Genomic DNA, 247,981 nt, shown 5'->3' with positions numbered 1-247,981 from the left:
ATTGCTATTTTTTATTATTATTATTAATTTGAATGTTCGAATCATGTTGTGCATATTTTAATTAATTTTATAAATTTTAAAATTAATAACTATATAAATCTCCAGTAACCCTGAAAAAATTCAAACTCATGATTATTGAAGAGCAAATTCAAAATTTAACTAATTAAGCTACTTTTTAGAGTTATTCTCCTTACACAATCTTGAACGTGTTTGATGATATCTACTGTTAAAATGCTTTTATATTATAATATAATTAAAATCCAAAAAAATTCATTTTGTGGCTTTTTATTTTTGGCTTCGAGTTTTTTTTTTAACTGTGAAGAATAATAATTTTTAAAAATATTTTTGAATTAAAAATATATTAAAATATTATTTTTTATATTTTTAATTTCAACACATCAAAACTATCAAATTCATCTTAAAAATAATTATTTTAATTTTTTTATAATAAAAAATAATTTAAAAAGTATTTTGATGATCAAGCTTGAATTCTCAACTACATATTTTTAGGTTTTTGTTTGGTATGGTTTCTACAAAACCATTTTAGTTATATTCATTTTTATTTATAACTTATAGAAATAAGTTTTAACTTATATCAAGATTTTGTTACAAAATTGAGGTAAAATTTTGATTAAATCAGAAGTTAAAATTCTTAACTTTTACAAATAAATTTTAATTTAATCTACGCTTCTCATTTAAAATAATATATTTTTTTATTTTTTAAAATTTATTATTAACATCAATACATTCAAAAATAATAAAATATAAAAAAAATTAAAAATATTTTCTTAAAAAAATATAGATAAACCACAATCCAAAAACTATACAAGAAGATAGTATCCGCCAATACAGTAGCTACTACCTTCTTCAAATTTCACAATATTTGAAGAAACTTAAGAGAGAGATAAACCCTCCCCATGGTAGAGGATGAGAAGATGGTACCCGCCAATGCTGACTGACGGCAAAGCCAATGTGAACGATTATTATTTTACTAAAGAGTCAACTAAGAACAAGTCGTAAGTAGTTGACAGGTAATAACTGGCAATCTGGCATGACACATGCCAACGAATAAGATAGAGAGAGTAAAGTATCATTGTTAAGGTGGGAACGTTCATTAAATTCTTGTCTGTTCTTACTATGCCTTGTACAATGCGCTACTAAGGCAAGCCAGTGGACCAAAAGTCATCCCTCTCCCCTTAACGCAAGACTAAACTAAAGTCTTCACTGTCTCTTCCAAAATCTCATAGAATTCTCTCTCTTTCTCTCTTTCTGTACTGCTCTTTCAAGCTTGAATTGCTCTGCTCGTTGCTAGATGATGCAGTTTGGTTTTCTTTGCTTCTAAGTTACAGCAGGTTTGTGCGTTTTTTTTACTTTTTTTTCTTGTTTTTGTTTTTGTGTAGTGAGTTCTTAAGTGGGTTTCATCAATTTAGCTTAAAAGTTTAACACCCTTTGCTGTTCATGAATGATTTTGTTCTTTTAAAGTCAAATTGGGTATCTGTTCTTGTCATATACGGGCAGTCTCATCTAAATGCATCAATGTGTAAAACTAGCTAATAAATTTGTGAATTGTCATGCTCTGCTTTGTCATGAGCTTTCTAATCAAAATGCTAACAGTAATAATCATAGTTATAAGACGAAAGCCAGGGTTTACCGGGCCTGAGGCACGGGTTGGCGGATCATCCAAGCTATGATTTTCCTTAAAACCTCTTGAAGCAACGTTGTTTCATGCGTTTTTTTTTAAGCCTTCTTTTTTTACAAATAAAAAAAAAACGGTTCCAAGTACAACCTGCCTAGGCTAAGCTCTGGGCCAGGTTGATCCGCCAGGTTGGGTTTATAACTATTACAGTAATGCTATGTTGAACTAGGTCTTTAAGTTTTTTGCTTACAACGTAAGAACTATAGAGTCTGCTAGAAGTCCTTTTGGTTAATGATGTTTTTACACAACATAGAATCAGCTATCTGTGTAAAATGCTTGGTGAAGTTAGGATTTAAGAAGTAATCAGCTGCAGATTATCAATAGGATGGTCACTTGGTTTATTCAAGATTGAGTGACATAACGAAAGTATAAAATTAGTCAATAAGGTTGACGCTTATCATGAGTTGTGGAGCAAAAATAATCATTGGATGGCTTGAGTGCTGAAAACTTCCCTAACGTTGCTTGTAAAGGTCTTAACCATTCCAGGGAAGTTGCGGTATAGAGATTAATCTCTCAAATGCGCAGGAAAATTTAAGTATCCCGAAGATAAATTGCTTGATGGTGGTGATTGTTAAGTGAGACATCAAGTGCTAGTAGCTAGAACCGTTGCAATTTTTGATACATTTGCATTAAGAAATAAATTCAGTTGGAAGTTTTTGATAGATCAAGTGGTAGTAGCTAGAACCACTGCAATATGGTAAGTACTCCATTGGTTAAATGTAACCTTTTGAGCTTTACTTCAGTAAGCTGAACGACTTCACCAAAGGTTAAAACCATGGGAACTAAACTAAACTAGAATTTTTATGCTCGAACATGTTTGGCCCGAATGAGCTTTTTTTATTTATTAAGAATGATTTATTGATCTCATGAATTCATCAAATCATTACGAGCATAGGAGCAACTGGTGTTTCGCCTGCATTTCTTATTTTTCTTCTCCCGCCTATGGGTTCCTGCTCTTGTGAATAAAAATATTCAATGTGTTTCTTCATGTATGTAATTGGACATGCATCTATGTGTATTGAATATTGTCTTCATTTTCTGTTCCTTTTGTAGGCCCTATTAATAAGAAATGGCTGACCATGAAAAAGATGATGTAGCAATGCTGTCAGACACTCATCCAAAGTTAGTGGATGAAGAGGTGGATTCTCGATTTTCGCCATTTCTTTCCAGGACTCAAAGTGCATCAATTTCTATTCCTGTGAATTCCATGGAGTCATATGGTTTTGAAACCAATCTTGTTGGCTATACTGGTCCACTGCGTAGTGAAAGAAAAGCTCCACTGGTACAAATGAGCGGTCCTTTATATATCAACCGTAACACTGAAAACCTATTCCTGGCAAATCATGGTGTAACAGCTCACAAAAAGGTGGAACCCAAGCCAGAAAGATATCTATCTTTTAAAGGAATGGATCCGAATGACTGGGATGACATGTATACTACTACAAATGCCCACTTAATGAGGTCTGGGCAACTAGGGATGTGCAATGATCCTTACTGCACAACATGCCCATCGTTAATCCATTCCAAAGATTCCAGGGTATGCTTTTGTTCTAATAGAAAAAATTGGAGTTGCTGTTATGATATCCTGGATTTTTACTGCTACTTCTTGTTGCCCTTCATTATTCAAACAGGAGGAACCGGTTTCTATATGGATTATGATTAAGACTCCAGCCATAAATGGCTATTTTGTTGCATATATTTTTACTTGGTCACTTTTGTTGAGTAATTCTATCATAAAACTAGGATTTTCTCCATCACTAGTTTGGTTTCATGATGACTTCTATTGTTATCAACATAGCGAGTGTGGGTCATGTTGTAGTTTGTGGCTTATAGGCAGATGCTGGAGCGGAATGACGACATCTGCCTCTCTAGGATTTATTTAATGTTTTGTTGCTAGAGACAATTAGTTGGTTGGTGGTTGCGAGGGCAATGCCCTTGTGGTAAGGTACAAGGGTAAAAATTATTAATACTCCTTGAACGATTAGGATTCCTTAGGTAGCTAGGTTTCCTTGGACGGTTTAGGATCTACTATAAATATATACCATGTAACCCTATTTTGACATAGTAAAAAATAAAAATTCCTCACTCCTGTGGATGTAGAGACATTGCCAAACCACGTTAAATCTTGTCTTCTTTCTGGTTTCTCTCCTATTGCAATGTTTATCAATAGTTGCTGCAGTTTTTTCACAACAGGCCATCATTTCATTGCCATCTCTTTGAAAGTGATGCCTAGTTGCTTAGTGGGATTAGAAATAAAAATCTTGCAAAAGGCTTCTCATTTCCTTGACATGCTATCCCAAAGTGGTTGCACTTGGTGAAAAGATGAAATCTTGTGAATTCATGATGTGATAAATCTCACAAGTTAAAATAAAAGTTGTAATGGTGATTGGTCCATACTATCGAGGCCGTTCTTTTTGGCGGTGACAAAGTGGTGGAATGGGATTATGATAATAATTTTTGATGCTTTCATGAAGGAAAAAGCGGTGGTAATAGAGGTTGTGCAGATCCAGTGTGGGTAATGTTCATATTCTTTATGGTTGAAAGGTGTTATATGTCATCAGAGATATTGTGTCCCAGTTTCCTCTTATTTTTAGCAATATTTTCTTTTAATTGAGCTAATTGAAAAGGAAAAATGTTATATCGAGGACTGTGATTTAAGTATATATAGTTAGGTATTGGTTGTGGAGTACTAAACTTGTATTTATCTGAGGGGGATTTGGTTTATGAGCTCCAGTTGCGTATGCTCTGTGGGTACGGAACTTTATAATACCTAATAATGATGGTTCACTATAGACTTATTTTGTTGGCTGGGAAGTTGTTGAATTTCATATTCTCTTTTTGTATTGAATTGGAAATTATCTATGTGCTTATCTGAAATTCATCTGATTGCATTCTTCTTTGGATGTAGCCTTAACTGTTTGGGAACCATTAAGTTCTTGTGGTCTTTTGGAATGTTCATTTGCATGAATTTGTTTGCAAAATTTACCCTGGTAATCAGTTAAATTCTTCCACGGCATAAATGTGTGGCAGCAGAAGCTCAAGGTCTGATCTTTGACATTCTGTTGGTTGGTTTTAATGACTATGGCATGATGGAGGGGAAAACCATGGTTCAAGGAGGAGGAATTTGGTGGAGGAAGAAGAAACACTAGTTCACCTTTTGGCTTTTCAAAGTTCAAGATTTATTATATTTTTATCATAGCTTTTAAGAGAATAGTTTCGTTTTGTTTTGGAGATTTTGACAGCTTATATGCATATGGTGAAGATGATGAGTTGATGCATTCACAAAATTTGACCTTAGCTGGTGATGATTAGCTTTGATGTCTATGTTTCCGGGTTTGTTTAGTTTTTTGGTAAGTTCCTATGCCATGATTAACTTAGGAAGCTAGGCAAACCTATTTTTTCTCCAAGTAGATTTGTAAGAACTTTATGGAAGGGGTTGCCTAGTTTCAAACCAGATCAAGAAGCAGTGTTTTACTTGTGGGAATGCGTCGGAGAGAAAAGTTGTGTGTGCTCTTTCAATAATCTTTCTCGGTTACATGGGCTTAAAATAAAATAAAATCTTCAGCATCTACCTGCAAAAAAATTACATTCCAACTGCAGGCAAATTGTGTATCTTCTCTAATTCTACGAGTAGGAAACAATATTCAGTATCCTGTGATTGGCTTATAAACAGTGTTGAACCATTACTAGATCATAGCTTTACTTTATAATGTTGTCCCATGTCTTGATTATTATATATTATATTAATTTTATGGACCTGCCTCAATGTGTTCACCAGCTTTCTGCTTTTGTGCTTCTTGCAGTTTCGTAGTGTTCTCTATGGAGATGCTAAAGGTTGGGCAAGGAGATTCAATGATGTTATAAACTTGTATATTCCTAGAGTTATGAATCCTCATACTCAAGTGGTTCAGAAGTGGAACAAATTTTTTGTCATTTCGTGCTTGGTGGCAATTTTCGTCGATCCCTTGTTTTTCTTCCTCCTATGGGTGCAACAGGTATGTTTAGCTTGCTTATAGTTCCAGAATTTATAGCTAGAGTGGTGTTAAATAGTACTGTTCACAGATTATGCAGTTACATATAGCTCTGAAACCATGATTTTAGCAACTTTTAAGCAGTTTTGTTAAGTTTTAGGGCTTTCAATTTTCTGTGTTCTAATCATGGATATTCTATTGCTGAGAGGGTCCATGATGAGGTCTTTGTCTGATCGTGATTTTACTTGGATTGTATAGAACTTACAGATTCCACAGACAACTATTTGAAAAGAACTTCCATAATAATTGCTCAAAAGCTGCTGTTATTGCTAAGATACTTCATCTGTTTTTGACTTCAATGCTTTATTATTTAGGCATTTCATATGATATTCTCCTCAGTTCACACTTTAGCTTGTATTTTTTTGGAATTACATTATTTTCATTTTTGGTTGCAGGAAAACAATTGCATAGTTATTGACTGGCCATTGGCTAAAACAATTGTGGTTTTTAGGAGTTTGACTGATCTCATCTACTTACTGAACATACTTCTTCAGGTACACTAGCTCCTTACATTAATCTGATTATCTTTCTTTCTTTCTAGCTGCTGTTAGACCTGTCATTAGCTCCTTACATTAATCTGATTATCTTTCTTTCTTTTTAGCTGCTGTTAGACCTGTCATCTCCATTAGTACTGATGTCAATCTTTTTATTTAGAACTTAGAGATCACTTATCGTAGGCTTTGTAGTAACTTCAACCATAAATTCAAAAGTAACACACCACTTGACACAGTTAAAGCTAAAAAGATCATGTGAAATTTTAGCCAAAAACTTTCTTTCTAGGATCATAGAACTTTTTATGACACTTGAGATTAAAATTTAAAGGTGAAGAAGCCCTTGATGGCATATAAAATGACCCCAGTGATGAAAATAGCTCCTATAAACAATGATGAGCTTGTCTCTGTGCTCCTTTAATTATTGAAGTATGATTGTCAAATTCCGTTGCTTCTGTCTTGAAGCTCTTTTAAAGTCCAGCTTTGACTGATATATGAAAACTATTCTTAGCAAGTATTGATTCATTAATACTCTTATTTATTTTCTGCAGTTTAGGTTAGCTTATGTTGCTCCTGAATCTAGAGTGGTTGGTGCTGGAGAGTTAGTTGACCATCCAAAGAAAATTGCTAAGCACTACCTTCGAGGATGTTTCTTTATTGACTTATTTGCAGTATTACCACTCCCGCAGGTTAGTGATTCATTCTGTCTAGCATGGTAACTATTGACCTTATAAATTTTACTTAGGATTCAACAAAACATTCAACACAACATGTCGTATCTATATTCTTATGTTTAAATAACAAGCATCTAAACGTCAAGTTCTGAACCTGGCTGAGGACGTGGAAATTAATTGCTTGTCATTACATGAATTTGGATTCTGGCGGGCACAGGGACAGCACTGGGTCTTAGGGTCATTAAGCACGTCACCGAGTATGATTGCCTAATATGGGGAGGATAAATAATGTCATCAATTTGAAATGAAGCACGTCACTGAGTATGATTGCCTAATATTGGGAGGATAAATAATGTCGTCAATTTGAAATGAAGACTTGGTAAGAACCTGAAAATGGTGGAGTGATAACGAATGTGAAGTGTCAAATGCTGCAGCATCTAATGAGCAATGCTATGATAGTCACTTCATGATTGACTCCATGAACACTCTCCTAATCTCACTGTTGGCCATATACATGTAGGTGCCATCTTTCTTTCCTACAATGAGATTTGGAGAGTATCTGGATAACCACTTTCGAAGCTGACTATCCATGATGTTGTTATAAATCACATCACAATAAATTGCAAAACTAAGCGAGTTGTGTGAGTAGAACTAGACATACATTAGTGCGACTATTTTTAGGAAAATATTAAATGGCAATTAACAAGAAAAATAAACAAGAATTCATGTGTGGAGGGCTTCATGGTTAACTAGAGTGACAGACTCGAGTTAGAAGCTGGAGGTTGATGGAAGTGTTAACTATTCAGTATTCTGAATTTGTTGTCACATATGCTGAAAATGAAATAATGTGATTGCTTGTATGGTTTCCATGGAATTTACATTGTAATCTTCCAGATTCAGTAAATTATGTCTAATAAATTAGCACTGGAATCTAATACCATATTCTTGGTAATCACGTGCAGATCATTATATTAGTAGTCCTACCAAAGGGATTGGGAATCTCTGGAGCAAATAATGCCAAAAATCTTCTACGGGCAGCTGTTCTTGTCCAGTACATTCCAAGGCTGTGGAGGTTTACTCCTCTTCTCATTGGTCAGTCTCCAAGTGGCTTCATATTTGAGACAGCATTGGCAAACTTCTTTATAAATCTTTTCACCTATATACTGTCTGGTCACATCGTTGGGTCATGTTGGTATCTCTTTGGGTTGCAGGTGAGTGTGTTGAGCTTTATTTCTCAAACATTTTCTTATCCTTTTGAATATCCAGAAGCTATTATGAAGTCTGTTACTATTCTGGATCTCTAGTATCCAGAGATGCATATACATTTTTTCCAGAGTTCTCACCCTCGATGTCCTCATAATATTCAATCTCTAGTTCTTAGCCTCTGAAGCAATGATAGATTGAAAGGAATATTTTGGTTTACTAGCATAACATTTCCTTTTCTTGTCAAATTATCATTGCATGGATCATTTTCTTTTTCGGCATATTGCTTTCTTTCTCCTTTTGGCTGAGCGAAATCCGAAACTAGTTCTGTATTCTGATGCGATAGTGATAGTACTCAAATGACTCTACCACTCTTTTAACAGAGGGTTAATCAATGTCTCCGTGATGCCTGCCATTATACTAGTTTTCGAGACGAGTGCATGGAATTTATAGATTGTGGAAGCGGGAATGCTAATGAAGAATACGGGTCTCATCTAAACTGGGCTAACTGGACACAGAATCCTAATGCAAGTAATTGTTTTCAAACGGGTGGTCCGCCAAATGGTTTTGATTATGGAATCTATACCAAAGCAGTCAACCTCACCGGAAAAAATATCATCATCAGATACATATATTCATTGTTTTGGGGATTCCAGGTATGTGAGTAATGTTATCTTACATCATTTTTTTCTTTTTCCTAAGCTATTATGATGTAATTGGAAATTCTCTCCATAGCAAGTAATAAGCTTGCCACTTAAATACTTCCTCTAATCATAATTTTCCATCTCTTGTGTAATTAACTAAAACTTTAAACCACGATAGACTTCTTATCCCTTCAAAGAAAAAACCAAAGGCTTAGTTTAGTCTTTTCACATGGTTCATTAATCATTACAGATTTGACTGATGGTATAAGTGACCTTTCCTCTTTTTTAGTAACAGTAAAATGACCTTTTCAGCCTCCAAATAAAAAAAATTAATACTATTGACAAAGGGTATTGAACTCTTTATTTTTTTAAATATAGTAAAAAAATATCTTTACCCTTTAATCCAGGGGATTTTTAGTCTTTGCACATATTGTTTTTGTTAATTCCAGAACCATGGAGTACAATTTGATATATTTTAAGATGATTAAATAATTTTAAATTCAAAAAAGCTGCTGGCGCGTATTGTTCACACGCTAGTGTGTGGGAGGTGCTCGAGCCCTTAGGGCGGCACGTGCGTTGCCTCCTGGTGGTAAAAAATGCTTGCCCTTCTGTCGTGTCGTTGGATACGCCACCACGTTCTCTTTCTTTTAGTGCGTTTCGTGTTAGCAGTGGTTGGTCGGTTGGTCGTCGATGAGGTTTCCCCTCCTTCTTTTCTCACTCATCCCCTGAAAATTATATGTTGATCCTCCTTGTTATTGATATTTCAATTCTAGTCCTTATTCTTTTGATTTTTTTCTTCACTCTTCTGTAAAATTTTTATTTGTTTTCAATTTAGTCTTTAAATTTTAATTTGTCATATATTATTTTTTTCAACCTGATCTTTATTCTTTTGATTTCTATTTTTTTTTCTTGTTCCTTTTGTAAAACTCTTATTGGTTTTTAATTTTATCATTTAATCAAAGTTTATAGTATATTATTTTTCCAGTTTGGTTCTTATTTTTTTTTTGTTAAAGTTATTTTTCTTTTTAATTTAACCCTCTAATCGAAAATTTATAGTTGCCTTCAAATTTATTTTTTATTTTTACCCTAATTCCTTTAATTACTATTTTATTTATTTATTTTAGATCCTTTTGTGTAATCGATTTTTTTTCTTGATTTCATCCTTTATTGTTTGATTTGTTGGGGATTGAGCTTTGTGGTTTTTTCGTGTATAGTGCTTCTGGTCTAGTGACCCGGGTTACGTGTTTGAAAAGTTAACGTGGGTCAATATCTTTTTTTTATCTTATTTTATTTTTAGATTTCATCGTTCAATATTGTTTTTTTTTTTAAATTAAAAATAACGTGTATTCAATTTATTTTTATTGAAAAAAAAAATATTAGACCTGCGACGGAGTGCGGGTTAGCTTGTGGAAACTATGGGTGTAATCAATCACTTTTGATGCACTTCTCTAACCTAAGCTAAGAACGCCTCCTTTTTCATTTGGTGATGTTGCTTGAGTTTACAAAACTAGGTTTATATTAATCCTTGTTATCTTGAAACCTTTGATTTCTTGGGCTACTTCTCAATAACTCTTTCATTTCATGTAACACACCTATTTGATCTTATAATTGTGTCAATATTGGTGCAAGTTAAACTGTTTTTCTGCTGACTTAATATTATATTTTTTATTTTGTGAAGCAAATCAGTACTCTTGCTGGAAACCAAGTACCGAGCTATTTTGTTTGGGAAGTCCTCTTTACCATGGCAATCATTGGACTTGGTCTCTTGCTCTTTGCTTTTCTCATAGGAAACATCCAGAACTTTCTCCAATCTCTTGGTCGGAGGTATAATTTATTAAATTTATCCTCTTAAATGTCACCCAAAGGACTTCAGATGTCCATAATGACTTGATTTTTTTTTTTTTTTTTGAAAACGTTATTATTGTGCATCCATTTCAATAGTGTTCTTATTTGAAAGCATGGATGGCCTAGACTAGAGTGTGCATGTTAAATGACCGAGGAAGAAATTTGCAGGCTGTGCTTGACGAAGTAGTGACTATCCTGCGTTCAGATTTAAAGATATTTTTCATCACTATCTCTCCCAAATTTTATATACTCTTTATATAGTGAGGGTTTCTTTCAAAATAACCAGAGGTAGGATTATTAACCAGCACCAAAATAACTTCACTGCTGAACACCAACTCTCAATAGAGAAGTTTTGTAATGCAGAAATTGTATTCATTTTCCAAAATGATCATTCATTTACAGCATTGTTCTTATTTGTATCGATTCTTTAACTAACTAACTGATTTCCAACTAACTCTGTTACAACTTTATTTTGACGCGTTAAAAGCTTGCCTATACTATCTAACTATAGCAGCTTTTCCTGTCAATTTCTTTCTTCTGGTATTCTTCTTTATTTCTTCCTGCCTTGTCATCTGCTACTGCTGTTAAATTGTTGTTGTTCTAACAAGTTCATCATTACTGGAATACACTGTTTTGATTTAAATCTCCAAAGACAAAAGTGATGGGTGAGAAATGAGATAGATGTCTATAATATTTACATCTTGAGAAGAAAATTTAAAAAAACCTCCATGCCAATTTTGATGTGGCGGCTTATGATGCAATTCATATTCGCCAATTAGTTTTCTATTCCTAGTTTGGTATTTGCAAGTAGATTAGAATGCCATCTGCTTGACTAATCATTATTTATTAACTGTTCACTGTTCTCCCTTCTAGGAGGTCAGAAATGTCATTAAGACGACGTGACGTTGAGCAGTGGATGAGACATCGGCGGTTGCCACAAGAACTAAGAAGGTCTGCTGTATATTCTTTTAACTTCTCATCTCTCTCTCTTTCTACCCTTTTTGTTTTTGGGTAAACTCCTCTCTCCCTATCACACACGCACACAGCGCGCGCACTTCAACTGTATATTTCTTGACATGATGGATATTGTGATGAAATGTAATGAAATTCCATACACTTTCGAGGCTTTATGATTGGAGTGTGCAATGAGTGAAACAGTTGCATACTTAAATAAAGAAATCCTTGTTATCTCCATCAAACCTCGCTCAGTGAAATGTAATTCGTGATATTTTTCCTCCTGGACCATTTTGCTGTGTCAAAGCAAATATTCTTTCATTTATGTCATGCTTATTGCTATACCCTTTTATTGCTTCCTTGCATTTCCATCTATAATATTCCTATTATTTTTCTTGTGCACTTGTAAGAATTTACTTCTTTGCATGGTCGCATTCTTTGGCATATGTTATATGGATCTCATAACTTATAAAATTGTTGTCATGTAGGAGAGTGTTAGAAGCTGAACGGTATCATTGGGCTGCTACTAGAGGTGTAAATGAGGGAATGCTTATGGAGAATTTGCCGGAAGACCTTCAGAGGGATATAAGAAGGCATCTCTTCGAACTTGTCAGGAAAGTAAGATATAAAACATCCCAAGGCAATAAAATTGATTTGCTATGTACTTCATACTCATTGATTCCTTCTGATCCTTAGTGCTGATAACTTGTTGAGTTGATTTGGCTGAGGGTTGCAATCAAACTCAACAGTTTGTCTCCAGAAAGGAGCAAGACAAGTTTTTTTTTGTGTCTAAATAGACTTTCTGATTTCATAATCATAAACTTTGGACTAACCTGCCATGCATTTATCTGCAAAATTGTGTAGGTTTGGATTTTTAACCTGATGGATGACCATGTCTTAGATGCTGTCCGTGAGAAATTAAAACAAAAAATATACATCAAGGGAAGTGAGATTTTTTATGTTGGTGGACTGGTTGAGAAGATGGTTTTTATTGTGCGAGGAAAATTGGAAAGCATCGGTCATGATGGCACTGTAGTAGCCTTATGCGAAGGGAATGTTTGTGGTGAGGAACTTCTCACATGGTTTCTTGAGCATAGCTCAGTGTCCAAAGGTATATGATGATTCTTAAGAGTAAATTGAATTCTATTTCAGTTCTTTATAGACCATTTTAAGTTATTCGGAAGCCAAACTTCCAGTAGTCGGCGTCTGTAAACACCATTAGAGCATGAGCATGGAATTTTGGTTCTTACCGCAGATGGAAGGAGAATCAAAACTCCTGGACAGCGTTTGATTAGTAGCAGGACAGTAAGGTGCCTAACAAATGTAGAAGCATTTTCACTCAGTGCCGCAGACCTTCAAGAAGTCACCAGCGTTTTTGCAAGAAACTTGCGCCATCCACTCGTCCAAGGAGCCATAAGGTTATTTCGATGCCTTTACATATATTTTTTGCATGCATGTTTAATAAGTTTAGCAGTTCGACTTTGTTACAAGGAAAGCACTGCATGCATGTTGATTATAACATCTTTGAGGCTTGTGCATGCTCTTGAAAGATAATATCTTCTTCTTCCTTCTTTGTTTTGGGAGAATGTAGATGAGCTTATCTTAGAGATGCTTTATGACAAAAATGCATTTATTGGAGAAAATTTCATGTTAGTATGCATTGGTGTACAAACTTAGAAACAAGAATGAGAAAAGGGATGTTGATTTAGAGTTTGACTAGCCATTTAACCCGCGTTTTGTTGCGGGTTATAATTTTTTTTCTCAAAAAATACTGGGTATGTAAGTTGCTTCAATGTGTTTTTTTACATAAAAAAATTTAAAGTGTAAATTGAAAAGCCCATACAAGTAAGATCAAAATATTTCATAATATAAAATGAGATATGCATCTGATTGTGATTACTAAATTTATTTATTTAAATAAATAAAAGATAAATTCACACCCTAAAAAACCTATGACTTAAAAGATAAACACATATGAAACTGACTGAATAAACAAACACTATAAAAAATATTACGCAACGCCGAACACTTCAACAATATAATTTAAAAATGATCATTTTTTATTTAAAAAAATAAACTTAATTTGTATAAAAATAATTATAGATGAATTAGAATAATGCCTTGAAAAATAAAATAAAAACAAAACTAATAAAAGCTTCTAGTAAAAAAAGGCATGAAAAAATTGTAACCTAAATCATAAGATCGGGATAAACTCATAGAAAAAACTTGAAGATAATCACAAAACTAATATTAAAAAATAAACTAATGCAGAATAATAAGATTGTACGAAGCTTAATTTCTAACAAATTAAATGTTGAAAGATAAAATCAAGAAAAGAAATTAATTACATAAAAGGATTAAAAAAACAAGGGTGAGAAAAAAACATTAATTAGAGGGATTGAAGAGTTTAATTGAGATGAAAACTAGCTTTAATAAAAAAATCAAAAGATGGAGGGATGAAATTGAAAAAAAAAAATATGGACTAATGTGATATAAAAATCAAGTGTCAAGGGATGAAATTGAAAAAACAAATTAACTCAATAAATGATTTAAGACCAAATATATTGCAATCAAAAGAATGAGGATCTAATTTAACTTAACAAACAAATAGCTAGATTTTTTTTTTTTTTGCGATGGCCAACACAGTTTTCTAGGAGGAGAGAGAAATAAACTTGCGATCGTAGCTCCTCCGTGTGACGGCTGCGAACACACGCCTCACCATCATGATAGGGATGATGAGACATATTGAACGCTGCCCTGAAAGGTAGTGTTCGGTGCAATTTTGCGCATGCAGTGCTCACTTGCTAGCATGTGCCAGCTACTTCTGAATTTAAATAATAATTTGTGTATATTAAAATAGCCAATTACTCTTGATCTCACTTGAGAAGTACAACAAAACCATATTAAAAGGACGAAAACATCCTTGCAAACAAGCTTAGTTTTTTTGGAATCTAATAGTAATTTTGTCATTTTACTGTTTTAAAAATAAAAAAGACGGAAAAGCCCTTTTGGTCATGTTAATTTTCTCTCTTCTAAGGGTATGACCATAAATTAACTGTTTACTTAAAAAAAAAAAAAGACGAGCCCCTCACCAAAAGGCTTAGTTTCTTTTTTTGTTTTTAATGGCAAAATAATCATTACACTGTAACAAAAAAACATGTCCAAATCATTTTGTCCTCAATTAATTTTGCAATAACTAGTATATCATCTGGAAAGGACAATTGTACCCCCAAATGTAGGCCTACTTAGTTTTTTCGGCAAGGATAAAAACATATTTACACTATTATAATTCACAGTATTTTATGTCTAGAACATAATAAAAGTCTGATGTCTTATCTTTTAGTATTTTCTGTAATTTGGCTGCTGATTTAGGTTTTGTAAACACCTTCTTTATTAAGAGGGTGTGTGGGTTAAAAATATATGAACATGAATGAAATAAATAGGCCGCCTTTCCCTGTAAAGAAGACTCAATCAAACATCAAAGAATAATCACGAAATTAAAGCAGGGAAAGTGCTTATGGTACTGGCTTCAACTTTCAGTGAAGGTGTTATGGTTCTACAATCACAGCCTTGATCATGTATCTTCATGCTAGGATCACTGTCAGATTAACTTATCAGCCAAGGTTCTAAAGTTCCAGCAGCATTAGAGTCTAGATTCTAAAGTTACCTGTCATGACTTTTGTGTAATAATCAAAGATTTATTTCGAGTAAAAAATTGAATAAATATGATTTTGCTTCGAGTTAAGACTTCAGGGGGGGAAGATTTGTTTTTAAAACAATGGTTGCGAAAAGAACTCTTAAAACAGCAAGTGGTTTCTGCTGTTCATTCAGACTTTGTTTTGCGTTCTGTCTGACTGACAGGTATCAATCTCCATACTGGAGAGCCCGTGCTGCTACCCTCATTCAAGTTGCCTGGAGATATCGGCAGAAACGTCTGAAGCATAGCAAGAGCTCTCAATCAAACCATTCTTCAAACTCGAGGGTTTAGATATTCTTGTATCTTTTAATATATATATAGGTATGTATGTATGTATATGGTTAGCATATAATAGAATAAAATTAAATATTTTCGTGATGTACTTAAAGGTAAAACATTTCCATGAAAATTGAAGGCAACATATGAATTAGGAAACAATAGGAACAGAGTTATGAATGTATTAGAAACCATATTATTAAAATTTTTATTTTTCTTGTAGAAAGATGTCCTCGTATTCAACCTGCAGTCAACATGCTTAGGTTGCTGGGGGTTTTCTAGTTTATGATTTGATCATTCAACAAACTTGTGATTTAAAAAAATATAGACCGATCTATACCCGGGTAACTTGCCGTTATCAAACCTAGTCCACATTTCATAAAATCAAAAGCAAATATTTTTTATAAAAAGAATAATAAAAATAAAGGCTTGTTGAGAATCTGACTCAATTACATATATGATTAGACAAATCTCAAACCAAACAAGGCAGCGGTTTTGATTTGGGTCCTCTATCTTTCATGAAGACAACTTGGTAAGAAAACTTTCACAAAAGAAAAACTTGGTTAAGAAATCTGGGCACGAGTTATCATTGACAATAATCAACATGGAAATTGCGAGAATGTTGATGAATCAAAGACAAGAACTGATGGAGACTCTGGTGTGGGTGTTTAGATGGGAAAGAAAAGGAGAATCTAAGTAGTTGTTTCACTTTAGCTTAGACAGAGTAGCAAAGCAATTGTTTTTGGCTTTAGTCAAGACATCAAATCTAAAATAAATACCTCATAGTCTACTTGTCTATATGGGAGCAATTCTATCAGTTCAATAATAATAAAAAGTAAAATTTGGAGAGGCAATAGCAACACCCTTTGTCCATAACTAATAATATTCATCACATTGCAATCATTTGTAGCGCAATCCTTTGTCCCAAGACGCAAATCAATCACAACAATCATTCTTGTAGCAACACCTATCATTGCTATGTATTCCAAGTACAGTAAGGATAACTAGAAGTCATAAAATGCTGGCTCAATTATTCAGACTGTCAGGGTGGTTTACGTTGGTTTACGTGATTGTATCAAAACTCATGAGCACATCCAAAAATTATCACCAAAGGAAGGAGAGAGACGCATTTACAAAAACCAGATCTAGTCATCTTATCTGTGCGTGCTGCTTGGTGGTGGGTTCCGTCTCCTGGTTACTTTGACTTGCATCTGCATCATTCACATTTGCTTTTCTTTCTGCATCTGCATCATTCACATTTGCTTTTCTTTCTGCTTCATATTTCTCAAGCAAAGCCCGTGTTTGCATAGCCTTCATCATATCCTTCATTGAATTCTCCTCTCCTTCAAGTTGTGTCTTCATTATAATCTCAGCTTGCTTATTGATCGGCTTAAAGTAATCATCAAATGTGGCCTCCTGCACATCAGTAGGACGTTATTCCAACCTTGGATAGAATCAGACTTAGAAACGCCACCTGGCAGGGTGATGAGGGGACAAAAACATAAGTTTTAACTTTAGGTTCAAACAAGTGAAAATGATCATTGAAAAGCAACAGTGAAAATGATTATTGAAAAGCGACATGATGTAAAAAGCATCAGGAATATGACCTGGCAAAAATAAATAGGTAAAAAGAGCTAGCTTTCATTTTGAGATAAAAGTCCATAGATACACCTCTCAAAATGTTAAAAGTAGAATTGAGGCGTTGTAAAAATAAGGACTCTTGAAGGTTGCATTTGGTTAGTGTCTCAGGACGTAAATGATATACACAAAAGAGATAAAAATATGTTTGATTGAAGGAACAAAGACAGAAATATAAAATAAATCTGTCATTGAGAAAATATTCGAGTGAATTTATATACTTTCAAAACAGGAAATACAGGAGACATGTCCTCTTTGTCTTCACAATTTCTGTCTCTTTTATCCCGACAGTATCCGAACACTATCTAAGAGATGAACGATGAAGTACTTTTGTGTACAAGCAATGTAAGAATCAAAAGAATGTGAACTAGGAAAAAGAATGGGAGTAGGAGAAGTACATATTAATGGTATGAAACATATGCAACAGGGAGGGATTCTTTTTACCCTTAATTTATCCCTCTAACTCAACATTGCTACATTTCACTAAAAATCTCTTCCTTGAAAATCACACCCATCAACATTCCTTGACTACTTCCCTTTTGGAAACCTCACCCCACTCATATCTTGTCTTTCATTGGACAATGTTTCACACATATCACACTATGAATTCCCATCCTTAACTACCACATGCATTCCAGCTTACTAGGATCACCCACTTCATCCCACACCTATTCCTAGTCCCTCTTGCTATCTGCTCGGGCATTGATTGTATCCACACACAATCTCCCTTCACCAAAATTAAGAACCCAGGAGTCCAAAACATCAAGTTTTATATGAAAAGACTTATCCATTGTTCAGGCGTGTTAGCACATTACTCCAATCTGTTCATGTTTTCTCACAGGTATACTTCCCAAAATGAGATCATCACTTACCTAAAAGCATGTAGGTCAATAATAAATTGTGAGTAAAGATAGTCATAAATAAGCATAAACTTACTACAGAACTACACATAAATATCATACGTTGTCTGGTAGCAGATCAAACCTAGAAATTTCTCAACAAGCCTTAATGCTTAAACTTTTTCTCTATAAGGAAACTCAAGATACATAAAATACAGGCAACTAGTTTGTGGGATTGTTCATGATATTGACAATGAGATCAACATTGTAATACAGAATTCACAAAAATAATCTAAAGAGAACCAACAGTTCAGTAAAATAAGATAAATGCATCTAAAATCTCATTACTTACAATTTCATCTATCTTCTTGTTCAAATTTTGCATTTCCTCAACCATACGACGAACCTCTGATAATATGAACTGCTCAGGGATCTTTCTCAAGGCTTCCTTTCTTTCTTGTGCCTGTACAGAGAGAGATCTCATTAAGATGGAATATAATGTGGAAGCAAATGATCGGGGTTTCAGAACAATAGGTGAGGACAATATACATATACTCGGAAAGATAAAATGTGAGATGGCAAGAATAGAAAAGAGCAAACAGAAAAATAATAAAAAAGAAGTTTATGATATATGAAATTTGAGTCAAGATGTAAACAAACCAATAAAACTTTGCTTAAACAGGATTATCAGATTATAAAATACTGCTGTGAAGGAAGATCTTAATTGTCTACTCACAACATCAGGAGTTCAGATTTGCATTTAGTTGCCTTGGTTGAAATCATAAACTTTATTGGCCATTGGGAAATTTAAATTACTATTCCTTCACTCATATATAGATTGAAGCACACTAAAAGTTGGCATGGTTGAATTCTCCTGTTTGTTGTGCTTTTGTAACATTTAACTCCTCCAATGCTCTTTTACTCGTAGATCAGGTCTAGTTCAAAAGCATGCCTATAGGAGCAATAGAAGTATTTCAATAATTCAATGTAAGGGGATGCTTATACAATTGAAAAGACCTTACCGTCAAAAGAATATAAAATCCTTTTCTATTAGCTTGTGACTCAGTTCCTCAATCTATTGCAGGTTCTATTAATCATAAACAAACATAATGTACATAATGCAAAGAAATAAGCAGCAGAGATTTAGAGGAAAATAAAGAACGACCTGAACTCTGTTGGGGGTCTTCAGTTTTAAATTGTTATTCTAAGCTATCATAATAGCTCACTTAGTCCATTCAGTTTCACCACCATCATCAATTTCTACCAAAGCTATCTAAAAGTAGAAGCTTTTTATTCATCTTGTTGGTACCAATGATAAGAAGTAAAATAAAGGCCAAAAACAACATCAAGGAGAAAGATCAATACCAGAAAAGTATTACAAATACACCTTTGCCATGGTTTAGAAGTCCTCAAAATGAAAAGGTTTATCGAGCAAAGAACCGGAGGAACTTAAAAGTGCAAAGGAGATATAGTCTATCAGCGTAATCAAACTTAACCAAGCCTAGTCTCAACTAAACAAGTAATGAGATACAACATGCTGAAGGTCCTGCTTGTCAACATCACACACACAAACACACACTCCTGCACTTGTTTTACCATCATCAAACAATTATTTCACATGAATTGGAGCATAACCATTGATTCGTAAGACATTCTCTTGTAGGTCCAGCATACAGCTCTACAACTAGCACCATCATAGTGTTGCAAAATACCAAAAACACTTCATATTACATGAAGATAGACACTCATCTAACAATCAAATACATCTCCGTAAAACTATTCCACCAATTGAAGCCTACACTTCCAACGATTTTAGGCTACACCTGGAAATATGTGAATCATCCAAGCAAGGATTTTGCATCTTTTACAACCCTAAAACAGATTGCACACCATCATCTTTACCAAAATGCTTGAAAAAATTCACCGTTGTTTAAAATGCAAGAACAATTATTATTATATGCTACTCATGGGGATTGCAGTAGGTGGAATTCACTACAGTTAAGCAAAAATAAAACGTTTAGGACAGAAATAAATCTAAAAACATAATAGAAACCTAGTACCTGACGGAGACGCTGCTCAAGTTGTAATCGATGATTTCGGATTTTCCGTTCTTCGTAACCCGAAAGAACCCTGATATAGAAAAGGGCTCTTCTTCCAAAATCCAACAACTTCTTCATCTTCTTTATATATAATTCAGCTACAAACTCTCCACTTGCATCAACAAATCTGCAACAATCACACCTTGTTCATCAATTAATACAAAGCCAGTCACTTCCAGATTCTGATTCACTTCTCAAACCCATCAATTTCGATCTGGGTAATGGAAGAAGGATTCAAAGCACTTGCTTTTTTCCATGAATGATCACGGCCCATGGGTATTGACTATTAACAGCTGGGTCCAAGTTTATCAAGCTCAGGGACCAATGGGCCTGGATTATACTTAGCCTTGTAAGTATCCAGTTATTATGATTTTTTTTTTCCTGGATCTGGGTTAATGGACCAGTCTGATGACTTCAAAAAATAATCAAATCTTTTTTTTTTTAATTTAAAATCAACCGAACTAAATCAGTTTAAACTAATTATTTTTAATTCAGTTAATTATATAAAAAACCGGATCAAACCGACCGTGCCTTGTAGTGACATGCCTTTCCCTCCTCGCATATTAAACTCATTTACACTAGTCAGCTCAAATGCACAGGTGCCCTGGGAGAGGATTTTCTAGAGGAATCCGATGAATCTATTAAGTATTAAGCAAAGCCCAGCAGAATTAGTCTTTATTTGTTTTTGTATTTTAAAAATATATTTTTAAAAAAATTAGAGTTTTTTTTTTAATTTTTTAGATTTTTTTAATATGTTGATATTAAAAATAATTTTTAAAAAATAAAAAATATTTTTTGAAAAGATTATTTATTTATACTTCAAATTAATTTTTTTAATATTTTTAGATTATTTAAATGTATTAATATTAAAAATAATTTTTTAAAAATAAAAAAAATATATATTATTTTATTGTATTTTAAAAAAAACAATTATCACATTCTCAATTCCCAATAATCCCCATTAGTCAACGATAAAAGGGCTAGCTTACGTTACCGAACCTTTCAAATTAACTACAGACGCAACATCAAGTAATTTTCTCAGAAAGCAAAAAAACAAGTCTCATCCCTTATTACTAAATCCTTGATTAAAAAAAAAAACCCAGAGAAAATAGTAAGCATGTGATTTCTACTCAGTTTATATTGTATAATTTGTTAAAAAAATATTTCAATTCAATAATTTAAATTATTAGGTGAGATCCCAGGATATGATTTATATTATTTTCTAACATATTCTCTCAAGTGAAAGCCCTTTGGTCTTGAAACTTGCATATGTTCACTTTACCTTGTGTTTAATTTTTATCAAATAAATACAGATGGTGATATTCGAACTCGTGACTGTTTGGTCAACAAGGCTCTGATACCATATCAAAGAACCATCTCAACCTAATAACTTAAATTATTAGATAAAATCTTAAAATATAATTTATATTATTCTTTAATATAATTAACTTTCGAGCGTAAAAAAAACCCTTCCACCCAAGGCCCGTAAAAAGTACTAATTCAAGGAGTTTTGTTTTTTTTTTTTTTGACCTTCCAGAACATAAAATATTCAACCTTTGTACAGTTGAATTAGGTGCTCATAAATTACTCTTTGCATAAGCAGCAGACACATCGAAATTAGAGAAAATTCTGTATCACCAACTTGAAGAATAAACAAAACTCATTGATCAACCCATCATCAATCGCTGCTGGGTTTGATTTCTGAAGAGACAAAGAGACTGAGAGATTCAAAGAGGCAGCAAAGAGCTTGGAGGGCAGGGCAGATTGAGAGAGAGGAAGATATAGAGAGATTCAGAGAGTGTGAGCGATAGTAATTCTTTTAATTTCATCTTTCTACCAGGACTCAATCAACAAAAATTAGAAAATTAAAAAAAAATATTTTAGTTATGTGGGTAATTGGTGCAACCAGCTCTGCTTTATTACATGATCATTACTAAAGATGTTCTAAACTTCAGTCACTACATCTCAGTCCCTACATTAAACTAGGATTAATTTGTTCTCACGTATAAAAATACTAATTAATATTATATTATGTGTACATGACTCAAGAAATTACTAGTCTTGCTTGAACAAAGCGATGCAGGCTCCATAAGCTTGGCCCACAGTACAGCCCTTCCTTTATGGAAAAGATATAAAGAATCTGGAAATGGATAGGCACAATACTGCCATTGCAGATGTTTTAAAGCTATCAAATCTTGTTAGCTCGTGCATGTAAATGCATGGGCATGGAGTAGTTATAACTACGTGAAGCTGTGAAGAAACACCACCAAAACCAAAGCTCATCATCATCTTCTGAATCACGTGAGCAGATTGTTATGAACAGTTAAATCTTCTACCTTGTCGATCGATGCCGGTATTAATTCAATGGCTACTTCAGGCCGTTCTGCTGGTGAGGAAATTGAGACAAACTTTAGTTTCAGACGCGGTTTTTCGTGCTTGTCCACCCAGCCGTGTATTTAGTTAAGGCCATATGTATAAGATTTGGCAAGGCAATCAAATTTAATATAGCTGAAAGATGGTGAGGAATTAATTATCAAATTAAAAACACCATATGAATGGTCCATTTAATTTGTTAGGGTATTTAAGTGATACAGTTAGAAAGCATTATGCCCAGTAGCTAGTTAGGTTAGCTCTATCGACTTTGCCACGGCTAGGTTACTCCATCCGTCGTCACAGTACTGAGAATAAGTCAACATGTTGGGTTTTTCAATAAGGGCCGAATTTATATAGTTCAATATACATGAACATGGTTTTATATTTAGGGTTTCGAAGATCATTTTAATAACCCTCCAAAGAGTTAGCTTAATTTGCAGTATAGTCTATCCATTAAACCGAAAACCTTCTTTAAATGATGAAGATATACAGTGTATATATATATATATACTGTTCTTCAACAAATTAAAATGAAAGCTATGATCTTCAATATGTATATAATGAAGAAAAAATTGTCGGATTTGTTTGATATTTCACCATTACATCTCAAGTAATAAAAATGATATATATGAACCTTCAATGACGTTAGAATTGAATAAGCAATGGAGCTATAGATACAAGCCAACAACCGCTTCCCCATTGCTTAAAGGCTACATTGTGTTAATTTATTAGCTATTATGACTAAGTTGCGATGAGTTATTGAAATGGTTTATCATCTTTAATGTCAATGCAAAAAAAATCTGTATTTTATGGTTGCTACTATTGAATGTTATATTGCCACGCAACATCGAGTAAAAAGTTTGAGTCTCTTTGTCTAAATTAAAAAAATTCAACACGTACGTTTTAATAATATCATATATTTAATGAGAGTTTGTTTTTTTTTTTTCAAAATACTTTTTAAACTGCTTTTTATCTGAAAAGATATTAACATGATGTTTTTTAATATGTTTTTGGATGAATTTGATGTGAAGATATCAAAAATAAAAAAATATATCATTTTAATGTATTTTTAATTGAAAAGCACACAACACCACAATACTATATATATACTTAATCATACTTATATCGCAAGAAGCTTTAATGGTGTAGAGATAAATTCAAGAATGTTGCAAGAAAAATTGAGAGAAAAGGCTACACAGTTATGTAGTGTTATATATATGATCAACGCAAAATGATTAAAAGATGGAAATATTTCACTTTCAATTTGAAACAATTCAATAATACATCCAACATTATGTTATTGATATCTTTGAAATAACCAAATATATAGTTTCAAGAAAGCAGTGAAACTAATTTATTTGTGAAAATCAGAGGTTAATTGTTGGCCTTTTTATTAGGGTTTAATTACTATATATATATATATATATAGCTTACTAGCTAGAAGTTTTTGAACAATGTTTTAGCTAGCAATATCGCGTGATTAACCAACCATTACATTTGTTAATTACAATCAAATATCCTTTCTTAATTTGTTTAACTATCCTTCATACTATAATAATTAACAGTATCCATGGATAAATCCTCAGCATATTTTTATCAACATTTATAATTAAGTTCTAGATCTATATTTAATGAGACTTTTTTTTTATAAAAGTTGTAATCAGTCCTTGTATTGCTCATTAATCATGGAAGATATATATGATCCAGTTGTGGTTATGATAAAACTTTTCAAGTGCATGATCAGGGCATGCATGTGCAACAATTTGAATGCCGAATTGGTGGGGTTTTTCATGATTACAGTGGGTTTTTTCTTTGCTCAATTTAGGGAATTAATTAAGAATACAAATTAATGAGGCTGAATTGCTTATATAATTAAAGCTTTAGAATTATCTTATAGGGATGATTTTTTTTCTTTGAATTTGAATTTGATTATGTTTCTATGATAAGCAATCTATTAGACTCTGGAAATTTTATGAATTTTTTATTTTGACATCTCGTTTCTTCTCACAATTAATTAAACTCTTAATTATCTTTGTCATGTTTTGCGTGAGATTAATTAATTATATGACTGATAATTTTGCAAAAAAGATGTGAAAAGAACATGTGATCACTTGGACTTGATTGTTTTATGTCAAGATAATTTAAGTTTTGGATATTCTAGAGAAATATTTCTCTTAAACAATTATGGTGATTTGGTATCGATTGTCATTATATTCTACATACTTTTTATCATATTCAGCTCTAGTTAATATTGGATTAGTTCTTTGCATTAAATACTTGGGTTTTTGTAAAGTGATTGAGTATTATTTTATGCATATCTTTGCTTGAATCTGTGTCTTCTTTCATTAATTTGATCAAAATATCACGACAAGCATGCATATATTAATTTAAATTTGTGGCTAAGAGATTAAGTCAATACCTGACTAGCTAGATGTCACATTTTTCTCGAGAAGATGTTATAAATTATTAAAGAATTATTTCAATCCAATAACTTAAATTATTAAGTGAGATCTCAAGATATGATTTATATTATTTTCTAACACACCCCCTCAAGTGAAAGTCTTTTGGGTTTGAAACTTGCATAGGCTCACATTGCCTTGTGCTTAATTTTTTATCAAATAAATGAGGATGGTGAGATTCGAGTTCATGACCGTTTGGTCATCAAGACTCTGATACCATGTTAAAGAACCATCTCAACTCAATAGCTTAACCTATTAGATGAGGTTCCTAGAAACTAAAATTAATTAGTTCTTATGGTTATTTCTTAAAAATCATTGAGTTTGATGACGAGATAACCTTATCTTATTTTCTTAACAATGATAATTATATTCCATTTGCAGAATAATTGTGCTTAATTGGATATTAATTACTCTATTATTATTGTTATTGTTATTATTAAAGGAGCAAATTAAACATAAATTTTAATAGTTTTCACCCAAAAGTTTTAAATTGTTAAAGGGAAGCTAGAAATTTTATTTTTTCCCCTCAAATAAGAAACCAACATGTACTCAAGCCATTTATAATAATGCATTAATAGCATGTCATAATTTCATGAGCTAATGTAAAGTCTTTAGATCATATTTAATACTTGTTTAGATAGATGATAGATTAACATATTTTGAAAAAATATTTTTGTGTCTAAGTTCTTGTTTAAAAGGTACAATTACATGGTGATAACTCATTGATAGGTGAGAAGAATTCAAGTTCATACCCAACATCCCTAAGCTTGGCATAATATTAGACCCAAAAGACATGAGTCTAGCTCGTTTTCATGCCTAAAGCTCTTGAGTGTGACTACGAGTCGAGCCCAAGTGGACATAAATCTAGTGAGTTGCTAGATCTAATGTTCTTGAGTTCAGTTACATGCTGAGTCTAAGCAAGTATAAACATGACTTGATCTTTTGACTCCTATACAAACACACTCTCATTAATTAATTTAAGGTTATATAAACAGCCTTAGATCTCAAAGTGTGTCATTTTCTCCCTCGTAGGAACATTTTCTTCTTCCACTTCTTTTACATCAACCCTAAAGATTGCTCTTTAAATAAATTTTATACGATCTTATAAGATTTCTCTCTCCTACCTAAACTAATTTGAGCATTAGATGATCTTTAAACTAATGTGTTGTTAATCAAAGTTGTTAAAATCATGAGTTAACTTATAAAATCGTATGATTTTACGAGTCAACATATATTTGTCATGCAAGATCATATGAAAACTAAAAAAAAATGATAAAATCATGTAAAATTGATAAAATCAAGTAAAATTATGATTTTATGGTCAATTTTATGATTTTATAGTAATTTCAAATTTTTATTTTTCTCATTGCATACCCTTATATTTACTCGCTAACACACAAGCCCCACAAGCGATTATATTCATGAATTCTTTCTTCAATCAATAATGCAAGGATGAAAGAAACATAGTCGTGCTTAAACCCTTCCTAACAAATAAAAAATTGTCTATTATATGGAATACGTCTTTGAAGATTCTCATTCTATAGGGATATCGTTATGAAAAAGTGACAGACTATACTCTGAAGTTTGATTCACCATATGCTTATGCCTAAATACCGTAGTTTTTTTTCAATAAATTTACAACATTATAATTTCTTTATAAAAAATCTCATAACTTATCTAAGATATGACATGACAAGGAACTAGACTTCAAGATTTTTTTAAAAAAAATTCTTACTTTGAATTGTTTGATTCATTCATTTCAGCTCATATATATAAAGCCTATAATTTCTTATTGATCCACTTATTCAGATTCATGATATGTAACAAACAATATCTAAAACTTATAAAAGTATAACAATATCTAAAAGTGATGTATTATTCATCAAGGCAAAAGACATCAAATAATCTAAAATTATCAATACATATAGTCATGCATTTGGAGGGAGTATTGGAGCTGGTGTTGGCCAATAAAAAAGCATAGTTGTGAAGATAGTTGTTTTTAATGTCTTTTTTACAATTCATTTTTACAATCCGAATTTATATTATATATTTCGTATCGTGTCAAAATAGCGTTTTTGAAAACCTTGTTGTTAATATATATATATATATATATATGATGGAGCGTCTCTCTTATTTATTGGTGAATTTAGATTATTTAATATTTTTATGTGGAGTATATAAATTCAGATCTTATACTTGCATCTATAATTAAAATGATTTGTTAGCTATTTATTATCTTCAATGGTCGTGATTCTTTTATGTTTAAATCGCTTTTAGTTAGATAGATGAGATTAATATTCATCAATAATTTAATTTGATTCTTTTAACAATAAAATATAGAAAAATTAAACTTGATGATCATAACAAAAGAATAATATATTAAACTAAAAATTTAATGACGCTAGCTTGTGGTTATTTTCTTCAACGTTGAAGAAGATCATTCGCATGAATTCAATGCTCATCTTCTCTTCGAGAGATGAATGCATGGCTACAACATATATATATGAAATCATTGTAAATTATTAGAGCATTATTGCTTTACTCTTAGCAGTGCAACAACACAGATACGGTGGTTGCAACCACCGCCACCGCCACAATTTCCCTTTGCGACCAACATCATTCACTGCCTGGTAACAGCTTCGACAGTCTCTTTTTTTTCCCTTCGCAACTTAGATTTTGTGCACTGCTTATCCATGCAATTAATAAATGGTGTGTTCTTTCTCTCAGAAAGTGTGTGCTTGGTGGGATTAGAGAGGGCATTTATGGCTCTAAAAAAAAACTAATTAATAAATAAAATTAGAGATTTATGATTAGGGGGTCCACCGGTCTCATTTTCCTTTGGTGCCGTAAAGAAAATTATAATAAATGGAATTGCGACGTCGAAAGCATTAAAAAAGGGACCAAAAGTTAGGCATATGTCAATGCTATTTTTTTTTCTTTTATTTATTTAATTTCTTTCATTGGAGTTCCTATAATTTCTCCCTTTATATTCAACTTGTCATGCCACTATATCCTATATTATAATTATAATTACAACAATAACTAAAAAAAAACGGATATTTTACTCTAGCCCAACACCATGGTAACTCCTCTCACAACACACATTATACTGTTTTTTTTAAATAATGTACTTTTTTTATAATTGAACTTTTAAACTTTACGATTGTATCCTTCAAAGTTAGAATATTATAGTTTTTTTTATTTGCATTTCTTTTGATTTACATGACATCACATGTGTGGAGTTGTGGGATATTAGATAATGAATTTAGATTTGATTTTGGAAAATTATAATTTAACTAGGGTTGAAAATTGAAATTAAAAAACAGGGCACAAATTTGAAAAAAAAACAAAAAATGCCCCATTTAGATTTTAGCACTGAAAACATGAGTTTAATCCTTAAATTTTTATTTTTTTATCATTTGGTCCCTGCTTCTTGAAAATTCATATTTCAATATCAAACATCATTTTCGTCATATTTCAATCTTTGTGTTACGAAAGAAGAGAAAAGGTTCTTTGAAACTTTTTAGAAGAAAGAAAATTCTCAAATAGCTATATTTTATTCATTAAAATATTGATCTTTATGTTAATAGATTCATCTTCTGTAAATGAGTTCAATGAAAGTGATATTTTCCTATAACCATGTTAATAAAAGTAAAACGGGGTCTATTATTTTTTTTATTCATTTAATTTTCAATTTTAGAAGCAATTAAAGAATGTTTTGAGGTTGATGTTTTTATTCGTTTAATTTTAAATTTTAAAATTAATTAAAGGGTGTTTTGAGGTTGATGATAAATTTATTGAGATTTTTATAGGGTTTTTGAGGTTTAAATACCTGGACTCTAAACTATTCAATGGGCGACTCACTTGCCACAACAGACGACATGTCTCCTTATTAAAAAAAAACATAGCAGAGGATGGTTCGTCCGCTCCTCAAAAAAGAGAAAAAAAAAACTAGTAGGTGCACGGGCCTATACTTTTTAATGATAGGCCGGACGTTTAGGCTTGGCCTACTAGGCTCATAAATTTCTAACCCCTTTTCTTTTTCTTTATATTATCTTTTTAATTTAAATACTGATTAATATCCCTTTTCTTATCTTTTAAAATATTTGGTTTTACCTTATTTTTAATTAACAATTGATCTTTTTACATATTTTTTAGTTTCATAATGCTTCAAAGAAATTAGTATAATTTGTTTTTAATTTTTTCCTTTTATATTTTATATAAATTAGTTGTATTTTTATGGCATGTTTATAAAAATAAAAATCATTTATTATTAGCAAGGAAAATGGCCTTTAAGATAAAAATAAACAAAATAAAAATGATAGTTGGTGTAAACTATTTATGTGTATATCTTTATCTTGATTTTACCTGAAAGAATAACTTTTTATTTAACATTTAGTTAGCATTAAAGAAAATATTTTTTGATTTATTAGTTTATATGTTTCTTAATTTATTTTATAAAAGGTAAATAATATATTTTTTGTTTCTAAATTAAAAAATATATTATGATACATAAAAACATCATCCATAATGCAATCATTCTCTTTTAAAACATTAGAATAAATGAAAGTGCCACGTTTGAATCATGAAAAAAAAGGGACCAAAAGTACTTAGGCATCCCATTGCTAATTTTTTTTCTTTTATTTATTTATTTATTTATTTACATTGGAGTTTCTCCAATTCCCCCCTTTTGAATTCAACATGTCATGCAAGAATATCCACTAATGGGATATACAATAATTTACTATCAAATCTATGCTCTAAAGAGAAATTATGCTAATTTACTATCAAATATCGAATCAAATCCACCAAAAGAAAATATTACAATTGTAACAAGATCCTATGCTCTAAAGAGGACATTATCTAAGGAAGAATGGATGCTAAATATAAATGTTATAATATATTTAGTACTTGCACGAGGAATTTTTCAAGTACAGAAGCAACATCTCCTGATAAAAAAATTAAAAATATGAATAATAATAATAATAATAATAATAAATTACTCGTAAGCAAAAAATAAGAAATAATATATCGTTCCCTTGATTCCTCTCACGTATATGAATTATATGGTGGCCAAAATGTTTGATTGCTAAAGTACTTTTTAAAATAGATTTTTGTTTGAAAATATTTAGAATAATTTTTTTATATTTAATATTAACACATTAAAATTATTAAAAATATACTTAAAAAAACATCAATTTAATATTTTTTAAAATAAAAAATACACTTTTACAACGTCTAAAAGTAAAAACAGAAGTTCTATTAAGTACCTTATAGTATCTGTTAGGAATAATGTTTCAACATGTATTTTTAAAAAATTAAAATTTTTTATTTTAGATTAATTATTTTATGGTGTTTTTAAATTATTTTAATATATTTTTAAATAAAAAATACATTTAAAAACAACATAAAAAAAAATAAACGTTAACACCGCGAAAACACCCTAACACATGCACACACAATTATATAGAAAATCTCCTGGGCTTTTGTCTGGTTTCCATGTCAACATGCTTTGAAAAATAAGACATGAAAAGAAAGTAGAAAGCTGACATCAATCAAAAGAAAGAAAGCCAAAAAGAGATTTTAGGGCTGTGGTACACGTAATAGACTATGAAAGCGATTATTTTTTAAAATATTTTTTATTTTAAAAAATATTAAAATAATATTTTTTTATTTTTAATATTAATGTATTAAAATAATATAAAAATATTAATTTTTTTAAAAAATACTTTCAAAATGACAAAAACAAACATTTTTTTTTTTAGTTTAATGTGGGTGTCCGGGTCAGCTTGAGCGCATCTCGACTAATCTCACGGGCCCTGAAGTTAACGACCATGTAAACTTCCAGTGGTCATCATATGAGCAACCACAGGCTCGATCCTGAGACCACAGAGGAAGCAAACATCTTGGTCCCAAGCTCTTATCACTTGACCACTACCCATATGTTTTTAAAAAAAAATAATAATTTTAATACTTTCAAAACGACAAAAACAAACATTTCCTTAAATGAGAAAAGAAGTGGTTTATAATGTGGGGTCGTACTGCCACAATTTTGTGATTTTGTGGTGATATAGCTGTGAATCGTGGACAGAACTCACTCACTCCAGAAAGGTAACAAGTTTGACTTTTATCGCATTGTTCTGTAGTGTGGGCATGCGCAAAATAGGTAAAGAACTAGAACAACTAAGGAATATATTAAACTAGCTAGAAGAACCCTTTAATAACCGGTTTATTTTTCCATTTTAAAAGTATTTTTAATTTATTATATTTTTTTTTACTTTAAATTATTTTTTACAATTTTTCATATCATTTCAATATATTAATATCAAAAATAAATTAAAAAAATATCATTTTAATGAATTTTCAAACTAATAATTAAAACACTCTTAATTCCCCACTTCATACCTGACAAATTTTATGATGACTTAACTATAATTAATTATACTATATATATATATATATAAAAGAGAATAATTTTTAAAAATCGATTTTTAATGGAAGAGAAATTTTTTATGTTTTTTTCTATTTTTTGTATTAATCTCTTTACTATGATTTAAATATTCAGTAAGTGATTTGATTGAGTACAATAGAATTTTCAGATTAATTAGGTAAAAATGTAAATTGGTGATTTTTTTTTTAATTTTCTAATTAGCTTTGGTTGATATAGAGAGATGAATATAACATTAACATGCTAAGGTAGACCCATTTTGTTTTTTTTTATTTATTTTTAAAGAAAGTATAATTTCTGAATTTATGAGCATAAAAAATAGAGATTTACAAATTATTTAGAAGGGAAATTTGAACAACAATGGATGAAATTAAAATAATTATGGGGTTAAATCACTCAAATTTGTCTTTAATACACAAGAATTCCAATCACTTAATTACAAAAAAACAAGACATGCCTTAATGATATCTAGAGACTAAATAATGTCACAATAATACCACCAGTTTTCTTTCTGTCTGTTCTTGCAAACCCTTTGTAAGGGAAAAAAAAAACCCTAAAATATAATATCCCAATAAAAGAAAGTAAACAAAGAGATTATATTTGTCAAGAAACGTTATAATGAGACAGGAAAGAAAGCAAAATCACTCGCCGGAAATTGATTATCAAATTCAAACTCCGGCTGACTTGCAGCCATGACATTTTTTTCCCTTTTCGTGACTCCTCCAAATACTTGTTTCTTGACTTCCTCCTCTCTTTCTTTCCTTTCAATAAAAGAAAAGGAAAAAGAAAAACCCTCCTGTTTTTGTACATCTGGCCATGACTGAGCAATGCATGTAAGAGTGTGGAAGAGAGAGAGTGTCTTAAATACTAGAGAGAGAAAGAAAGAGCCCCAGACTGACTCCCTTCTCTCCTTCCATAGACTTTCCCTCGAATTTGGTGACTCAGAATTTGAAAGCCCACAAGGCTTTAAAACCCCACTCACCATCAGTTACACACATTTCCACAAGTGTACTAAGCGATATACTACTTGCCACTTACTATACACTCCTACACCCTAGTAAGGTAACAGTACCATACTAGTTCTCGACTAGTGTTTTAGTGGGGTGTTATTGGTTTTTTAGAGAGAGAGGGGGGGGGGGGGGGAGGGGGGGAGTTGGGGAGGCTAAATTTGAGCCCAAGATTTAATCTTTTTGTGTTTTTTGAAAAATCTCTCTCTCTCCTTAACTCACTCTCAAATCATGGCAAATTCTTTGACATTCCAGCTGTTTCTCTCCTTGTGATATGATGTGTTAGTGGCCTTTTCAGGCCTTCAAAAACCAAACGCTTAAACCCCTCTCAACTTCTCCTCAAGCCCAAGAAAATAAAAAATCATGAAGTCCTTTTTTTCTTTGTACTCTACAGGAATGTTATGGTAGCCATGGTTAGGCATGGTATATAGCATGGGCCATTATTCTTGAAAGATTCTTTCTTTGCGGTATAGAGGACTGCCTGATAGTTTCTTCATCTTCTACTTTCTGTTGTTGTTTATAAAGAAAGACCTTTTCTTTTGGGAAAAGAATGGAGTATGGCAGTGCTGGAGGAGGAAGTGGTGGTGGTGGTGGCGGGGACCATGATTCCTCTGACCCTCAAAGGAGGAAGAAGCGTTATCACCGCCACACTGCTCACCAGATTCAGAAGTTGGAATCGTAAGCACTCTTTGACATTGCAATCTCTTTGTTTTTGTCAATCATGCATTTCTCTGAGAATTAGTGCTGTTGCTTCTCGGGGACATGTGACGTGTGTGTAATGTTGCTTGTAAGTATCGGTCTTTTTGGGTTGTTGATACTTTTCTTTTTTTGCTGCTGCTGCTGCTGTTTGTACTGTGTGGGAATGAAGAATGTTTAAGGAGTTTCCACACCCAGATGAGAAACAAAGGTTACAGTTAAGTAGAGAGTTGGGTTTGGCACCAAGACAGATCAAGTTTTGGTTCCAAAACAGGAGGACCCAGATGAAGGTGAATTAAAGATTATCATTTTGTTTGTCTCTTTGTTTTGTTTTAAATTGAATTTTGTTGAGACAATTAAAAGGTTGTTTTGTTGTTGTTGGAAAATGATCCAGGCTCAACATGAAAGAGCAGATAACAGCTCTCTTAGAGCTGAGAATGATAAGATCCGGTGTGAGAATATAGCCATTAGAGAGGCGCTAAAGAATGTTATTTGCCCATCTTGTGGGGCGCCTCCTGTTACGGAGGATTCCTATTTTGATGAACAGAAATTAAGAATCGAGAATGCTCAATTGAAAGAAGAGGTTTGCTTCTGTGTTTTGAGTTCCCTCTATCTTTGCATTTTTTTTTTAATTGTTCCATGCATAATTTGTGGAATATTTTGCTAAATTTTGGTTGATGTGTGTTATATGGTTGTTGCAGCTTGATAGAGTTTCTAGCATTGCTGCTAAATACATAGGGAGACCAATTTCCCAACTCCCTCCGGTGCAACCTGTTCACATTTCTTCATTGGATTTATCAATGGGGAATTTTGGTGGCCAAGGTCTTGGTGGTCCTGCACTTGATCTTGATCTTGATCTTGATCTTATCCCGACTAATTCAAATTTGGCTTTTCAACCGCCTGGCATTTCGGACATGGACAAGTCTCTCATGACTGATGTTGCTGCAAACGCAATGGAGGAACTGTTGAGGCTTTTGCAAGCTAATGAATCTTTATGGATGAAATCGTCCACTGATGGGAGAGATGTTCTTAATCTCGATAGCTACCAAAGGATCTTTCCAAGGGCTATGAGTCACTTAAAGAATCCCAATGTTCGAATTGAATCATCCCGAGATTCAGGTGTTGTTATCATGAATGGTGTAGCCTTGGTTGACATGTTTATGGATTCAGTAAGTCTTTTTCTTAGTCTCTAACGATAAATATTTTTGGACCCCCAAAATATCCTACTTATTAAGGGTGTCACTGAGTGTCGTCACTGATTGGAGCTTGCAGAACAAGTGGGTCGAATCATTTCCCACCATCGTGTCTGTGGCAAAGACCATTGAAGTCATTTCATCTGGAATGTTGGGTAATCACAGCGGTTCCTTGCAACTGGTAAAGAAAAGGAGCTTTAAAATTCTTTCCTTTTTTGTTTCAGCTTTTGCTTGAAGAATGATTTATCATATGAAACATGCTTCTTGCAGATGTATGAAGAGTTGCAGGTGCTTTCACCCCTGGTTCCAACTCGGGAATTCTGTATCCTCCGGTATTGTCAGCAAATTGAGCAAGGCTTGTGGGCAATTGTTAGTGTTTCATATGATATTCCACAGTTTGCTTCCCAATTTCAATGTCACAGGCTTCCCTCTGGATGCTTGATTCAGGATATGCCTAATGGATACTCAAAGGTTGTCTAGTTGCTCCTGAGAATTTCATTATGTGATTACTTTGGTGTTTCAATTTCAAAATAGTGAAAGTCGTAGAATTATTTTTCGCACATAGTTACTCACCTGAAGTGCGAAACAGGTTATTTGGGTGGAACATGTAGAGATAGAAGACAAAGCCCCAACCCACCAGCTTTATAGGGATCTCATTCACAGCGGTTTGGCCTTTGGAGCAGAACGGTGGCTTGCTACACTGCAAAGGATGTGTGAAAGGGTGGCATGTCAAATGGTGTCAGGAAGTTCAACTCGAGATCTTGGAGGAGGTAAGTCTAGTGCCATAATCACATCCTTCTATTTCTTAATCACGAGTTTAACTGGATATTTCATTTTCCAGTAATTCCATCACCAGAAGGTAAGAGAAGTATGATGAAACTTGGCCAGCGAATGGTCAGCAGTTTCTGTTCTAGCATAAGCACATCTAACAGCCACCGATGGAGCACACTATCCGGGTTGCATGACGTTGGAGTTCGAATTACACTCCATAAGAACACGGATCCTGGCCAACCTAATGGTGTAGTTCTAAGTGCGGCGACTACATTTTCGCTTCCAGTATCTCCTCAAAATGTCTTCAATTTCTTCAAGGATGAAAAGACTCGACCACAGGTAACATCGATTTTGAAATTGAAAGTGGAATGATTCATGGCATGTTCAATTCATCGATTTTGAAATTAAAATGTTTCTGATATTTTGCCTTTGGTTTTGATACTTCTTTAGTGGGATGTTCTCTCTAGTGGCAATGCAGTCCAAGAAGTTGCCCATATTGCAAATGGGTCCCATCCTGGGAACTGCATATCTGTTCTTCGAGTAAGGCTACCTCAGTTTGCCTCTCTCTCTATCTTTTATAGCGAATCGTTTCACTTTATATAGTAAAATGCATGCTTAATGACTTTAATCACTCTATAATATTCTGGAATAGGCCTACAACACTAGCCAGAACAATATGTTAATACTTCAAGAGAGCTGCATGGACTCATCAGGTTCACTTGTAGTCTATTGCCCTGTCGATCTACCAGCCATCAACATAGCAATGAGTGGGGAGGACCCTTCCTATATACCTCTTCTGCCATCAGGATTCACCATTTCACCTGATGGTTATCCTGACCAAGGAGATGGTGCATCCACAAGCTCTAATACACAAGGACGCATGGCTAGGTCGAGTGGTTCACTAATCACAGTAGCTTTTCAAATATTAGTTAGCAGCTTGCCATCTGCTAGACTGAACCTGGAGTCAGTGAATACCGTTAATAGCCTTATTGGAACCACCATCCAGCAAATTAAGGCTGCCTTGAGTTGTCCTGGTTCCTGATGACCTGATTCTGCTACTGCAAACACAACTGTTTCCCTTTCTCTCTACCAACTTTAAATATGGAGATCGGAAAAAATTGAAAGTCTTGTGTTTGCTGGTGGTATTCAATGTGGGAGAGAAGTATTGGGGTTAGTTGGGACCTTGAATGCCCTCTCATCAAGAACCAAGATGCTCATTTACTGCTGCTGCTGCCGGTGCCTGTTTTTGCTGCCATAATTCATTACTCTCTACACCACCCAAATTTTATTTATTTTTTTACAAGCCCTTTTTTTGGATTTTGCAAAAATTTACGCTGGAAGAGTAGTCATTTAAGAGGGAGTCAAGAACGCACCATCCGTGTCTTTCTTGCTTAGAAGGGGTAGTAATGAAACTGCCATCCTTTCCTTGCAATCTTTCTGTCATTACCACCCCAACTCAGCTAGAAAAAAAAAATTTGTGGTTCGGGTATTGACTTCCGTTCATGTACTTGCAATCTATCTATCCATATTAATGCTCTCTCTCTCTCTCTCTCGGCTATAATAAAACTCTCTTAAATGGTGTATGTACGTGGTTGTGCATGCTAGGGTGTGTTTATGTGTGTGAATGAAGAGAGCCATGAGGGCCGTGGTGCAGCCATTGAGATAGTTCTGATAGCTATTGTGCTTGATATCAATGTTGGGCTTCATCTTCTAGTTTAAATAATATTAAAAATATTTTTTTAAAAAATACATTTTTAATATTAGTATATCAGACCATAGAAAAATATAAAAAAAAAAACTAATTTTAAATAAAAAATTATAATTTTAAAACGAAAAGAAAAAAAATTAAAAAGAATGATGTTTATCTGCATTTGCCTTGCATTTTCTGGTGGAGAGGATTTCCATTTGATTGACATGAGCACAAAACCCCCCATGGGTCATTTCTTCTTTTCCTCTTTGGTGCTTCCCTTTTGGGATTTTTCCTGTTGTATTTGAACTTTATATACGCTTACAAATGTGGGAATGCTTACAAATTCTTAGATTTGGGTGTCTTCCTTCAAGAGCTTAATTAAATGTATGATAAAATAAAACAAAAAACAATAGAAGGTTTCTTTTTTCTAAATAATACTAATTAAATAGATGTTGGGAATGTTGAATATGGTAAAAAAGAATCTTATGCCACCATTGTTTTAATCTCTGTGAACCCTTAACTCAAATGTGAAACAACATGTTGTCAAATGATTAAATAAAAAAAGATTTAGGGGGTGAAATGAAAAGATGACGATATATTATATTGACCCAGGTTAAAATGTGAAATTTATAGTCCGGGTAATGAACACGATCATAATGAGTTAACCTTATTCGCCAATATGTCTTTTTTTTTTTCCTTCTCTTATTTTCTTCTTGGATGGACCTTGATTAGGTCTTAAGTTACCTTGAATTGGATTGAATCCAGACTAAATTAAAGAGTTATTAGTGAATTTGAGACATTGTTTTTTAAAAAATATGTTACATTGTATCTACCCCAGTCAACTTGAGTTAACCAACAAAACTAACAATCTGGATCATGGGCATGATCCCAATTAGTTAACCCGTTGAGGCAACATGTCTCTTTTTTCTTCTCATCCCTTACTCTTTTCTTGAATAGGCCTTAATGGGCTACAATTAGCCCCAGATTGAATGAAATTCAAGATTAAATTAAAAAAGTTACAAAAACATTAGGTATCAAATAAAATATTGCTTAAATTTATGACTAGAGTAAAGTGATACAAAAAAATTTGGGCAAAAAAAATATATATAAAAAAAAATACTTGGCGTATGTGTTTCACGCGCCAACGTGCTCATGCAACCTTTTTTATGACCTGATAATGGGTCTTCTTTGTTGATGCTAGAATCATCTTGTTAGCAGTTTTTTTTTTTTTAGAAAAGGGATATGTTGGCGTTGGATTACCAACGTGGCTTCAACAATCTTTTCTTTCTTTTTTTTTTTTTTCCTTCAAGATTCATGCAACAACTAGGGGGAAAAATGTTGTGGTTGACCACAATGTATAATCATCTTTATTATTTATGATATAAATGCATCTTGTAAAAAACCAAAAACAAATTCTTAAAATAAAAGTTTCATTTTGGAAATTTATTTCAACTTTTTAAAATACCTCTTTTTTTTTTCTTTTTTTTGTAAGTTTTAACAGCAGGCACCACTATAACCAGAATCGCAGTCACATTCAAGCCTACTCTCTCCAAATTGATCCATTGTCATCACTACACATAATTTTTCTATAAACAAATGAAAGGCACCACACTACAGTACCTTGGAAGTCAATGCTAATGAAATGAGTGGTGAGGATTAGCTAGGATTGATTGATTGCCGCTGACACAAAAGAAGGCAGTGTTTCAGAGTTGGTCCCCGGAATTCAGTGTACGATAGATGGGTAACTGGAAAAGATATCCTCCAAAGGCTCAGACTTTCCAGATCTTGCACCCCCGACATTTTACCTTTCTGCCGGTCTCCCTTGAATCCAGCGTTACTGCGTCACCTCTCTTCTCTTTCCAACGCCTTAAATCAATATTTTTGTAGCGTTTTTTTTTATTATTATTTTGATATTAAAAATTAAAAAAGATGTTTTGATATTTTTTTAAAAAAATACTTTTTATAACAATTCTTGTAAAAGTACCCAGCTAATTAAAAGAAAAAATACGTTGAAATTATCCCAGTATTTGATATTTATAGTTGTTAAATTCATCAAATTTTATGGATTGACTTAAAAAATCTTAACATCGAGCTTAGCTCTCACCTATTAAAATCTAGTTGGCTTAAGTAAGTTGACAATAAAAATAAAACGATATCATTTTAATAAAAATGATTTATCAAGGTTGAACCAGAGATCCATAGTTTAACCCAATAATCTAATAACTAAAATTTTTTCTAAATAGATCATCAAATCAGATGTAACAATTATGTTTAAAAGTTTTTCATTCCAATTCAAGTTTAGATAAGAATAAAGGTGTTAAGGTCATTTATTGTCTTTTATAGGCATGTGAAATCTTTTTATTTAAAAGGAAAAAATAAAAAATAAAATTATTACTGGATGAATTTGTGAAAAAACCTTTGGGTGTTTTATGGCTGATTCCTGGGTTGATGGTGATGGAGTGATGAGCTTGATTGGGTGGCTCAATGTTTGCTTGAAAAAACAAGCTCTATGAAGAATAGAGAATTCTTTGATGCTTAAATTAATAAATAGAAGAGGATATGATAATGTAAAAGAAAAGAAAAATAAAATGAAAATCTTGGAGTGTGTATCATGGTTGTTGTGTCATGAGTGTTATTGATGAAAATATTGACGATAAAAAATATTATTAATGTAAAAAATAGTCTCCATGTTACATTGAAAAAGTTATTTGTAAAAAAAAAATTATATATATGAAAAGTTTGTATGTGTGGCTCTTGAAAACCTAAAATTATTCGTAGAAGAATGTGTCGAGACAGGATTAGACAAACCATAATGGAAGCTGATACCGGGCTAAAATCCCAACCATTTTGGGTTGGCCCAAACGGCTGAATTCATTTTTTTTTTTAATTTGTGTATTATCATTTCTGTTATTATTAAACGAATTCATGCCTCGAACACATGGAATGAGTAGTTTTTGTCTTTTGTATGTGTTCTTTCCTTCATTGCACCGTGAGTGGGATAGGCCCTTAAGCTCCAAGCCTATTGGACTGGAGGCCTTTTAATATATGAATAAGAAGTGCTGAGAATTGTGACACTGAAACAGATATATGTATGAGCCGACAGATTTTTTTTTTGAAGTGATAAATAACTCACACTAAAACAAATATCTGTGTTGAAAATGGACATTCAAATTTTAAAAATAATAATTTGAATGAGTCAAATAAGTTAATTGGCAAAAATTGGTATAATTTTTAATATTATCATTAGATAGGGTTGATTAAGACTTGCTGGGATCATTTTTATGCTTAAATTAGACCTTGTTGTCATGAATTTTATTTTTTTATATAAATTATTTTCCTTTTCTTGTTTAGTTTAGAATCTTAACGCTAGTTGCATTCTATAATAGCTATATAAACTTTAATTAAGATTTTCTTTTTTAATAAGGATTAGAATTTAGGTCCAGACTAATATAAACACCATCAGATTTAACAGTTTTATTAATGAAAGTTTCTGTCAGTTTTTACACTAACATTTCATCTGTGATTATTTTACTGATGAAATTACAGACAAAAAACATCGTTGAAAAAACGATCGTTAGTATTTACACTAACATTTCACCTGTAAAACATCCGTCGAAAAAACGGTTGTTGATAAATTCTAATATGTCGATAAGTTTATCGTTAATAAATTTATCGATAACTTTACAAATATTTGGGTCACAATTCTAAACAGGCACAAAGTACCCTATAATCACGAAGAAAGACGGAAAGATAGAGGTGTATAATGCTTCAATGAAAATCTAAAATCTTAGAAATAAGCCCTCAGTTCAATGGTGACATACAAGGTTGTTAAAATCGCGAGTTAACTCGTAAAATCATACGATTTTACGTGTCAATATATGTTTAACGTGTAAAATCGCTTTAAAAACTCGAAAATTGATAAAATCGATAAAATTGGATAAAATCGCATAAAAACACGAGTTTAGAACCGTTTTTATGATTTTAAAAAAATTCATATATTTCAGGCTCTAGCCCTCCAGTCTATATCAGCATGACCTTGGTTGTACCTTAAAGACTATGCTTATAGCATGAAGTGGCCAAGTAAAGTTGTAAAGACTATACTTATAGCATGAAGTGGCCAAGTAAAGTTGTAAAGACTATACTTATAGCATGATGTGGCCAAGTAAAGTTGTCAGAATCAATCTCATATTAATAGGTATTTGGCATAGTTTTCGTTTGTGTTTCTACATTTTCTATATTTTTTTTAAAGTGTTTTTAACATTAAAAAATATTTTTTATACATTTTTTATATATTAATATAAAAAATATATAAAAAATTATTTTATTATATTTTTAAATAAAAAATTATTTTAAAATGCATCATTCATTATAATTTTACACAGAATAATTCGTATTATTCTTATACTATAACAATTAATTAATCAAGTTCTTCCATCAATCAAGTTAAATGATGTTTACGTGCTCAATTATACATATAAATAATAGTTTTTTATTTTTTAAAATTTATTTTTGATATCAGCATATTAAAATGATATAAAATTATATTAAAAAAATAATTTGAAGAAAAAAAATAAAATAATCTAGAATTTTTTAAAAAATATTTTTAAAATACAAAAATAAATATGTTGAATCATATAAACCAGAAAATCTGCGGTCGTGATAGTAAAAAACCTATCGATATTAAGAATTAAGAATGGTTAGGCAATAGGTAGGGTAAACAAAAAAAAAAAAACAAACGGAAAGAGTAAAACAGAAAAAAAAAAAAAGAAAGAAAATGGTTTCGCAAGAGATAGGAGGATAAACGACAAGTTGACATGGTTTTAAATTGAAGGTAGACTACATTTTAGCCAAAGACTATGGCTTTACCATGCATTATCAAAATTAAGTTTGGTGTGGACTTGAGTGTCTTTGGGCTTTACTCAAAGACAATGAGCACTTTGCTATTATCTATTGGTTAGATAACTTATATTCAGGATAATGATAATCCTCTTGATGATAATGATATTGATCAATGTCTGAGGAATAATGAGGAAGATAAATGTAATGAAGCTAGTTTTAGTTTACATGACACACGAGCAAATTATTTATTTTAAGTTTGTCAATTGTTAGTTAATGAAAAGTTACTTAAATTATGTATGAATTTTTATTTGAACCATGTATTTTAAGATGGTTGAATTATGTATGGATTTTTATTTAAACCATGTATTTTAAGGTGCTTGAACTATGTATGAAAAAAAACTTTTTTACGATTTTACGATCTGTTTTTACGATCCAAGTTTATTTTATATTTTCCGTGCCGTGTTAAAAATATGTTTTTGACAACCTTGGTGAAATAGTATTTTAAGTACCCAACATTTTAGTGATAAAAGACCAACAAATTTCATATCTATAGTGTTGAATGAAATGAAAACTTTAGTCCATAGTTGAAAAGGATATTGAAGCACACGGAGGTTATACTTTAAATAGAAAAGAAAAGTGATTTTTCATCCTAATTGGCTATTGAGATCATATGAATTGGATTTCATGTTGATCCAAAATCTAACCATATATCAAGTTGCTTACATCCCTTGTAAATCTTTTTAATGAAATCCACATCTTATAAATGATGCAGGAGAGCTTCTGGTAGCATATAAATTTCTAAAATTGTCAGAGAAATAATTTCTAAAATCTTAAATATCTAACTAATTGTTTTAAAATACTTATAGTTTCTATCAATGAAGTGTTGGTTTAGTGGTTAAGGCACTGTTATATCTCTGTAAGGGTGAGAACACAAGTTCAATTCCTAGAAAGTGTACTTATTGGAAGGGGCAGTCACGAACCCCGAACGGTATACCCAGGTAAGAACCAAAAATCAAAAACTCATAGTTAGTGGGAATTGTTTTCATGCAATGGGCATCAACTCTAAATAGATAGGTTAATTTATAGTATAAATTTTCTGTTTGGTTTATGTTAGCATGTAACTAAATTGTCCCAATCCATTTACATAATCTCAATTCCATGAAAGTAAGTACCTACCTTTAATTTTATTTTGTATTTAATTAATTAAACTTTGCATATCCAATTTTATTTGTTATTTTAATTATTGTTACTTTATTAATCTTATTTTGAGGTTTTCTTTCTCCTTAGAATTTCTAGTGACTTTCTCTCTCTGCTTTTAAGATCGGGAGACTAAAGTGTAAAATATATAGAGTTTGAGACCGAAATAAAAAATAAAAGGGATCGAATGTAAAGGAAAGTTAAAATTGAGAAATCCGAGTGTAGATTTACGCTCATCTTTAATAGCAAACATAGAAAAAAGGTTGATAATTATTGTTTACTTTTTTTTTAGTTTTGTCTTTTGCAATCATTTAAAATATCACGAAACAATTCTTGACACCTTAGACACGCACAAATATGATGCTAGTGTCTTTTAAAATTTTGATTTTTTGATTTAAATTTTTTATTATCTTAATATCAAAAATAATGTTTTTAAAAAATAAATATTTTTTTAATATATTTTTAAATGGAGATGGCAGACCAAAATGAAGAAAAAATAAACTTGAGGGACAAAAAGAAAATTCACCAAGGGTATAGTACTTATGAATCGTTATTTGTGAGAGAAATAACATTAGCTCAACGGTAAAATGTCGTTTTTTAGAAGAAATCAGATGTCTAATTTTTTTAAAAGATTTTATCCTTAACTGAGTCATTTCCTTAATTTTTTTTTTAATTTTTTTTAATTTTCTAATTTGTGGAGGGCCATTTTCTTTTCTATATAAAGGCTAGTTGAGTGTACTATAGAAATTTGATGAACTCATTCAAGGGGAGAAGGCTAACATATTTAAGATTTTTTTTGGAAGGTGGACTATTCTTTGAACCATTTTTTTAAAATAAGGTGCAGACATATATATATATATATATATATATATATATATATATATATATATATATATATATATGACCTAGATCCACACACCTAAACTTTTTTTTTTAATGCTCTGATACCTGGTCTGTTTTATTTAAAAAAAAATCTTTGGCATTGGATCTTTTATAAATTGTTTTATAGATATATTTTTTTAATTTTATCTTTTAATAGGACTATAAAGTTGATATTTATTTTTATCATAGAATTAAAATAAAAAAAAATGTTATTGAACTCATTGGAATCCACAACCCAAGTTATAAGTTTGACGAGTTAATCCGAGTTGATCAAAATCGATTTAATTAATATGTCATTGTCTCAATGTTAAGAAAAAAAGATGTCATCTTCAATTTATTATTAAAAAAGTTAAACTATTTTTTAAAGGTCGTTCAGGTTAACTTTAAACCCACACATTTGATCTTGTTTTTTATATTATTATTTTTTATCTATTTGATCATATCAAAATAATTTTTATATGATTTAATTGAAAAATCAAACTTGATAAAAAATCAAGTCAAGAATTTTAAAGTTTAAGTCGATGGATAATATTTAATAACAATATTAAAAACTTCCTCACAACTTAGATTTTTTTTTTGTTTTTACATTTAAAATCTCTTTAGTCTAACTCGCAGTATAGTCCGTGAAGTAAACTAGTTATTACACTAATTTTACTATCATCACACCTATATCAAGATAAAAATCTAAAATCTTTTTAAATATAAGTTATGATTTCGTATGGAGTGTAAATGTGATAATAATTGTAAACTCAAACTCAAATTCAAACTCTCAATCTCACGAAGGTGTGTTTTATACTTTTATAAATTAATTCACTTATCAAACATCAACATATTGTTAATTAATCATGCAATTAATGGAACTCAATAATGGCTGTTTTTCTTAGAGTGCAAAGATCAAGAATTAAAAAACAGCTTAAACTATGTGTCTGATCAAGCTGTTGGACACCGATAATTTTATATTTATATATATAAACTAGATGGTTAGAATTAGTGAAGATTAGTAGAATTAAATGAAAAGGGCACCTTCATTATCAAATAATTAATGAAATTCCTTTCGAGAGATTTCATAAAGTGTTGAGATATTGACTAGCTATTGCCTATTTCTGTCTCAATCTCATACATGTTCATTATACCTGGAAATAAATCAGACAACCTACTCCCAATGACACGAAATTAAGGTGAATGAATTTAGATTAGACACCATTACTTGGTTCCTTGAATTCTCCTTGTTTTAAAAGTCAACTAAACAGACAGAGAATTAGAAAAACGCGTTTAGTTGACTTTGATCTCTTGCACACCACCTTCCTACCCACGTCAGTCAAGCACACAATATTCTGTGTCAGATATCTTTCAAAAGTCTTCTTAATCGCCTTCATCAGGCAATCAAGCAGGTAACACCTCTTCATCCCTCTCCTAACATCCTTGCAGAATCAAAGAAGAGGCGCAGAGATGGGGAAGCTGAATCATGATCCATACATCAACCACTTTAGCCATCCTCATCCCTTGGAGCTGTCCAACGCTCAATCTCTTTACATGAACTCATGCTCTGCCTGTAATCTCCAACCATCTGGATGGATGTATTCTTGTAAGCCATGTAACTTCACTCTCCACATCTCATGCACCCAGATGCCAACTTTAATAACCCACCCTTGCCACCCTATCCACCCTTTAACCCTCTTCTCTACTCCGGTTTACCCTGGTGGTTCGTTCAACTGTGATGGCTGTGGCCTCCAAGGAAATGGATTTAACTACCATTGCACCACCTGTGATTTTGATGTGCACATGATGTGTGCTACAAATCCACTATCACTCGCTCACCAATCCCATCCTCACCAGCTCAACCTTGCCTTTTATCCCCCTTACCAGACCAAAGGTTTCTGTTGCGACATTTGTCACAAGATAGGGTCTAACCATTGGCTTTATCGATGCAGTGCTTGTGAGTTTGATGCGCATATGAAGTGTGCAATGAGTGTTAATAATACACCTTTGCCTCATGTTCAGCACAGCAACTCTTTTCCAGTAGCCAACAATGTCAATATTCAATACCAGCAGCAGCCTGGACTTGGAGGAGCTAATTATGGTTACAGGCACAGCCAAAGCATGGGAGCTATGCCTATGCTGCAGCAGCAGCAGCAGCAGCAGCAGCAGCAGCGGCAGCTGCAGCAGGTTAGCTATCAACAGCCAAGTGGGGGGCCTAATGGGGCAGCAAACGGCACCATAATGGATACAATGGTTCAAGGGTTTGTAGATGCGGCTGCACAACAGATTGGTCAAACGTTTGCGCAAAGCATCATGAATCCTGATGGCAGCAACAATAGTGATCCTAATGGTGGTGGTGATAATTCTTCCAATCCTTCTATAATCAGTATCGGGTCTTCCATTTTGAGTGGTGTGTTTGGCGGTGACTCTGATAATTCACAGAATCAAGAGGTTTGATGGATTTTGAAGATCATGAAAGGTTAACTGTAGTCCTATCAAAGGGAAAAAAAAAAGAAAAAAAATATCATATATGGATCCAAGTTATTGGTGTCATAGGATTTGGTGATTTGCTTTTGTTGCTGATTGTCATTTGATCCAGTGTTGTTATTCTCCTCTTAAAAGTAAGGGGAAAGATGTGAGTCTTGTTCTTATTACCTGTGAAGAAATAAATAATAAAAAATATACAGCCCTGGTAATGTATTAATATATAAACGCATCTTCTTTTTGCAGTTTTGTATGGTTTAATTTATAAATTTGATAATAAATATATAGCCCTGGAAGTACATTTGATGGGCTTATGTTCTGGGCCCAGCTAGGTCCTAGGAAATACCAACCACTTCGAACATGAAAATATAAATGGGCCGAAACATCTTCGAACCCCGAGACCCATTGTCAAAGAAGTGGCAAGTTGCCGGAAATTATCCCCTCTGCTAAAAGAACTGCAAAGTTTATGGCATTTCATTATCATATATGTTTAAATATAGTGAAGCATCTCTTTTTTTTTTAGTTTTTTTTTTCCTTTTAAATTTTACCTATCAAACTTTTTTTTTTCATTCTTTAATATTTTATTATTAATTTTAAAATAATTGTTATAATTTGTTTTGGTTTTCTTTACATGAAGTTACCGCAATTTCAAATACATATTTTGGTATTTGATTATTATTCATTTTTTACAAGAATCTATTTTTGTTTCAAATAAACTATGTTGGATAAAAAATCAAGTTGGGAGGTTTAAGGATTAACTTATTGAGTCCGGTTTAATAATAATATCAAATAGTTTTTTAAAAAAACATTGTCTTCCAATTTTTTTCTTTTTATTGAATCGTTTTTTTGCTCTTTTTTTATTAGTTTCATCATTCAAAATTTGATTGATTTTTTGTATTGGTCTTCATAATTTATTTCGGTTTGCATTTTATGGGGTTATCATAGTCTCAAATAACAGTATTTGGTTAGAATTCACTTTTACGAGTATCTATTTTGTTATCATATTATTAAGTAAAAATAATAATTAAAAAAACAAAGTTGTTTAACAGAGTCCATGATTCCAGTCACGGTTTTGATAGGTTAAGTCACGAAACTCGGGTCGATCTAATTTATCGTTGTTTAATTTTTTTTTTTTAAAAAGATATCATCTTAAAAAAAAACTTGGATTTTTTAAAAATTAAATCATGTTTTTTACCAACCATTCAAGTTATTTTTAAACCCGTTAAGTCGATATAATCATGTTATAATAATAATAAAAAAAATCAAAATTAACTTGTCGGGTGAAATTTAATAGTAATACAAAATAAATCATGAGAGCGTGGACATTTCTGTTCCAGATTCAAGAATTATTTTACCCAACCCGCACAGTAATGGTGGCCTGGTGATTACTCGATTAATCTGAGGCACAGAGAAAGAGGTCCAAAAAGTGCAAATAATAAAGCAAAAGTGCAGCTTAAAGGTACTTTTATTTTTTATTTAATTTTATTATTTTATTGCCAGGCATCATCCAATGACACCCCATCTGTGAGGAGGACTACTTGTGGCCATAAATTAATCACTTCACCGACAGGGATGTTAACCAAAATTGCTAATCATGAAATTAGGAGAATTTGCATGTGACGCCTGCACACCACACACGGGTTCCTCCTCATTAGTGGCTGCCAGCGAGGCATGATTAATTAAATTACCACACCTCGCCCTGGAGATTCAGGGCTTGATTCTGCTTTAAGCTCGACCACAAATCAAAATACCATTCTTAAAGAAAGATCCGCCACCGCTTTATATTTTAATGTCCCTTTTCCTTTCCTTTCGTGCCTGCTTTGAATTAGTATATCTGATCGTGATTTAAAATGATTTTTTATTTAGAAATATATTAAAATAAATTTTTTTTATTTTTTTAAATTATTTTTAACATCAACACATCAAAATGATTTGAAAATATATATAAAATATTATTTTAACAAAAACAAATTCAAAATTTATATGAACAACACACCTTCCACAGGAATATGTGTGTTTTCCTATTCGCTTGTCTATTTGCTTTTTAGAATTGTTTTGAAAAAAATAAAAAAATTTATTTATTTTTCTGTTTTAAATTATTTTTCTGATATATTAAAAAATAAAAATAAAATATTATTTTTAAATAAACAAATACTTTAAAAAACAATCATTATCACAATACGGCACGAATTTTTTCTTGACCAAGATTAGTGTATGCCACTGCTGTGAAAATATCATCATAATATCAGTATATCAAAATGATCTAAAAATATTTTTTTTTTCTTTTAAGCAAAAAAAATTAAAATTTTATAGAAACGTGATTTGCACCGCGTTCCCAAACCCACCTTCTATAAGGATATGCGCGTTTTCCTATTTGCGTTTAAGAATTGTTTTGAAAAAAATAAAATATTTTATTTATTTTTCTATTTTAAATTAATTTTTTGATATATTAAAAAATAAAAATAAAAATTATTTTTAAATAAAAAAACATTTAAAAAAAAAATCAGAATCATAACAACCGCACCGCAAGGATTGAGTCTTTCTTGACCAAGATTAGTGTATGCCACTGCTGTGAAAGCGAACTTTCCCCGACTGGAGATAAAACAAACGATTCATTCCATCGATCAAGAATCCGACAAGTGGCTGTAATAAGACTCAAACAGACAGACCAATAAATAAATAACACGATGGGAGTTAATCCTATCTCTTTTTTTTTAGTTTAACGTAGTTGTCCGGGTCTGCTTACGCGTACCTTAACTAATCTCACGGGTCCTGAAGTTAACGACCATGTAAGCCTCCAGTGACCATCATATGAGCAACCACAGGGCTCGAACCTGAAACCATAGAGAAAACAAACCTCTTAATCCTTAACTCTTAACTTTTATCACTAGACCACCACCTAGATAGTTAATCCTATATTTTATTTCATAAAGCATATACAGTGCTCAATTGTAGCAAACTGGTAGGTGGATGCGCGATATTTATTTATTATATTTTGTTTCTATAAATATAACTCATCAATTTAAAATTATAAAAAAATACATTTTTAAGATTTATGTTTATGGTGATTAAAATAAATATTTATAATAACTCTAATGATTTAAGTTTCGGGACGAAAATGTATTTCTCCTTTATAAATTCCTCTTCATCATTTATGAACTTCTTATTTTAATAAAAAATATTTTTTTATTAGTATGTGACATGGTTATTTGAATGAAAACATAAAGCAATTAAAATAAATATCTGTCAAACCTCAAATGATTTAAATTTAGTAAGATAAAAATAATTTTTTTTAGCCAAAACTTACCTTTTGATATTCCTTAATTTCTTTTTAATTTTCGAGAGATTTGTTTTATTAAAAGCAAGGTCATTCAAATAAAAATTTATCATGCTCTGTTAAGAAACTAAAAGGAAAAAAACAAAATATAATGTTTTGATTATTTGCTTGCAACTATATAAAAAAAACTAGTTTATGGAAATAATATACAAATTGATAATATATATATATATATATATATATATATATATATATATATTCTATTCTAGTTGAATATATATGCCAAAAAAAAATTAAAATATTTTTCCTTCGTATGAAAAAGACTTCATCTCACAAGACTGATCCCATCTCTTGCCTATGACTTGTTTTTGTAAGTGTTTCATTATTCAAGTTCAACTTTTTACACCTTTCAACTCATAATAGCTTTAGAAAGAACACAATTTTTTTTTAGAGGTTTTAGAAACCTCGTAAAAAATTAGAAAAGGAAATGATACTCGAGTACTGTAAACATGTTTTAAAAAAGAAAAGAAATCCATGTTCATTCAATATATGTTAGGGAAAAAAACGACACTAATTGAACCAAATCTTAAAAGAAAAGGTAAGAAAAATAATGCTTGTCAAAAAAAAATATTCACAACGATAAATATCAAGATAACTCAATGTTAAAGAATAAAATAAAAAAATAAAAATGATAAAAAAAAAATATTCGATTCAATCCAGGTTAGCATGTCAAACTCAAAACCCAGGTCATGAGGCTGGGCTAAACTCATAGAAAGTAAATTTAAAAAAATAATGAAAAAAAAATCCCAGAAAATAAAACACAAACTTAGGTAAGATTGTCAAAGCTCATAAGCCAAACCATACAAACAAGATAACTTAATAGAAGATAAAACAAGAAAAATAAGGAATCTTAATTTTAAAAAGAACCCAATTTTGATGGACAAAATCGAAAAAAAAAATAACTAAAAAATACTCGAGTTAACTAACCAAACTTTCCGTTCAGGTCATAAGATTAAAATAACCTAATTAAAAAAAATTTGAATAAAATCATGAAACCTAGGTTTCATAATAAACAACATTGAATGATGAAATTGAAAAAACAATAAGTACAATAAAAAAGATATAAACTCATGTTAACTTTTCACACATGTGATAGAAGATACTAAATCGGAAGCACCCCATCTAAAAAAATCATGAAGCCTAATTCCCAATAAATTAAATGTCGAAGGATGACAAAGCTTAATTTTAAAAATAACCCAATTTTGAAGGACAAAAGTGAAAAATAAAAAAAATAAGGACCAGATTTGAAAACACAGCAAATCTGAAAGAGATTAAACTTTGACAAAAAGACTAAGAACAAAAACAACAAATAAAAAAATAAAGATCAAAGTTGAAATATTAGTAAATGAGAGGACAACTCTGAAATTTTGAACGGGTAGTGTGAATTTTAAGAGAGGACAGAGAAGAGAAAAAAAAAAATTTGTTGGCGACACATCATTACCTAGACAATCACACGCGTCACCTCGCGTGGAAGAAGAAGTCCCGACGCTTCTAATGCTGTTGTGAAAGGCGATGTTTGGCCATCAGAGAGCTCTGCATGCACTGTCTAAAGTGCGCAATCATTCCTAAGCGTCCATTTTTTTTAATTATATTTTATATTTGTTAAACTACTAAAATGCCATTTAGTCACATCCATTTATATTTTTCTTTTAAAAGTAATGTATTTATTTTACTATATATTTAAAAAACTTATTGTTCCAAATTTGTTAGATTTAAGATTCTAAGTACGAACAAGTACAAGTTGTTGGCGCCATTTGCAACAAATAAAGAAAGAAGCAACTACAATTAATAATTATAAAATGAAATCTCAAAATGTTGGTTCAAGTAGTTAGCCATTTATGAACCATGAAAAAAGCTAAACAGTTAGCTTGGGCTTCTTTATGAATTTTTTTTAGTTTCTTAGAATTTTTCTTTATTAAAAAGAATTAAGAAAATGCATAAAAATGAATTTATTTTTGATTTTTTCATTTACTTTTTATATAGCACATTAAAATTATTAAAAAACACTATAAAATATTAATTTAATATTTTTTCAAATTAAAAATACTTTTAAAAAACATGTAAAAATAGAAGTAAACGCAACAATGCCCAAGAAGATAATCGCTGCTTAGGCAATTCATCCAAAACTTAAAAGCAAACTTTATTTAATGATGTATGTTATTTTATTATGGTACCAAACTTTTATTTGGAGAATTTTATTATCATAAATCATGATTTTTCTCCATTTTATAGCTCTTCAGAGGGCAGCCTGTTCCCTATTGATTTTCTCGAGAAAAAGTTGCAGAGGAACACACACATACTCATATGATCCCAGATTAAAGAGCAAACAATTAGGGCAAAAGTGCAACCTAAAGAAGCTCAGCTGTGGTGTCTCATCATCTCTTGAGTTAAGCTCAGATTTTAGCCAAAATCTCAGGCATCATCCTGTAGAATAAATGCAATGCTGGCTTTGAAGACAGGACAAAAAACCGACGCCCTTGACCACCTTGTCTGATCTTCAAGAATCAAAACCATGCATGGCTCACGAATAGTTGTGAAATATACAATCACAATTGAGTCGCTTCCCTGTCTCATGGATCATGGCAATGCCATGGAAGCTTTTCAGGATCTCCATGTGATCATCTGAAGCTATAAATTTAAAAACATGCAATATCCACAAGCAAACAGCTGGGGGATTTGAGAGAATGATTCTGCCTCAAGCATAGCCACAGAAGCAATACCTTCAAGAAAGATCCACGCCTCACATTCCTCAATTTGTGTTTCTTTTTCTTGACTTTTCCATAAACAAAGCTAGGCATGTGACTGCGCAGCTCCTCAAATAAAATATATAATATGATTTTTTTAATTTTATTCTTATTTCAACGGTTTGAACAACACTATCCATATTATATAGTGACAGTTTGGCGATGTCTGAGACTCTGAGGGTTTTTGTTTAAAAATAAATATCAAATAAATATTTTTTATGTGTTTGTAAATGATTTTGATGAATTGATATCATAATTAAAATAAAATACTTTTAAGTTACCAAACAAACAGGCACATAAAGTGAAAAAAAGACAATGGAATATTTTCTTTAATTCATATAAGGTGATAAATCCTATCTTGATTATTCAAATATATTTATATAGTTTATGTTATACCCAATGTCTATCCATTCTTTATCTCGATTAAGATAACAGGTAACAAGATCAAAGCATAATATTTTATGTATAAGATGACTTAGTGATATAAAATTTAAGGATCATTTATACAACCGTCACATGAGCTTTTCCACAGACATAAATGATCTCTCCATGTTAAATTCTCATGCGGGTCAGTTCAAATGTTTTATGACAAGCACCTACATTTTAGTTTTAGGTATCCTTTATACCTCAGTTTATGAGAACAATTGTTTCATTTCATAAAGAAAAGAACATAATATGTACTAGTTTTTACAACTCTAATAAATATCTAGTATTTAAGATAATATCGAACATGAACATTTTAGGAACAATGGTTTTTTGCAATAGAAATCTCATAATTATAACGACTTTATAATTTTCTTTGTAAAGAATTTTTGTCCCATGAATTTTATCTTTACTCTAGATTCATAAATAAAATATTATATGAATATTAAAGATAAATTAAACCTTTATTAATAATAAATATACATTTACATAAATATAATAATACAACATATAACCAACCGATTGATTACATGAAATAATAAACTAACTTTGACAACATACATAGAATTAGTTGTCACTTATTGTATTATGATACTATATGTAAAATAATTTTATTGACACAAAGGAAATAATAAAAAAGGAAAAAAAGATTTGTCAATGAGAAAAAAAACTAACAAGAAATCAAATTCATTCACAAACATAAGGAATGTCTCTAACATTTAATAATATAATACCACAACACATTTTAAAATACTGTAAAAGAAAACATGAAATCAATGTACAGCAGAACAATATTATTTAAAATTAAAAAAAATGATATTGATATAAACAATGTAAGGATTTATCACTTCTAATATACTCTTCAAAAATAAATATATCCTAAAACATTCTTATATAATTTCACAATTCTATAATAATATTGGTGAATCGAAGATCTGTTTTACTAATATTTTTTAATATCATGCTTCCCTTCCTTTTCCAAAAAACTAATAAATAACAAAAAGAAAATAAAATAAAGAAGTTTACACCTATAAAATAAATAAATAAATAAAGAAGCTGTCTATGTATGAGTAATTAAAGGCACCGACTCCTGAAAAGATGGTTCAAGAAAATAATATAACAATAATATGAAACTATATAAATTATGGGGTATATATAAAAATAAATAGGCTTAGCGTGTACGGTAAAAAAAAAAAAAGGAAGGAAGATGTATAGATTGAGAAAAAGTGCACAGGGGAAGTCTGGTAGGGTCCAGCTCAGCTAGTCTAATCTAATCTACCACTACTGTATCTATATCCTTTCTTATGGTGTCCATGTCTTCATAGTTATCACCGAGGTAATTAAAAGAAAATATCTATAATAAAAAGAAAAATTATTTAAAAATTACTCGATCAAGCAATTAAAAACTTATATAATTATTAATTTTAAAATTTATAAGATTAGTCAGAATATATACAAATCAGTTTGAATATCCACATTAATAAAAAAAAACTATATAGATAATCATGTTGTCTTGTTTTTTTAAAATATTTTTTTACTAAAAATATAATAAAATATTTTTTTTATTTTTAATATCAGCAAATTAAAATTATTAAAAAATATTAATAAAAAATCAATTTAATATTTTATCACAAATATATTTTTAAAATTTATTTAAATACAATTTAAAATGGACTTCTAAAGACCTAACAAGTCAATCTAGTTAACTAGATTTGACCAGATGAAGATGAATTGAGATTTTTTTTTTATTTCAATTTAAATCCCGTTTTATGTTAGGTCCTACAACGTTGATTTCTCATATAAATCGGGATGAACATTTATTACACGCACCCCTCCAGTAGCCGTCATCGTCTCCCATATGTCCGTGTTGGTATGTTTTTTGTTTTATTAACATATATTTTTCCTTGATTTTTTCTGACCACATAGTAATTGAGTGGGCCAATGCACGTGGAGCATGACGACCGTAACAGATCATTTTGAGTAGATTTTTTTTTTTAATTTAGAAAAAATGATTTTTTAAACAAAGATTTAGTGAGAATCAAACCATTGCACAATATAAACTAAAAATTAAGTTTTAATCAAACCAATTATTTATATAGTTTCATAAAAAGCTTAATCTAGCTTAGTCCTTCAACCCAGTGGTCGAATAATCTCTTAAAATTAGGGGTGAGTAAAAAAACTGAAAAACATGAAAAAAAATAATTGAAAAAACCGAACCGTGAAAAAAACCGATTAAAATTTTAAAAAACCAACCGGTTCGGTTTTATAAGTTTGAAACCAAAAAAACCGAATCGAACCGAGCCAAATCGAAAAAACTGAGCCAAAACTGAAAAAACCGAGCCAAACCGGAAAAAACCAAGCCAAACCGATTTTGAACCGGTTTTTGTCCTAAAAACGAACCAAAACTAGTCGGTTTGAACCGGTTTTGGTTTTTTTTATATTTTGGTTTGATTTTTTTTTATAAAAACCGAACCGAACTGAATAAAAAATGATCACCCTACTTAAAATCCACGACCTCTCTGAATTTTAGATTTTCAAAATTTATTGTAGGATTATGTTGTAATTAAATAAAAATTTGGGCAATCTTTTTTAACAGGGTTATAAACTACATAAAAACTTGTGTTTAAATAAAAAATAAGTTATATTAGTTAAATATATTAAACAGGAGGACATCTAAAATTAATTTTATTAAAAATCAATAAGCAATGGATTTGTTTTTTAATTGAACCCTTCACGTATTAATCTTGTTTAGTTTACTTCCTTATCCGATCCATCATTAAATTAAATATTTCATAGATACACCTTTCAAGTGCTATTTAACTTTAATTATTATTTTTTTGGATAAGTTTAATTAAATATATAAGTTTTACCCTCTTCCACAAAAAATAAATAAAAATATATCAATTAAATAGAAAAAAAAATCTTAAGTTATACATCACACAAACCACCAAAAAAAAAAATTAGAAAATAAAAAGAAAAATAATTGGATAAGAGGTGGGGCTTTCCTACCTACCAATAGATAAATAATAATAATAAAATATCTTCTAATTTCCCAATTACTTAACAGCCCCACATTCTTAAGACCTAAATCTTGCAGCTAGACACACAAAAAGGCAAAAAAATCTAACAAGGACGCGTGTCGTTAAATTTGAGCCACAAGAACTCCAAGGCCCCTTCTCGAATTTTCCAAGCAAATTACTTCGTTTTTTTTAATAATCTGACGTGTCACCACCACCTTTCCCCCTCTCCCCTTCCCTCCCCTCCCCTTCCCTTCCTTTTTATTTCTCTTTTCTTCCTTCCCCTGTTTTCACCATTCCCTTCCTCTCTCGTACTTTCAGCTACCCTGCTCTTCTGTTCATCAGATTCCTAGAAAACCGATTCCTTACCTTTTATGTTTTTATTTCCTGCTGTAGTCAAAGACAGAACAGAACTGAACTGAAACTGAAGTCAGTTTAAGTTAGCTGGGATTGGAATCGGATTTCTAGTTCCTGTTCTGGTAAGTTTGTTATTGATCTGGTGCTTTGTTTTACTGTTAAATTTCTTTTCATAGTACTGTAGCAGCAAAAATATCTGACGGTAAATATTTGGAATTAAAAATCTAGTGGGTGGATGGGTGGTTGGTTACAGTGTTTTTTGTTTTTTGATTAAGGTGATGATGATGTTAATTACTGTCATTAATGTTCAGGGGATTTTTCACTGACTCAAAAAAAAAAGAACCCATTTCAATGGCTGCTGCTTCTAAGGTACTCCCTCCCTCTCTCTCTCTCTCTCTCTCTCTTGTTTTCTTGAGTTTAAGATGTAAGGTTTTTATGCTTAATTATGGAGATTTTTTTTTTTGATGAGTTAGTTTTATGAAATGTTTGCATCTATTAATTGGGTTATTCAAGACTTGAAATGGGTTTCTTTATATGATGCTGTAAATGGCAAATGAATAATTAATGATATTCTCTTTCTCTGTTTTTTTTTTGGCTTCTTTGACTGTTGATTGCTGGATGACTCCATTAGAAGCTTTGTGTTAAGATCTGTTTGGAATTGGATTTAAGAGATGGTAATTTAAGATTTTTTTAATATTAAAAAAAGAGAAAAAAAGGAATGTGGTTTCGACGTTTTGGTAGAGCTGAGTTGGAGTTTCTGTGGAAATATCTTCATTTGGCATCATCCATTGCATGTTCTCTCCCCTTGTTTCAGTTTCTTTCCGATAGGAATTTATCAATAATTTCTTGCTAGTGTAAGGAGAAATATTGGGCTAATTCTTTTGGTATGGATACAGGAGCAAATGGAAGGCACGAATCTGAACTCCTTTGGTAAAGCTTGTGATTTCGGTACCAATAGCTGCGAACAATCTGAAACTGATATCCGGATGCAGGAGCTGTATTCATTTGGGAGTGATAATGTGCCCAAGGTTCCGTTCTTTCCTAATGCGGAGCAATTATGCTTCATCTTCCTATGTGATTATGCGACGAATGCCTTTGGCGTTTTCCTTTGTTCACAGTCTCGGAATTTTCCTCTATATTTTAATAGGTGAGGAAGCCTTACACTATTACAAAACAAAGGGAAAAATGGACAGATGAAGAGCACCAGAGATTCCTGGAAGCTCTAAAGCTGTATGGTCGTGGCTGGCGTAGAATACAAGGTAAGTGTAAGTTAAGGTCATATTATTGTGCTTCAAAGCTTTTCTGATATGTTGTGATACGATGAAATTGCTCTTATGTTCATGCAGAGCATGTAGGCACCAAAACTGCTGTTCAAATCCGAAGCCATGCTCAAAAATATTTCTCTAAGGTCTGGTTCTTGTGATCCAGTAACCGGATTTTCTGTGATTGTTAAAGTGTGTTGGAACCTTTGTGAATCCATGGAGTGCAAGCAATCTCCAGTGGGTTTATTTGATTGAATTGACTTTCACATTAATGTTTTTCTCCTCTTGATTTCAGGTGGTCCGGGAGCCTGGTGGTATCAACGAGAGCTCCCTCAAACCAATTGAGATACCTCCTCCTCGTCCAAAGAGGAAACCTGCACATCCTTACCCTCGTAAACCAGTCAATGTCCTTGAAGTTACAGGAGCCTCCAGTCAACTTGAAAGATCTCCATCCCCTAATTCATCAGTGTCAGAGAAAGAAAACCAATCTCCCACCTCCGTTTTATCTGCTTTGGCTTCAGATACATTTGGATCTGCACTTTCAGAGCCGTGTAATGCATGCTCTTCACCTACCTCATGTACCACTGAAATGCACTCTATTAGTTTATCACCTAGTGCAAAAGAAACTGAACATGGAACATCAAATTCATCTGGAGAGGAAAAAGGAAATTTGTCATTGGTCCAAATGTCTTTGTCACTCCTGGAGAATTTTTTGTCCGAGGTAACATGAATTATTCTGTCAGATTCAATTTATTTCTCTTTTGTTTATTATAATTAAACTCTTATCCTTGCTAGGTTTCTGAGTTTATTTATTTTATTATCGTACTTTAAGGTTAAGAAATTTGAGCTGGGTTCAAAGAACACAGTATGTGCTGAACATGATGCCGCCAAAAAAGCATCTTCCGCTAGTATAAAGCTTTTTGGAATGACAGTGAAGATAGTAGATTCACAGAAAGAATCTCCTCCAGGTGCCGAAATTGTTTTGCCAGTGATATCCAATGAGAATCATGACAATGTTGATGCTGACAAAGAGAAGCCTGCTCACACACTGCAGCGGAAACAATCAGACACAGAGTTATCACTTGGAATGGCAAATAGTAACCAGAATCTGTGGCCATCTCCAGCTTCAGTTTTTCATTGCACAGAAATGCAGGGAGACAATGCAAATTATTTTGCAACCAACTCTTCCATACCTTGGTGGACCCTTTGCCAAGGTGTGCCATTCTTGTACCTCACATCAAATGACCATACCTCAGCACAGAAACCTATACCTTGTGTGGAAGAAAGATTTGAAGAAAAAGAAATTCTTAATGAAAGATCTTGTACCAGTTCAAACGTGTTTTCAGTAGGTGATTTGGAGAATGGGGAGAGGAATTTGGATGTTGATTCTCAATGTGGACAACCTTCTGTTGAGGGAACATCCAGCCTCCAGAAGAGCACAAGGGGGTTCGTGCCATATAAAAGATGTTTAGGAGAGAGAGATGTGAAATCAACAGTGATTATATCAGAAGAGCGAGAGCGACAAAGAGCTCGAGTATATTCGTAGCATTCCCTTCATTAACCGGTTAAAGAGCTGACTTAGATTGGATGAGGGTGCTATAGCGTAATTAAGATGATCACTGACAGATTTTAGTAAACACACCTGGGATACCATTTGCTTCTCTTTCAGTTTATCCACGGAGCTCCCTTCAAGTCACCATATGTGCTGGCATATAAGAGATGCTTCTGGATGCAAATGATGCTCATTGATTGCAGCACATTTCTACAGTTTCATGTCGCAATTGTTTCAGAAGTGGAGCAATCGGGGGTGCTTCTGGAAGCTCTTCGAGGAGTTGATAAATCACACACAGGTTTCATCATTCTTATCCATATTTCAGAACTTGAATTGTCACACCAGACGATAAAAGAAGAGTTGCATTTATGTCCATTGCTATTGATAGTGCTAGTGGCTCGTCATTCACTGTTGCAGTTGTTTCAGACTTTAATTTATTTCTGCACTTCATTGTAATCTTGTATGTGCCGGTGTAACTGCCCTTGCTTGCAATCTTTGTAATCCAAAGTCGATTCATCAGTCCAAATCTATTGATAAAGCAAGTTTTTAACTCTTAACCTGACTCGAATAATTGAGAGGAAACATTGTTTGAGATTTTATGTAACTGCCTGTTTCCATCGACAAATTAATTGGATGGCTGATTGAAGTGAATGTGACTTGCAAGACGAGCATGGTTCGGTGCCTCGTACATTCATCAGTGGAGAGAAAGGTACTGCCAAGAGGAAGGTGCTACCATTTTCCAGTACTGCCAAGAGGAAGATACTGCCATATTGAAGTTGAGAAGTTTCAATCTCTGGTCTTTGTGAAAGTTTAGTTTTTTTTTTTCAATCCTGCGGGTACTTCTGCTCCTATGATTGCATCTTTAGCTGCTTCATTAATGGTGCTTCATTTTCACAGCATACATCCTAATGGAAGAGAGATCAAATCATATTCACTTCAAGCAGTCCTTTAAGTGAAACACAGTTCATATTACTTGTTATTCCACAGAGATGGGGCCAGGGTGCAGTGCCTTTCTTCATCTTTATTTTTTATCTCGAAGCACCACATTGCGTTACACCACCTGCTAGACTGCACATAAAACTCGGCCTTGAAAATGATAAAAGGCTTATATTGACTGCTTCAAAAACTACAAAAATGGCGGAACCAGTTGAAATGGGGGGAGCTCCAGCTGCGTTACATGGTGTGTCAATGGACATGGGTTCTGGATGTGGTGTTGGAAACAGGCTATTTGATGCTGGTTTATGCCCTCAGAAACCCAAGTATTTTGCCAATTTGCGTTGGGGTAGGTTGCAGAAGATATCCTGAACACCATTGGGACCTTTAACGCTTTCAGATTTCAATGTTCTTCTAGATTTACTAACCAAGTTGCCCATGCATCAAGTAAAACGGCTAGTTGGCAACCTTGGTTTGAACGTATCTGGGTTGAAGAGAGCTCAAGTTCTATATTTTCTCTTCTTGCTTCTGAAGTGTCAAGTTTGAGCTATTAAATATATAGTCTGCAGAAGCTTGGGTGATAAATAATAATAATAATAATCATAATAAGAGTTGAATTCAATCGCGAACGACAATTTTTTTTGAGATCCTAACAAAGGTAGATTCACAATTTTATACAATCCATTGAACATTTCAAGATAACAGATGTTTCTTTCTTCCTGTTATCCACAAATAAATTTTTTGATGAGTTGCTACAGCTCTATCTCAATTGTGTTATCCACAAATAAAAATTTTGATGAGTTGCTACAGCTCTATCTCAATTGTGTTATCCACAAATAAAAATTTTGATGAGTTGCTACAGCTCTATCTCAATTGTGTTTGATGATAACTCCATAATAGCATGTCGTGACTAGCTCTTCGCAACTATCTGTGGCCATAGTTGTGGCTTTGGCGAAGCTCTGATCTGGGTTTTGCAACTTCCACAAATATTACTCTGCCATCTAGAAACTGAAGGGAAGTGATTCAAAATCTTGCAGTGTTTCAAGCCATCTCACATTTGTTAAAGAAGAACAAATGAAAAATATGATAAAAATTACAAGGAAATCCTAACATTTTGGAATATAGGCCTTTGGAGGGGTAAATTAGGTCCAGACAACAAGCAGAGACCCTACAACTTTCTGGCTCATCAATATAGATTCTGGGGTTAACTACAAAAATACCGCTCACCTATTAGCTCATTCACAATGCTACCCTTTATCAATTCTGGGAATCAATCACTAAATATCATCAATGTTACCCTCTCAGCTAGTCTCTGTTGAAAATAATTAACAAAATCATCAAATTTTTCACATGCCATGCATTTACTTCATTGAGTCATGAGGTGGGAGGGAAAAAAACCTGACAAAATCCCAAAAATCACCCGCTTCATCAATGTTTTTTTTCTTGTTCTTATGTCATGATTGTGAAGGGAATCATTTAGACCAACTGCATCATCGAGGTTTCGACAAAGCTTGGAATCTTTACGTAAACTCATATAATTAACTCAGCCAAGATATTAGAGATCAGGTCGTTCATTTTCAAATCATTGTGAAAAAGCATGGATACTTTTATGTTAATATTCTGCAAGCACCACTAGTTTAACTGGCAACACCGTGTTGAAAAACCAAATGGCAAAACACTTTGCCTGTTAAATGTGAATTTACCATAAATATTTCTAAACTAATAATAACAAGCACTAGCTAAGGATGGCATAAGAATAACCTGCACAAAGACAGCAGTCTTAGCAAACAAAAACAGTATCAAGATCATGAAATTTATCAAGGAAAGGCATTTCCACAAACAGGAGAGTTGCATGTGAAAATATGCATGTCTAGAACAAAGCATTCATCAAGTTACAAGTAGTTTGGGAAAATGGTAGCTAATTGGAATCTATGTCTACTCTAATCACTTTTGGCGATGTATTAACAACGAATGTCCTGGTTACACTCATGTGTGCATGCGTATGTGTTGTCTTTATCAACACTCACCAACTCTTCTCTAGCTTATTCAATTCTTTCTGTACGTGTTCTGGTTACAGTCATCATAGTAAACTATTTCCACAACTTCTTTGTGGATCAGGACACCATAAATCTCATTTTGAAACCATTATACTCAAGGAAGTAATGTCGCTTAGTATTTGACACAAAGGATTACACAAAGGATTATCCGCTACGCAGAAAGAATAAAATAATGATTCAGATTGGATGATACAATTCCCTAAGAAAATGACACCTAGAACATACCTTGCCATGCATTCCCTCAATAGCTTTTTGAGCTTCCTCCTCAGTCTCGTAACGAAGGAAGGCAAAGCCTCTCGGTCTTTTAGCTACTTTATCCATTACCAAATTGACTGTTAAAGACAGAGAGAACAAGAATACTTTTAGAAGCCTATAATAAATGATGAACATACTGGAAACACTAAAAATGCCTAACCAGCTCTACGAACTAAAAGCAACATAATGTTCACTGGTCTCACCATCTACAAGTTGGCCAAAATTCTGGAAAGCATTTCGCAAACTCTCTTCAGTAGTACGAAAGGATAACCCTGTATTAAACGCACAAAATTACAGCATTGAAATAGGCAATGGAGTTGAAAACAAAAGGTCTGGATTCCTAGGTGAGCTGCATGCAATACTATTCAGTAAGACATGTTTCTTATAAGTTATAACGATGCTGAAAGTGAAATAATTTCTTTTTATGATTTCCTTGTGATGTTGCTGAGATGAACAGTTTCTTTTTATGACACTACAACCAATAAATAGCACAAGAAATTTATGTTAGAATTAATTTTGAAGTTTTCATTCAAAGTGTCTTTTAGTTCTTCTAGCTGTCTCTTAGATATATACATGTAACTATTAAAGTTTATTTTTTAAGTCCCTTGAATTATCCTAGACTAGTATAAATACGTGTTCACAGTATTGTAAGTCCAAGTCCAAGTTTATAAGGACTTCCTCTCTTAGGGGAGAAATGTAATATGAATGAGATTTGTTTTTCACCATGATTCCCATTTTTCCTTTTCTCCTTCAAATATTTCTAACAGGTTATAACTCCCAAGCAAAACCCCAAAGGGTATATCCTCCTTTCTCATCAAAATGAAGCCGTTTCAGACCCATTCACGATCCCAAAATGATCTCTCAAATTGCAGATAATGAACAAAACAAGAATATAACTATATGAGGACTTTTGAAATTGTCTTCAATCTTGGTTTTCATTTCCAATACTTTTGATCATTTTGAACCGGGACACATGTGATCATTGAGTACCAAAAAAAGCTTAGGGCCTACTCAATTTTCATAGGTTATTCATCAAGCGTTCAAGCACATACAAGACAAGGTTCGTCATGGATGCATGATATTAGGTTCCTCAACAGAACCAAACCAAAGTGAAATAAGTTTGAAAAACAAAAAAAATTATGAAATGAAAAGATTTTAAGAAAAATGTGAATGGCAATCAAACATTATACATAGTACAATTCACGTGGTAGGCATTAAGAAAATAGAACTCCAATTCACCAAAATAAGAGCAGCCCATATATGCAATCTCAGCAAGGATAGTATTTGTAATCATTACATGTGAAAGGAATAAACAAGAAAGAATCTACTAATTAGCATTAAAAGGGAAATAAAACATGAGAAAGAAAACTAACCACTGACATAAAGCTTGGTTTTTCTGAAGTTGAAACCAAAAGAGGAAGGAGAAGAAGCTGAAGAAGGGAGACAAGCCAAGACTGAGCAACAGCTGCAACTGTTTTCAAGTCTTTGTCTTTCAATATAGTTTAAGGTGAAGTAAGGGAAACGGCTTCTTCTAACCTTAGTTTTAGCACTATCCCATGAAAGAGATGGGTTCATTATCATGGTTTTCTCTTTAAAGGATGAAACTGGACTTGGATTTGGTGCGATTTTGAAGCTGAAGATTGTGCTTGCTGTTGCCATTTTCTTCTCCCAGCAATAGAGTGAGAGTTCTTTCTTTCAAGTCCAATCTTGTTAGATACTTAGATTTTGTTGGATGGGAATTCTCTAATCTAGACCTTACATTTTGGTTTTGCTCAATAAAGTAAAGGATATTTTGTTAATCGTTCAATCGAGTCCTTATATTATATATTGCTGCAATTAAATGTCAAAGATAAATGGGTTTTGTTTTTATTGGTCAGAAAGTGCTTTTTAAAATTTTTAAATTTAAATTTAAATTTAATTTTTTTATGTTGATAAATTATTTTGATATGTCGATATAAAAAAATATATTATTTTAATATATTTTTAAATAAAAAAACATTTTAAAAAACAACTACTATCATAATCTCAAACAGCATAAAAAAATATACAAAAAAATATTTCATTCCATTTGATTTGACTGAATTAAACTAAAATATTGAATTTAATTCAATTCCGAAAAATTTAAGCTTTGGAATGAAATAAATCTGATATGTTTTTAAGAATTTGCTTGGAATATTTATATATATTAGGATTGAAAATATTTAATGTTAATTTAAATAAACCTGGCAGTTTTTTTAAGAATTTTCCTGGAATTAGATATCTATATACATTAGGATTGAAAACATTTAATGTTAATCTATTTTATTTTATGTAAAAATAGAGAAAATAGCCTTTGAAGTTTTTTTTAGGAATTGTATCAAATTTATTTCCAAGAAAATCCATCCCAAATGACTATTTGATAGTGACTCGATTCGATGAAAATGAACAGAAATTACAGTGGAACAAATCAAATTAAAAATTCTTAGTAGTGATATTATTCAGTTTCTTGATAAGATGGAATGAGATTCGAAAAGGATTTTAAATATTTTTTCCTCCTGCTAACAAGGTATTATTTACTCCTGTTTGTTCAAAGTGCTGAAATGTGTTCTATGGCTCATTTACAGGAATTCGGTGGTGGCAGGCATCGAAACGTCAGCTCCTTCATGATAAGTTCTGCAGAATCTGAGCACTGGAAGGTTGGCAAAAGTGCTTCATTTTAGGCAATTATGTGTCTGCTAGATACTGGAGTTGTTTCAGGGCAGAGATAGTCATTGTGGTGGCTATCCAAATGCACAAGCTCACACTCGTTCTTGTTTCTCCTTCCCCTGTTTCCATTTTATGCCTTCCTCTTTGCTCATCTTTATTTATGATCATGAAGTGACCGAGTTTTGTATTGTTGACATATAGCAAAAGATAGTGTACAATTTGTCATTCAGGATGCCCAGAAGAGAGTCAAACTTCTGTTAGGATTATATGAATTAGACATAAAACAAAGAGGCGAGCTCAGGAGAGGCGAGGCCATGCAGAAGGGCGGCGCTAGCTCAGTTGGGTCATCCCTTTTGGAAGAGATTGACATCGTCTTTCTGCATCAAGGAATGATTTTATACTTTTGACACCATCCTAGAGCACTCAGTTCGCTCGTCACTTACAGCCTACTGGTGCGGTTTATTGCTGACAAGTTTGCTTTAGATCCTAGCAGCAAGTTTGCTGATCATTGAGAAATTGTCGTTGGAGGTGAAACTTGTTCAGTAAATGCTGCAAGTTTCTTAAAATACAGTAGATAAAGGAAGTCTTCCTTCTCAATTATTTGTTCTTTCTCAAGTCTTCTATTTATTTTCAAAAACGCAGTGTTGGGAATTGATTTTTGAAATTTGAACATAAGAAGTCGGGAACTATTAAATTTATCTCATAATAAAAGAATTCTAGGATTAGACAAGACCAAGCTCATAAAAAATGAAGGAATTAAATGTTGAAGAATTATATAGGGTAAAAACAATACCTCTTTCGAAAATTTGGCAAAGCAACAAAAAATTTTTTAAAAGAATGAGAATAAAATCTATTAGGAAAAAAATTTACTAAGGGTGAAAAAAATAACAATAAAAAAATAAGGATTAAATTTAACATAGTAGAAAATTGAATGATGGTGAAATCGAAAGAAAAACTTAATTCAATGAATTATTTCAAAAAAAATTATAACTAAAAGAACATGGACTAAATAAAAAAAATAAAAGTTTAGGGGCTGACTTGAAAAATTGGATGGCAAGCGCAAACACTGAGAAAAAGAGTGAAAGAAAGAAGAAAAAAAAATGACCATCAATGACAAACTGTACCTTCTATCGATGCACGCACCACATATACAAGGAGAAGATGTTGAGACAAAGTTAAAGCCACCCCGGAATGGTTTTTTTGGCTACTAGAATCAGTCGCATGCATTGTTTGAAGACGGCGGAGCGGCTAACGCGTGCGCACCACGTGTTAACCTTTTTTATATTCTTTTTTAATTATTAAAATACTCAAATGATTCCACCCCAACCAATTAATTATAAAAAAAACTAGCAACAAAATAACACAAATATCCTTTAATCAATTAAATTATTTGATACCAGGGATGTTTTACTGTGCAACAATATTGAGAATAACAAAAATGCCATCTATTTTCATGTTATTTTTTTTAAAGGGAAAAAAATATTATTTTACTGTGCATTTTTAATTTAAAATACAAAACTAACCTTGAGTAGAAGTTCAAAAAATAATTTCTTTTAAGAGTAATTTTGTTAATTCACATACAATCCAAACACAAAATACCTATCCTGCCCTTAATTAATTTTAGAACTCCAAAATTGTCCCAATGCAAAAACTATTTTACTTTTAAACATATGATAAAAAGCTTTTTTTTTAGGTTAAGAAGGAGAAAATACTATTCCCGTCTATAATAAATTACGTCTAAATGAAAAATATTTTCTTTTTTTCTTTGGGTTGTTTTTTTTTAATTAGTATTAGAATGGTATAAAAAGAGAAATGATACTTTAGTTGTTAATCTTGAGGTCTAAAACACACCTCTCTTTTAGGGAGTAAAAACAAAGAATTGCTTCTGTTGTGTCAAGTTTTTAGTTTTGGAAAAACAATATTGGAGGTTAATATTTGTTCAGTAATTAAATGCTATAATTTTTATTAATTGAAATGCATTGAAGTAATAATAAATCGAGTCTTCAATGAGGAAGAGGCAGGAAGTCAATAAACTCAATAAAAGAAGTCTAGTACTATTCTGATTAATTATTTGTGTTCTATTTCAGATGATAGTTTTTGAACCGCATCTGATGTATGTATGGATTGAGTAGGTTAACTAGTGTTATTAAAGTTAATAAAAAAATTTAAAAAACATGTTTTATAAAAGTTAAATCAATTCTTGACCAAGTTTTTTTTTTAGTTTAATGTGGGTGTCCGGGCCAGCTTGCGCGAATCTCGACTAATTCCACAGGCCCTGAAGTTAACGATCATGTAAGCCTCTAGTGACTATTATATGAGTAACCACAGGGCTCGAACCTGAGATCACAGAAGGAGCAAACCTCTTGATCCCAAGCTCTTACCACTGAGCCACCACCTAGATGATTAATTCTTGTCCAAGTTTAATAAACATGTAATGTGATATAATTATCATTTTAAAGAAATTAAATCAAGTTTTGATGGAGTTATATTAGTTTTTTTTATACCTAGCTTAAACTAGAAGCAGCTTATCTATTCGTTTGAAGACGGGTGTGATGTGATATAATTATCATAAAATCAAATTAAATTTTTTTTTTTGTAATTATAAGTGTTTGAATCAGTTTACGTGCACCTCGATTAATTCTTTAAGGCCCTAAAATTAACGATTATATAAGTCTCTAGTAGCTCTAAGGTTCATAAAACTTGAATTAATGATATTTAGAAATCACACTCAGCATTTAATAGCATTTAATCAGTTAAATTATACTTTTTATAATTAATAATTAGATTTTTTTTTGAGTGTGGATCGGTCTGAGGAATAGGAAGATTATGTCTTCTCTCCAATGATTTGAACATAAATTCTTGGGTTATCCGTTTGTATTCCATGGCTTCATGATCAACTGTGCTGTCTATAACTCTTATTTATTTATTTATTTATTTTTAAGACATTTTGATTCTCTAATTTCGTAGCAGTGAATTTCTTATGACTTTTCAAACATAAAATCCAATATCCTAAAATATATTCCAGAATTAACCGTCAAATAACACCATCGGTGATGAGGATATTAATGGCATTGATTGAGCAATGGTCATATCAATGGTAGGTTAGAATAAGAAATCTCAAAGATAAAAGACCCCATTGAAGACAAAATCGACAGCATAAGGATCCCTGAGGCCATTAATCAATTTATGATTAATTGAAATTAATTATTTTAATTAAAAAAATCACATAAATTGGACGTACGTAGGATTATAAAGAGATGGCAGATAATTATCCACAGGGTAATTCCCATGGTACTCTGTCCTATATGCCCTCGTAAACCAAAAAAGAAGAAGAAGAGTATTTGGTAAGTATCCTTGGATTTTAATAAGGATTGTGGTGGTAATTGTGATGGTTTAAAGTATTTTTTATTTAAAAATATATTAAAATATTTTTTATTTTTAATATTAATATAACAAAACGATTTAAAAATAAAAAAAATATTATTTTAAATAAAAAAATTCAAAATTTAAAAAAACACGGTTTACATACCACGGACCTTAAATTGATGAAGAGAAGAAAATATCCAGAGTCAATACCTTATAATTATGTCTAATGATTTTTTTACCAATATGCCTCCTCAAATAATAATAATAATAATAAGATTAATATTAATGCCCTTTAATGCCACAAGTAACACCAAATCACCTTCAACTAGAGGTCAACAACCACCAAAAAAAAAAAATTCTGAAGCCATTTGATAAATTGGCTCTAGCTAGATAGGGAGGCCAGGCACCATATCCAAAACCAAAACAAAATAACTAAGCCAATTAGGCATAACACTCTAATGTTTTTACCACCATTTTTGTACTCGATGCCTTATTGTAAGAAAAATATATCCAACTCTGTTCATATTATTCATCACCACCAATCACTTGATAATTATCCTTGCTTAGTCAGTGAATGTCACTTGAGAAATCTCTTCACCGCCAACCATAGCGTTGTTCGAAGAACAGTACCATGGGTCATCTGTGATGAACTGCATCCATGAATCATCTTTGTCTTCCTCTTCAATACAAGATGATGATGCAATTGGGACATCTGGTGACATTGTTTCATACTCGTTTAGCACACCTTGCGATGAGCTCTCCGTTAATGATAGGCTTGTTGTGCATTGTCCTTGCTCCTCAATCTCAGAACATATTCCATTTTTCTTGAACACTCGACACAATGCGTACGAATCCTGAAATGAAACAAGAAAGTAGCCTTGTGTACAGACGATAAGCCAGGGGAAATGATCATAGGAACTAAATTTTAAAGCTGGCTTATCAAAGGGAAACGACAAACTCGATTAATAGCGCTGCATAATAAGGGAACTCCGTATAATGGAAGCTCATATTAATTCTCTTATTTTTTTTTTCTTTTTTGATGATAAGCTTACCAAATTAAGTTTCTTCTATGTCCTATTTCAAATAAACCATTTACACCAAAAGTGATATATTCATATGAAAGTTCTCTCATATGATCTCTTAATTCAAGGATTCAAACTTTAATTTATGAGGTGAGATGGAGAGCAAATACGTATATATAATAGCCAACAATGTTATATTTAATCGTATAGACACATAAGATGTACATAATTGAATATTATCCATTGTCTACACGTATAAACTTTCAAATTAAGAGGAAATTAAAGGAAAGAGGACATTGCTGGATCGGATTGACAAGTGCTTACCCTAAATTAGTAGGAGATGGATACTTTGATGTCAATTGGCTGGTTTTTCTGTAATTGGAATAAAGCAAAAGGTGACCGACACACTCTTACAAGGTGAAAGTGATGTGGGACTGCTTTTTTGGGTTGGTAGAGTCTTATTTTATCATTTTATTAGTCATGGAATCTAGACTTGTAGATCAGGGAAGGAAAAAAGATAAAGAAGTGAACAACGACATATAGATATGCAAGAAGGGATTGAGTCATATGGAGGATAGAACTTTTGTCTCATTAGAGAAAAACAAAGTGGAACCCAAGCTTTGGCACTTAGGGATCTAACTCCATTTGAAGCAACGAATATGTCAGAGATTGTATGCCATAAAATATTCAGAATACAACAGGTGAGAGATTAGCACTTATAAACCCTAATTATTCTAACTTTTCATGCAAAATCATGCACTTTGTGTGTCACGTTTCTTACACCTTGTTATATTCTCTAGCTATAGTTTCCCACTAGGATACTATGGTCTTGTTGTTGTTTCACAGAGAAACTAATTTCTTTTTGTAATTCAGAGACTAATATTAAGCACAAGAACATGCAATTATGATCATCAAAGTGAAAAAAGAAGAAGAAGAGCAATTACGATGCTTTTATTTGCTTTCTGTACTTTGGTGTAAAAGAGGTGTGGGTGAAAAAAACCAAACGAAAGCAAAGGAAATGTTGCTTTTCCCGTTAGCCATGGCATTGAAATTTAGCAAGCTTTCCAAGTCAACTGGTGAATAAAAAAAATGTAAATATGCAATGAATATGACATAAGAATTACTGATCTTGAGAAAAAGAAAAAGAACATTGAGGAACAGAGAAAAAATACAGCAGCATATTGATTAAAACAAAGTGTAGTCTAGTATTTAACAGTCTCTCTTGCAAAAGAGGAAGGTGAAAATGGTGCCACGATAGCATCAATAGTTGTCCTACATTTTTCTCTTCTCTTTTTTTCTTGAGAAAAGAAAAGAAAAATCGAAAGCGAGGACCAGAAAGCGATTGTGGGTAAATAGAGAACTGTTTAGTCTAGTTGCATGCGTTCTCTCCAGTAAAAGAGGAAGGAAGAGGAGAGAAAATCGATCTTTCAATTCTGTCCTAGATTGCAACTAATAAATTCATCAAGTGTTTGGCATTGCGTCCATCTAAACTTTTAAAAAAAATTGATTTTTTCTATATATATATATGAAGCAATAACAAATTTACCATTAAAAATGGAAATGTTGCATATTTGTTTGTCGTCAGTATGATCAAGAAGGACACAATTTTGCACAATGCACGAACTACCTGGATTCCAGAGGTGTCTTCACACTCCTTGTCGTCGAGCCGATACTCATGCATTACCCAATCGGTCCGAATCCCTTGAGGAGCTCGCCCTCGGTAGTAAACTAATGTCTTCTTCATTCCGATGGCTCTATTCTGGCAGTTAACCCTCCTGTCTTTCCCGGTAGACTTCCAGTATCCAGCTCTAGTTGCTCTGTTAGTCCTGAACCCGTTGGGATATTTCCTGTCCCGGGGCCCGAAGAAATACCACTCCGGGTCTCTGCTTGGCAAGAAAGATTTTTCTACGAGACAAACAACAGCAGGAAGTTGTGTAATGAGAGCAGTAGTCCCATGGCTCTATTCTGGCAATGTTGCTGAAACGTAATGTGAACATATATAGGAAAAATTAAGTAGAGTGTTAGATATATATACCTGCTAAATCCCAAGGCTCGCATTTGTAGAGATCAATCTCAGGGATGATGTCTAAATCGATTTCTTGGCCATTAATTTTACGCTTAAGATAGTAATTGACAAGCTCTTCGTCGGTCGGATGGAATCGAAAGCCAGGAGGCAATCCGACCGGTGCCATTTCTTTCCCTTCCCGATGACCTCCTACTTTCTTCGCAAACACCTTTTGCATTATTATGATCACTACTGCCCTCATCATATATATATATATAAAAAGGATGCAAACCTCCTTGTCATTGGTTTATTTTTCACTTTCGCTTTACAGATTCTTGGACAAACGTTTCTTGCAAGCCTGGCGTTTCATTCTTGCGCCAAATATATATTGGATGCTTACGTTTCAAGCTCTGAACACACGCCAAAAAGAAAGGAACAGTGCTGTACGTGCTTCTTGCTCATGGATTCTTCTTCAATTAATCAATAAGCAAGCTCAATTCATGAGCGTTTGTAGACAAATGTTCTATATCAGACATGTCTTAGCTTCATTTTTTCATGGCTATAGTATCTTGGAGCCATTTATACTCTCTCTCTCTCTCTCTCTCTCTTTTTTTTAATTTGAGTGCATTTACTATATATATATATATATATATATATATATATATATATATATATATAAATTAATGTTACTTACTAATTAATGAATTAATTACTTGATTTTATATTTATGTTATTCATTAATTAGTTAGGGTCTTAAAGTATCTATCATTGCCTAAAATTAAAATGTAACAAATGAGTAATAAAAACATAAACTCGTTTAATTAATTAGTTTTATTGGTTTCCTTTAAAAGTTTTATTATTTTTATTTTTCTGATAGGAAATTAAAAATGTTGAAAACAAATGTTGGTTATTTAAGATATATGAGCCCTAACTAACATTTCAACTAATTTATAAAAATAAATTTATAAAAGTACTTGATTGAACAAAATTTATGAGTACAAGTACTTATATAGAAAGAAAACAAATATGTGCATGAGATGAAAATATATGAGTACAAAATTTATAAGTACAAGTATTTCATATGGCATTAATTATTTTTATTTTAAAAAATACATAAAATAATATCAATTGAGCCTACCTAATGAAAAGTTGACTATGAAGTCAACATTTCTACAAGTCAACATTTCTACAACAAAACTAATGATAAAATTTTACAAGTACAAGCATTCAAATAACAAAAATTAATTTTGGCACTTAAATAGAAAAAAAATCATAAAATATAAATCAACTTATTGATGGTGACTTAGTGGGTTAATTATGATAATACATTTGTATCATATTTATAAGTAAATTATAGTATATATTAAAAAAACTGGGGTTTTTTTCTCCATGTGTTTTGCTATTTAATTATATGAATAATAAAGTACTTCATATTTTTTTATTTATTTTTAATTTTTTTTATTGCAATTGAATCTTTTTATAACCTAATTTAATATAATTAGACTTGGAATTATGGAAAATACCAAATTAAAATATTAAAGACTAAATTGTAAAAAACAAGGAAAAATACATTTTGTTCTCACATTCTCTAAAAACATTATTTTGGTCCAAAAGTTCTTTTTATTTTTATGAACATGAAATACATACTAAAGTATAAAGCAATATAATATTTAAGTTTGTATATAATATAGAAATCATAATTTAATTATGAAATTCAATAAAATAGCAGAGCCATGAAAATCGATGGCCCAATAAAGATCCCAAGTTAATAAACACAACAAGAGTTAAAAGTATTTTATATGAAAATGGCCTTCCAGTCCACTGGATGAGAGGTAATTTCTTAAAAAAGGATGGGTAAAATAATAAACTACACATTCACTTCCTCTTGACCATTGGCTAAAATTGACGATCGTTGACCATTGGCGACATCAGCCACTCTCCAACGACAAACGCTCAGACATAAAGGCACCGTAGCTGTTTCTATCTGAAGCTCCTAATCTTTTGTCCACTGAAATTTGGGTTACATCAAACGGGCCTCTTGGGCTTATTCATAAAAAGTACATGGCCCGCTCTTGTGAGCCCAATATAGGCCCTAATCACTGCAAAGTAGCCCAATATGGAGTTGGATTCAAAAGATGTTGGCGCGGCAGCACTCCACTCTATTTGCTTTTAGCTGCACAGAATGAAATTGCTTTCTAAATAGTATTTTATGAAGAAAAAAATATTATTTTTATTTAAAATTAATTTATTTTTTATGTTTTCAGGTTATTTTTATGTATTGATATAACAAATAATTTTTTAAAAATAAAATAAAAATTATTAACAATATATTTTTAAATAAAAAAATATTTCAAAAAATAATCGTTATTCACATCTTAAAAATATTAGAGCGGAAGCACTCTACACTCTATCTCACTTTTACATCTTATCGAAGACTTTTGTTTTTGTTGTTGTATCTGGTTTTTAAATTATTTAAAAAATAATAATATTAAATTAATATTTTTATTAGTGTTTATTAATTATTTTAATTTATTAATATCACAAATAAAAATATATAATATTATTTTAATATGTTTTACATTAAAAACATTTAAAATATACAATTAATGGATTTGAACAGGGGGGATGTCGCCATAAATGACACCATAATACAATTTAGGATCCTTTTACGAACCAGCCAAAACCAAATATTTTTTTTACGAATGATTTTAAAAATGTACCTCCCACGTTAGTGTATTTAAAGTAATTTAATAAATTCTTTAAGGTGCCAGCTTAAAATTTAAATTTAAAAAATTGAAAATACAGTATTTTTTCTCAACTATCAATCCAAATTTTTAAGTTAGCAAACACATGATGTGAAGCAACTTCCAATAATAAAACACTTTTATAAAAAAATCTATTTACTGAAAAAACAAATTCATAAAAGGGAAATGAAATTGAACGTAGGATCATGTAACAAGAGTAGTAGTCTTGTTAATGCTAGTTTGGAATTGAGTTTGAATATATTTTTTATTAATTTTTTAATTTTAATTAATTTTTTTTAATATTTTTGAATCGTTTTGATATGATAATGTGAAAATAAATTTTAAAAATTAAAAAATATATATTATTTTGATATATTTTTAAGAAAAAAAACATTGAAAACACAATATTTAACATATTTTTAAACACCCCCTTTTACTCTCATAAATTATCATTTTTCCCTTACCTTTTTAGACATATGTGGTCAAATAATGTGATGTAAAGGTATTTAAAAATATGATATCGATTGTTTTTTAAAATATTTTTTATTTGAAAATATATCAAAATAATATTTTTTTATTTTTAAAAAATTATTTTTCACATCATCACATCAAAATGATTTGAAAATACTAAAAAATATTAATTAAAAAAATAAAAAAATTATTTTTTTAAAAAAAACTTTTAAAATATAAAAATAAATATATTGATCATGAAAAAAAAAGTAATGAAAAGATTTATTGCTATCCTTATATTATAAAAAGTTTTGGAACCAAAGCAAAGTTTCATTTTAATCCCTGTAACCTATAAACAAATATTTATTTACAAATCGGTCCTTGTTTGGAAGATTTTTTATCCTTATATTTTATAGAAATTACACTCTGGCCTTAATGATGAAGATCTTTTATAATCTTTGGGTTCAATACATAGTTCAATGCTTTGTCCCATTTGTCAACTTCTGCAATTTCGAGTACTGCAATATTCGTGCAGTTTTTGTTTTTAAAGTTTAGACATTTCACTGCAAAAAATTGGAATCCCATCAGCCATCATCACATCACTGTCACTCTCCCATTCCAATGCCTTGATGCAGTGTCCATTTGATTCTTGTAGCAGAGACCTCTCACACGCAAATTCTTATCGCCAAAAACCCAAAATTTTATTCTTTGTTTATTTATGCTGCGCGTTTGAATTTGTGGGACTGGTTGTGAATTTGGAACCTGCATTAAATTCCTCAATTGATTTTCAATAATTTCAGAAAATCTAATCATCGCAGTAGAATGGGATCTAGTCTATGTCATGTCTGGAAGGCTAGCAACCTACAGGGTCCAAGGAATTTGCTGATGGGGCCATTGGAGCTCAATCTTGATGTGACCACTGGATCTTAACGTTACACAATGGCTCGAGGGGGGGGATTCAATTTAAACATTCAAATACGACTGTCCAGTTGCCATCTTCACCACTGTTTTGAAATTTCAAACATACATGTTCCTTTCTAACTTTTGTCAGTTTCCTTTAAAGTTCGAATTTTTTGTCAGTCTTTCCGTGTGTAGCCTGTTAGCTAGAGATCATTACTGTAAAAAGGGGTCCATTGCTTGTTGAGATGGATGTTGCTTATATAAAGATCCAACCTTGGCCACCAAACAACTTTCAGCTTGCAATTCATTCACATTTGAACTAGAATGGGGGACTTCTCTTTACTTCAAAACACCCCAGTTGAGTTACCTACAGAGGGAGTTGATGAGAGAGTGAAAATGTTGCTCGAGTACTTCAAATCAGAAGAAGACATGGGATGTGGCGACAGCTTTGCAGAGAGAGCTGAATGGTACTATCAGAAACGCCCTCAACTTCTTGCTTTACTTCGAGACTTGTACAATGGGTACACAGCCTTGGCGGACAGATGCAGTAGAATGGAAAAGGGCAAGAAACTTAGCAATCATTTCTCATATCCGATGTTAATGGCTCTTGATGATGACCAAGATCAAGAAGGTAGTGGTGGATCTAGCAGCTGCCAGTTTCTTGATTGGGATGCTGAGAGTTCTATGTCTTACCAACAACCAACAACCCCCTTTCAAGATGGCAGTGATACCGTTCTTGGCATCGATGAGGTTGTAGTTGATCTTGTAATGAAGAATGTAGAGAACGATATATTAGCAGACCAGCTTAGTGAAATGGAGAAGCAGCAGCAAGGCCAAGAATCAATATGGAGAAAAGTAGAGCTATTAAAGAAACTTCTTGAGGTGTTAGAGTCAGAGAGGATAGTGTTACTGAATGAGAATGTGAGATTGGGGTACAAAATGCAAGCTGTGTTGGAAGAAAACAAAGGGTTGTCATCTGAAGCAGTGTTCTTAAAGAGGAAAGCTGGTGAGCTAGCTAGGTGTGTGTTAAAAATGAGGGAGGATCATAGGGTGTCTATGCTTACTAGAAAAATTGAGGATCTTCAAGGACAGATATATGGGTTGGAGATGAGAAACAAGGACTACTATCTGCAGTTGTTGAGGAAAGAGCTGCAAGGAGAAGAGAAAATCAGCAGCAGAAAAGATGATGGCGTCGCTTTTGTAGGCTGTTGCTTTCAAATAGAGAAGCTGAAATTGAAGAAAAAGGATGGAGCTTCTGTTAGTAAAGGTGGTGCAAAGAGACGGCCAAAATGGTGGGAAAAGGTCAAGAGCATGGACTTGTTTATGTGTGGCTTTCAGTGTTCCCCTTGACATTCCATGGCTACCTCCCCAGACTGTTACCGCTGCTGCATCAGATGGGAGTTCCAGGCAGATATTTTTAGTTTTTTCTTCTTCCTAGTTTGGCTCATATCAATTAAGTATGGGATAATACTATCTGATGTCTTAAATTCTGTTTAATCCTAATAGAGATAGTAATATTTTATCTAATTAGATATTCATATATGTTTTAGCTGATGCTCAAAAGTTGGATGGAAAAATGTTGATTCTGGCTTAAAAACTCAGTGGATTGTGTGAATTTGGCACACAGATTTTTCCAAGAAATTTGAGTATCAATGCCTAAATTGCTCGTGGGATATTGAAGATGCACTTCTTGATCATGCTTGCCGACTAAACAAGTAGAATTACCACAGGATTTTCATTTTGATGTTAAGAAGTTTTTGTTGTCTTTTGTATGCAAGGAGATAGCATAAAGAAGGAGCCGTCAACAGGTAAGCTCCCCCATGATTATGCCATTGTTGCACAGATGAAGAAACGGGCCCCCAAAAAACAGTAGAGAAGTGCTAACCGGGATTTTTTTTTAAATTTAATATGTTTTAAATTGTTTTGATATACTAATATTATAGATAATTTTTTAAAAATTAAAAAAAATTATTTACATGTATTTCAGTATAAAAAATTATTTGAAAAATAACCATTACTAAATAAAGACTATGAAAAATCAGTTTCAAGTAAGATATTTGAAAATCCAATGGATATTGTTCTGGCTTCCTTGTATTTCATTTTTTTTATTTGAAATGAAATTGTTATTGACCTGTTGTGATTATCTCAATATATATTTTTTAAAAAATAATATAAAAAATATTAATTTGAAGTAAAGATAAAAATAAAAAAATTTAAAATTTTTAAAAGCTAAACAAATATATTTTAATAAGAAAATTCAACATATAATATAAAGAAAAAAATTATCAATAACCTAATTTTTATAAAATATAAAAAAAGTCATGTTAATTTATTTTCTGTGGTATAAAAACAAATTCAATGAGAGAAAAGAAAAAAAATTTAAAGAGGAAAAAGAAAAAAATAAAAATATCTTAAAAAAAGAAAAAATAATTATCGGCAACTTTACTATGCACTATTAATAGCGTTATTATAAAAAACATTTTATTTAAATATAATAATGATGCAAATATATTCCATATTTTTAACTTAAATCAAGTATTTTTATATTTAAAATTTATATTATTATTAATCTGATACGAAATTATGGGATAATATGCTAGTAATAGGCTAGATGGATTGCAGGGTATAGAGGCCAATATAAAGCCCATCTATTAATTGGGCCATGCAAGTTCTGACCCAAAACGCATTTTTGGCGGGTCGAAACTCGAAACGCGACCTTAATGTACGCTTCGAAACAGTTAAAACTTAAACACAGAGGCAGTGAGAGGAGAGATGCTAAAGTGCACAGAAAAGAAAGAAGGTGTACAGAAAATATTCTCAAGATGTTGACACGTGCAAATTGATTGCATACGCACCGTCAGATCTACTGAAATGATTCTCTTTAAAAACGCTCATATACACAACGCATAAAAAGGGTCTCCCTTATCGCCGCCTGTTATTGAGAGCTGAAAAAACACTCTCCTACCTATCTCCCAAAACCCAATAAACAAACAAAGGTAAACTAAAACCCTAAAAAACCTAGATTCATTCATATTTTTTTACATTGGCTTTTAATTCCATTGCTGTTATCTTTTTTTTTTGGATTTTTTTCATGTCTTTGCATGTTCAAGTTTGCATCTTTTTATTCATTTCTAGTTAATGCCAGTGTATTTTTGTTTTAGTGGTTTTTGGTGATATGGATTCTGCTTGCTGAAGCCTGTAGAGCTTGATTTCATGGTTTTTGTGGTTTGAAGTGAAAAGAAACTGTTAATTTCTGTTTAGGGCTTTTGACTATGATGTTTAATGAAGTTGTTTTGTTAACCATAATGTGATTAATTTGGTTTGTTTTGAAGTTAAACTATCAAGATTTGAGTGAAGTACGAAAATTTAAGCCCATTTCGAAGTATTATTACTGAAGGTTTAATAATGGTTTTATCTGCTAAGTAAATTGATTAACTAGTTATAACTGGATTTGCTATTTTGTTTACTTGTTTTGGTGGACTGTGTTTCTTGAGTTTGTGGAACTAGCTTTATAATCTCTAGTTTGATAAGAACTTGTTAGCTGTTAATTCTTGCTCTCCTAGAGTTGCCTATAATTATTATAAAACCACCTGATTATACCAAAGCATAAAATCAAAATAGTTTAAATAACAATCAAAACCAAAATTTTAGATTCTTAAGCTTAATCATGTGGAAGCTGTTTTGGGAGGATTTAGTGGATATGATTTCTTCCATTTGGAAGCTCTAGTTTTTTTGTTATCAATTCTAATTCCTAAGCTCTTATGATATAAACACGAGCTTATTTTTTGTGGCCTTTAGTTCATTCATATTTTGTTCCTTCATCGTTTTTATTTTCTAGATTTTAGTCAAACCTGGTATATTAGTAATAATAGGTAAAAGAGGGTCTGAGTTTTACTGCTGTTTGGGACTTTTGGGGGGAGGGGAGATGTTAGGACCCATGATATTCAACAAAAGGTGCTGACAAATTGCCCTGAACATGGAATGTTAGGCTTTTGGTGCCAGGCTATTTTCTCCTTTGATGTCTTCTATATACCTATTATATGAACTAGTAATTCAATTTTCTCTATGGTTAAAAAAATGCAGTTTTTAAATTGTCACCTTTACATTATATTCTGTTATCATGAATGCTTAATGGAACATGTTGGCGATTAATAATCTTGTTGTGGTTTGGTTCTTTCTGTATACCTAGTGCTTTTTTTCGAATTCCTTGTAAATATTTTCATGTTAAGTTTTTAATTGGTCAATGCATTGTACAATTCTTTTCTTTGTAATCCTTTATCTCTTTTATACAGATGGATCGGGAGAAGCTTATGAAGATGGCCACTGCAGTTCGCACTGGTGGAAAGGGTAGCGTGAGAAGGTGGGAAGACTGTTCCATGGCAACTATTCTAGCTCTCACTGGAATTTATCAATTAGCTAAATTATATTGTGTTCGCATCAAGTAGCTGAGTAATGAAAGAAGTGTAAATTAATGGAAGGAATTGTTTTAAGTGAAAGTGCCATATCGGACATTCAGCTGAGCAGCATACTGAATGAGATTTGTGTGGTCTGGTTTTGCGCATGTTTTATCTGTGTTATGCTGATTACAACTTGAATGGTTTTCTGGCTTGTGTGAGAAATATCTGTTGCCTGGTTCTATAGAGTATTGCTTGCAGTTGGGTATTTTGCATTGAAAATCTAAACATATGTTTCTATGAAGCAATTGAAGTTACTGATAAAGAAAAGATTACATGGCTGCTGTGTTGTACACTTCTGTTGTGTGCTGCTAATGAGTTTCTTTTGAATTTGTACCTTTAACTGCAGGAAGAAGAAAGCTGTCCACAAGACTACTACTACAGATGATAAAAGGCTTCAGAGCACCTTGAAGAGAATTGGAGTGAATGCTATACCTGCAATCGAGGAAGTCAACATATTCAAGGATGACATAGTCATCCAGTTTCTAAATCCCAAAGGTAAAGCTGACTACCATATATGGACATGATATACTCACATCGTTCATATCCTTCTGGTCAATTAGTGGCTAATTATTATTTTGGTTTTAATTTTGCAGTGCAAGCGTCCATTGCTGCCAACACATGGGTTGTCAGTGGTTCCCCACAAACTAAGAGTATGGCTCTAAGACTTTCTATGTAAACCCAGAAATGAAAAGTAAATCATTTCTGTTAATTGGTTGAACACAAGGAACGTTCCACTCACCCAGTGGCCAGTGGTTAAATGTTCTTGGTCTTGCCATGTTGAATTTGGTTTTCTCAAAGGAAATTTACAGCTAATTGTTAGTTAACTCATTTAGTTTGCATGAGATTTGACATGCAAATTTGTTGTGATTTTTCCTTTTCAGAATTGCAAGATATTCTTCCACAAGTTCTTGGGCATTTAGGTATGCTGTTTTGAGTTTATTCTCCGAAATCATCTGTGAATTGTAACTGATACTCGGTAATAACTTCTACTTTCTTATGTTTCTCTGATCTGTAGGTCCTGATAACTTGGACAACCTGAAGAAATTGGCGGAACAGATCCAGAAGCAAGCACCTGGTGCAGGTGCTGCCGCAGCAGATGCGGCAGCACAGGACGATGATGATGACGTCCCGGATCTTGTGCCTGGAGAGACCTTTGAAGCTGCAGCAGAGGAGGATAAAGCTGCTGCTTCTTAGAGAGATTTAAAAGGATTTTGTGCTATTTTACATGCATCCTGTGATTTTGAAATGTCATCCATTTTTTTTTAATGACATCGTTCTTAATCTTATGTTCTCTGTGACTCATAATGGTTGTTATGTTGAGTTTTCGATCCAATATACTTTTTCTGAAATTCGTGATTGATATTTTCCTGGTTGAATGTCAGCACCGTAACCACGGCAATGCGCGAATCATTATATTATAAAAAAAATTATAATCTCCGAGGGGGTGTTATCCCGTGAAAAGCTCTTTGGAACTCTAGTTTAGCTGGTTTCGACTAAGAAATCACAGGTTTTGCTTGGTGGGCTTGGAATGCTATAGACTTGTCAATTTATTCGGTGAATTGCTGGGAGTTGATGTAGCCCATGTTGGATTAAATATTATTCTAGATTGGAGCAATGAACTTATTTAGCCAGTGTATAAAAACAAAAATTAATTTTACTGCTGGGAAAGCAAGACAATTTGTGTTGTTGTGGTCTCTGAACTCTCTCTCTTTTTTTTTTTTTTTTATTGTTTTTCAATTGCACCTTTTATATTATATTGACATGATTTTAAAGCTCATAATTTGTTTTATTTTTGGTGATATTGTATTTATGATATTAAAAAAGTATCCTAACATTAAATTGATGCTTGATGTTGCATTTTTTTTTTAATTTTTTTTAATTAAAAAATTAAAATAACAAGGATCAGATTTAACATAAAAAATAACAATATTTTTTTCTCTTACTTCTCATGGGCATGAAAAACTACAATTTAGAAGATTTTACTTTATATATATATATATATATTCTTTGTGTTTATAGAATTTGAGAGGAGAGAGAAAGTCAAGTAGAACTAGTGAGGAAAGAGAAAGTATTTGATTAGTCATATTTTGGTCACTAAAAATATCAATCTTGATATCAATATATTCATATCAGAGATAAAGGTTTATAGAAATATTTTTCTTTTAACATGTCGTAAAAAGTAGATCAGGATCTATAAAGTTGTTTATGATTCTGATAGATTTTTTATTTTATTTTTAGAGCGATTATGTGTGTTTTGAGATTTAAAATGAGTTTATTTAAGTTTATGTAATTTTTTTGGTATTTTCATGTGAAAATAAGTTTAAAGATGACTGGAAAATCAACAAGAAGATGATATGTTGTTTATATATATATAAACAATTAGGAGTGAATGATGTGTTGTTTATCTGTTAGAAAAAAAAGGTTCATGGACCTTCATCCTAGGCCCATGTATGCTTGGTATTTTTCTTAGATATCTCTTTATTTATTTTTTATTTCCTAACAAAAAATTTCTTTAAATCACTTTATTAAAATAATATGTAATTGATTATCTAAGTATGCCATTATATTTATGAATATTATAATGTTTTATAATGATATTATCTTTTGTTTTGTTTTTTTGAATAATTATGCATTAGTATAATATGTAGATTTTTTAAAAATAATTTTCTCATCAAATATTTATTGAATGAGAATAAAATATATAGCTCGTATCACTACTTCGACGCTACCATGTCTTCTTATGACCGAACGACTCTCATCAACTTTAAATAAGACATTCTAGCATTAGCTAGTGAGCCAAAATGGTTCAAGACTCCTTTTGCACAAAACATGTTTAGTATGATAAATGATTTTGAATGAAGATTCTTTTTTATTTATCATAGAATGATCTACCTTGAATTGCTGAAGAGGTACATGATGATATTTCAAAATTCAAAATGCTCAGGAATGTTGGTTTTTTTAGTGTTTGGATAGAGGGTAATATATTCATGTTAATATTTTCTTTTCCTGCATTCAAGAAGTTGATGAATTAGTGATAGAAAATACAACATTTATAAAATAGTTGTTTTTTATGGGATTTAAAAACTATCCAATGATAAAATCAATGATTTTTAATAAGAGATTACAATAAATAAGAAAATAAATTTTAAATTCTTAAGAACAAGAGTATTTGTTTTTAGTTATGTATGATAAATACTTTGTAAAAATAAAAGTATGAATAGAGAATATGAAAAATATAGATCCTTTACATGTGTGGTTCAGATGGTATATATAGCCTTTAAAATTTGTCATGTTACTTGAATGGAGAAGTTAGAATATCATCTCCTCCTGATAACATTAATTAGAGATAAATATCTCTTATATAATATTAATGAGAGATATATATTGCTTACACAATATTAATAAGGGGTTGATACCCCTTACACAATATTAATTGTTGATGAAAATATGACAGACTTCTACAAAACTTTTATACATCCAATGATGTAGGGAGATGATCATTCTTGTCTTTTAATATTTTATGTTAAAAGACGTAAGAATAGACAAATAAATTCTTGTGACTCAACAAAGGGTCTAAAAAGATTATCAACTCAAAAATATTTTTAGACTTGGATGGAAAGATTTCAAATCTAAGGGTGATAAGTCTAGCAACATGTTAAACTCATATGTATTTGGACTCAGCACGTAGCTGAATCCAAAGATAATGCGTCCGGCATCTTGTCAGACCCACTTGTACTTGGGTTTAACGCATAGTTGAATCCAAAGATGTTGGGTCTAACATCTTACCACACATATGTATTTGGGCTCAGTGCATAGCTGAACCTAAAGGTATTGGGTCTGACATCTTGTCAAACCCACTTATACTTGGGCTCAACATGTAGCTAAACCAAAAAATACTGGGTATGGCATTTTGCCACACCAACATGTATTTGATCCCAGTGTATAGTTGAATCTAAAAGTATTGGGTTTAACATCTTGTCAGACTCATGAGCACTTGGGCTCAATGCGTAGTTGAACCTAAAGGTATTAGGTCTAACATCTTGTTAGACCCACGAGCACTTGTGCTCAACACGTAGCTAAAATCAAGGGTGATGAGTTTGACAACTTGCCAAACCCAGATGTACTTGGGCTCAACACGTAGTTGAATCTAATGGTGTTGGGTCTGACATTGCTAAACCTATATATACTTAGGCTTAACGCGTAGCTGACTCCCAAGGGTATCGGGTCTGGTATCCTGCTAAACTTACATGTATTTGGATTCCAACACGTACACATCTTGCTAGACTCATATGCATTTGAGCTTAATACACAACTGAATCTAAGAGTGTTGACTTTGGTATTTGCTAGGTCTAAATCATCTAAGCTTGGCATTCTACCAAACCGAAATATATTGGACTATCAGCCTGCATTTAACCCTTTTAATTATGAATTTTTAAGCAAACATATCACATATTATAGAAAATACGTTCATCGATCAGTAGGTACCCTCTTTGCTGAAACAAGGTCTATATTTTTATCTAGACTTAGAACTCAGGTCTTTGCCCGCTGTGAAATTCTTAAATCACTATTAATTGGTGATGGGTTCAATAGCATAGCCTGCATTGCAAGTGAACATGAAAAGTGAATCACTCACAAGTGAAATAGAGCTTTCTTGTACATAAAGATTATGAAAGTAACCTTCAATTGTCGTTTGAAGTGCAGGGTTTGGCTGACGATACCCTCCAAAATCAAACACTAGGCTAATTCCATTACATATTTGGACTCACAGCTTGTAAAATATAGGATTGCCTCTGCTTTTGGTACTGTATATCTTTCAATTTGTCTCTGAGAAGAACTCAACCTTCTCCATGTACCAAACCTTTTGTCAGCAATGGAGTTGCCACTGCAATCGGAGAAATGAGGTTCAACTTTTATTCCATACTGCACCAGCTTCACATAGTTTCTTAGCCACTCTCACCATGGCGTGCTTTGATGCTCCACATGCACGAGGAAATTCTCCGCAAATTACAGAAACTAGATTATGGCTGCATGTTTAGCTCTGAGAAAGCACCAAACAAATTGACATCAACAACCCTTTTGAATTCATCACCGGTGGTAGCTAAGATTCTGGGATCCACGTCGCTTGAAACATCAGCGTTGTTGTATATAACATCAAGCTTTGCATTCATGGAGACAACCAAGTCTGCAACGTTTTGCACTTCGGAGTCGCGTGTCACAAGGAATGTAAGATGTTGAATTTTGGGAGGCAAGTTCTTCATATAGAGGCAGCGACCAAGTTCATCTTGGATATTGACAATGAGAACCTTGGCATGATGTTGTATAAACAGCCTTGCTATAATGCTATGGACTTGTACTACTCCACTACCTCCACCGGTTATCATCGCCGCCTTGCCAATTATGTAACAAAACTGAAGTTTATTTGACGAAGGAATCCAAGGCCTGTTTTGTTCTTACTGTCATGTCAATCTCACATATTATCTTATATCATAAATCATTGGAGCTAACACAGAATCCCTAACTTGTTGGTTGGAATTAGCATAACATAAACACATGATTAGGTGCTAAAGATTGGATCCAAAATGATTAATATGCTCTCACTTTGTTGGGCATGCCCATCTAAATATCGTGAAGCTCTCAGGTAAAACTTGAATTTGGATTCATCCTTGTACACAGAAGTTATATTTTTTTTTCTACTGGTGTATTTTGAAAAAAAATAATCTAGTTTTCACCACTTTTTATATTTTATATTTATAATCTATGCATGTATGATCTAACTAATATAACTCTTAGCCCTAGGGTGAGGGTTTAAATCTGAAACTTTCAAGTGAAAATCAAATAAAAAAGAGCAGGCTAGAAAGCAAAACAAGAAGTGGGAAGAAAGGAAAAAACAACAGAGGTAGAGATTCTAGACAGACTGAGTCCCCTAGCAGGCCCCATCATCCATAAAATACTCTCATTTCTTAACCTGAAGCAGGCAGTCCAGACATGTGTGTTGGCCTAAAGATGGGAACACTCGTGAGCTTCTCTTCCAGACCTTAACTTTTGTTTATCTACCTCATGGTATCCGGGAACATGGTACATTTGCTGAGAAAGAAAAGTTTGCTTTAGACTTGATCAAAATGTTTAACGGGGGCTATATAATGCAGAATTTGCCCGCCTAGCTGCTCCAACTGTTGAGGTATTCGTATCCATCTTCACAATGCTAACTTCTGCAACAATTTAGTATGCTTTGAACTTAATTGTTAATTTGTTGGTTTATTAATGAAATGATGCAAAACATGTTTTCCTTTTAAGTTTCCATGAAGGGCATCCTTTTAGCTAAAAAACATAATTTCATCCATTGCTGCTAAGTGCTAAGGGAATTAACAGGGTTAGATGAAATTCTGTATCATACTGTGAGATTTGAATATAGAGGGTTGTCATAAACTTAAGACAAAGATTTGAATATACAGGGAATTAACAGGATATCTATGTATGGAGCATTGAAATACAGCACTTAGTTTTGTATGTCAATATCCAAAGATTCAATTGTCAAAAGAAAACACAAAACATATAACGTGGTGATAATTTGGAAGAATCTAGAAAACTTAGTGATTAACATCATGAAAAACAGAGTCTCCACTACGAACAGTTTGTGGCTGTTTCTGTCAACACAGGTGTTTAAACTAGTTACTATTTTCTTGATAAATTGTCAAGTAAGTGCTAAAAATCAAGTTGTCTCGTGTCTTTTCTCTATCTTCTTGCAGGAGGAAAATTGATGCCTGAAAGCTTCATAATTCTCATGAGTTCTCATAAAGGTAATTGCTTTCATCCCAACCTTTTCTCTTGCTTGTCTCTTTTGTTTTAGCAAAGGAGTTTTATGTTGTGGATTTTGCCTTTGCTTCAGAATAAAGTCAGATGGCCAACTTCAAACAACAAATTATTCTAGTAATTTGAATTAATTTTTTAAAATATCAAAACAAATAAAAACACAAAGGAGCTGCCCTAACTAATATATATATAATTTTTTTTTAATTAATTTTTCTTATATATATAGAAAATTTTTATTCGCATTAGCAAAAATCTCTATTTTATTTTAAAATATCAAAACAAATAAAAAGTTTATTTTTTTTTATCACAAACTAATTAGTAAATAACATATTGATCATTTAGGTCTTGTATTATTAATATGGGATTGAGATTTGAGATTGATGAAGTGATTTTTAAGTTTTTATTTTTATTATTATGATTAATAATTTAATTTAACATGTTAATTTGATGACTTGTTAATCTAAAATTTAGTTTTAGTAGAGTTTCAAATTAAACTAGATAAAAATTAACTCGAAATTGATTAACCTAAAGAATCAATCTATAACTCAATCAATATAATTAAAATTTAATTTAAATTAACTTTAGCTAATCCACACAAATTATCGGATCATTAGTTAAGCACGAGTTTACTAAAAGTTTGATTATGACACCACAGTAGTTGGCCTTTTCGTTTACTCATTTTGGCATGGTGGCTGGGAAACTTAGAATTTAAGCTTCAAGCCTGCAAGAGGTGTAATGGGCCTGAAAACATTGGATTGACTACAAAACAGTCCAGCAGAAGGAAACTGCATAAGACGAGCATTTCTGACACTCAATGGCAATGCAGTTGAGCATGGAAAGCTCAAGAGTGGGTGAGTTAGACTTAGAAGAATGCAGCAATTCCAACAAGGCAAAGAGGAGAAAGAAGAAACCAATTTCGAATCAGGAAGAAGATAAAGAGAAGGATGCCAATGTCATTGGCAGGTCTAAGAAGAAGAAGAAGAAGAAAGAAGGGACAAAAACGTCACTTCATTCTGATACTACTAGTCCTTATTACAATAAGTTTGATGAGGCTTACGAAAGGAAAACAGCAGAAAACACATGGAAGCCACCACAATCTGAATTTGGGTTCTTGCATAATCATGCACATGACCCTTGGAGAGTTTTGGTCATTTGTATGCTCCTTAATCGCACTGCTGGTACTCGGGTACTCTATATGCTCTCCAAGTCTCAGTCTTTTCCTGTTCTTTCGGTGGTTTTATTTTCTTCTTGAAATTGATATTTGTGGGTATGCGTGAATGCTAACCTTTTAGCTGATTACTTTGTGAATTTTAGTTGTTAATGTACTGTTGATAATTGGGTCTGGTTGAGAAGACTTGTTTGGATGTTGTAAATTAAAAAGTACTGAACTTCAAATAAAAAAAATTTGAAACTTTATGGTGCTATTTATCTGTAAAAGATCTTGGAAATTATTTCCCTATACAAATAGGAATGAGGATGGATGATTCATGATTTGGTTCTTGATTTGGATGGATGATTCATGATTTCCCTATACAAAACTTTATGATTGCTTGATTTGGTTCTTGATGTGTTTTCTGAGTAGCAATCCTAATCTGTATCTCAATTTATCCCCTTCTCCTATCACTGTTTGGCAGAAAATTGGGTTGAATGTTGCTAACAAAAACCTTTTTCAAGTATTCTTCATCCGCTTAATTTCAACTTGATTTCAAGTCTCTTGTCAAACATGAAGGGACCACTGCATAAGCATTGATGCAGTCAGTTTACTTAAATAGAACATAACTAAATGCAGGCTGAAAGAGTTGTAGCAGACCTCTTTACTCTGTGTCCTGATGCTAAGGCTGCCACTGGGGTTGCCACAGAGGAGATTGAAAGAGCAATTAAAAGTCTAGGTTTACAAAAGAGGAGAGCAAAGATGGTACAGCGATTATCTGAAGACTATTTAGAGGAGGACTGGACCCATGTCACTCAGTTGCCTGGTGTTGGAAAGTAAGTGTTATTATTATTTTTTCATCATGGTAGATACTTTCTTCCTTTAAAACTGTATTAACTTCATCATCGGAAACTCTGATAAACTTTTCTCTAATTTCTTGTAGGTATGCTGCTGATGCATATGCAATATTCTGCACAGGAAAGTGGGAGCAGGTTAGACCAAATGATCACATGCTAAATCGTTACTGGGAATACCTTTGCAGTACCAAGAATGCTTTGTCATAAGCATCAATCTTTTGGAGGAGTTGTTGGTCGTTAGTGCATGAGCTAAATGCATGCAATTGAATACCAGATAAAATGTTGATCAGAGGGGCGCAAAATCTGTAGTGGATGGAACTATGACCTTGTTAGTTTCATAGGAGTCCACATTTTGACGTCGCATGAACTCAGGTCAAAAGCCCCCTGTATGTACACTGTTGTTTCCCTTGTTATCCTGATTATGGATTTTTTAATCTGTCTTTTCTTGAAACTCGATTTCTATTTTCTGGTAAGAAAATGAGGAAGGTTTTTGTGCTGATTTGTTTTCCAGTTAGTGGCACATCGGCCAGATTTTACAAAAAACTGCAGCATATAAAATAGCATGACGTCTATAATATTTCTCTTCAAGTTTTCTTCTTTCACGAATGCATCACTTTGTGTCTCAATTTCTTGTAGGCACTCTAGGCCATCCTAGACTCGTTTCCCTTCCTAGCAAGTGGCTTAAATGCGGAGCAGCGGAAGTACGTTTACATAAGCCATAAAACCACTGTCAAGTTGCTCGAGAATTAGAAACGGTTCATCATCTTGGGATCGAAATTGGGTTGGCGTTTCATGTTTTGGCATGCGATCACACGAAGCATTAATTACAGATATTGACCTCATTGTAACATGGACATGTCTATAAACCACTCAAATAAAAAATACATATATATGCAGACAATCTTGTCTTCAACACCTTTATTCTAGGTTTTTTCTTTTTGGCTTTTAGCACGGTTATTAAAAAAAAAATTGATAAAGTAGCACAATGAATAAAATATTTAGGGATATAGTCATAATTTCACGAGTCATAGAAGGAAACTGCTATACCTGAGTTGTAGATACTAATTTTATTTCATGAAATGAACTAGGAAAAAAAAATATTTAGAAATATAACATAGTTTTACAAGTTGCAGTTGCTTAGCAACTGTGATACATAAGTTTGAAATTTATATGCATAGCTTTTTTCTTTTCTTTTCTCTCTTGCTTTCCACCTCTCTCTTTCTCTCTCCCCACGGCCACCCACCCCTCCCCTCTCACTATTGCCAACAACCTTCCTCTCTCTCCCCTCATCGTGGATCATCCATTTTCCATCCAAAACATCCACCACTGGTCACCATCACCACCCACATTTTATATTTAGAGGTATATTAATCATTTCTTTTCTATCAATTTAATGTAATTCATGCTATTTAGAGGTATATTGTGTGTTAATTTGATTTCATAGAATGTTAGGCTTTTGAATTAGAGATTATATTAATTAGATATAATTTGAGTTGATAATTAGGTTATTTTGTAAAATAATCAATGATTTTGGGTTGTTGCTGATTGTGAATTAATAAAATTATTTTGTTAGAGTTTGTTTATTTAGGTTAAATTATGGATTATACTGAATTACATATAAAATAAGAAAATTGGCTATGAAATACATGAATTTGATTGATAATTTTGTTATGGTAGTGAAATTTGATGAATTTAGGTGTTCGCTGATTAATTTGATGTATTTAGGTTTTAACCGATTATATTATTGTTATGATTTTATTGATAAATTATATACTTTGATTAACTCCAAGATATTGATAAACTAGAATTGTGTTTTGTTATGTTGTGTTATATGATAAAATGTCTACTAATTTAGGAATATTATGCTTCCAGTATGGTATTATTGTCAATACTGACAATAGTATCACTTATAATGGAGGAAGTCATGAGTTCTTAACTGCTACATTAAACATGTACGAGATATCTAGAATGTTATGTGCTCGACTTGACTGGAATATGTTTGAAATAAAAGTTGAAATTACTTGGAGGATGTTACAAACCGGGGTCAGTCAAGCTTGTTATTTCGGTGTACCAATATGTAGTAATGAAATTGTGAATTCAATGTTTGGGTTTGCGATGATTAATGAGATTAATATGCTAGAGCTTTATTTGAATAATAGATCTAGATAAAGAAACTCTTTTAGTATGGAGTTGACCCAGGTTCCAAGTAACTCTAAGAGAATCACACAAGCATTATAAACAGCTGGTCCATCTAGGTTAGGTGTCAATGTAAGTAGAAAAATATCAATGTAGAAAATTGGTAATGTGGAACCTCGGTTAGGTATGACATATGCTTCATATTTCTATGGAGAATCTAAACCAAGTGATAACGAAGATGATCATCACATTGATAGAGTTGATGTTGAGGAGGAAGATGGGGATACTGAGTTAGTTGAGCATGTTAATCACTATATGGCTCCTCCTACTCCTGAAGTTAAGGTTGTGAGTGCAGATAACCAATACGGATGCAATGTCTGGGCTAATAGTCGTAGGCATTTAGGCTTATTAGTTGATGAATTAGAGTTTGAAAAAAAAAATCAAAGACAAATCTAAATGTATTACTATAGTAAAGATGTGGCATATAAAGAACTCATTACAATACAAGGTCCATCGTTAAACTAAAACTCATGTGTCAGTTGCTATGTGTTTAGGAACCAGTTTGTAGATGGTATTTGCGTGGAGGATATCACCAAAAGTCTAATTCATGAGAAATTTTAAAATTTAAAGGGCCACACATGTCGGAACCCTTTTATTTTGAACATCATCATCAAGTTGACTCAAATCTCATTACTGAAGTGATGTTGACAATTCTGAAGAGGGATTTAAGTATGAGTGTTGCAATGGTTCAAGGTACAGTGGAGAGGGATTATGAGCATTAAGTCTCCTATTGAAAGGCATGGATGACTAAACAGAAGATATTAGAGCGGTTATTTGGTATACATAAAGAGTCTTTTTAAAATCTACCTAGAATGTTGATGGCTATCAGAGATTTAAATTCATGAACAATTATCACTTGGGATGATAAAATGCTTGATGGCAAGAAGATAATATTTGGGAGAGCGTTTTGGGCATTTGGTGCTTCAATTGATGGGTTTCAATATTGTCATCCTCTAATTAATATTGATGGTACTCGCCTTTATGGTATGTACAAGAAAAAGTTGTTAGTTATAGTTGTTGATGATGTAAATAATGAAGTTTATTCGTTGTTTTCTGCTATTGTTGAAAAAGATACAAACAATAATTGGAGTTCATTTTTAGATTTGCTTCGTCAATATGTGATTGACGATCACACCGGATTATGTATTATATCAAATATACATGCATGAATTAAGAGTTTCATGGCACGAATATTTCCCGAGCTTGTCTTGTTAGATATCATCAATATTGTTCACGAAACTTTGTGAGTAACTTCAACATTAAGTTAAGAAATGTTGCCTTGAAAAGTATGTTGCATATGACATGTATTAATCCTTCTAAATAGCAATTTGACATTTTATATGAGGATTTAATGGAGATTGATAATGCAACCAGAGCATGCCTAGAAGTTAAACCTAAAGAAAAACAGGCAATGTCATATGATTTTGGTGGTTGTTGTTATGGAAACACGACTACAAATTTATCAGAGGTTTTTAATAATGTTTTAAAAACAATTCATGGTTTGCCTGTATCAGCTCCAGTGTAGATAATTTTTTTAAATGTAATAAATATTTTATAGAGCGTGGAGAAAAAGTTGATGATTTTTTTTAGTCGTGATGTATTGTGGCCTCCAAAGGTTATTGCTAATACATCATCTTATAGATCACACGTGATATCTCTATTTGATTTTGGAGGCGAGATATTTCAGCCTAAGACATCTCTAACCGTTGGTGTTACAAGAGAATTGCTGAAAACGATTAACATTAATAAAGCAAATTGTACTTGTGGCAAATAGAAATTGTGTCATCGATCATGTTCACACTTGATTGCATGTTGCACTTTATGAAATGTGAACTATGTGCAATTTATTAATGATTTATACTCTAACTTTTCATACAAAAATACATTTAGTCCTCGTTTTTAACTCTTACTTGATACGTTGTTATGGTTTGCATATATTGGTTCAGATGTATATGGATGTCCAACTAGATGGAAAAAAGGATAAAGGTCAAAGGAAATCCACTTGTCTACATAATGAAATGGATGATACAGAGAGGCACTCACTGAATAGATATGGCATATGCGATTAAAGGGATCATAAAAAAAAACTTGTGAAACTAGTTAATATTTGTTTTTTTTTTTTTTTTTGTATTTGTTTTAAATTATGTAAACTTCAATTATTGTTTTTAATTCAACTATATGGATGTTCAATTGTATTGCAAAGGCCAATAATTTGTTGATACAGGACCTCTAGGGAGGCATGATTCGGACTAGATTATGTTCTACTGCTTCTAGAAGTGTTAACAGACAGGACCACCTTGTTGTTGAGGCAGGTCCTGATGATAGGTCGGTTCTATATATGCAGGAAAAACATTGTTCCGATGATATTTGGAGCGGCAAGTTCAGATCATTAAATTAATAGCATTTTTAAATAACTATTTTAATTACACATTGTAAATTATTAAATTTTAATGATTATAATTGTTTAAATAACTAAATTGCTTGATTTTCAAGATGGTGATCCAATTGCATACACTGATAGAGTTGCATGAGTGTGTTCGTCCATTTGTTATCAACACTAGTTTTATTTAGATCAATCAGCTGCGTGGCATATAATCAACTATAAGTATAATATATAGTTCTATGTTGTTATATGTTATGAAAATTATGAATAGATATATAATTAATTTGATTTTAATCAAATGTTATTTTAATTGTTATTTATGTGAATTGTGTTTTATTACTGTAAAATTAGTTATTTGAATGGTGTGAATTGTGTTTATGAAGTGTAACTAATGAATCCCCATCATCAATTCGGGAAAATCCAAATACACTGCCTTGTTCCGTATCCACATTTAATTTTGAAATAAATATTTCGTGCCCTATCCTCGCATCATAGCTGATCTCTTGAAATTGATGTCGAATAGGTCCTACAATTCAGAAGGTTTTCGTTCTTTGAAACAATTCAGCTGTGCCACCATACCACATGCCCCTTGAGAAAGGAAGCAGCAATGGCCTGGTATCGTCATATAAAGAAATACAGCTAGAAATCCAGAAAAAACTCCAAGAAATTGGAATTTTATCAAGGAACAATAATTAAAAACAGATTGTTAAGTGCAAAAATATGTTCATCATCCATCTACGATATAAAGTAACGAGGTCCCAGCAACAAAAAAACACATGAACAAAACTAACACCAAGGACACATTGATGATCTAAAGTCACGAATCCTTGGAGGAGCTCTTAATTAGGTTCTCACTTCTTGGATTTCTTTGATCCCCTGTAAGCCAAAAAAAAAATCAAGATGTTGAACCACAACACGTGGGTTTTTAATGCATGTAAAATTCTGTCAAAAAGATGCTTACTGGGCTGGTTGAGGTGCGGTGGGGGCGGCCGGTGGTGCAACTACTGGTTTCTCTGCGCCAGGTCCCTGAACAGAATCAAAACAAAAATATTTCAGCATCCCTTGCAATAGCGGGAATCCAACTGGGATCTACATAAAACTTCTGATTTTGATTCTTTTATAAGATTCAATTGAGAATGAAAGAAAAAATCATCAAGATTTGAGCAGACTGAAATTCACCCATAACCATTGCACTTGCCACATAATATGAATTGAAAACTCACAAAATGATTCACTAAACACTTGCAAGATTATGTGACTCAAAGGATGGACTAAACAAAAAGAACCAAATCTTTGATATTCCCATGTTCCTAACATGGTTATAACAGGGAAATATAACCAAGGTTCAACTATCTTACCAAACAAATCAATAAAGAACAATAAAATTTCAAGCAACGAGTAACTATATCAATGCTGCTATACATCTTACCTGGGCCAAACGTTCCTCCCTCCTAGCAAATTTCCTTTCTCTGCTTGCCTTGTTCTTTGCCCTCTTAGCCTCAAACTGGTCAGACAAAGTCTTCTCTCTAGCCTTTTCAGCCTTTGACTTGTGAATGCTCTCCATAAGAACTCTCTTGTTCTTGAAGACATTACCCTTCACCTTCATGTACATGTCATGGTACATGTGCTTGTCAATCTTCTTTGACTCCCTGTACTTACGAAGCAGACGCCTGAGGACACGCATTCTCCTCATCCAGAGAACTTTAGTTGGCAACCTAGCCTCCCTTGTACCCTTGCGCTTACCTAGAGTAGTTTTAAAGAGCTTTGTAGTCAGCAACCTTTTTCCCACAAAACATATAGGAAATGAACCAGCCAAAGAGAAATGATAAGAATAAAAGAAATCGTAGCACCATTCCCAATGCAATTAATAGGTATGTCATCTAAAAATTTAGTTTCTCTCTTAAGAATTTTTTTTCACATATTTAATAAATCGAGTGCAAAACAAATATTAGTGAAAGTGCAAGATAGAGACACAAACAGAAGAATATAAGACATGAACAGTGGCCTACTTCTACAAAAAACACTTGGTTTTTTTTTTCCAAAAAATATTTCATAGAGCTCCAGTCTTCAACAACTCCCAAGCTCAAACATACAATTAAAATTGCAAATACTCCAAATAGTCAAATGGTTCAGATTAAATATACCATATCCAGAGTGCCTTCCCTTTCTCTTGGCTTCCTTCATGCGACGGGCTCGAGATCGAGAGTGAATCTTTGTTGGCTTCCGGATGATGAAACCATCCTTTACCAACTTCCTAATGTTTTGGCCTGCATTGTACAAAGTGAATGCATAAATCAAACAATACCCAAACAGCAACTGTTCCCCACCCCACACATGAATTTATTGCTATAAGCATCAATGATGGTGCATGGCAGTTTCCATCGTGTCAGAAATTGAGGCAACCAAAATACAAAGTTGGAACACCAAAACCAAATCAAGTACAAACGAAGATGAATTTTATAATTCTTACAAAAACTACTTCTTCATTAAAAAAATGACAAGTATTTTACAACCCCTCCACCCCTATTGGCAAAAAAAACTAATTCCTTTATTAATTTAAAAAAAAAAACAATAATGCATAGTATATTTTTTTTATTTTCCACGAATTGATAATAAAATCTTATTTTTCAGAAGTTTCTCAAAAAATAATTAAAACATTTATCATTACAAAATGAGAATAGGGGAGTGCTTAGATTCAGTTTTATCTCAAGACCCTTGAATTCAAACCTAAAATACATTATCTATTGATAATCATATATAAATAAAGTAAGAAAAGACACATTTACATCCGAAAAAAGAAACTTAAAATCCATAATTTCTCCAGTGAGATTAAATTGCAAATGGGCTCCAGAATCTAAAAAAGACGATTAACAAGTGATTATGACTATTATTACTATGATATCTTGGACTACTACAGAATTCCGGAATCACCATTCCTAAAAGTATGATAATAAGAGAGAAAGAGAGGGAGAAGGTATTTACGAGAGTTAGCCATGGAGATTTCGTTGACTTCATTTGGATCAAGCCAAACCTTGCCTTTCCCACACTTTAGAACGCTAGCGGAAAGCCGCTTTTGGAGCTTCAACGACACCATCTCCCTGTTTCTTGATCGCTCTCCCTCACACTTTGCAGCTGGGAGGATAGCGGAAGCGTTTTATGTGAAGCGGAAGCGGCTGTTTATAGCATGCTAGCCCTAGTTTCATTAACTTCCCTCGCTAGGGTTTTTCACTCTGTAGGCTTCTTTGGGTTTAAGACGATGGGCCTAAACTTATTCGATATAATTTTCTGTTTCAAATTTGAGGCCCATTCTCGGGTTAGGCATATATAGGAAAGCCTAGAAGGCCCAATTAAATTATTTTTTACTTTTTTTTCTAGTGAGAAAATTAAGATTTTTTTATTTCACGCTAAAGATATTTATATCATTTTGTTTCAAATGAGAATTATTTTTTTTCATTATGGCATATTAATGCATAAAATTAAAAATTTAAATAACAACAATAATATTTTTATTTAGATATATCTTTATTTTAGTTATACGAGGATATTTTATAAGAAATATGGTACTGTGATACATGAAAATATAAATTAAAATCCTTAATTTGTGACATGATCACACTTTCCACCATTGAAATTTGAATTACAAGCAGGAATTTTTGTAAGAGCACTATATCATACATACATATGGAAAAGCACTAGTATTTTTTATTTTATTTTTCCATATACTTTACAATAGGCTCTATGCTTGAGTAATTTGACTCCCAACTTTGTTTTTCTCATCTTCTTCTTGTTGCTTCAAAGTGTCATAAAGAGGAGCGTTTCTTGTCTCAGGTAGCCACCAACTTATAACTCCACTAAAAATGGAGAGGATCCCAAATACGAGGAAAGAAAGAGATGGACTTAAGCGACCGGCAGCAACCAGCAATGGTGCTATTGAAGCACCCAACATCAAGGCTTGTCTTGATTGCGACACAGCAAAGTTTCTCACATTGGTTGGGAATAGCTCAACGCAATAAACATACAAGACATCGAATGCTACTGAAGCAGCCATGAAACCAATTCCTTCAATAGCCAGTTGAGCCCAATTCCCAGTACTGGATTTGTCAGCGTTCTTTGCGCGTTTTCCATGAGCGAAAAGGATGCAAAGAAGGCAAGAAATCCCAGCTAGAAAAGCAGAGAGAGAGAAGAGAAGTCGCCGGCCAGTGAGGCCCAAGAGTATAGTACCGATGACAACTGCAGGAACCTCCATCAATGCGTTGAGTCCAACAGAGAAATAAAGGTTGAAATTCAGGTTCTCAATATTCAGTTGAACACCATAGTAAACAAAACCAACTCCGAAACCTGCTATCATTACTGTGATCATTCTTTTAGCAGCCCATTTTGTCCTCCACAGGCTTTCTTCTGTGCAATTTTTTGTCAACGCTTCATTTTCACCACCCTCTCCCGCTGCTGACGGATTGGCAAGACAGAGGTTTTCGGGCAGTGTCTTGCCATTAAGCCTTGCGAAATTTTTCAAAACATCAAGGGCTTCTTCGCTCCTTCCCCTAACAAGAAGCCAGCGCGGAGATTCTGAGACAAAAGGGAAGAACAAGACAGAGTAGGCTAGAGGGAGAAGTGATAAAATCTTGTATAAATTCCTCCAATTTGTTCTTGTATGATAGGCAATTAAAGGCAGGGAAAGAAATCCTGCAGTAAAGAAAAAGAAGCCAAATTGACTAACAGGACCCCGCCTTTTTCGTCCGACCACTTCTGTAGCTAGAACAATACAGCAGATTCCTATTCCAGATCGAGAAAAACCATTTGCGAATCGAAGCAAAGAATATACCCAGATGTTCGGTGAGAGGGATGTAAGGAAAGCAGTGACAGAGGTTAAGAGACATGAGAGTAGCACTGTTCTTTTTCGGCCCAGGGATGCGTCTGCTAGGTGGCCAAAAAATGCAGAACCTGCTTGCCAAATTAACAATTCACAAAGTTAATCACTGTAAATCAGGACGTAAAGTAATGTTCTTTAAGATAGTTGTTTAGTATCTTCTCGTATTCTTTTTTATCGTACATGTTTCGTCACATAATAAAAACGACAGCGACTTAACTATTTATTATTTTTCCTTCTCATCTAATCCAAAATGCTCCCCTGGAACACGAGAGGATCTGAACTAAGATAATGAAATTGATTATTCCTGAGATTCATAGAGATTAATGTCGGAGCATGTAGTTCATTACCTAAGAGGGAACCAAGAAAGAACAGTGACGCAGGTATAGCAGCAAGGAACCTGCGGTCACAAATGAGACCCCATTCAGCAATAATGGAACTTGTATGGCCACTGACCCATTCCCAAGTGTCTGGCATCAGTCCACAAACAGAAGAGGCATCACCATTGCTGCTACTAGACAAGCACAGAGACGACGATGAATTATTTATGCATCTCCAAGCAGATGGTTGGGCATCACTGAAGATGGTAACCAATGTGTTCTGTGAATCAAATATCCATGCTAGTGAAACCAAGAGCACATGTAAAAACTGTGACCACCCGAAGGACCCTACATACTCCTCCACCACCTCCTCCACTGTCAGCTCTAGGTTTGTTGCCGGTGGTGGTGCTACTCTTTCTGCTAACTGTATGTTTCCATGCACAAGGTTTTGTGCCTGGTCTTCCATATCTTTTCCCAATTGTTGGGTATAGAAGACAAGCCAATGTCTTGCTTCTGAACATATATTTTTGCCATTTTGCCTATCTATATATAGGCGTTAGCTTTGCCACGAGTTACACAAAAAAACAAATTAAATTCTCAAGATGCGAGGGATTTTGAGTGATGTAGCTAGAAAAAAACTTAGTACTTCTTTCACTATCTAGAACATACAGTAGCTAGAAGATCAAAGCAATACGTAAATTTCTAATGGTTTTCTAATACATTTTGAGATCGTCATGATGATTTTATCAGAACACCAAGCACATTAGCAAGAACCTCAAAAATTTAAATTTACAACTTCACAATTTATTATCCATGTTTGATTCATATGTTGTAGCGTATATTCATATTAATTATAGCACAATGAACACAACAGTCTTACTGATAATGTCCACTGGATGAACCAGAAACTTAACTAGATCAATGTCCAGATCATATCTAATAACATTGATTATTATACTATCAAAGCTATAAGTTTTAACACAAGTGATCACTTATTAGTGCTATATACTTATTAGTGATCACTGCACAAAATTGTAGGAACATATCTGATAATCTATCGTACTGGCAACTATAAAAGGTTGCTGGGACCAAATCACACAGACGTATCAAATCAATACAGTGTTCATAATGTTCGGTTGAAGCACTCAACAGCAATAAAACTCGTCAGCTTGAAATTCTAACTAATTGATAAATCAGATGGCTTAGTATATATCCCAGCTGATTAAGGGCTAAAATCAATATCAAATCAGAAAAAAAAAAAAAAAAAAGATAAATCAAATATATTCATAATGTTCAGAAGAATCGTTACTGTGAACAAGTCAACAGAGATGAGATTTAGCATGGATACCCATTCCTGGGCGCCTGCCTTGGAAAAGGATTGAGAAGACACAACCATACATATATAGATCCATAAGTAACCATCCCCAGTGTCAGCAGATACATTGCTAATCAAATGAATAAAAAACAGAAGGAGAGACAGTCCGTAATTGAAAGGCAAATCAAATGCTAGTGCTGCAATGCATGCATTCTTGTGAAGAAGAAATCCACTAAGAACAGCTGCGAGAATACGTGGTAGTGTGATCATGACCTAAGTGTTGGGAAGAGGCTTTTGGTGGCCACGCAATACACATATACAATAATAGCATATTCATCCTTCCTCTACATCAAGCTAATAACAAATTTTATTTTAAATGTAAAAAATATATAAAACGTGATTTTAATTACATTGAATTTGGTGACCGAGTCCAATAGCTTAGGGCTGCTTTTTTTTTATCTGTCTTCGTAACAAAATAATATAAAAATATCAAAAATATATTAATTTAAAATTAAAAATAAAAATAAAATCAATTTTTTTAAAGCATTTTTAAAATGTAAAAAAAACATATTTTAATAAAAAAAATTCAACTCAACCTAAAATGATAAAGAATTATCATCACCCAACTTTTGTATAATATAAAAAAAATCACATCAATTTATTTCTTCTTTACGGTATGAAAAAATTCAAAAAGAAAAAAAATTAAAGAGAAAAAAAATAAAATTAGAAATATCTTAAAAGGAAAAAAATTAAAAGTAAAAAAATTAGTTGTCAGTGTATTGGGCGCTGATCTGCTATGTGTTATTCATGGTGTTAGCATAGAAAATATTTTATTTGAAGATTGTAATGGTGCAAATACATTCTATATTTTTAACCAAACTCAGATATTTTTACATTTGAAAAACATATTGTTATTGACCCGCTACGAAGCGCTGGCTAATATGCTAGCTATTATATTATTACGTAATGGTTATTTTTAAAAACAAACTATATTGAGATAATATTTTTTGTTTTTTAAAATTGATTTTTTATATTATCACATTAAAATAATACAAAAATATCAAAAAAATATTAATTTGAATTAACAAAAAAAATAAAATTAAAATTAAAATTTTTTTAAAGCATTTTTTAAAGGAAAACACAAACATGTTTTAATAAAAAAAATTCAACCCGGCCCCAAATAAAAAAAAATTATCATCACTCAACTTTTATACAATATAAAAAAGTCTTATCAATTTATTTTTTCTTTACAGTATGAAAAAAAAATTAAATAAGAGTAAAAAAAATCTAAAAAAATAAAATTAAAAATATTTGTTGGTCCAACTAGACCCAATAACATTGAGTCTGGCTACAAAGCCTAACCCAATAGTGGTGGGTCTAAAATCTGGATACCAAACTAGATCCCGCAACACTTTTTTACTAATAAACAGAAAAAACAATTCTTTTTAAGTTCTATAATATCATCCATAATTTAAATACTTTATATTTATAAGATGATTCACGATACAACAAATTTATATCCACATTACCTATACAGTGTTTTTTCGACGTATTTTAAATTACAAGATAATTTGTCCTTTGAAGCTAATAGCTCTCTCCCTACTCTATGCTCTGTGACATCAGGCCACTAAAATCTCTCATCCCCAATAAGGCCAACTTTCCGGCTGAATTTACTCTAATTAATGCTTCCGTTGCCAACACAACATGATCATTTTATTATTATCACATGGTGCAACATACCTGCCAAGCAGAATAGACTGACACTCCATTTTGGGCCGGATAAATTGTAGTGCATATTATTTTTAAAAAAAAGTTTTTTTTAATATTTTTTTATTTTTTAAAATTTATTCTTGATATTAATGTATTAAAATAATTTAAAAATATTAAAAACTTAATTTGAAACAAAAAAAACTACAGAATTTTCAAAAATACAGCTAGATCACGCTTCTAAACACATCTTTTTATGTATAAATAAAAAATTGTTATATGATTATTAATTTTAAAAGTTATAGAATTAATCAAAGTATATACAATTGACTCAAACAATTCGCGTTAATAAATAAAAGAAAAATCTACAAAGTTTTGTTTCTTTGCTAGCTTCTTCCTTCGTGCGAGTTCTTCGATGAGAAGACATGTTCACCACTCATGGAGATGACATCTCGAAAATAATGCGATTAAGGGATGTGATCAAAACCTCTACACAGAGCGTGTTTAGGAGTATAATTATGGGTGTTTTTTAAAGTTTGTTTTATTTAAAAATATATTAAAATAATATTTTTTTTATTTTTTAAAAAATATTTTTTGATATTAGCGCATAATAATCTAAAAATACCAAAAAATTATTAATTTAAAGCAAAAAAATAAATCTTTTTTAATTTTTTTCAAAAACACTTTTAAAATACAAAAACAAATGTTAAGTAACTTAACTATCATCTTTCCAGATATCTCCTGCATCTTTTTATCAAAACCGTTTTGTTTACTCAATTTATCTTTAAATGGAATCTAATTTTATCTCTGAATATATATTAAATATTTAACCTATGGTTTTGATGAGATTTTTGTACTATCTTATTGAAACCAATTATATGATTTACTTGTGATGAATATATATATGACTTTATAAGAACTTAACATGTATTCAAATATAAAGTTATTGTTACTTGCAAAATTTCAATGAAGAAGAGATCTAGAGATTTCTATATCGAATGATGAGTTAGAAACTTAACTCGAAAAAAATTAGCTGGACAAATCGAAGAACTAAATATCAGATATATCAAGCCATTAACCCCAAAAATAATCCAAATTGATCATAAAATTGGTTTCTTAATTAAGATCAATAAAAAAATTTATAAGTGTCATCATTTGTTTTTAACCACCATTTTTTAACATATTTTTTATGCAATTTGGCTATTTTACGGCAGTTTTATAATTAATTTTCATTCTCTTTGCGATAATCTTTTTATAATAAAAAATAAAAGAAGAAACACAAGAAAAGAAAAATAAAAAGGAATTAGTGAGAGAAACGATAATACATAAAGTTTTTGCCCCTTCTTAAAGCCATTAAAGGATAATAATGGGGAGGGAGAGAGAGTAGAAGGTGGGAGAAGGTTTGAGAAGACAAGGAAAGGAAAAAAAAAAAAAAAAAAAGGGGAGTATAAATAGAGATAGTTTCACAGGGGAAGGAAAATAAATAAAATAAAAAAAAAAAAAAAAAAAAAAAAAAAGAGAAAGAAGAAGAAAAACATGAGAAAAAGGAGTGAAAAACATTTAAAGAAAGAGAGAGAAAGAAAAACTTGGACAGCCCGTCTCTTTCCCTCCTCTACGAATCACCAGTCCGACAATTAATGCAGACAACATTGTCACAATAGCTCATCGATAAAAACATCCATGGCAGCACTGTAACAACCACTAGCTTCACCATTTCCTCTCTCCACCATGAACCCGAACCAACCCACCAACAAACCTTCTCTCCCTCGTTAGCCAACCACGATGCGCCAACATAAGCGGCGGCACGTGCAGACTACATGCCAATAATATAATTTTTAATTCCAGCTGTTGTGGTCGACTCCGGTCATTTCTTGTGGTTGGTATCGAACCTAAATAAATTTTGAATAATTTTTACAAGTTATTGAATTTTTTATAATAAAATATTGATGATTGTTGATGATTTTATTTGATTGATAATTGTGATTATTTAAAGTGGTGGGGTCTACATTATTGTGTGATAATCCTTGATGTTGTTGAGGAATTTATTTTTTAAGGTGAAATAAGATTAGAATCAACACCCTACAATGAGATTGAGACTTGAGAGGATTAAGTTGTAACAGGTTTATTTGTGACTTAATGGTTTGATTTTAGTGTGCAAATTTGGTATGCAGATATTGTTTTTATGGTCTTTGATTTTTTATAATGAGGTGAAATAAGTAATTTTATCATGTGTTAATAATTTTATTATTTGTTGATCTTTTTTATGAAAGACGTAGCACCATCAGGCAATGTCATATGGTGCGGTTAAAAATAATAAAATTGCTTAATATGTGATATTATGGGGTTCAAAAAAATATTTTCAAAATATCTTATTTTTTTCTTAATATTTTGTTTTAAGAAAAAAAATAAAGTTTGTTTTCCTTTCTTTGTGAATCTAGATTTGTAGATTCAAGTTGCCCCAACAATCCTCTTTCAAGCTACTCTTCCAGCTATCTACTCAATTGTCTTAAAAAAAAACAGAGTTGCTTAATATATATATATATATAATTTAAGATATTGATTCAACAAATATAATTTTAATTCAAATTTAAAGATAAACTAACTTGAAATTAAATAATTCAAATTTCAAATACAAGTAAAAAAATGGGAGTTCAATTAATATGACCCAATCAATTCGATGAGTCCGAAGATAATCTAGAAGACTGGTAAAAATATAGTTTATTAATTCAAAAAAATTCAAGATGATATTTAAAAAAAATATTGAGACAACAACATATTGGATCAACTAAGGTAAATATGTGGTAGTGTGATCATGACCTAAGTGTAGGGAAGAGGCTTTTGGTGGCCACGCAATACACATAGATAATACTAGCATATTGGTTTGTGCTTCGCAGCAAGTCAATAAAATTTTTTTTTCAAATATAAAAAAAAATATGAAGCGTGATTTTAAGTGCATTGGGTCTGGCAGCAGAGCCAGACCCAATGCTACTAGGTCTAGCGGTCGAGCCAAACTCAATAGTCTTGGGTCTGGCTCCATAGATCTGTCATCATATCAAAATAATACAAAAAATATAAAATAAATATTAATTTAAAATAAATAAAAAATAAACAAATTTAAATTTTTTAAAAACATTTTTGAAACGCAAAAACAAACATGATTTAATAAGAAAATTCAACCCAACCTCAAATGAAAAGAAATTATCATCACTCAATTTTTGTACAATATAAAAAAAATCTCATCAATTTATTCCTCTTTACCGTATGAAAAAAAATAATAAAAAAAATTAAAAAAATTAAAAATATATGGTGGCCCAACCAGACCCAATAAGGTTAGGTCTAGCTACAAAGCTAGATCCAATAATATTGGATTTAGTTAAAAACCAGATCTAATAGTGTTGGGTCTGGCTACGAGCCATGTCTAATAATAATTGGTCTAGCGGCCAAGCCAGATATAGCAGCATTTTTTTTATTAATAAATAAAAAAAAACATTTTTCAAGTGCTACAGTACACTATGCACTCTATGTATAGTGTGACCCATAATTTAATAAATCTATATCCACTTTACCTGTACAGTGTTTTTTCCGTGTATTTTTAAAGTACATGATAATTTGTCCTTTGAAGCTAATTGCTCTCTCTCCCTACTCTATGATATGTGACATCCAGCCATTTAAATCTCTCATCCCAATAAGGCCAACTTTCTGGCTGAATTTACTCTAATTAATGCTTCCGTTGACAACACAACATGATTAATTTCAATCATTATTATTATTATTATTATTATTATTATTATTATTATTATAAGATAGTAATAAGATTTGTGAAACTGATAAATTTTAAAAAATAAATTTAAAATCTAAATAATTAAGCTACATCCTTTATAATCACATGATACAAGATACAAAATAGACTAACACTCCATTTTGTACTAGTAAAGTTTATTTTTTTAAGTGTTTTTTTAAATGTGTTAAAATAATATTTTTTTATTTTTTAAATTTTATTTTTGATATTAATATATTTAAATAATTTAAAAATATAAAAAATTAATTTTAAAAAAAATCTCAAGAATTTTCAGAAATATAACTACCACCCTTCTAAACACACCTTTTTATAAAGAAAGCAGCCTCTCTATTTTTCAAAGCTATTGTTCCCCCCCTTGTGTTTGCTGTCACAAGTCACAACTCACAACCTCGGCCATAACTCTACGAAGTTTTGTTTCTTTGCTAGCTTCTTGGGCAGTGTCATGTGTTGCGGTTAAAAAATAATAAAATTGCTTAATATGTGATATTATCGGCTTAAAAAAATATATTTTCAAGATATTTTTTTTATGATTTTGTTTTTTTAAAAAAAAAATTTGTTTTCCTTTCCTTGTGAATCTGGATTTTTAGATTCAAGGATGCTCTTAATAATATCCTTTCAAGCTACTCTTTCAATTATCTAGTAAATTATCTTTAAAAAACAGAGTTCTTTATTATATATATAATTCAACATATTGATTCAACAAACATAATTTTAATTTTAATTAAAAAATAAACTAACTTGAAATTATACAATTTAAAATTCAAACACAAGTAAAAAAATAGGAGTTCAACTAATATAACTCGATCGATTCGATGAGTTCAAAGATAATCTAGACAACTGGTATAAATATAGTTTGACTAAAAACAATTTAAGATATATTTTTTTAAAAAAATATTGAGACGACAACATATTGGATCAACCCAGATAAATCTGGGTTAACCTTCCAAATCCGTGACTTGGATCATGAGACTATAATAATCTCAAATAAAACAAATCAAAATAAATTATGAAACTTGATTCTCAATAAATCTATTGTTGAATGATGATATTGAAAAAAAATCAATATAAAAAAATGACACAAAAAATAACCTTTCGAAACAAAATTATGAATTTGAATAACATTATGAAAATGCTATCAACAGTCTCAAAAGGTATTTTTAAACTCTAATTACCCTAAAAACTTAATCTGATATATAACAATACGTCAGGAAACTCGTAAAATTTCAGTTTGATCCAATGATCAGATTGAGAGATATGATTGATACCATAAAACTAGATAATATTTTAAAAATATATATTATTTAGCCGAAACGAAACGACCAGCCAGATCAGAACCGGAACGTTCTAGCCAGAATTTACAGAATGGGCCGAAATTCTAAATGAAATAAAATATATTCTGGTTTGTTCTGTTTTTTAAACTGAAATAAGATATACCGATCATTCTAGATAAAACTGAATAGAATTTAACCTTGATATAGAGTGATTGGGCCTCAATTTCCACAATAAAATTTTTAAAGCTAATAAAATCAAGTTCTAGATTTATTAACATAATTATAAAAAGTTATTAATGTGTTATTCTATTCTTTCCTCACCCGATTCCCCCCTCTTTAATTATATTTTTTTAATTATATTTTGTAAGAAACTCAAGACTACTAAAATCAAGTAGTATTGAGCCACCTACAAGAAAATTAGAAGAGAAAAAAAAACAAGTTATATAATAAAAGGTTTCTGTCCTCTTGACAAGAAATCCAGATTCAAGGCTATCAAATCAATAGCTGATTTGGGCCTCCGACAAATCATTACCACTTAATGATTTTTCATTAGTGTGCTGATTAGGAAACATATATCTGCTCAATCTCCATCATTCCAACGTTAATAGACCCCTTGTTTTCCTTTTGTCTTCTGATCTACTCGAACATTACTTATTTTCAACTGTTTTTCCACCATTACTGCATCAAAGTGCATGGAACCTTCTGAAAAGTCTTCACTTTTACTTCATGTTGGTTTGTTTCCATAATTTCCATCCCTTACTTTTCTTGCTATTTCCTTCGAAACTCCAAGTAACATGTAATAGTTGGAGGATGGTTGAAGATGGCGATCAAATCCTATTAATGAAAGTAAATGTATGGGTTTCCCTAATAATATTAGGCCAAGCACAAAACCAGATATTGTTTGCAAGTTTCAACTAGAGTAACAATCCATGTAAAGATCCAGTTCAAGACTCGAGTTATGAGTTGATTTAGGAGTCGATTTATAATATGATTTTTTTAATAAAAAAAACCATTGAAATGTTGCATCTGGGATTTAAAAAAAAACCAATATATTTGGTAAAATAAAAAGACTAGTTCGAAGTAAAACTAGACTCGACTAAACTCTAGATTAATGTGTCATTGAGTTAACCTATTAGACTAATACGAGTTTTATAATACTACTACAAGTAAGATGAATGAAAATTAGGTGAAAAATATCATAATGACGAACCAAAATTACGAAGAAGAATGGTAAAAACAGAGTCCAAGCTTTTGATTTCAGCAATAAAGACATAATTCACCCCTCAAGAAAACAAGGTGATGGTGAGAGAGAAGACATGGGAATGTTATTTGATTTTATCAAATGAACATAATCAAATTGATTTTTTTTAGATGAAAGAATGCCGTGTGTATGCATGCATCCATGTACGTGTTTGCATGAATTTTGAGCATCAACATGAGAGACCTGCTGCAAGAGTAATGAACAATGCTTCAAGTAGACCCGGATATTAACATTAAGGAAATGCCAGCAGTTAATGCTATCTACAGAACTCATTCAAATCTTCTAATCAAGGCGAGCAAACTGGGAAGATGAAACGGTAGATCTAGATAGAGATCTTGTATCTTCTAAATTAAGTGCAGGTCCAGTGATTCGACTCTGTAGAGCCATCAGCCTTTGTTCCGGATCAAAGTGTAGCCCCAAATTGACTGGCTGCCCAAATCAAGGAGGCTGATTTCTCACCTTACATCTTCATGTATGGATGCCATGGGGACCCTTTTCCTCCCATTAGCATGCATGGCCAATGAGTAGTAGCAAGAACTCTCCACTTTTCAACCTAATCAGAGGTAAAAATATGCTTCGTTAACAGTCAAACCTGAATTACCTGATACAGTCCTATCCTGAATGAGAAAAAAAGAAGGAACTTGAGGCTAAATAATCTAAACAGTTGGAACTTTCAAAGTAAACAAGAGAAACAAGCTAAAGCATGAACTTGCATGAAATGCAAATGACAAAATATGTGATAATTGGTAGTCTTACATCATCACAAATATGATCAAGGAAAGTGAAACTGCTAGACAAACAAAATTCTTTGAACTTCCCATCTTAGCAGTGCATCATGTCTTTATTTGCGTTAAAAAAAATATCAAGAGCATGCAGAAGCAAATAGTAAATGTATCACAGCATCAGAGATACAACTACCAGCTATCGAACAATTGTATCAATGTGCTCAATTGACACCCCCTTCCCTTCCCTGTACTGAAAAATGGAGCACATTTCTACCAGCTATCGAACAACGTATGTTCCTTGCAATTCTTTTCCAGGGGCTCTACATGTTTTGCATACCAGGAATTCAGTGTTTAGGCCAATGCTAATGAAAGCTAGTCAAAGCAAGCCAATGCTACCCAAAGCTAACCAGAGCTATGAGGCCATATAATTATTAGGCCAACACATGCAGATACGAATTTTTATTATTCACTTTATTTTTCTTATCTTGTATATTTTTCTTTTATACACCTACTCACTTAAATATCGAGAATTTCTTATTATTTAGGTGATTTTTTAAAAAAACAAATCGCATAAACACTAGTAAAGTCCATCAACTAGTGATCAGCTCAATCACTCCATTCATCAATCCAGAACCCAGCCATGAAAAGCTAAAGTTCTGTTTAAAATTTTTCTATGACCTCGTCAACTTACCTGAAAGAAGGGGTGGTGATTTTTCCATACCTTTTGTAAACTCCTTAACAGAGCTAAAATCAATGGTTTGAAAATCATCCACCCTGCAGGGCAACCCGGTGAGTGGTTGATCTGAATCTTGATTTAGGTTAGGTTTTTTTGGATTGTTGTATAGTTGACTCAGTTAAATTTAAGTAACTTGGTAGGTCAATTAATGACCCGAGTAAACTCAAATATCCTGTTCGCATGATCTTATTGAAGAATTTTTGCAACGTGATTTTTCTATATTTGAAATTTGAGGATTGAGAATAGTTATTTTTTTTAATTTTGTTTTTATAATGTGGAATTGTGGATTTTTTTTTAAAATACCGCTTAGAAAATATTGTTTTGTTTTACGTAAAAACTGCAGAACCGCACAGTACTTGAATATATTAGTGGAACCATGGCTGTTGCATCTTGTCCAACAAACAGTCGAGGGCCGATGTCTCACTGCAGAACAAGTAAGGCGTAATATCATGTACAGAACTTTTTGAACTGAAACTGGAAACTTGTACAAGATTTCTGTCTGCTCTATGATTTGATATAAGAAAAACTACATTGGCTTTTGGGGGGATTATTAGGCTAGAATGATTTGCCATTTCATTAACCCTATCCCTCATCCTAATAGAAGTAGAATTGAGGATCTTCAAGTTGGAATTCCAAAATTAACTCCTGGAAACATCCATGTTGGTGGGTTTTAAAAGCTATTTGCAATTTCTAGATTTCCACTTTAACCAAGTCTTTGGTTTTACAACCTGTATACATCACTTGTTTCTTAGAGAGACATCAAGAGCAATCCTCGAACAAGAACAGTTTCGCACCTTCATTGATTTCACACAATTGCTATAGAAATGTGCAGAAATGTTAACCATGATCAGTTTTCTAGAATCTATCAGGAAGGTCAAAGGATGCAGGATGGACGTGGAAGCCTGATCACTCTGGATTTATGTCCTGCAAATGGTCGAAAAATAGGCTTCAGCAATCAAACACATGAAAACCAGAGGTAACACAGCCTGCGCAGCATATTATATTGGATTTTTATGTATTCCTTTGTTATTCTGGAAGTAATTAATCATAATAGAACTCGAATTCGGCTACTTATGTTCCTCCATGTTTTGTATGAAAGATTACCGGCAGGATGATTTTTTGATAATATCTTATAGCAGCCGGAAATCAGACCGAAAGGTTGAAGATACCGAAACCATACCTGCAATTTTGAGGAGCTCTCCAAGCGGGTGATGCTGATGCTTTTTCCTTAAGAGGCAATGACATGAAATTCTTCCAGTCTTCAAGCACAATTTTAAGATCATGAACTTTAGTCCCCAGACCATAGCAGCAATTTGCATGCATAGTACAAACTTCGTGAAAATCCTTGCTACGTTCACAAAAACCACCAAAGTAAGCTGTGTCTAGAAACCTCATTTCTAGTCTGATCTTCTCGAGGAAAGGATCGTTTTTTATCATATTCAATACATCTTGATCATGATTGCCAGGATAGGTTTCTCTAGACTGGAACCAAAACCTGTAGAATTGAATCGTCCGAAGATTGGATCTGACATAGGTAAACCCTCCATTTGGTCGATTATTTTTGTCTTCAGGATTGCCGTAGTAGTTATCACATGCTATCTGGAAATCTACTTTCGGATAGAACCGTGGAAATGGATTTCGAAGCCACACAATATCTGCATCCTGGAAAGGGGAATAAAGGAGTCAGATAGCAGGAAAATGGAGTTGATCTGAAGAACATAGGCAAGCCAAAAAGGTCTGTCTATACCGTGAAAACAAAGCTGTAGCCCATCTCAAGAACAGTGCCCAAAAACTCGATTCTTCTCCACATCATCTTTAGGTATTCTTCAGACATGAAGTATGCTTCACTTGAGAAATTAAGCCCTTCAGTTCTGAGAGCATAGCAATGTGGATGTATAGCCAAGCAACGAGCATGTGCCTTCTGGTCCATGGATATTATGATCAAATTATTTACAAGTTTTTGTGTGTTGTCTCCAACTTGAAAACTCTCCAAGAAGAGATCAAATATAGATCCAGGCTCTGCCCATGCTTGATTCAATGTTGTCAAGATCACAGTTTTATGCTTGGTGGATGCGTTCTTCAAAATTCCCTCCAATTCCAAATCAAATTTTCCCTGGAAATCCATGAATGCACCCATCTTAATTGCATCCACACAAATTTAAGTTCATAGAAGATGAGACAATGATAATAATAACCAAAAAAATAAAAAATAAATCGCCTCTGCTTCGGAAAAGTACTCGAGAGGGGTCATGAAGACACGATGATTAATTTCTCATCAAGTTGCCTAACATTTAACTTCTTCTTTTTGTTGATTGAATTTATGATGTCAATAATTTTTTGCCCAAGAATTTTTTATTGGATGTTCGACAAGTTCTTCCATCAAGTGCTAGATAACATGGTGCACAACTCAGCAAACCATGTCTCCTGTAAACTCATTCGTCGGAGAGAAAAAAAACTATTGACTACACTGTCAGCGATCAATAGTTTGATGTGTCGTCTATTCCCCTCCCTCTTATAATATTTTCAAAACATAAAGAACTCCATTTTCAAAATATATTAAAAGCAAAAACTTCAACATACTCTGACGTCCAAGATAAAAATAAAGTGAAAGGCAACTTAAATGCAAACTAGATCTAGGCATTATTAGCTGTACAATTGTCTAGCCCCCTTTCATTTATATTTTATATGTTTTTGGTTTACTTTCTTTTTTTATTTCAAGAGGGTGTTTGAAAGTATAGTGATAATTGTTTTTTAAAGTATATTTTGCTTATAAATGCATCAAAATAATATTTTTTTTAAAAAAAATTATTTTTTACATCAGCACATTAAAACAATTTAAAAATATTAAAAAATTAAACAAAAAAAATTCAAAATTTTAAAAAACACGATTTGAATTGTATTTCCAAACATAGTCTAAATATTAGTAAAATAGTGTCCAAACTATTGAAGCTGATAAGTACGGGGATAAATAATTATATCAGCTAATTAAGAATAAAAGTTCTCTTTTCTATAAAATAATTTTTTTAAAAGAAAATCTCTCTTTTATGCTTCTATTTCTCTATATATATATATATATATATATATTTTATGTTGTAAGTATAAATAAGTACCATAGAAAATTATTCACTCTATATTTCTTTATATAGAGCTCGCAACGAAGTACATGAATAAATTTAATTTAAATATGAGACCACTAGAGATGCAACTATTTTTATTAATTTAAAACAAAAGATATGATATACTCTTAATAATTATGAAAGTATTAAATTGGAAATGTCATGTGAATGAATTGCAACTTGATTAGCACTAATGACCTCGTTATAAACTATTGTTTATAACCCAAATTAAGAGTATCAAATTTGGATTTCGAAAGAAAATTCCCAAAGCCACGTCATTGATTGGTTGGCATGGGGCCCATAAAAGAGAATCCACCAATGAAATGGCAAGCTGATTCGGAATCACATTCGAGAAACTCAATGATGTGCTGCCGAATCAACGTAAGGCAGTAAAAAATTGGAGTCCACGTTACAAAAATTTTAAATTATTTTCTCATATAGTTTCTTGTCAATGAATGTCCCATAAAAAAAAAATTGCATGGACCCCAGAAAGTCACATCGTTATTACCACCTTGTAAACATCTTAATTACAATAATAATCTAGATAATTAGATCACTAATTACCAACTCTTTGAAGATCACTCTTGTATTGTAAATTATTGGTATTATTTTAAGAATAATGACCCTTTCTTCATGTTCAATCTTGGCCCCACAAACGACTGGGTCTCCTGCAATGGCTGAGAAAACAAGTCGGTGCTTCTTTCCTCGGACTTGTAAGAAAGGTTTGCGGAGTTATCGACTTCTAGGCAGGAAGCCAGCGAGAAGGATAAACTACGTTATAGTCCTTACACATTTCCTACTGTTCTATCTTAGCTCCTACACTTATTGTATTTTTCACTGTTAATTTTATGGTCTGGTTTCGAAATATATTTATTTATCACATCGAAGTTTGGAGGAGAAAATTGAAAAAAAAGGAAGGAAAAAAGGTTCCGTGCTTTCATTGGATTAGGTATTGAGCATTTAGGGGGGGCTAGATTGAGACTTTTTCAAAACTATTGGGTTAGTATTGAAGAATCTTAAAGAACTGGATCTGGAGTGAAAAGTTGATAAATATTTGGAGACTCAAATATAGTTTGCGAAAAAAATCCAGATAATTGAGTAATGTTTACTTAAACATAAAAAAAAAAAAGGATGATAACACTGTTTAATGTTAAAAATACTTCAGCTAGCCAGGAAAAAGAGAAGTTCACACATGCTCTTCCTCTGGATTATCTAGTTTAATGCCTTGATGTTTGTGATTTTGGTTCTTGGACAATTCTGTCTTGGTTTCATGACTGCTGTTGAATTCAAGACGAACTGCTAACATAGCTACATGAATTCTTGAAAGTTTTAAGCCAAAGGGTGACGAAGAAGAAGAAGAAGAAGAAGAGGAGAGGAGCACTTTCAAGAATATATTGAACCAACCAACTAAAAGAGTAAACAAGATCCCACAAAAATAATGGAGTAAATCCAAGCATTACAGGATTATAAAAGGAAAACTCACCTTAGAAGTTCGATTGTCTAACATGGAAAGTGAATCTGAATCAGAGGAGGAGCCAGGCAGGAACTCAAAATGGTAGGCAGACTTGTACAAAACGATGCAAGAAACAGCAAGAACTCCCAGAAACAAAACTGTGATTCTTACAATCGGCTTGTGGATGACCGCAGAGGAACTATGCAATGTTCCATTGACCATGCCGTCACCACCAGTACCAGTCATTTTGCCTGCTGCTGCTGTTGATGAACTGTTGCCCTGTAATTCCTTGTTTTCTCCAAACTAGAACTGGTCTCTCTTAATTATGTATACGTAGCTTCTCTGCAGGTCAACCTTGTTGCCCTCAATCTCTCTCTACTGCCTTATTTGATTATATATTTGGTTTAGTACTTAGTTAATTTCTTACCTGTTCTTGATCGATCCAGCCTATCTGTTGAATATTCTTTGTTGAGATTGAGGGGATGAAACAGTAGGGCAGTAACATAGTCGCTGGAGTACTCGTTTAATTGACGTGACTACCGATTTAATTATGGACCCTGCTAATAAAGATATAGAGACGAAAGGCAACTTGCCGAAGTATTTCATCACCCGCAACACTTCAAGGCTCTCCACTGCGCTCAATGTCGGCTTAGTTTTTTTAATATAATAAAAATATTCAACCATCATTAATACATTTTATAATAACAAAAATTAATCATCAATTCAAAATACAATATATATATATATATATATATAGATATAGAACGAGATTTATTTTAAATGTTAATATGGTGGTATATTAGATTATATTTATTTTTAAATATTAAAATGATTATATATTGAATTAATAATTAATGTATGAAAGCTAGCTAGTTAGAAATTACCCTAAACATAGAAGGAAAAATGAAGTTTGGCGCCTATTGTTCGGACTCGGGAAAATTAATACTTGGACCGTAACTTTATGATAATTTTTTTGAAAGGTCTAAAAATTAATTAAGAAAAATTATGTGACCTCAGTTTATCAATCACGATGTCTCGATGCAACCTTTTTTTCTTAATAAAAGGTATATTTTACTCTTTATACCCACAAATTAAACTTAGACTTTTCGCTAATAAAAAAAAATTACTTTACGTTCGAGAATCATTTGGAACGAGATTTTAAAAAAATTAAATTAAATTTGTCATTTTTTTATCTAGCCATCATAAATGGTTTTTCCAGTAAAAATAAAGTTTTTATTAGAAATATCATTGATTATAGGAAAAACTAAAAGTGATGATATTTTTATTATGCACTACCTTATAAAGTATTATTTATTTCAATAATATTTTTTTCTTTAAATTTTTCTTTTTTAAATCTATATTTCTTTCCCTAATTTATTGTCGTTTGCTTTATACGTGGTTAGCTCGGTTTCATAACCCATTTCACGGGTTTGATGAATTAACTCGAGTTTTTTTTTTTTTTTAATTGATATTTTTTTTCAATTTCATCCTTCAACATTAAGTTGATTGAAAATTAGATTAGTTTATTTTCTATGAGGTTATCATGGTCTCATAACCCGAGTTACAGGTTTGGCCGATTAACCCAATTAACTAGAGTTTTTTTTGTTTTTTTAATTGACATTTTTTTAATTCCATCCTTCAGCATTGAGTTGATTATGAATTAGAGTTCATGATTTATTTTAGTTTTATTTCTATGAGGTTTTCATAATTTTATAACTCGGGTCACATGTTTTTCGGGTTAACCCGGGTAAACTCAAGTCATTTCAATATGTCCTATTTTTAGATTGATTTTTTTTTCATTTCAACCTTCAACGATGGGTTAATTGAAAGTTGGGCTTTATAATTTATTTTAATTTTTTTTTTAAGGTTATCACAGTCTCATGATTTACTTTACAAATAACGTGGCATAGTGCAAGCCAATAATCTTGCATAAAATAATTGAGGAGGGGAATTCATTATTCCTCTCCTCAGAAAACATTGTTCATTTGAACAATGCTTTGTTTTTTGTTTCTTTTTAAAAGATTTAACTCTTTTTTTTTCTTCTGAATCTCATAATTCAACATTGAGTTTGGTTATCTTGATCTCATGGCTCAAGTCATGAATTTAGAGAGTTAACTTGGGTTTTTTATGTCTTTTCTTAGTTGATTTTTTTTTCAATTTCATCCTTCAACATTTGATTGAATTAGAATTAGATTTCATAATTTTTTCGTTTTGCTTTCTATAACATTATCTTGGTTTCATTACCTAGGTCATAGGTTTAGTGAATTAACCCGGGTTGACTTGGGTTATTTTTTTATTTTTTTATTTCATCCAACAACATTATGTTTGTTTATCCCGGGTCACGGGTTAAATCGGGTTCTTTTGTCCTTTTTTTAGTTGAAGTTTTTTTTTTTAATTTGATCCTTCAATATTTTATTGATTTGGAATTAGGCTTTATATATTTTGTTTTCTTTAATATTATCTCAGTCTTATTCATTGTTATTAAACCCGGCCCGGCCCGGCGGGTCGACCTGGGACCCGGTAAACCCGGTGGTTGGACCGGTCCGGGTTTAATAAAAGACCGGCTGGGGCAACAGCCCGGCCGAACCCGGGCGAACCCGGATGAGACTCGGTTTTTTTTTTTCAATTGTGGGATTTGAAACCCATTAGTATATATACTCTATGTTCTCAAGAAAAAAATCATATTTTTTCAATGTATAATAAAAAACCTTTTGGTTTAAATACTTCAACTTAAAAGGATAACATATTATCTTTTCAATATGGAATTTGAAGCCCTTTCGTATATATATTATATGTTCCCAAGGAAAAAATCATATTTTTAACGTGGGATAAAAAAACCTTTTGATTTAAATATTTCAACTTAAAAGAATAACATAGTATCTTTTCAATATGGGATTTGAAACCCTATGTTTTTTCAAAGTAAGATTTGAAACCCATTAGTATATATACTCTATGTTCCTAAGAAAAAAGTTATGTTTTTTCAATGTGGAATAAAAATACTTTTTTAGTTTAAATACTTCAACTTAAAAGGTTAACATAATATCTTTTTAATGTGGGATAAAAAAAAATTTAAAATATTCTTTTAAACTTCATTGTTTACAATATGTATAACATATATTTACATGGATTTTTTCATATGAAATATTAAAATTTTAATTTTTTTTAATTTTTCCGGGTTGACCCATGAAACCCAGGACCCGGCCCCTGGTCGGGTCAACCCCCGGGCCGAGTTTAATAACTATAGTCTTATTACTTGGATCACGAATTTGATAAATTAACTCAGGTTAATTCAAAAAAAAATTTATCTTTCCTCGAATAATATTAGAAGCTAAAAACATCTAGATGAAACTCTTCATGTATTGAAACCCATTTACACTAAATTTGATTTTTTAGGTGTTGAAACGTGGACAATCAATCTCTTTCATGTTTTCTATTGTTTCTGGTGACTTTCTCTCGGCTATAACAAATCCATAGACTTAAATGTAAAAGAAATAAAGTCTTGGATTAAAAGGTATAATTACCAAACTAAAGAGACTAAATTGAAGTTGAAAAAAATTCCAAGACTTACAGCTTGAGGTCTCTTGTAGAATGAATACAAGAAATTCAAAACTCGTGATCATCAAACAGTTGATTTTTGCTAGCTATCTTCTTCTTCTTAGCCGCCATGGCCTCCTGGCTGCTTGAAAAGTCGAGAAATTGAAAATATTGTAATAAACCAAAAGAAAAGAAGTAGGGTGAGTTTTATCACGCACGCATCCTTGAATTGTTTTTAATTTCCTAGTTTACTAGTTAATTTCAATTTAGTTTTTCTATATAGATTAGGTGGGTTTGATGATTACTATTTAAACATTTTTATATATTATTTTTAAGAGTTTTAAATAGATTAAATAGATTTTCTCTATAATTTAGAAATATCACCAAGAAACTTTGATCACATAATTTCTTTGCTGATTTCAACAAATAAAATAAATAAAAAATAGGACTTTGATTACATAATTTCTTGCAAGTTTCTTTTTGAACTCTTACGAGGGACATCTCAAATAAATTAAATGTGGGCTAATGTATTTTATTAATTTTGTTTATTGTTGGTTTTAATTATTAATGTGATATATATAAACTTAATTGACTTTAATGGGTTATTGCATCACGAAGCATGCACGATCATCATCGAACAAATATATATTATTCGTCATGAAGAGTGACTATATATTATATATATTACAATAACATGCGAACTCTTATTAATGATTTAGTGTTCTTTAATATGTTTTTAAAACATATAAATATACACACACACACCCTTACTACAAGTTCTTTGATCTAAGGTCAACTAATTTTTTAGTAATTTCTATTTTTAAATGAAAAGATGGACAGGTGTTAATTAGAATTCTATATTGATTTTTATTTCAGAAAGAAAAAATAAGGAAGAATTAATTAAAACTCCAAAAAAAGGTTAAAATACTATGCTGATTTTTTTTTCATTTACATTGGGAAAAATACTTTATTTTATTTTTAAAAGTAAGAATGATTAAGATTTTTTATTTATTTTTATTTTTGTTGTATTTTTTATTTTTAGAACTTTAATTTTCTATAAATATTAATTTTATTTATTTACCATTGTAAACTATTTTTATTTTTTTCTAATATTTTTATTTACATCATAAAACTTATTTTACTTAAAAAAAAATAAAAAATAAAGACTAAGAAGTTTTTTTGTTAATCTTTTATTTATTTATGCTATTTTCTTATTTTATTTGATTTTAAAAAACCAAAGATAAAACTTAGAAAATAAATAAATTTAATGTAAAAAGTAGAAAAGCTCAAACACATGAAATCACATAATTCATGAAAAAATACACACGTTTATCAGTACATCATTCACCTTATCTTTTATTGAATATTATTAGACCAACTTTTGATTTACAAGACTCAAATCATTAAGAAAAAATTTGCTAACGAGAATAGAAAAAAAATCCAAAACAATTCTAGTGGTGTTTAAATGAAAATTTTGCAAACACTTTTCATAATTTTTAATTTTTAATAAAAAATTATAACCAATATAAAAAATTAACTTTTTATAACTATCATCTAGCGGTGTTAAAAGAATCAATTACGATGTCATATATATTAAAATAAAAAAATTAAAATAATATTATTTTAATAAAAAAATCAATATATTAAAGATTATGTCATATAATAACTTAATTTTTAATTAAATCATGCTAATTGAATTATTATTTTTTAACATGTATCGATCCAAACATTAAATTTCAAGTCAATGTATTTGGTCGGGAAATACAGTACACATAAGACAACTTCAAATAAATTAACGAAAGAACAAAGTATTTTATTTTTATCAGTTACGATGCATGTAAAGTTTTTTAACATTGTGAGTAATTTACCCTCTTTAGTGGTACAACTTGCAATTACTTAACTCATGTGAGATAGCTATACAGTGTGCTCCCGATGAAATATACTATAAGAAGGGAAGCGATCATGTATAACAACCACCTCCGGCTACTTTGTCTGCTGCTTCCTGGTTGTGCAAGGTCCTTTTGCCCTACGCTTTCTTCGCCATTCCTGCAAACAAAAAGTCCCTCCTTGGTTAAATGTAGCCTAGTCTGATTCCAAGAATTAACCATAAACATTATTGCAGAGGTTAATGGATAGGATGAGAGAGTTCATTGTCTTCACCTTTGGCTTTGAGGCTGCTGGGGTTGTGTCCTTCTGTCAGCAGTCAAAAAGATCAAAATTTGAATTAGCTTGTAGCGAAGAAGATAATATGATTAATTGTGGTTAAATTAAGGTGGGGCTAAAAGACATGCCTTTGTGTTAGCTGAGTTTTAGGCATTAGGACTGGGGCCTCCTCTACTTTGGGTTTGGCTTCCTGGGTTGGAAGTGAATGCTGAGATTCAACTACAGCAGTTGGTGCTGTTTCCTGGGGTTTAGTTTTTGAAGTTGATGAAGTTTGCGTGGATGATGCAAATTCTGGGATTGGAACATTCTTTGCCTGTCACAAATAGGAGTAGATTATTCATTAGTCAGGTCTTATTTCCTTGGACTTGAGTTGCTTCATAATACTAACTGTCCACAATAACCCACCAAATTGTTGAATTGGAGATTGTAAAAGGCTTCGATATATCTTTGCTTCGCAAGCTTCTGTTCCTTGTTCGTCTGCCTCCAAAATCCATAAACAGATCCCATGTTCAACACTTTGTTTGCATAAATCTTCCATGTATAGCTGCAGGACAACATATATGATTAGTTACTGATGGAAAAGTTTATATCTGATGAATTTGGTAGGGTTGCGCATTCACCATTCATAGATGCGTTGAAGACCAGCTGCTGACATCTTGTTCCAATATTCAGCATCTGTCTTGCACTTCTCGAAGAAATCAGCTATCTTATTGCTAGACTCATCTCCGTTGTTGGGATCAATGTGGAATCCTGAGATCCCATCAACAAGAATTTCTGCTGGGCCACCTTGATTGGTGGCAAAGGTAGGCAATCCACAGTTCATTGCCTCAATGACTGTCAGGCCAAAAGCCTCATAAAGTGCAGGCTGAACAAAAGCTCCCTTTGTATCTGCAATGCAGCGGTAGAGCTCCCCATTTCGGTATCTGTCAGTTTGAGCTGCTATCCATCTGAACTGGCTCTTAAGTTGGTATTTCTCTATCAAGGCATGCATCTTCTTGATCTCCGCAATTTCTTCTCTATCATTTGATTTGGATGGATCAAAGAATCCTGCTACAACAACGAGATTCACCAAGTTTCTTAGCTTTGTATTCTTCCCGAACCACTCTGTCAGCCCCGTAATGTTTTTCACTGTATCCAGTCTTGCCATGGAGAAGATAATTGGTTTCTTCCTGTCAGCTAGATATCCACTGCTCCAGGCACGTTTAAATTAGTTTCAGCACATAAAAATGACTACAGGCCTTCTTTTGCTAATTATATTGTGCAAATGAAATGACAAAATCTTTAGAAGCTTGTCAAGATAAAAATAGGGAATTCATAGACCTACATATGCTCATGGTTATCCTCGTTGCTATAGAGCAGTTCTTCAATGGCAGGATGAAAAGAGGTTAGCCGCTTCTGTTTCTCGGTGTAGGGGAAGTAGACAGATTGGTCAGCCCCAGGGGAAGCAATGTTGAACTTTGGGTCAAAGACATTGATGCCTGACACAACACGGCAAAGTCCTGGCATGGTAAATGCCGTATGGCTTTCATACTGCCCTGGCCTAACGTTGCTAAAATTGATGCAAGTTCTTCAGTTGGCAATACAAATTATATTGATCAATAGGTCTGCATATAACTAATGATGGTAGGTAGAAGACAAACCTTCCTGCAATTTCTTGGTACGTGCTGGTTATGATAAAATCAGCACTATTCATCGCGATCATGTCTGCTGTGAATTGACAGGAAAAGTGGTACTTGGCATCCAATTCCTTCCATTTGACATCAGAATCTTCATACTTGGTTTTCTCCAAAGCATGAGCAATAGTCCCCTGGATTTACAGCAGGCCAAATTTCAGAATAGAATTAAATGGTAGATTAGTCTGAGTTCTTTATTTGAAATATGAGAGATTCAATAGATAGAGATCAGCTTAAACCAGAGTTATGCTGAGTTTCCGAGCCATTAGAGATGCCACCAAGTTCCCATCACTATAGTTCCCAATGATGAGATCAGGTTTACTGTCCATGTGTTCAAGGACCTTATCAGCAGCATCCTAGTGATTGGTGATGAGCCAGAGAAACATAAAAGATCATTACAATCAGTATGTGTTCAATAAAGAACTAACTGAAAATAGAAGTTAGAAAGCAATGGAGGCACATGCCTGAGAAAATCTCTCGAGGTAAGGGTATACATCGAAACGCGAAACCCACTGAGGGAGAACCCCTTTCTCTGTCTTGAAGGGGACCCTAACAATGTGGGAGTGCTGTGTACCGAAAATAGGTTCTACCTCCTGGTTGCACTTTGTCCCTCCAGCATTTGGTATAAGTCGGGTTACCTGTATGCATATAAATAATACAGAGAAGTAGCAAAGAATCATTCAGAATCCAACTCTTCAATTGAGTGCAAAAGATAAACCTGGGAAATATTCATATATCTGTCTCACCACAAGAATTCGAGGCTTCACACCAAGGCCTTGATGCTTTATCTTAAGTAGGAGTTCTTCCTCTAAGGCTCTTACTTGATCAAGAATGTAAACAACCTGTGTGCCACATATAAGCAGATCAATTTAGTGCACTGTTATAATCGATTATGATCGCGCCATAATTAGTAGTGTGTAGGATTGTCTTACACACCTGGCCACCAGTATCTGGCAATCCCAGAACATCTGACTGGCCAAAGTAGCCGTGTGGAGAGAAGATCACAATGTTGAACATGTTGGGAATCCTGCTAAAGAGCAATTGCAGTTTCATTGGGTATGGAGCTTGAAGTGATTCAGAAAGCAACCTCATTGTCTCTTTAACTCTTTCTGCAGTGTCTCCCCATCCCGTCTCAAAGCCCAACTCTCTCAGTCTGAATATTAATTCACAACAAGGAAATGAAGTTTTCATGGGATGATATCCTTTTATAGAGAGAGAAAAGTGTTCATAGAAATAAAGAAGTAGATAAATGACCTCTGCTGGAAATCCTGATATGGGGTGTCTTTCGGAAATGCAGAGACAACCACTTCAGCTACAATCAATGCTTCTTGAAGCTTGGCAACTGTATCTAGAGTTTGATTGATCATAAGATTCTGCATATTACAAAATGAGAAGCATTACAATTGGTTTCAAGCACTGGTTCTTCTAAGACTAGGACTGGCATATCATTGTCATCATCTTTTGCTGATGTTAGGACACCTACCTCTCCTTGATGGTTGAGCGCTAACAAGTAGTCGAGCAGAGGCTTTGCAGCTTCAGAGCTCCCACTGAGCTTCGATGACATGAACTTTGACATGTAGTTGACTCCATTCCCAATAGAAGAAGAAAGAGTTAGGCGAGGGGTAGAGAAATCCATAGCTCCAAAATCCAGTTCCAAAGCATTTTCGTTGTTCGCCCTGCACATTAATGTAGCAGTTACTAGAAGGAAAAGCCAGTTCCAAGATCATTCAAAAGATTTTCACTCGGACTTGTGCATACCATTTTTCATCAAAGACCATCTCCTTCAACTGCAAATATTCTGAAACGGAGATACCTTCTACGCTCAAATCTTCAGCATTCACCTTAACATATTCCCAGAAACCGGGATTCGGTCTTACAGCAAATGCAACAAAAGGTGGAATAACAGCTGCCTCCTGCAAGATGTCAAGATGAAAAAGAAACAGTAGTAAGTCCACAGGAAGCAGGCAGGTGAAGATAGAGAAATAGAATAGCAGAGAGATCAATCAATAACATATTATACCTGAGTGCAACTCAGGATGTAACCAAGTAAGCCTTCCAAGACCTTTTGCCTTTCATTCTTATCTTGTATTGATTCATCAACTTCATCCATTAAATGTTGGCGTTTCATCAGCCTTTTCCCAGGTGCAACAAACCTGTTTTATTTTTTCATTTTTTCCCCCCCGCCCCGGCGGGGAGAAATAAAAGGATACGTTAATTCCTCTAACGAGGAAGCATGCAATGAACTTCATCAGACAAAAATTGAAGCAATCATATACCTGGAAAAACATTTCTTCATGTGATACCGGCTCTGCCTCAAAGCTTCAGGCATGCTTTCTGTAATTGTTTCAGATCGCTGAAGAGCTGTTTGAGAAGCCATTTCAGCAGGACAACAAATGATAACAGAAAAGGGGTTTTTTTTCAAAAAACACAAAGCAACCTGTGTGTGTTTGTAAAAGGTGTGCGACAATGTACTTATATAGGGAGCTGGAAATGCTTAGAAAAAAAAGAAAGATAAAAAGGCTTTGGCTAGGGGAGGAGGAGGAGAAGAAATCTTAAAGAAAAGAAAGGAATGTGTGATTGACAGAGGAAGCAAGCTTAGATTGCCTTCTCTGCTTAATATCTTAAAAGTGGAGGGGAAGAATGATACAGTGAGTAAAATGCATGGATTGGAGAGGACTCGTATATTTTATGCTTTTCTTCTCCTTCCCAAAGGAAGGTTACAAGTTCTCACGTGACCTGTGTGTGATCTCCATGTTTCAGTATCTTGTTACTGTTTAAATTAATAATAATAGTTATTTTTCAAACTATTTTTTATTTAAAATTTTATTAATATAATATTATTTTTATTTTTAAAAAATTATTTTTTTCATTTCTCATGTTCTTTGCTACGACCGCAAGCTACTTCTTTCTTTGGATACTATTTTATTCCTTCGCATGGATGTTTGCCTATGAGAGAGCATCATTGGATAGTGTAGATTTGGATCATGCTTGATGTGATTTTTCTTAATTGATTTGAATTATTTTCTAGATCTTGATTTGGGCTAAATCGAAAGCTGATTATAAAACGGGATTAAATCTTGTTTCGATCGAAGGATAAAATTTCTATTTGAGTTTAATTTTAAAATTGTTTTTATATCACTCGTTACAATTATCATTCATTTACCAACAATAATTTTTAAATAACGACTTCGAATTACTTGAAGGATTGAGACTTCTCTGCTGCTTCTATACAATTTTCCAGTCCCGAGCTGCATAATGAAGAGTCCTCGTGCTATTTCTCGGCAACAATACTGGCTTAGCAGACGCCATGAACTGTTGTGACTGGGAAGGCCAGAAGTATCTGACAGCCCACATTCCCTATCACCAACTAGCTTTCTCAAAATCTTTAATCTTTCGTCTGTTAATGATTACCATTTGACTAAATTTGGAACCTTGGCTTGTTGGAACTAAATCCAAACTGCAATTTCCAGATCCATGCCGAGACAAATAGAGGTGGCAGGAAGATGACCAGATGTATGAAAAATGAAATCCCAGTTTCGAGAGGATTTAGAGTTTTAAGATTCAATGATATTCGATGCCATACACACAGCATGAGCAAAAAGCAGCTTTCTGATCACGGTAGGATCAGTGGCAATTTAAAAGCAAATATCAACTGGCCAGATGACACAAAAAGCAGAGCATAGCCAGCTTGATATTCTGCTTCAGAGCGGCCTCCCCCGCTTTCCGAACAGAACAGTTTCAACTAGTAAAATTTAAATGCCCATCCAAAAGTAGGGGATTTCCAACGATCCTAGCAGTAGAACATAACCCGCTTGACATTCTCCTTCAAGGCAGGTAAAGGCCTCACAGCAGCATTAGCACCAGGTCCACGTGTTGGACGAGGACCCCCACCAGCACCTCCACGACCACCAGCCATGCCACTTGCAATTGATTCACTGTCTGATGTCTCTGGCTCCATGTAGAAACGAGCTCGAAATGCAGCAAGATGAGCATAGTATGCAGGTGGCACTGCAACATCATAAAGCAAGCAAGAGTGGAAGTTATTAGTCTAGTACAATCCATGATTGTATTGACGTGAATCATGGGGGCGCTGTGTGTGTGTGTGTGGGGAGGGGGGGGGGGGTCCTTACCAATGGAAACAGATCTCGTGCATCGTGCATATCTGGAAGGGAAAAAAAAGAGTTGCAAGACCAAAATTAGAGCTAAAATAAAAATAAAAATAAAAATAGAATGACAAGTAAGGAAAGGAAACAAATCAATAAACTATCAAGACACATCATACTGTAAAATTAAAGAAGACATAAACTTACGTGTAGCAAAGATTGTTTGTCAGGGACTGCAGCCCATCAGCAGTAAACTTGTTCTCATCCCAAAGTACATGGTAATGAGCTGGACGGCTTGTGCCCTGTTGTTGGTGGCCATTGGTGAGAAATCAAAAGCATCAAGTGCTCTACAGCAATCAGATTTACACAAGGAAATGTGAATCTTGCGCAGAAATGCGAGTCTTACCTGAATCCCAGCGTGACTACACAAATAGAAGTCGAATTCAGTAGGATGGCAGATCTTCGAGTCCACAACAGTACCTACCATATGAAGTGTTTGGCGAAACATGTCACGCAAATCTAAAGCAAATTGGAACACAATTCTATCACCAAGCCAGATTTATTACCAGGCAATATATTCCCACTCCTGTCAACAGCATTGCGGTCACGGTGATCATTTGCAAACAGCCTTGTGTGATGACGCTTCTGAACCACAACAAATGTCACAGGAGGCTGGTAATTGGGCTCTAAAGAAGCACATGCCTGAGGTTGACAAGCAGAGAAATGGGAAATTAAGAGGGCTTACAAAATCCAACAAGATAATGACCAAATAGAAAAGAAAAAACCTAGAGAGCTTCGAGGAAAAGCAGCTTTACCTTACGAATAGCATCAAGCTCGTACAACAAAACTTGATAAAACTGTCCTTCACTGACACCATCTCTGGAAAATAATTACACCATTAGACATGGCAGCAATACACAAAAAAAAAACAGGGAGAACAGGATAATACCTGTAGAATATAATTCGCTGTGGCTTCTGCCCGGTTGCCCTACGGAAGGATATGAGAAGCTCCCTGCATTATAGAAAAATACATTCAAACCATCTAACCACAAACTATTCTTGGAACAGAGACAGATTAGTTGTTGACTCAATGGTCAACTAACAATAATCCCAACTTTAATGCACCAAAGACAAGCATGAAGAGAAAGAGAGGAAGTACAAGAGAGGTAAATCATACTTGATCATGCCACCAGACACTGTCCCTCGTACAGGATCCTGCCATGTTTTATATAAATCTTGGATAAGCTCTTGTCGGTGGGCTTGAGCACAAACCAGGCCAGCATATTTGGTAACCTCTGGCCAATCTTGCGAAGCCACAACCTGCACTCCAATTGTATTAATCAACCAAAAAACCTAAGCAGGTGAAAAAAAAAAGATGAAGGCATTCAGAAGCTGAAGATAGAAGATTTGCATACGGCTGCAATAGATGGGCTTGAGTCCTCCCCAGGATGAGGATGAGTAACATCAGCACCAAAAATAATAGTAGGTCGGTCGCTGACTAGAGGGATACGTCTAGATATTGCATCCACAAGTACTGTATTCCTTCCTCCAACCTTCACATTTATCTTCAAAGCCACATTAGCAAGATATTGCTTGCTCATTTTGAACACATGCTTTGTCAAACAGCACTGGGAAACAAGCCCAAGATCTGTCTCACAAATACGCTTCAAATCACCTGCAACAAAAGGAAAAACAAATTGTGAACTGCAAAATGAATTATATAAAGTATCTAAGAAAACAAACTTTTAAAAACATACAATGGTAAGGGAAGATTTATAACAGCTAAACATAATTAAAAACACGCCCATATAGATCTTTTAAACTGCACATACAATTTTCTTAGACTCTTAGCGTATTTTCTGAAAATAAAAAATTATGCACAAATATATTCAGACGCATATTAAAGCAGAGATTTCTTGTCAGAATTTTCCCTATAAATTTGGCAGTCATCAACAGAGATTTTAATTCGAAAACAAAACTGTTAGCATGAAATAAAAAAAAAATTAATAAAACTCGCCAATACCCTCTGATTTGTTAAAACAAAAACAAGACTATACAAGCATCATCAACCTGACTGAAATCCAGTCTCTTACCATAAAGAGAACCATTGTTGTCAGGGAGAATCACAATAAGCAAGTCAAGTTCCTTGCTATGGGGCCGGAGCTTGGTCATTGCTTCATGGTATCGATTTTTCAAAACCCTTTCTACATGCTCAGGACGACCACTGACAGGAGCCAGCAATGGCTCAAGAGCAAAGTCCTGTGTAAAAACACACAATCCAATGTTTAGAGATGAACAAAATTGAAGTCCAAAAAGAAATTGGAAGCAGATGCCCGAAGGAAATGTCCAAGTCAAATACCATGCCAGAAATTTGACACATTTGTGCAAGTTCATAGCAAAATCCTCGAGCCACACTGTCTTGCACATTTCGTGAAAAATTGACGCAGATCCAATTATTCACTCTTCCCCCATTGACCATTTTCTGCCACATGATGACAATTAACAAATTTAGTCTTCTAACTTGAAAGGAAATATTTCACACAATGAAGGTTAGATATACAAGCCCAAACCAGAGTACCAATAACCAGCCAATAATGAAAGAGAGTGTGCTTGTGCGCACAAGAAAGTTGCATTGATGCTTGTGATCTTGTGAGCAAAGATCCAAGTGAGCCAAACATCCACAACATGTAGAACTTCAAATAGTGTATCTAACATTACTCATTATAGACATATCTCTACTAAAGCCAACCACCATCCTCGCTGACTAGAGATGGTCCCAGGGCATAATGGGCATATCTCTAGCCTCCCTCCCATCTTTCCTCTTTTCCTACCACTCACTAACCACAATTCAGACAGACTACTTTCTAGATCTCACTGAGTTACAAACACATAAACTGGCAACTTCACATTTAAACAAACAGCAGGAGAAAGAAAAAAAGCAGAGACAAACTACAGATAGACCACAGTTTGATGTGAAATGCATATGGCTATTATATCAAGCAATACCTTATTCATCATATTCCACTGCCCAACTTGAGGAAGACAATCCTTCTCTCTGCCTGTGTCATGATACTTAAGCTGCAAAGACAAAAGGAAGCAACCAATGGACACTTACAACATGATGTAAAGTTTAAATAGGTGACAAAACACATAGAAAACAAAGACTATTTACCCATGGGGGAGGCAGAATGCGAGCTTCAACTGAAGCAAGCTTATCACTGATTTTGATACCAAACTCCTTTGCATATGGATCATTGTGGTATGCATTGTGATAAACCGTCTGCTCAAGCAATCAAGCATGTTAGGAGAATAATATTTCACAATTTGCTACTAAACTTTTAGGCATAAATAACTAACTAAAGGAAGCTCCTAACTCATAGCTAGAGCACCTCAAGTCAAAAGAAATTATGCCAACATTAGCACAATTGGCAATCCATATCCTAAAATATAAATATATTAACACTTGTTATTGACAATTAAAAAACAAAAAGGAACCGGTAATTTTAAAAAATAGTTGAGCATGAAAAAATAATTTTTTAAAAAAAAGCAATGCATAAAAGTTCAAGAAAGCAAGAGAACCATTTAAACAGAAGGACTAATATATACAGCCAATAGACTCTTTAAGTATCCAGCAAGGTTGTGCTCAGAGTACAAACATACTCACTACATTATACCAGCATAATAATCTTACCTGCATAATATCTTTCTCCCTTTCCTGAGGACGCTGGCAGGTCACCTTCAACAATGCAGTTATCTGTCTCTCGTTCAATCTTTTGGAGTACCTCTGACCCTCAACAATCTTGCAGACCTGTTTTCAAGGGATAATTCATAAGCAGGTACACCCATAAACTGACTACACAATGGAAATGAAGAAATATGTATTACCTCCATAGGCAAATAATTAGGTCTCTGTTGATTTCCTACTTGTAGACAAGGCCATTGAGGGTGTTGAATTACAAAACCATAGGTTTCGTAGAAGTACTCCACGACAGATTTCAGGGTTCCTCTTTCATCAACCGGGAAACTAGAACAGACAAAATTATGTCACCCACTAAGACCAATTTAGCGCGTCCAGATTCTAACAACATATACTTATCATAGAGTATGAAACTCACGTCAGCTCCCGTGTTGCCTGTGATGTTAAGCCAGAAATACGGTACTTTCTGCGCATATTTCCACGGTGTGTAACTTCAACTTTGACGCCTCTTAGTGCCTTTTTAATCTTTAAATAGAGAAGAAAGTGTTCATGTCTTGTAATAGATAAATCAATTTGAGAAAATTGAAGAGTGCAAAAACCAAGACGACATGTGTTATAGAAATTGTAGCAATTGACTAGTAACTGTTTTATAAAATGGCATATACCTCACAACTAGATCAGATGAGCCAGAGTTGTAATAAAAAAAATAAGACCAAAAGAACAAATAAATTCTAACCTTTACACGATCAGAATCAGACAACGGTCTAGAGGAAACGTCACGATTTAATAACTGAGTCACAAAATCAATGACTGGCAGTGGCTCAATGAAGGCCGTGGATGACATATCTGCAGCACAGAAAAGCCATTAAATTGCAAAGAAAATTCACTACATATTTGTCGAATTACAATACAGAAAAATAATCACACGTGCAAGAGATGGACTTTAACAAGACCCTATGTGAAAACAAATTTAATCAATAGAACATACCAATGTTCAGCGATAGTCCCATCTGAGTAGGACGAATACTTTGATAGAAACCACGCCAACTCTCCAAGCCCTCACCAAGTGATTGTCTCCTTCCTAGGTCAGGGGAATAAAATGATCGACCCACAGGACAATACCTACAGTTTATCAGCAACCACACTTTAGCATGCAGAAGTGACAGTGCACAAGTGAATACATTGGCTACAGGCTACCTAGCAGTAGGCAATTCACGCAGAACTATATCAAGAACTTGAAGGGCTTCCTGAGGCGCATCAGCTTGCTGTCCCCGCAAAAAAAGTCCCAAGTGGTGCAGGTCAGCACGAGCAGCCAATTTGATTGTAACTTTGAATTCTCTCTCTCTCCTGCAAGATGAAAGATATTTAACAGCATGGAACAAAGAAACAAAGCAAAGGCAATCACCCCATTATGATGCCACGAGAGAATATTAAGTTGGATAACAGAAAAAGTGCATACAATTTGGCATTTTGAAGTGCTGTTTCTCCCCAGACAAGAACCAGAATGCAAATCCCAGAGATTGAACCAAAAAAGCCCCCCAAGAATGAAAAACAGTACATGAAAAGAAACCATAAAAAAGCAGAAAATAAAGGAACCTTGGCCCGCCTGATCCATCATCATCGTCAATGAGGGTGATCTTGAAATCTTTCGCCTGAAAAGGAAGTGCTCCGGCAGTATATAGACTCTTCCGTCCATCATAAGCAGGAAGACGCTTTCCAAGATGAGATTCCCGGTACAGTTTAACCAGTTGTTCCATTACAGCTCGATTAACACCCCTTGATGTGACCTCTGGTGTTATGGTGACCTATTCCCATCAACAAAACCAATTAACCACATGCAACAATAATTGATGGAACACAAATTATCAACGGAAGATGGATGTAGAAACAGTCACTCACATCATATTGGTGCAAATCCTTATCTGGTAGCTCAGCAAAGAAGTGATTGGCCTTTACAATACACCTAATGCCAGTGCTACCTTTTCCTGGTCGAAGAGGGAACCTCACTGATTTACTTGAGGCTGGCAGCGGCTGAATCGCCTGGCTAGAAGAACCTTCTTGCTCAACAGATAGTTGCTGCAGCTGCTGCGATACAGTTGCTAGCGATGGCTCTGGTGGTCGCATCGAAGAACTTGCCTCAGATGGCGTGGGCTGAGTGGTCACCACAGCTGGATAAGGAGCTGGGGTAGCTTGGTGCAGCTCGGGTGCTGGTGGTCTAAATCCACCTGAAGATGGCCCTCCGCGGCCACCTCCAGGACGACCACCACCATATCCTCGACCTCCTTGCTGAGGTTGCCCTCTTCCCCGGCCCTGGTACTCAGGGGCTCCACCATATTGCTGTTGTTGCATCCCTCCCCGGCCTCGTCCACCATACCCACCTCCACGACCTCCTTGCTGAGACTGGGGACCCCAACCCCTTCCACCTTGGTATCCTCCTCCACCTCCTCCCTGTTGAGGTGGACCACTCCTCTCAGCTGGGGGCTGGGCACCCCGACCAGTATCAGTTTCCTGCGACTCAGAACTCTCACCCCCACTTTGAGGAATTTCGGTTCTTCTCTTCCTCACCATGATGATACCTACAAAAGCAAAACACTTCTAACATGAGTCAATCCCGTTAAATGATAGCAAATCTCAAGCCAAACAGCAGAAAACATAATAAGCAACACCTACAAATTGGACCAAAAACAAAAAGCAATTATGAAAAAGCAAGAACATTAAAGCATAGCTGTATAATTAAACTAGCAGGAGCGAACACTTAAAAATTAATTCCGCTCCGTAATAAAAGCTTCCCCGGACTAACAAGTAAATCGAACGTTAGCAGCAAGTTTCAAAACAAAACTCATTCTCAAGAAAAACAAAAACAACAGTCTTAACAGCCCCAAGCTTTCAACCATATACACGATAGAAATGATAAAACTACCCTAAGATTTCAAAAAGTAAAAACAAAAAACAAAATCAAAATAGACATTCAGTTCATAATCAAGCATTAAACACAAAAAAATAAACAAAAGAAAATTCCAGAGTTCGCTTTCGTAAACAACAAAAAAATGCCAAATAAAATTTAGGTGATAAGAACGCAACACTGATCATACAACGAGAACAGAAAACCTAGTTCGAAAAATCTACACTAAAGTCGCTCAATACTCCATAAAACCACTTAAAATCCTAAAAATAAACCACTACATAGCCACAGCGAAAAGATCTCGCCATCCAAAACCAGAACACTGCATTTCACAGCTCAAGGAGGCAAACAGTGACTGAAACCAAACAGATCTGTTTGAAACAAGTACGAAATCACTGAAAGCGGTCAAACACGGTAGATCCAGAGTCAACAGGTAGTGAGAGGAAGAGGAGAACCAGTAGCATCACCTGATAGCAGTTATCGGAAATCAACTTTTCGGTCACCGGAGAGTGAAAAACGACAAAAAGAAGGGTGACCGTACAGCACTATGAGCGCACTTCGTGTAGAGAGAGTGAGAGAGAAAAGATAAAATAAAAAAAGAAAGAAGAAAAAAAGAAAAAAGAAAGAGCTCCTTGTAAAATACCAAAATCTACAAAAATGGTCGTTATAAAGGAGAGGTTAGGTGTTTGAAAATGACAACTCTGTCCCTACTCTACTTTATAGAGAAGGGAGCAGTGCCAGACTGCTATGGCTTTTTGTTGCTTTAACATTTGACACGTAGATCCTGAGCTGGATGGTTTGAGATTTTTTACTTGTTGGGATTGTGTGACGTGGCAATTATTTTCTTTTTTATTTGTTTGGAGTTATGAGACTTCGTTGTTCCGGATCTTTATTTGTCGCATATCAAAAGGAATATATGAATTGATTTATTTTAATTTTTTGATATCGAGTTATATTTTTAGGATATAAGGTGTTACTACAGGGGAAAAAAAGGAAAATTAAAGCAAATATTGGGTGGTGTGATATTTTACATGGTAGAAGACGAATTATTGTTTTTATCTATTGTATGTATTTAGTAAAAAGTTCTCAAATAAATCATATATATTTATATATGTGTTTGTGTAGATAATGGGACAGTCGGAATAATTATATAAAAAGAAATAAAATAAAGAAGGCATCAACAATATTATCAATGTGAATCTTTACAAGAGGGGAGAAGGAAAAGATATTCCGGGCAATTCGGAGCTAAGGTTCAACATGTTTTTATAAAAATTTAAATTATTTTTTTAGTTTTTTTATAATTTTGATGTGCTAATATTAAAAATAAATTTTAAAAATTAAAAAAATATAAAAATTTATTTTGATACACTTTCGAGTAAAATTAACTGTTACAATATTTTCTAACATATTCTTATTAAGTTTAAGTGATTGTCTTGCATTATTTTTTCACTTGTGTGTTTACTTTTTAAAATTTTAAATTTATGATTTTTTATTATTATTTTCAATGATTTTAATGTACTAATATTAAAAAATCTAAAAAAAATTATTTTAATATATTTTTAAATTAAAAATATTTTACATCATAATAAAGAATTGTTTGGTGTGTGATAATGATTGTTTTAAAAAAACATTACTCGAAAATAATCAAAATAATTTTTTAATATATATATATATACAGGCACCTATGAAATATCGATTTCACACCAATGTATGATAAAAAAAATACAAATTGTTTCACATTATGACAGGTGAAAAAAAATCGATTGTTTCATCAGAAATCTCAAGACAGTAATTTTCTTAGTTTATAAAATAAATAGAAATGCATAATGTTGAAGTACACATGTCACAAACCCAATCAACGACTTTCTAACTTGGAAAAAATTACAGTTAACATACGCACCTATGAAATATCGAAACTGAATAACTGATTTAAGTAGATTTAGGGAGGCCATTCAAAAAAAACCAATTGCATGTGGTAACATACAGTGTTAAATTGATAATAATAAATTTGGTTATAAATTAAAAAAAATAAGGAGATTAGTTTTTCATTTCAGAGTAAACTGTGTAATAATTATTTTGCTATTTTCAACAAAAATTATTGACCTGGTTATAGAAGATAATATAATCTTTTATCAATGTTAATTAATCATTACTAAATTAATAGGAAGTAACTTAGAAGCTGTTTAGAAACGTGGTGCAAACCGTGTTTTCTAAAAATTTAATTTTTTTGCTAAAATTTAATTTTTTTGTATGTTTTGGATCAAAACGTTGATCTCAAAAATAATTTTTAAAAAATAAAAAAATATTATTTTGATACATTTCAGCACGAAAAGCATTTTGAAAAGCAATCGCAACCACATTTCCAAGCAGGCTTATATCTTTTTATATTTTTTATACATAATAAAATTATCATCTTATCCTTGAACTCAAAACTTGCTTCACTTATTACTAAATTACCCTTAAAAGGGGAAAACATTGAATTAGCATCCAAGAGATTTTTTTCTATTTTCATCTTGATCTTTTAGCTATGAATTGATTAAAAGGAATTTAATCTCTTAATAAATATAATATATTGTTTAAAAACAAAAAGTGACTAGTGCAGGCACCGCAAACATCAAGCAAATAAGAGACATTTGTGTTTTTCAGGCGGCATGTGAAGCATTTCCCGGCAACCAGAAGCTGCATTTCACAACAACATTGAAAGTTACTTGACGTCCTCTTCCTGGTAGTTAGGCATGTGTGCACAGCAGCGTAATGATGGACTTTTTTTTCTTCTCTCCCTCTATTCTCTTTCCTTGACTTGGGTTCCATGCATGCCCCTCTAAAGAAAATTTTGTGTCTTAGCAGTTTGTATTTGTATAAATCTTGGTTTTTATTTTTTTTACTATTACTGGTTTTGCTTTTAGTATTTTTTGAAGTTTATTTTGTTTTTCAATTCTATCTATCAAAATTTGATTTTGTTTAATTTTTGTATGAAATTTTGTTATGATTCCTTTTATTGCTATTTTTTTTTATCATTTTCTTGATTTATTTTATATTTTAACCTCACTCCTCGCTATTTTATTTCATTTAATTTTTATATTAGATTTGATGTTTATTTTTTATATTGTATTTTTTGTTTTGTTTTTAATACTTTTATTGATTGATTTTTTTTTTCAATCTCATCCAACGATATTTAGATGAATGGAGATTTTACTTTATGATTTTTTTGTGTTTACATTATATGAAGTAATCTTAATCTCATGATCTGAGTCTCGAGTTTCGAAAATTAGCATAATTTGACTTTAATTTTTTTAAGTCTATTTTTTTCTTTAATTTTATAATTTAACACTAGCTTATTGGGGCTTTGAGATTCGTGATTTTTTCCAATTTTCTTTATATGGGATTTTTTCAATTTAATGTTCTGAGTCTCGAGTTAGTCAAGTTAGTCGGGGCTGACTAAAGCTTTGTTATGGCTTTTTTTTACCTGATTTTTTTTATCTGTCTTGCATTTCATCATTTAACTTACCTAGGAGTTGACCTCTATTATTTTTTTTATTTTTTTATAAGGGGTTATTATAATCTTACGATTGAGTCTTGAATTTGACACACTAACTCGAATTAGTTTTTTATCCTCTTTTAATATTGATTTTTTTCCGGTTAGTCCTCCAATGTTTGATTCGTTATCGAATAAGGTTGCTGATAACTGAACTTTAGATTTTATGTCATTTTTCTTTATAGAGACTATCTCATTCTCATTTAATTTTTATTTTGTTATCAAATAAGATTATTGAAATATTTTAAAAATATTTTAAGTATTTTTTTTTATAATAGTGACAAGTGATTTTTTTTATTAATTATTGTTGTTTTTTTTATTTTTATTTATAAACATATTATTAAATTAACTGAATTTATTAAATCTAACGAATTAATTATTAGAGTCCAGATTTTGTTACAATCTAGTAGGAGTAAAAAAAAAAAAAAAAAGGGTTAGTGGGTTAAAGTGCGGTGGAATGGATAAAGTTAAGAAAATAAAAATGGGGAGAGCAACGAGGTTCATACAATCCGCATGATTGGCCACGACTCGTCTTTCACAAACACGCAACCCACTAACTTACTCTCCATTTTCCCTACTCGCTCCATCCACTTGACACCTGTTTTGTCCTCTCGTGACCAAGGCTGCACGTTCATAAATACCGAAATACCCTTGATTACTGTCATTTAATTGCTGTCGCCCATAATCAGCTGTCCAATCAAGAAAATAATAACAGCTAATTATAATAATCAAGGCGCGGCTTGGAATCTGTTATAAACGGTATTTCATAAAAAGAAAAATTATTTTTTAATTATTTTTTAATTTTTTTAATACGTTAATATTAAAAATAATTTTTTAAAAATAAAAATAATTATTTTAATTGATTTTTAAACAAAAACTACTTTAAAAAATAAATAAAATCATACCACAACACCCCTTTCAAGTATAACATAAAATTAGAAAGTTAATTTAATTTAATTTAATTTAATTTGGGTTTAAAAGTAGACGTTGCTTTCCAGAAGATTCTTTGTATATTTTGAAAGTATTGTCAACTGCTTCGTTAACAATCTTTTGGCTACTTCGAGAACAAGTAGGGAGAAAGTGGGTAATGGGCCTAATGGGTCAAAGGACTTAGGAGCTGTCGCCGTGACCACTTTTGTTATAGTCTGACCAGCTGTAGTTGTCACTAACCTTGGTTTCCGTGTTTTATAGCGGTGCTGGATTATTTTTTATAAAAAAATATTTTTAGATATTAAAATATGGTTAAAAATTTACATAAAAAATCTGTTTTGACAAATATATAATGATTTAAATTAAAGCTAGTCAATATAAGATATGATGTTAAATCCATAGCGCCATATTATATGATTAGAATAATTTAATAAAAAAATATAAAACTTTTTTTAAAAAAATATATTAAAATTTTAAATTTATAACTTACATATTAGACCTGAAATATTTAATTTATAAAAACTATGAATTTTAATTTTTAATAAATTAAATATTAATTAATGAAATTAAAAAAAACTTCAATCATACAAAAAGATTTTTAAAAAATAATAATTCAAAACATAAAAATCAAAATAACTATTACTACTATTATTAATAAATAATATAATCATTGTTATTATAACTATTATTATTACTACTATTATGATCATTATTATTATCACCACCACCACAACTATTATTATTTTTTTATTATCATCACCATTTTTCTTCTTCCTCATATTATTCTTCTTATTATTATTATTCTCACCACTACCACCATCAATAATAATATTGTTATTACTAATACCATTATTACAAATATCATAACTATAATTTATTATTATTATTATTACCACTATCAATACAATTATTATTATCACCACCATCATTATCATTATAATACATTACTACTACTACTACTACTACAACCTTTATCATCATCGTTGTTATTATTATTATCATTGAAAAAATAAAAAATCATAAACTTGATTTCAAGGATAAAATTAAAAACTATAACAACTTTGACAAAAGAGCCAAGAAAAACAATATGAAATCAAAAGAAAATAGTCCAAATTGAAATCATTATTATTATCATTTAAAAAATAAAAAATTATTAATTTAGTTTGAAGGGTAAATTGAAAGTAATACAAAATTTGACAAAAGAACAAAGGAAAAAAAATAAATTAAAAGAAGAATTACCAAATTGAAACATATTACATATACAAATTAGAAATCAAGGGTTAAATTGAAAACAAAAAAACCTTTCACAAAAGGAAAAATGACCAAAATACTAAAATCAAAACTAAAAAGAATGAATTTGAAATGCCAAAAATAATGAGGACCATAGTGCTTTTCTAGGGGTAAGAGAGAAACAAATGGAAAAAAAAGAAAAAGAAATAATCATTGACAATAAATCAACCATATTTTGATTACTTGCGCCACTGATTATGGAAGATGAGACATCGAGCCATCAAATAAGACGATGAAAGGCTAATTTTTACCACTGGGAGTCACCACACGCGTTGCCCAAAGTATACGGTGGCTCCTATACACTTGTAGCTTTTCTAAAATAAAAAATATTATTTTAATATTAAATTACATCACCATCTTTAACCAAACCAAAAATTAATAAAAAAACTGAGAGTAAAAGACCTTAATACCCCTAACACTAATGAATTAATTTTTTTAGATCCAGTTGTACATATGTAATTTTACTAATGTGTGGTTTAAACCTGACCCGAGTGCACGTGGGTCTAACACAACACAAAATCTTAGGATAATCATTCCCTTATACCCTTAGGTATATAAAAGTCCTCTAAGAGCCGACTATATTTCAATTGAAATTAATGTTATGATAAAGTTATTCCCATCAATATTAAATAATGTTAAGAGCCGATCTTGTGGAATAGATGTCATGAGAAATGATAAAGCAAAAGCTTCTTTTGGACCCATGTAGATGGAAGTGACATCAAATAATAACACCCGACTGTCTGAATGATGATGCATTGTCTATTCTACCATTCATGAACACCATTGTAGAAGACAAATTATAAGAAATACAAATCAGAAAACCTATTAACTAATTGAAAGATTCTCATCATGTTTAAGGAAGAAATAATCATTACTACCATAGGTAATATGTAGCTTTGTTATTGAAATGTGTTAATATTAACAGTAATTTTTTAAAAATAAAAAAATATTATTTTAATATATTTTTAAATAAAAAATACTTATTACTAACCCCTTTTAACACCCTCTAACACGACATGACTAACTAGCTTTGTAGACGGATTAAATCAAATGACTATTGTCAATCCATTACCCCTAGCAGCCACTACACTAATCCAACCAAGGATATAGATATTTGGAAACTAAAAACACAAGAAATAAAAGAAAATCTGGAAAATAACCTATCCAACCAAACAAGGGTATCGGATATGGATCAGAGAAGAATAGATGACAGTTAAATATAGTATTCACAAAGGAATTAACAATAAAGTACTGTGCTATTAATACATAACACTAATTAGTAATCATATAATAGATGACAATTACCTCCAAAAGAGAAAGTTGAAGCAGAATCTTTTCATCATCAGGATTTAGCATAGGAATTAATCGCTAATTAATAAAAACCAAGCTACTAAACCCCACCACGAACCATTGCCCGGAACTGCTGTTCAGATTCTTGCCTTTGGAGCCTCATTTCAGAATTAAACTTTCTGATAAACTCTTCTGCTCGTCGATTCAACTCGTCCTGACTTATTAACTTCTCCCTCCTCAAAGACACAGAATCGTTGAATGTATCTGATTTTTCGAGTTCTCTCCTAGCCCAAGCAACCGTATCATTATCGCCGCCACCCCCCACCACCATCACCAGCAGCAGTGATCATCCCGTTGGCTTTCTGCAACACCTTTGGAGGGGTGTCCCATGTGCCACTCTTCTTTAACTGCCTTGCTGGTGCTTTCCCTTGCTTCTCCATAATTAATGTCCATGCATCCTCCAGGGTGTCCTGCTGATCTGTCTTTGGTGTCAGTGGCTCTTTGTCCATCTTTGCTTGCTGTTTCTTAGCAGAATCTGTCAAGCAAGATTCCTTAGACGTGTCTTTATTTGTCTTTTCTTGCAGCACTTTACTGGAATTTGTCAAGAAAGTGTCAGGAGAGTAATAATCTTGAGAACAGTCGATGAGTTTCTCAAAAGACAAAGTTGTTTCCAATAGTTTTTCCACTTCTTGCATGCTATGGTCTTGCCAGAGATCATTCGTGTTACTTTTGTTTTGACTTTTGTGTTCCTTATTAGAACTAGAATAGGACAAGTTGGTGTTGGGTGTTGAAATATGGAGGAAGCAACAATGGCGATTATGATGAAGTTGAGGATGATATAGATGTAAGGAGGAGATAACCAGCCACGAAGGGAGATCCATACGCGAGGAAGAGTTGAGAGAATTAGATTAAAAGTGTAAGGAATTATAGCCACTTTGAACAAAATAAAAGTGGAAATGATCCCTACACAGAGAAGCATCATCTTTACAACCCAGATTGTGGTACCAAATTTGCCTGTTTTGAAAGAAGAAATCTCAAACAGATTGGCCATTGGGTGCACAAGTTTAGCTATCAAAAAGACGAAAACTCCTTGAACAGAAAGATGAAAACTCCTTGAACAGAAAGAACTGAAAAGAAAAGATGAAGAAACAATTTCAACTTTCAGCAATATGCCATAAACTACTATGATTTTTCAAGACTTCGATGGTCACCGAAATGAGGAAAACTGAAGACCAAACTTATTGCTATTTGAAATATATAGCAAACAAGAGTCAAGAAAGGGCACTCTCCAAAACATCTTGAACAATCTGGAAGAGAAAAGGCACTAAGCAGTTGAAAAGTTGAAACCTTCTCTAACTAAATAAACCCATGCAGCTCTTCAAAAATATTTGGCAAAAGTGATAGCAAGATGTTATTATAAAGAAAAAGAAAAAAATAACCCTTCAAGAATCAATCTTGACGAGAAAACAGTGGACTGGCTTCAAAATCTCTTATTTCAGGAAAACATAAGGTGTTGCTTTCAAGATTTTGAAAGTGCAAATCTTGCAGAGAGATTTTGCATTTTTATTACTCTGTAGCACACAGAGAGATAGCTGCCCAGAGACTTATAAAAGAGGTAGTGAAGTGATACAGGACAGACAGAGGACCACAGTGCAAAGAGAAGGGAGGGGGGCATCAGGCTTTCTTCGTTCAAGAGAAACGCTTAAATCTCTCCTTTCTTTGATTCAATCCTAACCATCTAGTCAAATTCAAACAATGGATTAGCTTTAACAAAAAATATTGGGTTAATTTTTTGCTCCTATTCGTTAATTTAGTTTGGTTGATTAAAAATTTAATCAGATTAGCATTAAGGCTGCTTTCACGATCGACGCTCTGCTGCTAAATACCAACTAATAAGTCATCACTGCATAAATGATTACCTTATCACACTGCCTTTAACCACCCACTAGCTGATCAAAAAATATGAATTCATATAAACTATTAGGTTGGTTGATACAATATAATATATAGTTATTGTATCCTGTCTTGGGATTTGAACTGGTTCGCTCAAGGAACGAATTGGTTGGGTCAGCTTATGGGTCAACGAGTCAATCCATGTATATTTCAAAACAACATTGTTTTATTTTTTTATATATAAAATGATATCATTTTAGATAAAAATTAAAATTAAAATACTTGGGGTTGACCAAACCAAGTATCATCTTAGTTTTATCAAATCAATTGAGCCCCGAGTTAATTTGTCATGTTGTCCAAGTTTAATCATGATCATCTCAAAATCTGGTTCAAAACCAAACTTAACCCAAATGGTTCAAGCCAAATTTGATGATTATGCAATAAACTCTTATTGTTCTTACTTTTCTCTCATTCGCTATTCTTTGTCCAAAATTCACAAATAAAATTAGACAAGCGAGAAAAATATGTTTAGATTATATACGTGCAATGTAATAAGAATATAACAACCTACAATCATAACAAAAAGACTAGCATACTTGCTACAAACTTGGATAAATAATTGAATCATAATCCTAGCATATATACTAATATATAGGTTAAACAAAACAAAAAATGTTACTTCCTTTCTTGTTGTCAAGGATTAATATTTTATCCTTAAGCTTTTATTGCTTCTCATTTTTTTTCAAAAGGACTCTTTTCAATAAGCTTTTTAAAATTCCAACAACACCAACTTGTTTAGGTGGACTCCTAAACAAGGTCTAACAAACCAAAAAAATAAAACTTAATTATTCTTATATAAGGATTGAACCAAAGCTTTAGATAAGGAGAGAATTTAAAGAAATGATAAGGATTTAAAACCAGAAGAGTAAAGTTGGGAAATTAGGTGAAGAAGAGTGTTGAATTCTATCAAAATAATGTAGAATTAACCAATCCAAACAATCTCATTTAGTCTTTTTTTATAGAGAATCTTAGAAATCAAAAGCTAATGGAATTCTCTCACCGATAGCTTTGATAACCCATTATAAAACTAGAATTAAATCTAAATATTTTTTGGATTTAAATCATGTGATTTTTTAGCTAAAACAAATTGTTTAGAAACTGTTGAAAGAGTTTTGAAAAAACTGATTAGACTCATCCTTTCATGAGTTGAAATAAATAATCCTTCATGGAATAGGCCTAAGCCGAAATTCCAGTTGGTAAAAAATAATTTTTTATAGCCCAAAAACATATTTTGCAATAAACTCAACCCAAGTTTATTAACCACTTTGATTACCTACTATAAAACCAAAATTAAATTTGAATATTTTTGGATTTAAATTAGGTAAATTTTGAGCTAAAAAATCTCTTATGCAGTAATGAAAAAATTATGGAAAAACTAATCAAATTCATCTTTTCATGGGCTATAAGAAATAATTCATCATGGGCCAAGCCCCAAGCCTAAATTTCAGTTGGCAAACAATAATATTTTGTAGCCCCGAAAGTTATTTTATAATAAACCTAACCCAAGCTGAGTTGGCTGCACGTGTGTGTGTGGAGGAGTTTTAGTTCAAAATTCACTTTGCTTAGGATCTTTTAACTCTAAAAGTTTGGTGTTCTTTGAGCTAAATTTGAACTTCTCAACTTCTCACTATATAAATATTAACAAAGTTTTTTTCTTTTCTATATGGAATGAAGGTTTTTTTAGAGGATTTTGAGTTCACCAAAAATATCAATTAAAAGTTATTTGAGATCAATTTCTTATTCACCCATAATTTATTTAAATCACGCTAATGTTCTATGTTATAATTATTAAAGTGAGTGTACTCTCTTTTTAATCCGGTTCCAGATATGTCTCTCGACCATGTTTTAACAAATTTCCAACAAGAACAATTTAATAAGTGAATTTATTTTATTATTTTATTTAGAATCTAAAATAAATTTAAAATGGAGCAAATTTTCAATATGATTTATGAAAATTGTTGAAATTTTTTTTAACATTTTTTTAAAAAATACTACACTTCGGACTTGATAGTTAAAAAGGTGAAGAAAAGATCATTGACCATCACAGTTTAGGGTGGGGTTATTGACATGAAAGAGAGAAGACAGAAAAGATCATTTTGGTCTTCGACGCCACAAAAGTTGGAAAAAGACCGTCTTTATAACATCTCTCTTTTCTCCAATTTGTGTAGAAAACAAAATAAAACATGAGCTGTGCCTAATTCAAACTTCACAGTACAAATATTTTTTATATATTTTAAAATCACGCTTTCACTGTTATTAAATGCCGTTTAATATTATAATAGTGATTGTTTTTTAAAGTATTTTTATTTAAAAAAATAATAAAAAATAATAAAATCTTAATTAAAATTTTTTTTTTTTTAAAAAAAACACCACCACAGTACCAAAGACAGACATTACACAAATCACAATCGAATCTTATTAGTTACCTTTCATTTTCAAATTGAAAAGAATAGAACTCAACCACCACCTTCAGTACTAATTGGATAGTATGCAAATATCTTATAGAGAGGAAATAATAATAATAAAAAATAAATAAATACAAGCACTTGACAGATGGTGCCCTTCTTCTCTAGTCAAATCTTGAGTTGCCTAATGAACTAAGCTCCTCCTCATTTCATATCTCAAATTACATTTATATATAGATGGAGGGTAAAATTGGCAAAGAATTGTTGGTTCACATGTAAGTGTAAAAAAAAGACTAAAAGAAACTAATCTTTTTTCTTAAAGTTTTGATGTCTACCTAATTAATTTCCAATAAAAAAGATTTAATTTTAATTCACAAAATTAATCCAAAATATTCCAAGAAAATAAAAACCAAGCTCTGCATTGATACCTTAGTATTTGTCTGGTAATACAGTGAGCTTTTATGGTTATATGTAATATATTAGCCTAATATGCTATAAATTATAAAAACAAATTGCAAAAAAATATAATATCTATTTTTTATGATTAATTTTTATATAGTTTACACCATAGTTTTCAGACCCGGCTCGATCCAAGGTCCTGGTCAATTTTTTTAATTAAAACGACATCATTTTAGTAAAAAAAAAAACAAAAATCAACGGGTCGCAACCGGGTTTCAAAACTATGGTTTACACAAATTACTTATTCTTTTGATTTTTCATACAACCAAAAAAAATTATGAAGACATGATTTTTCAATTTATTTTTAAAACTTTATTTTTAGATTATGATAAGTTTTATTTTTTTAAAAAAAACAAACTACTAATAAATAAACACATGTTTTTTCCGCAAAAAAAATATTAAGGAAATGAGAGTTTTGCCAAAAGAAATAAGGTTTTTCATTCCTTAAATTAAATTGTTGAGATTATTTTAAATATTTTTTTTAAATAACAACATTGTTAATAAAAAACTTTTCATGAAGAAATAAAAATTTAATAAAAAACTTTTCATGAAGAAATAAAAATTTAACTTAAAAAATATATTTTCTTGAATTTAAATCCTTCGAATTCTTAAAAATATTTATTTTAATGATTATAAAATGAAATAAAAAATAGCTTTGAAGATTTACCATGCAGCACCATCCACGTAATTACCAAACTAAAGCCTTATTCGTTGAAAAGAATATCCTTTTTCATTATTGGCAATTTGTTAATGGGGTTTCCATGTCTGCCCCCGGGAAACACCCAAGCCCCGCCCCTCCTTCCGATTGCCGGTATCCTCTATCACCGCTTATATCTATCAAACTTGCACCTTCCTGTCCCTGCCCAATCACCATGTCAACTCCATTTATTTCTTTGATTCTTTCATTATCAGGTGAGTTTATTAACTATAAAGCTAGCTATAAGATGTGGGGATTATCATTTTGAATTATATTTTTGCATTTTATTAATTAAAATTTTTAAAAAATTTAGTTCATATAAAAATTTAGAGTTAATAATTTATTTTTTATATAATTATGTTGGTATAAAAAAACATCTTAATACCGACGAGTTGGTATCATAAAAATACTCCGACAAACACTGTTTTGCAACAATGTCCAGGCTAGTAATGAATCCATATGGAATGGGGAGACAAGGGATCACATACTCACATTTGGTAGGAGCTGTATAAGAGATTATAGAGTTGTTGCCACTAAACACTAAAGTGGTGGTGGCTGGTGGGTGTTAGTGGTGGGTCACCACCAGGCGGCGCCCTATCCTTGCAGTAGTTATCTTTTATGCGAGGGTTTTTCTTTATTAAGGAAGGGCCATTTGAACTGTGATCAAGCAAGTAAGCGCGTAGTAGCTACTGATGAGCAGTATCTTTTTTCATAATAATTGGGTGCCATGATCAACTGTATCATGCAGGAGCAATAGCATGCTTCTATTTGCTTGGATTTGAAGATTTTGTGACCGATTTGCAGGGCGGTACATGCTTTGTTTCCAAGCTACTTTACGTGCTTTAATGGAACTCATACCATTAATTACAGTGTCAACTTTCTAGATCTTCATAGTGCCATTCCTTCATTGCAAGTCTTTCTTGAGCTTCATGTTCTAGCTAGATGATGATGCCTGGTTTCTGCGTCTTAAGGAAACAATTTGCTAGGTTTCATTGATCATCGTCTACCTAGCTAGCTAGTTAATTTGAGAGAATTGTTGGAGAAGACCAAAATATTGTTTATGCAAAATACCAACTTCCTTACATTATCCTTTCTTGACATTCGACAACCACCGTTCTAAATACTTAATTTGATATTAAGTTTTTTTGCCTGCTTTTAAAATAAAATAAAAATTAATTTAGAGTATAATTGCTATTTCAAAAAAAAAAAACCAAAGATAATAGAAATAAAGATGATATGTACTCGTGTATATATCTACTCGTATGAAGAAAAACAAAAATATAATTATCATAGAGATGTTTCTATGCATGAGTTACCTTAATTATTTTTAAAATGATCAAAATAGTTCAGAACAGTTGAAGATATGACAAGTTCCCATGCTATTTTTCTTTCGAGTCCGGTCTGTTTGTTTTTGTGTTTTAAAAGTTTTTTTGAAAAAATTTGAATTTATTTTTTTTGTTTCAAATTAATATTTTTTTAGTGTTTTCAGATCATTTTTATATGCTGATGTCAATTTTTTTTTTTAAAAATAAAAATTGAAAAATACTTTGAAAAACAAACAGAACAGAATTTTAAAAAAGCTGTGATTTTTATTCACACAAATAGAGAAGCTAACAGTGCTTCTCAACAGTGAAACAGACTTGTGAGCAAAGCAAGCCATATTGGAGCATAGTATTTAGCTTTTCTTTAACTTGGGACGTTGATCATGGAAGAATATTTGAAAATTGATATATAACAACAAAGAAATCTCAAGAACATTATGAGTCATTAGCTTTTCATTAATCTAATGACCCTCGAGTAATTTATTACAGATTTTTTCTTGTTTTTGTTAATAGTTGTAATATTTAAATTGTTTCTTTCTTAATTAATTTAATTTCGTTGTTTGTTTGTTTTTAATGATGCTGTTAACAGTGAGTCATTCTCTTCTCTTGTTGGCTATTAAACTATGTTTCTTGTCCAACTTATCTAATAAAAAGAGTAAAAATCAAAGGCAATGTATGTTTTTGTATAATTAATTTCTTCAAGAAGAGAAAGTGAGAATCTAAAGTTCTATTATTTAGCACAAAAAAAAATAGAGAGAATGAAGATATAAAAATAGAAGCAGAAATATAAAAATAATCTTGTTTTTAAGACAATTTTAGAATAAATTTATGTTTTTTCAAAACATAAAGTATAAAGAGAACATGTCTCTTAAAACAATATTTTTATTTTTAAAATATCTTTGTAAAAAACCTTTTAATTTTAAAATTATCTAACTAAAAACATGCAACAATAAAAGGCTTATTATCATAATTTTAAAACTCAACCCAGGGGTCGATCCGAGGCAAAGCCCGGTCATTGGTCGAGACCTGGGTTATGAGTCGGGTTGACCCGAGTCAATGTAAGAATAAAAATGATTATGATTATATTTTTAAAACTTAATTCGAGGATCGACTCAGGACGAGGCTTGAGTCACATATCAAGAGGGTCAACCAGGGTTGGCTCTGGTAAACATAAAAATAAAAGTGATTATTATCATAGTTTTAAAACTCGATTTTGGAGTCTATTTGAGACAAGGTTCAAGAAATGGATCGGGAGGGTCAACCTGGTTAACCCAATTGTTTTTAAAAAAATAATAATTAAAGTAACCTTGTTTTGACAAAAAAAAAAAGTCAAAGGGTTTTTCACTTGTGTTTTATCATGGGTCAACTTGGATTTTTTACCATGTCAGGTCGAGTCAATCATTTCTCTATTCTTTTTTAAACTAAGACCAATCTAGGCCTTGCATCGGACTGGTTCCAGGTCAACCCACTAGGTTAGTCTTGGTTTTATAACTAAAGTTATTATAATAATATTATTAATTTCAACATTTATAAACTAAAATAAAAAATAACAATATATATATATATATATTAAAGTTTCATAATAATACATATTAAGACTAAAATATATTTTTTCATATTTTATTTTATTTTATTTACCATAACAAAACATAATTTAAAAACAGTTATTTTATTTTATACACCACTACTAAACACAATTTTATCTCTTTTTCTATCTTTTCTCTTCTATTTTTATTGTCTTCTTCTCTTTAAAAGTAAAAAATAACCAATCACTATATATATAAACCAAAAAAGAAAACAAAGAAAAGGTAAGAAACATAATTCCTTCATATAGTTTATTTAATGAAATACATAAAGATTCCGGGTCTCCTCAATCATAGGTTTGCATAGGAATGGTCTCCAAAATCTTCTATTTCTCAAGATCATAAAAAGGCTTGAACTCAAGTTTTATTCTCTCTTCCCCTTACTCTATAAGAGAGTATCATTAAACCAAACGATAATTAATTGAGGTAGGATCGAGTGATACAATGATTAGGTCAAACAATAGCTGGTTTCCTAAAGCTTGTAGAAATACCGTGGTGCCATAGAGCAAGTGGAATTGAAGGGTTTGAAGACATGAATAAAGAACAGGTTTGTTACACCTAGAAGTTGGTCATTTTAATGGAATTGTCTCCATCTCGACAGTAAAACATAGACAGAGAGATTTATATCAGCGAAAGAAAATGAGTTTTTTCATTTAATGGTTCAATCCATGAGCAGTACCTTCTCTACCCAACTGAACAAATTGCCCATATTCCCTGATTTTTTATTAACGTGGATGTCTGGGTTAGTTTGTGTGTATTTCAACTAGTTTTATAGACCATGAAATTAAAGATTATATCAGTTTCCAGTGTCCATGAGAGAATTCAAACTCATAATTATTGAAGAACAAATCCAAAACCTACTTAGTTCAGTTACCCACAGAGTTATATAATTTAAATAACAAGAAGTGCCAGCTCTTAGGTGGCTTGTCTTTTTCCAAGAAAATCTTGTTTATATGTCCAAAAGCTAAGATGCAAGAGAGACACCCATTAATATGGTTCTTGTGCTGTAGTGTCCTAAGCACAATCTCAAAGTAGACAGCATCGAGCAAAAGAACAGATTCCATGCTCGAAGTTGTCCTTGCATGCCCTAAAGCATTGCCAGTAGCTTCATTGATCGACTTTTTAAAACAAAGAAGAGAATCTAAGGTTATGTGGTCTTAGGCTTGAATCCGTACGAGAGAAAAGGAAGAGTAAACAAATAAAGAAAAGCATCAAAGGAATTGGTTTTATGGGAAGACAAGATTTTTAATTAAATTCAAATTAAAGTTACGACAAATGCAAGAATTTCTGTTGGGTTTTTTCCTAAAAAAAAAGGGTTTCTGTTAGGTTGATGGAAGGGCCACGTTAATGAATTTCCATAATTGAATCGATGTTTTTTTTTATTTATTTAAAAAAATCCTCTTCAATGGCTCAAGAAGAGTATATAATCAGAAATATTTATGGTTCTCGTAGAAATTTATTATTGTAACCAACGTTTATGTATAATGATCAGGATTGGATTACAACGGATATTATGATTAATGTAAATTAGAAATTAGAAATAATTTTTTATAGATAGAACTTGGCCCATCTAAACCTTGTGTAAAAAAATCAGTGACTTATCTTGTTCCGTGGGAAATCTATGAGGATATGGGCACAAGAGCCCAGAAATTTAATTAAAATACGTATAAGTTAATTTAAACATTTCAATTAAAAAAATAATTATAAATACAAACTCAATTATAAAATTATAGACCCATGTTCCACTTACAACTCTATTAGAAAATATACCGAGGAGAGAGTTATATATGTCAAAGAACCATCTCAATCCAATAGCTTAAATTATTAGGTGAGGTCCCAGGATATGATTTGTGTTATTTTCTAACACACTCCCTCAAGTGGGCTTGAAACTTGCACAAGCCCATATTATCTTGTGCTTAATTTTTATCAAATAAATAAGGATAGTGAGATTCGAACTCGTGACCACTTGATCATCAAGACTCTGATACCATGTCAAAGAATCATCTCAACCCAATAGCTTAAGTTATTGGGTGAGGTTTCAGGATATGATTTGTATTATTATCTAATAATATAGCAATAAAAATAAATAACTAATTAATAAATTTAAATTTAAATTTTTTTTTTAAAAAAATATTTCCACGAGCTTAAGCTACCATTCCCGAACCTAACTTTTATCAAGGCATATGGGCTTGGGATGGTAACCCAAGTTCATGTTGAACATGCACCTTTAATATTGAACATGTATCGCAGCACTCTTACACGTTCGGGTTAACATTAACCTACAACATCAAAAAAAAAAAAAAAAAAAAGGATTTTTTATAATATTTTTATGTTCATAGTGAAGTATGTTAATATAATTTTTTAATCGATTTATAACAATTTTGTGTTGTTGCACATTTGGTCAAGGTGCGCGTGATAAGGGAATAGGTTGCAGCGTTGTGGATGGCCTTCATTTTTTAAATTGGGACAGCTGACCTCTTATTTCTTTTTCTCCAAAAATATAAGGGGTGGCTCGCCCCCTTGAAAATAAAAAAATAATCAAATCAGGGCCAGGCAGGCGCGCGCGCGTGCCTGGGCCTTTACTCTCTTTTTTAATTTCTTTATTTTTTTTACACATAAATTTTTTTTTATCGATTTCAGTTACTTTTTAATTTTGATATTATTCTTAAATATTATTATAAATTTTTATTTGAAATTTAAGATTTTTTCTTAAATATTATATATCTGATCTAAAAATAATAAAACTAATAACAAATTGTTCAAGAAAATTCGATTGAAACCGGTGTTTTATTATTAAAAATTTTAAATGAGTTTTGAACATAATTTTATTATATTTATAATTTTTTTATTTTTCAGACATAAAATATAGACATATTTTTTTAATATTTTTCATTAACTTGCTTGAACAATTATATATATAAAAATGTTAATAAAAATAATTATTTAAGTAAAAAAATATTATGTTGGTTAAGATAAACAAGAAATACATTAATAGAAAATATTATCTTCATAAAAAAAAAAATCAAAACAACTAAATTTTCAGGGTTAACCACAACACTAAAGAATTTTCCCAAACCTATATTTCTTTATGTTTAAAAAATTTTGAATCCTCCAACATCATGGTACGCAAACAAACTATATAATATGGAACTATTATAATTGATGGCTTATTTTTTATGCTCAAGAACATGATTGTTATATCTTACCTAGTCCAAGGTGACCTCAAAAACTCAAGACATGAAGATTGACTTAAATTGGGTTTTAGTTTAGCTAGATTAATATTGACTTATCTAAGTTTTTAATAATTCTATTAATCCAAATAAACTCGATTTAAATCTGTCAACATTTAAAAAAAAAACAGAAAATCAAACAATGTAGTTCTAATAAAAACAGCTTTCTCATGAGTTAAACCAGTCGTCCAATAACTTAGATTTTTTTTCTGGGCCATGCCCAGATTGGTTTTGACAACTATGCTCGGCAATCATCTTCTGTTTTCTCTCTTGTTCGATAACTTCATAGTTCTGGGTCCTTTATAATGGGCTTAAACTTATTTTTTAAAATGCATGACAACAGCCCAGAGTTTTGCCAGACCACATGAAGTAAATCAATCACATTAACCTCCTAAATGCCCCAGTAATCAGCCGAAGAATAGTCATGGGAAGGGGAGGAAAGGCATCTCAGAAAACAGGAAGAGATGGCCTTTGTGTTACATTTAAGTAAATTCTGCATGAAACTTGAAAAGTTGACAGATGCACTGATAGATCCATGTCCTGAAATCCATCCTACTCAAACTGTAACTCTTAGCTTTAAAATTGTATACTTCTGCGTATGATTTACATGCCGCTAGCTGTAAACAATTCAGTGGAGCAACTAGCACAATTTCTTGCTCAACACCTCGCTTCTCATCCAAGAAAGATCCTTGAACAGTCATCAATGAAGGGTGAAACCACAACTTTAACTGAATATCACAATTTACAAGAAATGATACACTATCCCTTGCTTTCATACTGTATGGCATACAGAAAAGGATGTCAACATTTGCACAGCCACAAGCAGATAAATGATGTTTATCTAGGAAATGATTTTCCTACATACAGAGATGAGAAACCACTACCCTTGACAGAGAATGTTCTTCGAATCTTATGGCACCTCCTAGAGGAAAAGGGGTGTGCCAAATTTGGCAAAATATGAGAGAGCAAACCTTGTTGATGACATATAAACTGTTCACTTCAGTCCATAAACTTGTGATCTATACTTTAGTGGCTAGTTGGTAATCGATGCCATGGTCCGACTTGACCAGCTGTGAAGTAGCTCCACCTGCTTGAACAGCACATCGTTTCCTGCAACCACAGATTGTGGTATAAGAGTCTAGCGTATAACTTGTCTATTCTGATGGTGCAGTTTTATGATGAATCAAGAGCGGTGCATCAAGTTCAGGGTAGGATCAACATGCTTGGAGGCTGTCTTCAGGCAACTTAGTCTACATAAAGAGCATTCATTCGTATCGCAGAGAACTACCATCTCACTTTATCTCAAACAAATTAAAATACATTTCATCCAAAAATAAAAAAAGGAGAAAGAAAACATTGAATTCGAGGAGAGAATGGTAAGCTAATAGAATTTGAAAGAACTTACACAGCGTGAAGATTTTCCTTCTTACAATATATTCCAACAGTTAATTTCAGGAACTATCAAAATGCTAATTCTATATATCAATAAAAGATGTGCACATATCATACTTAACAGATATACCATATACTTACAATCAAAAGTTGCCCAGCTCGAAGGAGTTGCCATGGAAGAGGTATTTTGTTGCGTATCATCGACATAAAGCAAGCTGTAGAGGTCTGTAGGACCATCGGTCCTCTTTATGCTCTCAGTTAGTCCCTTTGGTGTAGGAAAAGCAATTGGATCGCTCTTCATGTCCAACGAAGCCTATATGGAAAAGTGGACTTTAGAGCTCATGCATTGTTTTTGTTTATTTAAACATTCTATAGATAATTAGAATACCATTCATATAAATAGTCATTTTATATCGTAGCATTGCACAAGATTTGAAAAGAGTTTTGTGAGGTTATTCACATAGCATAAAACTTAGAAAGTGATTAAGATTCTAGCTTCCATTCTCTTTTACATATTATTCTCAGTTTATAACTAAGATGCAAGTCAGGTAGAGTTTTCTCTCAAGCACAAATCACCATATATTAAGATTTATATAGGAACATTACCCAACGAGGTCTTGTAATTGGAGGAGAAAGTTGTGCTGTGATCCTGGTAAAACTCTCTTCGTCAAGAGACTGTGGCCGTGTTTGCCTCGGAACAACCCTACTAGCTGCACCTTCTACCAACATGTCATTAGTATAGTTAATTCGACTTAAAACTTCAGTTGGTTGCTTTGAATTTCTTGAAACCCATCTTTTCTCCCCATACCTGGAAAAATTCAAACTGGGTTAATCAAGAAAGATAAAGATGGAAATCTTGTTCTCAGATACAGCTCACTATAAACTTCAGTAGCAGATTTACTTAGCATGGATAAATCTGTCAATCCCACTTCTGTCAACATTTGGAGGCAGTTCTGCTTCCCAGAAACTATTGGATCTCCTGTTACCCACGGCTATTAGACAAACAAATTCAAATAAGAATGGTTAGCATAACAGTTGTGCAATAATGGTCATTATACACACTCCAAATTAAACGAGATCAAAAGCTTTTCAAGCATTAAACCGCAAACTATATATCTACTTGTGGTTCTTAGCCAGAGAAGCTGGATGACCAATGAAAAATAACAAAACCTATCAGTCAGATTTTTGTAGCAAAATCTTAAATTTTTCTGTCATTCATAGAGGAAAAGGCCATGAAACAACTTATTTTTTAATAGAGAAACTATATCATTTACAGATGATTGATTCGCGATTCATTTCACACGTAACAACAGTGAGATATGCTTACATTGCATGAAAGCAACCTGCTCTGGCAACCATGTATCCAGTGTGGTAGACCGTACCTATTCGCAAAGCCAAAATGTCCAAGCCATTATCAGTACAGGTAATGACGTAATGTGGTGAGGAGCCAACAAAATAATGTATAGCGATAAAAATGAAAGAGCTAATAACAAAAGGAAGTAAAAAATGGCTATACAAGTAAAGATCCCAGATTTTGCTAGTAGAAGGTGAAAGACACTAGAAAAGCAAGAATAGCAATACAAACCTGTGAAATATGCACCCCAAGACCCCGATGAGTTCCTGAACATTGCATGCATATAAATATTCCAAGGTTCACACTTGCCCATCGCGGTGCCCTGAGATAATAAATTGAAAAGCCAAAATTCTAAGATCGAACTCTTAACAGTTTCTTGGACAAGTAAAGACGTAATTTGAAATTCTCTACAACCATATTTTTGCATCACCAGAATGTCAAAACTATTCTAACTAGTGAAAAAATCCATGCCTGCCAGGCTTTTGACTTATAGCACACAGGTAGCAAAGAATGGGAGCCAACAGTCACGATAATTCAGTTCACTATGCTTCTATGTCAGTAACTTTCTCTACAATGTTTCTGTGAGTTTTGCAATGTGTATGATGCTTCCATTGTCTCGTAGTCCTAGAATCACTCAGGTGTTGCCCTCACTTCAGTGGAAATTAGAAAACAAAGAATTCCTTCTAAGATAGACTAAAAGCAGCTGCTAGAAAACATAAGAGAAATTCACAAAACTCCATGTGTGGATATACAAGTTCAGCTGAAGTTAGGTTCCAGAGTGCTTACTAAGAACGTGATCTCATGTTGGAACTTAATCCAATACCCATTGAAATAGATTATAGCTAAACAAGCACCTCATAATGGTGAACACGAAGATTTTAGCTTATCTCTAAAAGTGGCCAGGGCATGAAACAGCCTAATCCAAAACCAGGCGAGGATGAATTCTAGTTGAGTGCAAGACATTATAGTTGCGAAAATGATTAAGCTGAAGCTAAGAAAGGGTCATAAATGAGTACTTGCTATGACAATCAGCGCATTCTCTGTTCTCCTGCAGCTTAAGAAGGCCCTCTAATATCTGCATAAAAGAGTAAGAAAAAGAACGCATTGTCAGAGAAAAACTTGACGTTGATTAAGTAAATGCAACTCAAAGTTGAATCACTCTTTAAGCAAAAATCATTCTCTTTGTAGTATTTATTATCAGAATGGCTTAGAAGAGTGAGCTATAAGTATGCTGAGGCCCCCAGTTTTCTGGTATTGCCCTCCAATGATAATGTTACTTTTAAAATCTAGATACCATGAGTAGTTTCTACCTGATCTGCATTGATTGTTTACTCTTGAATCTTGTCTAAGAATTAGCTGTTTCAAACTCTTCTATGTGTAGCTGTTTTATCAAATATATCATCTACATTTTTATAGTCCCCTCCTTATGAATTTCAATTTTCGACATCATCACCCCAGTTACCATTTGCAACAGTTGGTGAATAGAATTCCTATTATAGAGAACTGCTATATATTATAATGCGAGACCCTTTTCCCTTCTTAATCAGCTATGTTTTAACTGTTTTATCAAATCTATCATCTACATTTTTATAGTCCCCTCCTTATGAATTTCAATTTTCGACATCATCACCCCAGTTACCATTTGCAACAGTTGGTGAATAGAATTCCTATTATAGAGAACTGCTATATATTATAATGCGAGACCCTTTTCTCTTCTTAATCAGCTATGTTTTAACTCGAAATCAATGAATAGTTCAAAAAAGAAATTAAATAACTTGAACAAAAAACAGAGAAAGAACTGACGACAAGGGCAATTGAATGCATGCTGGGGTTATTAGACAGGGCAAGAAAAGATGATAAAGAAGAAGGAAAATCGATTAAATTTTGACTCAAATTCAATGACCCCTCAAAACTAAAACTGAAGATCCTAAACGATGACAAAGAAAACGGTGAAAAGGGAAAGCAGACCTTGGTGTGCCTGGCATTAAGCTCCTTAGAGACAGAGGCTTTGCTGTTCATGTTTGCCTCCCTCAGCTTTTTTTAAGGAAATGATGATTATATGTATCCCCTGTGATCCGAATTTAATCTCAACCATCAAACATAGAAAGATACGCCATGCACGCACACAAAAAAGGGAAGAGAAAGCTATAAATTGGATCGGAGAGAGAAAAGGAGGGACAGGACATGCTAAATGAGGGTTTGTTTTTCTAAGTTTTTGTGATATGGGGTTTGCTTGTGACCAACAAAATTAAAGGAGGGAATGGTTGGGAAAGCTGAAAAGACGGCAGCGAATGCAAGCTTTGATTTGGTAGGCACCTCGCTGTTATATTTGGCGGCAAATTCCTAGCTAACCGAAAGATACTATCATAAATTTCTTCCTTTTAAAAATGAGCATTGCGATTGGACCTAACAAAATGCACTGTATAGCTCACTGCACCTTCAAATTTGGTGGATTTACTATCCAATTCTACCTTTTCTTTTCTTTTCCATGGTTTCTCTTTGAGCTTGTTTCCAATGGTTTGAAATGGTTTTCTAAATTTGTAGCATGGTTATTAAACTCCCTCTGTCTGGCAGGTCGACATGATTACATTTAACTTGAAATCTAGACTAAGCCGGGCAGTTTGTTTATGAATTATTTTGAATATTAATCTGATCAAACCCAGATGAACTTGCAATTTGATTGTCAAACTCAAATAAAACCTAAGGTTAACTTTACTAATTTTTTATTTTTATAAAGAATAAAGTTTGAAGCTAGTTTTGTATTTTAAATGGGCTTCGTTATTTAGCATGCGCCATTTGGGGACCCAGTTATCAGGGGCTAGAATGCTGTGCACTATTTGTGACACTGAAGTGTTTTGGAGCCATTGCTATTCCTGGTAAAAGTAACGCATGATGAAGAGCCAATTGACCACAAAATTCTAAATAATGAAACACAGACTAAGCTCCAACTACAGAAATATCTCAGGTTAATGATTCTCACTCACCAGAATCTCTTTCCTATAGACAAAAATATAAGTCAAAAGTAAAAATAAACAATAATCATTATTTAACTCATTACTGATGAGGCATTCTTGCTGTGATATGGATCATTATAAAGCCAAGTTTCTCCAATTGTCCAAACAAGCTTACTTCAACTTCTAACTCCTAAGCATGTCCTCTCTCGCCATGGACACAGCGTGCAGCAAATTCAGAATATTTTTAGTTGAATTCCTGGAACTTCAAGAGGCTACGGCCATATATTGCATGGCAAAAAAGTTCATCCAAATTATTCAGATAAAGAGTTCATTAGAACAGCATTAGTGACTGAGTACACTATCATTTGGTACTAAGACAAACTACACTAGCCTCCGTAACCCTGAAATGTATAATTATCTACAGTGTCTTGTGCAATAGCCAAGTTACACTTATGAATTTTTGGACAGGTTTCCAGCCACAAAATTGACAAGCAACTGTAAAGACATACAACAGTAGTGCCCATCCATGCTCAATCTCATATCAAATACAGAAAAGGTTCTAAAATATCACTTGCATGTGTAGATGATGTTTTCATTGGTGAAGAATCATGATTTTATAAAACATAAACAGCTGCTTTAATGAACATTCTGATGATGAAGAATTCACATGTGCAGAACTGGTTGCTGCAATTCTCCTTTAAAGTGGAGGTTGTGAGTTTGAAGAATTCCAGGTTACTACCAGTCAGTTGCAAATATTTAGTGCATCAAATATTTAGTCCATCAGCCAGATTAGTTGAATAGAATTCAGTGAGGTACAAAAGAGACAGTGGAAATGAAAAAAGAAAAGCTCAAAAAATCATATCTTGCTGAACCTCCATGTAAATGCTTAACCATCATTGCAAGCTACTATGAAGAAATGGTATAACAAAAAACCAGCTGTGAGAATATCCATGACCAGGTACCTCCAAGGACAATAGCGGGCCATAATTATCAATCTATGGGTAGCTATGAAGAAGTGCTATTGGAATAAAAGTTGGTAGTCTGACCATTAACTGATTCTCTTGTGCAAGCCAGCGCAGGGAGAATCACAAGCCGGGGCTATAAATTAGAGAATCATCAGCTAATCTATGTCCTTGCAAACAATTCACAGACAAGACAAGATGAAAGAACAAACGACCGATCAAGTATTCTAATGGCTATGTAACTATCAAGTATCGAGTTCAACAGTGCGCAATTGAAAAGAACCATTCCATTCCCATAATGCAAGCTGCATAAAGAGGTAATCATCTATATGGGAAGGCTTAAAAGCAAAAGTGCTATATTGGCAATCTCATGGACTCCAGACAACGCAGAAGGACAACAGTGTAATGAGTTGTTAGGAAGAGAATTCCAAGACTTTAGCATTAACAAAATTATAATATTGTGCATATAAATTGTCTTTTGGTTTAAGGATCACGTGGGCAAGACCTCAGTGCTGAGACCAAGCATGAAGGAAACGAATTGTAACAAGTCTCCCAATGCAACAAATTCAAATTCAATGTTCTGTAAATTTTCTTGACAAAAAACCAGAAGATTCTATTTTTCAGATCAAGAATTCCTTAAAACATCACACCCCTAATATCCCATCCACTTCAAAAATCAGAGCTCCAATCAATTCATTCAATTCCTTCTGACAAGACAAAACAAAAAAAAATCGAAGTGCCCAATTACAACAGGACATTCAAAAAGACTTACAGCAATTAAAAACACACAAAACCCAAGAACAAGAGTAGCCCAGAACCTCAGTTTCTTTGAACCTCACTTGGATCACTTTTTTGCAGCTGCTCCTTCTTCTTGTGGAGTCTTGGCAACTATGGAGAGAGCATGCAACCCAGACTGCAACTCTTCCGAGAGTGCATCATAAACCAAGCGGTGACGCTTCACTAGATTAAGCCCGTCAAATTTGGGAGACACAATCTTGACATTGAAATGAGTTTCCCCTGCAGTATTGCCTTTCATGGCAGCATGGCCTGCGTGCTGGTGTGATACGTCTTCGATTTCCAAAAGACTTGCTTCTAGTGATGATTGTAATTTTGCTTTCATCCTGCTTGCTCTTGACAGTATCATGTTTGCTACTCCTCGCGAACCCATTTCGGAATTTTATCGATCAATGGAGAAGACGTGAAGAACAAAAGAAAAGAATTTTGTGAGACTGTAGATTACAGCAAGGAAGAGCCACGAAAATCTTCTTTGAGTTAAGGGTTTAGGCCCGACTTTTACCCAGACAACATGACTGAGCCCACAGGCCCGTTTAATAATTTTTACAAGTATAGTTGTACTCAGCTTATAACTCAGGGTATACAATTACTGGATTAGCTGGGATTTATTATTTTTATTTAAAGTGATATTATTATTTTTTTTATTTTTGGTTGTGACCGGATCGGTTTGATCTGAGTTTTGGTTAGGTCATTATTTAATCTATTGGATCATTCGGGTTTAACTGTTAATTTAAAAAATAATTTATAATAAAATTCAATTTGCATCTTGAGATCGTCAAATCAATCTTTTAAACTAAATCAAGTTTAACAACTACAATAGCAAATGGGATCAAAGGATTTTGTTTGCAATATCTATCGTTATCACCAATGGCTCGAGTCATGTGGGATGGAGAACTTTGTTATCTTGTTTTGATTTGATATATTTTTCTCAATAAAATCAGTATTAAAAATTATATAAAACTACATAACAATAAAAAGGTGTGGGGGACAACATTATTTTCCTGCACCTATAAACATTATGAATTATAATGGTAATTTACAATGTTTTATAAAAAAAAATTGTGTTTTGGGCTTGATCCTCTTGTTTTTTTTCTTTGATTATTTTTTTTTTGTTTTAATTTAGTTCTCACATCATATGTTTGTTGATATTTTTAATTGATAATTTATTTTAACTTTTTTAAAATTAATTATCATAATATCAAAAAAATATCTTGGCATCAGATCAATACTCGATTTTACAAGATATTATTTGAACTTTTTATTTTTCTAAAAATTAAGAGCCAAGGGACTAGAATTAAAGAATATGAAAATATTAAGGTCTAGAGTGAAGAAATGAATAAATCAATCAAGGAAACCAAGCAAAAAAAGAGAGAGAAAGGAAAGAAGAATGGGTTGGTGAGTCTTTGTATAATTTTGTCCCCCATTTTTATTATATGCATAGATAATATTTTGTTTCACAAAATAAAAGGAGTGACATGGCTCACAAAATAAATAGACTCATATAATAAATTAATTTTAGGTTTTGTTTGGTAGCTGGTTAATGGAATCTAAATCTTATACTTGAAGTTAGTTTGATATAATTTTTTAGTGGTTTAGGGTAAACTTTTAAATGAGGTTAATGATTATCCACACTCTTTCTTGAACCTCCAAATCAATTTTTTTTTTCCTCTCATCTCTTTTTATTTCTGTCTTGAGTCCACACCAGGTAATTCTTAATTATTTCTCACTAATCATTACTATAATTTAATTATTTTTCTCTCCCTTGACTAACATTTAACAATTTAATATATTAATACATAAAAAATGCTTAAAAATCAATTCATACACCCTTAAAAATTATCTCTATAATAATTATTTCTGTAATAATTCACCATTATTTTTTAACCTTGTTCCAAAACATTAGGATATTGATGCACAAGTTTTTTTTTAGAAAAATAAATATTTTTTTTTTATTTATTCTTTTTAGGTTAAGATTTTATTTTATTTTTCTATTCAATATTATTGGTCTTTTCTAGTTTTTTATTTGAAGAGAATTTTTTTTATTTTTTTATTTAGTATTTATAGAGTTTTTTTTTTTTGTATAAAGGGTCATGATAGCCTTTCGATAAGTAAAACTTGAATGAATAGTGATTATATATTTTGAATGTCTTCCTATATTTATAGTGTTCATGTTTTTTTAGAATTCTAACTTATAACAAATATTATTATCCTTTATTTCTGGCTGTGCCAATTAGCATCAAAATTTACCGATTCCTAATAAGTAATTGATATGATTTTTATTGAAAATCCTGGTGATGAAAACTATTACGAGGTGCCTTGCATTAAGGTATTAAGGATCCATAATGAAATGAGATACATAAAGATGTTAAGAATTTACAATAAAATACTTACAAAAATGTTAGAAACTCATGATGGAGCATTCGACATATAAACAAATTATTGTTTTTTTTACTAGGTAGATTCTACTTGAATAACGTTGTATTAGATATTTTCTAAATAATATTTTTTTCAACTAAGAAGAATCTAGTTGAATTTGAGGGCAAGTTCATTTTAAACTAGAGAGATTGGTGCATAAGCTTTTTGAAAAAAATAAATAATTTTCTTAATTAATTTTATTTTTCAATTTAAAAGTTTTTTTTTCTATTTCTATTTATTATTACCAGGTTTTCCTAGTCTTTCTATTTGAAGAAAATAGTTTTACTATTTAACATTAATAAAATTTTATAGTTTTTTTTCAATATAAAGAGAATAAACTATAAAAGAAATTATATGCTTACTCGATATTTTGGAGATCCTAACTACTGCATGAACAAATTGTGTAATTTAATCTATAAACAATTTTTTTTTTAAATGACATTTAAAAAAAAAACTCAATTAAGGATATGAAGTGAGATTTTAAAAATTAAATTCTACTATTTTTGCGAATATTGAACCACTAAGTTTTACTTTCTTTAATTTCAAACATGCTAACAATGACGCTAAATCGCTAATGGAAGGAAAGGATTTCCTAATTTCAATTTCTGATTTTCTTTTTCTACAGGATTTATCCTCGATATTTTACAAGTCTAACTATAATTATTAAATTCAGCTTGGTTTATGTAGGTTTAATTCAACCAAACTTAGATAAATAAAAATTATAAAAAAAATAATTTTAGATAAAATAATTTATTCAACCAAACTTTTAAAAATTATGACTATAACAGAAATTAAATTACTGAAATTCAATTTCAAAATAAGTTGACTTCCAACTTCCAAGTTGATGTGACTTTTTGTCACCCATCAACCATTCAGGAAAAAACATTCAAAAGTTTGGAAAACAAATAAAGTATTTTTTTTAGGAAGGCTGCTTGTCATGAATTATTTTTTAAACAAATGATATTTTTTTATTATTTTTATATACTTAAATTACCTATATAAATTATTAATTTTAAAACGACTCAATATTTAAGTAATTGAAAATTCATAGAAAAATAAGTTATTAACAAATTTCAAAAATATAAATATTGGAAATTGTTTTTTTTTTGAAACCTAGATAAATGGTCTTTTAAAAAAGAGAGTAATTATTTGTAAAAAAAAAGGGACTAAAAGTCATAATTTACATGGAAAATAAAATGTATGCAATACGTCATCGTTGTTTTCTCTATCTAAGCACCTATAAATTCACGAAAAAATCTCTCCCTTCAAAAAGCTTACTCACAAAAATTCAAAAATCAGAAAATCCCATTTTAATCCTTCAATAAAAATAGTCATGTCTTCCACCGGCGGCGTCGGCGTCCCGCAACTCTACTTCTGTTACCAGTGCGACCGAACCGTAACAATAACTCCGTCACCAACCTCCGATCTCTCATGTCCTAACTGTCAGGAAGGTTTCCTCGAAGAATGTGAATCTCCAAACCCTAGCTCTAACCCTGTCGATTCTGGTCTCGGCCCCGCCATCTTACTCGACGAATTCGCCTCCATCTTCGGTGGCATGGCCCCCACTCCTCGATCATCAAACAACTCAACAACAACAAACTCTTCTTCCGCGTCGCCGCTTTTTCAAGATCCCGACGGCTTCAATCCTTTCGCGTTCCTTCAAAATTACCTCCAAACCATGAGAGCCGGCGGAGCAAACATTCAGTTTGTGATTGAAAATAATTCTGGTATGGGTGGAATGGACACCACAGGATTTCGTCTTCCGGCGAATCTCGGAGATTATTTTATCGGACCAGGGTTAGAGCAACTGATCCAACAGCTTGCGGAGAATGATCCTAATAGGTATGGAACTCCGCCGGCATCAAAGTCTGCGGTGGAGAATCTCCCTGATATTAAGGTAACGAAGGAATTATTGGAGTCGGATTCTTCACAGTGTGCGGTTTGTAAGGATAGTTTTGAGCTAGGGGAGGAAGCGAAACAAATCCCTTGTAAGCATATCTATCATAAGGATTGTATTACACCTTGGCTTGAATTGCATAATTCGTGTCCGGTTTGTCGGTATGAGTTGCCTACTGATGATCCTGATTATGAGCAGAGGAAAGGGAATGGGAATGATGGTGGTTATCAGAATGCGGGTGGTGGGAATAGTGGTGGTGGGTCTTTTAGTGATGGTGATAATAGTGATGGTAACGCACAGACTCCAAGAGACAGGAGGTTTAGGATTGCTTTTCAGTGGCCTTTTAGTAGTGGTAGTGGTAGTGGTAGGTCGGTTGGATCATCAGCGGGGGCTAGCAATAGTGGGAGTGGGAACAACAATGATGAGGATTCGAGAGGGAATACCAACTTTGGATCCGAGACTAGAGAAGAGGATCTTGATTGATTAATGTTGCTGGGTACTGTATCTTGTAACCATACAACTTCTTTGCTTGCATATTTTCTTATTGTTTTTGTTTCTTTTGTTTTCATTTAGTGATAAGTGGCTGTTTCTGTTAATGCTTGTCAATAATAGCTTGGTCTTCTTGTTTTTACCTTCTTTTTTTTTCAATTGAACGTTTGTGATCTTGATGGCTGGCAATGAATTGATGACACAACTTTGAGTTGGGAGTTTTATCTACTTTGTTGATTGTGATGCAAATGTGAATGGCAGAGTATCTCTAGAGCCACATTATTTTGTTTATCGGAGATGAGAATTCTTTTGTCTATATGATTAAAGAGTTTTTACATAAAAATAGGATTTTGAAGTTATGATGTTTGCATACACAACGTTTTTACTATTATCATGGTTTATTGGCGTGGTTGCTGTGGTGTATGGTTCCTGTGTATTGTTTTTATGCATTGTTCTCTTTTCAATCTGTTTACAAAATGTCAAGATGAGAATTATAGATATCTGGCATTGAAATATGGCATGATTGATATGAGCACCACACTTAATTGTATGCTTCTGGATCTGGTTTCATGGGAGCTCTTGGTTGCTAGCAGGATTATCATTTTTTCCCATGAACATTACGCATGAAAGGCACTAGGGTGCATGCAGAGTACATCCTTGCTTACCTGTTGAAGTCGAATGTATAATAGGAATAGGATGCTAATACTCCAGATTTTGGATTGGCTGAAGAGTTTTGTATCATTGCAGTGTATTTGACTTGGAGCTTCGAGAGCTTGGGCGTGTACTTTCAGTTTTCTTATATGTATATATTCATTCATTTCAATGTCTAGAATATATATATATATATATTATTACTGTATCCTGTTGAGAGGACCATGATTGACCAACAACCTGTGAGAAATCCATAAGCTATGTTTACAAAAGTAGCACGCAAGTGCAGACTCCTTAAAGCAATTTGGATAGAATTTATATCTTGGATGGTTAATGATCTAGAAATCTCAATTATGCTAGTGCTATATGTTACATACTTGGGGGCCCTTGTTAGTTATATAGTTGGGGGGGCCTTGTTAGAACAAAGCTAGATTGGATAAATACAATGTCCTGCCTTTGTTGTCCTTAATGGATGGTTTCTGAATATGGAATTTGAAGTTGAATACCTTTGAAATTGCGTGTGTTTGTCTGATTAATGGATGCTAATGAATGTGGATTAGCTTGATGCCATCTGTTTGATCTCAACGGTAGCTTTTTAGTTAAGATTTTATACTAACTGGCGACTGCACGTCCTATAAGACCTTCATCTAGATCTCCTCTCCATTCTTCTAACCCCTTTGTCTTCCCAAAATAAATTGTGTGATGCAGCTAGAAAACAATGTACATTAGTTGTCCATTTCTTCTTGCCAGTTCAAAGTTTTTTGTCTCTTTTTGCTTCAATGAATGAAGCATCACTCGGTAGCATATCTGCCTACTAGGCTGTGGTATTTCAATGCTTTTGTGCATGCAACTATCCAGTTTAATGAATAATCAATTCATCGGTGAAATTATTTCACCATAGTTTTCTTGCCAAAATTATAGCTTGTATACCCTTGTTTTCTTCTAATCAAGCCAAGTCAGTCTTCTCACATCCCCAACATTCTTCGGTTTTGAAGACTTCACGACCAAAAGAGGGGTGGGGTAGGATTTTTCTTTGGTGAATTTTTTCCATGATTGGAACTGCATATAATATATTCATGCAATATTTTCTTTATGCACACGATTTTACCTGTTTCATGACTAAGCATGTGATGCAGTAATTTCAGCATGCATAGTTATTTATTCTCTCCTCTTTTTGGCAGGGATGACGCATCTGCAAGGATTGTTGAACATAGAAAGAATTTACATACGATTAGTGAACAGGTGCAATTCCAATGGTTCATGCATAACAATCCTATTTAAATGTTCATTTTTTCAGAATTGTTTCCAGTTGCATTATCTTATGAAAAATTTATGTGCCACATTTCTTGCTTTGTTCTGTAAAATTCTTTTTATGTCTGAGCACCATTTAGACCCCTGAAATACATCTTTTTAGCTGCTTCTGTTATATATATATATGCATGTTAAATTCCCAAAAACTATTGTAATGTGTTTTTAAGCAGTTTTAAGTGCGTGTATAATCCTTTTGAGTGAAATATCGAACCAGCCCAGACATCTTCGATGGATGGATTGAAGTTGAATGTCATAATAGCAGGTGGAGTGATCGTGAGCAAGCATGATTTCTTTTAATTTTGTCAAGAAATATGTTCTCTTACATTGCTTTTGTTTAGTGGAAATGTTAGGGTTCCAGGACATAAAGAATATTTTCTGAAAAGATAAAGATATATTTAATTAAAAAGATGAAGAGGAAGACATAAAATAATAATAGTTTTTGAATGAATTTATCTATTATTTTTCATCCTTTTGATTTGGACACAATAACTAAATGATAGTATTCTAGGTTTAATTTTGTCAAGTTGTGTAAATATTTGTCTTCGGACTCGACGATCTCCTTTTTAGCTCTTTGTGGCCAAAGCAGTGGGCATTGAATGCAAGCAAATTTTTTCTTTTTTTCTTATATGTTTTTCAGCTCGGTTTCTCTACTCCGGAATTCGCAATCTGCAGTTATTTACTTTAGTATTGTTTTTATTGTTAAAATATTTGTTTTTTTAAAGAATTTTTAATTTAAAAATATATCAAAATAATATTTTTAATATCAATTTATCAAAATAATTTAAAATTATAAAAAGAAATTGAAACAAAAAAAATTCAAAAATGTTTTTTAAATGAAAAAACAAACACTGGAATAGCATCACCACAAATACCTACATGTATGGAAGCATCTAGGATCTATTCACTAATAAAAAGATATTTTTTCTATTCAATATTTTTTTTTATTTTCTTTGTTCAATAGAAAATTAAAAAAACGGGTTCATTTGTTGAGAATGAAGAACTTTTTCATGAAAAAACAAATTACATCAAGATTATAACTGTTTTCTTAAAAAATAAAATTATAATTTATATTGGTCATTTTAATATTTTATATTTGTTATAATCTAACTGTAGAATACCAATTCTATTTCATTTAAATTATAAATTTTCATGAAAGGTTTATAATATTAACTCATAAGAATATTTATAATAAAAATTAAAATTATAACGCTAATTAAATATAAAAATAATAATTTTAATCTTTTACGTTGTTAAAATATGGTTGTAGATATAAAAGAGAAAAATTGCATTGTTCATGTCTTTTTTTATTTTTTTAAAAAAAGAAGAAGAAATATTGGGTCTTGGTTTGAAGTAATTTTAGTCTGGAATGGATTGTAACAGAGAAGGGAGCTTGAGAGATACAAGTATCATCAAGTAAATTGAAGTTGCAAGGAAAGGTATTGTTTAGGACATAAATACCCCTGTCAAAGCAAAGTAGTTTTCTAAGAAAGCATCATCAAAGCTGACTAGAATAAAGAATTGGAATCAACTACAAATTACTAACTCTAAATTTGAAGTAAATCACAATTCAATCTCTCCTTGAGGAACTCTTTAGGGTGCAGTCAAACCGTGTTTTGAAAGATTTTGAAATTTTTTTTTGTGTTTTAAATTAATTAATTTTTTATATTTTTTACATTATTATTAAAATTAAAATTTTAAAATAAAAAAATATATTATTTTAATATATTAAAAAAAAACCTTTTAACACGCATTTTAATACAGAAATAATTATAACTGCAAGTAATGATGCCTTTAAACTTCAGAAGCAAGCTGATCAGTGGAAGATGGCGCGATGGGAGGCAGGGTGCCGCACTTGACTGTAATTTTGGTTTTTGTCAACCTCTATCGCCATCTCTAGTCAATGTTTAGGTCTGCAGTATTTTCATGTAAGGATAAAGTGTGAATGTCACGTTTTTTATCAAAAATAAATAAATAGAGTTTATTTTTTTTATGTTTTAAAAAAAAAATTTTATTTTAAATTAATATGTTTTTAATATTTTTTTATTTCAATAAGATAATATCAAAAATAATTTTTTTAAAATAAAAAAAAATATTATTTTAATATATTTATAAACTGAAATCATTTTAAAAAACACTCTTATCATATTCTTAAATACCTTTAAATTTTATAATAAGATAATTTGATATTATAGTTTGATCCAATCTGTATTTTATTTTAATTGTAAATTTAAAAATATTTATTTCACCAATATAATTTGTTTTACTAAAAAAAAATTTGAAACTTTAATTACATTTTTTCTAAAATTAATTTTTTTATACCAAAATCATTAAAAAAAATTACTGCAATAACAAACCATCAATAAACGATAGATAGATAGATGAAGTGACATGTCAGCAGTTATTTGTAGCGATTGACTTTTTTGCTCTCACGAAAAGTAGGAATTAGCTGTAATCCCTCGAGGTTGATCATTGACTATTTTTGTGTAAGCTTGTCGCTTCAACAAATAACACGTGTTCGATCCTCCTATTATGCAATGAATATTTTTTCTCACGAAAGAAAGAAATTAAAAATGTGGGGACCATTTATAATATTGAAAAAAAATCGCAGTTGTCACTTTATGATCAGAAGAGGTGGGGGGCCACCATGGTGCTTTTAACGGCTGGGATGCATCGTTTTGTCGGTGGTCGCTCCACACTAGATCTGCATGAGAGAATTTCTTATTTACGTTATTAAAATTTAAAAGAACAAAAAAAAAAAAAAAAGGAAGAAGAAATGATATCTTGTGGTCCCCCGCGTGTCAGACTCAAATTTCTTAATCAATACAAAAAAGAAAAAGAAAAAAAGAAGCAGGTGTTAACAATGCACCTTTATGTCATTAAAAATAAATTTAATTGAAAATTAAAAGGATAGTACATATAATAAATAAAATAAATTAAGAATTATATATATCGATAAATATTGAAAAAACTTTTATGTTAATCAAATACTAACCCAATAAATTAAGATAAAAATAAATATTAAGATATTTGATTGCACAAGTATTAAGTTTTTTTAAAAAAATATTATTTAATTATATAACAATAAAATTGCTTCTTCTACGTAAAGTAATTATTTCACCTCCATTGACAAAGGAAGTTCTAGTATAATTCCATGTTTTTCAAATAACATATTTTTACCAATAGTTTTTTTTCATAGATTATTAACTTGAAAAAAATCTTAAACAATAGAATCAACAAAAAAAACTATAGATAATTTGAAATAATAATAATAATAAATAAATAAAATTTTCATTTAGTTAAAAACCCTTTATCTAATTAATGATTTTTTAATTTTACATCCTATTTCATCATAATAATTATTTTTTAAAACAACAACTTATCAAAATCATAAATGCAAGTTCTGATAAAAATAAAAATAAAAACATGTAATTTGATATTTTTGAGATGAATGTATTTAAAAAATGAATAATACACCGCGCACACATTGTAACGGGAAACTTTCTAGAATTTATTTTATTTAATAATTATAAAAAATACATTGTTGATTTACTTTTCACTCCTTTTCTTATATTTAAAAATATTAAAAATCACTGTTGTAGTTTCAATATCATCCATTATTAAACATCCATTGAAATTTAATGGTGAAATCACTTTTTATTTATTTTCAAGTTCTTGCATGTTCATGTACATGATAAAACTATATTTGTTTTTCCTTGAAAAAAAGGGCATTATACACTAAAGGAACATCCTCAATTTTCACTCTTCCTGTTCATGTTTTTCTTTTCTATGCACTCATTATCTTTTTAAATCTTCATGAATGGGATCAATTTGTCGAAGAGAAATTGAGCTAGCAAGACTAATCATTCATTTACATTACAAAAAGAAACTAAAAGGTGTGGCGTCTAGCAATTTTTATTGTTAACTTTCTTATATTTCACTACAGATCATAGTGTTGTCTGTAGTGTTATTTTACTCTGTTTTTTTTTTGTCAATAAAATTCTCTCTCTCTTTGATTGCATTTTTTTAGGGTTAAATTAATGACTACTTTTTTTTTATGTTTTCAAGAAAGGGTGAAATTTAAAAATAGAAGATTGGAATGAAAAACATGAGAAACTATATGGTCATTTATAATATGGCAGGAAATATCATTTAAAATTAATTAATTTAAAATATATTAGATATATTATTATTAAATACCACTTGTTTTACTTTATTTTCAAATAAAATTAAAATATTTTTTATAGTATTAGCAAATATTATTTTTATATAACCTATTTTTTAAATTTTATTCAATTGTTTTTTTTATAATTTTTGTATTATTATTATATAATTAAATAAAAAATAATTTTAAAAATAAAATTATTAAACTAAATTAAATTTATAATTCAAATTTACAAGTTAATCTCAATTAAATTAAATCAATTCAAGATATTGTTATTTACGCTTTTCTTTAACTTGAACCCAAGTAAAAAAATAAAATTCGAGTTTCGTGATTAAATTTTTTCTTTACATGCACATTTCTTTTTAATATTAGATTATTTTTTTATCAAAGGCGCGGGCAAGTAGGAAAACTAAGGTTGCGTTTGTTTTTTATCAGCTTTTGCCTTTGCAGTAAAACAAACGCAATAAGATGTTTGGTAACAAACCAAACTGTGTTTTGTACTGCAGGATCCAATAAAAAATTGAGTTTGAAACGGAGTTTTTGTGCAACTGTTTTTACATGTTTTTTTAAGTGGGTTTTGTAAAACCCTGTTTGTTTTTGCATTTAAAAAGCGCTTTTAAAAAAATTTAAATTTTATTTATTTTTTTTCTTTGCTTCAAATTGATATATTTTTTGTGTTTTTAGATCATTTTGATGCGCTGATATCAATAATAATTTTTTTAAAATAAAAAATATTATTTTGATGCATTTCCAAATAAAAAACACTTTAAAAAACAATCGCAATCACACACCACCAAACATTTTATACATGTTTTTTTTTTCTATACATAAACTTCAACTACAATTTTTATTAAACATATATCTAAATTCAACTAACCACAGCTAACCATATTTTTTTAAAACTTATTTCTTTTTAAACCACAACTATAACAACTAACTCACTCAAAAGGAAAAAAACTATTAATAGTAAGCCGCCGAAGATGTTTTCAGACAGCTCTGAGCTCTCCAAACGTCTGCTTATTGATTTTCCACGTTTTTTATGGTGACACCCCCCGGATCAATGCAAGTAACGAGTAATAAGCTTGCATCACTGATATGTCTTCACATTTGCTTGGGAAAAAAACGTGACATTATTATTATTAATATTTTTACTTTGAATTATGTATATACATCAAATTTTCATTTTTTAATTAAAAAATTAGATTTAAAAAAGTATTATAGTTTTAAAATTTGGCATAACTCAACAAGTCAAAATCAAATAAAATTTTTTTTTTTTTAAAAAAACAAAAACCTGAATAATTCGGTTATAATTCATTGACTATTTATTTTTTTAACAAAAATAATATCATTTTGTTTACAAAAAAAACATAAATCGATCCGGGATGACTTGATGATTCGATCAAAACCAATAACATGAGCTTTAAACCGGGTTGACCACATAGACAAGTTTAAAAACTATAAAATTACATTCAATTCTAGTAATTAATGTTATTTTATTAATTATTTTTTAAATTTATATTAAAAAAAATAAAAAAATAAAATTCATAACTCATCAAAAATAAAAATAATAAAAATATTTTCATTAATATTTTTTCTACTATTCTCTTAAATAAATCTAAAAATAATTAATAAAATATTACTACGGACCTTATTTAAGCAAAGCACAGTTGTCTCCTTTACTTCTCTGTATCCTTTGCCGAACATCTGAAGTTTTGGGCACCGACTTTTCCTCTACCTCTTTCTTTAATACTTTTTTCCAAATAAAATAAAATCAAATTAGCAAGAATAGTTTGTACATTATTCTTACATGGTCAAAACTAGAGAACAGCAAAAGCAGAATCCCATGATGATTGTTACTGGTAAGAGAATCTAATTGGATTCCATTTTCAGTCTCCGTTTATCAAACCCCCTTTATTATTATTATTTTTTATTTTCTTAATATATTTGTTTATACACACTCTTCCCAAATCTTTATTTTTTATATGATCTAAGCCTTAATTCCACTGTTGAAACGAATTGGGTTTCTTTTTCTTTCCCCTTTCTTTCCATCCTTGGAAGAAAAAAAAGGGTAGCAACTGATCTGTGAGTTGAGAGAAAGAAACCCAAATAAAATGTCTCCTTCAAATAGTAATATTGCTATTAGTAACGGAGGAGGAAGCGGTGACAGTAATAGCAGCACTGGTAAGAATTACATAGAACATCAAGTTTCTAAGAGGGACACTCTTGCTGGTGTTGCCATCAAATATGGTGTTGAGGTAGGTGTTTCTCTGTTCTTGAATTTGGGTTTTTTTCCTGTTTTATTTTGATGATCTGTTTGATTTCTTGATGATTTTCTTGATGGGAACTGCTTATTGTGTGTTCTTATGATATGGGTTTTAGATAAATTGTCTTAGAGTGTTTGTTGTCATATGATTTTTAGGTGGCCGACGTCAAAAGGTTAAATGGGTTATCTACAGATCTTCAAATGTTTGCTTTGAAGACTTTGCTTATACCATTACCAGGAAGACATCCACCTTCTCCCATTTTGTCTAACGGTTCTGCTTCTCCAGGGTAATAATTGCCTGCTATACTCTAATATTAGCTTTTAATTGTATCATCTACCTTTTCTATTTGGATTCTGCACTTGTTGTGATATAGTCCTTGCTCCTGAGTTTTCGATGCCATGTTTCGGCCATCTTTATCTATATCTTGCCTATAAATTTGTATTCTACCTTAATATAACATTAGTTGTTAGACTTAGATTGACAATGATAGTTTCCCTTCCAATGTTTATAACTCTGCTGAGTTGTCATTTGAAGTATCTTCTCTTCACTGGATTACCAGACTCGATCAGCTCCCATCGTTAAAGTCAATCCCTTTTCACCATCCATTTTCTGCTGCACAACTTATTCTGTTTTTGTGAATTCTGATTGTTTTAAATGTTGATCTGCTGTGCATTTTGCCTTTCAAACAGTGTTGAAAAAGATTGGAAGGGTCTTATATGGGGCAAGTTTTTAATTTGTCCATATAAAAAACTTTTATAGACTGGTGTAATGTGGAAGCAATAAGAGTTCTGCCAATGTTTTTCTCTTACCGAGGACAAGAAATTTTATATTACTACTGGAGTAACTAGTAGTAGTTACTCCATAGAGAGAGATAGACACATTGAGGAGAGATCAAAAGGTGGAAGAGAAAAAAAATATTTTGAAATAGGTGGGGATATTCTTATTACTTTTGATGGTACCGGATGTGATTTTCTCTTTCACCATTGTATTTGTTAATTGGAACCTTGCGTGAAAGTGGACAACGAAAAAAATAAAAGGAAGGAACCTTATGGAATTGCTGCTCTGGTCTAGTTAATTGTTTTGAGCTTTGATTGGACAAGATTGTAGGATTGAGGAACAAGGGTCCGACTTCAGTTTCTCCTTCATAGTTTGCATTACATGTTTTACTTGTTATTGAGGTATTCATCAACATGAAGAACAAGATCCATGATAAGTTCCCCACCATAATTTAGCTACTGAACCTGACACTGTGAAGCTCTGCCCTTTTGTGTTAGAGGTCAAATGAGTTTTTGAAATCAGATGGCTTGTTAGAATGCTCTCTAAGGATTTGGGACATGAAGGTTTGAGACACATTCTCATCGAACAGCATCAGACGCTGTTCTTGCCCCCCCCCCCCCCCCCCCCCCCCCCCGGTCACTTGACATGTCTTTGGCACTAACACACATAGTTCCTGGGGGAGCCTTAAATATTAAAATGGGGAGGGTGTCTTTTGGCTAAGAGACTATCTCCAGAGAGCTTTAGGGGCTACTTCAATTGTTCTTGATAAGTATTGGGAGGTTAACCTCATTCTTTGTTCTTTCTTCTTGTTTTCCTTTTCCTCTACAATCTTTCCCTCGCCTCCCTCCTTACTTTCACTTGTTTTTTACTTGTATTATTTTGTTCTTTACAAAGAAAAGAAAAGAAAAGAACTGTGGCATCTCCAATGTGTTTGTTATTTTAATTTTCTTTAAAATTAGTGGCTGTGGTGTTTGGAGTCACTGGTCATTTTGACTTGGTAGGGTCTCTCATCTGTAACTTAATGCAGGTTCCTTCTTCCCAGGTTTTTAATCTGTAACTTAATGCAAGTTCCTTGCCTGGGAAGATACAGCCTGGCATGATAGTTTTTTCTCTACTATATTTTTGTTGTTTTGATTTGTCATCTGGGATGTCTACTAATTTGTGCTTCTCTTGTAGCAAGTGGGATTTCTGTTGGACATACCATGCTAAAATCAATTTCTCTCAATTCATTTGCATTCAGTACATATTGAAAGAACAGCATTATCCTAATCTTCACGATGCCAGATAGCCAGATAACTAAATTTCTGGATTTGTTTCAGCCTCTGTTGTTCTTAAATATCTGCATTAGCTATATTCTCATTGTAATAAAACTTGTTTGCTGCCACATTCCCTTCGTGGTGTTGCTACACTCTAATGCTAGATAATCAAGCAAGCCTTTGCGTGGAATATCAACTCCTATTATAACGAGCTGAAAGGCATAGTAGATTACTGATGTTCCATTCTGTTCTTCCCCCCCCCCCTACAATAGTACTTTGCTTTCTTCTACTACCATTGATAAATTTTTATTTTTTTATTTTGTGGAACTACTATCAATTCAGTAGTTTTTGGAGACATCTGCAGAAATATGAATTAGTTCACAAAAAACTAGGTTAAGGTAGGATAAATGACTTATTGTTTTAGATTATAGATTTTCTTTACAATTCTTTGCTTTTGGTGATCCCATAATTCCCAATATCTAAATATGCAAAGACATCAGATTTGCATTGAGTAACAAGGCTCTAACTTCTTTGCAGAGGAAATGACGTTGACATGACACCACCTTGGCCACGCCACTCGAATGTGTTGGAAACACTCGAGTCTTTAAGCCTAAAATCACCTCAACAGAAGGTTTCTCCAGCTATGAGCACTTTACAGAATTTCTACGGTCTCAAATCTTCAAAACGCAAGGATTCAGCTGAAGGTATGGAGATGGCTGTTTACAGAAGAGGAAGCTTGGATTACTTAAATGAGGGGCTGCTGCATAGAGCTACACCAGTATCTGGCCCATCTTATAGCAATCACAGATCTATAAATTTGGCTGACGATTTCTTGTCTGAGAATGGTTTGGCAGCAGAATACAATCCTCTGTCAGAAGCTAGAGAAGGGGAGGGTGAGAAATCCAATGAGAAGTTTGTTAGAAGACGCCAGAAAGCTGATGCTGATCCTAGATCTGGCACAACAGAAAAGCTGTTGAAAGAAGAGAACAATGGTGGAAGTCGTGCTTTTTCACCTGTAACAGGAAAAGGTCTATCCATGAGACCAAAATCAGCAAGCAGAACATCACTGGGTGCTGAATCAGAGCCAGGATGGTTGAATGCTATGCCAGTGGGCTTGGGAGATTCGATAATTGCTGACGTGTCTGATGGAGTTCGTAAATCATCAAGCACGCCAAGCCTGCAGGACCAGGAGAACAGTTATTCCTCTTCTGTTTGGCCAACTTCAAAGTGGAGTTTGAAACCTGATTTACAGGCTCTCTCAACTGCAGCCATCAGTATACCAATATTCGATGGCCTACCAAAGCCAATATCTGGACGCAGGAGCAAAGCTGCTCTTGATTAGCAGAAGTCCACTGCAATCTCATAGAATTGATTTGTTTCTGTACTTCAACATATTGGGAATGATATCATTGCCACCAGCTACATGTCACGTATAGCTACAAAGTGCTGTCGAAATAGGAGTAAGGCCAAGAAAACAAAGGTTAAAGAAATACAATCCTGTGTTTTCCTTGAGAAGAGCTCCAAAGGAGAAGGTAAAAGGAATTCCTTTTTTACGGTTTCCATTTTGGATTTGTAATGGGTTGCTCGAATCTAGATCATATTCTTAACTGTCGTATAATATTTGTATATGAAGCCATTTGTCTTGCTTATTCATTGGAAGTGCATTTGTCCCCATTGTTTCATGTTATACTCAGTTGGTCATTTAATGTATTTTGACTTCTTCGAGAGGCAGCCTTTTTTCTGTTTTCTTTGTCTTGTGTTTCTAAAAGTTGAGAAGCATCATTTTGAGCTGAATTTAGTCTTTTGGTTAGAATCAAAACCTTAAAATGGATTCCACTTGGGACCTATGTGGTTCATGGTCATGGACTCACTGGGTGTTTAGCAGCCAACAAAGGCTATACGAGCGTACCAAATTAAAAAAGAGACTTAGGTTTATGATAATTAGAGGCGATGCCTTATCGTGCCACGGCCATCAACATCAAACATGGATTGAAGAACGAAAGGAATGATGGTCACGGCACCCTGGAATTCACCATTGAGAGCTTAATAGTTGACAAAATTTGAAATTCCGGCAACTTCTCCAATTTTGAAAACAGAATAAAATACCCGCAGTAATGAATTTCCATGTTCTGGATTCCAAAAGTTGGCTGATGCAATTGAACAACCACAAAATTGCATAATACGACTCCAGAGTCCAGATTTTGTAGTTGCATTTAAGCTTATCAGCAATATAAATAACATCTTGTGTGGTATTTATTATTCATGAATGCATTATTTTCAGAAGATGGATCATTAATCAGATAATAATTCGCCATTTTTGGCTTGAATAAAGTTTAAGTCGCCACAAACATCCACAGGTTAGTCCAAAAAGAATATCGCCCATTGGCAAATGAGAACCATGTCACAGTGACGGTGGCACAAAATGGCCTAAAATTCCAAAGATATTTCCTGTATTTGCATCACAAAACAAAACAATCAAGAGAAGATCCATTTTTTCAAAGCAAATAGGAGTACGAGGACTGCAGAGCAAAGTGACCAGTACAGCATTCGAACAGGGAAATAACAGAGCATGTCGAAAGTATGGTACACCATTTCCAACTACGCATTTTCCAACACTGCACATCTTCACAGCTCCCCTCCGCTTGCACATCATCAGGTGCTTCAGACGAATGACTTGTAGTCTTCAAATTATCTCACGAGCCTTCCAAACGTCCATCCTGAAATCAAATAACTAGACATCATGACTCATCTGCATCCATCCATAAAGCAATACTATCATACCAGAAGCAACCTTTGTTTTGCTTATTTCTTTCTTTTAGTTATGCTAAACAAAAGGTACATTTTCTGTGGAAGAATAAAAATAATGGCAACAGGAAGAATTCCCTAGCAAGTAGAAAATCAGATGATGTAAAAAAGAAGAGTTACCATGAAGTCCAGAACAAGGGGGTAAAACAGTTGGGCTAGAATTTTGATGTTGCAACAAAAGAAAACCTAGTTCCATGACCCAAAGGAGAGGGGGATTCTCCTAGACGCAAAATTTGCAAGGATAATACTTATGATGGAAGCTAGTAAAACAGCATTCTGAGGATCACCATCCATAATAAGAGTAGCGAGGCTAGTTTGTTTGGCATCCATATCCTAAAAATCAAAATACACAACAGCCACTGATACTGATCTTGATTTGATGCAAGGCTCCAAGAAGGCAAGGGATGCCTCCAAAGAACATAACCATGGCATAAATAAGTCACTCTCAGGACATTAGAAGTTGGAACCAATCAGTCATTACAGCTATATTGCTCGAGTTTGCCACTTACATAACCATATATATATATCTTAATAGCTTCCTGTTTCTAACTTGTAGGCAATTGGTAGAAACTGGTTGAAATCGAGTCTTCCATTCACAAGGACTAAAAGGAGGAAACTGGGGTTCATAGATAATCTGTGGTCTAGTGAGATAATTTAATGGCTCCTTGTGAATAAAATCTGCAACTGCTAGCAAGATTTCAGGGTATGTAGACGAAGCATAACAAAATACAAAGGGAAAAAGTAACATATAATCAAGTCAACATACGGGAATTAAGATCAATATATCTAGGATAAAAAATAATGAGGACAATAATCCAAGACAACCAAAATTCAATGCTAGAGTGCAAACACAATAAGAACCGGAGATTCTTACTACTATTCTCTTAACAATGATTAGGCCTTAATAAAATATTAGCACAAGAGGTGCAGCCATCATAGTCCTGCCTTGTACACGTTATATGATTAAATGCACAACCAATACATAAATACACTGATAGCCTCTCTCAATTATATCCATACTTCTCTGGTGCTGCAGCCCTTGGATCTCATTCATAGACAAAAAATCAAGAAAAATCAAATATGACAATCAAGGAAGACTTAGTCCATACTCTAAATAGGACACAACCCTTTCATACAGAACTCAATTCTCAAAGAAAGTAGCCAAAACATTCTAGAAATTCAGAGAAAAGCGAAAAAAATACAATCCAAAGAGGAAAAGGCTAAAATTCCCAGCTTAAGTTAATGATTGATTATTAGATAAAAGCATATGGAATTAACCTGGTGCATCTGAGTTTCACTAGATGAAGAAATAAACACTCATCAGACTTAAATTAGACTAGGAAACACACTACTGAAATGTCAAATCTTTAAGTGCACGAGATGTTATGATCAAGCATTGAGGAAATCCTAGACAGGACCACGAACCTTGAAATCTAGACGGCAAGTGATTTTAACTTCTTTACGCGCTTAGTGGCAGGGGAAATGCCTTTGATTACTTTCTTCATGGATTTCGCTCTTTGTTTCATATTTTTCTTTGCAGGCATCTCCCTAACTGGACCCGGAGGTATCCCTTTTTTAAGTGCACTTCCTCTAGGGGTCACAGAAGGCGGTATTCTCAAACTTTGTGGTGGTAAAGGAGTGCTGGGCTTCCAGATCAAGTTGTTTTTCATAGAAAACCGGACTTTTTTTGCACTCTTCTCAGTGCTCTTTGCCATTGTGCTTGTGCCAGCTTCATCATCTTCTTGGCCGTTCGATTCTTGATTTTCAGATTGCTTCAATTCCACCCTCTTCGCTCTCTTTCTCTTTTTGGAAAGATTACCGTTGCCAGTGACTTTAGGAAAATCACAGACACTAGTGACACCCTCATCTATGCCCACTTCTGCGGCAACTTTCTCAAATTGCCTCTGAAGATTTGCTATGGCAGATTCATCAAACCTTACCAAATTATCATCCACAGTCTTTTCTTTGCTTGAATTCTCCCCATTTGGTAAATCCTCATAACCATTCTCATCAGCCATAGAATCACTCTCACTGTGGGAACCGGAAATGACATTCCTTTTCTTCTTCTTAGCCTTTTTGCTATTGCCATCCGACTCCTTTGCCTTTTTGCTTTTCTTCAATTTCTTGCTACCAGGCCCATTAGCAACGTCACCATTCAAACCTTCCACTCCCATACCACTATCAATAGGAACCAAAGCTGGCACCTCCTCTTCATCCTCGTCACCATTACTCTCTGGAAGTGCAATCTTGATCCCTGAGGCCACGAAATCCTTCTCTAACTTCAAAAACACTTCATGTAACCCCAAAACCACTTTCCTATTCCCTTGACAACACTCGACTGAAGAACCCAACTCATAAAACCTCTTGGAGAACCCCATTACCAAAGCAATTGAACCCAAAATCACCACCTCATCATTGTCCCCAACGTCATCCCCCTTAATCTTCACCTCCAACAATTCCTTCCCCATCCGCAACAACAGATCAAACACATTACTCTTAATCTTCCCCAGCAAAACCTTATCACTCACCTTCCCCATTACACCCACAAAATTCCCAAAAATCACCTCCAAAGCCGCCTCCTTCACCGGCAAAAAACCCTTCAATTCCTCAACAAAAACCGAAACAACATGATAATTAACACCGTTCCCTAAAAAATTATCATCAGCTAAAAATCCTTTTTCCACAAAAACCCTCATAAACCTTTCCACAACATCCAAACCCCACCCCTTCTTTTTCAAGAAACCAAAAAAAGAATTCACAAATCTCCTAATCAAAAGATAAAACTTATCTAACCTCAACCCATCAATACCAGACCATTCCCTTCTCATAGTAACTAAAAAAACAGAGAAATAACTAAAACAAACAGATTCAACTTCAATAACAGTAAGTAAAGAACTCAATTTGTTGATTAGTTGGTTCTGAGCTAAAGACTTGTCAGCATGCCACATACAGTAAAACAGCCCCTTCCATATTTTCTTCATAGTTTCTTCAGAGATTTGAGGTTGTGAAGGTAACCATTTGTTTAAGAGAATCTTTAAGGACTTGTTTCGGGTTTTTGTGTCGCTTGATGCTAGTTGTTTTATTAGGGCTTTCGACGTTTGAGCTTGGATGTGGAGTTCCTCCTCCATTTTTCTTGATTGGTGAGAGAAGAAACAAGGGTTTTTTTAAGGAATTTGAGAGAGGTAAGATGTATGTATATGCCGACGATGTTTTCCCTTTTTCCTGATACGTGACAACTGACGAAGAGTGAAAACCCTAGGGGTAGTTTTAGGGAATATGGAGTTTTCTCTTGTTACAAGTTAGTTTAATTTTTGAAATATTTCATATTAGTCACCCAACTGTATAGGTGATCTCAATTACGTCCCTGAAGTTTATTCTCTAACGGGTCCCGTATATATTATTATTATTATTGAGATATTAAAGTTTATTTTCCTTGCACTACTTGTAAATAATTATGAGCTCAAATTCTACTTTTAAAGTATATCTTATTACAGTGTTAGAATGATTACGGGCTCAAATCCTATTTCCATAGCATTAAGCTTCAAAATAATCTATTACTAAGAAGGGTAGAGCAGTCCCTTTTTTTTTTTAATGATATTAATTTTTATACCTATAAAATTTATAACTTGAATAATTAAATAAAAAATAATTTTTTTAAAAATAAAATTCTCAGAACTAGTAAAATTCATAACTCGAATCATAGACTTGATAAGTTAAGTTACGAAATTCAGGTTAATCCAATATATTACTGTTTCAATATTAAAAACAAATCTTGATTTTTTTTTCTAAGTCAAATCATGTTTTTTTATTGGTCATTCGAGTTATTCTAGAACCCACCAAGTAGACTAGGTTTAATTTTAAATCCGAGTTAGATAATAAACCGAGTTAAAAAGTTTAAAAATTAACCCACTAAACCGGATTTAATAATAATACTAAATAATTTTTATGTATTTCAAAATAGATTCAAAATAGAATCACAGTAGTATCACACTAGTTATAATCTAAATAATAATGATACATCTAAATTATATTTTATTATGTATAATTTTACATATGGATCATCACAGTTCATTAAAAATAATTGTCTTGTCATTTTCCTTTTTCCTTAATTTAAGGTTTTATTTGAGAAGGCGGGTCTTTCAACAGTCTATTGTACTCTCACCACGAACATAAAACTTTATTCCCTTCACTTTTTTGATGATTTCTTTACTTAATTTGCCAGGAAGAAGGGGTTGAACCATCAAGTATGGTGACTACTGCTACATCACTGAGCTGCAATGTCATCCATGGATGCCTTGCATTTTTAATCTGGAAACGTTATCTTTGCGTATTATGTTAAGGATTATCTTTGTATTTTAACACGAAGTACATAACGCCCCGATTCTATAGCATACTGGTTCCACCAAATTGCCAGTGCCAACAAGAGCCTTACAGTGTTTTGGATTCAGAAAACATGGAAAGGCCACGGGGGCCACCCCGATTATCATTCTTTTGATGACATGTAAATGTCAGGAAACCAATAATTGTTGTTGTAGTTACAAGTTATTGGTACAAAACAGGTCTTGCACCACAATCAAGGATTCTTCAAGGAAGCTTCTTGCTTTTCCCATCATTTGCTGGAACAACCTTGGGTGTAAGAATAAATTGTTCTTCAAGATACCAAGATGCCTTGTTCTTGATTCTTCTTTTGTTAGGTGTTTCAACTCACTTCATTATTTCCTTCTTGGCAGGAAAATGCCGATTTTGGTGGGTTGGGGTAACTCTTTTCCAAATAAGACTGACATACTCAGGATGATCGACAAAAGGATTTCTATTGTGCTGATAAAACTTGCAGACCCTGTCATTTCTCAGCTTCTCTTCTCTTGAAGGTGGATCAACTTCATTCCATTTTAGCAATGTAGAAAGAAGTCCCATCTCTCTGTTCTCTACAAAAACAAGTGACAAAAAATGGTTAAGGCTGGCTAACATCGTATGCAGTTGGCTGCCGATCTTTCTCCTGTCAACTTATGACCATTTTTCTCAACTTACCAATGCTTGGAGAATCAGAAAGGTGAAGATTTTGTCCACCTGGTTGATGAAGCCCATAACATACAGCCATGTACATTATTGCCCTTGCTATATCCCCTCTAACCTGCAAGTCAAGTAACGAAAATCACAACTCAATGAGTTCCAGAAAAATTGAAGCCAGATTTTTGTTTCTTTTCTCTGTTTACCAAAGTAACGAGATCCATTATAAAAACAGAACAAGCGAACAACAAGAGCATATCAGCAGGAGGGCATTGGAGTGGGGCTATTAGTACCTCCCACATGCTTCCAGTGCGCTGGTGTGATCGGATCTGATTAAGGTGATTTAATCAGTTCAGAGTTGGAAACCCAACTAGAGGTTTTCCTTTTACTAAGCATAGGTCATTTCATGAAGTTTCCAACTAACTTGGAAAAAGGCCAAAGCATGCAACCTGGAACTGCAAACTTAGTAACATGATATAGGTACAACAACTGAAACATGGCAGCAACATCAGCATATTTCATAGCTAGCAGACATCAAAATTCCTGATTAAGAAACTTTTCCAGACGAAATAGGGCTCTTGATGAACTTGAAATGCTTTCTTTGCAGATCTTGTCAAGAACTTGTAATGTGAGGTTTGAATCCATTGATGAATCTTAAAATAATATCTTAATTTATTTCTCCTGGCTAGTAAGTTCAAAGGCAATCCTGCGTGATTCCACATTAGCAAAACACATTCTTAAACTATATGAATATATGAGGCTAAACTCTCACTTGACCAGCCCTAATTGCAGTGTCAAACAAATGCTATCTCTGCCCATTAAAAGCAACCTAAAGCATATCCTGGGTATGCACAACTTGTTACACGCTGTGTCCTCTGTTTCAAGAGCATGTAATAACAATCAATTATATGCTGATGAAAAGCGTGTAGGTTCAAGACATGCAGAAAAACCTTTGTAGGTGGTGTCCATCTCTCCTTGTCTGTTTCCGTGTCAAAAGCAGCTTCTTTGTTTGCAGGCTTTAGACATCGTATTGATTTCTTATTGCATTCTCCGTAGTATTTGTTTCCCCGAGATGAATTTACTGCATGGAACTCTAACTATATATCAGTTAAGGATGGCATCAGTTCATGAGACTGAATTCTCAATTGTACACGAAGAGCAGCAGCCTCTCTCACCATTCACATCTGCCGGGCGAATATTATGTAGATCAGTCAAGGATGGACCGCTAATTAGCCCATAAGAACGAGGCCACAAATGTTCCCCTGAAAATGCAGCAGTTTGAAAACTTGACATCGTTGCAGCCAACAAGAATGCCATAGTCAATAACTAGATTAAACAGGAAAGATGGTGAACTGTTTTTTGCCAAGTTTGATAAAATAAAATGTTCTGATATACCAGAACATATAGCATCACATAGGTGACATAATCTCCTGTACTGAGTGCACAATCCACCTAAAGCTAGAAAATACATGATAAAATTGTTTCTCAATTTCTCATAACTAAGATCTAGAAGAACGGAACATGTTCAGGGTGCATGTTAGTTGTCTCTGCATCAAAGAAATCCCATGAAAATTTTTAAGTACCATTTTAAAAACTCTCCCCTCCCTCCTCCCCCTTATCAACTGAAGGTACATTCATTAGATGGAAAGGTAAGTGGAAGCAGAACAGAGGAAGCATAGATATTGATGAGCTTTTGGCGACCCAGGTGTAAGCATAGTTACAAAACCAAAGGGTTTTCACTTGAAAAAAAATACAGCCAAAGAGGTGAACCAAGAAAAATAAAACAAAGAAAGATCTAAGACATATCAGGATAGACAATGATCACTTGAAATAGAAACAATAATGAGCAGACAAACAAGAAAAACCTACCAAATGCAAATTTTAGTCAACCAGCCATTCATATATAGGATTGGAAAAAATGAGAGATCAGTAACTTTAGCAAGGCCATGTGGCTCTGGCCAATTTCTACAAAAAGGAAAGCATCGAATTTCTCTCATCTACACAAAGTTAGGGATATCAAGGAGTAGTTTATTCTGATGTCATGGCACAAATTAGATATCTATAACAATCAGTTAGACTATTCCCCTAAAAAAGGTATAATATTCCCGAACAACATCGTCAATCTCTTTCCCCTCCCCTCTTGTGCAACAAATTAGATATCTATAACAATCAAATGTTCTCTTTAAGAATGCGAATATCAGTCTAGCCATTCATAGGATCAACAAGAAGGCATCGAAATATGGAGTGGCAACTTTACGAGGTCAAATAGCTTTGGCAAATTCCTACCAAAAGGAAAAAAAGTGAACCAATTCTCTTATCTATGCCAAGTCATGGATATCAAGAAGTTTATTCTGATATCATTGCCGATAAAAACAATGAGACCTTCCCCTCAAATGGTCTATTATTTCCCAAACAACACTGTCGATCCCCCTTCCCCTCTCCTCTTGCGCAACAAATTAATATCTATAACAATCAAAATCATGAGTCCTAGTGTTAATAAAATGCTCTCTCTTTAAGGATTGAATGAAAAAAGAATCAGAAAGACATTAACTGCATCAAAGTTTAGAATTTAGCTGACTCACTATTCCATCCTTCAGGTTTTCCAGCTAAGTTTTTCGAAACAGCTCTCAGAGAGTAAATTTCAACTCTGCATATACAAAACCCACCTCAATTACTACCACAAACAAAACTCTTAGCACCACAATCACAAAACCAAAAAAGAAGAAGAGAGGAATACATACATCCCAGATGAAGCTTGAGGCCTATCAACATTTGTAGCATCAAGAAACTTGAGGGCATCCCAAACCTCTTTGTAAGACAGTGACTGATGCTTGGAGATAACAGAATGAAGTTTCTTTTTCAGTGCTTTCCCTTCTAATCCCTTCACACTTGCATAGTAACTGCTAACATCCTCACATTCATACGAAGAAGTGGATAAAGATGGATAATCTTGAGCCAGTGCTACAAGATTGAGGCAACACAACAAGTAAATGGAGATGACTTTAGACACCCCCCATCTCCATAATAAACCTCTGGCACAAGTACTGGTGCTGTTGCTTCTTTGAATATGGCCAAGTTTGAGGGCAGCGTGTGCCCTTACTGAGGAAGACTTGTTCTTGAGTGTGAAAGAGGGGTTGACTGTGAGGTTGTATCTCCTGTCAGCTACTAGAAGATTGGAGTAGCAACCAGTAAACAGAAGCCCTTGAAACTGCATGTTTGGACTTCGTTCCTTTTCGATGGAAACAAGATAAAATACTATTGAGTAAATTATTTCTCAGTCACTATTTTCTAAACTAATAACTCGAATTAATTATTTTGTTTGTTTTTTACTTGAATTTAAAATTTACATAATATCTCGATTAATTATTAAATTTTCATGGTCTCTAAATTAATAACTTTAATAAAATAATATTTTTTTTGGTTTTGATTTAAATTTTAAATTTAAATAATATCTCGATTGATTATAAAATTTGCATGGTCTTAGGGTAAATTACGTTATTCAAGTTAGCGTTTAGTAACGAATTTGAAATTATGTTTTTTTTTAATTTAAATTGTTTTTATTTAAAAATAATTTTTAAAGATTTTTAAACGTGTTTGGGCCTCTAATTTCCATCAAAATCCATGGAGAAAGAAAGTGATCCAAGATTGTCAAGGGATCAAATCCCAGAACCTTAACCCATCACACGGTTGTGAACCCTTAAAAAGTCAGCTCCATTGGTCCACCCAGAATACAATAGACAACGCCTATAGTAGCACTGAAAGCCATGAAGATTAGGTAGGGTAACGTGGATTGAATTTGTTGATATTTATATTTTATTTATTATTTATTAAATAAAAAATTTATATATTTATAAATTAATCATTGGATTTTGGATATTTAATGGGTATCTATTATTTATTAATTAATAAAAATAAAATATATATTATGTAAATATTAAAGTACATATATATTATATTGTATTAAAAAATCTAAATATTCTCCAAATATATTTATATAATATAAATATATATTCCGAGTGAAGTTCGGACAGATTTTAGATCAAGTTTGACTCTATTTATATCATACTCATTATTCATCGAATCTAAAAAATACTCACTCATTCAGTATGTAGTATCTTTTTGTTTTTTTCTCGAGAAAAAATTATTTAGTTAACCTATATAATTTTTGTTTTTTACATTAAACCTCACATATAATTGCGTTTTAAATTTTAGTTTTGTAAAAATTAAAATAACCAGTTTTTAATTTATGAAGACTTACCTTTTATTTTATTTACATACAAAAATACATCTCATAATATTTTTAATCAAACATATATTTTTACTTAAATTTTTAATAATAAAACTAAAATTATTTTTTAAAAAATCACAAAAACTGCCGTAATAATCAACAAACTACAAACATGAAGTTGCATTTAAGTTGACTGGATGAATATGCTTTTGGTTGGTGTCAGAGCTTTCTGTGCAAGATAATTAAAGAGACAAACCTCTTTTAATCAAGATCCATGAATTGCACAAAAGAAGTCACCAGGATCATTATCCAAAAAAAAACTAATCCCTTTATGTCCTAGGATACATTATAACAGTATAATTACTATATTACTCCTTAGTAATTTTATATTTTGTCTTTAATTTGAGATAAGATGATATTTTTACTATAACATAAATATCTTTTAAAAATTATACGAGGTCATTTTGATAATTTTATTTTTTAATGCACATTAAAATTATTAATATAACCCTTAATAAAATAATCAAATGTCTTCTGTACAAAGACATATTTATATTTTCATATTTGATAGAATAATAGAATTATTATATTACCCTTACCATTTAAATTTTTAGCATTGATTTCAGGAGCTTAGTTGTAATTTCATCATAGTTTGTTTGTTATTATTGTTTAGTTCTAAGGATGTTTTCGGTTTTATACAAATAAAAAAATATATGAAAAAATTGTTGACACGTGCCTCTCACGTGTCACCCGTTTGGCCGCCTTCCGGCAGCGCGTACAACTAACTTCAGTGATTGTAATCGTGATTTTGCTATATCATTTGATTCGTCTTGACGTCCTTTCCTATCTGGATGATGGCGTGTATAGTGGTTCAACATAGTTTGACCTAAAAACACTTTTATTTTCTTTCTTTCTTTTCCTTCTCTTTCTTCATTGGACTGCGTGCTGACCATGTAAAAAATCATATCAGCCATTTAATTTATTTTTTTCTTTTGATTAAGTCCTTTTTTTTTATTTGCAATTGTTTTATTTACATTGATTATTTCTAATTAGATTTTATTTTCGATTTCATTCCTGGTCGTTTGATTTTTTTTTAAAAAAATTGTCATCATTGTTTTAATTAATATTTATTTTGAATCATTTTCTTGATTGATTTGAAATTTTTTTTCCAATTCCACCCCTAGGTATTTATTTTCATTTAATTTTTATATTGAATTTGGTCCTAATTTTTTTAATTTCTATTTTTTAAATCATTTTCTTAATGAATTTGTTTTTTTTTTCAATTTCATCCCTAAACATTTTATCTTATTTTATTTTCCCTAAACATTTAATTTCATGAATTTAGCCCTAATTCTTTTAATTACTTTTTTTTTTGTTTTTACTCCCCATTTCATCCCTTATTTGTTTGATTAAGAATCTTGCTTCTTTGTTTTTTAGGGTTTGCTTTTAATGGGGTCACCCCACCCGCGTCATAAATCTGAAGAATTAGCCCGAAGAATTAGCTCGAGTTGAATTCCATCTTTTCTTAAAGTATTTTTTTTATATTTTTTCCCGCTTTTCTATTTATAGAATCATTCTAATTTCATGTCTTAAGTCATGTGTTTGATTTGTTGACTTGAGTGGCTGCCGGGCTCGCTCGAGGCTTTTTTTGTTATATTTTTTTGCCTTTACAAGTTTTTAATTTTTATATTTTTAAATTGACTTATAGTAAACTTCTTGATAGAATCCAGATTCAAATTTTATAAGTTGCGAGTTTTTTAATATTTGACCATGTTCAAGATATTCCCTTGAGTTTACTTGGTGTTTACAGATGTTTTCAATCTCACCCCCTATGATTTTTTTAATTTTTATTTTTTTAATTGATATTTATTTTATTAAATTGCATCCTCCTTGAGTTTTTTCTATTACATTTTATTCTCATTTTTTTGTTGCTTTAGCAGATTTTTTTATTAATATTTTTCTACCGATTTCATCTTTTAAAATTAAATTGGTTAAGAATTACGCTTCTTCATTGAATTTGGGTAAAAAATTTCACAAGATACAATGTTTAGATATTAGATCAGGTTTAAGAGGTTTGTCAGGATAACCCTGTTTTTTTTTTAATTGATGTTTTTTTTGTGTGGTTTAATTCTCTTTTTTTAACTTTTGTTTTCTTATCTTTTTGGTTGGATTCTATCGAATTAGCCCTCAATATTTTTTTTCTATTTTATTCTTTACCATTTTTTAGTTTATAAATAACCTATCATATTACAAATAATTTTCAATTTCACCCCTATGATTTTTTATCTTTTAAGTTTGATTTTAATTCTTTTAATTGTATTTTTTTTGTTTGGGATAATTTTTTTTTTAGATTTAATTCTCATTAAGTTTTTTCCTATTAGATTTTAGCTTCATTCTTTTTTTAGTTTGTTCCTTTTATTTTGCAAATATTTTTATTAATAATTTTTTAATAAATTCATCATTCAAAATTAAATTAAAAAACATTTAAACTTCTTGATTGAACTTTAACAAGTTACAAGTTTTTTAAATGAGGCTAGATTTAAAAAATTCACCTAGATTTACTTAGTTTCCCCCTTTTTTTATACTAATGATTTTTGTTTTTTTTTAAAAACTAATGTTTTCTGTTTTTTATTTATTTAAGTTTGACTCTCTTTTTTTCTAGTTTTCTTTCACTTAGTTGTTTGATAGTTCATATAGGGTTAGGGTTGGATGTAGGTTTATTTTTTTTTTATCAGTTTTTATATTTTTATATTATTTAAATTATCACTTTAACTAGTAACTTGAGACATAAATTTTTTTGACCTATCACTTCCTTTACATAAAAAAATTTTGTTTGGCCGCGGCAAAGGAAGGACAACATATCTAGTTTGATACTAACCAGTCGAGGATCTAAGATGGTTTATCAGCAATATAGCATGATAAATGGTTCTGATGGATGGGGGTGAAGGGATGGAGGAAACACCAAAATTCGGGCCCAGAAAATTCAAAAGCCTCGAATGTTACAAGCTCAATCTCTTACTAATAATTTTCTACTTCTATGGCCACATCTATCTCTCAAGAATCAAGATTGCAGTTCAACAACCAAATCCCTTCTCCTCCTCAGTGGAATGAGAGATTTCACCACCTGTTATTTGGTGGCTTGACCTTGTAAATACGAACAATCCAATTAGATGTCGTAAATGCCTCTTCCAAGTGTTCAAGTTTAATGTCCTTGTTTCCAATTTCGACCCCCCTTGCTCGATCATACCTGCCAAAGCACAGATCAATTACAAAAAAGAAGAAAAACAAAGGGAATGATCAACTTCACAGAACGAAAGAGAGTCCAAACAGTAATCACGAGGTAGTCACTTCCAGATATACTCCAACCAACCACACCCAGTGCATGTAAATTCTAAACAAATTGAGAAAGAAGGCAAGGGATGTTGAGCTTACCCTGGAGGTTTCCCATACTCTGTCACCAGCTCTCCAAATCGATAGTAGGATAGCTTGTACCTATTCACCAACAATACATGGTATAACTTCTCTAAACTACAAAAATCGAACCGCGCTGGGTAACATGTGATCAATATATGATCATAATTCACTGAAGCTAAAGACTTTCTCAATGTTGGAACTCAATTTGTCCTTGGTTCACAATAATGTCAAAGGTCAAAACAGCAGATCAACTAAAGTAGCGCAATAGAATTATCAAGAAAGACAGTTACAGCCAAAAGTATTAGATGTAACAAAGGCATGAAATTTTAGAGGAAAATGAAAATATAAAGATTCAAAACCAAAATATTGGCAAGTAATTTTGTGTGTAGGACGAATGCATCTTTTACTATAAGGCATGTTTTGACACAGAAAAGAAGGGCTGTTTTGGTACAGCTATTAAAATAAGTTGGCATGACAACCCCAATGTAATGGAGAAATTTGCATGAAAAAGACATCCAGATAGACTTATATGAGATTAAATCTTTATGATTCTGATGTGGGTATGCAGTGCTCAAATCAGAATTCCATATCTTATAATGAATGAAGGATGCAATGAGAATACAGAGGAAAGGCACCTTCAAACTCCTCAATCTCACAAACTACATGAGATCTGACAATTTTTGCAGTCTCTATAGGCAAAACTTGAAAGGAACCATATTTCAGTTTATACGAGGGGAAAAAAACAGAATAAATAACAAATACTAAAACATAAAACAAGACTAATCAAGCAAATTTGAAACACGAATAAGAAACAGCAACTTACATGAGACAGTTCAACATCTTGGGAGCTGCACCTTTGTCAACACGATACTCCCCATTGACAAGATAGTCGGGTTCCTTAATTACAGGGAATACTCCGCCTCCAATTCTCACCATCCATAAAAACCTGGTGCAAATGACTAACTTTATTAGATACATGAAAAACTACACTACCCACAAACATTAAGAAGATCGTGTTATCAAAGTTGTTGCCCAGAGAAGCTCATAAACCAGAAATGAGAATAGCAGTACAGACCATAATTGAAAGCTTCAGCAATCAGTCCAGCATAAGAAATGTTTCACACAGTCTAAGTTTAATATGGGAGGGAAAATGAATTTAAGATGGGATCAACTTCTGAATTTAAGATTACATAAAGCCACTCCCGCCTGAACCAATTAGAATATGGTTCAAGGGTCAATAGCATATGCTAAACTTTTCAAATTCAAATTATTTAGAAGAACACAAACTATGGACTGTAAACTGATTCAGGATCTTATAAAATGCAGATCATGTTCAATTAAAAACATTGGAGCCTTACTTGTTGATATCATCAGAAGAATAGCCTGTAACACCCCCGAAGACAACTAGCACATAATCCACATCAAGTGATTTCATTATCTCATACGCCTCATCTTCATAAGATGACATTGCACGGCCAACAGTGGCAATGTGTGTATTGTTCCAGGTATTATTGTCAACAATAACTGTTCTGTTTCCCATGGCAGTGATCTGATACCCGTAATCCCACCATGACATCACCTTAGCATCTGGAGGAGTATTCTGTCGAAGCCAAAAGTAAGCCTCACGGTAATCATCAAAGATCACCCTATTACCATGGGCACCCCTTGCAGCCAAGACAATTGAAGGAGACGAGTAGGCCTCTGATGTAACCCAGGTACAATGTATGGCATACCTACTGAGCAAGTAAAATGCACCAAAAAGCAATGCAATAGCACCATTGTTTTGAAAAGGTTGAGACTGATCAAGCAAAGCCTGCTCACACATCAAATACAACCAGCATTATATAAAATAATAACCAGAATAAAGCAAAAGGAAACCTCCCTCCAATACAATAGCACTCCATAGGAGTATTATTCAAAAAGTTGTATTGGTCCAAATTTACTGGAGAGGGTAATGACCATGACCAAATAATGGCGGCATTACTGAAATCAAAGCTTCATAATTTATTCAACGCTATAAAGTAGCTCATCAAAAATCACTTTCTTGCCAATTCCCAGTGAGAGTGGCCAATAACATTGACACCATCATATAAATGCAACTCCAAACTCTTAAACACAAGGCAATTAACATTATCAAAACTACGAAACAAGAACAGCAATGCAAACCGATAGCTTCATTAGAAAACACCATCAGCAAAAACTCTTTGACTAAAAGGATGGGTTGTCTTGAGATCAGCAGCAAGTCCTAGCATAAGTAAAATATATGAAAAAGAAGTCACACTAATACTGCTGACTCTTAAAGCAGAGTTGAGCATGGCTGAACAATAATGAAAGGTGTCCTAAAACCAACTTTAGACATTATCCCACAAGCGATGCAGAATAGCAACATTATTTAGTTAAGTTGGTTTTCCAATATAGATAACAAGCTCATTGGCAACCAGATTCTGTCAAGCATCTAATTTATTAAGGACAGTTGACACAGACAAAGAGAATACAAATATTCATTTCAGCAACAATACAACCAGTCAACTTCACAACCAATCAAAAGGATGGAGGGGCAAAAAAACTCAAATCAAGTGTAAAGAACTCACCTTAGAAGAAGCCTTTCCACCACCTGTTCCCTTAGTAGAACCAGTTTGGGAAACCTTGCTCTTAGTCCTTAACAGCATAGTCAAATTCTTTATAGTGGCAGAAACAGCAATGGCGCTAATTAAGCATACCGCAGGTGTAGCAACAAGAATTAACCGAACCATGACACCAGCAAAATACATGCTTGTTAGGCCATACATAACAATGAATATTGTGGCATCTGACAGCCGCTTGAAGCAGAAATACAGACCAGCAGGGAAAAGGAAAAGTAGGATGTGGAAATCAAACATGAAAGATGACCAAGCTGTTGGCTGATGCTCAGAGACAGATGCAATGATGGGGATGTGATCCTTAGCATATGTTGGATCCAACAGAGAGTAAAATCTGCCAGTCCACGGTGAAATATACCCAGATGCTGTGCCAACTCCAAGAGCAATAGCACCTACACCCACTGCGCAGGTCACAGTAATCCTCAAGAAGGCTTCAAACAACTTTTTATCATTTAGCAGATACTTAACCCAATCTAAGAAATAAAACACCTGAAAAAATAGTTCAGTGTTAGTGCATATCCGAAGAAAATTAGCGTTTTTGCTCTGACTAGCATAGTTAAAGCCTATAATGACAATATAAGCTACACAAATATCATATACAGTTACAAAAATCTAAGAAATAGAGTTGAAGATACCACAAGCATCAAACTTCACATTTTTGTGAGTATCCGGAAAAATCAAGCAAATTGATTAGATTGAGAGACTAAAGCAAAACAAATGACATGTTTAAACTGTGAAGACATCAAAACAAAAAACACATTCGAATTTCAGTAGTTTAACACTAGTAACAAAATCTCGTTCTTAAGCTCAAGATAACAACAATATCAATTCAAGGACTGTTAATTCATAGTACTGCATTTAGAAAAACCTTCTGTTACTTGGCCTCATCCTTATCTACAAGAAACCCAACATAATACAAGCAATTAAGGCAAACTACACAAATCCAAAATCATTACAGCAATTAGTAAGTAGTAAGAGAAAAGATTTAAGCATCAAACCTGCATCAAGAAGAACACACCCATAGCTGCCATGTGCTCACCGGACTGCACATGTTGAAACCCCACAAACCGAATCTGCATAGCAAGCAACATTCCCAACACATACATACAATTATAGGCCACATACAACCTCATCGAATACCTCCCGGTAATCAGCAACACCAACACATAGAGCGGTATCAAATTAATAATAAAAACATAACCTCCCCAAGCAGAAACCATATAAAAATACCCAAAAGCCGATGCCAATCCCCACGCTAAAGACCCCGTATTCACTGCCTTAACAAAGAAATAAAAAGTCAGCAACAATGCGAAAATCGCAACCCCTTCATTATCATAAGACCCTGCAACAGATCGCGATATATAACCAGGACAAATCGCAATCAAAACAGCAGCAACCAACCCAGCACCAGTGTCCCATATCTCTTTGCCGAAAAAATACGCAACAAGCGTAGTATTCGACGCAAAAAACGGTGCTGTCAACACACAAACTTCGCGAATATGAACAGCAAAACGTAAGAATCGCAAACCCCAGTACATAATGGCTGCAGTAACCATCAATCCAGGATAAAGGGTTCCTCCAATGATACGTCCAAGAGGGTACCAACTCTCGGAATCGAACCAATTCCAGAATTCATAAAAACCCTTTTGAGTTAAGAAAAGGGTAGTTCGATAATTGAAGTAAGGATCGAATTCATGGATCATTGACTCATAACGTAAGACACTAAACAAACGAGTGATAAAAGCTAAAACATAGACTAAACAGAGTATTGAGACACGGATCAGGAGTTCTTGTTGTTTGGTCTTGAGTTTCAGTGATTTGAGCGATAGTGTTGACAGCAGATCCGATTTAAGAGACATTGATGATGGTGGTGCTGATGATTTTGTTGTGCTGCCGTTTATGGGTTCTGTTTTGGTGACTGCCATGGTTTGTTTCTGGAGAGAAATTGAAGAGGGGCTTGGTGATTCTTATGGTTTTGGCATTTTTAAGGTTTCATGATGGTGTATGGAGTTTGAGCTTTGGGGTTTTAAGTAGAAGTGATGTGATGTGATGTTATGTTTTTTTTTTTTTTTTTAGTAAAGCCCTAATACATAGTAGAGTGTGATTAGAGTAGGGGCTAATTAAGTTTTGTTTGGGGAAGTAAGGGTTAAATGAAGTTTAATGATAATCCAACTGGATTAGAGATGGGATGGATGATTTGTCAATTTATGATTAGCATATTCTAGGATAAAGGAAGGAGACCAAGACTTTTTTTATTTGGGATCTTATTTGCTAGAAAAAATAAATAAATAAATTAGTCATGATAAAGAATACCAAATAAATAAAAAAGGGAATATAAGGTAGGAATTTTCGGTCGTATAAGAGGGTAATGAAAGAGAGAGAGAGAGAGAGAGAGAGTAACATGCACAAAGAAGGGGGAGAAAATTCGAGAAAAAAAAGAAAGATAAATAACATCTCTCTCTCTCTCTCCTATAAACACCCAGCAGGGCCAGCACCGCCTATCCATCTCCTCCCGTCGATAAATGGCTGCCCAGTATCCCCCTTTATTTTCCGACGGACGAGTAGCCCCCTCTCCTCTATTTCTTGGCCAAAACATCTTATCCGCCACCAAAACCGACCATCAAACATCACCAACCACTGTGACCCACCTTTTTCTCTCCATCAAAACACGTCTAGCCCAAAAATGAACAACAGTGGAGAGAGAGAAAGGATATATGATGGAAATCGACTCCGATCTCCCTCCTAGAGTGATGGTGGTCTTAATCGCTGGCATTGGAGTGACAAGGAGTGGGAGACATTGTTGGTCAACCCCAAAATGCACCAACAATCATGGTAGCGCGTGGGTCCACCCACCACTACTATTTGAGTTCAATTCCAACAATTTCTCGATCGTTCCAACAACTTTAATTTGATTCCTACCCTCTAAAAGGTTGATTTTGAACCCCAATGAGTTTTTGAAAAAAAAATTTACATATTATTGAATTTCTGTAACAAAATATTGGTTATTGTTGAGGATTTTTAATTGATTATGTCTTACTGTAATTATTGAATAATACTTGAAGTGTTGGGTTCAACCTTGAGGTCTTGATGCCACCGGGGAATTTATTTTCAAGGTGGAATACGGTTGGAATTAATACATGAAGTTGAGAGGATTTTGAGGACATAATTACAGCCCAAATCAGACACCAAAGTAACTATTTTATTTTATTTTATTGATTCACGTGGGGTGTCCGGGTCAGCTTACGCGCACCACGACTATTCCCCACGGCTCACTGGACATCCTGCAAGCCCAGGAGCAGGTAAGGCACCGCGGGGGTGACAGGCGTGCACATAGAGGGTCGAAGCCGGGAGGGGGGCGGAACAAGTCCACAATGGACCACAGCAGCTAGACCCTCATGTGCTGGGTACACACGAGAGCTCGAACCAGGGCACTTAGGCAGGGCAAAGCCTGCTAAGACCACTGAGCTACAAGCCCTATGTGTTAACTATTTTATTTTTATTATTACTTGAAGGTATTCGGGTTATATTGTACATACTTTGATTTTTAAGATTTATAGGAAAACAGTAATCTTTAAAAAATAAATTTAAAATCTAATAAGATAATTTACAATCTCTCAATTCCAATTTGATTTTATTAAGAGATTGAATTGTAGAGGGGTAGACGCGACATGAGACGTGATTTGTTTACCTTGCTTGCTTGATTCCCTCTCGAGCCTTGAGCATTGTCCTCATGAGAAGAATCGAATCAAGAAATGATATCTTCTACATAAAAACTATGGTCATAAGCTCTCGAGTTATGGATGATTGTCTCTCAAAGCAATTATGAAAACTGCATTGTCAAAGAAAACAAAGTCAGGAAGCTGAAGCACACAGAACGATGACATTCATTGGCCAACATGTAAATGCAGCACTTGTCACTCGAGGCATGGGTGTGAGCTCTCGAGCTTAAATTTGTTGTCATGAGGGTCCCAAAGCTATTGTGGAATCACAAAAAACCATCATAGAAAGCTTCACGAGAAGCTCAAGAACACAACAAACTCGAAATTGGAGATTGGACGAAAAGCAAAATCAAAAGATGCAGAACCAGCAATTGGGAAAGCTAACAGCAGATCGAAGTGTAAAAGCAGCAGTACCAAAACTCTTGTATGATAGGGCAAACTTCGGAAGGAAAATATCAAGATGTGGTTGAATGGACTCCAGATTGCATGAACATGAGAAGAATTAAAAACAATATAACAAGGCTATGATCTCTAATCCAGCAGGCATCACCCAATGAGAACACGTACATTGGTAGATCAGCAACATCGGGATCGCCACGCAGCTCAGTTTTCCTGTTTCATCTTCCAAGAACAGCACCTAGTGGTCACCATGGACTCCAAAAATGCCATCTCAGTTACTCCTTAACAAGAAAACAAAAATAACAGTATATAAAATTGTTCTGTATATAATAGAAAGTACTGACAAGGACTTAATTTGTATCAAACAATAAACTGAAAGCTATAATAATGTGTCTTGAGAACAGATTATAAGCACCCTACTGCATTCAGCTATTCTCCTTTAGCAATATCTTGGAGCGAAACAAAGGACGGTCTTGCAAGCTTTTTCAATAACAAATTGTTGGGTCCAAGAATCCTTGACGCCATACTCCTTCATAACCCATGTACAAAATTCTTTAGGGTTGGTATGTGTGGAAACCGAGATGCAGAGACGACCTTCAACAACTCCCAAACTTATTAACCCGTGAACTCGGTCACCGGAACATTGTAGAGGTAATGGAAACTGCCTATACTGCTCACTTTCAAAATCAAAAACACATAGAAACCCATTTGGGCCAAAATAGTAGTGAACTGTATGCAAAGATCCATGCAAAAGGCACCACCATATCTATCCAGCCGACAAACCTTGCTAGGAGCATTTCCAACGCTTCTCCGCTGTCCCGTGTCGATTGTGTATGTTTCAGCACTATTTTTTCCATAGCAGAAGAGTTGAATTACTTTGTATTGTTTGCTCAAAGCACTGATTCCGAAACCCAGACTTATGCTGTGCCTTTCTTTCTTGGACGTTATTGGAATGGTGATTTACTCGTCTAGAAATGGATTGCATACGCAAACACTTTTATGGCCTGTATGTTGAGTGATTTCTAAGCAAAACAACCCATTGAGAGAACCGATAACATCGAAATTATTGCCAGGAAACTTGCATTTATTAACCGCGGTGTGCTGGTGTTGGAATCAGATTCTTTAAATAACAATAAGCTATATGGTTTATTAAATCAAAACTGGAAAAAAAAAAAAAAAAAAAAAAAAAAAAAAAGCTTGATGGGTGAAAGAGTAACTTGATGCAGTCCCTAACCAAGAGAAATTGGCAACACTCGTTATACAATATATTAAAATAATAATTCGGCACATCAAAATCAATGTTTTTTCATGCTAAATACACTTTTAAAACTCATCTCAACGTCAACTTGGATCTTATATATTATTAATCCTCAACTATAATCCTCTTAGGAGTAAATTTCTGATATACATAGAATACCGATTCCTGGCACTAATTGCTCAAGCAGTAGAATAATTTTTGATATCTCCTAAAAAGTAGTGAAGGAAAATATAAAACATGTAGGAAAACAACGATTACTATGATAATTGGTGGGTACATTGTTGGTTTGGAAGGGTCTAAAACCCTAAAGCAAATATTTGGGCAATAAAAAATATAAAAAAAAAAGAGTTTCATCAATGATAGAAGCAATAACATACAATTTATCTTTTGATATCAATCCATGTCGAACCTTCTGCCCCGCTGCAAATTTCTCAAAGGGCAGAACAAAAATCTTCTTTTATTCGTAATAAACCCATCACTGTCACATGCTTGGCTGTGAGGAAGATGGAAACCACCAAAACTATCAAGATTTTTCTTTTTTTGGTTGCACCAAATTATCAAGAATTTGACAAGCGCATTCGCTTCTTTAAGAATAGACGACAAACTTAACTTGCCTAAATTAATCTGCGAGACCCCTCTGCTTAAAAACATCAAGCATAGCAACACCAATTTTTGCAGGAGACTCCACCACAGTAACTCCAGCTTCCCTTAGGGTCTTGATTTTGTCTTGTGCTGTACCCTTTCCACCTGAGACAATAGCTGCACAGAGACCAAAAAATAAAGATGTCAAGGCCAATAGGGTACCGAGCGAATGGCATCCAGTAAATGACAAGTTAAAATTTACAATCAAATAGAAATCTACCATTCAGGCTAGCATCATCACCTATAGGTTAATAAAGACCTCGATTCGAGATAGCGACATATAAGCCAGAAATACTCTGAAGTTAATTAAAGTAAGCAGAATAATTGTTGCTCATTTTTTAAGATTTCTTTTCAATAAAACGGTAACCTCAAAGGACTCCATGTGTAGAATTATCTTCATCTCCCAACTGTTCAAGTTGCCATTAGAATGTTATAGTTGCACGTAAGTTTAAATTTCCACAATTTTGCAAAGTCTAGGGTTTTAACTCTCTTCTTGTTAATCCCATCATCTATTGGGGTTAAGACCCATTACAGTGCCATGCTGCAGCCATTTCAAAAAGTTGGAGCTAATTATCATAGAAAAACCTGCAATCTTTTACTTCAAAAAAAATTTATAAGATCAGGACCTCTACTGACAACTTGTACATAGGATTATTATTTTGTTGTACAAAAGCTTCAGCACCTTTTGGGCAACACAAATTTAAGAATACTGAACCACAACGAATTCAACCCCCTCTAAACCTCCCAGCAAGACGCTACATTCATCTTGGAATTTTTTAGGCTGCCCTGCTCCTACTTCAATCTCTATGAATGTAAACCCACATAGATGTGCACACAAAATGCAAGCATAAAATTAATATAAAGTGCACGACCAAGAACATTGTACCTCCAGCATGTCCCATACGACGGCCTGGTGGTGCTGTTTGTCCAGCAATGAAGGCCACAACAGGCTTCTCAGTTCCACTTTCCTGTTAGAATGAATTCAATTTGATCACATATAAACAGACAGCAAAAAAAGATCCAGTAGCAATAATGCAGCAAGAATCTCCTAAGATACAATCTACCAAGAAATAAGTTATATACCCTACAATTTCTAATAAAACATTGACTTATCTAATGTCCACAATAATTTATTTTTTCTCCGATAATGAAGCATGCCCATGAGATTTTCTGAAATTATAGTAGTCAAAAACTTTACTCGACACAAACACATTTGAACAGAAACCGAGACTGTTGACTATATAACCTTGATCAAAGATTTATATACTCACGTCACTAGCACTCTCTAAAACACATTATCAACAACCCCAATAAAATTCTCACAAATAAAATCATAAAATCAAACTGAAAGGAAACATGGACGAGCAATAATTGAATCATCAATCAAAGAATGATGACTGAAAGGATATCTCAGTCATTAGATCTGTTCAACCTCGGTTCTTTCAAAAACAAAGAGGCATGTGGAATTTGTCTCTCCTCCCCCTTAACAGAGGTTTTGCTTTAGTAATAAAAATAAAAATAAAAATAACCATTTCTTTATTTAAAGGACAATAGACACAATCGAACTAATAAATCTGAAAACCTATAGATATATATAATTTAAGTCAACTACAGAAGATCTCATAGCATTTCATGGCCCAATAGATCCCATATTCCCATCAATTTTTTACAAAAATATAAGATAATTAATTTACAGGGACTTGTTGTAATCTAGTTACAAAACTGATTATATATACAAAATCCGAGTTCAAATGGAAACCACCAATGAATGGATGGCCATTACCTTTATTAATGCAGCAGCATCCTCTTCTGCAGTCCCACCTATCTCTCCTATAAGAATGATGCCTGAAATGCATAACGCAATTCTAGTTCACATGCATATCCTGTTTGTCCACTATCTACTACAATTCTTTCTGACACATCCATGGAGTATCAACATAAATAAAGGAAAAACAGAGTAATACAATGAAAAAATTAAAAAGAAGTGGAGAAAATAACCAGTAACGACCCCCACACAAAAAAAGCAAAGAAATAGAAAATCAAGAACATAGAAACTGAAAGGTGATTTTGGAGAAACTCATTTATCAACAATGAGATAACTCATTCTCCAAAGAAAACAAATACAAAATACAGATACCATATAACTTTACCCTAACACTTTATCTAAGAATTTGAGGCCTCAAACAGAGACTGACAACATGGACACTTCAAAGCATCTGAGTAATAAAACAGCAAGGTTAATCAAGAGACTAAATTGTTACACTTTCAGACAATGGGCTTCAGGTCTCTGCACACAAACAGCTCCTACAGTCATGGGCAATGAGCAAAAACCTCAAACAAACAGAGGAGACAGAATAAAAAAAAATGTATGTATCTTCAGCTCCTAAACTGCCAAGTCTAAATCATCAACAGTAAAGCATGCTCAATGACACAGTTGATATGAACATAAATGAGTTTGTGTCCGTTTATGTGTGTGAAAGTTCCTAGCAACAAATTCTGCCACATTCTTAAGCAAACAAGAAAATATTTCTGAGAACAATTTACCTTCTGTTTGAGAATCTGCAAGGAACTTCTCTATACAATCAACAAAGTTTGTTCCATTGAAAGGATCTCCTCCTATACCAACACAAGTGGATTGTCCAAGGCCAACAGCAGTTGTTTGGAAAACCTAAAAAGATAAAAAATAAAAAATTGCACCCATAAGGTCGTAAACAAATAAAATAACAAGTAGCTTAGGACAAAAAGAAACTACTGAAGTCACAAAGCCTCGATGATATCAATTAAAAATCAAAGCAGATGGACATATAAAACTCTCATTTTATATTCAAGGAAGCAATTTGTGTATTTGAAGGTGTACTTAGGGAAAACACAAACTTTTTTTTATAGGAAAACAATGTCTTGCTCTTCAAACAATCAATCGAAAGAGCAAACCAAACTAACATCTTATCAACATATCATCATCACATCAAATCAGGCCTTACCGCTTCATAGGTCAAAGTACCGGATCGAGAAACAATTCCAACACGACCAGGTTTATGGATGTAACCAGGCATTATACCTATTTTACATTCTCCTGGTTTAATAATACCAGGGCAGTTTGGCCCAATCAACCGAGTTTTAGATTGCCTGTTCAGAGCAGCCTTCACACGTACCTGAAATTTGTCGACATTATCTCAAAATCACTTCCAGAAGAACAAAGAAAAAACAAAAACAAACCTAAAATCCAAGCCAGTATTCAAATACACGTAGATCCAAAATCCAACCACGAATCAGTATATTTACCACATTTAATTTATCCAGAAACCATTAATAAAACTAACAATAAAATAGTTTGAGTTAAACAAATTTGAACACAGCCAACCAAATTATCAAACTTCCAAATGATAAATCACCGTATCACTGAACTAATGTAATTTCATTTCCAAAATTAAGAAAAAAACAAAATCAATTTTACCATATCATGCTGAGGTATTCCTTCAGTAATGCACACAACAAGATCCAATTCAGCTTCCATTGCCTCCAAAATTGCGGCCGCAGCAAATGGCGGAGGAACATAAATGACAGAAGCATTAGCCTTGGTTTCCGCCTTTGCTTCCGCCACCGTGTTGAAAACCGGAAGCCCTAAGTGCTCCGTCCCTCCCTTCTTTGGCGTGACACCTCCTACCTACCTCACCAAACAATCAAACAAACCGCACTTTAAGATTTGCTCACCGCCACGTCTCTCTTCTATGTAACAATTTTCCGAATATCAAATATAAAATTATCAAAAATAATAAAAATTAAATTTGAACTATACTTTTAAAAATAAGAAATGCGTAAGAAATTTGCTGTACCATTTTAGTGCCGTACTCGATGGCTTGTTCGGTGTGGAAAGTGCCGTTTTTGCCAGTGATGCCTTGGCAAATCACGCGAGTGTTTTTGTCGACGAAAACCGCAGGAGGTGGTGGTGGAGGTGCCGCATAATTGCGAGTCTGCGACCGTGAGAGGTTGAAGACAGAAGGGGTGGAGGAAGGCTTGCGTGACGCGATCGAGCCGAGTAGTTTCGCGACGGCTTGACGAGTCATCGGATTTTGGAGAAAAAGGTTCTGCTCACTGAGCTGGAGAGCAAAAAAGTTGGTAATTAAATTAAAACTAAATTAAAAAAATCAATTTTTACCGTACATTGCCAGATGTTTTTCCTCTAGTAAGTAGTAACAACAAATGAAGTGAAAATAAGGAGTAAAAACAGTTTTTAATATTTTAATAAAAATAATATTATTTACAAAAAAAAAAATACGAACGCGTGAGAATGTGGATGGTGTCCTTCTACTTTGGGTGGCATCTTTTAAAGCCCGGTCCGGCTTAACAGGTCGACCCGAGACTAGAACCAAGCCAGGTTTATAAAAAAATATGGGTAGTTAAAACTGGTGGATTGACCGGTAACCCAGTTGACCCAGTAAGACCTGATCAAAAACTCTGTTGCAACTCATTGACTATGTTTTAATTTTTTATCAAAACGATATCGTTTTGATTTATAAAAAAAATTAAGGTTGACTCGGGTAACCCGATGACTTGGTCAATACTTGTGACCCGGGCCTTAGGTTGGGTCGATCACGTTATTCTCTCTCTCTTATTCTCTATTCCACGTTAACCTTCAATTTTTTAAAGCAATTTTTTAATATTTAATTTTTTAATATTATTTATTTTATTTAAAATAATTTATAAAATTAATTTGTTTTTTAATTATTTTTCATCTATTATATTTTATTTTAATTTTTTATAGTGCCATTTTTTTTAATCATTTTCTTGATTTATTTTATTTTTTTATTTTATCTCTCATTATTTTACTTCATTTATGTTTTATGTCAAATTTGATTTTTATTTTTTTAATTATTATTTTTTTAATTTTGATTGATTGGAAATTTTAATTCGTAATTTTTACAAGCTTACCTTTTATGAGGTAACTCAGTTACATGATATGGGTCATGGGTTTTGAAGATTAATTTGATTTGACTGCAATTATTTTTTTAATTTTATTTTTTGACATTAGGTTATTGAGTCTTCAGCTTCATGATTTTTGTCGTTTTATTTTCTATAAGGTTATTCCGATCTCATATCAAGGGTCTCGGGTTAGTCAAATTAACCCTAGTTGATTGACTCGGGTTTTTTTTCAACTTTTTTTTTAATTAGTTTTTTTTTTCAGTTTTGTCTTTCATTATTTCGTTTGCTTGAGAGTTAACCTTTATTGTTTTATTCATTTTCTCTTGTACGAGGTTATCTTGATCTCATAAGCGGGTCACGAGTTTGGCATGCTGGTTATAGTTTGGTTTTTTTAATTCTTTTTTAAAATTGATTTTTATTTATTTATCCTTTAATGTTTTATTTGTTGGTAACTAAGTTTTATTTTTTATTTTTCTTTATACGAGGTTATCTGGTTCTCATTCATTTTTTATTTTGTTATTAAATAAGATTATTGCTACCTTTTAGAAATAAAGAATATCTTTTCATAATATTAACCAGCGTTTATTTTTTTTTATTAGTCATTGTTTGTTTTTTATTGTCATTTGCTTTGGTTTTATAATCACATTTTTAAATTAAATAAGCTTATCAAACATATTTGAATCAATAACACGAACCCTAAAATTTTCTTGTTTTTTTAAAAGTGTTATTATTGTCCGAGCATCATTTTTTTATGTTATGAAAAATTTGATTTGGTCATCTGGTGCACGGCATAACGCGAGCCACCTATCTAGTAAAATAACTAAGTTTCTATTACTATCTCGTGACATAAGAGATAGAGATAATAAGGACATAAATATATTTGGTTGAAGAGACACGAACGAATTTTGTCCCTCACACAATTTTGGAGTGAATTTTTGTATTTCCAAAACATGAGGTATCAAAGAAACATGCTTTCTAGAGACAACATTTATTATTTTTTATCTCTAAAATATCCATGTAAAAAACTCTTAATTCAAAAATTATCCAACTAGTAAGAATTAAAGAGATTATTATTATAATTTTAAAACTTGTCTTGCGGTAAGGCTTAGGTCACGGGGTAAAAGGGTCAACCCTTGACTTGGGTTAAAGCAAAATCTTTTCAAAGAATGAAAATGATGTCATTTTGATATAAAAAAAATCAAATATCAATGAGTTTTTTTATCATAGGTTGACTGGATCATGGGTCGACCAGGGTTTTTTATCAAGTCAAGCGATTCAATTTTTTCTTTATTTTCTCTCAAACCCAGTCCAGGCTCAAGGTCAGCCGGGTCACAAAACGGTCAAGTCTTAGGGTGACCTTGTCGGGCCAACGTGGGTTTTATAACTATGATTATTATATTATTATTATTATTAATAATTTTAACACTTAATATACATTATAGATACAATTTCATGTATCATAATTTTTTTGTTAATTGAGAAATAAAAGAAAATATTATTTATTCTTTATAAAATATATAATCTAAGAAATATATGAACTGATAAATAAATAAAAATTTGTTAACACTAATTAAATATTAAAATACGAAACTAATATTCATGGTAGAAATAAAAAATAGATGCACTAACAAATATTTTGCACTAACTGTTCTTTTTATTTTAAATATCTTCATTCATTTTACCTTAGTGGCAAAATATTTTTGCTAATAACAATTGTTTTTTTGTTTTTATAAAAACTTCAAATATAAACAGTTAATTCATATAAAATATAAGAGAGAGAAAATCAATACAAATCAAAATAATCTCTTCAAAGTATCACACAACTAAAAAATATATAAAAAAATCAATTAATATTTAAATAAAAATAATTAATAGAAAAGGATAAAAAAAGGACAGGCCACACATCTAGCCTAAAAAAAAAAACCAAGCATGTACTTGGGTTTTTTTTTTAGTTTTTTTTTCTTTTGCTTTTGTATTTTTTTTTTTTAAGGTGAGTGACAAGTTATTTTTTTAATTATCTCTCGTAAATGAAAAATCCTTGCTTTTGGATTCTAGAAACTCATTTTTTAACTCATTCTAAAAAAACCTTCAAAACAATATATAAAACTTGAAAAAACCATGTAATAACCTCAAAATCAATCTAAAAATAAAAATCAATCAAATTAAAATAAACTAAATGAAATCGATTTACTTTTCTCGTCATGTTTAGACAGAAAATCAAGCTCCATTGAACTCCTTTTAAGAAGAAGAATTTATTGATAAAATGAATTGGTCGAACTCCTCTCAAGAAAAAGAATTCATTGAAATAATAAATTGATCTTTGGAGCTGAAATGGAGAAGAAAGAAGAGAGAATAGAATTTTGTTGTAATTGAATGGGGCGTGGGTGGTTTCATTTGATTTTAGCCACACAAATAAATTTGGCTTTGCAATGAAACAATAATAAAGCTTGAGATTGTGTTGATACAGGTTGCTTGAATTCAAATTTTTGAAAAAAAAACAATTTTGCTCTCACAATAATTCAAACCCTCGAATTCTACGATACGTTAATTATTGAGCTATAATATAAATTTGTTAATCAAATATCTAAGAAAATGTATTAACTTGGTTCATTATTTATATGAATCAACTCCACGTGTTTTTAGTTGTATTGCTAATTTATGCAGAATGTAATCACAAGACTAATTTAAATGCCATTTTACTTGTTTTTTTAAAGGCACGCGATTTTACCATTAACTTTATCATAAAAAAAAATGCATAAATTTCATACAAGTTACGCATGATCAAGTCAACTATTTCTGTAGCCATGAGTCTGTTAAGTGCTTGGCTCAGAAAACATGGCCAATCTTGGACTCTGCATGATGTTTCCACGTCAAGGCCCTGCCTCAGCAATTCACGCAGGGCAGCAATCGCTCCTCGTCTCCGTTCTGCATTTTCAGGAGAGTGCAGCATGCCTAATAATTCCAATGTGCAGGCAGGTGCAAGCTCCTCCAGAGATTCTTCTATCTACACACAAAACCCAACAAATTTACATCGGACAGTGGATATTGAAAAATACTCCACAGCATGAGACAAGTGGGACATAAAATTTGTTGTCTGGAGCACTTTGTAAAAATTCTAGCACTGTCAAGTGTGATAACAATGTGTCCTAAAACTTCTATTAATCATGGATTATTTATTTGCTCTGCTTCATGACCAATGAGAAAATTCAGATTGACTCGATCACAAGCACCATCTTGGGCACAAGCAAAAAGAGATACCATAATAAAAAGAATTGAGCAAGAATCATACAGATCCTTAAATGGAGGGGAGAAAGTCACAGAATCATAATGACCTGAGATAGTAATGCCATCTTGCCAAGTGAGATTTTACAACTAAGAAGACACCGGGCACGAGCAAGAGCTTCAAATCCGAGGGACACTTTGTTCCTCTCAAAACCAATCTTCGCAATTGCACACTTCAAGAAAGCACCTATGATAAGAAAAGGGGGCATAACCCTGCTACTTAAAAATCACAACAACTTGACCTCCTAAATGATTTCTCTTACCTCTGCCAATGCCATGGATAGAAGCACATCATGAGAATATGGCTTAGCATCTGGATGCTGGAGAGCTGCTCGGCCAATATCCAGCACCAGCTTCTCTTCCCCAACCTGTATCAGAGAAATAAAGATCCTACCATGTTATGCTAAGACCAAATCCTGCTGCAGGAAAGACAGTGCTTGATACTAGTAAGAAAACGTCCACATTGGAACACAGCCAACAAAAACGATAGTGATCATTCAGTAAAGCAATTTTTCAAACACAGCAGAAAACCATGAACAGTAACACGTGCAACTATTAGCGAGCTGAAAGTCTATGCAAAGCAGCAATCTGGTCTCTTCTAAAAGACAATCCTCACTTAATAACTGTGAAACCGTTTCCAGAATATTTGATAAGACATCACAGACTTGTACCTCTTGAAGCAGGCAAAGGGCACCAGACAACCAAGCCCATGGAATTCGCAGAGAGGATTTAGGTGGGATCTTCTCCCTCACATTCCCAGCATATTCTGGTTCAAAAAGAAGCTTATCCCTTGCATCCATTAGAAGATCCTGATATCGAAACAGCACGTAAGAGATCACAAAATCCAAAATTTCCTTCCCATGTCAACAATTGTTTTTGCAAATCAGAAAAACCACAAGTTCCAATCTCGATTCCCCACTTGCCGAGACATAACAGCATCCAAGGTATAACCCTCTTCCTTTGAGCATTTTTCAATTGCATCACCGACTTAACAATCTCATCCTTCTCTGCCTTATCAGGAACACCAACAACCTGCCACTTCATTCAACTGCAGACCATGACTAAATAAAACGAACAAAAACCGTACAAACAAGAAGAGCGAAACACACTCCAAACCATAGAAATGGGACTAAAAAAATCTGTTCAAAATAAACAACTTTCACTTCTCTATTATTTTCAAGATCTAAGAGCTCAACAAAACAAAAACACTAACTAAAGAGAGCTTTACTGGGTTCATCTAACCTGATAACAAGTGACGGGGATTTCAACAGTGGCTGTAGCCGCGGCATTGTCAAGAATGCGAGTATCAGTAGTGGCATTCAAAATCCACTTGCTGTTGTTGGATTCGAAATCACTCTTTCTCGAAAACCTGGAAACAGATACTCCAATTCCAAAGGAGGAGGAGGAAGCAGTTTTTTTAACAAAACCCGAACAAATCAGAGAGCGTTTTGGACAATCGCTTTTTCTGTTAAAACTGATTCGGGATTTCGATATAAATAACAGTAACAGCAACGAGAAGAAGAAAAGGAAGAAAGAATCGTCGGAGTCAGATTCAAATTAGACACTGCCATTTTTCCTTCTTGCTAAACCATGAAAAGCTGCAGCTGCTAGTAGTGGCTTAGTGCAGCAGCTGCTGCTATATTGGAGATGATGGTAGAAACGCTTGAATTTTTGGAGGAAGGAGGGGAGAGATTATGGGCTTTGATTTTGTCAATTAAATTAAGATTTGTTCGTTAAATATGAGAGAAATAGATTAGACTAACGAGGCAGTGAGATCTAGAGAACCGTTGCTTTGTCAAAGTTTTTGCAGCTTTTTGTGCGATTTCATCCTCTTTATGTGAATCTTGATCCATACAGGTCATTGGTGGTGTTTTGCTTTTCTGGTTTATGTGGGTCCAGGCTGCTTCGTGGCCCAAACATGTTGGGCTGAAGGGAAAGCATTTTGAAACTATAACCGTTAGGCTGAAGGGAAAGCGTGGAAAGTCAAGTCCTCAAAATTCAGCCAAAGCGTGGTCGCTCGGCCATCCAATTACCAAGCGACCCAAAGCATGACCCAAATCTAAACCCTTAAAATTAATCATTTGAATTATAAAAAGTAAAGATATCATCTCATAGATATATTAGTTTTAAATTTTAATTATTCAATTAAAACAATGTAAATTAAAATAAATATACTATGCTAATTTAACCTAATAAGTAATTAAAAAGTTAATTTTATTTTATGATCTAAACTAATTAGAACAAAAATCAAATAAATCAATTTTGATCATTTTTTACTATATATGCACCTTTTTATTTTTTATTTTTTTTCCCTTTCCTTTGACTTTCTCACTTCTACTCAAATCGGATATCGACTTTTAGAGCTCCTGTATCATTTTAGAGTTGAAAAGAAAATGAACGGACTAATGGGATTTGAAAAAGTAGTTCACCTTAAAAAATTATATAAGGTATGGTTTGCTATTGTAATTCAAGTAGTTTTCAAAGTCATTTTTAAAATAATTTTTGTATAAAAAAATTTTAATTTAATGATTTTTTATAGCTTTGTTGATGAAATGATATTTCAAATTCCTTTTCGTTGGATTCAAAAACTAAAATCATTTTGAAAATTTACTTTAAAAAGTAATAAAATTATTTGTAAAAATCATCAATTTAGTTGCACTTTATATTAAAATACATTAGCTTTTCACTATGCAAATCCACATTGAAAAGTTGATTTTGTTCTATGTGGGCAAGCATGGGTTTAGGGATTAGTAGGTAATTTCATATTTTTAGCTATAATAAAATTACTAAACAGCCCTTGGAGAGAGAGAGAAAAAACAAGTTCTTTTCAAGGGCTTTTCAGGTTTTACGTATTTTTTTGTATTAGTTAATTACTTAAATAACTCTAAAAAATAAATCTATTAACAATGGAGGTAGGGGCACTTCTGGTTTGTTATTATGGTTTTTTTTGTAATTCTCCCATGGAGTCAGGGGTGATTGGATAATTTTATAAATGTAAATTAATATTTCATCCAGGACCTAGCTGAGGCGTGCTTTGCACGCACCAGCAAGTAGGCATCGCTCGCGTGCTTTGTGTGGAGCGTGAAACACCCCAACACCGCCTAACACTGCCTTTCAGGGCATTATTAAATGCATCACGTCACCTTATAATGATTATTTTTTGTTAAGTTAAATTGGATCCTCATTCTTTTGATTACAATGTATTTTGTCTTGAATCATTTCGTTCTTTGACACTTGATTTTTATATCAAATTTAGTCTTTATTCTTTTAATTACAACGTGTCTGGTCTTGAATCATTTATTAGGTTAATTTTTTTTAATTTCATCCATTTACACTTGATTTTTATATTGGATTTGGTTCTCATTCTTTTGATTGTAATGTATTTGGTTTTGAATCTTTTATTCAATTAATTTGTATTTGAATTTCATCAATTGATATTTTATTTTTATATTAAATATGCTCCTCATTCTTTTGGTTGTTATTTTTAGTTATTCCTATAATTTTCTTAATTGAAATTGTTTTTCAATTACATACCTTATGATTTAGTTTTATTTTTTTTTCGTGTCAAATTTAAGTACTCTTTCTTTTCAAATTTACATTTTTTAAATTACTTTTGTTTTCTAATTAATTTTTTCAAGTTTATCTCTAATTTTTTTAGTTGGTTAAGAATCTTACATTGTTGTTTTTTCATGTTTGTCTTTTATGTCGTGGTTCGGCTTCATGATATATGTCATAGGTTTTGAAAGTTGGATTGGAAGGCTTCAATTATTTTTTATTATGTTTACAAATTTTATTCATTATCATTGCGTTCGTTACAAATTGGTATTCTTTGTTTTTTTTTTGTTCTATATTATTTTGTGAATTTGATTTTTCTTTTCAATTTTGCCTTTCAATTCAATATTTGATGATAGTTGACCCTCAATGTTTTGGTTTTTTATTTTGATTCTTAGCTTTTTTTTTATCATATTTTAATTTTTTTTCGAATTTATCCTTATATTCATAATCTTGATCTAAACAAAAATGTCCTCATTCTCTTGATTTTTGTTTTATCTTGGATTCATTTATTAATTTTTCCCCTAGTTTTTCCCTTCAATTCAAAATTGTAGTTTTTCGTCTCAATTTTTTTTTGAATGGGGGCGTTATTTTCTTAATTGTGATTTTTTTATCCTTTAATTTTGTTTATTTCATCATTCAACATTTTATTTATTGGGATTTGATCTCCTTAGTTTTTCTCATTGTTTTCAGGCCCTATCCAAGAGTCAATCCAGGACAATTATCGAGTTACAGGTCGAGTGAGTTAATTCGAGTTAACCCAAGTCAACCAAATTTTTTTGTTTTGTAAGAAAGTCAAAATGATACCATTTTGGAGAAAAAAATACTTAACAAGTTTCGGCTGGATTTTCCCCGGGTTAATCGAAACATGGGTTAATCAGGTTTTTGACTATCTTATACTAAATCAAATTTCCCCCAGTGTCTTTTAAAGTCACTTTTTTTTTTATCCTTTTTGATTTTGTATTTCGAAGTTTGAATCTTTTTAAAATTAAAATTAAATTTTATTTTATTTTTCTGTTTTGCCTAGATCTTGTTCGCGTGATCCTTCTCATGGATTTTAACAGCCTCACTTGATTTGTTGGTGCTTTGTTTTTTAATATTTTTTTTCATTGATTTTTTTTTTAATTTCATCTTTTTACATTTTAATTTTAGGGGATTGACAATCATTATTTTTTTAAGTTCTCTTTTTATGATGTCAAGTCATGAATTTATTTTTATTTTTTAAAATACAATCATAACGCTTGAGCATTGTTTTTTTAAGCAGTAAACAAATTAGTCTAGCCCGCGACGAAGCGCGGGTCATGTATCTAGTATTATCTCAACTATATCAACAAACACACAACTAACTATTAACAAAAATACAACCAAATAGTTAAAATGGATTATTGTTCATGGTTATTAAACACTGTCCACCAAGTTTTTTCTGGAAACCCATAACTTGAAACCGACTAAAGTTGACTAACTTTAGTTTTTAGTCATCTAGTTGTCTTGATCAGATCAAAATGATCATGTTAACTTCAATAAAAAAAAATTTAAATAGAAAAAATTAACCTGGGTTAATTTTTTCACATGAAAATTAATTTAATAACTTAATGATCCATGTTTGTTTTTTAGGCTAGCTCCGAAGAAGTTGCTATTCCTCTGTCTTTGATTTTGTGAAAAATCCATGACTTTTATCCAGTCTTTTACGATAGGAGTGTGCAAAATAACTTCTAATTAGCTTGGGTGTTTGTAATTACAGTAATAATTATTTTTCAAAGTATTTTTTATTTAAAAATATATTAGAATAATATATTTTTTGTTTTTAAAAATTTATTTTTAATATTAATATATCAAAATAATTTAAAATTTTATAAAAAAATTAATTTTTTTTTAAATATTTTCAAAACATAAAAACAAACATGCTGTTCAAATTTTGAGAGACATATACTCTAACAGAGTACTTAACACATGTCCAACTTTCTAGGCACTTAAAAGCTCCTCACTGGAGTGTCATATCTCTTTAGATGATAACAAAAGCTTCTATTTCAAAATATAAGAGGAGAAAAGGCTTGAATATTAGAGAATTAGGAAAGCAATTTTTTTTATTGAAGAGGCTTCTTTTTTAGGATCTACCCTTCCGAGGTTCTAACCCAAAACATTACACACAAACTCTATACATACTACTTTGAGGCTTTGGCTTACATCACCCATTACATCAGCAAGTACTAAAGCATACCAAATAATACACACTCTTGCTTACATTACTCATTACATAAGCAAGTACTAAAGCACACTCAATAATACATACTCATATGACAATGACTTACGACTCAGTAAACTCCGAACACAAACAAGTTAAATACAACAAGCTTATACAACATACTAATATCAACCGACAATAGATTCATGATCTGGATAGAGATTTTGATCTGACAAATCATTCTGATAACAAATAGTTTGGACTTGTAGGGCCAACACATAGTCATCTTCTGCAAGCATGTCCAGTTCATGTGATTCTAGAAGTTTTGGTATTTCCAAAACTATCTGTTTGAGTGTTTTGTTGTTGTACTGCATCTTCAAATCAAGAAGATGAGCAGAATATTGAGGATCATACAGATCATAGTTAATTTTTTCGTCTGGTTCTATTCTTTTAGGCTATATTTTATTAGGAATAATGTTGTTCTTAAGGCATATAATTTTTTGCAAGGTCCTCATGTTCGAGAGATTATTTAAGGGGTTTTTATATAGTGAGTATGCATGGGTATTGTATACTGCAGTATGTGGAAAACTCATAACTAAATTGTCTGAGAAAGCTTTGAATGACCTGTGGAATATGAAAATAAAAAACAAATGGACAAAAATTTACTTAAGAAATTTGTTACCAAATATATTGCGGTGCTCTTAACAGATTTGTTACCAAGTATATTGCGGTGCAATTCAATTTAGCAGGTCTGGACATGAGGCCATATAAATTTTTCCCGTGGGAGAAGAGAGATTTATTAAATGAGATTGTAAAACTATGTGAGAAACTTTCAAGTATAGGTTCAAGAGTCTGGTACATGCTGATATAATAAATGATGTAAGCAAAATATTTATGGGCCAGCGAATGAGAGGTGCTCAATCGAACGTGTCTCTCCCCGCTGGACACACATGCTACCTACCAGACCATCAAATTTGAAGTATAAGAAGTCCCATCCACCATGATAAACCTACATCTCTCGCTCCTCCGTCTGTCTTTCAATAGTGTGAGCAAACACAAAGAAGTCTGCGCATAATGGAGGACACAGTTGTTTTGTACCCATCACAGACCCATTTGTCCTCCATGCTGGAATTGGGCAAGCTAATACTCAAACACCGTCCTTCAGTCTCAGTCACCTTCGTAATGTCCAACCCTTCAACTGAATTAGTCTCCGCCAATCCTTTCATTACTTTTATTCCCCTTCCCGAAGTTTCTCTTCCATCTCCCATCACTTCATTTTTAGATTTAGGAGCCTCATTCTTTGAGATCTCTAAACTCAACAACCCAAACCTCCACAAAGCCCTTTCAAGTCTTTCTACGACCTCCAACATAAAAGCCTTGATCATAGATTTCTTTTGCAGCGCAGCATTCGAGTTTCTCTCCTCTAGGCTCGACATCCCCATTTACTATTTCAACTCTTCTGGTGCCTGTGGCTTGTCCATGTTTCTTTACTTGCCTACCTTAGATAAAAACATCACTGAGAGCTTGAAAGACCTGGACATCCTTGTTGAGTTTCCTGGTTTACCAAAAGTTCCATCAAAAGATATCCCGCCATTTCTTTGTGACCGATCTCATAGAGTTTACCAGTACTTCGTCGATACTGGAAAGCAGATGTTCAGGTCTGCAGGAGTTGTTGTAAATACGTTCGAGTCACTAGAGCCAAACACATTTAAGGCAATACAAGAAAGAAAGTGCATCCCAAATGAGCCCCTACCACCAATATTTTGTGTCGGTCCCCTTGCAATCACTGGTGAAAGCAGAAAGGAAAATGAGTGTCTAACTTGGCTAGATTCACAACCAAGTCGCAGTGTTTTATATCTTTGTTTTGGCAGTATGGGAGTCTTCAGTTCAAGTCAGTTGAAGGAAATTGCTATTGGGTTGGAAAAAAGTGGGGTTAGATTCTTGTGGGCAGTGCGTGCTCCAAAAGAAGATGGCCAAACCCAAGCTAGAAAGACAGGTATAGCAACAGAATCATGTCTGGAGTCGATATTTCCAGAAGGGTTCTTGGATAGAACCAAAGACAGGGGATTTATAGTGAAGTCATGGGCACCACAACTTGCAATACTTAACCATGGCTCGGTTGGTGGGTTTGTGACTCACTGTGGATGGAAGTCGATACTTGAAGCTGTGTGTGCAGGGGTGCCGATGTTGGGTTGGCCTCTATTTGCAGAGCAAAAGATGAATCGTGTTAGCTTGGTTGAGGAAATGAAGGTGGGTCTAGCGGTGAAATTGGCGGGTGAAGATGATTTTGTCAGTGCGGCTGAGTTGGAGGAGCGTGTGACTGAGTTGATGAACTCGAAGAAAGGTGAAGCTCTTCGAGAACGAATCAAGGCTTTAAGAGAGGCTGCGGTGGTTGCTAAAAGTGAAGGAGGTTCTACTTATGTTGCTATGGAGAGGCTGGTGGAATCATTCAAGTAACTGCTAAATAGCTGGAGCTTAAAATTAAGTCTTCTATCAATTCCCCAAGAATAAACCATTGCTCAGCAGTGATTTGTGTCGGTTTTTATTATTATTATTATTATTATTATGAATTTGCAATGTGTGATTTGAATAATTAAGGAATTTAAATGATTTACTATATCAGTTCTTTTTTTTTTTTTTGAAATATTTACGAAAACTTATCAAAATTAAATGGCCTCGAATGGTTTTCTGGTAATTTTGATTAAAAAATAAAAAAATGATTTAGTTTGGTTTTAGATTAAAAACAAAAAAAATAAAATTAAACCAAACCAGACAAAAAAAACTTATTATAAACTAAAAACTACTATAAATTTATTAAATCAAAGCTTGTAAATATAGCCAGAATAAATATTTATAAATTTAACTTATTCAATTTTTACAAATATAAAACCAAACTTAATTAAGGGTACAGTCATCACTATGGTGCTTAGATTATTTGGATATATATTAATATTAAAAATACAAAATGTTTGGCTATTACATCCGCACGTGTGCATACCTGAAAATGGGCATATCAATGTGCTTTACTGCGACGTTACATCGCATACATATAATAATTAACAAATCTTAAGTACGTGGGATAAGTGTGTATTGATATGATAATTAACATATGATTCTATGGACACGTCACAATAGCATTATCATAGAATATCATGATACTATACTTTAAATAAATATTTTTTTAAATCAAATTGATTTTAGCCAGATTGACGGAACCACAAGTGCTTTTATTGAGTTGAACTAGATAAATTTTCACTCAATTTATTTTAAAATTCGATCTATAATACGTGCCAACAAGTTATTATATAAACTTATCGAGCTCAACTACATTAAATAATATTATCAAAAACATTTTCAACAACAATGTGAGAATAATATATATATTTTTTAACATAAACAAATAAAAAACACAAATATTATTGTAGTTCACCCTTGTCGACTTAAGCTTAATGCATAGTTAATCTAAAAATATTAAACCGAATATCTCGCTAGACTCAAATCTACTTGTACCCATATTGTTTTAATTGAGAATCCATATCTATACTAATGTTTATAACTAATCTTAGCGGCTATTTACGATGCTAAGCTTAAAAAAAATGTTGCTAGACGTCTTAAATTGTAAAAAAAATTATTAATTTTTTTTTTGTTTCTAATACTTAAGCAACAGAAAACACCTTTAGTTAAAAAAAATATTAACTTAATTTATAAAAAAATATTACAAAAAAATAAAAAATATCTTGTCATTTATTGATTATATCAAACTTCATTCTTAATAATACATAAAGATAACATGCAAAATTTAAATAAATAAATTAAATTAAATCATTATCTAATAAACTAAAACTGTTCAGTTTTTTACTTTGGATTGTACAGTGCAGTTCATAGTGAAAAAGTTGAGCTGTTTTTTTTTTGTTTTTTTTAATGAATATTTTTTTTGTTAATGTTTTTCTATTTAGTTATCAAACTTTCATAACATGGATTCTGGATTTGACGGGTTAACTTGGATTTTTTTTTTCTGGTTTTTCTTTTTAATTAATTTTTTCATATAATTTAGTTTGTTAGTGTAATTTTTTTTTCTATTTAGTTATCAAACTTTCATGACACGGATTCCGGGTTTGATGGGTTAACCCATAAATTTTTTTTCCCTATTCAGTTTTCAAACTTTCATGACACGAATCTCAAGTTTGACAGGTTAACCCAATTAATTCATATTTTTTTCTTTTTCTTCATTAGTTTTTTTCTTCATGTAGACTTTTTTTCTTTGTTTTTTTCTTTTTAGATTAATCTTTTTTTTGTTTAGTAGTTATTTTTTTTTTGCTTTTTGCATTTTGCTTTTTTTTTTCTTTTTAATTCATTTTTTTTAAAATTTAGTTTATTAATATTAAATTATTTTTTATTTAATTATCAAACTTTCATAACACGGATCTCAGGTTTGACGGGTTAACCTAGTTAATTCAGATTTTTTTTTTCTTCATTAGTTTTTTTTCTTTAGGTTTTTTTCATTTGTTTTTTTCTTTTTAATCAGTCTTTTTTTTTTGTTTGATTTAGTTCATTAATATTAATTTTTTTTATTTAGTTACAACACTCTCATGACACGAATTCCATGTTTGACAGGTTAATCTGATTTGATGGGTTAACCCAGTTGATTAAGATTTTTTTTCTTTTTCTTCATTAGTTTTTTTCTTCTAATTTTATTTTTAATATTATAATTAACCCACAGTGAAAAGGCTGGGCAATTTTTTTTCGCTTTTTTTTTTGTTTTTTTAATGAATTTTTTTTGTTTAATTTAGTTTGTTAATGTTAAATTTTTTTTCTATTTAGTTATCAAACTTTCATGACACGGATTCCGGGTTTGACGAGTTAACCCAGATTTTTTTTTCTGGTTTTTCTTTTTAATTAATTTTTTCGTTTAATTTAGTTTGTTAATGTTAAATGTTTTCTATTTAATTATCAAACTTTCATGACACGGATCCTGGGTTTGACGGGTTAACCTAGCTAATTCTGGGTTAACCCGTAAATTATTTTTTTCCTATTCAGTTATTAAACTTTCATGATACGAATCTCAGGTTTGACGGGTTAACATGGTTTAAAGGGTTAATCCAGTTAAATCAGATTTTTTTTCTATTTCTTCATTAGTTTTTTTCTTCATGTATGCTTTTTTTTTCTTTTAAATTAATCTTTTTTTTGTTTAATATTTTTTTTTTGTTTTGCTTTTTCCTTTTTTTTTCTTTTTAATTATTTTTTTAAATTTAGTTTGTTAATATTAAGTTTTTTTCTATTTAGTTATCAATTTTTTATGATACGAATCCTAAGGTTTTTTTTCCTTTGTTTTTTTTAATTAATTAATTTTTTTTCTATTTAGCTATCACACTCTCATGACATGAATCCCATGACCTGATTTTGTGAGTTAACCCAGTTGATTCAAATTTTTTTTCTTTTTCTTCATTGGTTTTTTTCTTGCAATCTCATCTTTAAATATTATAATTAACTATAACTAAAAGGCATCAATCTTTTTTCTTTCAATTTCATGACACGAAACTCAGGTTTGACATGTTAACCTGGTTTGACGGGTGAAACCAGTTGATTCAGATTTTTTTTATTTTTTTTAAGTAGTTTTTTTTTCAATTTTATCTTTTAATATCGATTTTATTAAGAATTAAACTTTATGATTTGTTTTGTTTACTGTTTATTAGATTATTGTGATCTCGTGAGGGGATTTTACTGTACCCCTCCTTGTAGAGCACTATTCATCGGAATAATACTTTGCTTTATTGTTTTTTTTTTTAATTAATATTTTTTTTTAAATTTCATTTTGTAATATTAATTTTTTTTCCTTTTTAATTATCACACTTTTATAATATGACCTTACAGCCAGATCCATATCCAAGGCTCCGGGTTTGATGTTGCAACCAAACTCACTTAAACTTTAGTCAAACAAGTTTAATATTATTTTAATATTATAAATATAACTTTTGGGCCAGGCGTAGCAGACAAACCCAATACTTTTAGGTATAACTTTGCAGAAAGATTTAACACTCTTAAATCTTAACTTTTTTATATATTTTTATGCAAAAAAACAATTAATCCACGGCATAGCGCCGGCCACGTTCTAGTATATACTAATTCATAACCAAATATTAAAATCGATGTACTTTTTATTATAATTTTCATGTATTATTTTTATTTTTAAAATCATATCAATTTACGAATTAAAAAAAATAAGACGAGCAAGCACCAAGAGAGAACATCTATTGCAAATTTACGAATCAGAGCTCTGTTGCCATCTTTTTTTTTTTTTTAGTGATGATGTTATTTTGGATTAACTTTCATATAGATATAAAAAAAAAACAAATTACTCTTCGATCAAATTGCAAGTAAACTGTTCATAAAAAAAATTGATTTTCTGTAATTTCTCTTAAGATACTTCCAGTTATAATAAAAAAAATATAAACATCTTGGAGATGGTCCAGTGATAAGAGTTTGTGATTAAGAGATTTGTTTTCTCTGTGATCTCAAGTTCGAACCCTGTGATTGCTTATATGATGGCCACTGGAGGCTTATATGATAGTTAACTTCAGGGCCCGTGAGATTAATTGAGATACACGCAAGCTGACCCGGATATCCATGTTAATTAAAAAAAAAAAAGTATAGTTGCTCACCAACCAAGCTATAACACAAACTTCCTTTGCTTTGTCCCTTTTACTCTTTTCAGCAAACCAAAAAAAGCATTAAAAGCTGTGATAGTGAGTGAAACTTATTGTGATAATAATAATAATTTAAAATATTTTTTATTTAAAAATATATTAAAATAAAATTTTAATTTTTTAGAAATTATTTTTAATAGTAATATAAAAAAATTAATTTTAAACAAAAAAAAATTAAAATTTAAAATAGCACAATTTACACAGCATTCTTAATCATAACTGTGCCGAACCAGAACAATAACTACTTTTCATGGGTTCCCTGCAAGACAATAATCGATGGGTCCTATATTATTTCCACGGTAGATGAATAGCTGACTTTAGTCCCCTAGCTTAGTTCTTACCCCAAAATTAATTCACTCCTCACCCTCTCTCATCTACGGTTGGATATAAATTTTTTAAAATATATAATTTTTTTTCTATTTATAAGTAAAATTTTAATTATAAAATCAAAAATTAAGGTACATGGAGTATTTTTCTTTTTAATTATTGATATAAGTATATCTTTGATTGATTTGGTTTAACTCGGTTTATTTTGTCCGACCCATAACTTAGATCATAAACCCAACTAAGCCGGGTAACATTATTTTTTAAAAATAATTTTTATTTAATTATATGATAATAAAAATATATATTATTCTAAAAATAACATAAAAAATAAATAATGATGGGGTGTAAAGGTTTTTGGTAATATTATAAAAGACTTTATACTCTTGTAAAAATTGAATGTTTTTAATAAAATAATATGTTCTTAATTAATTTAAAAATTCAATAAACTAATAAAATAATAATATTTTAAAGTAATTAAATTTTTAAAAATTAAATTAAATAAAAAATACCACTATAAAAGGATTAACCATGTTTTTTTTTTCTTGTTTTACATTTCAATAATTTCATTTTTAATTTATTATTTCTATCATAATTTCAAAACATTATCTTACCTAATTACACTATAAAAGGATTCAATCAGAAGAAATAAAGATTGAAGTTAAAAATTTAAAAAGAGAATGAAAGCAGAAGGAAAAGAGTTGGTGTGGTTGGATAATGTTTTTTTATTTTCCATTTCTTATTCTCTTCCTAGCTTCTCACGCGCCAACTTCAAACACATCATCTATGGTGATTCTCCTTTCAATCTTGTCCCCAGCCAACAAATACAGATCAATTGAGTATTAACTTTGCAATTAAAGGACTCAATTGATAAAAAAAAAATTAAGGGATTAAAATGAAAAAATTAAATAAGCAATGAACAGTTTTTAGCACCGTTCAACACCACCCTTTCGTTCTAGTTTATTTCTTATATTAATTAAAGACATTACATCGAGAGTAACCTCCTCGTGTATATATATTTTAAGCTTTGAATTTTTTTTTTCTCGTAGTCGAATCTTGTTTTTGAAAGATTTTGAGTTAATTTTTTTAATGTACTTAATTATTTTGATTTATTAACATAAAAAAATAAAAAAATATTATTTTAATATATTAAAAAAAACACTTTAGAAAACAATATTTATAATGATTATATACAGACTAAGTAATCAAAACTAAATACATCTTATTTTCTAATATTCTTCATTCAAAATATATTTATTTTTTCGAGATACATGTGTTATTTGAAAATATTTGAAAGTGTTGTTGTGGTTGCTTTTCAAAGTTTTTTTCACTCAGAAGAGTATGCTAATAATATTTTTTTATTTTTAAAAAATTATTTTTAAAATTAACACATCAAAATGATTTGAAAACATCAAAAATATATAAATTTAAAGTAAAAAAAAAATTAATTTTTTTTAAAACACTTTTAAAATGTGTGTGAGTATTCTTATATCATCTGAACCAATTCCTTAGAAAATCGTGGCATTCCTTACGTTGAAAATAAAAATTATAGCCACACAGAGTTATTGTTCGTACGTGTACAGTTTCTAAACCACGACTTTCAAGAACATGTTTCTGAGCAACATAAATATAGCACGAAGTTTCAAGAATTTATTGTCTATCATGTGGAGGGTCCAATTTCCACCAGCTTTAATTTCATTGAGTCGACTCATGATTAAATAAATATTTCATATATATTATTTTTTTAATTTTAAATTATTTTTTTATGTTTTTAGATGATTTTGATGTAATGATATTAAAATTAATTTTAAAAAAATAAAAAAACATTATTTTATACCTTTAAAAAAATAAACATATTTACTGAGTTTTAGTTACCGTGTTACAATTTCAAAAAGGCTAGGTTGTTTTAACATGTTGTTCCTAATATTCAAGTAGATTGTCCCCGTGATTACTAAGATCCAATGAACTTATATCTTCAATGAGTGTGCTTCATAATTAGGGTTTCAGTTCTCTAACGAGAAAGCTAAAATTGGAAGATGGGCTCACATGATGCCCACCCTCTGTATCATCTTCATAAAAATGCCACCAAACTGCATCTCACACAAGCTCAACTCCCCGTTAAACATGGCGAATCTATGATCCTCTGATGAAGATATGGTGCTGCCCTGCCTAGAGTCTCTTGGTGCACCGTATACAGCCCCCTCCTCGGTGGTTTTCTGCTCAGTGGTTAGTGCGTTGAAAAGTCCAAGGTTGTCAATTTCATTTCGGTAGTTATTTTGTTTTTTCAATTGGAATTGAATGTTTCAGTTTCGAAGTGTTTCGGCGTGCCATTTCGAGATTATACTGTTCATATTTAAAAATAAGATGTCAAAACTTAAACATATTGAAGTGTTTGGTGGAGAAAAGAAATCCAAAACTTGTCTAAATAGGACTCGATGATGTGATTTCTTAAGAGCAAAGCTTCTATAACTTTTTACTTTTTCTCATGTAATTTTACTTTTATATCATTTAAATACTTGCCTTGTGTGTCTCCTTCTAGTTTTGTTGTTTTCTTAATCCTATTTCATATTATAATACATTAGGTTATATAAGGTAATGTTTGATTACTATCCCAAGATAATAATAATAATAATAGAAAAGACAAAGATAGGAAAAACAAAACAGAGCGAGAGATGAAGATGAAATTGTGTTTGATAGTGATATATAAAATAGAGTAATTGTCTTAGTATTAATGAACCAAATCAAATAAAAAAGATTAATTAAAAATGAAAAAACAAAAAAAAAACCCATAACTAATAATAATTTTTTTCAAATTTATTAATTATTATATTAGCAATATTCATTATAATAAAAATAATAATATTAAACTTGCATGACCCAAGTTTAAGTGAATCTGGTTGCAACGCCAGACCTAAGAGCTTTGGATGTGAGTTTAGCTGTAAGGTCATGTCATGAAAGTGTGATAATTAAATAGAAAAAAATTTAATATTAAAGAATAAAATTAAACAAAAAAAAAAGATTAATTGAAAAGAAAAAAACAAAGAAAAAAAATAAAACAAAGCACTACTTCAATAGTGCTTTGTGAGGAGGGGTACAGTTAAATCCCTTCATGAGATTACGATAATCTAATGAAAAATAAACAAAACAAATCATGAAGTTTAATTTCAATCAAATCAATATTAAAAAATGAAATTGGAAAAAAAAAACAATTAAGAAAAAAGAAAAAAAATCTGAATCAATTGTGTTAACCTGTCAAACCAGGTTAACTCGTCAAACATGGGATCTATGTCATGAGAGTGTGATAACTAAATAAAAAAAATTAACATTAACGAACTAAATCAAATAAAAAAAATTAATTAAAAAAAGAAAAAAAAAAACATATAACTAAAAGGCATCTCATATTTCACTATGGATTTGAACAGTGCAATCCACAGTAAAGAAAAAAGAAAAAAACAAAAAAAAATTATAATTAATAATTTTTTTTTCAAATTTATCAATTATTATATTAGCAATATTCATTATAATAAAAATAATAATATTTATAATACAAATAATAATATTAAACTTGCATGACCCAAGTTTAAGCGGGTCTGGCTGCAACGTCAGGTCCAAGAGCCTTGGGTCTGACTGCAACACAAGATCTAATAGCCTTGGATATGGGTCTAGCTGCAAAGCTGTTTTATAAAAGTGTGATAACTAAATAGAAAAAAAAATTAATATTAAAGAATGAAATAAAAAAATTAATGGAAAAGGAAAAAAACAAAGCAAAGCACTATTTCAATTAATAGTGTTTTGTGAGGAGGGTACAGTAAAATTCCCTCATGAAATCACGATAATCTAATGAAAAGTAAATAAAACAAATCACGAAGTTTAATTCTTAATCAAATCGATATTAAAAGATGAATTTGGAAGAAAAAAACTAATTAAGAAAAAAAAATCTAAATCAATTGGGTTAACCCGTCAAATCAGGTTAACCTATCAAACCTGAGATCCGTGTCATGAGAGTATGATAACTAAATAGAAAAAAAATTTAATGTTAACGAATTAAATCAAACAAAAAAATTAATAAAAAAAAAACAAAAAAAAAACCTATTACTAAAAGAGATCAGACATTTACTGTTGATTGCACTGTGCAATTCATAGTAAAAGCCTAATCAGTTTTAGTTATACTTAATTAATATTTTAATAAATATAAATATTATTTTAAAAAAATATGAACGCGTGAGAGCATGGATGATGTCCTTCTACTTTGGGTGGCACCTACAATGACTAACAAACATCAGCTTTCAGAGCAGAATTGGAATCTACTCGATGACTCATTCATGTCGTGTAAGGAATGTATTTTTGTTTGGTGGAAGCGACATTTATTCTTTTTTGTTCTCTCTCATTCTCTATTCCGACGTCGACGTTCAATTTTTCAAATCAATCTTTTAATATATTATTTTTGAATTTGTTTTATTATTTTATTTAAAATAATTTATGAAATTAATTTTTTTTTTCTGATTTTATTATTTTTCATCTATTATTTTTTATCTTAATTCTTTGTAGTGCTATTTGTTTGTTTTTTTATCATTTTTTTTATTTTGTCTCTCATTATTTTATTTCATTTATATTTTATGTCAAATTTGATTTTTAATTTTGATTGATTGAAAATTCTAATTCATGATTTTTACAGGTTTACCTTTTATAAGGTAACTCGGTCACATGACCTGGGTCATGAGTTTTGAAGATTATCTGATTTTACTACAATTATTTTTTTTTATTTTATTTTTTAAAATTAGGTTATTGAGTTTTCAACTTCATGATTTTTGCCGCTTTGATTTCTATAAGGTGATCCCGATCTTAAATCCTGGGTCTCGGGTTAGTCAAATTAAACTTGGTTAATTTACTCAGGTTTTTTTTCAATTTTTTTAATTAGTTTTTTTTTTTAGTTTTGTCTTTCATTATTTAGTTTGTTTGAGAGTTAACCTTCATTATTTTTTTTTTGTTTTGTACGGGGTTATCCTGATCTTACAAATGGGCCGTGAGTTTGGCATGCTGATTATAGATAAGGTTTTTTAATTCTTTTTTAAAATTGATTTTTATTTATTTATCCTTTAGTGTTTTATTTGTTGGTAACTAAGCTTCAAATTTTTTTTATTTTTCTTTGTACGAGGTTATCTTATTCTCATTTATTTTTTATTTTGTTATTAAATAAGATCGTTTATACATTTTAAGAATAAAATCTAAATCATTACATCAAATGTTAAGTTATTGGCAATTTTATGAGAAATTTAGCTACTTTTGTTTTATATATGATATTCAACTAAAAATATTTTATAATTAAAATATTTTTTTACCAAACCTTCTATATAAAATAAAATTTACAGAATTTGATGAACAATGATGTTAAAAATAGAATAATATGAAAAATAATGATATGTTGTGATAATAAGATGGATAATAATAATAACAATATTTATAGCAAAATAACAGGGTGACAATGATAAGCATGTTGGTAGCATGATGATAATGAGAAATAGTAAGGGTGGTAATGATTGGTTGATATTATAAATTTATTTCTATTCCTATAATATTTTAATAAATAAACTATGTTTATATGTTTTTCATAACATATTACCATAAAAAAAAATGAAATTAACTGAAGTAACAAAAAATAATTTAAGCTTACAAAAAAATAATCTTAAATCTATTTTCTTAAATATATTTCACAATTTTTTATGCCTATCTATTACTTTTGATGATATAGGGGTGTGACGGCTATTGGAAAACAATTTTTGCCTTCAATAATTTTGTAAAATATATTTCTCAGGCTATTGGAAAAACAATTTTGCCACCTTTCGATCCTTACTAAAACCTTAGCCACCTTTCTTCTTCTTCTTCTTCATTTTAATCCATTTCCCTAAAGATAAAGATCATAATCTAATTCAACAAATAATTTCTCAAAAAGCTCATGGACGGTAAGCCCTTACTTTGTTAGAAAAATGAAGCTACGAGTAAAAAAATAAATAAATAAATTTACTATGTAAGCATCCAAGGCAGCCAATTCACTCGCAACGTTGAATCTATCTTGTTTGCTACACTCTTGTGGAAAAGTCATTGCCACCCTAACCATTTACAATCTTGCTGGTCTTCTCCGTTAGTTGAAGTTGAAGATGGAGAAGATATGTGTCATCTCCGTTAGCAGGTCAATCCAAGCCATCACTTGCTAGCTAGTAATTTCCACGACTCAAGGTATCATCATGTTGTTTGAATATCACCTTGGCAGAACCTCCATGATCCGTCATCTTGCCTTTTTAGAACATAAAGAATCTTGTAGGTGCTGCAATGGATATCACGCACAAAAATATAAGAAAGGAAAGTATTTGAGCAATATACTTCGGAATTCAGGCTTCAGAGTAATATTGAGACTTCACTGTTAACAGATTTGGTTAAAAGTTTAAAAAGGATAAAAGGAATAGGCGAATTATGCAGAAACACTACTAGGCATACCAAGATTCGTTTATGACTGATTCTTGAACTACATGATTCGTTTATGACTGATTCTTGAATACATGTTCTTTTTTTATTGTTCGTTATGAGGAAGAGTCAAGAGAACTCTTCACGTTCATTGAAGTCGAGACTCACGAGTATTCCAGAACTGATGTGCGACATGGATATACTGACCTGTAATAGTTTGGGTTCTTCTGCAGGGATTCATCAACCAGCTCTGCTGCTTCCTCAAGGAGAGCTTCGATTTCTGCAATCTCAACACCATATCCATCTGAGAAAATATGAGCTTGCAGAATGGACAGTTGCAGCAAAACAAATCTCCAATAAGAGGACTGGGCTTTTGCTGCATCAGCTAAAGCTTGCCACTGTGGATCAAAAACCCGAACAAAGCAAGCAATTTCTCAACAGTTTGAACCTCAAGGAAAGAAACAGGAAGTGAGAATTTATAGTTACTCTGGCAATGTATTTCCTTACATCATGCACAAAAATACAGAGGAGCTGTATCTACGCAGCTTGGCAAACAAACAAAATATTAGTAGTCTGCTTAATTATTGGCAATTTAATATTTTCTCAAACTCGGTACTAGATTGTTCCGCAAATGATATCCCTAGAACGTAGACTAAATTTCGATAATATTCATTCTTGACTGAAATTGATGTTGAAACCACAATTGAAATCTTTGGTTTGGACCAAAAGAACCCAACAAATTATCTATACTGCATTCAACTACAACAATGAATAACCTGATTGATTAGCTGTTATAGAACAAGGAAAGTGAATTATGTTTTTGCAATTTGAAATGTCACTTAGCTGGGCAAGTTACTGTAATCAGATGAACCAAAAACTGAATTACATCTTCAAAGCCACTTGTTCAGCTTAACAAGATTAGAGAGGCAGGTTAATGATTGGATATCTTATCACAACAAATATGTTTTACCTGGGCAAGCATAGACTCATCAAGGACTTCAGAGAGGCTGTGAACTTGGTGGCCAGGACCCAGAGCTTCAGCTTTAATTGCTTGCCAATGCTTAACAAGAGCTTCAGCTTCTTCAACAGGCATTTGCTTCCTAGATATTGTTGCAATAGAAGATGATATACTAGCAGCAAGCCTCGAACCTTGCAATCTTTTAGTATATGATCGGTTTCCAAACTGCACCTTAATCATGGACAACAGATTTCTCAATCTGCCAAAAATACCACTTTGACTAATATAAACAGGGTGAACATTGCGATCAAGAGAAGAATCTGTTGTCCAGGCAAGGGTACTGGTGCCCATACTAGTTCTATCAGAGGTTAATCTAGATGCAATTCTCATCCTTCCCACATTCATGCCTGACAGTTTAAAGGTAATAAACACAACACAACCTAATACTCCAACAAAACTAATCTTTCCAACCAGATCTCCACGTTCTAACCAACTTTCCCAAGTTCCTCTATTGTAAACACCAAGATCTCTCTTCAATTGAACTGACGGTTCATTCACATTGCTTCCACTGGCATTCTTGGTCAATATCAATGAGCTTTGCAGATCAGTTGGAGCTAATTGCTTGACAGCAGACCTAAAGTGTTGAGAAGAGTTCATATATGGAATTGTTTCCCCAGCATCCATTTGTTTCATTGCAATGTCAGACAGTGGTCGATGGAATACAGGAGCAGTGACTTGTGCAGCTATTCTACTTTTCTTGCTTGCAATAGCTCTCCTTTCACCACCAAAAAAGCTCACCTGTTGAAAAGTATATTTGTAACAACAGTTCCCACCAATGCAAGAGATTACATTCATTTTGTGTTTCATAGATATGATTCTTACCAAAGAAGGAGTGCAGCCTCTAGTATCTGAAAAGATAGCAAGCACAGAATCCTTCAGCCATGTTTCCTGATAAAGTTCAGCAGGCATTCTGACATGAGAAAGCATCAACATTCGAGAATCATGATGATCAGAAGAATCACCTTGTGCACAACCTTATTTAATCATATCACTGGTCCTGAAACTGTGAAGGGGAAAGACTAAAGAAAATGGACATGCAAGAGAGATCTTCAATAGTTAGGATTTTCTATAGTGAATTTAAACAGTTAGAGATAGCATGGCCCACTAATAGGATTTTAATGTACCAACAGGGTCCTTTTCTTACACCCTATGTAACTAGTCCTCTGACACCCCCTTCTAAGCACAAGTCCAACAAAAATATACTAAATTGGCCACTGAGCAGCCCAAATAACCAAAAGAAGGCCTACATGTAGAATCTGAGGCACAACCAAAGTGGTTCTAATACCATCCAGCCTAAAAGCTTATACTGGCAGATGCAAAGGGACATCTTAAATTGGTAGATGTAAAAGGACATTACATAAGGCCAATAACAGATTATTCAACAGTCTCCTGAATGTAAACAGCATGAATACAGCAAATTAGAAGACGGTGATATTCTAAAAGAATACCATGTAGGGAAACAATAACAAAAGATGCAGAACATAATGGGCAAGCTGAGATACCACGTTAAAGAATCCAGCACAAATGTATATGATATTGGGTTGGATGTACTCAATAGCTGATATAACATATAGGCAAGCCCCTTGTGAATATGGAGCTCGAATTCCCTCATATCCCCTCTAACATTGACAGAAGGTAAAATATACCATACCATATTAACATCAGCTAAATTAATTTGACAGAAGGTAAGACCATTGTAGAAAAAAAAATGACAACACCTATGTTTAGAGTTCACTTGGGCCTTCCTAATTGTGCTCTCCGCCTGATGCTTCAAATGCATGCATGTGGCAATGTACAACTCACAAGGCCAGAGTAAAAAGGCATACCAATGATGGTTTTGCACCAGAGACATCTTTAATCTCCTTTCCTGGGACCAGACTCCTTGTAGCAGGATTTGAATTTGATTCTATCTGCTGAAGCTTTTCAACTGCCTGGTCTTGATTACCCTGAAAGTTAAAAGAAGAAAAACTTCTGTGGTGTTATAATAGAGCTGTGCCATTAATGAAGGGCAGAGGGCTGGGAAGAAAAAGAGGAGGATGCAAATGAATGATTGACCAGTAAAATCCACGATAAGCAATCCAAAATATGCTAATGAAACTGCATGCTAATACAAAGGGAGCTCAAAATATACCTGACCGAGCAGAAACAAGCAGAGAGCTTCTTCAAATTTTAGATCAATACTCTCTGATGCCATCAAACACTCACATATAGTTTTTGCTTTGTTGACCTAGCAAACAGAAAGCAATCGAGATAGGCAAGACAGGAAACTGTCTGAACAGAATAAAAGGTGTAATCTAGGATTTGTACCAATTCTGTTTGCTTGCTAGAAAAACCAAGAGCAATATGAGCTAAAATCGCCATGTAGAAACAATTGTAATCGATCACAACCCTTTGATTCTGTGACTCAAGTGATTTCTTATTCTTGCGCACAAGGGCTAAATCATCCCAAGGAAGGAGGTCAACTATTTCTGTAGCCATGAGTCTGTTAAGTGCTTGGCTCAGAAAACATGGCCAATCTTGAACTCTGCATGATGTTTCCACATCAAGGCCCTGCCTCAGCAATTCACGCAGGGCAGCAATCGCTCCTCGTCTCCGTTCTGCATTTTCAGGAGAGTGCAGCATGCCTAATAATTCCAATGTGCAGGCAGGTGCAAGCTCCTCCAGAGATTCTTCTATCTACACACAAAACCCAACAAATTTACATCGGACAGTGGATAATGAAAAATACTCCACAGCATGAGACAAGTGGGACATAAAATTTGTTGTCTGGAGCACTTTGTAAAAATTCTAGCACTGTCAAGTGTGATAACAATGTGTCCTAAAACTTCTATTAATCATGGATTATTTATTTGCTCTGCTTCATGACCAATGAGAAAATTCAGATCGACTTGATCACAAGCACCATCTTGGGCACAAGCAAAAAGAGATACCATAATAAAAAGAATTGAGCAAGCAACATACAGATCCTTAAATGGAGGGGAGAAAGTCACAGAATCATAATGACCTGAGATAGTAATGTCATCTTGCCAAGTGAGATTTTACACCTAAGAAGACACTGGGCACGAGCAAGAGCTTCAAATCCGAGGGACACTTTGTTCCTCTCAAAACCAATCTTCGCAATTGCACACTTCAAGAAAGCACCTATGATAAGAAAAGGGGGCATAACAACCCTGGTACTTGAAAATCACAACAATTTGACCTCCTAAATTATTTCTCTTACCTCTGCCAATGCCATGGATAGAAGCACATCATGAGAATATGGCTTAGCATCTGGATGCTGGAGAGCTGCTCGACCAATATCCAGCACCAGCTTTTCTTCCCCAACCTGTATCAGAGAAATAAAGATCCTACCATGTTATGCTAACCAAATCCTGCTGCTAAGAAAGACAGTGCTTAATACTAGTAAGAAAATGTCCACATTGGAACACTGCCAACAAAAAGGATAGTGATCATTCAGTAAAGCAATTTTTCAAAGGAAGATACACAGCAGAAAACCATGAACAGTAACAAGTGCAACTATTAGCGAGCTGAAAGTCTATGCAAAACAGCAATCTGATCTCTTCTAAAAGACAATCCTCACTTAAAAACTGTGAAACCGTTTCCAGAATATTTGATAAGACATCACAGACTTGTACCTCTTGAAGCAGGCAAAGGGCACCAGACAACCAAGCCCATGGGATTCGCAGAGTGGATTTAGGTGGGATCTTCTCCCTCACATTCCCAGCATATTCTGGTTCAAAAAGAAGCTTATCCCTTGCATCCATTAGAAGATCCTGATATCGAAACAGCACGTAAGAGATCACAAAATCCAAAATTTCCTTCCCATGTCAACAATTTTTTTTGCAAATAAAAAAAACCACAAGTTCCAATCTCGATTCCCCACCTGCCGAGACATAACAGCATCCATGGTATAACCCTCTTCCACTTGAGCATTTTTCAACTGCATCACCGACTTAACAATCTCATCCTTCTCTGCCTTATCAGGAACACCAACAACCTGCCAATTCATTCAACTGCAGACCGTGACTAAATAAAACAAACAAAAGCCCTACAAACAAGAAGAGCGAAACACACTCTAAACCCTTGAGATGGGACTAAAAAAATCTGTTCCAGATAAACAACTTTCACTTCTCTGTTATTTTCAAGATCTAAGAGCTCAAACAAAAACACTAACTAAAGAGAGCTTTACTGTGTTCGTCTAACCTGATAACAAGTGACGGGGATTTCAACAGTGGCTGTAGCAGCGGCATTGTCAAGAATGCGAGAATCAGTAGTGGCATTCAAGATCCACTTGCTGTTGTTGGATTCGAAATCACTCTTTCTCGAAACCCTAGAAACAGATACTCCAATTCCAAAGGAGGAGGAGGAAGCAGCTTTTTTAACAAAACCTGAACAAAGCAGAGAGCGTTTTGGACAATCGCTTTTTCTGTTAAAACTGACTTCGGGATTTCGATATAAATAACAGTAACAGCAACGAGAAGAAGAAAAGGAAGAAATAATCGTCGGAGTCAGATTCAAATAAGACACTGCCATTTTTCCTTCTTGCTAAACCATGAAAAGCTGCAGCTCCTTGTAGTGGCTTAGTGCAGCAGCAGCTGCTGCTACATTGGAGATGATGGTAAAAACGCTTGAATTTTTGGAAGAAGGAGGGGAGAGATTATGGGCTTTGATTTTGTCAATTAAATTAAGATTTGTTCGTTAAATATGAGAAATAGATTAGACTAATGAGGCAGTGAGATCTAGAGAACCGTTGCTTTGTTGAAGTTTTTGCAGCTTTTGGTGCAATTTTGTCCTCTTTTTGTGAATCTTAATCCATACAGGTCCTTGGTGGTGTTTTGCTTTTCTGGTTTATGTGGGTCCAGGCTGCTTCGTGGCCCAAATTTGTTGGGCTGAAGGGAAAGCATTTTGAAACTATAATCGTTGGCTGAAGGAAAAGCGTGGAAAGTCGAGTCTTTAAAATTCAGCCCAGCCTAACATTTAATTACCAATTAACCCAAAACATGACCCGAGTTGAGTTTTTAACGAGTGTCGAAGGCTCGAAGCCGCACAAATCTAAACACTTAAAATTAATTATTTATAATATAAAAAGTAATTGTTCCATAAATATATTAATTTTAAAACTTAATTACTCAATTAAAATAAATTATTTAAGTTTAATTATAACAAAACATATAAAGATACACTAAATATACTAATTCGACAAAATCAACTAATAAATAATTAAAAAGTTGATTTTATTTTATGATCTAAACTAACTATAAACAAAAATTACATTGATCAATTTTTTATATATACTTGTATTTGGTGTATATGAACTTTTGAGTTTCACTTAAATTTTTTTGTATTGGTCAATTACATTACTTAAATGGCTCTAAAAAGTTATTTATATTGACAAAGGAGGTAGGAGCACTTTTGGTTTTTTCTCATGGCTTTTTTTTGTAACTCTCGCATGGAATTAGGGGTGATTGGGTAATTTTATAAAAATAAATTAATATCTTATTCAAGAGGTGGTTGGGGCGTGCTCTATGTATGCCAGCAAGTGAAAGTCACTCGTGCTCTTGGTGTGGCGCGTGCAACACCGCCTAACGGTTATTTGTTTGTTAAGTAAAATTGGGATATCTTTTTTTTTATTGCAGTATATTTGGTCTTGAATAATTTTGTTCCTTGACACTTGATTTTTATATCATATTTGGTTATTATTCTTTTAATTGTAACGAGTTTGGTCTTTAATCATTTATTAGGTTAATTTGTTTTTCAACTTCATCTACTTGCACTTGATTTTTATACTGGATTCAGTCTTCATTCTTTTTATTGTAATGTATTTGATATTGAATCATTTATTCAATTAATTTATATTTGAATTTCATCAATTGAAATTTTATTTTTATATCAAATATGTTCATCGTTCTTTTAGTTGTTATTTTTAGTTGTTCTTATCCTTTTTCCTAACTAAAATTATTTTTCAATTGCATACCTTATGATTTGGTTTTATTTTATTTTTGTGACAAATTTGGCACTCTTTCTTTTTAAATCTACATTTTTTAAATCACTTTTGTTTTTTTTCCGGTTAGGAAAAGGATAAGATCAACTAAAAATAACAATTAAAAGAACGATGAGCATATTTGATATAAAAATAAAATTTCAATTGCATACTCGCAGATTTTGACAATCTCACATGGTTTTGCTAGTGCTTTGTTTTTTAAATTTTTTTCACTAACTTCTTTTTCAATTTCATCATTTTACATTTTAATTCATGGGAATTGACGATCATTATTTTTTTAAGATCTTTTTCTATGATGTCGAGTTGTGATTTTCTTTTATTCTTTAAAATACAATCACAATGTTTGGGCATCATTTTTTTAAATTGTAAAGAAATTGGCCTGGCTCGCGGCGAAACATGGATCACCAAGCACACAAATAACTGTTAAGAAAAACGCAACCAAAGAGTTAAAATGAATTATTTTTCATACCATAACTTGAAGCCAGACTAGAGTTAAGTTGAGGTTTACATTAAATTAAAAATAATATGACTTAATAATACCCGAATAGCTAGCTCTGAATTTTAATAATCTGGTTAACCTAATCAAATTCATTATGTTAACTTTAATAATTTTTTTTAAAATAAAATAATATTATTTTAATGAAAAAATTTAACTCGAGTGAATTTTTTAACATCCAATTAATTTAATAACTCAATGATCCATATTATTTTTCTAGGCCAGCCCCGATGAAGTTGCTATACCTCTGTCTTTGACTTTGTGTAAAATCCATGACTTTTATCGGACTTACGCCCAGAGTGTCGCAAAATAACTTCTAAATATTTTTTATTGTGTTTTTAGTTATGTATTCAGTTATTTTTTAAAATATTTTTTATTTAAAAATATATTTAAATAATATTTTTTATTTTTTAAAATTATATTTAATATTAATATATCAAAATAATTTTAAAATACATAAAAATTATTTTAAAATAAAAATAAAATAAAATTTAAATTTTTTGAAAACATTAAAACAAAAGTACAAAAGTTTTTGTGACAGCTAAGGAGAGGTTCCTCAATCGAAAGTGACTCTCCCCGCTGGACACACATGGCACCTTCATGACCATCAAATTTCAAGGTATAAAGGTGGAGCCCCAACCACCATGATAAACCTCCATCTCTTGCTCCTCCGTCTGTCTTCCAATAGTCTGAGCAAACACAAAGAAGTCTGCGCATAATGGAGGACACGGTTGTTTTGTACCCATCACAGGGCCATTTGTCCTCCATGTTGGAATTGGGCAAGCTAATACTCAAACACCGTCCTTCAGTCTCAGTCACCTTCGTAATGTCCAACCCTTCAACTGAATTAGTCTCCGCCAATCCTTTCATTACTTTTATTCCCCTTCCTGAAGTTTCTCTTCCAACTCCGATCACATCATTTTTAGATTTAGTAGCCTCATTCTTTGAGATCCCTAAACTCAACAACCCAGACCTCCACCAAACCCTTTCAAGTCTTTCTGCTTCCTCCAACATAAAAGCCTTGATCATAGATTTCTTTTGCAGCCCAGCATTCGAGTTTCTCTCCTCTAGGCTCGACATCCCAATTTACTATTTCAACTCTTCTGGTGCATGTGGCTTGTCCATGTTTCTTTACATGCCTACCTTGGACAAGAACACCACTGAGAGCTTGAAAGACCTGGACATCCTTGTTGAGGTCCCTGGGGCACCAAAAGTTCCATCAAAAGATATCCCGCCAGTTCTTTGTGACCGATCTCATAGAGTTTACCAGTACTTCGTCGATACTGGAAAGCAGATGTTCAGGTCTGCAGGAGTTGTTGTAAATACGTTCGAGTCACTAGAGCCAAACGCATGTAAGGCAATACAAGAAAGAAAGTGCATCCCAAATGAGCCCCTACCACCACTATTTTGTGTCGGTCCACTTGCAATCACTGGTGAAAGCAGAAAGGAAAATGAGTGTCTAACTTGGCTGGATTCACAACCAAGTCGCAGTGTTTTATATCTTTGTTTTGGCAGCATGGGAGTCTTGAGTTCAAGTCAGTTGAAGGAAATGGCTATTGGGTTGGAAAAAAGTGGGGTTAGATTCTTGTGGGCAGTGCGTGCTCCAAAAGAAGATGGCCAAACCCAAGCTAGAAAGACAGGTAGTATCGCAACAGAACCATGTCTGGAATCGATATTTCCAGAAGGGTTCTTGGATAGAACCAAAGACAGGGGATTTATAGTGAAGTCATGGGCACCACAACTTGCAATACTTAACCATGGCTCGGTTGGTGGTTTTGTGACTCACTGTGGATGGAAGTCGATCCTTGAAGCTGTGTGTGCAGGGGTGCCGATGTTGGGTTGGCCTCTGTATGCAGAGCAAAAGATGAATAGTGTTTTCTTGGTTGAGGAAATGAAGGTGGGTCTAGCGGTGAAATTGGCGGATGAAGATGATTTTGTCAGTGCGGCTGAGTTGGAGGAGCGTGTGACTGAGTTGATGAACTCGAAGAAAGGTGAAGCTCTTCGAGAACGAGTCAAGGCTTTAAGAGAGGCTGCGGTGGTTGCTAAAAGTGAAGGAGGTTCTACTTATGTTGCCATGGAGAGGCTGGTGGAATCATTCAAGTAACTGCTAAATAGCTGGAGCTTAAAATTAAGTCTTCTATCAATTCCCCAAGAATAAACCATTGCTCAGCAGTGATTTGTGTCGGTTTTTATTTTTATTATGAATTTGCAATGTGTGATTTGAGTAATTGAGGAATTTAAATGATTTACTATATCAGTTCTTTTTTAAAAAATTATTTATGAAAACTTATCAAAATTAAATGGCGTGAATGGTTTTCTAGTAATTTTGATTAAAAAATAAAAAAAAATTTAGTTCGGTTTTAGATTAAAAACAAAAAAAATTAAATTAAACCAAACCAAAAAAAAAAAATTATTATAAACTAAAAACTACCATAAATTTATTAAATCAAAGCTTATATAAATATAGCCAAAATAAATATTTATAAATTTAACTTATTCAGTTTTAACAAATATAAAACCAAACTTAATTAAGGGTCCAGTCATTAACTATGGTGCTTGGATTATTTAGATATATATTAATATTAAAAATACAAAATGTTTGGCTATTACATCGGCACGTGTGCATACCTGAAAATCGGCATGTCAAAGTGCTTTACTGCGACGTTACATATAATAATTAACAAATCTTAAGTGAGTGGGATAAGTGTGTAATTGTGTATTGATAATTTGATATAATAATTAACAAATCTTAAGTGAGTGGGATAAGTGTGTAATGATATGATAATTACCATATGATTCTATGGACACGTCACAATAGCATCAACATAGAATATCATGATACTACACATTAAATAAATACCTTTGTTTTATTTAAATCAAATTGATTTTAGGTAAATTGACTGAGTCATAAATAGTAGAGGTGAGCAAAAAAACTGAAAAACTGATTAAACTGGAAAAAAATAACTGAAAAAATCAAACCGTGAAAAGAAACCGATTAGAATTTTGAAAAAACCGACAGGTTTGGTTTCGGTTTTATAAACCTAAAACAAAAAACCAGAGTCGAACCCAAACCAGAAAAAAATAAAAAAAATCGAGTCAAACCAGAAAAACCGAACCAAACCAGGTTGAACTAGTTTTTCCCCAAAATAACCGAACCGAAACCGGTCGGTTTGAACCGGTTTTGGTTTTTTTAAAAAAACCGGTTTTGTTTTTTTTATAAAAACCGAATTAAATAAAAAAAAATTAAAAAATTAAAAAACATCATTTTGATGTATTTTAGCACGAAAAGTTATTTGTAAAGTAACTACAACCACACTCTCAAACATGCTCCCCTTAAACTTAGTATAAAGTTAAGTAAAAAATATTAGGTATAACAACTCTCTAGAATCACATCCACTTAGCCCCAAATCCTTTTAATCATGAATTCCTATCCACACTAAAATCATAACTAATCTCTAACAGCTATTTATGATGCTAAGCTAAAAAAAAATATTGCAGCATGTCTTAAATTGTAAAAATACTATTAAAAAAATTTCGCTTTCAATATTTAAACAACATAAAACACTTTTTAATTAAAAACATATTTATTTGATTTTTAGAAAAGTGTTTTTCTTTTATCTTGGGTGGAATATATTTTTCAGAAGGTGTAAAAAATTAAAAGATATCATGTTATTTATTTATTATATCAAGCTTGGTCCTTAATTTTTCTTATTGCTATATATTTTGTTTTGAAGTTTTTATTTGATTTCCTGTCAATTTCATTTCTTAGGATTTGATATAATTTTATTTTTATATCAACTTTATTCCTTGTTATTTTATTTGTTATTTATTTTTCTCTTAATTTTTTTACCAATCATTTTTTATCTATATTCTCTTGATAGTTATTTATTTTATTTAAAATAATTAATGAAATTAGATTTTTTCTTCAATTTCATCATCTTTTGATGTTTTTATTTATTTGATTTGGTTTTTATTATTTTGATTACTATTTATTTTATTTGAAATAATTTATAAAATTAATTTTTTTTATTTAATTTCAACTTTTTTCAACTTTTTTATATGTTAGATTTTGTCTATATTCTTCTAATAAACTTAAAAAAAATTAAAATATTAATAAATTACTTTATAACTCATTTTTTATATCACATTCAAACATACTTATTCAAATTAATGCTCATCCTATCATAGTTATTCAAATTAATGCTCATCCTATCTCATTTGTCAAACGTTATAAAAGCTTATTAATGCGGTGCCTACTAACCTACACGCTTATGAAAAGTTTAAAAGATATAATTTATACTTTAAAAAACAATTATACCTTTAAAAAAAATCCATCACACTTCCCACCCAAACAAACACTTTTGCTCTTTGCCGGAAGCAAGCAGCAGCACAAAAAAAAGGGCATTAAAAGCTGCGATTGAGAGTGAAAACGTCACATGTGAGGTCTCTCCATCGTCCTCAACGGTGCCAAACCAGAACAATAGCTGCTCTTTTCACGGTTCCCTACACGCCTGTAATATATCGGAAAAAAAACACCGTGAAAAAAATTTAATTAAATTAATTAAAATTTTAAAAAAACCGAGCTAAATAAAAAAAATTAAATGAAACCAGTTTTTTTAAAAAAACCAAACCGAACCGAAACCGGTTTTTGTTTTTTTAAAAAAATTTTGGTTTGTTTATTTTTTTTAATAAAAACCGAACCAAATCGAAAATGATCACCTTTATAATAGATGGTCCTGTAATTTTTTTATTTTTATTAATATGAATATCCATAACAACTTTTATAAAAATAAATAACTAATTTTAATTGCGTTGACAATGGATCCCCTACCTTAATTCTTACCTCCAAATTAATTTACTCCTCACCCTCTCATCTGCTGTGGATGATTTGCTATGGCATAAATGTTTTTTTTTTTTAATTTACAGGTAAAATTTCAATCATAAAATCAAATTTAATGTACAGTAAGTTCTTTTCTTCCTAATTATTGATATAAATACATTCTTGATACTTGGGTTATTCTGTTAAATCCATAACTTAGATTGTGGATCCAACTAGACTCAATAATATTATTTTTATAAAATAAATTTTTTTACTTATATGATAATAAAAATATATGCTATTTGGAAATCAAGAATAAAATAAAAATAATAATAATGATGGGCAGTAAAACATTTTGGTAATATTATAAGAAGATTGTTATACTTTTATTTGAAAATAAAGTAAAAATTGAATGTTTTTAATAAAATAATATCTAAAATATGTTCTTAATTAATTTAAAAATTCATTACATTAATATAATAATAATAATTTAAAGTAATTAATTTTTTTTTTTTAAAAAAAAAAACAACAAGTGTGCCTGGTCTCAATTAAAAAACCTAGTTACATGTCGTTCGCTCTTTATTTTATTTTTAAATTGTGCGACCAATCACTTGCAATGATGGATGAACCGTTGCTTGCTAGGTTAGGTTGCTGCTCAGAATTCAACCATTACAACTGTGGTGGTTGAATAATTAGAGGAGGTTAGCCCTAAAATTCCTCTCTTTTTTCAATCGATTTTCACCATGAAACACTTCAAAAAACTATAAAAACTTATATAAATTACCAAGCAACCTTAAAACACTAAAAAATTGCTCAAAAAAATAAAAATTAATTGAATTCAAAAAATCAAAATCGCATATGTTTTTTCGTTCCCGCCATGTTTAGAGAAAAAACTACTTTTAATGAACTCTTCTTGAAAAGAGGAGCCCATGAACACAAAGATTCTTTTTATTATTATTATTTACGTGGGTGTCCGGGCCAGCTTGCGCACACCACGACTAGTCTCACGGCCCACTGAACATCCTGCAAACCTAGTGAGCATGTAAGGCACCACGGAGGTAACAGACATGCACAGGGAGGTTCGAACCCGGGTGCAGAGGAAGGGAACAAGTCTCTTCCACCACTAGGCCAATACCTCAAGTGCTGAACACAAAGATTCTTATATATATACACGTGCGTGCGTGTGTGTGTGTAGGGAGGGGGGGTTACATTGTGGCCAATTAACAACCTTATTGTTTTTTAACTGATTTTTCTTTTTCCTCTCTTTAACTCAATGATTGAAAAATAAACAAGATAAATTAGACCAAAATAAAAATTTCAAAAACTTTGAGATTAGTCATGTAATTTTTTTTGTATTTTACAATTCAATCATTTCACTTTTAATTTAGTATTTCTATCACAATTTTAAAACATTATCTTATCTAATTACACTATAAAAGGATTCAATCAGAAGAAATAAAAATTGAAGACAAAAATTTAAAAAGAGAATGAAAGCAAGAGGAAAAGAGAAGCTTCACTATCTATACAAACATGAACACCATTTGAAAGTCCAAATCTTTTATTAACTGGGATTTAGTGTTTTTAGTTAATGGTGACTGCAATTTTGGACGATGGAATTGCGACGAGCGCCCATCTAGCCCAGAATTTGTTCCCTGAAAACCTCATTGCTCTCTAGCTGGGTTTGTTCTGGCTTAGGTGAAGTTAGGCTGGGCTTGCTATGGCTTACGTTAGGTTGGACCACATGTAATATATTTCCGCCCACCATGGCTAAGCTCATGACATGCTGTTATAAGTGAATTTTTTAGTGCCGGTTTAGCATTGCGTTACGGTTCAACTTGTATTTTATAAAGATTTTTTTTATTTAAATTAATTTTTTATTTTTTTCAATCATTTTAATGTATTGATGTTTAAAATGAATTTTAAAAAATAAAATAAAAAATATTATTTTGATATATTTCCGAACAAAAAATACTTTAAAAAATAACTTCTACCTCACTCACAAACAAATTATATATATAATTTACTATATTTAAAAAGCCTTAAGTATTGGTCTATTGGTCTCAGGTTCGAGCCCTGTGGTTGCTCATATGATGACCACTGGAGACTTACATGGTCGTTAACTTCAGGGCCCATGAGATTAGTCGAGGTGCGCGCAAGCTAGCCCGGACACCCACGTTAAACTAAAAAAAAAAGCCTTAAGTATACATCTAAAATAAATTGTGTAGTTTTTTTTTTCAAGATTAACTTGATTAGCTATGTTTAATAAATACAAACTTTTTTTTTTCATGGCCCGTTTACTTAATAAATATAAATCATGAAAAAAATCTTGTGAACTTCTATGAAAGCCGAAGCAGGGGATCCATTGGCCTCCATTGCCATCATGACCATCCCTGAGATAGAGGAGATCCCACCATTGTTTGGAAGTTCGTGGTTTTTCACTGTAAGAAAATATTTTTATTAGATTTGGATCGAACTAAATAGTTTGACTAGAAACTTGGTCATTCGATCATCTGACTAGTCTGGGCTGGCACTAAAAATAAAGACTCACAAGAAATCCAGTCAAGCTCGATTAAATCAGGCCAGTTCATCGGATGGGTCAAGAAGTGATTAAAAAAATAAGATTGCAATCCATGAAAATTGAATTTGATAACTTTATTTTATAAAATTCTGTTGTCTTAGTTTTATTTTAATATAGTATAAGTATTGAAGGATAAAATTAAAAAAAAAATAAAAATTTTACAAAAAATTGCCAAGAATAAAAAAAATAAAAATAAAATAAAGATAAAAAATAAAATATTAACAATTAAAAAAACAGCTCTGAAAATTTAAATAAACAGCATAAATTTTAAATGAATAAGAGAAAAAAGAGGAGGGAAGTGCCACCAACAACAAGCCGTGTCATCTTTGCCACCATGCACATCTCCAACATGAAGAGAATGTCATGAAGATTCAAATGGCATGACAAAAATGAGGTTTTTGGTTGTTAGGAGGCTTTGAACGTGTCGTTAAAAGGGTGCGGGCGGCTCTGATGCATTGACATATACCAATAATTTTTTTAAAAATACTATTTTATATTTATTAAAAAATTAAATCACTCTTAATCAACTTTTTAATAACAGAAAAAAACTACAATGAGACTAAAATACCTTTTAATGCTAGTTCTATAAATTTTATTTTTAAAAATAAATGGTAATTGTAGCGTGTTTTAAAATAGTGAAAAGGCAACTCAATTTCGTATTAATTGGGTAATAACTAGTGGGCTTGTGAAAAAGTCAAAATATTTCTAGCAATAAAATCATTGACTTTTTTTTAGATAAGTAAAACGATAATTAAAAGTAAAATACATCTATATGCTTAGTGAATTTACCTTCCATTTTAGTTTTTTGTGGTGTTGTAATCTATTAGTTAATTAGTACACATGGTAGAAAATAAAAGTGATTAATTAAAAAAAAAAAAAGATAAGGAGTATAGTGACTGTGCTGCTTTTCAAACCGCTATTAGAATATTATTAATTCTTATTGTCTAAATTATAGATGATCATTTTCCGTTTGGTTTTTTTAAAAAAATTTAATCAAATCGAATTTTTTTAAAGAAAACCGCAATCAAACCGAAACCGGTTTAAACTGGTTGGTTTCAGTTCAGTTTGGTTTTTTTGGACAAAACCGGTTCAAACCGGTTTGGCTCGGTTTTTCAGATCGGCTCGATTTTGACTCGATTTTCAGTTTGACTAGGCTTTTTTTTTGTTTTTTCGGTTTCGGTTCGGTTTGGTTTTTTTTGGTTTCAGGCTTATAAAACCGAACCGGTTAGTTTTTTTAAAATTCTAATCGGTTTTTTTTCACGGTTCAGTTTATTTGGTTATTTTTTTTCAATTTTCTCGGTTTAATCGGTCTAATCGGTTTTTTTGCACCCCAATCTAAACTTATTTTAACCGAGGCAGACACTGAAAACCCATAAGAATCATCTAAAGTTCATTCTAAAATTAAAAAAAAAAAATCATAATCACTCTCTATTCTATTATATTCTAATTGTTAAAAAGGTAACTCTAAATAACACATCTTTTAGTGTTGGTTTTTTCTAATTTTTTAAAAATTACTTTTATCTATAGAGAAAAAAAAAATGGCTTCAAAACATCATCATTTTAAAACCATATCTACAATCAAGGTCAACTCATACTCGATTTATCACCGGTGAACTACATTATTTTTCCACAAAAATTCTCGAAATGAAAATTATTGAGCCTTCATTCATCTGAATCTCGATCAATTGGGTTTTGGTTTGATGAGTTCTTTCTCGAAAGGAGCATATAAATTAGGGTTAGACCCAGTAAGACCTCCAAGTGAGTTATAAGCAAGTTAATGAGTGCAAATTAATTCAAATGACTTGACCACATAGCCCCATTGAAAAGAATGTAATTTGGTATGTCATGGACTATCCTTTTGCATCAAAGAGAACTAGCCCTATTTTATGCCTAACTTAGGCCCATTCGTGATTTTATGTGGGTAGAAAATTAACTAATTTTATTGACCCCCAAGATTCTTTTTTAGAGTAATGCTAGACGTACTTTATCTATTTTATTGAAATTATTTTAAAATTAGTATTAAGCTCCAAATTAATTACCCTCGAATTTCCTACAATCGAGAGAAGGAGTTCTTTAATTGGCATTTATGGCAGTGTTGTATTGAAGGGACATACGCCGTACCTTTTCAGTATTCCCATCGAACTTCGTCGGGTTTTTTCGACAATATCAATGTAGCTATACGAGACAAGACTGAAGACACAGTGGAGTCGAACTCTGACTGTGGCCAAGCTACTTCTGTAATCAAATCACATCAAATACAAAGAACCATTCAAATTAGCTGAAAAGTGCATCTCTTATAATAATTAAACAAAACTCTAAAACAGGTTAATTATATTTGTGCCTCTCGATAGAAAAAGTGGAGAGATTAGAGGTATTTTGATATATATATTTTTTTTTATGTTTATTGGTTATTAAAAAATTAAACATGAATATTATTATATTTTAAGATTATTTTATATAATAAAAATATTATACTATATACTCAAGGTCAATGAGATTTACACTTGCTCACTAAAAGGGTTTTTTTTTTTACTTTGCAGAAACTTTTAAATAAATAAAATACTTTTTTACTCTTAGATAGATAAAATAATTTTTATGCATTCAAAGGTGTTTTGGAATTTTTACTTTCTTTTTTGTTATTTTCAAGGTTATGAGGGGCTTTTTAGTAATATAATATTTATTTTTAATATTAAATTCTAAAAAGTTGCTGGTACGTTTTTTTTATGTGCTAGCGTGTTGGTTGGTGGCGTCTATACTTTTTCGATGACGTGTGAGACACCACCATTTGTTCGAAAATAGCCTTTTCGACGTGTTACTGGAAACGCTGTCACGTGCTCTTCTTCCTGGTGTGGAGCGTGCCAATGGTGGTCCGGTAGTCGTTTCTTCTTTCTTTTTCCTACTCTCCTCTCTCTTCCAATTAAAGTACATGCCTGCCCCTTTTTCTTTTTTAATTTTAGTCCTTATGTTTTTTAATTTTAATTTTCATCCTTGACCCTTTTAATTTTTTTTTTATGTTTTCAATTCAATTCTTAAATTATAATTTGTCATATATTGTTTTCACCAATTTGACAAAATAAAACCCTTGCGCGAGGGCTTTATTCTGAATTTTTTTTTTTACTTTTTAAGTCGTTTATCCTTATTTTTTTAAAAAAACTAATTGAACAACATGTCATCTGTTTGTCTAAATTTCGGGCAACATAATGGTGGTCAAAAAATTGGGACAATCTCATTTTACCCCTAAAAACCTATTTTGCAACCCATTCTAACAAAAAAAAATCCTAAAAACATCCGTAGGCTAATTTATCAACCTAAGAAACCCCGAAAACGGTCATAAAACACAAAATCAAACCAAGTTATATATTTCTTCCTCGACCTTGATCTACTTTATAAGGTAATATTGAGGTTTTAAACAACCACCATCAAGCTACTTTCTTCAAATAGAACCTAAGAACATCAATATAAACTAATTTAGTGGTTGGAATATACAAAAACGATGACTTTCTCTTTCTATGCTGGAATCTAGCAAAAATTTCTCTCTCCTTCATAAACCAGAAATTTGAAAATAATAAAAATGAAGTTTTGTACCCTATTTTTAGCCTCTTTTCTATATTTGTCATCTTTCTTTCAATTTTATCCCCAACTAACAAATACAAAACAATTGGCTACTAACTTTGTAATTAAAGGACTCAATTGATGAAAACGGACAAAAAGAAAAAAAAAAACAGCACTCCGATCCACGGTGCGTGTGATGGGAGTATATGAATCGTGTTTAGCACTGTTCAACACCACCATTTCGTTTTAGTTTATTTCTTATATTAATTAAAGATACTACATCGTACGTGTACAGTTTCTAAACCACGACTTTCAAGAACATGTTTCTGAGCAACATAAATATAGTACGAAGTTTCAAGAGTTTATTGTCTATCATGTGGAGGGTCCAATTTCCACCAACGTTTTAAAATTCATTGAGTCAACTTATGAGTAAGTAAATATTTCATATAGATTGTTACCACTCTTATTTGAAACTAAAAAATTATTATTTTTTATTTAAATGGTGATATTATATATAATTTTTTAAAAATAAAAAAAAATTATTTTAATATATTTTCAAATAAAAACCAAAATCACCGAACACTTTCAATTCACTTTTAAATTATTAAGCATTTCTAAGTTTTAGTTATATAAAGAAAAAGGTGTTCCAAATTTAAAAAGGCTAGGTTGTTTTAACATGTTCTTCGTAATATTCAAGTAAATTGTCCCCATGATTACTAAGATCCAATGAACTTATATCTTCAATGAGTGTGCTTCATAATTAGGGTTTCAGTTTCTCTAACGAGAAAGCTAAAATTGGGAGATGGGCTCACATGATGCCCACCCTCTGTATCATCTTAATAAAAGTGCTACCAAACTAACTGCATTTTACACAAGCTCAACTCCCCGTTAAACATGGCGAATCTATGATCCTCCGATGAAGATATGGTGCTGCCCTGCCTGGTCTCTTGTTTATGTAGCTAGAGTCTCTTGGTGCACCGTATACAGCCCCCTCTGTACTGGATCTATGAATTGAAACCTCAAAAACATGAACACCTTTATTTACTCGAGCCATCTTCGGTGGTTTTCTGCTCAGTGGTTAGTGCGTTGAACCATGCTTTTAGCATCCTTGTCTCAAGGTTATCGAGCCACTTCCTAGGTCACTTGGGAGCAGCGGCCTAGCAACCATGTTTTAGTAGCAGTAAACATCCGTCTGATTTATTTGTCCTCCAAACCCATTCACAGAGGGAACATCTATGCTTTCTGATTATGTATGATTTCAAGGAAAAGCTCGGGCCGCGACAGATATCTTTGTAAGGATACATTTGTCAAATTATTTTATATTTAAAACTGTGATTGTTTTTGCGGTTAAATTTTATTTTTAAAAAATTTTAATTTAATTTTTTAAAATATTTTTATATTTTTATATAGTTTTATATGTTGATATTAAAAATAAATTAAAAAAATATTATTTTAATATACTTTTAAATAAAAAACATTTTGAAAACAACATACATTTTATTTTCTAATCTTTTTTATTCCAAATATATTTTAGTTTTTCGAGATACATGTGCAGTTTAAGTTTAAGTCACTTGAAACAATAGCAGATAACATTACATTAATCATAAGAGTGTAACTTATTAAACTATGTTAAAAAGATACTTTCAAATGATGACTGATCGCCATTTTTATAGACAATTTGTGTATGCACAAGTTAAATTGAAATTGGCTCAGCAAACGTGCAAAGTCCCCGTTTGTCATTAAATTGAATAAATTTGAATTGTTTTTGTTGTTACAAATTAATTTTTTAATATTTTATATCATTTTTTAATGTATTAATATCAAAATTAAACTCTAAAAAATTAAAAAATACTATACATTTTCAAAAAGAAAAAAAACCTTTAAAAAACAACACATTCACAAAAACCTCGTAATGCAGTCGGTCAATTCAATTGATCCCTTTTTTTCAAAACCATTTGAGTGCTGCATACGGCGAATAGAGACCAAATCACCAAACAGCCCCACCGAGTCTTAATGAAAGGGGCCAAGCTTGCGGTGGTTCAGGGAGTAGACTGAAATGGGAGGGTGGGGTTATGTTTTCTGGTCACTCGGCATTTCTTGTCACCATGATGTGCTTTGAAAATTTGATGCCTCCTCCTTCCAGTGAGATTGCAGGGCCTCCAGCCCTCCTTTCATTAATGACCAAGCAAGCCGCCCCCCCCCTTGATATGGAATTTCCTGCTCTCCATCTTTCTCCTGTCTCCAATTCATGATGTTTGCTCTTTGAATTTGAACTCTTTAAGATTGTAGCCATGGATTTTTGTGCTCATTTCGTGTCTTTGTGTGCCAAAGCAAAGGGAAAATGAAAATGTCTACCATGACATAACATGTTGCCTGTCATTTTCCAGCGAACTCTAGTCACAATAACTTGATTTGTCCAGCTTCTGTACATTTTATATTTTTGTATATCATGTAAAAACATAAAAAAATATTTAAAAATTATTAATTTAAGAAAATATTTTAGAAAACAAAAACTATCACAACGTTTGCAGAGGTTATTAAATCATGATAACATTAGTAGAGAAAGTAAGCGGATTTGTTTATTACATTATCATCATCCAAGGTTAGAAATTAATGATGTGTTTAGGATTTGATCATGGTGTTCGAGGGCCAGCCAATTATAGCATAAAAGTTCTTAAGAAAAAATTAAAAGGATTTTTTTTTAATATTTAAAGATATTATCGAACAACATATTATCGTAATCTGTTCTCTTTTTTTATAGCTAGTTTGGTAATGTGATTGCGGTTACTTTTTAAATAACTTTTCGTGCTAAAATGCATGCCAATGATATTTTTTTATTTTTAAAAAATTATTTTTGACATCAGCACGTCAAAATGATTTGAAAACACTAAAAACATATTAATTTGAAGTTAATAAAAAAATAAAAAATTTTAAATTTTTTCAAAAATATTTTTGAAATACAGAAATAAATAGGCTGGGACAATTAAAAAAAAATATTAATGGGGACGACCGTTGGTGTTATTTATAAAAGCATCCCTCCATCTTTCTCCTTTAATTGCCTTTCTTTTCCTTTAGCTTTCTCTTTTAGTCAAAAGTGTATTCTATCCGACTCCTTTTCGATTCATTTTATTTCTAAATCTTCGATTTAGATGGTTATTGGGAGTTTAATCCTTTGATATTCACATGAATGTTTTGGTGGAGAGAAAAGAAATCCAGAACTTGTCTAAATAGGACTAAATGGCGTGATTTCTTAAGAGCAAAGCTTCAATAACTTTTTACCTTTTCTCATGTGATTTTACTTACTTTTTCTCATTTAAATATTAGTCTTGTGTATCTACTTCTACTTGTTGTTTTTTTAATCCTATTTCATATTATAATACATTAGGTTATATAAGGTATTGTTTAATTACTATATCAAAGTAATAATAAAAAAAAAGGATAAAAATAGGGAAAACAAAACAGAACAGAGATGGAGATAAAATTGTGTTTGGTAGTGATATACAAGATAAAGTGATTGTTTTAATATCGTGTTTAGTTGTTGATGTACAAGAAAAAATAAAATATAAAAAGATATATTTTACTTTTAAAATTTATTAATGTCACACTTACATATTTAATAATTAAATATATTTTTCTACTTTAATTTACATTAGGTGATGGGATTCATAACAGTGTAATAATCATAGTTATAAAATTTAGATTAGCTTGACAAGTTGCCTCGAGGTCTGGACAGTCTTGATTTAAAAAATATCGAGAAAAAATTGATTCGACCTGACTTGGTCAAAAACCTGAGTTGACTTATGACCTAGTCAAAACTTGAGTAAAAAACCCATTGATTTTAAAAAAGAAACTTGATCAAGCCAATATCATTTTGATCCATTTTCAATAAAAAAAAAATAAGGTTTATTTAAATTAACCCTTTCGACCAGTGACTCAAGTTTTATCCTAGATCAACCTTAAAGTCAGGTTCTAAAACTATGATAATAAATACTTATATCATTGTATGTCTTAGTTAGACAAGTTTGAAATTAAAAGTTTTTTATATAAATATTTTAGAAATAAAAAATAATAATTATTATATGATTTGTATCTCATATTTTAAAAGTATAAGAATTAATTTTAAAATTATTTTATGATATATTTTTATTTTTATCTATATCTTCAATAAAAATATATTTTTATTTTTATTTCTTTACTTTTTCAATCTCAAAACGATAAAAAAAAAAACGCTAGGCAAGTGTGTAATATTTTGTACTTGTAGCATTCAATACCATGTGAATTTAATTAATAATATGATATTATCTTATTTTAAAAGAAGAAAGTAATCTTCAACGAAGGTGGGCTTTACGCTGGCAGTTTCCTGGCTGCACCCAACAGACAATTTGAATCTTCAACTCACAGATTGTCAGCAAAAAATAGGTACAGGATAGGTGGTCACTGGTCAGAGGGAGACTCACAGTCACAGAGGCATCAACCACGATGAATATCCTTTCTCAGTTTTTCTGATTTGAACAAAATTAGACTAATAAATTACTACAAATAAAATACTCTCAAACTGTTCATAAGTGCTTTTCAGAGAGCATTATCGTTGCCCTGCCATGATGAAAATAAATTGCTTTGGATCTCCTGCAAGGTAATATGGCCCCCCAACTCACTATTTACCTGCACTCGTTAGAGCAAACAAGACAAGAATCTTTGGTGCTGTCATCATTCTTAAACCCAATTTAGTTAATCAGATAGTTCTGGGACCTCTCTAGTTAAAAAGCATCTTGGTAATGGTGATCAATCAATTATCTACAAGTTGCCCACATCAATGATCAACCACCAAACAAGCTGCCCCACACAGAAATTTTGAACTTGATTGAGAGAAGCCTCAGCTTAAGCAATGATCCCATGAATAA

At 32.3% G+C, this 247,981-nt stretch overlaps 29 protein-coding genes and 1 non-coding gene across 46 annotated transcripts; 11 read left to right on the top strand and 19 right to left on the bottom strand.

Annotated features, from left to right (window-relative positions):
* Positions 1-1,104: 1,104 nt before the first annotated feature.
* Positions 1,105-15,737, top strand: LOC7454025 (probable cyclic nucleotide-gated ion channel 20, chloroplastic). Of its 2 annotated transcripts, XM_002317685.4 has the most exons (13): positions 1,105-1,352; positions 2,750-3,233; positions 5,500-5,691; positions 6,123-6,221; positions 6,770-6,907; positions 7,855-8,103; positions 8,479-8,751; positions 10,418-10,563; positions 11,458-11,535; positions 12,027-12,156; positions 12,403-12,649; positions 12,794-12,956; positions 15,400-15,737. In XM_002317685.4, exons 2-13 carry the CDS (start codon positions 2,766-2,768, stop codon positions 15,524-15,526), a joined length of 2,310 nt encoding a protein of 769 aa, XP_002317721.2. In that variant the 5' UTR covers positions 1,105-1,352; positions 2,750-2,765; the 3' UTR covers positions 15,527-15,737. The 2 variants fall into 2 exon arrangements, with proteins under 2 accessions (XP_002317721.2, XP_024438099.2); XM_024582331.2 differs by lacking the exons at positions 1,105-1,352; positions 2,750-3,233 and adding an exon at positions 4,890-5,046.
* Positions 15,738-16,376: 639 nt separating this feature from the next.
* Positions 16,377-20,331, bottom strand: LOC7485190 (uncharacterized). The gene is made up of 3 exons (XM_002318294.4): positions 20,049-20,331; positions 18,341-18,451; positions 16,377-16,927 (listed from the first exon to the last, which is right to left on the bottom strand). The coding sequence occupies exons 1-3, from the start codon at positions 20,163-20,165 to the stop codon at positions 16,661-16,663; spliced, it is 495 nt and encodes a 164-aa protein (XP_002318330.2). The 5' UTR covers positions 20,166-20,331; the 3' UTR covers positions 16,377-16,660.
* Positions 20,332-32,514: 12,183 nt separating this feature from the next.
* LOC7454026 (homeobox-leucine zipper protein HDG11) lies at positions 32,515-36,573 on the top strand. The gene is made up of 10 exons (XM_002317686.4): positions 32,515-33,052; positions 33,243-33,360; positions 33,465-33,653; positions 33,772-34,239; positions 34,343-34,444; positions 34,534-34,734; positions 34,853-35,033; positions 35,105-35,373; positions 35,485-35,574; positions 35,687-36,573. Exons 1-10 carry the CDS (start codon positions 32,925-32,927, stop codon positions 36,074-36,076), a joined length of 2,136 nt encoding a protein of 711 aa, XP_002317722.4. The 5' UTR covers positions 32,515-32,924; the 3' UTR covers positions 36,077-36,573.
* An 8,396-nt stretch (positions 36,574-44,969) lies between these two features.
* Positions 44,970-46,333, top strand: LOC7485191 (uncharacterized). Its single transcript, XM_052445783.1, has one exon. It carries the CDS (start codon positions 45,092-45,094, stop codon positions 46,076-46,078), a length of 987 nt encoding a protein of 328 aa, XP_052301743.1. The 5' UTR covers positions 44,970-45,091; the 3' UTR covers positions 46,079-46,333.
* A 9,538-nt stretch (positions 46,334-55,871) lies between these two features.
* LOC7485192 (protein REVEILLE 7) lies at positions 55,872-59,354 on the top strand. The gene is made up of 7 exons (XM_002317688.4): positions 55,872-56,105; positions 56,295-56,352; positions 56,880-57,011; positions 57,131-57,242; positions 57,330-57,391; positions 57,541-57,966; positions 58,078-59,354. Exons 2-7 carry the CDS (start codon positions 56,335-56,337, stop codon positions 58,789-58,791), a joined length of 1,464 nt encoding a protein of 487 aa, XP_002317724.1. The 5' UTR covers positions 55,872-56,105; positions 56,295-56,334; the 3' UTR covers positions 58,792-59,354.
* A 954-nt stretch (positions 59,355-60,308) lies between these two features.
* Positions 60,309-63,752, bottom strand: LOC7485193 (organelle RRM domain-containing protein 6, chloroplastic). 3 transcript variants are annotated; one of them, XM_024582406.2, is made up of 4 exons: positions 63,416-63,752; positions 62,246-62,314; positions 62,013-62,119; positions 60,309-60,731 (listed from the first exon to the last, which is right to left on the bottom strand). In XM_024582406.2, exons 1-4 carry the CDS (start codon positions 63,699-63,701, stop codon positions 60,720-60,722), a joined length of 474 nt encoding a protein of 157 aa, XP_024438174.1. In that variant the 5' UTR covers positions 63,702-63,752; the 3' UTR covers positions 60,309-60,719. The 3 variants fall into 3 exon arrangements, with proteins under 3 accessions (XP_024438174.1, XP_002318331.1, XP_024438173.1); XM_002318295.4 differs by having other exon boundaries at positions 60,309-60,738; positions 63,416-63,751; XM_024582405.2 differs by lacking the exon at positions 60,309-60,731 and adding an exon at positions 61,316-61,491.
* A 4,595-nt stretch (positions 63,753-68,347) lies between these two features.
* On the bottom strand, positions 68,348-71,412 carry LOC7454027 (NAC domain-containing protein 54). 2 transcript variants are annotated; one of them, XM_024582290.2, is made up of 3 exons: positions 71,151-71,412; positions 70,662-71,020; positions 68,348-68,947 (listed from the first exon to the last, which is right to left on the bottom strand). In XM_024582290.2, exons 1-3 carry the CDS (start codon positions 71,383-71,385, stop codon positions 68,657-68,659), a joined length of 885 nt encoding a protein of 294 aa, XP_024438058.1. In that variant the 5' UTR covers positions 71,386-71,412; the 3' UTR covers positions 68,348-68,656. The 2 variants fall into 2 exon arrangements, with proteins under 2 accessions (XP_024438058.1, XP_002318332.3); XM_002318296.4 differs by having other exon boundaries at positions 70,743-71,020; positions 71,151-71,391.
* A 3,942-nt stretch (positions 71,413-75,354) lies between these two features.
* LOC7454028 (kinase-interacting family protein) lies at positions 75,355-76,894 on the top strand. The gene has a single exon (XM_002317689.4). It carries the CDS (start codon positions 75,539-75,541, stop codon positions 76,562-76,564), a length of 1,026 nt encoding a protein of 341 aa, XP_002317725.4. The 5' UTR covers positions 75,355-75,538; the 3' UTR covers positions 76,565-76,894.
* A 1,179-nt stretch (positions 76,895-78,073) lies between these two features.
* LOC7485194 (nascent polypeptide-associated complex subunit beta) lies at positions 78,074-81,029 on the top strand. The gene is made up of 6 exons (XM_002317690.4): positions 78,074-78,210; positions 79,507-79,574; positions 80,018-80,166; positions 80,265-80,321; positions 80,553-80,591; positions 80,687-81,029. The coding sequence occupies exons 2-6, from the start codon at positions 79,507-79,509 to the stop codon at positions 80,863-80,865; spliced, it is 492 nt and encodes a 163-aa protein (XP_002317726.2). The 5' UTR covers positions 78,074-78,210; the 3' UTR covers positions 80,866-81,029.
* A 3,660-nt stretch (positions 81,030-84,689) lies between these two features.
* LOC7485195 (short chain aldehyde dehydrogenase 1) lies at positions 84,690-85,052 on the bottom strand. The gene has a single exon (XM_024582761.2). The coding sequence runs from the start codon at positions 85,050-85,052 to the stop codon at positions 84,690-84,692; it is 363 nt and encodes a 120-aa protein (XP_024438529.2).
* A 2,160-nt stretch (positions 85,053-87,212) lies between these two features.
* On the top strand, positions 87,213-89,401 carry LOC7454029 (methyl-CpG-binding domain protein 4-like protein). 2 transcript variants are annotated; one of them, XR_002977015.2, is made up of 4 exons: positions 87,213-87,667; positions 88,271-88,467; positions 88,575-88,860; positions 89,125-89,401. XR_002977015.2 is itself a non-coding variant. In XM_002317691.4 (3 exons), exons 1-3 carry the CDS (start codon positions 87,296-87,298, stop codon positions 88,693-88,695), a joined length of 690 nt encoding a protein of 229 aa, XP_002317727.2. In that variant the 5' UTR covers positions 87,213-87,295; the 3' UTR covers positions 88,696-88,987. The 2 variants fall into 2 exon arrangements, 1 of the variants encoding a protein (XP_002317727.2); XM_002317691.4 differs by lacking the exon at positions 89,125-89,401 and having other exon boundaries at positions 88,575-88,987.
* A 4,312-nt stretch (positions 89,402-93,713) lies between these two features.
* LOC7485196 (60S ribosomal protein L19-3) lies at positions 93,714-96,268 on the bottom strand. Its single transcript, XM_002318298.4, has 5 exons — positions 96,050-96,268; positions 95,212-95,334; positions 94,497-94,810; positions 94,029-94,093; positions 93,714-93,943 (listed from the first exon to the last, which is right to left on the bottom strand). The coding sequence occupies exons 1-5, from the start codon at positions 96,159-96,161 to the stop codon at positions 93,919-93,921; spliced, it is 639 nt and encodes a 212-aa protein (XP_002318334.1). The 5' UTR covers positions 96,162-96,268; the 3' UTR covers positions 93,714-93,918.
* Positions 96,269-96,550: 282 nt separating this feature from the next.
* On the bottom strand, positions 96,551-99,901 carry LOC7454030 (organic cation/carnitine transporter 1). Its single transcript, XM_002318299.4, has 2 exons — positions 98,285-99,901; positions 96,551-98,008 (listed from the first exon to the last, which is right to left on the bottom strand). The coding sequence occupies exons 1-2, from the start codon at positions 98,718-98,720 to the stop codon at positions 96,804-96,806; spliced, it is 1,641 nt and encodes a 546-aa protein (XP_002318335.3). The 5' UTR covers positions 98,721-99,901; the 3' UTR covers positions 96,551-96,803.
* A 9,602-nt stretch (positions 99,902-109,503) lies between these two features.
* LOC7454031 (uncharacterized protein At4g15970) lies at positions 109,504-114,215 on the bottom strand. The gene is made up of 4 exons (XM_002318300.4): positions 113,668-114,215; positions 110,816-111,181; positions 110,249-110,730; positions 109,504-109,992 (listed from the first exon to the last, which is right to left on the bottom strand). The coding sequence occupies exons 1-4, from the start codon at positions 113,881-113,883 to the stop codon at positions 109,986-109,988; spliced, it is 1,071 nt and encodes a 356-aa protein (XP_002318336.3). The 5' UTR covers positions 113,884-114,215; the 3' UTR covers positions 109,504-109,985.
* Positions 114,216-118,963: 4,748 nt separating this feature from the next.
* Positions 118,964-123,601, bottom strand: LOC7454032 (sucrose synthase 7). The gene is made up of 16 exons (XM_024582208.2): positions 123,284-123,601; positions 123,028-123,160; positions 122,766-122,920; positions 122,491-122,683; positions 122,262-122,380; positions 121,944-122,160; positions 121,754-121,849; positions 121,472-121,645; positions 121,247-121,363; positions 120,975-121,141; positions 120,659-120,883; positions 119,955-120,521; positions 119,740-119,878; positions 119,463-119,647; positions 119,332-119,364; positions 118,964-119,217 (listed from the first exon to the last, which is right to left on the bottom strand). The coding sequence occupies exons 1-16, from the start codon at positions 123,382-123,384 to the stop codon at positions 119,073-119,075; spliced, it is 2,766 nt and encodes a 921-aa protein (XP_024437976.1). The 5' UTR covers positions 123,385-123,601; the 3' UTR covers positions 118,964-119,072.
* A 920-nt stretch (positions 123,602-124,521) lies between these two features.
* Positions 124,522-132,345, bottom strand: LOC7454033 (protein argonaute 1). The gene is made up of 22 exons (XM_002318302.3): positions 132,177-132,345; positions 130,707-131,383; positions 130,404-130,612; positions 130,005-130,154; positions 129,796-129,929; positions 129,544-129,653; positions 129,226-129,332; positions 128,996-129,134; positions 128,802-128,918; positions 128,283-128,390; positions 128,117-128,188; positions 127,470-127,592; positions 127,204-127,369; positions 126,526-126,785; positions 126,288-126,430; positions 126,060-126,122; positions 125,926-125,989; positions 125,677-125,812; positions 125,517-125,590; positions 125,318-125,412; positions 125,138-125,169; positions 124,522-125,015 (listed from the first exon to the last, which is right to left on the bottom strand). The coding sequence occupies exons 2-22, from the start codon at positions 131,373-131,375 to the stop codon at positions 124,798-124,800; spliced, it is 3,189 nt and encodes a 1,062-aa protein (XP_002318338.1). The 5' UTR covers positions 131,376-131,383; positions 132,177-132,345; the 3' UTR covers positions 124,522-124,797.
* Positions 132,346-138,854: 6,509 nt separating this feature from the next.
* LOC7454034 (uncharacterized) lies at positions 138,855-139,449 on the bottom strand. The gene is made up of 2 exons (XM_024582760.2): positions 139,073-139,449; positions 138,855-138,987 (listed from the first exon to the last, which is right to left on the bottom strand). The coding sequence occupies exons 1-2, from the start codon at positions 139,447-139,449 to the stop codon at positions 138,855-138,857; spliced, it is 510 nt and encodes a 169-aa protein (XP_024438528.2).
* Positions 139,450-150,768: 11,319 nt separating this feature from the next.
* LOC7454035 (probable ADP-ribosylation factor GTPase-activating protein AGD15) lies at positions 150,769-155,358 on the bottom strand. Of its 2 annotated transcripts, none has more exons than XM_002318304.4 (8): positions 155,118-155,358; positions 154,166-154,224; positions 153,381-153,471; positions 153,123-153,177; positions 152,697-152,787; positions 152,402-152,603; positions 151,937-152,108; positions 150,769-151,513 (listed from the first exon to the last, which is right to left on the bottom strand). In XM_002318304.4, coding segments are annotated over exons 1-8 (723 nt in total). In that variant the 5' UTR covers positions 155,169-155,358; the 3' UTR covers positions 150,769-151,511. The 2 variants fall into 2 exon arrangements, with proteins under 2 accessions (XP_002318340.2, XP_024438111.1); XM_024582343.2 differs by lacking the exon at positions 155,118-155,358 and adding an exon at positions 154,953-155,087.
* A 2,375-nt stretch (positions 155,359-157,733) lies between these two features.
* Positions 157,734-158,320, bottom strand: LOC7454036 (protein BOLA1, chloroplastic). Its single transcript, XM_002318305.4, has one exon. It carries the CDS (start codon positions 158,231-158,233, stop codon positions 157,910-157,912), a length of 324 nt encoding a protein of 107 aa, XP_002318341.4. The 5' UTR covers positions 158,234-158,320; the 3' UTR covers positions 157,734-157,909.
* A 3,203-nt stretch (positions 158,321-161,523) lies between these two features.
* LOC7454037 (E3 ubiquitin-protein ligase RING1) lies at positions 161,524-164,769 on the top strand. The gene is made up of 2 exons (XM_024582570.2): positions 161,524-162,668; positions 164,494-164,769. Exon 1 carries the CDS (start codon positions 161,609-161,611, stop codon positions 162,653-162,655), a length of 1,047 nt encoding a protein of 348 aa, XP_024438338.1. The 5' UTR covers positions 161,524-161,608; the 3' UTR covers positions 162,656-162,668; positions 164,494-164,769.
* Positions 164,770-170,465: 5,696 nt separating this feature from the next.
* LOC7485197 (uncharacterized) lies at positions 170,466-174,807 on the top strand. The gene is made up of 3 exons (XM_052445736.1): positions 170,466-171,040; positions 171,205-171,335; positions 173,620-174,807. The coding sequence occupies exons 1-3, from the start codon at positions 170,897-170,899 to the stop codon at positions 174,422-174,424; spliced, it is 1,080 nt and encodes a 359-aa protein (XP_052301696.1). The 5' UTR covers positions 170,466-170,896; the 3' UTR covers positions 174,425-174,807.
* Positions 174,808-175,374: 567 nt separating this feature from the next.
* Positions 175,375-179,159, bottom strand: LOC7485198 (uncharacterized). Its single transcript, XM_024582832.2, has 2 exons — positions 177,313-179,159; positions 175,375-175,799 (listed from the first exon to the last, which is right to left on the bottom strand). Exon 1 carries the CDS (start codon positions 179,013-179,015, stop codon positions 177,321-177,323), a length of 1,695 nt encoding a protein of 564 aa, XP_024438600.1. The 5' UTR covers positions 179,016-179,159; the 3' UTR covers positions 175,375-175,799; positions 177,313-177,320.
* A 1,094-nt stretch (positions 179,160-180,253) lies between these two features.
* Positions 180,254-184,160, bottom strand: LOC7454038 (uncharacterized). Of its 2 annotated transcripts, none has more exons than XM_024582056.1 (6): positions 183,636-184,160; positions 183,477-183,541; positions 182,070-182,156; positions 181,845-181,987; positions 180,916-181,018; positions 180,254-180,812 (listed from the first exon to the last, which is right to left on the bottom strand). In XM_024582056.1, the coding sequence occupies exons 1-6, from the start codon at positions 184,106-184,108 to the stop codon at positions 180,592-180,594; spliced, it is 1,092 nt and encodes a 363-aa protein (XP_024437824.1). In that variant the 5' UTR covers positions 184,109-184,160; the 3' UTR covers positions 180,254-180,591. The 2 variants fall into 2 exon arrangements, with proteins under 2 accessions (XP_024437824.1, XP_002318343.2); XM_002318307.3 differs by having other exon boundaries at positions 181,845-181,975.
* Positions 184,161-188,012: 3,852 nt separating this feature from the next.
* LOC7454040 (dolichyl-diphosphooligosaccharide--protein glycosyltransferase subunit STT3B) lies at positions 188,013-194,079 on the bottom strand. The gene is made up of 6 exons (XM_002318309.4): positions 192,174-194,079; positions 191,128-191,664; positions 189,895-190,349; positions 189,360-189,482; positions 188,555-188,614; positions 188,013-188,369 (listed from the first exon to the last, which is right to left on the bottom strand). The coding sequence occupies exons 1-6, from the start codon at positions 193,098-193,100 to the stop codon at positions 188,240-188,242; spliced, it is 2,232 nt and encodes a 743-aa protein (XP_002318345.2). The 5' UTR covers positions 193,101-194,079; the 3' UTR covers positions 188,013-188,239.
* A 2,710-nt stretch (positions 194,080-196,789) lies between these two features.
* LOC18103612 (succinate--CoA ligase [ADP-forming] subunit alpha-2, mitochondrial) lies at positions 196,790-201,478 on the bottom strand. Of its 2 annotated transcripts, XM_024581898.2 has the most exons (8): positions 201,027-201,331; positions 200,648-200,857; positions 200,175-200,345; positions 199,738-199,861; positions 198,977-199,038; positions 198,080-198,161; positions 197,166-197,310; positions 196,790-197,044 (listed from the first exon to the last, which is right to left on the bottom strand). In XM_024581898.2, the coding sequence occupies exons 1-7, from the start codon at positions 201,255-201,257 to the stop codon at positions 197,171-197,173; spliced, it is 1,020 nt and encodes a 339-aa protein (XP_024437666.1). In that variant the 5' UTR covers positions 201,258-201,331; the 3' UTR covers positions 196,790-197,044; positions 197,166-197,170. The 2 variants fall into 2 exon arrangements, with proteins under 2 accessions (XP_024437666.1, XP_024437665.1); XM_024581897.2 differs by having other exon boundaries at positions 196,790-197,310; positions 201,027-201,478.
* LOC112323697 (small nucleolar RNA snoR111) lies at positions 198,548-198,679 on the bottom strand. Its single transcript, XR_002977188.1, has one exon. It is a non-coding gene; the product is annotated as a small nucleolar RNA snoR111 (small nucleolar RNA).
* A 3,220-nt stretch (positions 201,479-204,698) lies between the features above and the next one.
* Positions 204,699-207,226, bottom strand: LOC7482993 (plastid division protein CDP1, chloroplastic). Of its 6 annotated transcripts, none has more exons than XM_024582337.2 (6): positions 206,638-207,226; positions 206,315-206,443; positions 206,067-206,204; positions 205,659-205,763; positions 205,446-205,568; positions 204,699-205,117 (listed from the first exon to the last, which is right to left on the bottom strand). In XM_024582337.2, the coding sequence occupies exons 2-6, from the start codon at positions 206,324-206,326 to the stop codon at positions 204,785-204,787; spliced, it is 711 nt and encodes a 236-aa protein (XP_024438105.1). In that variant the 5' UTR covers positions 206,327-206,443; positions 206,638-207,226; the 3' UTR covers positions 204,699-204,784. The 6 variants fall into 6 exon arrangements, with proteins under 6 accessions (XP_024438105.1, XP_024438103.1, XP_024438106.1 ...); XM_024582335.2 differs by having other exon boundaries at positions 206,319-206,443; XM_024582338.2 differs by having other exon boundaries at positions 206,315-206,427.
* Positions 207,227-212,132: 4,906 nt separating this feature from the next.
* LOC7482994 (UDP-glycosyltransferase 88B1) lies at positions 212,133-213,746 on the top strand. The gene has a single exon (XM_002317694.4). The coding sequence runs from the start codon at positions 212,204-212,206 to the stop codon at positions 213,584-213,586; it is 1,383 nt and encodes a 460-aa protein (XP_002317730.2). The 5' UTR covers positions 212,133-212,203; the 3' UTR covers positions 213,587-213,746.
* Positions 213,747-224,154: 10,408 nt separating this feature from the next.
* Positions 224,155-230,396, bottom strand: LOC7485199 (plastid division protein CDP1, chloroplastic). Of its 4 annotated transcripts, none has more exons than XM_024582333.2 (12): positions 229,838-230,396; positions 229,518-229,631; positions 229,270-229,407; positions 228,855-228,959; positions 228,639-228,761; positions 227,942-228,310; positions 227,766-227,861; positions 227,461-227,580; positions 226,457-226,522; positions 225,587-226,372; positions 224,824-224,896; positions 224,155-224,479 (listed from the first exon to the last, which is right to left on the bottom strand). In XM_024582333.2, the coding sequence occupies exons 1-12, from the start codon at positions 230,165-230,167 to the stop codon at positions 224,454-224,456; spliced, it is 2,346 nt and encodes a 781-aa protein (XP_024438101.1). In that variant the 5' UTR covers positions 230,168-230,396; the 3' UTR covers positions 224,155-224,453. The 4 variants fall into 4 exon arrangements, with proteins under 4 accessions (XP_024438101.1, XP_024438100.1, XP_024438102.1 ...); XM_024582332.2 differs by having other exon boundaries at positions 224,824-225,014; positions 229,838-230,393; XM_024582334.2 differs by having other exon boundaries at positions 224,824-225,014; positions 229,518-229,647; positions 229,838-229,981.
* A 2,357-nt stretch (positions 230,397-232,753) lies between these two features.
* On the top strand, positions 232,754-234,383 carry LOC18103613 (UDP-glycosyltransferase 88B1). Its single transcript, XM_006376547.3, has one exon. It carries the CDS (start codon positions 232,850-232,852, stop codon positions 234,233-234,235), a length of 1,386 nt encoding a protein of 461 aa, XP_006376609.1. The 5' UTR covers positions 232,754-232,849; the 3' UTR covers positions 234,236-234,383.
* The last annotated feature ends 13,598 nt before the right edge of the window (positions 234,384-247,981 follow it).

The sequence above is a fragment of the Populus trichocarpa genome, chromosome 12 (genome assembly GCF_000002775.5).
Source record: "Populus trichocarpa isolate Nisqually-1 chromosome 12, P.trichocarpa_v4.1, whole genome shotgun sequence".
NCBI lineage: Eukaryota > Viridiplantae > Streptophyta > Magnoliopsida > Malpighiales > Salicaceae > Populus > Populus trichocarpa.
The sequence above is the reverse complement of the archived record's forward strand: the minus strand, read 5'-3'. Positions and strand labels throughout refer to the sequence as shown.

What these genes read in the sequence shown, in the direction of transcription:
- LOC7454025 (XM_002317685.4), top strand. Translation starts at nt 2,766, where the DNA reads ATGGCTGACCATGAAAAAGATGATGTAGCAATGCTGTCAGACACTCAT. An exon ending in GGTATCTCTTTGGGTTGCAG is followed by an intron (nt 8,104 to 8,478) that starts GTGAGTGTGTTG and finishes CTCTTTTAACAG; the next exon opens with AGGGTTAATCAATGTCTCCG. An exon ending in TCTTCGAACTTGTCAGGAAA is followed by an intron (nt 12,157 to 12,402) that starts GTAAGATATAAA and finishes AAAATTGTGTAG; the next exon opens with GTTTGGATTTTTAACCTGAT.
- LOC7485190 (XM_002318294.4), bottom strand. Translation starts at nt 20,165, where the DNA reads ATGAAGAAGTTGTTGGATTTTGGAAGAAGAGCCCTTTTCTATATCAGG. An exon ending in TTGAGCAGCGTCTCCGTCAG is followed by an intron (nt 18,452 to 20,048) that starts GTACTAGGTTTC and finishes CTCTCTGTACAG; the next exon opens with GCACAAGAAAGAAAGGAAGC. An exon ending in ACAAGAAGATAGATGAAATT is followed by an intron (nt 16,928 to 18,340) that starts GTAAGTAATGAG and finishes ACTGATGTGCAG; the next exon opens with GAGGCCACATTTGATGATTA.
- LOC7454026 (XM_002317686.4), top strand. Translation starts at nt 32,925, where the DNA reads ATGGAGTATGGCAGTGCTGGAGGAGGAAGTGGTGGTGGTGGTGGCGGG. An exon ending in CAGATTCAGAAGTTGGAATC is followed by an intron (nt 33,053 to 33,242) that starts GTAAGCACTCTT and finishes GTGGGAATGAAG; the next exon opens with AATGTTTAAGGAGTTTCCAC. An exon ending in ACAGGAGGACCCAGATGAAG is followed by an intron (nt 33,361 to 33,464) that starts GTGAATTAAAGA and finishes AAAATGATCCAG; the next exon opens with GCTCAACATGAAAGAGCAGA.
- LOC7485191 (XM_052445783.1), top strand. Translation starts at nt 45,092, where the DNA reads ATGGGGAAGCTGAATCATGATCCATACATCAACCACTTTAGCCATCCT.
- LOC7485192 (XM_002317688.4), top strand. An exon ending in GGAGTGATAATGTGCCCAAG is followed by an intron (nt 57,012 to 57,130) that starts GTTCCGTTCTTT and finishes ATATTTTAATAG; the next exon opens with GTGAGGAAGCCTTACACTAT. An exon ending in TGGAGAATTTTTTGTCCGAG is followed by an intron (nt 57,967 to 58,077) that starts GTAACATGAATT and finishes TCGTACTTTAAG; the next exon opens with GTTAAGAAATTTGAGCTGGG.
- LOC7485193 (XM_002318295.4), bottom strand. Translation starts at nt 63,701, where the DNA reads ATGGCAACAGCAAGCACAATCTTCAGCTTCAAAATCGCACCAAATCCA. An exon ending in AACCAAGCTTTATGTCAGTG is followed by an intron (nt 62,315 to 63,415) that starts GTTAGTTTTCTT and finishes CGTTTAATACAG; the next exon opens with GGTTATCCTTTCGTACTACT. An exon ending in TTTTGGCCAACTTGTAGATG is followed by an intron (nt 62,120 to 62,245) that starts GTGAGACCAGTG and finishes TGTCTTTAACAG; the next exon opens with TCAATTTGGTAATGGATAAA.
- LOC7454027 (XM_024582290.2), bottom strand. Translation starts at nt 71,385, where the DNA reads ATGATGAGGGCAGTAGTGATCATAATAATGCAAAAGGTGTTTGCGAAG. An exon ending in CGAGCCTTGGGATTTAGCAG is followed by an intron (nt 71,021 to 71,150) that starts GTATATATATCT and finishes TTTGTCTCGTAG; the next exon opens with AAAAATCTTTCTTGCCAAGC. An exon ending in CAACATTTCCATTTTTAATG is followed by an intron (nt 68,948 to 70,661) that starts GTAAATTTGTTA and finishes GTTTCATTTCAG; the next exon opens with GATTCGTACGCATTGTGTCG.
- LOC7454028 (XM_002317689.4), top strand. Translation starts at nt 75,539, where the DNA reads ATGGGGGACTTCTCTTTACTTCAAAACACCCCAGTTGAGTTACCTACA.
- LOC7485194 (XM_002317690.4), top strand. Translation starts at nt 79,507, where the DNA reads ATGGATCGGGAGAAGCTTATGAAGATGGCCACTGCAGTTCGCACTGGT. An exon ending in CCAGTTTCTAAATCCCAAAG is followed by an intron (nt 80,167 to 80,264) that starts GTAAAGCTGACT and finishes TTAATTTTGCAG; the next exon opens with TGCAAGCGTCCATTGCTGCC. An exon ending in TGGTTCCCCACAAACTAAGA is followed by an intron (nt 80,322 to 80,552) that starts GTATGGCTCTAA and finishes TTTCCTTTTCAG; the next exon opens with AATTGCAAGATATTCTTCCA.
- LOC7485195 (XM_024582761.2), bottom strand. Translation starts at nt 85,052, where the DNA reads ATGATAACCGGTGGAGGTAGTGGAGTAGTACAAGTCCATAGCATTATA.
- LOC7454029 (XM_002317691.4), top strand. Translation starts at nt 87,296, where the DNA reads ATGGCAATGCAGTTGAGCATGGAAAGCTCAAGAGTGGGTGAGTTAGAC. An exon ending in ATCGCACTGCTGGTACTCGG is followed by an intron (nt 87,668 to 88,270) that starts GTACTCTATATG and finishes AACTAAATGCAG; the next exon opens with GCTGAAAGAGTTGTAGCAGA. An exon ending in CAGTTGCCTGGTGTTGGAAA is followed by an intron (nt 88,468 to 88,574) that starts GTAAGTGTTATT and finishes AATTTCTTGTAG; the next exon opens with GTATGCTGCTGATGCATATG.
- LOC7485196 (XM_002318298.4), bottom strand. Translation starts at nt 96,161, where the DNA reads ATGGTGTCGTTGAAGCTCCAAAAGCGGCTTTCCGCTAGCGTTCTAAAG. An exon ending in AATCTCCATGGCTAACTCTC is followed by an intron (nt 95,335 to 96,049) that starts GTAAATACCTTC and finishes TGTACAATGCAG; the next exon opens with GCCAAAACATTAGGAAGTTG. An exon ending in ACCGCACCTCAACCAGCCCA is followed by an intron (nt 93,944 to 94,028) that starts GTAAGCATCTTT and finishes TTTGGCTTACAG; the next exon opens with GGGATCAAAGAAATCCAAGA.
- LOC7454030 (XM_002318299.4), bottom strand. Translation starts at nt 98,720, where the DNA reads ATGGAAGACCAGGCACAAAACCTTGTGCATGGAAACATACAGTTAGCA. An exon ending in CTTTCTTGGTTCCCTCTTAG is followed by an intron (nt 98,009 to 98,284) that starts GTAATGAACTAC and finishes TTTGGCAAGCAG; the next exon opens with GTTCTGCATTTTTTGGCCAC.
- LOC7454031 (XM_002318300.4), bottom strand. Translation starts at nt 113,883, where the DNA reads ATGACTGGTACTGGTGGTGACGGCATGGTCAATGGAACATTGCATAGT. An exon ending in TAGACAATCGAACTTCTAAG is followed by an intron (nt 111,182 to 113,667) that starts GTGAGTTTTCCT and finishes ATGGATTTCCAG; the next exon opens with GGAAAATTTGATTTGGAATT. An exon ending in GCTACAGCTTTGTTTTCACG is followed by an intron (nt 110,731 to 110,815) that starts GTATAGACAGAC and finishes TCCCCTTTCCAG; the next exon opens with GATGCAGATATTGTGTGGCT.
- LOC7454032 (XM_024582208.2), bottom strand. Translation starts at nt 123,384, where the DNA reads ATGGCTTCTCAAACAGCTCTTCAGCGATCTGAAACAATTACAGAAAGC. An exon ending in CGCTCAACCATCAAGGAGAG is followed by an intron (nt 122,381 to 122,490) that starts GTAGGTGTCCTA and finishes TGTAATATGCAG; the next exon opens with AATCTTATGATCAATCAAAC. An exon ending in CTTCAACGCATCTATGAATG is followed by an intron (nt 119,879 to 119,954) that starts GTGAATGCGCAA and finishes GTTGTCCTGCAG; the next exon opens with CTATACATGGAAGATTTATG.
- LOC7454033 (XM_002318302.3), bottom strand. Translation starts at nt 131,375, where the DNA reads ATGGTGAGGAAGAGAAGAACCGAAATTCCTCAAAGTGGGGGTGAGAGT. An exon ending in CAACAATGGTTCTCTTTATG is followed by an intron (nt 126,786 to 127,203) that starts GTAAGAGACTGG and finishes CTTTTGTTGCAG; the next exon opens with GTGATTTGAAGCGTATTTGT. An exon ending in GTAGTCACGCTGGGATTCAG is followed by an intron (nt 125,413 to 125,516) that starts GTAAGACTCGCA and finishes CACCAACAACAG; the next exon opens with GGCACAAGCCGTCCAGCTCA.
- LOC7454034 (XM_024582760.2), bottom strand. Translation starts at nt 139,449, where the DNA reads ATGCAAGAAGTGGAAAAACTATTGGAAACAACTTTGTCTTTTGAGAAA. An exon ending in GCTGGTGATGGTGGTGGGGG is followed by an intron (nt 138,988 to 139,072) that starts GTGGCGGCGATA and finishes GTCTTTGAGGAG; the next exon opens with GGAGAAGTTAATAAGTCAGG.
- LOC7454035 (XM_002318304.4), bottom strand. Translation starts at nt 155,168, where the DNA reads ATGAACAGCAAAGCCTCTGTCTCTAAGGAGCTTAATGCCAGGCACACC. An exon ending in GCAGGTTGCTTTCATGCAAT is followed by an intron (nt 152,788 to 153,122) that starts GTAAGCATATCT and finishes TTTGTCTAATAG; the next exon opens with CCGTGGGTAACAGGAGATCC. An exon ending in CAATTACAAGACCTCGTTGG is followed by an intron (nt 152,109 to 152,401) that starts GTAATGTTCCTA and finishes TTTTCCATATAG; the next exon opens with GCTTCGTTGGACATGAAGAG.
- LOC7454036 (XM_002318305.4), bottom strand. Translation starts at nt 158,233, where the DNA reads ATGGGTTCGCGAGGAGTAGCAAACATGATACTGTCAAGAGCAAGCAGG.
- LOC7454037 (XM_024582570.2), top strand. Translation starts at nt 161,609, where the DNA reads ATGTCTTCCACCGGCGGCGTCGGCGTCCCGCAACTCTACTTCTGTTAC.
- LOC7485197 (XM_052445736.1), top strand. Translation starts at nt 170,897, where the DNA reads ATGTCTCCTTCAAATAGTAATATTGCTATTAGTAACGGAGGAGGAAGC. An exon ending in CCATCAAATATGGTGTTGAG is followed by an intron (nt 171,041 to 171,204) that starts GTAGGTGTTTCT and finishes TATGATTTTTAG; the next exon opens with GTGGCCGACGTCAAAAGGTT. An exon ending in AACGGTTCTGCTTCTCCAGG is followed by an intron (nt 171,336 to 173,619) that starts GTAATAATTGCC and finishes ACTTCTTTGCAG; the next exon opens with AGGAAATGACGTTGACATGA.
- LOC7485198 (XM_024582832.2), bottom strand. Translation starts at nt 179,015, where the DNA reads ATGGAGGAGGAACTCCACATCCAAGCTCAAACGTCGAAAGCCCTAATA.
- LOC7454038 (XM_024582056.1), bottom strand. Translation starts at nt 184,108, where the DNA reads ATGCAGTTTCAAGGGCTTCTGTTTACTGGTTGCTACTCCAATCTTCTA. An exon ending in CCTCAAGCTTCATCTGGGAT is followed by an intron (nt 183,542 to 183,635) that starts GTATGTATTCCT and finishes TTGTATATGCAG; the next exon opens with AGTTGAAATTTACTCTCTGA. An exon ending in TTCTGATTCTCCAAGCATTG is followed by an intron (nt 180,813 to 180,915) that starts GTAAGTTGAGAA and finishes TTGTTTTTGTAG; the next exon opens with AGAACAGAGAGATGGGACTT.
- LOC7454040 (XM_002318309.4), bottom strand. Translation starts at nt 193,100, where the DNA reads ATGGCAGTCACCAAAACAGAACCCATAAACGGCAGCACAACAAAATCA. An exon ending in GTGGAAAGGCTTCTTCTAAG is followed by an intron (nt 190,350 to 191,127) that starts GTGAGTTCTTTA and finishes ATGTGTGAGCAG; the next exon opens with GCTTTGCTTGATCAGTCTCA. An exon ending in AAGATGTTGAACTGTCTCAT is followed by an intron (nt 188,615 to 189,359) that starts GTAAGTTGCTGT and finishes GTTGGTGAATAG; the next exon opens with GTACAAGCTATCCTACTATC.
- LOC18103612 (XM_024581897.2), bottom strand. Translation starts at nt 201,257, where the DNA reads ATGACTCGTCAAGCCGTCGCGAAACTACTCGGCTCGATCGCGTCACGC. An exon ending in GAATACCTCAGCATGATATG is followed by an intron (nt 200,346 to 200,647) that starts GTAAAATTGATT and finishes GACAAATTTCAG; the next exon opens with GTACGTGTGAAGGCTGCTCT. An exon ending in GTACTTTGACCTATGAAGCG is followed by an intron (nt 199,862 to 200,174) that starts GTAAGGCCTGAT and finishes TTATCTTTTTAG; the next exon opens with GTTTTCCAAACAACTGCTGT.
- LOC7482993 (XM_024582335.2), bottom strand. Translation starts at nt 206,363, where the DNA reads ATGCTCAAAGGAAGAGGGTTATACCTTGGATGCTGTTATGTCTCG. An exon ending in TATCCATGGCATTGGCAGAG is followed by an intron (nt 205,569 to 205,658) that starts GTAAGAGAAATC and finishes GCTTTCTTGAAG; the next exon opens with TGTGCAATTGCGAAGATTGG. An exon ending in AGATGGCATTACTATCTCAG is followed by an intron (nt 205,118 to 205,445) that starts GTCATTATGATT and finishes TTTTGTGTGTAG; the next exon opens with ATAGAAGAATCTCTGGAGGA.
- LOC7482994 (XM_002317694.4), top strand. Translation starts at nt 212,204, where the DNA reads ATGGAGGACACAGTTGTTTTGTACCCATCACAGACCCATTTGTCCTCC.
- LOC7485199 (XM_024582332.2), bottom strand. Translation starts at nt 230,167, where the DNA reads ATGGCAGTGTCTTATTTGAATCTGACTCCGACGATTATTTCTTCCTTT. An exon ending in GAGGCTGCACTCCTTCTTTG is followed by an intron (nt 226,373 to 226,456) that starts GTAAGAATCATA and finishes ACTTTTCAACAG; the next exon opens with GTGAGCTTTTTTGGTGGTGA. An exon ending in AAGAACCCAAACTATTACAG is followed by an intron (nt 224,480 to 224,823) that starts GTCAGTATATCC and finishes TATCCATTGCAG; the next exon opens with CACCTACAAGATTCTTTATG.
- LOC18103613 (XM_006376547.3), top strand. Translation starts at nt 232,850, where the DNA reads ATGGAGGACACGGTTGTTTTGTACCCATCACAGGGCCATTTGTCCTCC.